The sequence below is a fragment of the Maniola jurtina genome, chromosome 11 (assembly GCF_905333055.1).
Source record: "Maniola jurtina chromosome 11, ilManJurt1.1, whole genome shotgun sequence".
Lineage (NCBI taxonomy): Eukaryota > Metazoa > Arthropoda > Insecta > Lepidoptera > Nymphalidae > Maniola > Maniola jurtina.
This window is the reverse complement of record NC_060039.1, coordinates 4,608,574-4,886,143: the sequence shown is the minus strand read 5'-3', so window position 1 is coordinate 4,886,143 and position 277,570 is coordinate 4,608,574. Positions and strand designations below refer to the sequence as shown.

General features: G+C 35.8%; 1 protein-coding gene and 1 long non-coding RNA gene across 2 annotated transcripts; one reads left to right on the top strand and one right to left on the bottom strand.

The window, feature by feature from the left end:
- Window positions 1–67,759: 67,759 nt before the first annotated feature.
- On the bottom strand, window positions 67,760–228,439 carry LOC123869373 (cadherin-86C). The gene is made up of 15 exons (XM_045912255.1): window positions 228,236–228,439; window positions 184,710–184,802; window positions 97,306–97,496; window positions 96,649–96,893; window positions 87,006–87,089; window positions 85,857–85,982; window positions 85,124–85,388; window positions 73,981–74,173; window positions 73,061–73,304; window positions 72,368–72,953; window positions 71,924–72,278; window positions 71,684–71,831; window positions 71,339–71,469; window positions 70,780–71,103; window positions 67,760–70,621 (listed from the first exon to the last, which is right to left on the bottom strand). Exons 3-15 carry the CDS (start codon window positions 97,493–97,495, stop codon window positions 68,167–68,169), a joined length of 5,346 nt encoding a protein of 1,781 aa, XP_045768211.1. The 5' UTR covers window position 97,496; window positions 184,710–184,802; window positions 228,236–228,439; the 3' UTR covers window positions 67,760–68,166.
- Window positions 90,199–99,599, top strand: LOC123869374. The gene is made up of 3 exons (XR_006796878.1): window positions 90,199–90,210; window positions 96,779–96,783; window positions 99,434–99,599. It is a non-coding gene; the product is annotated as an uncharacterized LOC123869374 (long non-coding RNA).
- Window positions 228,440–277,570: the final 49,131 nt, after the last annotated feature.

Here is a 277,570-nt window from a genome sequence, read left to right as displayed (position 1 = left end):
AACTGAATAATGGATAGAAATGCTGAATGTAGTTCGAGGCACCGATTTTTCAATTACCTCACAATGCGCAGGGTTACAATGTTTGCGATCTCAGTCAATAAAAGGAAAAATGGATTTTATTCGTATTTTTGGGAGTAAAACTCTATTTGAACAAGTGCCAATTTTTTCCATTATCTGATGATTTTCAATAAATTTTTAATCCTCCCTGAATCTTTTATAGAGAAGTCATGACATAAGTAGATATACGTTCCAAGTTAGCCAGATTTAATCAACTAACCTCAGACAACCAGCTGAGTTTTAGTTGTTCACAGGATGGTGTAGTATATTGTTACACTTTGTAACTTTTCTTGATTTTGAAAAAAGCAATTGCAGAGTTTTTTCCCAGCTCTTCTCAGTAGAATATTCATTCCCCACCGGTCCTAGAGTCACGGAAGAAGAGACACTAGTTATCTTAGTATTAAATAATTTTTTTTTGGTTTCATTTCATATTCATTCATTCATTTGAAGCGTTTGCCACCATGTCATGGAATAAAAAAATACTTTTCAAAAGTGCTTGTCAATGTTATTTTAATAACGACCTTACATGTACTTAGTAAAATTTTCAAAAAAAATAATGTAAAAAGATCTAATAAGCAATAATATTATGTTAACCATTTTCACTGCAAACGTGGGACCACTTAATTCCCACGCTAACCGAAGACTTTCTAGAAAACAACCCAAAACTTACTAAAAATAAGCCTTAAGTAAACGAGAGTCTACCTACTTATTCTTCTTAGCCTCGTGATGGGTTCGTGACCCTATCCCAGTTGTCAGGCAGTGCGATCAGAGGCTTTTGAAGAGACCCAAAGAATGATAGTGCCGATAATCTAAGAAAGAAAACTCCATGACGTATGAATGTACAGCCTAATATTTATGTTCTTTCAAAATTTCACATGTCTCCATCGATCTCTGACCCTGACTACTTACTTCTAAACTAGATAGGTATATAACAGCTATCTAAAGTTGTTATAAAGAGGTAGGCAAAGTTTGTAAGTTTGAATGTGGGAGCTAATATCCGAAATGACTCATCCGATTTTAAAAATTCGTTCACTGGTAGATTGCTACATTACGTCTTATTTCCGGGCCTATAGGCATTAAATAATATCTACGCAGACGAAATTGTGGGTAAAAGCTGGTAGTTTAGTAAAAAAAGGAACGTAGGTTCCTACGCAGTCTTATTTCCCAGAGTTACCTAAATATTATATAAAAGGCAAAGGTAACTGACTGACTGACTGATAATCAATCATCAATTATCATCGCACAGGTTTAATTACATACTGGACGGATCGGGCTGAAAATTGGCATGCAGATAGGTATTTATGATGAAGGAATTCGTTAGGAACGTATTTTTTAAAATTCAAACCATGAGGGGGTAGAATAGGGGTTTGAAATTTGTATCGTTCACGCGGATCAAGTCGCGGGCATAAGTTAGCAAAGAAATAAACTTACGCAGCCTAATTTTCCACACTTGCCGATCTACGAATAAAAAAAGTCCAGTAATAGGTACTGATCTTTAGAGGGGAGGCGATGGGCTGTCACCGCGAAGTGACCGAATAAATGAGAGGTCGTTTTTTGTCCTCAAACTAGCGCAGGCCTCCGATAATGTCCGATCGCAACGCTACGTAATGTCCGCGTGGATTATTGCGATATAAATTGTGCGTATTCGCCTTAGGATTGGCTAGGGTTGACATCTGACTTTACTTTTTGTAATTTTTCAATATACTTACAGAGGAATACTAATCATAATGTGGAATTGCTACCAACAATCATCAAAGCTACCATTACAAGAAGAGTGACTTATATGTAGTAACGTCACAGAATCCTATGCCTACTTAGTTTTTTTTTTGCGTACTTCTTATTTGGTAAATTCACTCGCCCAGTGTCAGCTTTTTAGTTTTATGAAGTATGTACATTGTACAATATGTATGGAGATATCTATAGTGTTATATAAAAAACATACATATACACAGTCGTATATAAAACACCACCGACATCCTGTTCTCTTATAATATTTGTTATTTTTATTATAAGAAAATACATAGGAACCAGTTTGATTAATGTGCCCATATACACATTAAAATATTAGCTCTGTTGCAGAGAAAATTGGCAACCCTGAAGTTAGCTGAATTTCCCGCTTTGTCCAGTCACTCCCCAATGGCACATTTAACGATATTAGGGCTTTATTTTTTATAGTTTGGGACAAAGAACTGCCATGCGAGAGTAGCTTATCGTTTCCACGTCTTCAGGTAAATACTCCTTAGAGTAAAAACTACAGACAAAATATGGGGAGTTAATTATTTAAAATTTATCAGTTGATTATTTAGTTCATGGTTAAACACGGGTTAAAGTTTAGTTTGTAGAATCTAAGCGAGAAATAATAAATATGGAAGAAATGATTTCTGCAATTAACAAATTTCAATTTTTGTGAAAGGGGCCATAATCCACCACGCTTGCTCATCTGCAAATTAGCAACTTTCACACACCTTTGAGAATATATGCAAAACTCTGGTATGTTTTCCTTTAACATGATATTAATTGCTTAGAATGCACATAGCTCCGAAAAGTTAAAGATGTGTGCCCGAAATCTATCCCCAAAACCTCCAAAATATATATATAGTTTCACTTGAACGAATCAAAATATATTTGAACAAAAATCTTTCTATTTCTAAATAGAAGACACTAGGCTCCTCACAAGAACTAAACATCAAAACGCCAAAACAAAAAATAAACACCTCATTAATTTCTTTAAAAAAAATACATTTATCAAAACTCACACAATGCCAGGCAGTGTCCGGGACAGTTTTAAATGCTTAAATTAATTTCCCGTGATTTTCTTTAAGAAGTTGTAACTCTCCAAGTGGGGATAATGCGATGATATATAAAAAAAGGTCCCCGTGAGCCGGGGCTCCTAATAAATTATACCCTCGATAACAATGGGATTTTTTCAGGGCCCCTTTGTTGCAACTTTTGATATCACCTGAACGTATTTGAAAGTACGTATAAAACAGAGTGTAAATTATTTTTAAGGTTAACTTTGTGTATTTGGCGATAATTATGATTAACTTTTTTACTAACACTTAAACCTAGTTTCTTCCAGTCCATCTGTTCGTTTGTCCGTCCGTCTATGCGTTTGTCCGTCCTTCTGTCTGTTTGTCTCAGCCATTCTAAAAATAAACTATAAGCGGTTAAAGCTGAAAGTTACAGTTATCGAACCTGTTGCCGCCACACAGACGCATACTAAAATTATGTAAATATAAAGATTTTTCAGGGTGCTTCCTAAGGATGAAAAGTGAGACCCGAAAAAAAAATTTGGTTTGCTTCTTTCAATGAAAGGTTAGTCTTTCTAACCTGAGGTCCCAAATTCTATTTAATTTGAAATTAACTCGGCATCAAACATAATATTTTCATTCTTTATTTACGTAAATAGACATTCAATTTTTTTAACTCCCAGATTCACTTTTGACCACTGGTATATACAAGTGTAAATTAAAAATTTATAATACCCCCGACAAGTGAAGGTTACAGTAACTAGAAAAGAGCTGATAACACTAAAATGGCTGAACCGATTTTCTTGGATTGTAACTAAGAACACTCTCGATCAAGCCACCTTTCAAACAAATAAAACTAAATTAAAATCGGTTCATTAGTTTAAGATCTACGATGCCACAGATAAATACACAGATACACACGTCAAACTTATAACACCCCTCTTTTTGGGTCGGGAGCTAAAAATGAAAATGAAAAATGAAAATGAAAGGGACGTAGAAATTTTAAGGACGTTACATTATACAAAATTTAAATTAAAACTTGATAAAATAGAATCCAAAAAGGGACACAATTCAAGGGTGTCCCTGTTCATCCGTTCCCGATTAAGCTTGTCCCTAATATTTTTATCTCCTCACATAAATACTACGTAATGAGTACCCCGGAATTCTCGGGCCGCCCAAATTTATTCAAGTCGACGCGAGTGTGCATATTTGATACAAATAATATTTATTTTAATTTAGTAGATCGCCACTGACCAAGCTGAAGAGCACCAGTATGGTATGTATTAAAATTTATGCACTTACTAGGTGGCCTACCGCAGCTTTGTTTATGTGGAATTACTGAAAAATGAAAATCCTTCCTAAGGTGGTGAAAACTAACGTGAAAAATCAAAATTTCTAGATATACCTAACTACTACTGGGAGTTATAACTAGTTATAAGTGTATAATTTATCTATAGACGAGAGACGCCCCGCACATCCGCAGGTACTATATTTAGGTAAGTATATTTAGAATTGTTCTCATGTAAGTGAACTCTTGTTCTTTTTAACCGACTTCCAAAAAAGGAGGAGGTTCTCAATTCGTCGGGATCTTTTTTTTTTTTTTTTTTATGTGTGTTCCCCGATTACTCAAAGACCCCTGGACCGATTTGGAAATTTTTTTTTGTTTGAAAGGGTATACTGTGCAGGTGGTCCCATATAAATTTGGTGAAGATCTGATGAATATCTTCGGAGATGGAGAACAGAACTCCTCAATGGATAAGAGCAAATTGCTCGCGATCACTGTAATAGCTTAGTAAACAGTAGGGTTTTAACTGGGCATAGCATATTATAGTACAGTGGGGCCACTAAAAATTGTGAAATAAAAAATTTTCAAAAGAAAAATAAAACCGACTTCAAAAACCAAAAACACTAAAAAGTAGAAAATAATTTTTGTTTAGCTACACATGTAATGTACCTAGGTATGAAGTCGGGCGAGCTTCACTCTTAGATTTCTAATTTTGTTTTAATATGCTCGCTCGACTTCATACCTAGGTACATTACATGTGTAGCTAAACAAAAATTATTTTCTACTTTTTAGTGTTTTTGGTTTTTGAAGTCGGTTTTATTTTTCTTTTGAAAATTTTTTGAGAAAATAAACCTAAGTAGAACAGTAGGTAATATTTGAGATAGACGCATCTAATGGCAAGCAGACCCAAGGAGTATTCACTCTCTGTATAATATATTATGAAAATTAGCTCCTTAAATCCTTCCCCGCAGCAAGTTAGATCTATTTCGTATTATTTTCAAGGATGTTTTTTCCATTTTTGAAAACAGCGTCTATAATTCTTGTCCAACTCAAATAAGACTTTTCGTGCTTATCAGGAGGTAGGTATGTAATAGTAAGTAATAACCTTTTGTTTAGTAAAATTAAACAAAAAGCAAATAGTTGGCCACACTATACTCACTCGTATTTGGTTTTCCGTTCAATTGACTCCTACTCGTAACACGCAATGGGAACTTTCTCGGAAGGAAACCATTTCCTGGGAGAACTCCGCAGAAATACCTAACTATACAATTAATTACCTTGATTGCTGTTATTTTTTAATATAGCTAGGAAGGAATGCTTTTTTTTTTGGAAAAATCCTTTTTTGAAATTTGCTCCTTCCTTCTACTTCTCAACCCATCGCCGTTGGCCAACTATTGGCATGGGTCTTCTTCCAGAATGAAAAGACTTCAAGCCATAGCCCACCATGCAGGCTAAATGCGTATTGGTAGACTTCACACAACTTTGAAAACATTATGGGAAGTCTCAGGCATGCAGGTTTCCTCACGATGGACGTTTTCCTGTACTGTTAAAGCAAGTGACAGTTAAGACAAGTATTATTATAAACATCACACGCTTTAGCAGTGAAAGAACTTGCTCAAAACGCAAATAACTGAAAAGTCAGAGGTGCGTGCCCGGGATCAAACGCCGAAGCTCTCGAATACATAGAGATAGCTCGAATACGTCTGGGCTGTCACTGCTTACAAGCTATTACCTACTTACGAAGTAGTAGTTTAATAGCTGAAAGTAACAGTTTAACAGTACGTAATTTTAAATGTCAGTAACCAAAAATACTTTTGATCCTTAAAACTTTCGTCATTATTCAAAGGGAGAACAAAAAGTATAATCATAGGTATAAACCCACAAAAAGTATTTCGCGGGTGAGACCTCTAATGGACCCATGATAGCGGCTGAGGAGTCCTGATTTATGACCTGGCTACTCACCGTGAATAATATCTACGAGAATTTATGTGGTCCGGGTATTCGTGGTACCTTACCTAAAACATTTCTGTGGAGGAAAACGCTTATTTTGGAAAAGTTTTTATTTTTCGAGGTATCTAACAAAATGAAACGACGATGTTTGTTTTACATCTTAGGACGCTTCGATTCCCTTCGACTCTGTGTCAATGTGAATCGACCGTAAGGGCGTTTTATATGCAAAAGTGTGCCTTGTCTATTTATTTGTTTCCTTTCAGGCTGGTAGCAGCCGTGGTAATAGATAGGTTAATGGTGGCGTTTAACTGATTTTGATGTTTGGTATACTTTGATCCCGTAAAATTAAAAGATTTTCAAAAAAACTTAAATCCACGAGAATGATCTCTAGGGCACTATCGATAGATTCTAGTAGACAATACCAAATATGTAATATGAAAGTTAACGTTTTTCAAGTTAATAGCTTCACTGAATTGTCACACCATTCCATATTTTAGTCCGCGATATTTCATACGCTATTCCCACGCAATAAAAATAGATTTTATTTCGGTTACAATTTTTGCGGCCCACTCTTAATTTTTATATGAAACGTCAACAGATGGAGTCGACAGCGAATTTTGTTTTTCAAAACACTATGCGAGCGTCATCCGTTAAAAAATTCCAACGGAAACCAAGAGCGTTGTGTGTCGTTATGTGTAACGATATCGTCCAGTCTCAATTGTCCTTTCAACTTAAACACTGGAGCGAATTGTTTACGCCCGTGCCAATCAACATGAGCGCTAACAAAACCAATCAACTTCGTCTCGCCTCTATTTGCTTAAAAGGCCACTTTTTCCTTTTAGTTTTTCATTGTCGCTGCGACCCTTTCGTCTATCACCCGTTCCGGATATATTTGATTAAAAAATAACGTCGTCAGAAAGCGGCGGGCTGTGTATAGGTGGAGAAAAAGGAGTAAAACATTCCTTGCGTTTCAGTAGAGGCTTAGCTGTCAATTGTCACGTCCCGGCCGCAGCGCACGTCCGACTCAACGTTTGCGTTTTGCTTCACTATCGCGCCACGCCGAGACGTGCTGTGTGCTCCGAAAGATAAATTGGTTGAAAGGTTTCACCATGGACACCAAAATATTGCCAATATTTTTGATAGGGAATAAATCTCATCATCATCGACCGATAAACATCCACTGGACATAGGTAGGTGTCTTCTAGGGACTTCTACACTCCACGGTCTTGCGCCACCTGAGTCCAACAGCTTCCTGCGTCTTCTGCCCACCTTGTGCAGGGTCTTCCAAAGATGTTTTCAATGCTAACACCTCGGGACCTCAATATCTATAGATTTTTCGGACTATGAGCCCTGCGCATTGCCACTGGTACTGAATAGGGAGCTGACAATGAGCTGAGAAAATGACGAAACCTGTTCGTTCAAAATCGTAGGAAAAAGTCTCAGTAATTTAACAAAAATTTCACGTGAATAACATACACTGAAAATACTGGTTACTGAAACTATTTAAGTTTAGAAATTACCGCAAACCCGCAAAAAAACTGTAAAATAAGAACGGGGAATATTCTATGCTTTGTATGACAAAATCACGAAACAGTTTGAAAACCGTGACTGTAGACTTGCATAGACTCAATTTTCGTACCGTTCTCTTCTTGTTTGCCCAACTTCTGCTTTATTAACGGTCCATTTTAGTGCCGGGGCGGTGCCGTTGCGTAACAAAAGCCTCAGATAGTGGTTCCAAGAACAATGGGAAAACGATTAATACGTCCGCGATCCGACCTGCTATTTTTTTAATTGGTTTCAATCTGCCGTGCAGACGAACTCTACTACTTTATGCAAGCACGGTAAAAGTAGATTCGTAAAACCTGCAAGGCGTCGCAAGTTTTATAAAATAACTACTTAGTTTTTAAGATACACAGCTACCAGTTTTGTAACTGTATAAATTGTATTTTTTGGCTAATTTCATAGTATTAAATGTCTTACGAAGTCTTGCTATGGGGTAAAGCGGCAAATAATGGGAAAACTTTTGTTTTACAAAAAGGAACATTTTAAAAGAGTAACCGCCGGTTCTTCTCGTTAGGAATGGCATTCTGAACCATTGGTAAATTATTTTGACGATTAAAAAGCACTTGTAAAAGTTTATTTGAAAGTCTATTATATTGATCAAAATGTTACATTTTCGACGCTTCCAAAATGCAAGCTTTTTCAGGCCGCTCGGCTCGTAAAAATTGTTACTGCCATAAAGAAACCATGATCACTCTTTTATAATGAATTAATGGCTTTTGTTTTGCGAAGAGCGATTTAATAATTAAAAGTCCCATTACAAGTGGCATCAGATCGATCTCAACGGGGGCATTAGTGGTTTACTGGTGATTCCCGTGTAATAAACGATTCCATGACACTATGAAGAACTTAAATATTTTAACGACGACGGCGGGATAAGGAAATCCAAGGACGTAAATGTAGAAATTTAGAGCAAAATTGAGGGTAGTTTACATTTTGGAGAATACAAGGGTAAAGTACATTGTATCCCATTTTAGAAGGTAACCCTTGTATCTACCTAAATTAGCAATATGCTCAACACCATATAGTAAACTTTATAAACAGGTATCCGCGCTTAGACATTAGAATAGGTAAGTACGCTGATGTAAACCTACATTTTCGGATATTTAAAATGTCTTAAAAATATAATGTGTGTGGACGTTTTCACAAAGTAATACTAATTTCATTTACACGAAAGCTTTTTTAACGGACGTTAAAAAAGCGTCCAAATAGAACAAACGTATTCCCAAGTATCCGTTTACACTTAAAAAGCGTTGATGTGTGCACATAATTATACTTGGGAATACATTAATTTTTCTATTTGGACATTTTTTTAATGGATTTAAAAAAGCTCGCAAGTAAATGAGGCCCAATTGTGCATTGATTTTAGCAAAACCTACTTAATTATTATAAAGATAATATAATATCTAAAAGTCTCCTAGCAAAGCTTATTCTCTTTTTTATAACTTTCAAAGTTTAAGTCCGTGAAGTTTAATATACAATAAAATTATTAAAATATTATTTTTCCTAGAAAATAATATTTTTGAAGCTTCTAAAAATGGTACCCACTAGTTCTTTCCTCAGAAATAGCTATTTCAGGCAGGCTCAGGCAAACGAATCCGCGCAGACGTTTTAGGCGACTTTCAAAATTCTTAAAGCCAAAACGTTTATTCGCGTTATTACAACAGTAATTGTCAAGCGTTGCGCTCGCCGACTTTTAATTGATCCTCGAGGGCGACTCGCAGATAAAACTGGTATCAACTTTCCCTATTACACTTTAAGAAAACCTCCCGCGCCGTTTGTTTTGGCCGATAACGCAATTTTCATTGCTTTGCGAGTGTAATATGACGCGTAATCGGTGGTAAGAATTCTTAGCAACCAAATTATCTGAGATTTTTAAACTTATTTACTATCTTAATTACCTACTTTAATAGGTACTTTTGTCTGCCTAAATTTTAGGATAAATTACTACTTAGGTCCCTATTAATATTTATAAGTTCTTTAAGTTAAAACGTAACACAGACTCAATCGACGAGTTCGAAAAAAGGTAGACTTTGGAAGCTAATGCTGAATAGAGATGATGACTACTAGTCAAATCAACAACTTTTTATCATTTAGATATGAATAGACCCTCTATTTAATAATTTCTAAGATATATGTAATTTATTTTTGACCTAGGCCTTTTGTCTCTATGTGATTTAATGTGTGAAACAAAAGTGATTTAAGTGAACATTACAAATTTAATCATAGAAATCTTAATGATTTATTTTGATCTTAAATTATTTGCAAACGACAATTTTTTTGTTTGCTGAGTTATAATAAAATTAAACATTATTCGCTATCGATAATAATAATATTAGGCAAGTTTTAGTTTAATCTATACTAATAAATAAAATTGGAGTGTCTGTCTGTAATTTCGAAATAACTACCTCATATTAAGCTCATATGGTTATTTGAACGATACCATAACTGAATCACACGTTTTTAAAATTTTTGTCTGTCTGTCTGTCTGTCTGTTTGAAAAGGCTAATCTTTGGAACGGCTGAACCGATTTTGACGGGACTTTCACAGGCAAGTAGAGGATTGACCAGGGCGTAAAATAGGCTACTTTTTTAACCGACTTTCAAAAAGGGAGTTGTGTTTTTCTACCTATGTACACCGAAATCTCCGAGATTTCTGAACCGATTTGCGTCATTTCTTTTTTAATCGATAGAGGAACTTTGCGACATTGTTTCATAAAAAATTTGGAGTCCAACTCCTCAAACCTGATGCTGCGGGGGATCTGACCAATCCACGCGGGCGAAGCTGCGGGCATCAGCTAGTCGATAATAATAATATTAGGCAAGTTTTAGTTTAATTCTATAATGAAATCTCTGCGCTTGCGCTTGAGGGGAGCGCAGGAAAGTTTTAAAGAACGCGGATGCCGCGCTTTACGATAACGATCGTAATAAAATATGGAACTTTGTTGTTACACGTTTACACTAAACGTTTTATTATAAATTCGGCGCCGGTTATTGTTTCGAGATAAAAAGGGGTTTCATCCAATCTTGGTTAAATGTTTTAAGGTTGGAATTGTTCTGCATATCGTTCAGCCAAAGGGCAAACATTCTATAATACACTTAAATGCCTTATAAAATTAGTTGTATCTCAGCCTTTCTAAGCAATTTAAAATAAGTTTAGTAGTTTTAGAGCAAAATGGTCATATGTACAGTCAAATAAACAATGCCATTGTAAAGTCAAACAAGTAGGTATGTTTATGCCATGTTCCATCAAGAAAATTTTTGATTTACTAGCGACCGCCTGTGGCTTCGCTTCCATGGGAATTTTGATAAATTCAGCCTTACTTCTTGCCTACATTATAAAGGGAACTTCTGTGCTAGATTTTAGCTTTCTGGCTAGACGTTGGTGAGTCAGTCAGTGAGTTAGGACTTTTCGTTATCTATTCAGATTTTGACAAGTATTTTTTAAATCAGTCAATGACAAATTAACCCTTGATAGGGTCAACGGTTAATTTCTCATAGAGGGTTAGGGTGGCTCATCGTTCACCATGATTCATGACCAGGATGGTCAGCGACGATTAGCGGATTGTGTTAATTGGCTATTCTTGAAAATATTCTAAGGTAGTGTAGCAGTCTGATAAGAGATCTTATCTAAGATAGGGTGGAAACACCCTATGACACTTTCGATGGAAACACCTCGGGAAACTACAAACAAAATAGAGTAAACCTATTTTTCCTCTTCGACAAACAACAAATAAATTAGCCGTTTAATTGTTAGGTAAGAAATCGGAGTTGCGCAATTAGAAGGAGTTCCCTGTGAATTTATGTGTTTACGTTGGAACGGTTTGTAGTTGCCGATTTATTCGCAATAAAAATCTTGAACCTCTCCGGTATTAAGATGTGAATGAACATCTTAATATAGTTAATATACCTACGTCTTTGACTTATATTATTCACAAAATGTTTTATCCATGTCAAAATGTGTTTGACTTATTCATAAAATGTTTGTTAATTTTTACATTCTGTTGTTTTTAATTAGGTATGATGTATTATTGTTATTCATTAAATGTTTCATAAAATATTTTGTTTTTCCCACCAAAATTTGGAAATCCCACCCCTTCAACGAATGAAGTCTTCTTTACTTTTAAAAAATTGTAATCACTATTGTAACACTCACTCGTCCAGATTCAGTGTCTTTAGAAAGAAGCTTTGCCTAGTAGGAAAAGATACTTTCAAAACATGATATTATGAAACTGTAAACTAAGGCAGAAGCCACATTGTCTAACGTCGTTCAAAGAAAATTTCTAATTCACCACGTAGAGAGACAAGACAAGTTACCTGTGTAAACGGCGCGCTTATTGCCGGAACGACGTCCCTCCTCCTCGGGGAGCGATTAAACATGTAAAAGTAAGAGGATAACAAAGTAGCTCCCGAGAAAAAGCAGCCATTTAGCACGTGCGAAGGAATTGGTTAACGTTTGCAGGAACTTAACGATTTTAGTATTGATGCCGTAAGCGAGTTTGAGTCTGTTCTCTGCGTTTAAGTTACTTTGTGAATCCCACATTTCGTTTTATATACTATTGTACTACGGTCGTCGGTCTAATTTTTTCTTAAATGCAACCTGTATTGTACAGTCAAAGGCCGTAAGTCGTTTAGCACCTAAATAATCATATTCGCGTGCCACGGTTATGCATATGCGTTAGGTGTGTATGGCGTGTTTATAGAAAAAGGTCATAAGTGTGACAGGTTTTTTTTTTCTTTAAATCTTGCTTTACTCTGATTAGCCAATGTCAAGTTTGTGATATTTTCAAGTTATTGAATTTATACAAGTATGGACTCCGTCTGCGCCGGCGCCGACCGACATACGCGCGGCGCCCCTTTAGAGCGCTTCCCAGTCAGTTCCACCACCAAAAAACACCAACTAACACAAAAACCAGCCACTCTTAACAAAAAAAAAAAAACACTCCAAACAAGCACAGCACGCGCGCCAGCAAACGCCATCACAGACGAAGTCCGACAGGTTTTTGATGCAGGATTTAGGTTTGGAATAGTTTCGCGGAATTGCTACACGAATTCAGAGGCCGACCGTACATCCACGGTGTAGTATGAATAAGTTCCAGGGTTTAATCCGGATCAAAGGCTATAGGTATATGTGTCTGTTTTTTAAATGTCTTCTAAAAGAACTTTAAACATAACTACGAATCCTCAATATATTTTATGATAAGATAGCAAAAAACATAGAAAAAATTGACAGAAATTAATTTAGGAAATCAAGGACTAGATAACAGAATATAACTTTACTTTATGATAACTTTGAACATCTCCGATTTAATTTCAAATCCTTTACCACAATATCTGGTAATTGTTGGTAGTAAAATCATTAATTCGGATCCGAATAACGCATTAAAAGTAACAGCTTGTGCGTGGAGCCGAGCCGCACCGAGAGGGTTTCATTTTCTTAGGAAAGATAATATAATTGTATCGTTTTATTTTATGTGAAATAAGATTTGTTTGCAAAGACTAATAAAGTCAAAATTATTTAATAAACCGTCATTTATTCTTTTCCGCATGCAAAAAATTAAGTTACGTACCTTCTTAGACTTTTTTGTTATTTATGTTATCAAAATAACTACACTAAGTATTTGTGTATTGGTTTAGAAGTTAGTTATGTAGGTATTATTTTTAATTAATTTTTTGTTGTAGGATAACATGCAACTCTTATTTGCATGCGTTGTTTACCTATAATTACTGTAAATTGTACATTTGAAAAGAGCAACCGCCGAGTTTCTTGCTGGTTCTTCTCGGTAGGAACGGCATTCCGAACCAGTGGTAGATTATTTTGACGATTCAAAAGCACTTGTAAAAGTTTAATTGAATAAAAATAATTTGAATTTGAATTTATAATAATTAAATAATTAACTTATCATTTTATCTAAGTATTTTGTAGATTTGACATCAAAACTGATCTATGCATTCTGATAAATCAAAGTCAACGATATGTGCTGGTACCATAGGGGCATTTAGTATAAATTATTAGATTAACGAGAGAATATGCGAAACACAGATTTCTTAACTATGCAGTTAAATAATATAAATTAATATAATTTTACTCTCAGCAATTTACAGCAAGAGACAAATTCAAATTCAAATTCAAATTCAAAATGTTTTTATTCAATTAGACTTTTACAAGTTCTTTCGAATCGTCAAAAGCATCTACCACTGGTTCAAAGAAAAGTTTAAACAGTTTTCACAACTAAAATTTCTTAATCAAACCAAGTATCTTTTCGGATAACAAATTGATAAGTACAAAGATACAACGTATAAAGTAATTCCTAAGTGCAGACCATTTTAATACAGTATACAAGTAATTGTGACCCTCAAAACGGCAGGTAATTCCGATGGCGTGCCTCCTCCAGCCGTATTCTTATAAATTAATTACTTGTAATCTACTCATGAAACGAGACTTACAGAAATGAAGTTACAACACTGCGTAATACCACCGCTTGCGTTGCCATTAAACGATGAAAATAAGGATACGCTACTTGTTCCATAAAGTTTAGATTGTAGTAGCAACCTGAACCACAAATCCTTTAATGCCTTAGTGTAAGTTGTCATATAATTTTAAGGTCTAAATATATCCATGCAAAAATTACGTCGATCCGTTGCTCCGTTGCGGCGTGATTGAAGGACTAACAAACACACTTTAGAATAAGTTTTGACTGATGGGATACAAGATAACTGTGGAGGTGGGCAAGGCACTGATAGTCAGAAAGAGAGACCAAGCATTTTACCCCTGTTTAGTATTACCCCCGCATTGTAATGCTAGGCCGTTTTTGGCAGATGACACGCGGGATTTTCAAAAAGGAGAGACATGAAGAATGGTTAACTAAACCATGGTAAATTGCATGGTGAAATTAGGCATAAGACCACTGCACGTTAGGCGGTTAAAGTAAGGTTACCATAAAGCCCAGTTCTTTAGTAAGGTGGGTTGCATAAATCAGTATTCGTAATTCCAAGGTTAAGTTTAAGGGTTTAATTTGGTTCAATAACCTGGTCTTGCAACCCATAGAGGCTATTATTTATAAAATTTGAGTTTAACGGTAACCATATGCAACTGGCCCTTAGAGGCTTAGACACAAATTAAATGTTCAGTAAGTAAAATAGGTGAACACCTACGCGAGGAATCATCAAACTTTTTTTTTTGATATCACTGGAAGATCGTACGATCCGGTCACCTCGTCCAATTTTTCACAGTTCTGTGGTAGTGACCGTACACCGTAGGCTTAAGGGCTCCGTAACGACTTAATGTCGCGTCGAGAGAACAACTCTGAATTAGAAATGAGCCGCTGCCTAAAGTGTCCTCCCTGTTAATAAGACACATACGTCGCGATTTTCCAAACCTTATCAGGGCTCTCTCCGTCACTTGCTTCATACAATCGTAGTTCCAATTTCATTTGAATACTAAGCAATCAAAGTCCATGAAATTTTGCAGACATATTCTAGAAACTAATATCTTTGTCTGTGGTGTTTTAGATTTTTCTAAAAATATGTAATTATAAAATTACAGGGGCTCAAAGATTTGTATGTAAATTTTTAAGACCGCGTAACTTTGAAACCGAATATTTTAACAGAAATCTGGAAAACCACAGACATAGATATTATTAGTTTATAGAATATGTCTGCAAAATTTCATGGAGTTTGGTTGCTTAATATTCAAATGAAATTGGAACTACGTTTGTATGAGCGAGTGACGGAGAGACCCCTCTTAAGAGTTTTCAGGAAATAAAGATACCTACCGCAGGGAAATGAAGTTCGTCAAGTGTTTTCTTATGCACGAATTTCTCCAGTAGTCTATAGTTTTACAACTACAGTAAACAATGGTAAAAGTCTAGTTCGATTTTGGGTTAGGATTTCTAACTTTTCGGAGCTCTGTGCGTTATTTGACAATTAAATATGTAGGTTTCATTTGCTTTGACTGTAAAGGAATGCACATGCAGGATGGACTATGACCTAAATCTTTCTCATTCTGAGAGGAGATCCGTGTATAGTTTTTTTTTGAGGCAACGTTTTGAGATGATTATGATGAGTAAATAGTTAAATTAGTACGATCTTGTATGTGTAGTTTATTTGACGTTTCATACCTGGCTCTATCACAATCTTCACCGGACTTGACCCTATTTTTTAGTATGTTTTTAGTATAAATATCTTATTCTTCATGTAAAAAATTTGATAGACGATAAAGAACAAAATTCTGCATAAAAATCCAATTCGCACGCATTAAAAAAGCTTATGATACCTCAGTTAATTCCCCACTGTCTGAACAGCACAAAAGACCAAGTCGGGCGAAAATTAAAATGTATTTATTCGAACGGCATAAAAAGCCAATATGAGTGGCAATAAAACGAGGATGCAGTGAGAAATAATAAAAGATAACCTCCGCAGTGAATGGAGGCTCGTCAAGTGTTTGCGTGCTGGATAAGACGCGATCATGGGGCCCTTCCCTGACACGACTGGGTGAGAAATTAAAATCTTTTCATAATGTTTCAGATTACTAGACAGATTTCAATGTTACTTGTACCTATTGATGATATTTTGCAACTTTTCTATCTTTGTTTTCAGTCTATAGGACGATTTTGCTATTTACCCGACTGCGGCGAACCCAAAATAAGGGTTATGTGTTTGTCCTGTATGTATGTAAATATGTATGTTTGTTTCTATACATATAACTACTCAACGGCCCATCAGATTTTGATAAATGATATGTCATTAGATTCATCTTGATAGAACTATTGTCACTGAATACCTACATAAAATTCTTAAAAAATCAAAATGGTGGATTTTATGCGCTATAATGTGCCGGCTGAAAAAGATGCAGTGCAAACCGCAGCCGTGGTTTTTTTTGAAAACTTTTTTTTTTAATTACTTTTACTTTACGTAAATTACTTGTTTAATTTTCACTACACTTTTTCACTACACTACACTTTTAAAATATTGTATTACTCCAGGTTATCATAGGTTGTTTATCTAATATCTATATTCTATATGGTTATCATAGGTTTTTCTAATGCAATGTGAAACAAGTTTTATTTTGCTAACCTAATTTTGCTGTCTAGGATAAGTTAAGTAATAAACTAATAATGTATATCTAGATGTCTGCTGTTTTCTTTCTTTACACGGAAAATTCGCGTAAGTACCCACCGTCTGTTAGCTCTTACGCAAACATTATCGAGGGATTGAAAAGTTATTTCATCGGCTGAGGAAAAACAACGATAAATCCAACTTAAGAACTACCCGAGTGCGATTCCAAGATCGTGAAGATTTTAACGAGAATTATTGCTGAAATTGCAATTAATTTAATATTGGAGCTCATCGTCTTGTATCTAAGTAGGTATATGTTTTACATGTCTCTAAGATTAAAATCGCCTCATTAAGTGTTTACTTCTTAATAATTTTATTTGTGCAAAATTGTTTTTCTATTGTTAATTGTAGAGCAAGTGCATAAATGTCAAGTAAAAAACAAAGTAAAATGTATCGAACAATCAGGATACGAGAAGATTTTGAACTGATTTTTAAAATTTAATGTTGTATTAATAAATAGTAGCCTTTCTTTGAAAGATTGGGATTACATTACATGCTGATATTATAATAGCAAAAGTCCGTTTGCTACGTTTTCTCCGTCTATCCGTATAACAGATTTTGAAAAAAAATGTATACAGGGATAGTTTTTATCACGGGGATAACTTAAGGTACTTTTATCCTACTAAAATCAGAGAGTTTCCACGAGTTTAAAAAAAAATTATTTCCTCGTGAATGAAATCGTGGATATCATCATATAATAATTACTTAATAATGATTTATGTATCAAACTTAGGGTAATACATCTTACTGGTGACAACTCAACTCATGAAAGTTTACCTGCATTTCAGTGTAAAAATAAATAATAATGTATTCCATTTATGATATCTGTCATGTATTTGTACGGAATGCCTTTGTTTTCCTCCACGCCAAGAAGTTTCCGTATCAATATCTTCGTGTTTGCATAACTGCTTGGCAGAGTGAAGTAAACACGATATGTACCTGAGACATTCGTGTTCCCCGACTGCTATGATAAACAAAAATATTAGACAACTTTGCTTTTAGAGGTAACTACACAAAAGTTTGTTTGTATCTACTACATATCTATCTATGTATGTATATACCTACTTTATTGCGCCACAAAAAACAAATGATGGTTTATAAAAAAGAAAACTTATAGTGTATTAAAGTTGTGTAAGTATCTATTTTAAAGTTATAGATCATAAATGTCCATTGTATTTGAATAACAGTATCAAACTATCGCCCGGCAAAATTATAAATCCTCTTTATTCCCTACTCCATGAAAATTTTGAAAAATCCAACCTCATTCCTTGTTAACGTTATAAAGAGCTCAACGGTTGAGGAGCGGACTGAATTCCGAAAGGTCGGCGGTTCAGATCCCACCCGTTCTCACTGAAACATATTAATTCTGTTGATTACATTGAAAAGTTTACCAGTTCACAAAGAGTTCACACGAATGTCTTCGTAAAATAGGCAATAAAAACAATGACAGTAAAATTACTTAGCACGTGCCGTCATGAATATAATAAAAAACAATATTTCATCCTAATACGTAATCGATACCGTTAGATGTCCGAAGATGGACGATAATATCCGCGAAGAAAAGGAGGACCGCGATATAAAACGCACTTGTGCGCATAATATACGTTTTATTAATAAAAAAGCTAAGGGAGAATCACCCATAAATAGCCATAATGGCCACTACTGAGCCGTCGATTTTTTCCGATACATAGTGGAGCATTTGTTTGACAAATCCCTCGGGAATTTGCGACACTATCGCGTATTACTAAAAGCTAGAGGGATACGGGGTCATTCCGGAGGTGATGAAAACCGTATCGCACTGTCTAAGGGTACCTTTAAATCATTCGTAGGTATTTTCTTTGGAGCGTATTTTTTTTTGGGGGTATAGAATTAGTTTTATTTATGGGCGCCGAATTTGCGGGAAAACTTATGTTGCCGCTGTGGATATTTTATGGCATTTATTTTAAAGATTATGTCAAATTGTATTGAAAATGAAACGTTACGTGTCTTGTCTCTAAAGATAGGTAAGTAGGTACATAGAAGCAAACAAAGAAGAGAATCGTAGAACACAATTGAATGATCAGCTTTGTGCGTAAGCCGATTTTGAAATGGGAGCGTTAAAAGAAAATTTATCGCATTGAAAAGTCGCAATTAATAAGACATTTGAAGTTGCGTGAAAATGTAATTTAGATTGTTTTGCCTTAGACGAGGGTAGAACCGCTTCCTGCCTCCGAAATCGAGGCGTCTTCACAAAGGCAGCTTATTTATATATGGGCCGCTTTATATTAGCGTCTTTAAGAAACCAGGGGAGCATAATAAAAAAAGAATCAGCATCAATGTCTTAAGGCGTCTTCCGGCACGATAGCGGAGACCGCCCCGCCGCAAAATGGCGATCCGCACTCGAATAAATTATACCACCCCCGAATCGAACCGAACGATTGTTCGATTCTTTTGAGACGACTCCCGCTTTAGAGTAGGAGCCTTTATTAGTGTAAGCCAGACGATTATACTAAGCCGTCATTACATATTCAAATTGAAGTCATTTCGCTTTGTAGAAATTGACGCGAAATAAAACGAAGCCTTTTAAAACGCCTCCGTTCCAAATGGTGGCAATAACGTTTTTCAAACCATTAATGTTACCGAGGTATTTTAAAATTAATACAATCAAAAAGATTAACAAGTGTAAATTAAAAATTTATAACACTCCCAACAAGTGAAGTAACTCGAAAAGAGCTGATAACTTTCAAACGGCTGAACCGATTTTCTTGAATTATAGCTAAGAACACTCTCGATCAAGCCACCTTTCAAACAAAAAAAAAAACTAAATTAAACTCGGTTCATTAGTTTTGGAACTACGATGCCACAGACAGATACACAGATACACACGTCAAACTTATAACACCCCTCTTTTTGGGTCGGGGGTTAAAAAGAGATAAATTCTGATGATGTATTGCATGTTTAATCTAGTAGTAGATACTTGTAATTGGTCGACCTTTGAGAATAATATCAGACTTTGGAAGTATAACTTTTCTGTAAAAATTTCTACGATGAGTGATCATTGATGTAGAGGTTTGGATGTTGCCTTCAGGTCACATGAAAAGAACAGATTTGGCTGAAATTTTGAACGGAGATAGATACAATGGAGACGGCCCGTTTTGTCCCAGAAAATCAAATAGTTCATTTGGGATTTAAAAAAAGTTATCCACACGGACTGTGAGCGGCCACTAGTTCATAAATAAACGTTTGATGATTTTTTCGTAGTTCCCGCGGAAAATTTGAAGATTCCAGCCTTATTCCTTGTCTACATCAAAAAGGGGACGTCGGTAAAAAAGGCTTAGGCTGAGCGTTGATGAGTCAGTAAAGAAGAAGTCAGGACTTTTTAAAAAAATATATTTAGAAGATTTAACTAAACATTCCAACATTATTTAGATAAGAACTTACTAATAAATCGTACCAAAACTCCACACCTACAAATAACAATCGTATATGAAGCTCAAACCGTAACAAATAACAGGATTTATTTTATTAATAACCAAGAATTACGGTCTCCCTACGCACGGGTAAAGCGTGTAGGCGTTAGATATTCCCAACTTAGCAAATTAAATGACGCTCATTCCCTTCCAGCCCAGTAACTTTGCCGGTGTCCGAAAAACATAATTTTTGCGCGAGTGACCAAAGATTAACATTTAGATACCGCAGTCTCTTTGTCCATAACGGATGCTGTTCTTTTCCACCCTCCTGTTGTGCAAGACTTATTTTCAGACCGATTTAAACGATAACGGTAGATGGATTTTCATTTCTGTTACAATATTGTTTTGAAATGAAAACAATATCGTATTTAAAAGCAGCAAAGAAATATTTTAAATAGTATAAAAAAATACTCTTACTTGTTTTACTTTATCGACATCACCATCTGTCTCCCTGCTAAAGATGTCTAAACTAATATCTTAATGAAAAAATTAACTCCTGAAAATCGTTGTTATGAAATATATTTATGTTGAAAATCTAATGTTAAATAATCTGTTACTCTAATCTGTTAATCTGTGATATATGTAAATATATCATGTGTCTAAGTCTGCCAATGTATGCCAATCCAGCAATTGGCAAACGTGGTAGACTTCGGCCAAAACCTGTGCTTAGGAGTAGGGATGGATTGATGAGGATGATGATGTATCTATGTATTGTGTTTTAACTTCATGGTGTTTTTAATTTGATTAGTCAAATACTTTTTTTTAAAGAATTTTTAACATGTCCTCGTTAAAATTTACGTTACATTATGAAATAATTGCTACTAAAATAATTACGAGCAGGAATTACGGCAGAATTTTCAAAATTATAACCCCAAAATCAACATAATAAAATTAATGGGCTTCTCCGCCAAAAGAAAGCAACTCGAGCAAATTGATGTTTTGAATAATAAAAGGTACCCGAAATTATTATGAGTAACACAAACATAAGTCAATAGCCTGCCGGGGTGGTCAATATTGGATTAGCTGGCAAAAGGAGCCAAAAAGCAACGTATACAAAAACCTTTTACAGCGGTTAGACATACAGAAAAATGTTCATAGAAAGCTTATTTTGTATGGAGAGCGCTTTTGGGTTTGACTTCTGGATTCTATTTCACACTAATGTTATAAAGGGGAAAGTTTGTGCGTATGTGTGTATGTGTGTGTGTGTATGTTTGTTACTCCTTCACGCAAAAACTACCGAAAGGATTGGGCTGAAATTTAGAATGGAGATAGATTATACCCTGGATTAGCACATAGGCTTTTTTGTCCCGGAAAATTAAAGAGTTCCCACGGGATTTTTAAAAACCTACATCCACGCGAATGAAGTCGCAAACATCAGCTATTATTTAATAAATATCTCAACTTTTACGTCCAATTCTCTTGAATATTACTGAAAGTATCCTATTCATAAAATATAATGATTCAGATAATCTTGCTGATAATAATAATTGGTTAAATTGATTGCCATTGTTCTTTTAGCACAACAATGTTAAAAGAAACAATGAACAAGTTTATGTTTTGAAAGTTGTGCCAAATCACCACTTGTGTGAAATTCCCTCTAAGCGGCCTATGTCCTAGAGTGGACATCTATCGGTTGATTATGATATTGATGACTTTTTCGAATCACTATCCATATTATAAATGCGGAAGTGTGTTAATTTGTTAGTTTGTTGGTTTGTCCTTCAATTAAGTACATCGCAATAGAGTAACTTTAGATACTTTTAAATATTTTAATGGATTGGTAGCTAAAGACTTTGAGAGCAACAGGCTACTTTTTATGCCGGAAAAACAAAGAATTCAAATAAACACTTTTATGAAAAGAATCCATATTCACTTAGCATCTTAACAGCAATAGTGCAAAAGGGTTGGGGCACAGCCATTGTTTATCCAAAGTATGGAATAATATAATCAGAAGTGAAGAAATGGAATCCGGCGAAAAACCAACAGAGCCGGGCGAAAATTTGCTTAGGCCAGCGGAATAAGTGGCTGATGCCCAGACTGGGATAGCCTCCCATTGTCTCTAGCGGTCCGTCTGAATAAATGTTGTTTTAGAAACGTCTGATAAATTCATTATGGAAGCAATTTCCCTAAGACAACAATAGTTGAAGTATAGATCCATAGAGTTAGGATCAGCTTAGCTTATTTCTGTATATAAAACTATGCAGTGGTAGATGCTTTTGATGATTCAAAAGTACTTGAAAAAGTTTAATTGAATAAAAAACAGTTTAATTTATTTATTTATTTACTATGCACGAGTTATATATTACAAGTGTAAATTAAAAATTTATATCACCCCCGACAAGTGAAGGTTACAGTAATAACTAGAAAAGAGCTGATAACTTTCAAACGGCTGAACCGATTTTCTTGGATTAAAGCTAAGAACACTCTCGATCAAGCCACCTTTCAAACAAAAAAAAAACTAAATTAAAATCGGTTCATTAGTTAAGGGACTACGATGCCACAGATATATAATATACACAGATACACACGTCAAACTTATAACACCCCTCTTTTTGGGTCGGGGGTTAAAAAGTAAGTAATGGAATAAAATATTCTGGAATTTCAGTAAGTATACCTATTTTGATTCTCATTGGCCAATCAAAGTCAATGAGAATACGTAAACGTAAATACACTAAATCTCTGATGACAGCTTCCGATGATCAGCTTTGCAATCTTATCTGATCAAATGCATAAAAAGGAAATTTTCAATTATCCAGCCGAAAATTCAATAATGAGAACAATACATCATCAGAGACAAGAAAACTTCTGCTCAAGATGGCACCGCGAAAAAATCAACAAACTGTAATAATAATTTTCCCTTACAATTCATAAAGTCGGCAATTTACCTTTTCTCGTTTCTCTAAGCAGCTGTCGCCGTACTTATTAAGACGCACCTGTCAATCTTGGAGCCGAAATTTTATTTTCAAATCCCTCCTCATCTCAATAGCTTCAAGTATTGGGCCGTTTCTAAAAAGTCTTATTTTAGCATATTTATTTAGGACCAGCCGCCGGGAAACAAGAGGTTGGTCGGCGCTTTTAACAATTGGAAAAGTTGATTGGTTCTGCCTGTAGGTGTGGATACATTTGCTATTATATTGATTCACAATAGGACGCATCAAGTGCATTTAATTTTCTTATACCTGTTTAATTCAATTTTATGAATAACTTTTGGTTACATATTTGGTAATTACGAGTATTTATACATCCATGGTAGTTACATAATATTTAGTAGGTAACCTATCTACACTAATAATATTATAAAGAGAAAGTTTGTAAGTTTGGATGTAAGTATACTTAACCATGAAAGTATAGTATCATTCGATTTGATTTTTTTTACTAATAGATAGGTACATTATCAATATATTACTAATAATTAAAAAAGAAGCTGTGGTTGCCAGAAAATGTGACTTTATCATGAATTTTCCGGGCACTGAACGAAATGTATTTCATTAGAAGCCTCTATCTAAAGCTGTAATAATATAATGAAGGGAGTGATCATTTATTACTTGAAACCGTAAACAGAAGAGTGCAGAAACTATTCTTATATTCAAGCACCCACATCTTTCCCAAAAACAAGAGCCGAATAAGTAATTCGAAGACCAATCCTAAGTAAACAAATTCAGAATTGCGAAGGGTGTCCACACTTCGATTTTCGATTTCACCCACTACATTAATTCGGGTGTTCATTATAGATGCCATCAAGGCGGCCGTTAACGAAGTGCTGCACAATTAAAGTCGCCGCTGACGACACCCCTGGCTTGAGGAGTGGTCCTTGAGCCTCTTTAAACGGGAGGACTTACCTTGAGACGATTGAAAAATTGAGCCGTGATCAGCGGCGCGGAATTCATCATTGTCATCAGATTCTTTTGTTGCCTTAAGATTGTGTGGCGATGCAGTTGTCAGACTATGAATATGCACTGGCTTAGTTTGAAAAGGGGTGAGACGACTTGTTGGGAATAACATCAAGATTCAAGATACTTTCCAGGATTTTGCTATCTGTGAAAGGAAAATCTTAAGAAAAATTCTTCTGTGCTTTGAAACTTTTGGGTATCACAAGAAAGAAAGTGTTTTTGTTTCTTGTTTTGTCGTTCAATCGCGATTTTTTCGCTTAGATTTAGTTGAAAGACCTGGAGAGTGATTCAGCTTTTTTATTATTAGGGAAATCAAAAGGTCCCAGAATGTGGATAAAGTCACGGGCATCAGTATCATAATTTATGTTTTTCAGTTCTGTAATATTATGATTGTCTTAAACTTATAATTCAAATAAAAATTTAATTAACTAGGAATCTAAAATGCAGCGAAACTTGCTCATATAAAAAATGAACTTAAGAAATTTTCTCAATTAAATAGTACTCGATCGTTTTGATCTTCCCATAATCTGCGCTTCATTAATGTGTCAAAATCTTGTTATTGTCGCCCGCATAAGAACATTAGGGGCTGGGAGATAAAACAGGCTCCCATTAGCGAAGACTCAAAAAATGCGATGCTATCGCACACAAGGTGGCAATCTAATTTTTTTTTTTAGTCACAGTCAATCACCGGAGAAATGAGCCTAGCAGCGATTCTCAAAGGGACTAATGTTGATTGGCTTACGATTTCTGTTTAAACGTGCAACATACCAATTTAAGTTTTATCTAAGAGCGGATTAAGCTTATTTTCCTCTTCCGTTTTTTTTGTTCTGTCGATACTTTGTGGTTCTGATTGAGGTTTGACACTGCTTGATAAGAATCGCTGAGACAAAGATTGATGTGTTTCAGCTTTGGCTATTACCTACACTTTCTTTTTTCTGGTGGAAACTCCCAACTTAACTCAAACCCAAAAGTTGAGGAAGGAAAATAATGGAACAATTCAGTTCAACAATTTGATTTTTCACACGATCTTTATAACAAATGAAATTCTTAGTCGCAACCTTTGCGATTCGTTTTAAAAAATAAAGTGTTTTGTGAGGCGTTCAAATGCGGGGGTTTGCGAACGCTAAGGTGTCTCAATCAGCATAAAACAAAAGAAATCAATAGCTCCCCTCGGCACGGCTGACAAAGAGCAAAGATTTCTTTTCACAATTATACACCCCCGGGTGTTTAGCACCGATAACCGATTTCAGCTTAACTAGGATTCTCTTTTTTATATCTACTATTTGGCTCAACCACCTTACTGATTACGAATTCACAGTTGCTTAGTACATATTTTTCACGATTACACTTGGCAACGTAATGACATAAGCACTTTGTGGTAATTACATCAATTTTTAGACAATGGTACCTAAAATGTAAGTGTAAAAATCTGTGAGATACTTGTGTTTTCCATTCACTTGAATTATTAACTTAGTACCTACTTTCACATACAATACTGTAGTAGGTACTAAAACTACGAGTATCTATTCATCATTATCATTTCAAGTTATCGCTGGCACACTACTGAGAATGGATCTTTTTTTAGAAAAATTTAGGCCACTATCCTGGCTAAGTGCGAATTGGCAAACTTCACACACAGGCATGCAGGTTTCCTCACAATATTTAATTGCTTAAACTACTACTATCAACTAACTAGCATACCTAACTAATATGTCATCTCATTTTCATCTACAGCCATTTAAAATGCATACCGCACTATACAAATGTTAGATTTCAATTCATACTTTATAAGAAGGGTTTGCATTTAGCAGCCCTGAATTGAAAATCCATTTCGTTTCTTTTTTAGTCCATTCTGTTCCTAATCCGGCAATTTCGCGCGGTTTACATCTGGATCAACGTCTAATGCAGGTGCCAGTGGACTGTTCGTGATGACGAATAAGCAACGATTTGTTTAGAGTACAATCGGGATATTAAGAAGAGTTGCATTGCATGCTGAGCGAAAGATTCTATTGCTATTTTTAAAAAGCATGAATATAATTTAATGATAATATTGATATAATTATGAATGCAAAAGTATGTCTATCTGTCTATCAGTAAATTTTTCACGACCTATTTAGTTTTTTGATTTTAAGGAAAGCTACAGAGATTAGTTTGCATCCACGAAACTGATATAGGCTACTTTTTGGGCTACTTTTTGTTCTGGGAAATTAAAGAGTTTCTATAAGGTTTTTCAAAGCGCATCCATGTAACCGATTTTCACGATATTTGGTTTTGAGATAGCTTATCCCGGAGACGAACTTAGTAGCTATTTAAAAACAAAAGGGGAAGAAACTGAAGAAATAACAAACTTAATTTTGAGTAGGATTTTGCCTTTTCTTGCCTTGATGTTTTTTTAGCTGTTTAATAAACCCCAATAGCTTGCCATACGTTACAAAGCTAGTTACTCGTAGTTAGTTAATTTCAATTTTTTATTGTATAGCTATTATTAGCTTAGCTTTAACTGAATCGTTACTCTAAACGCAAACGGCAAAACCGTTGATTGAAATGAATATTCGGTTAGCGTAGGACCTTATTAAAACATTGTCTTTGTTCTGTTTCCTTGGCAGGGATTTGCGTGGTCGTCTAGGAGGCGGGTTTAATCCGCGGACACTGTTTCAATATTTAATAATCCGCCGGTAACGAGCTCGGTGCGCCGTTGTTACAAAAGTTTAAATGGGCAGGCGATTATAGCATAAGTACATACGCTTGTACCTATGTAAATAACCTATGTGTAGCATAATATTATATGACGGCTATTCCATTAAATGCAGAGAAGGCAAGGAGTGGAGAGACCGCTAGAACAGACCTGTTTTGGAATGGAGATCGCGCACCGGTAAGTGTAGGAAACAATCAAATGCAATATTTGAGTCTCTGTAACTGTCACAGGCCTACGGCAAGCCTAGTGCACCAAGGCAGATTTTTGACGGCTATATGCTAAGATGTAACGCCATGGAAGTAATAATAGGTACTACTGAGTACTTGACATCATTTCTCGGATCATTGGAACACAAAAGTTTTTTCTACTGATTTTACATACAAATTGTAAAGTTTGAACCCCATAAGAATAGGGCATCATGGGTCAAGTAAATTTGACAAGAGATTATTATAACCGTTGAGTTGAGCCGCTGTTTGTCTTTCGTCTAATGGACCGAGGTCCTGCATATACGACCTTAATTAATAAAGGATAATGGATACGATCAGTAGACCCCCTGTTTTTCGCAGTTACTAAGTAGAGTATATGATGTTTTATAATCTAATCATCTAGATCGGTAGGTAGGTTTATTGCATTAAATGCGTCTTATAACTTACAATGTAATAGAATAGAATAGAATAGATTTTTGTTCAAATAAACTTTTAATCCTTCTATACATAATATTATATACTATGTCTTTCAAAATAAATTATTTATTAGATAAGTTTTATCAACATAATTTTATCATCGTCTTATCACCGCTACGTACTTCTAATCTTCATTCGTGTTCATTTTGATTAGTCTTTTTTTTTTGTATTTTTGGTATCTTTTACTTTGAAAAATATTTTGCCATTGCAATCTCTTTTAGATTCATAAAGCATGACATATCTACCTAGTTATTTACCGAGGGGGATCTGAACCCTAACTTAATTCTTGCAAAGCCTATCCGTATCTCAATGGCCGATGTCCAGATGCAAACGACTTTGAAATATGAAGGATATTTGTAACACTTACGAAGGATCGGAGCATTTGAAGTTCTCAATTAGAGGCATAAGGGAATTCGTTTATACGTTCACGGATGAACATTTATTTAATAAGGCTTCTTTTATTATTTTTTGTTCATTTGTTACTTAAATGATGCTTGTGAGTTCGTCTGCGTGGATTAAGATTTTTTTCAATCCTGTAGAAATCTTTGATTTTCCAAGATAAAAATATTCCATGTCATCCCTAGGATGCAAGCTATCCTTGTATCTACAACTTACATCACACACAATCTGTAAAATGAATGGCCCGTGAAAAACTAGAAGACAAACAGATATACAGACAGACAGACACACTTTCGCATTCATACCATTCATAATATCAGCGATATCATTATGAATTGGTATGGATTGACCTCTTTGGCTACCAGTTTGCACTTGACTAGTATCGACTGACGTGTCATGAAATTATGATGGAACGAATGAGATTTTATTATTGTGCACCACAAAAAAGACAAATAATAATAATTATTGTAACATTATACCTCAGAATAATTGAAGACGCTCCAAAATTAATGCTTTATACGGTAAAAAATACAATAATTGTTTGGATGATTCAATTTAGGAAAGAAGATGGTTAGTTTAGTTTTCATAATCATAAACTAGTTACATAGCTGATAATGCTTAGCTTACGGTTTGTCTTATGAGACAAACCGTATGGTTTGTCTCATAAGACGCAAATAAAGGATTAAGGGTGGAGTTCACCGACTTTTAAAACGGCTGATTTTTAGAAAACCGGCTGATTAAGTGATTTTTACTGTTCACCAGCACCTAACCGAGGTTTGCAGCCCTAAAACGGCCGTTTTACCTAACCGAGCTCGGAAGGGTCGTTTAACCGGGGTTTCCACATTTTTACATCTGTTGTGCCTTTGTGTACAGATCAATTTAGATTATTTCGATTTGTCTTTGCGTCATTCATTTCAGTAGCGTGCAACAAGTGATTAATGTAATGGTTGGAAATAATTACTTATCTTACTTTCCACTATATTTTGATATTTTAAAACCAACTCTGAACTGATGCGCTTGTCGTCACTTGAAAAATCACTTGTACACATTTTTGGCCCTCCATTTTAATATTGAAATTATTTTAAACACTAGAATCTCTTAAAATCATCTTTAAATGCACGCACAAATAATTACGGCAACACGACAGCAAAAAATCAACAGTCCCACACGTGCAGGACACATGATCACGACTGTGACGTCGGGGCCCCGAAGTTGTAAATTTGGGACGGTTACTACCTGGCAAAATTTAGAACAATAGTGTAGTTCATCTTACCCATAGCGTCTTTGTACTTTTCCAGTTGAAAGTATTTTATTTTATGCTCCTAAATATAGGCGTCACAGTTTGTTGTGTTGAATAGTAATGACAATGTGTCTACGCTAACGCATTGCGTTTTAGCGTTCGTTCGTAGCAGCAGCGTAGCTGAGAACAGATGGTGTTCCGCCGATTTAGTAACCATGCTACACTTTTTCGTGATGAACAGTAAATATTAAAACGGTTGTTTAAACGACGGTTTCGAAATAACCAGCTGATTTAGCAACCGTTGTTTATGTAGCTTTCGGCGAACTCCAGTCTAAGTACCTAATCAAGATTAAAGGTACTTAAGGGAAGAAATAATCAAAATTAAAGGCACTTACTAAAAGTTTATTTCCCATAGTGACCTACGACCTATCCAACACATGTTATGAATACAAAATTAAAATAATGATCACAAACCAAACCAGATGTTCTTTACGTCATACAAGCCATCAACGGCCGAAAACAAGAACCACAAAATAAACGAATACTAAAAATAAACGAACACCAACCAGTTTTCACTTTCGATTACACAAAACGTCATCAGGAGAGCAGAAACCGCAAGAGTCAATAAAATAGAATTGCTGCGTATGCGAAACGAGGGTGTCGCCACTGTCGCCGTCCGCGGTCGCGCGTCCGACGTGACGCAGCTTGACGACGGTCACTTTATTGCTGACCTCTGTCTGCCTCTGCGCTCCTAATCAGCTATAGATACGTGTAGAATAGAATAACCATTGATTTTTTATTTTTACTCCATGGATTAAGCTAGGAGTAACATTTTGTATATCAACATGAACTTCTGAAGTAACTATTCGGATATTTCACTCATAAATAATTCAGATTTCCAGTTTATTCATAATTTCTTATTAATATCGTAGGAATAGGAGTGGGTCCATTTATATTTTTGAAAGCGTTGAAGTTATTACAGTGGTCTGAAGATCGATTGCCAATAAAGTAGTTAATTGTCGACTTGTTAAAAAAGGCAAACTGAACAAGGGTGCGGAATTGTCACATCCTCTCAGCACTCCCTTTGTGACAGCCCATAAAACGCAAATTCGGCAATAAAAGAACACCCCGGCAAAACATCCTTCCTGGACACTGACTCAATACAATGCCCGCCATTCACAGAGGATTATTGTATTTTTCCAGTACTCGAAGTATTTAAGAAAGAAGATAATGAATGGTAAGGTCGGCTGAAGAACATTGGACCTTATAAGCTGATGATTTCGGCTTATCTGAATATAAATGCGTCGGAGGCTCGAAAATGCGGCAAGATTCGTTTAACAATGAAAGCTCTAATTAGCTGTCAAGGCTGCAGACTCTCGCGCGTCCGTTGTCTGTCCCAGAAGTAGGAATTATTCAAAAGATGTCTCCAGTGATTTCTTTCGGTTTGCGGGAGGCTGTATGCAGTGCGCATCTAAAACAAAGTCTCATTCTATTTTTTTATTCACGCTTTGTTTCACTAATAAGTGACTCTATTTGAATTTGTGAAAAATGCAGGAGAATTTTCTGCGTTGAATTTTGCGAAACAAAAAAAATTCAATCATAGATATTAATTATGACGTGATATTTTTAACCCCCGACCCAAAAAGAGGCGTGTTATAAGTTTGACGTGTGTATCTGTGTATCCATGTATCTGTCTGTGGCATCGTAGCTCCTAAACCAATGAACCGATTTTAATTTAGTTTTTAGTTTGAAAGGTGGCTTGATCGAGAGCGTTCTTAGCTATAATCCAAGAAAATCGGGGGTGTTACAAATTTTTAATTTACACTTGTTAGTTTATTGCATTGGTTAGAAATGCTTCCAGAATTTATTGAATGCTGTGGAATATAATTTTTATATGAATGTTTAAAAATGTAACGCCTGATTCTATCCAATAAAATGGATCTCATATGTTAACACAGATAGGTCTAGAACTCTAAACCGTTAACTTGTTAATAACAAATTATCCACGCGTTCAGTTTTCGTGTTGAAGTCAAAAATAAATCATGCGAAGCAGGAACTACGCATTCAAAAACAATTACGAGGGCGTGATGTTGGGAGGCTGCCTAATTGATATGAGATTTGCAAGTGTTTCTAATTGCGTCGAAATTTGCAAATTCAAGGCGATCAGTCATAATGCCATCAGGTTAATTAAACCATTTGTCTGGAATCCGATGCTTTACAACTCAATGTACACAATAATTTTAACTTGGATGAGTCCGCTTGCTGATTAGTCTGGTTCAAATTAATTTGAAAAATCGCATTTTTTGAGGCCATTACCTTATTACTTAGCATGAAACACGAATTCATGAGCAAAAGTGTTTCCTGTATTATTTCTGTAAGATGTTTTTAGTTTAATCTACGTTTTCAATGAGTCTATTTTCTTTAAACAATTTCATGTCAACATCCATTCTTTTTGACGGGGTTTCCCTTAAAATACACATTTTGGTATTCTGCAGTTCTCTCATATTTATGTGGCGTACAATAAAAGTACCATATTAAAGTAGTATTCAAGCTTATTGTTATTTATAAATAGAATTAAAATATTACAATAAAACTTAAAGCTAGCCTTGTCTAATTACTGTTCAAATCATGCCCGGGTAGAATGGTGCCAATAATACTGGCTGCATTTCCGCGCTGGACATCTATAATATACTTTTTATTTACAATTTCATAAATAAATTCTCCGATACCGACCCGAAACTCATTTATTGTAAGCTGTAACAACACTCCTTTCTCATGAGTCGTTTTTCAAAGGTCCATTTTCATTAACACCATTGGCTCACATATTTGTCATAACCCGTCCCCTGTTCTGTCCCCGGCTTCTTTTTCGTGCATTTTTAATTTGCGTCGTTTCGGTTTTGTTCCTTCATACGTTCCTTCTCTGCTGGAATTTTAACGGGCTATTGCTTCAAAAATACACGACACAATTTTAAAAAACCTTGCTGTATCTAAAATACCTAGGTAATGAATTTTTAGTTTCAAAACGAAATAGCATACAATAAAATATGAAGTTAGCTTATTGATATGATCTTATAATTATTTACTAACTCTATTATACTAGCACTATCGATAAAATCTTTATGAATACTTGTACTCACCTGATATTTCATTCATAATCAAATATTCGCTCGACGGAAAGCGTTTCTTGTCTAGACATTCTTGTACCTATCAGAATATCTAATATAACTATAGATTTTATGGTTTTATGTGTTTTAACTTATGTGCAAATACTTTTAAACGTACTATTTATTGTTATGTATCTAACAATTTGCTGTATTCATTATCATCATCATATCATCATCAACAACCCGTCACCAGCTCACTACTGATACGGAGCTCATAATGAGAAGGATTTGGTCAAAGTCCAGCACGGTAACCAAGTGCGGATTGGTAGATTTCACACACCTCTGAGAACATTATAAAGAACTCTTAGACATGCAGGTTTCCTCACGATATTTTCCTTTACCGCTATTGAAATAAAACGCACATATAACTTCGAAAGGTGTTTGCCCGGGGTCAAACCCCTGATCCTTCGAACAGGAGGCCGACGTGACGTCGTAACCACTATGCTATCACCGCTCTAACAATTATATTATTAGAGCAAGCTAAAAACACGTCACACAATTTGATTTTTTTTAATGGAGTACCTATAAAATTTGTCTGAAAGACTAATCTAATTTTACATAATGAGGATGGCGGATGAGTACGAGTATTGATGGTAAACAGCATCAGCTGATTGAATTTGTTATCCGTTAGCGAAATATCCCGGCTTCATGGAAATTAGTTCCAACCAAGCATAAATATCTATTAGGAGGCATCCTAAGATTAATATTTTTCAATGGGCCCATTTGTTACATGTTGAGGGATTGTCTGGAATGAGTAGACGTGTTCGCAAACAAGGGTTGAGTTAACAGTGTAGAGTGGTGTTTATTTGGGTTCTGTATCTACTACTTTGTTTCATAAATTTTAATTTTATACAGAAGACCGTTGGTTAACTTTTACTTCAACTCCAGACTCAAGTACTCAGTACTGTGGTACTTTTCAGAACATCTCAGATATATTATTAGGTAAATATACAAATCTACGTATTGGTTAACAAATAATAATAATTATTATTTTCAGCTAAGGCCTGGTTGCATGACAGGCACTTAAAGCTACGTTAAGGTTATGGTTAAATCTTGACCGTCAGTAAAAGTAAAATGGGTTGCAGTGTTTTTCATACAAACATAATTTAGTTCTCATTTGAATATTAACCAATTAAACTCAATAAAATGTTGTAGACACGTGTGAAAAAACATATCTGTGTCTGAAATCTGACAAACACATATACAGATATTTGTTTCTTTCCTTTTTAAATATCCAACCTGATTTCTATTAAAACATGAAATACCTTTTATTTCGAAAAGTCGAATATGCTCCTCTTATAGCCTTTTCATAATGTGTTTCGTTTTTCACTCTCCATTCCCCTTCCCTTAAGTAGATCGAAGGTAGGTGCGAAATGATATAGCTTACGAGGTCCAATGTCAGACAATAGGTAAAATTCATACGTCCTACGCGGTATGAATGCAAACCACCTAATTATGGAGGCAAGATGGCGTCCGCCTTCAGTGGCGTATACTTTGGAGTTTACGTTACGCTTCAGTATTTTTAAAGTTTAACAGGAGGAATGAAATGTATTGTAATGGGGCAACAAAACACTTTTGTAAGTATTCAAAAAGTCATATCTGTATGATATTGCGTGTTTGTGTTATATTTTAAACTTTCTTCAATCAGCCTTATTTCTCAATAACTTCATCTGAAAAATTCATCAAACACCACCATTCTTCGTTGGTGCTAACAGTATTTATTCGTCATGATTATTTATTAGATTATTTAGTTACTGTATTGATAATAAAGACATTTAAAGCTGTGGCCGAATTAGTTTGTGGCTATAATTACATACTACTTACATAGGATCGAGACTATACTTTACCAACATAAAAACGTTTCCAACAAAAGTTCAAACCAAAAAATACTATGCAATGTAATTATTTCTTTAATAAATATATCTAGATAAAGATGAATAGTAAAATTACCAAAAAACACTTTCAATACTAAAGTATTTTTAAATGTACATTTAGATTAAAGAAAAACAAGGTAAAACGATCAAATCTTCCCTATTACGAAAAGGAAAGATCAATAAATCGAAAAGTCACATCTTTATCTCGAAGTAAATACTCGTTTTAAACTTACTCTTTGCTTTGAAACTTAATGGCTTTTCATTATATCGTTAGATAGGCTTAAGACACCGTAGCGGTGAGTTATGGTTATTTGAATTGTGCGAAACAAAATAAATTTAGTGAACGTGCTCTATGCCGTTCTGCTCTTTGCATTTTTGAGTGCTTATTTCGGGTGGGATAAAAGTTTGCGTTATTTATGGCCCGACTGTAAGATTTAATGTGAAGTCAAACAGCGATAATGCTCGGTCTGAATATTATTGTCTGATGCTTCCACATTTTGAATATAGATCAACGAAATAAATGTTGGAGGTAACTCGATTTGGTTGATTTATTTGGTTTTTGTGTCGTTAGTTGTTTATTGGTTTTCAGCTTGTTCACTGTCAGCTGAAGTTAAGGTTCGTAATTAGGATATTACACCGTTTTTGGTCAAATATGCTGTCAATTTAATTGCTTTCACTATTTGATACAGATCAACAAAATAAAACTCACTGCGGTTGATTAATTTGGTTTTTGTATGTACCGTTACTAGTTTTTTAGTTTTTTAGCTGATTCAGTTGTTTTCGTTGTTTCAGTTAAAGTTAAAATTCGGTTATCAAGACAGACACCAACTTCATTTAGATATGCGGTGTTATTTTTTTTACAGTTGAGGCTGGATAACTTGGACTGTTTGGAAATGTCGGTTAGGATAGTCTTAATTTTGCTCTGAAATTGATGTAAGAAGACTGAAATTCCAGAAATGCCCATAGTATTTTCAGTCCTAATACTACGTAATTTAAATCATGCAAAGTAAACATCACTAAATTAGATAATAAATGCCCCCATATCCGTGGTGGTAGTTGTAACATTGCTTTATTGTCCATAAGTAGCCGAATATCCTTGCATGTTACCGTTACTATTTCCTCTTCTATCCCCCATCCCGGGATCCCGTTACGCGAGCCATTTAGCCTAATGCGCGGTTTGGCGGGATTGACAGCCCTACGAACTGTATTACAATTGTAATTTGGTAATCGCAATCGTTTAAAAAATAACTCTTTACCTAAAAATCGCGCGTAAAATTCTTAAATCTCAGAATATCTGCTAACTTCATTTAAATTTCAATTATACACAAGACATTAAGCATAATACATAAATCCTAGAAGACAATACAAATTTATTTTAAAGGAGCAAATTTTCAAGTCGATCCCAAGTGGTGAATCACAATTGCCCCAGCAGATCCGTTTACGAAACCTTAATGATAGTTTCAATCCGCGGATGTGATTTAATGAAACAACTTCGACACCAATTGTGTTTCCAACTATTAATGAAATTGGCTGTGTTCCCCATGGTTCAAATGTTTGTTTTATGTGTCACCAATTTACCTTTCCATTTAGGAATATCATCGAATCGGGTAATAATTTTAACAAATATTTGTGACCAGTCCTGTTGACTTTTTTCAGGGCCGTATCTACTGGTTGAATATCCCGTGCTGTAAGTATGATCGCAACTTACTACGTTGCAGAAACAAATTTTACGTTCACCACTTTGTTACCACAGCACCACTAATTTATCTTGGGACATATATCCGTTTTTCTGGACGTACTGCAGATCTGAACAATGAGTTGAATGTTAATTAGGTAAATTAGGTTAATGCTAGACCCCAGAAAAGATGGATGGATGGATGGAAGCCTCGAACAGGACCTACGGAAAATGGGAGATTTTATATTATGGAAGAAAGAAAGAACTAAGTTACATATACAACAAAATAAAATAAACTGTAGAGGAGGTCAATACCCATAAAATTATTACAAAAAAACACACACAAAGCAAAAGAAAAAAGAAAAAAAGAAAGAATGTACCAATGGAGATAAGTAATTGGTTAAAATGGTTCATAAAATATATTATGAAAATGATGACAAAGTAAATAATATAATATGTAAAAGCTCTGAAATTCGCAAATTAATTGAGTGTATATTTCTGTACAAAGTTAATCCGACCGGCGTAACCTAGATTTATAAGGGATATAGTAGCAGTATGCGTACACTGCTTTTGTCCTTAACATAAGCGTATATTAATATACCTGATCGATTTTATTTATGAAACTGCAAATATGTATAGTATTGAAAGCAGTAGAATAGGTAAATAAGTAATTGTCAGTTTACACAATTGTGTTATCAATTAGTAACACGTTGGCAATCAGATTCATAAAATGCAGAGTATCTAAATTCTGCATTTCTTCTGGACTATGTACCTACTATAAATTTATTATTCTTAAAAATTTCATAATGCTTCCACAGTTAGGTAAAAACTTTGGCTGCTCAAAAGCAATACCGTCTTGGTTTAATAATGCCCTAAAGATCAAAACAATTCTATTAAAATCTGAGCTTTCACCTGTGAAACCAAGCATGTTCAGTTTTTGGGATACTTAATGCTCATTTTTCGCATAGGTATACATCATACTTATACGGTCACTTTGTAGTACAAGAATATGATGATCTGTAGATGCGAGAAAACTACTACATAAAGTCTACTAACAGTAGTGTCTCTTCCTTACTTATGTTATTATTTAAGTATATTCGCATTTTAATACCATAAGAATAACATAGTTCTATTTTATTCTTAGATAGGAAACCATATATTCAACAAACACAGTGAAAAAAAAAATTAAAAGCAAAATAATAAGTGTGCCTGCGGTGTAGCAACACTATGTTAGTGAATATACACTTTACACGGAGGTGTACGCATACCATAAGGGTTGTATCCGTGAAAAGAGAGGATTAGTTGGCAGTAAAATTTGTTGAAGAGGTGGGATACGGGTGCCTTGCGGCGGACGTGTGGCAATTCTAGTGTGACCCCTACGAAAGCATCGAAATTATTAACAAAACTACGGACGCCCGTAGTTTTGTTACATTTTTTGGCAAAAACTACACTGAGCAGACGTTAGATTGATATAACATAGATAGAACGGACAACATGGTTAAAAATTCGTAGAGAAAGTTCAATTGAACTACTTTACCTTAAAGTTAATAAGTCGTACATGATATGAATGGTATCAAAATCATAATATGAAAAGGCGGTAGGTATATACTATTCAATTCAAGGTCATTTCTGCTCTTCATGCTTAGGAAGCTTTGCTTTACCAGAATTGACTTGCAACGCAATCTAGTATCGTTAGTCAGTATTTATATGCTCTACTTACATATTTTTTTTTTCAATGTCCATAAGTTAACTAAGCGGAATTTACATTACTAATTTAGTGGCATGACATTAATTTCACTATCACGTGTACCTCTAATTTCATAATGCATGCATACGAAATAAGACGTTTACATTTACACATGAAATTAATGTCGTGAAACAAATTTCGTGCCACTATAATTTTGTAATGTAAATTCTGGGGTCTCTTCCGCTACCAAGCAGTGTCTTCTTATATTGGTCGCAGCACGTAAGGCCGGCAACTATCTCCCGCTCCCAGACGAGCACTATAATCCCGATAAAGCCCGCACATTTACATTCAATTCTAATTCCCGGACCACTCGCTGATTGCCTACTTGTCGGTTTGATTAAATGTATTTGTCTACTACATGTGATTTATATTTTAAGTTACTTTAGTCTTTATCTGTCTGTCTTTGTCTCTGTCTGTCTTTTTCGTCAAAACGACAAAACTTTGATTAAGAATATAATAAGCGAGCAAAATATGGTTGTTCTGCATAAATTTAGTTCGTAGATAGGGATTCTACCCACTAAAGTGAGCTTTGTCAAACAAAGTAAATTAACTTTAGCAGCAGGTAGCAAAGATCAACATGTAACACTTCGCGGACACTCAATTTAAAAAGTTCTGCTTTCTTTGTTTTGTCCTGAACAAACTCTATTAAGTGCCCTTTAACTTTGAAATGCTTAATTTTGTTTGTCTTCAGTCTTTACGTGAAAGCAACAATTTAGAGGTCTAAATTGGGAATAGTCTTTCTGTAATGGAATGTTTTTCTAATTTATGCCATTTGTTGCTAATTCTGCATGCTTGTATCAACTTCTTTGAACCCTATTAAATAGGTTCAACCAATCGGATTTTCTGCCTACTACTAGGGTACCTATCCAATTTTCAATAAATTAATTGCAACTAATTATGTCATACTATTCATCATCATCATTGGTCTAGCTCTATTTTGGTCTAGAATCTAGATCTCTTTGTGAGCCAAGACCCGTTTCAATAGTATTTTCCATCTTTCCAATTAAATTATCAACTTTTGTTTTTAAAAATAAACTATTATTACAAAAATTGCTATAATACTATAGGAAGTACATATAAAATAAATTACTATACTTAATAACATTTTCACGTTTATCACAAACAGCGTCATTTGTATCGATGGCAAGCAAACTACTAGCAATTCGCAAAACTTCGGAAATAACGCGTAGGTAGATGCCGATATCAACTTTTTTTACTATCACCCTGTATTGCACCTATGATATGTGCGACACGGGGGCGGCAATAATTTGTTACCACTTTATTTACAAAGTTGGGTTATGGCAACACTAAATTATTACGGATGAAAAACAATTTCGCCCCCTACACGATTTGCTTTTTATCTGTGTCTGAACATCACTAACTCAATATCCATAGGTATTATTATGAATTCGAGTGTATTTGTTCGTTGGTTTGTCCCTCAATCACGCCGCAACGGGACAACAGATCAGCGTGATTTACATGGAGGCATACTTTTTATCCTGGAAAATCAAAGAATCCCTACAGGTTTAAAAAAGACACAAATCCACGCGGACGAAGCCGCGGGCATCAGATCGTAGTAAATAATTAAATATATAACGGTTGCTAAACGTTCATTGATTGTCTCATATTATAAATGCTTTTTTTTTAATTCCTTAGTCAAAGATTGTTTTTTAGCTATAGAAAAATTGATCCTAATGTCTTCTTGTTTTATTTTTCTTCTTTAAAAAAATTAAATAAAATTTATTTGTTAAGGTAGACGAAAGCAAAAACGCAACTTTCAATTATATTATATAATAACAATTTTTTTATATAATAATAAAATAAATTCTCGAGAATCGTAAATCTTAAAGTAAAAGTTTAACCTGAAATCTAAACAGTTAAAGAAAACTTCCCAATAAAATTAATTGATTACATTGAAAAAGCGAAAAGCAGAGTGCCGACTTATTTTGTTTCAGTGGCAATTAATGTTTGAAAGTGAAAAATCTCCGAACAGCTGAATCCGCGCTTATTTTGTTTCTTTAAATTGCCAAATTTTTCTCTGTTGAAACTTTTCGATTCACCCCTTTCTTTGGTAATCAAACAAACCCGAAATCTTAGCACAGACCAACTTGGAACAGAGGTAAGATAAATCTTAAAATAAAGCTGAATCAGTTTAATAATAAGAAAAACTTTTTCTAGGTTATAAATAATTGAGTTCTAAATTCGCTAAATTTGGGATGGTGATACTTTATGTCGTTAAATTGAGATGAACATAAATAAATGAGATCTATATATTATTTTTTGAAAAAAAAAAAAACAAAATGGCTGGGCAGTCGTGTTTTTTTAATTATAATAAGACTTGTTTAAATTGTAATGTGTCATTGTGTTTAAAAAGCTAAGTACTCTGTTCATTTAATCCCAAAAACACAATAATAATGGGTGCCGTGGCAAATACAATTAGGTTAATTAATGAATTAAGACCCGCCGAGTTTCTTTATCTCGTTATTAATTTGTCTAAGGCGTACCCAGACGTCTTACAAATGAGAGATTGCAAATGTTTGCTAACCATCGTACAACTTTACAATGCAATTTAATCATAAACATTCCAAATACCCAACCTTAGACATGTATAACAAACCGTTCTATGTACTTTATTTTGTATGCTTTGATAAATACAGAAAAACATATTGGCAATCAATGGGATAGGATAACAGTGTTTTTTTTGGATGTTAAGTTGACCCTAAAATTAAAATTTCATAATTTGTAAATTAAAAGCATTACAGAACAATATAGTTTAGTTTTTACACCTATCTATTCAACAGATATACTTACTTAATAATAAGATCGCGTCACCGACATGCTTCTCCAAAATCACCAAACGTGTCTAAAGAAGTATTCACTTTTAAAAAACTGTTTAAAATGTACTAATCGACTATAATTCTAGTTTCTATGCGTTTATCTATTGATGTCCGAGGGAAACTAGTGAAAGTAACATTAGTTGAATGATATACCTACTACTTAAAATGACAAAAATACTTTAACAGATTTTGTTGATTCTTAATTGTATGTTGTATATAAAATTAAGAGAAAGAAGGCGCAGTTGCTGAAAACGTTAAGAACAAAAGACGTTTAACAAATGGTTATAAAGAAAATAGCATTAATCAGGGCAAGGGAGCTATATGATTTGAATATAAAGCGCGAGGTGTGAGGGCATGTGAGATGGTCATTAGTCATAAGGAGGAAGCGACGTGATCAGAGTTCTTATGGGACTGGGCCCTTATGTGGAAATGGAACGCTTAACCCTTGATCTTTCTTTCAGGGGTCTTATGACCAGGAGTTTCTTGAATCGCAATAGAGAAAGCAAAATATAGAGATTAGTATGACATGTAATTATCGTGCTATGACAAAACATATGAAGCAACTTATTATATAGCAACTGTTAAGAAAAATAATAATTGTAAGTAATAAAAACGGAATAGGTATAATAAAAAATTAATACTCACCTGAACGATGTATATTTTTGGAAGATATTTAATTGTTCTATATTTTGCAGTAAAATGGAAATCCATATCCCTACGTCCATAGATAAATACGAAAATGTGGCTGTCTGTGTTTCCGCTAGCTTTTAATGACCCGTTTAACCGTTTTTGACAAAATTTCTTACAGAGTTAACTTGCAGCCCTGGGAAGGACATAGGCTATTTTCCTGAAAAATCATAGAGTTCACATGCGATTCTTAAAAATCTAAATCAACATGGACAAAGTCGCGGGCATCGTCTAATATAAGATATATATTAAAATTGTTAGAAAAAGTTGGCAAAAAAGATATTTCAAAGCAATTATTTTATAGGGAAAAATAACAATTTATTTATTCAGTAGTCAGAGAGGCCTCAAATCAAAAACAAATTGTCGAGTACGTCACTACGTATCCCTCACATGTAGATACTGATGTAAAGTCCAAATTTAATAAAAAAAGTTTACTTCGTACCCTTCCAATAACCGGATTATGGCGGTAAAGTGGCACTGCAATTGAAACATCGGACCGGACAGAATATAAATACGTTTTCCGAGCCACTGGATCAGTGGACAACGGGCAGTATAAGATGAATATAAAATTTGATGGCGTCAATGTAACGCAAATCCTTTGAGATGTCTTTAAGATGATTTGCAGATCGTAAAATGTGATGAAGCTGAACGTTATTTTAACCTTTGAAATAATTTGATCCAAATGTATTAGATAAGCAGCCTAGTCGTTAATACGTCAGCCTTCCAGTCGTGGGATCCGAGGTTCGATCCCTGGCGTGCACCTTAAAATTTTTGAGGTTATGTGCGTTTTGAAAAATTAAACATCACTTGCCACAACGGTCAAGTTAAACATCGTGAGGAAAGCTGCATGCCTGAGAGTTGCTCATAGAATAGAATAGAATATATTTTTATTCAAGTAAACTTTTACAATTGCTTTGAATCGTCAAAATAATTTACCACTGGTTCTGAATGCCGTTACTACCGAGAAGAACCAGCTAGAAACTAAGATGTGTGAAGTCTGCCAATCCGCACTTGACCAGCGTGGTTGACAATGGCCATATTCTTCTCATTCTGAGAGCAGACCCGTACTAAAGAGTAAGCCGGCGATGGATGATGATGAAGTCTTAAAATACAAATATCTAATAGAATTTTTAATTGTTTATTAAGTGATGTCGCTAAAGATATCAATAATTATTATTTATTTACGAATAAAAAAGTGGAATCTCAGTATGAAACCGAAGGAGGATTGTTTAAAAGGGGGAGAATAGATAACGTTATAGGACTGTACCCTATAAATTCACCACGATTTGGCACGTACTCGTACGTTTTAACATTCAGAAGGAGTGGAATCAGAGCCGCGGTGGTAAAAATCAAATTGAGTGGCCGATAAACACCCGGCCGACGACGGGTGGCAAAAATTTTGATTACACCGAAAAGTGTTACTTATTCTCAAATAAAAAATTCCTGAGGAAAAATTTCGCTGATGTCGATATTGTTATGGCGGGTTTATGTCGAAAATTGGGGGTACGGTTATTGCATGTCATTAGGAATTATGGGCTTCCGAGGTAGGAGAAATTTGTCGGCGATGAGGTGGGAGGTTTTTTTTCGATAATGTAATTATTGGAAATTTATTCTGCGCCTAAGTGGCAGGGTTTGTAGGCGTCGCGCGTTCACACGCCATATCTCATTCCTCGGGACATTAGTATCGGACACAATTTTGTTCTCTTTCATAATTCACTTGCCGAGGGTTGCTGAAGGAATTTCGTCTTATTTTCATGCTGAATGTTTGACGAAAAACATTGAAACAAAGGAAACATTGTATAGAGAATTGGATATCGAAAATAGAGGACAGGGTGTGGTGGCGTTGTGGGTGGCCTTCATTAGGGAAAGCCTAAGTTGGACAGAAGAAGAAAGAAAGCCTAAACAGTAGACGTACGCAGGTCGATATGATGATGATAAGACATATTTTTGTAGATCCACATAAGTTGGGGTATATAGTAATATGGAACTGTCATTGTCCTAATATTCGCATCCACTAATAAATATACCCATATTATAAATGCAAGTTTGTTTGTTGGTTTTTCTTTCAGTCACGCTGCAACATTGCAACAGATCGACGTGATAGGTATTTTGCATGAATATAGTTAAACACCTGGAGAGTGATAAAAGCTACTTTTATGCGGGTATTTTATAGTTCTGGTAGGACACATTAGCCATAAGGAAAATTAAAAATATTGACAATTACTAACAATTTGAATGTACTCATTTTCCTTTTTTTCAATAATTTCTTGAAATTAGTACAATTTCCTCAAGTGTAAATAAAGCAAACGATAATCGCATAAAAACTCAATGAAAAGAGAAACATAAACCCATTCTAAACAAAGTAAGCACAAAAATTATTCAGCGTACGTGCTCCCATGTCTCATAAACCAGCAGCAGGACTTATTTCATATAGTTACGGGCCCATAAAGCATAAAAGGCATTCAAATGTGATGTTATTTTGCCGCCAACACGGGGTAATTTATTTTCGTGCGATTCATAATTTTCTTTTATTCACTTTATGTTGATTTTCCTTGGAGAGTAAGTATGAAGTCGTAACGATAATATTATTTCAACAGCCCCATGCATCACTTGCTCAGCACTTGGCCCGAGTTGTTTTATTTCGCCCTTTATATTACGTTAGGCGTCTTTGTATTAACATCCAGAGTTAATTAGATGTGGTCAGTAATAATATTTGCTAAGAGATGGAACCAGTCTACATACGAAGTGCTCAGCTGAATTTTCTGGTATAATTTGTTGAATCCGAATTATTATCAAATCTTCAGGTTGGGGTGTTTTGTCATAAAATGCATCATAGCGAGAGAGATCAGTTGCAGGACTGACGGATTTACGGATTTAAGCACTCGGATCACTCATTAAAAACGGTGACCGTTTTACAAAATCAAAACGATCATTTAAATGCATGCCATAGAATAGTAGTCCATTCATATTACAAGTGTAAATTAAAACTTTATAACACCCCTGACAAGTGAAGGTAACAGTTACTAGAGAAGAGCTGATAACTTTCAAACGACTGAACCGATTTTCTTGGATTGTATAGCTAAGAACACTCTCAATCAAGCCACCTTTCAAACAAAAAAAAAACTAAATTAAAATCGGTTCATTAGTTTAGGAGCTACGATGCCACAGATATACACGTCAAACTCATAACACCCCTCTTTTTAGGTCGAGGGTTACAAATACCTACTTACACCAGAATATGGGTCGCTATTGATGGATTTGAAAAGTGCTCATAGAGTAAATAAGTATCTAATAAGCTGCATAAAAATGTGGGTAAGTAATAAAGAATGTAGCCGATTATACATCGACCCTTCGATCTTTATTTGTGCACGTATATGCTAGAATGGGCACAATTCTTTGCAAAGTTCAAGTCGTTCAATATAAAACGCCACCCATGCGGTACGAGGAGCGCTAAGCCGAATATTATGAGTCGATGGCCGACGCAGGTGGTGTTAAACATCCAACTTGCAAATGTAACGCTTTTTATACAATACATGTATTTTGATCTCTATTCTTATATTATTAGGGTTCAATATTTAATCTTAGCCTTACGCGTGTAGAGTCATGTCAGTCACGTCTTGAAGCAAAGTTCTGTGGTGATGCTTCTGATTTGATCGATAGGTAGGTATGTGTTTTGTCCTAAAAATGAAAATACCTACCTATACGTATTCCGCCTACTGAACGTTTATTGTAGGATAAGAGTTGTTTTCCAGGAAAACCCCGATATAAGTATATCGGGGGTTTCCTCGAAAACAACTCTCATCATACATAACATTTCGGGGATTTGAATATCGTCTATATTTTGAAAATAAAACAGGTTACCTACCTATAGGTATTAAATTATGTACTGGTTTTTTCCAATTTCCCGACACAAAAGTGGACGAATTTTGGTCCTTAATGGTCACCATATCTAACGGAATTCTAGTTCAAGTTACCTAATGATTTCTGCATCAATGTATGTGGTCCAACCTAGGCGCGCTAAGTGCAGAAGAAGTTCGAAAGGCAGAGGTTAAGATTATGGCTATCGTTTTGTTATTTAAATTTCAGCTGTGTAATAGTAAATTCAAAATTGTCAGAAGCTAATCTTTATAAGATAATGCTGGTTTGAAAACAAAGCGGTGTACACAAAGATGCTTTATCTATATCAAAGGAGTAAATGTTTGTCGATCTGATTACCCGTTTGCGTCTCCGTTGGGTGGTCAGTTGACCGTCATAATTCGGCCGTTGTTGGGACCGACAGAATGTGCTCAGTGACGCATAAAACATTCCTACCTGGGTACCACTAAAGCGCTTTCGAAGCGCTGTGTAACTAAACGAATATTTTTCTTTGCTATTAAAACAAGCGATGCCATAACGCTTGAAGGTGTGAAAACAGGATTAGGGTAAGAGTCGACGTGGAAAGCGCAAAGGGAAAAATCGCGAGCCATTTCACTTCTCACCTGGCGGCCGCTTGTTTAGGCTCCAACCAAATAAACAAAGTGTCAATTTTACGGTACCGGCTTTGGGACCTAGTCCTTTATTTTTAGTTTTTCATCAATTGGAATGCGACTTTGCATTTTTTTGAGAATTTTCCGTATAAAATTCTAGAAATAAATTTTGTATTGTGGTACCTATCTATTTATGCACAGTAAAATGATTCTATATTAAAAAAATAATGATTGCCTAAACGATAAAAAATATTGGTCTATTTAGATCTACTTATTTACTTGCAAGATAAATTTTTTTAAGTGTCTATTTCATCGTTTCTTAAGAAATTACACTTGGAAAGGGTTCTGTATTGGAGAAATTTTTTGAATATACAGTTTTCAACATCCGTAATAATATACTCTGGTATAAAATTAAACGCCCAAAGCTGCAATAATTTCTCACATCCGTTTTGCGGAAACAACAAAACGAGATCATCCATTTCCTATGACCGTTTCTGATAGTTTTCGTATAAATGACCACCTCGGGCGGCAATAAAACCTCCCTATATCTGACGACTTTTCCGATACACTGGCTAGTGCGGACGCAGCTAACAATTATCTAAATAGCCATCTACATTCTTACCCCTTACATTTTATTATTACCGGTCGATTTATCCGATGGTCCGGCGCTGTCCGCAAATCTCAGCACATCCTACATCTCCATGTTCTCCTTGTACATTTAGATTATAATCTTGGAATGTGAGTGACCAAATAAAGAGGGGGGTTTCCCCAATGTTCAATAATATCGGCGATTTGTTTATGGTCAAACCGACTGCAATATTTTGATTAAAACTTGAAATTTTCACTAAAACTTGCACATCACTTCACATGTCATGCAAGTATGGATTGGAGCCAAAATTTAACTACGCCAGATGTCGAAATTTCATGCAACATGCACGCGGCTGTAGTTGTAGTGGTTACCTACTAGACGTGCTGAAACTATTTTTTTTAATCAATAAAACTTAAATCTGTTTGAATTTAGACAAAATGTTCCAAAAAATTATGAGAGATAAATTAAAACAAAAGCTTCTAATATTGATTGCTAATTGAATTCAAATACAGAAACCAATAAATCTGGCTCTTCAATACCCAAATCTGAGACACAATGGGTGATTTTAAATAAAGTCACCCTCCGATCGACAAACCTCTGGACTGCGGTCTGTACTTAATGTGCCGGACCTTCAGAACTCAGATCCTTACTACCATGATACCAAAATGTTATAGACACGGCAACATAAAAAGTACCGAATCACTTCTTCAATACGCTACGCATTTTCTAACTTTGACAAAACTCCTAAAATCTACGCAATATTTTTAAGAAATAAATAGCTGCCTATCTTCATTATCAAATTAGTAAAGTTAAAGGAAGTATTAGGGCTATTTTTCTTGCAGCAGCGTCCACAAAGTAGAATGAAGGCACATGTGAATCCGAGGCGCAGCGTCCTTTTTATGTCAACTCAATCTCAGCTTTTATTAATCTTGACTTACGGTCAAAAAGACAAAATTCCGCGTCGGTCTTGCATTTGCTGAGGCATAGTTTTTCTCACATTGTCTACCATACATCATTCTACTGTTCCCTAGTATGGGCAATGAATGTAAAACATTGTCTTTTAAATAAACTTGCTCGCTGATCTCTGAGTCTGAAGATGGACAAATGCCAGTATCATAATATTTTGCAAAACTCTACAAAGCATAAACTTCACGTAGGTCTTAGATTGCTGACGCGTAGTCCTTACTTACACTGTCTCGGCTCAACACAAGGGAGACAAAAGAAACACATCATTTAACTGTCCCCTAGCGTGGACAATGGTCGCATGACATTTGTCTTTCAGATAAACTTGCTTATTGACCTATGTGCCTCAATATGAATAATGAGTAAATGCCAGTATCAAAACTTGCACAGCTCTACAAAGTCAAAATTCTACGCCGGTCTTCGATTGCTGACGCGTAGTCCTTCCTTACATTGTCTCGCTCCGACCAAGGGAGACAAAAGAAACACATCATTCAACTGTCCCCTAGCGTGGACAATGATCGCATGACATTTGTCTTTCGGATTAACTTGCTTATCGAACAACGGGCAGTTTTAAGGTATTAGCGAAAAAAGACGCAAAGGTCAGAAGAAATAAAAAAGGAAAGTGACCTCTGTAGGTGGTCGGATAAAACGGTATCATGTGAGGCACAAGACGACCATTAGACGATGTACGTGTAGAAGATGTTTTAAAAAACATCTTCTTCTTCTTCTTCTTCTTTTTTTTAATGTGTGACTGAAAGAGCACGGCAGACCCTCTCCCTAAATACTGAACATTAATATGTTTGGTAATTTAATGGAACTGCCTAAAGAATGCAGGACATACATCAAAGTGCAAAACCTAAAAATTGTTTTTCGAAGAACCAAGTTTTATTAATAACAGATGTCACCATCAGCTTTGAAAACTATAATAGAGACAATTAAACCGTTAATTTATTCTGACGACAGGGCCCAAGAGGGTAAATTAATGTCCCTCTTAGCACTTTAATAGTGCGGAGTGTTCCCCAGCCGACGGTCAAGCTGTGGACAGCCCGGAGGCGTTACAGGGACATTAATAGCGTTCCCACTCCTCCCCTTGGTTGTAACCGCAAATTAGTCTTAAGAAAACCTTCTACTCACGTACAACCTTTCCTGTTTTGAACTGAGGTTGCTTTTGCCCTTACAATCTTGATCCAGAAGCCAGCCATTAAAAAAGAACTCCAAGAATCTTGTAGGATATACTTATAATGGGTAAAAATCCTACATAACCCATTGCCGTTCCGGGAAGTCGGGTATCTTAAAAAGATTTCCCCCGTTAACAAAAAAAGAAAAGATATTTGTAGGATATACGCGTACACGCCTGAAAATATACCTTAAAATCTTCATTCCTGATAGTTATTAAGTACAAAGGCACAACACATACGATTGACCAGGCCATCTCCCAGATCTTACGAAAAATGATCATCATTTTAAATCGAATACTCTTGTAGGGACTTCCATACGCAAAGGTCTTGCGCCGCCACCGGCCAACCAATTCCAAAAATTATAGATAAAAGAAATCTTTTATCTATTAATTGCTAAGTTATTTCTTACGATTTCTCATTGTATGTGTTAAATATTATAATTTGTTTCTTATTAAAGAAACATGAAACGAACGTCCGCAGAAGTGAAAAGAAAAATATAAGCCAGATAAATTGTTACAGTAGGTATCTGTTTGTATTAAATGAGTATTGAGTATACTATTTTCTTATCAAAGAAACGTGAAAGTAGCTAATGAACATACCCGCCAATTTCGCCAACAGAGCATTTAGGAAAATCTTACCAACGCGACAGTACCAAAATATTAATATTGGGCACGGCGTTCAAGGGGGTGAATACTGAATACCAAATTAACATCCGCCTACCTTTAGCAAACATCGCCAAGACACCGGCTCGTAATACAATGTTTGTTCCATGTAAGGGCCTTTCGATGAATCTTAATCTTCCTGAGTCAGGGTTACCCTCTAACCCGCATGTGTATAACTTAATCGGCACCCCCCTCCTCGCTACCCTAACTCACCTCTAATTGTTTGCTCTCGATATTGTCGACGTCCGTTGTTATATTAAATGTATTCATTATGTGTGCCTAAAATGCTTCTCTTAGCTAATATGTTGACTTACGAGTATAGCCGTGTGCGTTCGAGGAAATTCTAACATTGAATGTATTAGCTCAAGTTTGCCTTTATGTTATTGTTACCGTCTACAGAACCTATAGGTACCTTCGTGAACAATGTTACATCTCACTTCTTTCTCTATGAAGATCCTCATTGTTGAACATCGTGACCTCTTTTCACTAAGTCATTTAGTCAAGTTAATCATATCATAGTCAGGGTTATAGGTCCGAATCACATCATAATCAGGATTATAGGTCCTCATTTTATAGAATTGAGCGGATACAAGCAGCAAACCTACGTAATATGGGTACCTTCTAGTCAAGAGTAAAAAGCATCTTCTATGCAAGCGCGCTCCACCTTAGACTGCATGATCACTTACTAGCAGGTTTGATTACAGCCAAGCGCTAGTCTATAAATTAAAAAAAATGGCTTATGTCCAGTCGGGCGATTCAGAACACTCGATACAGAACTTTTCAATGAAAACTAAGTACATCTTATCGAACGATAACTTACCGAATCGAGTTTTCTGAGTCGCCCGGCTGGACACCTATCATGTATGACGTCTCTTGTAGAGATATCCATTATTATCATCATCATCATCGCCGCCGGTTCACTACTGAGCACGGGTCTTTTCTCAGAATGTAAAGGGTTTGTACATAGTCTACCTCGCAGGCCAAGTGCAGATTGGCAGTCTTTACACACGTTCTTTGAAAACATTAAGGAGAACTCTCAGGAATGCAGTTTTTCTCACGATTTTTTCTTTCACCGCTAAAGATCTACTTATATCCCTACAATTCACTAACTTAGTGGTGAAGACGTCACCAAAGACAAATCAAGCTAATTACTTTATACGGTAAAGCACATAATATTTTCAAGATCAGCAAAAACTAAATTATCTCAAAGTAAAACTTCGACACAATTAAACAAGACGTTATATAAATTTTCTTTAACACACTTTAGCAGCAAATGAGTTGCCAGGAATGTGGAAAATTAAACGTAGCTCTGCCACCTTTTTATTGCCCCAAGAAATGGAAGGTACATGAGACCCTCCCACGTGTTCAATCGTCGAGACGAATCGCAATCATAAAGTTACACGCTCCTTATAAACTCACTGTAACTGCTTTAACGTGTGTAATAATTAAACATGTTTTAAGTAGATTGTCTCCTGTCTGTTCTAGTTGTTTTATTAACGCCCGACCCAAAAAGAGGGGTGTTATAAGTTTGACGTGTGTCTCTGTGTATCTGTCTGTGGCATCGTAGCTCCTAAACTAATGAACCGATTTTAATTTAGTTTTTTTTATTTGAAAGGTGGCTTGATCGAGAGTATTCTTAGCTTTAATCCAAGCTCTTTTCTATTATCTGTAACCTTCATTTGTCGGGGGGGTTATAATTTTTTTTAAATTTTCACCTATTTTCACTTGTGCGAAGAGAATATTTTTTTTTACTGGTTTTAGGCTATCCTTGCCAACGATCCCCCGTCGATTTCCTACGTATGATATTATTGTTCTTTTAAAGTAAAGTTCTTTTAAAGTATTTTTAAATTTTTTGACATAAAAATAGAGAAATTTCTGCGGGAACGAATTATTATTTATTTTAATCTGTACCTACTAATGTAGCTGTACTGATAACAGAAACTGAACTGAACGGAAAATGAAAACAGAACAAAAGATTTTCTTTTTTATGATGTTCACCGCGGTATCCTAGCAGAATGGAATTCGATATTTTCGGAGTGTGTTGTTAGACAGTTGTAGTCTTTTAATGTAGAGAAAATTAAAAAACAATCGCCGTTTCCTACGCCTCGTGGACCGAAAATAAACATGGAAAACGTTCTGTGTGTTTTCCTTTAATTAGCATATCGTTGTTGTCTTGTACGCTCCGTTCGTTACATCATTTCCATATGGAAAAATGATACGAATCTCGCCCTAGTAGTCTCACCACAACGGAAGCAAGAACTCCAGTAATCTACAAAAATGTACACGGGAATTTGGATCACAACTGCAACGATATAAGTTCCACATTGGTGTGAACAAATTCGGGTATTGGATGACGATGTTTTGGAAGGTGCTCAATATGCTGGGATGTCGCAAGAAACCCTCTCATATACGCGAAAATTATACGGTTGCGGAACGCATTAATTTGCCATATTAATTTGGCCGTAAAACTCTGTTCGCGACAAGCCAACAGGGAATTATGGAAGTTTCGCGTCCCAAGCGGCCGCTTGTTCACACAATCGTCGTTCAACACTGCTTTATGAGACTTGCTACTGAAGGGAATTCCACTGCAGCATACATTATTGCCAATAAAAGCGCTGTTAAACAATATTGAAGAATTTCGGGAAAATTAATCGTTACATGCTTGTTACGGAACAAGGTAGGTTTATTCCTACGTACATTCGCTGTTACTGTAGGTTTTTGAAGTTCAGATTTCACTATGTAGTAGAGACTCTTAAAATACCTTGTAAATCCATGAATGATTTCTCCGTTCTGTTTATGTGGTTTAGTAGAAGTATTAACTCTGTTGGACTCAAAACAGTTTACTTTTGTCTTTAAAAATCGAAATCATTCCTGTTTTTGTGTCCGTCTGTCTGTATAAATTCACCAACTCTTCTTTACGCGCGTTAGGCGATTTTGTCTAGTTGCTAAAGTTAAAAGTGCTCAGAGTCCCGATAGATGTAAAAACTAATGTTAATAGTTTTCATTTGCACAGAATGAATTTTAATTTTTGGTAACTATCTCCAATTAATTAGAAATTCATTCAATTCATAGTCTAAAGTTTTACCTTCTGTCGGCAGGTCCCACTGAATGGTAATTTTTTAAATATGAAAATGGTTATTTCATGAAATATTATGTCTATTACAGTGTGCAGGAAAAGTACAGGAAACTGCAAATAACCCACAGTACATATTTCTTCGCGTGCAGTGAAGTGATTCATCGGAGCCGACAGTTGGACTGAGAACTCATTTTTAACGCCATTGTTAAAGTGTCCGATACCCAGGAACCTTCGGATTAGAGTAATCGAAGTGTAATTTATGATCTCCAAAACTCTTCTAATGGAACCACTTTACCTCATTTCAGTGACCACGGGGGAAATATTAAGGCGAAGAATTCATGATTTTCAAAAATCTAACTAAAATTGATTTAGGCATATTAAAAAATTTATTTATATAAAATTGGGACTCTACATCTATTTATTTATTTGTGTGTGTATGAGATTAAAAAAAAATGGACAATGACTGGACAGTTAATATAGTGACTTTGATAAAATGGCGCGCAAATATTTGGTCAGATTTTAATTTTCCTGATTTATGTAATGGTCTAACTTTGTGGTTCACTAAAAGCTGAAACATAGCCGACCGGAATGCTACAAGGATAAAAAAGAGAGACAGTAACAAACTATTTATTGAAACAACATACCAATTTTCACGGTATCCATCGATATTGGCAAGTGAGGTAACCTGCCAATCATTCATCAAACGTCTATTTTGGAGACACCCCACGTGCTAAATGTTTACACAATATTACTAGCAAACTAGCTGTTAGTAAAATAATGAACGAGTTTGAAATACATTATTAAGGTAATTAGGCACATAGGTTACCTATCGTGAGTAACATCCATAGCAGAAAGCCTTTTTAATCCCCGACCCAAAAAGAGGAGTGTTATGAGTTTGACGTGTGTATCTGTCTGTGTCATCGTAGCTCCTAAACTAATGAACCGATATTAATTTAGTTTATTTTTGCTTGAAAGTTGGCTTGATCGAGAGTGTCCTTAGCTATAATCCAAGAAAATCGGTTCAGCCGTTTGAAAGTTATCAGCTCTTTTCTAGTTACTGTAACCTTCACTTGTTGGGGGTATTATAAATTTTTAATTTACACTTGTTATAATTTGGCTTGATCCTTAACATCTGGTTGGAAGTCAAATGTTGTAAATTACCTAACAGTTGTTCTGTTATTGATAACACAATATAATAATAATATATTGCTATCAATAACAACAACAATACACCGTGTTTATTTAGACAACATATGCAAATACCTGAAGAACAAACACGGAACAGCAACATAATAATTCATCTCACGTCTATCTCGGAGGTATCTAAACCTCGTGATAAGCGTTTTCTCATGACTTGCATATTCGGGAGGGAGCGCGGCCAGGCGTGAGCGGCGTGAGGCCGTGACTCTAGGAATCGACATGTTTATCGCTTTAATATAAAATAAAGGGAACGGGGTTAAAGTATATCGATAGATGAAAAATGTCGACATGCGATCAAACGGGAAATTGTATTTTTTGATGTCTTCGCAGCTGTGATCTTTGTTGTTAAGAATGCACTCCCTAGTACTTCCAAACCTAGCGTAAGCGCATTATAATTCAAATCAACATTTACCTACATATTTTACGAGTGGGATATATCTAATGAAGAGTGAGATGCGTGATGTGTGAGCAATGTGAATCAACGTTTGGTATTAAGTACGTTATTTTTTTTTGCAAATTAATTAATATTTTAATATTTAATATAATTTAACTAATATTTTCTGTATATATTACGTTTGTGTGCAACTACCACTATGTACCTACGTAAAGCAACACTAACATTATATGTATGTATGTGTGTATGTAACACTATGTACGTAAGCATAATTTTTCCAAATAAAATAAAGACATTTGAAATTACTATTAGATATTATATAATAATTATTATGGATTAGAAACTTCAAAATTCAAAAATAATTATAATGAATACAAGATGTTACAAATAGATTTTTACTTTTTACAATTATTTTTTCCGACATTTTACGTCTCAAACTTCGTTAGCCTAGCGAGATTAATAATATGGAAAGCGGTTAGTATGGAAGCACCTCAATCGTGCGGTCCAGGTGCATGGTTGAACCAACCGAGCTGTTCGACAAAGCCTTTTGAGCTATTGACATGTTAGCTTAAAACTAAAGCAAAACCACGGCAGGTTAGCTAGTTTTTAATATTTTAGGTACCATAACGAAGATACACGATTCACACATGAGGAATTCAAGCCACGAATAGAATATTGGGAGGGCGTTGAATTTTATTTGTTTATAATTTTAATAACCCCTCGCGCGCCGTATATTCGGAGGGGGTGTGCATACATTTTTCACGTGGGTACAATAAGGAATACTGTCGCTTTAAAATTTGGCGGGCGTCGAGGGCGATATTTATAGATTATCCCGGATTTCCCTCTTGAAATATTTCGCGCGTCCATAAACATATTTTCTGCGAAGACATCGTGTTATTGCCAGTGGTCGGATCATAGTTGCATTAGTGGCACCCATTAATCATGAAGAACGGTGGTAGCCTGGTGGTTAAAACATCGGCCTCCTATTCAGGGGCTCAGGATTCGATTCCGGGAACGTACCTCTAACCTCTAACATTTCGTAGATAAGTAAGTTTTAAGCAATAAAATATCACTTGCTTTAACAGTAAAGGAAAACACTGCGAGGAAAGCTGCATGCCTCAGAATTTTCCCTAAGTGAAGTCTGCCAATCTGCACTGGACCAGTGTAGTTGACTACGGCCTTAAACGCTTCTCAGTCTGCGAAGAGACTGGGAAGAGAGTGGGCTGGCAATGGATTGAGAGCTGGTGAGAAGAGAGTGGAAGACAGAGATGAGCAAAAATCACACAAGCATCTTAAGAGGTAAGAAAGGAAGGACGCCTGTAGGTAAAGATCCGCCACCTTCCTCATGGATGGATGATAGAAATAAGTAAAAAATCATCTAATAGAAAATTCTTTGTTTGGTACATTTTAGCAAACTACATCCTATTTTAAATGTAAGAAAAAAACTAAAGTTATTTGATTTTCTTAAAATTCTGAACAAGTGAATATCAAGTATCAACAGTAAAGAATTGACGCGATGCTAAAGCTAACGTGCGAGATTTGAATTCCAAATTCAGCACCCCGGGCACAATCAGTTTGACACAATTTTTCTCGTGGCTTTTGCAACGGTTTATCGATGAAAAAGTTGCGAGAAAGCGTTGTCGCAATGATTACGCTAGGGCTGCAGTTCACGGTAATTTCGATTCACCCTGGATTCACCTTTCTGTTATTCTTCGTATTGTTTATCTTCTTTTATTTTCTTATTGACAGCTGCGGGCGCAATGTTTGTCTATGCTTATGAGGGTTAATAAAATCTTTTATGAATTCCGTCTGTCTCTACGTCGACGCTTCTTCGAATCAGAGCAACGTGAAGTAACCACTTTTTTTTAAATCTTTTATTTAAAGGTTTTTACATGTCTGTATGTCAGCCTAAGTAACCACTTAATTTGATATAAAAGGAAACCAATGGCATATTGAGCCGAGACGTTGAAATTGACAGTTGATCGCGTCTTTAAGTTTAAAGATAGTTAAAAGTTGGTCTCTGTGAGGGTCAAAATCCGTAGGAAACCTAATGTGATCGACATAGTCCAACAGATTAGCTTGATGTGGCAGTAAGTAGGTCATGTCTATGGTAGAGCCGATAGTCACTGGGGTAGACGTGTTTTGCAGAAGGGAACGCGTACCAGCAAGCGCAGTGTGGAATGACCTCAAAAAGATTATTCGGACAATGAAAAACCAATGATTGAATTATAAGTATAATTATTTAAGTTTTTTAAGTATTTTTACTCTACAAGTAAAATGGTTATTCATAATTATGCTTTTGAAATAACCTAATCTGTTACGAGAATACTCCACAACATAATTCGCAATTACGATGATCAAAAAGCTCAGTCATGATGCAAAAACGAGACAACCAAATTACTATAGTTAGACATAAATATGTCTAGACTCTAGACATAGATATAATAACAATATAGTAGGTATTCTTAAGGCGAGAAAGGCACGGAGGACTAAGATAATACAAGCTAGCTCACGTTGTTTTTGTACGGGCGCTATTACATTTATAACCGTTTACTTTGCTTTAGTCCCTTGTGAATATTTGGAGTATTCTCGAGGAGTCTCCACATTAGGCATATTCGAGCGCTCGGTCACCCCTGTTGTCTTAGTAAGCACTAAGCTAAGGTCAAGTAAATACCGATAATGGATTCCGACCGTCAGTAAATTATCATTTTAACGGATATTGAATATATTACGACAATATTGCCATCTGAGGATGCAAAATAGGGTTATGTTCATGTAATCGTTGGCGCTCTAAATTATTGCGTTTACCTATCAGAGTGTAATTTAATTTGGTCTTCGGTGATACTATATTTCCGGTGAATAAACAATCTGTTTTTTATGCTAAATATATGCTCATTTGCGATTGTAAGTACCTACCTATATAAAACTAGAGTGAAGGTATAGTGAGCTATACTTACCTTCCTATCCTTTCCAAATAAACTTTCCAACTTGTAATCTAAGTTTACTAACATTGATTTCAGAGCAATCTACGTTGTAAGTATTGTAAATAACCACCAGTGAGATCGCAGTTAAGAATGGAATTAAAAAAAGCTTCGACAAGACGTCTTACATGAGTTTGAATAAGTCCTTTTTATAACATCTTGATTTTATAATAACATAATAATGTTTGTAATCAACAGTTTTAATACCGAGCCCACTGTCACTATCAGGCATAGGCAAAATCTGCAGAACGCTGATTAAAGTAAAGTTGCATAAGCACTCAACAACACACTTATTTCATTCTTTTATATACAGTTAAAGAAAGGGTTTTTTTTTTCAATTAATTGTTCTTACAAAATTATTTCCTAGAGCACTTTACCGAAGGCAATTAGTTTCGAAATCAAAATGAAGGTGCAACCCAACGGCGTCCAGCCAATAATGGCAAAGGAGATGAACCAGACCGGCCGAGTCCTGAATATTAATCGACTGAGGAAATGGATTAAAAATTCCTTGTCCCGACAACCGCGGCCCCATCACGATCTCTTGTTTCCAAACAAGTTTTTTTTAAACATTTCGATCTAATTTACATTATTTATTTTTTTCTTTTCTCCCTTGTGAATAATTTAATGAATCTTAAGAAATATCGTTTCATTTGTATGTTTTAAGGGTGTTTTGTTTGTAGGTACCTACCACCCGAAGCTCTGCATATTTAGACTGCAGATTACATTATTTTATTAGTATGCTTTTACATTCTTAGATGTTCGAAGTATAAACTTTCGCTGTCCCCTTAAAGTAAGTTACATTATCTATTTTTACATCTTTATTTTTGATATTAACATCAGTCTGAAAAAACTTATTCGTAAATTTTTTCCAGCAATTTATTCTTTAACAAGATTGTCACTAAGTGCTCGCATTTTTCCCGGAATCTCCTTAAAAGGTATTAGTCTCGGCGTAACAAAATTTAGCGGATATTAAAAAGTTTAACTCGTCGTGGAGTTAATATTGACGGGCGTAGCAGATGGGAAGGAAGGGGTTTCTTCAAAAGAATTCAAAACGGTGACAAAAAGGCGTAAAGAATCACGGGGGAAGGGGTGAAAGTAACTTATGCGGCGAAGAAAGAGCTCCAAGAATTAACAAAAATAAAAGGTGACGGCCGCAACGCTGTTTTCGGGGTGGTGGAGGGCGACCCTTAATTAAAGGCTTTCTTGGACTTGGCGATGCAATTTGCCTAAAAGACAAGAATTATTTTTATTGAAGTCATCACTAATTTCGCAAGAAAGGGGCCCGAAAAGGTCCCGCTATTGTTGTGGACAAATGGCGCCTTAATTGCGCGGTTTTTAGGTCGATCCCTGATAATTGCTCGCTATGCGATTACCGATGGTTATAAATGGAAATAAGTATTGTTATCATAGTATTCCTACTAGGACACTGGCTAAACTAAAATTTCTGGAAATCCTTTCTAACTGTCTACATTATAAAGAAAACTTAGAAGTTACAATAGGTATGTACTGTACCTACATGTATTTCTAGACCCCAGTCTATCAGTTTTTATCACTCAGTCACGGTTTTGTAAATATCAATGACCTCAATGATCTGAAAGATTACGTAAGACTCGATACCGTTTGAAAAACAAAAATAACGTTAGGTTTATGTTAGTTACTTAGAATTCAGTAAGGAAGTTTTTCTTAACACTAATTATCCTTTAAAAATATAAAATAAAACATGACAAAATAATACATACCTAACTTCGTTTGTTTAATCCAAGCTTTCGGTTCGCTTTATGAAAAAAATCCTAATTAAGTTTGGAAATGCTTAAACAAAATTTAAGTAGTATTAATTATCTTCCCTTTATTAATATAAGTCGCGAACTTTAAGTCGAAAAAATCAGAGTGGAGACAGTTGTTCGAATCCGAGATCCGGGCGAGGGGTCCGAAATTAAAATCATAAGAAAATAATTAAAGTCCGTACGGAATTTATTGGACAGCGGCGACGTGATTAATTGGTTTTTGCGATAAACTTGCAGAAAAGCAATAAGTGTCGATTTTAAGCGTACCTACGAGATTGTTAGCAATTAATATAAAAATCTCATAATTAATGATTTTAGGGAGAATTACGGCCGAACACACTCTCAATTTATGAATGTCAAAATATTCTCACACAATAAATGTAAAAAGCATTGCATAATTTGTAGCGTTTGACGTCGGTTTACTCGACGCTAAATTTTTATATGATAAGATGGGTTACTCACGCTGAAGTGGCCATAGGGCGGGATACATAGTTCGACATTGGGGTTACAAGGTGCTAGGACCGGAAAGCGCAGCGTTGGCAGACCTCACTAAGTGAGAGAAGACATCAAAAGAGTCCCAAGGAGCTACTCAATCTAGGTGGAACAAGGCCGTGGTATGACGTGGAAGGCCCTATAAAAGATTTGTATCCAGTGTAGAACGTCTATCGGTTGACGGCGATGATAATAAATATCTAATACGTACCGCGCATAGAAAGTAAACATCCTAATTAAAATCTTTAATTTAAAATTAATAAATGAACACCCAAAATATGGCAGCCCATAACGAATGACGTCAATTTAATAATTCATTTAAAGCAATCAGTTTCAATTGGCGCGCTCGCGGCAGGGTTGAACTTGACCATTAATAAACGGCAATGATACTTCAGAGTTCAGAGTTAACCCTCTCGTTGCTTCGGCATAATGAGGGATATCGCCACTCGCGCGATCTTCCAACATCGCCACAATGAGGGTGGAATTATCTTACACTAGTTGATCTGCGCCTGCTTTGCTCAAGTAGAATTTCGGAAAATCCTTTCTTGGAAAACCGGTCAAGTGTGAGTCAAACTTGCACACAAAGAGTTCCATATCCAGTACGAGAAATAACATTTTTTTTTGAAAATTTTGATTATTGGTTGTAAGATGGACCTGCAGAGACTATGTCGGTGCCACGTATCTGCCTGCTGAAAATTTTTATAGGTAAGTAGTTTTTGTAGCTCGTATCTTAATTGAATTCATTTATTTAAAATATTATGTTATTAGTAATTTTGTTAGAAAGATTCATGATGTAGGTAGGTAGGTACATTTTACCTTTTGCCATACAACGGCCATTAAGGCCGTTACACACTTAAAATCGCATAAAATATCGCCTGCCCCTACCTTTTTAATGGTCTCAGCTCACCCTCGGGGAAAACAAAGAGAAAAAAAAACTTTACAGAAAAAGTAGTGTATTCTTTGATATTTATTATTATATTAAAAGCAGATCTAGGGTCGGGAAGGAATTTCGCCGTCGGCGAGCGGGCGATTACTGCGACCACCGAATTTATGGTCAAACTTCGCGCGAAGGCGACGGCGCGAGTTTTTATTATGATCAGCCCAGTGGACCGTGAAAGCAAGTCGCCGCGGGGAGACGTAATTTCCATACCTCATGTCTGTTTCTCTCTCCCTAGTACTTTCTTAATAAAAGTTCCGCGAGAGTTGGCAATAATAAAAATAATCTTCTATCTGTCTGCGAAATGGAGCAGTCCCATGAGCTAGCCGACTAAGCCCAGTTGTGCAAGAGAGGCCTTAAAGTAAATTCTAATGTCCTCCAGACCGAATTTGCAAATTACGGACACACTTGTGCACTATAAAGACACTGTGTTTTCTTTTACTCTCATAGTCCAACGGGACAGCAATCCAACACGACTAGAGACAGATTAATCAGGCGCAGGACCGACGGTTTTAGGTGCTCCCTGAGGCATGAGGCTGAAACACTCCAACTAACTCCGTTGAGTATTGAGAATTTTTCGACAGAAAATGCAATAGGCAATACCTATTCTTGGCCCGCCCTGGGAATCGAATCTAGGACCTCGTCTTCGGCTGTCGATTATATTGTTAACCTAATAGACAGGATAGAGTCAAAGCTCCCTAGTTTACTTCAATGTTGCCTCTATTGGTCAGACTCTAGAGCTAGGCCTCAGAATACATAACAATAGGCCATACACGATCAAATTTTTCAGTTTGCATGACCTCATGCAAACTTGACGGTAAACTTGATCGTGTATGGCTGATGAAGTATGCGTTGCAATGCTACTCGGGTACCACCTATTCTATTAGAGGGTTCTATGTTAGAAACCTTCCCGAAAGCTATTACGTGATGTATTCTGAGCCGCAAGTCCAAACAACAACTTTTAATAATATTATATTAGTAATTAATGTCGAAAATCCTACCTGCATTATTGCCTTCACCTTAATTCTAAATAAACATTGGAAAAAACAGAGTTGATTTTTAGCAAAATTTTAGTAAGTAATAACAAAAGCGAATCGTTTAACCTACCTAAGCAATTAGGGAAGACAAACAATACAGGAAGAAAAAATCCGTCGGCAGAGAAAAAAGTGAAAATAAACAGAGGAATTGTAAACTCCCCAGTCATTGGGCGAAAACTTTAAGTAAGACGTGAAAAATGGGAATATGAAAAGAAATAATTTTCCGCGCGAGTTGTCTGTGCAAATGAGCTGAATGAAGGAGCAGCTCAGGCGAATGATTGAGCGCTCGCTATGAAACAATGTTCAACTTTATAATATCGCCAATGTTGATTGCTAATCGTAAACAATTTGCTTAGCTGGTAGGAGACAGGAGAGAAATTGATGAGCAACAAATACTTACAATTATTGTCACTTTAATGATATGATTTTGTTCGATTTTGAAAAAATTCGAACCAGTTTATGTTTATCACCAAAACTGTGCCAAAACTACGTAACTTTGTAAATTCGTTTTTTGTACATAAATAAATAAATATAAATAGGTAGATAGTCTTTGCCATGTAAGCGTATGCACTGATTAGTTATAGGTATATCAATTAGTAAGTTTAAGTTAGTTTAATTTTTTGTTGTTCTAAGCTTAAAATGAAAAAAATTAGGTAAGTTAGTAGTAATAAGTTAAAAACAACTAGTGACACTAATGTGAGAGATCCTAAAAATCACAAAAAGTTGCTTAAAGTACCTACTACCTAAGTACTTAGGACTTGCCTATTTAATTTTAAGCTTTCCGAAATTGCATACGCCTCTGGGGCGTAGGTAATCTAGATATACCTTAGCGCCATACCGAAAAATAAGATTATATCTTTCTAAAATCATAAAAAAAAAACAGTGAGAGCCATCTATTGTGAAGTTTAGGGAAAACTGAAAAATATTTTTAAATTATTATACGTTATGCTAGGTAAAAAAAAACTGCTCAGGTAAAAAAGAACGAAGAAATTTAAAACTTAATATTGATATAATATAATGAGGTTAAGATACGTTTTTTTATTTAAAATAATAGGAAAATGCCAAACATTGAACAGGCGCCATCTGGCAGGGAATAGTTGTTGTACGGTAGAAACATAATATGTAGAAACATTGTGTGTCGTCACATGTGTGGACCTTGTTGTCTTTTATGCAGCCCTAGTAACTACTGAACCATAAGCTGACAATGGCGGTGTTACGTCCTGCAAGGCTATTCTGTATCTTTGAAAGTTTTCGTTAGACATTGAGTCCAGTTAGAAATCCATGAAATTTAGGTCACGTGTTTTTCTATTCCGTATCGAATGCGTGGCTAACTAATTACGAGTATCTAACACTTGGCAGTTGGCCAACATTAACATAGTAGCGTATTTTATCGACTTTATATGGCCAAATTAAATATCTCTGCCTGACAGGTAGCGTAGTAGAAATGTAAGACTTTTTAAATTGTACGACTTCGACTAGTTTTTAATTATTATCTATGGACATTTGACATTGACATTACATCAGTTTTAATGTAAAAGAATATTTTAATGTAAAAGAAGTACCTACATATCCTATAATGATTGTGATTATTACTAGGTATTATTACAGGAATATTTGTAATGAAAACAAAGTTCCTTTTATTGTTAAGTTAGAGTTTATTTAGCTTATTTAATTACTATTTTAATGTAAAAGAAGTACCTACCTACATATCTTATCAAGTTTGTTTATGTTGTTCTATAGATTTCCAACTTCTAAAAATATGGTGTTTACTCAGAAAAATACTTTGAAAAAATTTATAAAAGTTAAATGATTTGTGAATCTGTATGGTTTTTAAAATAGCTGGTTTCAACTTAGCCAATCTCCTTTCGGTATATTATGTACCATATAATGAATTTAAATAGTAGACATCATTTACAGTTAAGAATTATTAATTTCTACTGTCTTCTATGGCAGAATTTGTTTCATCTTCCATTTTTCTACTCTGCTTCTTCAACAGATCTCCTTGTTTCTGATTTGATCACGTAGAGACACTGAGAATTAAAGCATTACCACTTCAGCTTCACCACTTGTTGAACTTTGTTGGTTACTCTGCTCTTCATCCCTGAAATAATCGACGTCTCTATACCTGAAAAAAGCTTCTAGCTATGTTAATATATAATGACAACTTTATAGTTACATAGTGTGCCATAATATAATGGATATTTTCAGCGTTTCAACTATCGTGAATGATTTCCAAATTATAAATATATCAAGTCGACTCCTTGAAACTTTATGTACTTAGTGAGTACTTCCCGAGCATTGAGTGCATCGGTTACCTCACGTAGACATCGGCTAAAACATGGTTGGGACATCGTATTGAAGATAGATGTCCCCATTGGGCGCTGATATGTACCCGTGGCATAAAAATGCAGAGCTGCTAGGATCTGCAATAAATATAAAATCCAATTTTTGTGTTAAATTAATCTCAATATTTTCTTCCTCAATATAAATATCAGAATTTTATTTTTATTTGTTATTTTATTTTGTACCAGAAAGTTGTAACAATTAAGAGACAAAGAAACTAAAAGTGGACAGGGAAGCACTCTATAAGAGATCTCTACCAGTGACCCTTGGCAGTGCGAGAGGTTGTAAAGGGAGTAGAATAGGTACAAAGATAGAAAATAGGTACTTTAGTACCTACATGAGACTTATCTTTAGTTCAATGCGAACAGCTGTCCTTCGTCGAGCGGCTTGGAGGTGAGGCCCGAGTTCCTCTAACACCTGCTGGTAGCCAGCCTTGCTCAAACGAAAGTTCGCAATGAACTCCGTTTCTGGCAGCTCCATTGGGTTATACATATCGCGCAGCCTGCGCCTGTGGACCCGTAGCGCCTTTTGTTGGCGCTGCTCTTCAGCATGCCCCATCAATACGGCACGAGCCATATTTTTTTTTAATTATTATCTACAACATTAACATAACCACAAAATATAGTACCTACTTGCTTACAAAATAACAATAATTTAACTCCGACCAACCAACCTTACTTTATATTACTTACCTTTTTACAACTAATAGGTAAGTACCTAGGTACTAGGTATCAATTTTTTATTATAATATATTTTTCTGAAAAACCGAGCGGAATTCAGCCGATTTGTAATTAATAAAAATCCTTCGAAATTAAAACATCCCTACATTCGTTGAGATTGCTAAAAAATTATTACCTCTATAAAACGGACGGATTATAGTGGCGAGTCGCAAAACACTGGTCCCGACTAGTTGTTAAAACGATCGTAGCCACCTAATAAAGTTTCTAACTACAAACTGTCATTTTTGCTTAGTGAATAGAGTTTTAAAAACTATCGATACGAAAACATACGTGAAAAAGCATTTCCGGTTTCTATTCCATCCCATTAATGGCTATGATCGAGAGTCATTGTCTATGACGTCATCTTGGTTAAAAACTGACGTTAGCGAATAGAAAATTTGAGTTTGACATTTAATTATTAGAAATTTTCACGAAATTAGTGTGCCACTGAGATACAGCATAACCCTGCAGTCCAGTCTGCCAATGACGGCACACATATTTAGAGTTTAATGGTTGCCGATACACAAGTTTCAGTTTCTGAATGTAGCCGTTTCTGACATTATTGTATAGCGTCGAATTCTCCACTCGCATGAGAGCCGCCATAAATAGAGATTTTAAGCAGTATTCGGCTGAACGCCATCAGTTTGAATATTACTTATTACTAATTAATTACGTTCAGTAAGTAATTCAGAAGTTATAAGGTTCCGACAGACGGACGAACGGACAAATGCAATTTCATTCAAGTAGACTCAGAGATCTCGCTTCGCTCGGATCACTACAGACACTTGATTTGAATGTGAAATTGATTTTAATTGTTCAATATGGTCCTAGTTACTGATTTTGAATCGGATTTTATTTTGGAAAAAAACCTATTTTGCGAAATGCCAGTGTAAAAAAACAACCTTATGCAGTAGGTATATTTATAACAATTATTTTTCCGTTCAATATCACAATATAGAGAACTCGCATTCACTAAAGACGAAAGTCTTTAACGAGTGTGTCCTACGTCATCACGTATGGCGCTGACAAATTGTGGACAAGACCAACTGTCAGTGTCCACGTACACTGACAGCTGGTCTTGTCCACAAGTTCAAAGTCGCTCAGCGTGCTATGGAGCGGGCTATGTTGGGGATCTTTCTGAGAGACAAAATTCGTAATGAAGAAATCCGTAGGATAACCAGAGTGACCGACATAGCTCAACGAATTAGCAAGCTGAAGTGGCAGTGGCCAGGCCACGTCTGTCGCAGAACTGATGGTCGCTGGGGCAGACGTGTTCTGGAGTGGATACCGCGTATCAGCAAGCGCAGTGTGGGACGACCTCCGACCCGCTGGACTGGCGACCTTAAGAGGATAGCGGGAAGTGGGTGGATGAGGAAGGCGGAGGGTCGTGTGTGGTAGCGCGCTCTCCGGAAGGCCTATGTCCAGCCGTAGACGCAAACAGGCTGATTGATTGATTGATATTATAATTTATAAGTATAATTTATTTATAAAGAAGATACCTTCCATTGCATTGATGTCGGAAAGTCGCGACCACAGTCGTGGTTAGACCACCAACTTGTCCTGTGGAAAATACCAACATTTGACATCGTTGCGTCTTCTAGCCTAATCTGCAGTCCTAGTAACTTTGGAAGCATAGTGGCGACCAGGCCGATTCAGAACCTTTCGATAACGTAAAACTTGTCGATCGATTCGGCAAGTTATCGTTCGATAAGATGTATTTTCAATTCAGAATAACCGTATCGACAGCATGGACGTACTTATAATATTGACAGTGTCGAAACCGAAACTGAATCGAAGCGAACGCGACGTAAATATCGTTCGATTACGACTATCAAACGCTTATTCTCAACAACTTAGGGGGCATGAGACGGGCCCGCGAAATTCAAATTTACTGCCATTGTCGCAATTGAAAATGCCATAATAAGCCTACGTTGTCGTATTAGTTTAAAAAATGCGAAAAACCAAATTAAATTTGAATTTCGCGGGCAGGCCCGTCGCTTCCACCCTAACCGAATAATATTTGTCGAACGTCCGATAGTTTTGGATGAAATACCTAAATTATTTTATAGACAAATTAATTTATTTTATTATTTATTACTAACTTATAGAACACCATACTACAGCACAGCACCATAATATAGAATATACATTCAGCGCCATAAAAACCACAGTCGGTTTTACGGGGAACTGCGTTATCTTATTAGCTATGTACAATAAAATAAAACTATATAAACCAAATAACTTATAATATCGCTGCTTTTACATTACCGCGTGTGACAGCTGCCTTGTAGTTAATTGTATACCTATATTACAACTTAATTACGTAACGCTTAAAAAATTGGTAGACCGTAGGTCTGTAACACGAAGTTATATAACTTTGTGGTAGGTAATCAATGAACGCCATCTATTATAGAATAGCTGAAACAGTGTGATTAAGCATCTTTTGGCGTATTCTGCTGCCCTAACAGCTAGTGAACCATTAGCCGACAAATGGCGGCTATGAGTAGCAGCTCCAAGTCGACCGCCACGCGCACGCACTTTTGTTGCTTGCGAATCTCATAAGTGATACGTCCAAAGTTTGATCACCCGAACATAGCTATTCAGAATCCGAATCTAAACTGGTAAAATAAAAAATAAAATATCTGAACATTGTTCCACCTGCCCTATCGTTGTGTTTCTACAATGCACTAAACAGCCATCATTACCATCATCATTATTATCAACCATCGCCGGTCCCCATTACTGAGCCGGATCTCCTCTTAGAATGAAATTTTGGCCTCCTATTTGGAGGGGTCCGGCGTTCGATCCCCGGCACAAACCTTTAACTTTTTCGGAGTTGTACGATATGTACGAGTTAAGTAATCAAATATCACCTGCTTTAACGGTGAAAACAAACACATCGTGAAAAATCTTCATGCCTGAGAGGTTATGAAGAGGTATTTTATTATACACACTACGCTTATTTTTATTACTTTTATACATGGCATATTATTGTATTTGTATATATTGTAATCCTTGAAAATAGCAACCGCCGATTTTCTTGCTAGTTCTTCTCGGTTGAAAAGGCATTCCGAACCAGTTGTAGATGTATTTGACGATTCAAAAGTAAAAGTTTAATTTTTTTTTTTTAAAGAATGTTAGCCATGTTAAATGACTAATATTCCCCTTTCCTCTCCAACTAAGCGTCAGGCTTGTGCTAAGAGTAGGTACTACAATAGTGCAACGGGCGGGGCTTGAACCGTCGACCTTTTGGTTTTCAGTCCACTCCTTTACCGGTTGAGCTATTGAGGCTCTTAATAAAAAAACCGGCCAAGTGCGAGTCAGACTCTCGCATCGAGAGTTCCGTACTCAGGTATTTTTTCCGACATTTTGCACGATAAATCAAAAATTAAAAATAAATAAATTAAAAAACTTAAAAATAAATAAAAATCGGTTTTAGAATGTACAAGTAAAGCCCTTTCATATGATACCCAACTTACTTACTATCTTACTTTGAAAATTAAAACAAATTTTAATTTTTTTTCTGTGATGTAAATACGAATTCACGCTTTTCAGATTTATTCCTTCACTTGTGCTATAAGACCTACCCACCTGCCAAATTTTATGATTCTAGGTCCACGGGAAGTTATACCCTACAGGTTTTCTTGACAGACACGACGGACGGACGGACGGACAGATAACAAAGTGATCCTATAAGGGTTCCGTTTTTCCTTTTGAGGTACGAACGAAATGAACCCTAAAAAATCATTTTTTTATATGTACGAATATAATAGATCATTGATTAATCCTGGATCCTATCTGACCGTGGAGTCAGTCAGGTTTAAGTTTCGAACTAGGTACGTATATTTTGATTTTAATTAACTATGTGTGAGAATTAGATTAGAAAAAAAAACAAAACATTAAAAGTATAATATAACTTTATATTTTATAACAAATATAGAATTGCATACTGAAACAGTACGGCTATTGTGAATACATGAATAGTTATTTACAATAGATTTTATTAAAGCTAGGTACATTTAAATACATAATACGAACTTTTTTATTTACAATATAACGTTTCTTACATTATTTTAATTATAAAATACTTAGAACAGTCATTAAATAAAGGCAGTTGATTTTTATCATTCCTAGTTTTAGGTAAAAAAAAAATATTTACAATCTTATGAAGTCGTATTAATAAATAGGACGGAACAAATAATTTACAATTCAGTTATACAAATGATATTTTTAAGGCACTCGTTGTATGAATGAATACTGATATTTTTATTGTTACAAATATAAGTTTTAGTACGAAGTGGAACTGCTATCTGGCCTAAGTTGTTTGGTTTGAACATCATCATAAGCTATCGTAAAAACGCTCTTTTTCTCTGTTATTGGCAAACGTTTTATATTACCGGCCTGCTGCACTAGCGTACTCATAGCAATTCCAGAATCATTATCATCTATTTTCGATCGAACAGTTCTCTGATCCGTACCAGTATCTCCACCGATATTTATTTTAGACACATGAACTTCGGACGTTGTTCTATTATCATCATCGTAGTTAGTTGAAATGGAAATACTATGGGTTAAGGCGCTTTCGGAAACATCTTTTTGTTTTTCTTTTTTGTTTTTCACATCGTCTTGGTTAACATAAATAGGTTGATGTTCTAATGATTGTCTTTGTGGTAAAGCTGGAACATTAGACGTTGCGCCTAAGTATTTTGGTATATGGGTAGGTTGAATGTAACATAAAGGATTTTGGTTTTCATATTGGTGCTCGTATCTATGTTCCGAGTGTTGCAACAAAGGATGAACATCAGGCAGTGGTCCTTCAGGAACAGGTGTTACTCTTCCTTCTTTTAACAAGCGTGGGTGTATAAATTCACTTTCTTTTTCTTTGAAGTTTTTTTTTACCTCACTTCCTTGGCTTTGACTTTCTTTGCTAATTATTTTTCCATAACGACCACTTTTTTCTTTTGATTCTTGATCATTCTTTATTTTTGAGGGTCTCTTAGGTTTGTCTGGTGTTACTTTATCGGACGTGGTAGTTTTCACATTTACATTTGATTTTTTGCCATACCACTGCATGTATCGAGGTAAACTTTTTTGTACTGGTTTGCTTGTATCAGACGTTTTCACAGAATTAGATTCTGTTTTTTTTGAACTTTGTTTACTAACTGATGCTTCTTCTAATGTAGATATAATGGGGTTTTCTGGTTCATCTAAGTCTGTTATTTGTACCTTGCCGTCTGATTTTCCAAAAATATGTTCTCGTTCTTCTGTCGAAGATCCTTGACGCGAAAATATCAGATTTCGTCGATCTTTACTTGCCGAACTGCTTGTACTTTTACCACTTTCTTGTAGATAGATTTCTTTTGAAAGCTCTTCGTTTGGGGCAGGTAATTGTTTCTCCGTTCTCTGTTTTATTTTTTCATCAAGTGAATCTGAAATTTCCATTAGTACTTCTCTTCGTGATTTTGGTTTTCTATCTCCATCAGAGGCTTTAATTTGTGTTGAGCTTACAATTTCATTTTTAGAAGTCGTAACTGTGCTTTTAGTCACATCACCGTAATGCTTTACTCGTTCTTCTCTCTCATTTGTTTTACTAATTTTAACACATTTTTCGCTTTCTAAGGAAGGTGAAACGTCACTTTCTTCAATTATAGGAGTTTTGATTTTTCGCTTAAGTTCATAAATCCGAATACTGCGTCTAGGGTCCTTATACTTTATTTTTTTCTTAGGTTTCTTCTTTTTTATCCAATTTACTTTTTTAGAATTATCTGAAGCAATCTGAGATTCATCTTCACTGTATGAATCATTGTCACTTCTAGATTTTCTAATAACTTCTTTGAGTAGAAGAGGCTCTGTTTGCGTGCCAATATGACATTCTGTTTGTGTGGCCATGACTGAATGTCCGGGTAAACTTTGAGTCTCTAACTTACTTTCACCTTGTGATGCAGTTTCTTGGTTTTGTAACATTCTCTCCCGCTCTATTAATATTTGATGAAGAAGTTCATTCTGTTTTCTTAGCGACGATTCAAGAAGTTCTTGATGAACAGAAGATTTATTTTGCATTTCAAGTAGAGCTGATTGTAAATAGTCAGATTTTAAAGGTACAGTACCAGGTACGTCAGGTGGCAAATTAGAGTACTCATTTATTTGATTTTGATGATCAACCCCAATGTGTGACACTTGACCTATAATTTTGCCATCTTTGTCAGTTGAAATATTATCTAAATCTGTAACTACGTTATTCATTCTTTTTCTTATATTATTAGCTTCTTCTCCTTGTTCGCGAATAAATCGTTCCATTAAAAGTTCCTTTCCATTGTCTACAACTACATATTGAGTGTGAGGAACTAAAGTCACTGGTCGTTGATGTTGAACGGGAAGGTTCACATAGCGTTCATCTTCATTTTTACCGCGCGTTACAAGCCTCAAAATTTCAGTATTGCCTTCTTTAATAAAATATTGATCTCTACCTAGGGAAGTCGGAGCGTTGTATTCACGTTTTATCCTATGTTCCTCTTTATCTTGTAAATTTCTGTCAGCATCAGATTTGAGGAAGCCCCCAACATCAGAACCTCGCTCTATTTCATGTCTTCGCATTGAATCATCATCTTGTTCTTTGTGTTCATGATGCAGTGTTGCAATTCTATCGTAGCCATTTTCTAAATCTTCAATATATTCCTTGTGTTTATTTGCAAAAGCTTCCTGAAGTTGCATTTCTTTTGTATAAATTATATTTGGGCCATCTCTGAAAAAAAAAGAAAATTTTATAAAGTTTGTATTTTTAGTGTTCACAAAAACTATTTACTGCCTGAAAATCAGCAGAAAATTTCTTCTTTAGAGGTAAGCTATGATTCTGCAGACTTTTCAAAAAAAAGACTATTGATTTATTAAATTTAATATTACCTGTGTCGGAAAGATTGCCTAGTGTCATCTTTGTAATCGTTATCTGCGGCAGTCTGTACAAATTCATGTCGGATTCCGCCAGGCGTTGAAGCTGGTTTACTTGGCTCTTTTGATTTATAATTTCTTTTATTGAATTTCCACTGTGTTGGTTTCGTCCTCAAATCCGTTTGTTCAGCGCTCCAGGCCTCCCGTTTTCTCCACTCAGGTGCTTGTATAGATTTATTTTCGATATTTTGCGTCGACTTGTTTTCTCTCCCAACTCCCTTGTCGCGAACCACTAAATGCACGTCGTCCTCTGTGGAGTTGACACGTATCACTCTTTTCCTAGAATTTATTAATGGATATCTATGTACCTATCGGATCTAGATTCTACATTAATTAATTTCCAAAATAGGTGTATAAGTGCTTTTTTCATATTGTACAAGTGAGAAATATAAAAAATGAAGTGGATGTTGTAACAGCCGATCATTTTGAAGTTTGTATGAAACAGCAAATTATGAGCAAGTTGTATATAAGCGCTAATTTTGAATATATCTTTACAGAATAAAATAATAATTACCTTGGTGGCATGTATAAAGGACAACCTTCGCAGATACAGCAACATATGAGGAGAAGTAATACTAGGGCTATTAAAATGGCAAGCAAAATCAATAGCCAGAATAACAATCGGCTTTCCGCTTTATACACACCCTAAAACAAAAATATAAAATATATTATCATTTTGAATATTATATATTTTTTTTTTTAAATACTTCGGCGGGGAGCGGCAACACACGCACAACAGACGGAAACGTTTAAGTGCGGAAACCAGCCCAGAGAGAAGAAGAAGAGAAGAAGAGAAGAAGAAGAGATCATTTTGAATGAATACTTATTTCGTCAACAAAGGAATTAAGTATTATATTACCGAATTGCTATCGTCAGCTGTTGATGTTTGATCTTTATGTACATTAGTTGTTGAGTAAATCGTTACATTTTTTGCTAATTGTTCTTGAAGTTTTGCCACATTTATGGCCGTGTTTCCAGCCATTCGTACTACTGCAGTAACCACACTTCTGAAAATGATATTACCTATAGTTAGCAATTTATTCGTATCTTAAAATATTATTTTATAGTGTAAGTAATATTATTATTATCAAGCACGCACTTTTCTTGACTAGAGTCTTGGCCACCGGCATTTTCTGTTCCTTTATCGTCATTCATTTTGTATGGTTTAATATCTACAATAGTCACTTTCCCTCCAGAAAGAGTGCTCAAAACCTCTTCTAGTTTTTTTCTGTCAGGGTTTGAACCGGGTACAATAAATGACATTGTCCTCGTCTTACTCTCAGGAGGATAAATTTTTACTGTCGTTGTTGAAAATTGTTTTGGAACCCCGAGGTCATAAGCTCTTATGGTTAGCATATAAACTTCACTTTCTTGTTCACTATCATATTGTCGTTTTTGTCTATGCACATTTTGCTTTTTTGTCCTCTTCAGTGCTTCTAAAAGGTAAAGTTCACCTGAAAAGGAAGAAAATGTTCAAATTTAGAATTGTGTTAGTGAACTATTTGAATTAGTAAAAAAAATAGCGTAGTAAACAGTAACTTACCCGTTTCTTCATTAATCGCAAATTTCCCTTCAGTGTTCCCTTCTATTATTTCATATCTGACTACATTATTTGGTGGCTCTGCATCTTTATCAACTGCTTTAACATACGCCGCCGAAGTAAAATTATTCAAATTTGGCGATAATACAAACTCATACAACGTCCTTTCGAATTCTGGTGGGTTATCGTTTACATCTAATAACTTAATAATTAATGGCACTGTTACTCTTAAACCTACACCATCGTTATCTCTAGCCTCTACTAAAAAATGCAAGTCTGGCATGGCTTCGCGATCAAAGCCATGATTATTTGTTGCTACAGTTATTAGCCCCGATATAGGATCCAAGTTCATTGATGTATTTAAGTATCCTAATATGGCAGTGTATTGGATTTTTCCAAAATCTCCCGTGTCTACATCATCTGCAGCAACTTGTACGACCCTCGTACCAGCTGTCACATTCTCTGGTAGTTCTACATCATAAGAGAGAGCCAGAAATACGGGAGCATTATCATTAATGTCATTTAAGTAGACGGTCACATTTGCCGTCACAGACAAGTTTGTTGCTGGACCGAGTTCTTGGACCAAAATCTGAAACAGAATAATCAAAATATAAACATTTTCACGGCCCGCTAGTTCATTAGTGATATATTTCGAAGAAGTCAAACTATTGGTGACTTTTGTTGTAAAATACCTACCTGAAATATCACTGATTTGCGAGCTTCGAAATCCAGCATCGTATTGTCCCGCACTTTGATGATGAATTGGGCATGCCTTTCTGCTACTGTTGGAGAGATTTCAAACGTTCCATTGTTCCCGACCAACGAGAGAGAGAACACGCCATTTTTCCCTGCATCGTTGTCATTCACTTGAGGAATGTATGGATCGTTGAACACTAACGCCGTACCTTGAGGCGCATTCTCATCCAAATAAGTGATGTAGCTGAAAAATTAATTTTGTGAATTTTAATTGGTGATCAATATACGATGTTAGGTTTCTAAGTAGGGTGTACTAATATTAATTTAACAGTTTTTTTTCTACTTTCTGTACAATTTTTGGTAAAGGTGACATTAAATCCGCTTAGTCGTTCAGGAACTATGTTTTATTAAAATTGATTAATTTTGATCGATGATGGTGTGGATTTTCCATACTAACTGTCACAGTAATAATAGATTTTAAGATATAGTCAGAGTTGCTGTGCGCGCCACGATTCAAACATAAATAGGGTTTCAGTGCCCAACTCTCTTTGCAGCAGAAGGACATCCAATGGGCGTTGCGCAAGAAAAGCACCGGTGCACTTCTTAAAAGTTCCCGGAACCTCTTCATATGCGCTCAGGATGGCCAAAGTTTTAGTGGGTAAAAACCACACATAACCCAATCTCTCCCCAAAGAGATGCCTTGCCGCTGCCGCAGCCTTGTCAAGAGGTACAATAATATTCTGAGGTACATTTGCAGTCACATGGAACACGAGCATTGGCTTTGATATCTACATTAAAACTATAGAATATCGTAAACCTACATTTCTTTCAACCACACCCATAGGATCTACCTATGGGTGGACTGGGTATGCTCTTGATTTTTGTGCGTGTAAAAATGGACTATATTTTTGTTTACTTACGACTCATTCTCAAAGTACGGAGGCGAATTATCCCGCTCAGGCAGTATGAAAGCAAGCTGCACAGTCGAGGACATAGCTTCAGGCTCCTCTCTTGACAGGCGGACTTCCTCCGCCACCACAGTGAGCAGGATTGGCGCCCCCGCGTGAGATATTGCTGCGATCTCCTCTATCGGCCTTTGGAGAGTCACTTCGCCTGGAATCGACATAATATGGAAATCAGTAACTCCTCAGTCCTACAGATGCTGGTAAGGGAGGATCCAATTTCAGCATTAGATTTATGTATCATACCACTGAGTTCTCATAAGTATCTAATATTCTATACAGTATCATACCTACTGTTGCATGCACGGTGCACCGACCCACTAAGTATACCTAATGATTACGTCCATGAATTGAAATTAAATTATAAAAGGATCGGTTCAGTAGGTATCTGTAGGTGGTTCAGAAGCTAAGCACCAAAATCTACTGAAATGAAAGCTAAAGAAAGCGGAAATATTGTTTAGTAAAAATAGTGACCTTAGACCACTTTTTTTACAAATCATTGCTTTGATAAAAATTGCGCTCGTAGTCTTACATAACATATGTATATAAGTTTGTTATAATAACTGGGTCAGAATCCAGAGGTTACCTAATAAGATTTTTTAATACACATTGCGACATCTACTGAAAGACAGTCCAACTAGGTATTACTTTCAGGCAATAGACTCGACGCCCGGGATGGGCGAATCATTGTGCGGTCAACGGACGAGATCCCGTCTCTAGATGCTCATTCTCTTTACCTTTGCAGAATTTCAGTCTACCTAGTTCTTGAGAACGTCACTAGATGGCACTATACAATTTTAGAAAGACAAAAATTTAAATTAGGAATAAAATTAGTCTCTAGGTCTAGTTAAGTGCAGGTCGTAATAATTATTAAATTAAACATAAAATAATTACTAATTGTCGTATCCTACGAATAAGGACACTTACAAAAAGCGTAATTTTCAATAGGAGCATTTTTGTGTTCTATTGTAATACTAATTTCTAGGCAATAAAATCAATTTTTACAAACTTTTACGAGTTTTAATGATGTGAAATTGAGAGTAGATTTCAAATCAGCAAAAAAAGTTGCAACTTAAAATTAAAAATAGATAAGAAATAGTTTTATCTAACTGTAACCAGTACTTATAACATTTTGGGTGGAACTGTACTATTTCTGTCGTTTTGAGAATCTATCTATCTTTATGAGGACCTGACCAAGAGAAGAAAGGAAAACATATCCCTAGTGAACATACCCCTAGTGAAGTTAGTTTTTAACCCCCGACCCAAAAAGAGGGGTGTTATAAGTAAGTTTGACGTGTGTATCTGTGTATGTCTGTGGCATCGTATCGTGTTATAAGTTTTTAATTTGCACTTGTAAAAGTTCTTTATCATTATCATGTCATTTTAAATTCATAATGCAATGAGGAGGCAGGAATAACCAAATAGTAATACGTAATAACCGTGTAATTTTAATATTACTAATAGTCACAAGCCTATTTGATAATTTACGATAAATACCGCTAAAACACAAACACGTTATGTATGGAGTATGGACAATGGACATTATTATAATATTTACACCGTGGAAGAAAACAACCACCTACGCGTAGTGTGATCACAAAGGGAAATTATAATGACTCATTACCACACTGTTCTGAGTTCTCTTTTTGTGCGGTTACCATAATATTATTTTGAACTCAAAATATATCAGGACAAACTATACCTACCTACCTAAAAATTCTAACCAGAACTAGGCCCAGAGTTTCTTTGACATTGAAAACAACATTTTAGGTCGATTTTGAGTTTTGACATTATATAATATCATTCAAGTTTGACTGAGTTTACTTGAGCGACGAAAATAATACTCGGCTAATTCATCTAACTTAGTCTAGGAATAAATCTAGCAGAATTACGTACAAATCTAGGTTTATTGACTCTAATTCCACGACATTTTGCAGAATTTCACTAGATTTGTCCCTAGCCTTATGTAGGTTAGGTAGGTAAGTAGGTACCTATGCACACTCGCGTCACCTGATTTTAAAAACAAAGTCCATCAATATAGGGACGTTTATAAAATGGGGCAAAACGTAAGAATACGAGTCGTATGGCCACCCTTTTTTAAATGGCGATATAACTTACGTTAGATGTCATGAGAAACAAGCTCCCTTGCGTATATCTATCGGAAACAATAAATTCTGCTACCTACCTACTACCGCAGTGTCAATCTATTCTTAAATCATATTATGGAAAATTCTACGTCCCACTAGGTATCTGTTGATAGTAGGAGTAAGAAAGCGATTTGGCAAAAATAACAATTTATTATAGTGTTTGTGAAATGTGACCTTTAACATAGAACAACCGAGGGAACTCCAAAGTCCAAATCCGACTACCTATTTGCGATGGAACGAAAATAATAAATTCTGCTACCACAGCGTAAATCTACTTATTATATTAGGATAAACTTCCGAAAAGCGCATCCTTACCTCCGAACCTGAGGTATATTTGACAATTTTCGTTACGATATTCGTGATTAGGAGGTCAAAATACGTTATAATACCTTTCAGATTGTATGTGCTTTTCGGAAGTACACCCACTTATTACGATCTTCTTCTTAGACTAAGTCCCACCTAAGGGGTCTGCTTTCCTACATTTTGCCGCCTACTTTGCCCGATCTTGAGCATCTGATTTATTGGGTCTTGTCAAAATAAATATTATCTTAAATCATAATATGGGAAATTCTAGTTCCTACAGCCCACAATCTATTGATAGTAGGAGTAAAAAAGCGATTTGCCAATAATTTAAGATATAAATTTGACAACAGGTAGGCTATGAAACTGCTGGATATCTGATAAGATGATTTCACGTCACTCTTAGCCTAATATTTGACAGATGTCGATTCAGGATCAAGCCGCGAGCTTCCTTACTCTATTCACTCTGCTAGTGCTTCCTACTTATCACCTGTCTGTCACATTCATTGTTTAATGTAACAACATACAAAAAATTCTTCACCGAGTCTCAGTTGGCACTGAATAAAACATAATGATGCCCATGTTTTTGTTTATGGTAGGGTCGCCATACAAGGCAGAACGAAACCGGGACGAATCGGGATTTGTCTATTCTACGAAATTCTAAATAAGGTAATAGAATAGGTGTCTCTTTCTAGGACAGCGTGCCGCCAATTTTCAGCGCTTGCACAAATCTTTTATATGTGTTTAAGTTACATTTTCTATCTCCCTCATTTTCTCGTCAAGCTTGGAATAAACTTACCAAAAAGTGACAGCATTATAAAATTTAACTATACTTAAACGAATTTTGTGCAAGTGGGCCTTACTCATACAGAAATAATTTAAACGCATAGCTTAAATAATTTATAATTCTGAATGCGTTAACGGTTAATGCATTCATTAAAATAAATAATATCATACAAGTAACCCTAGATGATGTGGCTTCGTTCGCATGGATCCCAATTTTGTAAAATCCCGAGGGAATTCTCTAATTTTTCAGGACAAAAAATAGCCTATGTCCGTCCGTAGAATGCAAGCTATCAGCTCTATACTTACCAAATTTCGACAATGGTCAAATTGGTTAAACGAATAGATAGCCAGACAGACACACTTTTCAAATTATTAGTAGTATGCCTACGGTTACAAAAAGTATGTTATTTTTTAAATGTCCCAGTTTTCGGCTAGCAAAATGTCATCCTATAACTCTAAATAAGAAGAGGCGGAGGGTGGAGGCGTGACATGGTAGGTATGTTGGTATTTTATTACTGTCGACTTGTAAAGGGCAAAGGGGTATGTGTGTACCACTACTATCATTTTATTTTTTGTTCTGTACTTATTGAGATTATTAAGATCAAGAGATTATTAAAAGTATTATCAAAGATCAAGTAATCAGTAAGTAAAATCAAGTAAAGCAAATATTTTTTTATATTATGTGTTAGGAATTTCAACTACAAAGCCACAGAATCTACGAACTAAACGACATTATGTCTGTCTAATAATACCACATTCAAAATTATCCTTCGCTGATCTACAAGAAATACTTATAATAAACAAAAAAAAAAAAATTCAAGCTTTACAAAAAGCGCATTTGAATAGATTTGGTTTAAAATAATGTATAAGTATTTTAACTTGGTTTTTAACTTATAGTGTGATATAGTTTTGCCAAAGAAACTGAATTCAATATTTAAGTAATCCCTTCAGCTATGAAAATAAATCCGTTCCCGGCAAGTTATTTTTCGCTCGAAAAGTTAGCAATGGATCGCATGTCAAAAACAAACTCTTGGAAAACTTATTGTGGGAAACTGTACATTATACCAGACTATATTGTTAGCTTTTCTGACAAGAAAATAAATAGGTGTTTTATTAAACACCTATCACTACCCATTTTATAAATGCGAAAGTGTTTTGTTTGTTTATTTGTTTGTGGAGGAATGAATCAAGGTAATTTTTTGCATGGGTATATGGTTAAAGGCCTGGAGAGTGACTTTTATCCCGGACAATCAGAGGGTTTTCCCGGGATTTTTAAAAACCTAAATCCACGCGGACGAAGTTTTTTATAAACAACATAAAGAAAAATTACTAACTCTATTATTATTAGTATATTTTTTACTCTCACGCCCGAGTGCAAAATCATATAAAACCAAAAAGATAATGTACCTAAAGGATGTTTTCCGTCACCGTTTAAACCAAGTGATATATTTTAATTGCTTAAAACGCATAAGTATAACTGAAAAGTTAGAGGTCCGTGCCCGGGATCCAACCCAGGACCCTCCGAGCGACGCGCGACGTCTTAACCATTGGGCTATTACCACTCCCAATTAATTTTCCTAAGCTTTACTAGATAATAATGTATAATAATTCACTATACCTAACTTTAGAACATGTTTTTTGAGTTACCTAAAAATAACCTAATAAATATAGTAAGCTTCCTTCCAAACTTTAGTTACCGACCTAGTATTGATAAACGAGTCTGAATAAACATGTCTCTGTGTTAACAATACTCAATAGCCTATGCCATTATCATTAAATAGTTAGGTTGAAGAAGGCGCAGTCATTTGATAAAGACCATAAACAGTCGGCTATTGTCATCGGGATTTCTGGGTGCCATTCAAACTTACGACTCGCGCACCTCTCTATTATGAAAACAGAGGTACGACTTCAATTGTTTACAGTAGGAAACACGGGCAGAGTATAAAAAATACAATACATACTTTAGTTTTATTTGTTTGTATTGTATGATGGAAAATATTGATTTAATATCTAAGTTTACGAGAAAATATTAATTTTGATTGTAGCACGCATTCGTGAAAACCTGAATGAAACAATTACTTAATCTTCAATCATTTTTATCTGAGAGTTTGCATACTCACAGATTCTGGGTAAATCTGTTTCTAGAACGATGTTTATCCGAATATGTTTTTGAAAACTCGCTAAAAGTAGTTTTATTTCTAACGGTGACGATTCTCATAATCTAACGAATTGCAAAATGGGTTACGACATTGTTATAGTCCGTTTTTCTTTACTTTCCTTAAAAGACAAACAAATCACAGAAACCCCGGAGAAACGCGAGACCTTCTGGAGTTAGGTTTTTAACTCGTATCACGAGTTCATTGTCAGTTTGCGGTAACAAGATCTTATGACCGTGTATAAAGGACCTCTAATGCATTCCAGCGAGAAGTTAGTTGCTTACCTATTAATTAAACCATCCTAGGGAAACTAAAGTACCTATAATAGTCACTGATTCCCGTGGAGATCCATGATGTTTGAATATCAATAACTCACAGGTAGGTACGGCCCAATGTGGATCAAATAATTTAGCATATTCAGTCAGTCCATACTCCACAGCTGTCGGGCCCATTACATTTGAGAACCATGAATGCAGTTATTGTACACTGACCACTATTCTATTCCTAAACCAGTGGTATTTATTTGCACCCGTTATACATCGCAACATCGCAACCAATGTAAATAAGGCATATTATGAAATAAGGCGGCTTGCACAAACAATGGGTACAGAGCGACAGCGGGTATGGCCTAATGAGGTATTATTCGGTAACTCTGCAAAATGTTAGCATTTGTAGAAAAGCTCTTCAATTTCAAGCGGCCGGGCGACCACACCTTTGTACAACGCCTAATGATCTGACTAAATGTCTAAATATTATGTTGCAAATACCAACGGGGCATCCTTTACGATATACGATCCTTATATGATATTCAAAACCATTTTTACTTTTTAGACAGTCAATAGTTCAAACTTGATAATCTGCTGTCAAACATATTCACAAAAAAACATTGACCTAGGTGTACCACTTGACCGAGACGGCTCGTAGGGTGTGGACTGCGAAAGGGTGATACTTAGCGACTTCCACAGCGATATCATTTTCATCTATGGCGACGTTGAATTCCTTGATTTTTAAGCGACTTCCAAAAAGGAGGTGGTTCTCAATTAGGCCTGTTTTTTAGGTCAACTTTCACATTTGCGCAACCTGCATCCTGCCCAAAGTTCCTTAGTTTAGCACAGCAAATAAATAAAATTGATTGAAAAGGTAGATACATCTACAGACCTATTATCAGACCTTTAATTTAAAATCTTATAATTTCGTTCCTATCTATATTTTTCGAAAAGCACGGAAATAAAATCCTATGATTACTTATTTGATTAATTAAATGTTTAGTTTAGGCTACTAGGCTTTTAATAAATTCACTCAGCTCGTCAGTTGGTAGCAGGAAATAAGCACAGCTTAGTGGTTAATTGTCAAAGTTGGGTGCTACAGTTGGATTTAATTTCGCTAAAATGACTGTTAGTTTAATCTTTGTTTTGAGTAAAGTGGAGCACGCGATGCGGCGTGAACTGAGGTCAAGTGGTGGGACCAAGGATTGATAAAATGTAGGATATCCTACGGAAGTCGAAGGACAACGTGATGAATTACATCGAAAGAAGTAAGGTATTTTAAAATACATTGACCTAGTATCGGGAATGAGAACGGAAACAGCTGCTTATTTATGGTGAAAAATATGTAGCATAAGTTGGTATTATACCTTAATGCTCGACATAATGTCATGGTAATCGACAAAAACTTGATATGACGTACCTACATAATTCAATGATAAATAACATTTGCCATTTTGGTCTTAATTTAGTTTTAGTGGTCTATAAGTTAGATTAGATAATGTGTTTGGAAAAAATGCATCTCGATACTTTAATTAAAATTAGAGCAGTGTGCAGGAACTATACCTACTAAGCTAAAATTACTGGATTAATAGATTTAAAAAAATCTTTTTCTACAAGACGGAGTATGTTTAGAAGTAGATGTATCTAGGCATTTTTCGTACGGGAATCTTAGTCCCACGGGGAAATAAAATATTCCGCGCGGACAAAGTTACGGGTTATAGTATACAGCTAGCCTGCACAGCGAATAAAAATCGCGTGAATATTTTTTTCACAATTCTGTAACACCTGCAATCATATTATAGAGATGAACGCACTGCGATTTAACATTCGCGCGGGAAAATATCTGTGATTTGATATAAACACGCGGTGCGGTTTTCATTTCGCGCGAATATTTCGTGCAGTATGGACTGTGGTATGGAGCTGTATGGCGATCACCGCATTCGCAGTGCGTGTAGGTGAAAATAAATCGCACGAATAAAAATCGCTGTGTGGGCTAAGCCTAATGGTTTGCTATTTACTTATTTGAAAAAAAAAAAAAAACCTATTGAGTTAAGCAAAGAATACCTATAGGTAGGGTAGTAATGTTTATTAGCAATGGTTAAACGTAAACTAATACCTACTTTCAATGCAAATCGAAGTCAGTGGATTGAAATGAGGTAATCCATTACTTTCAAAATGGACGTTAAGGATTCAATTTATTCAAATGGATCCTCACAACTTGTGGGTTTCGACATGCTAATCTGAAACCATTGAATGTCTCTTTGTGTCTTCTTTACTAACCTTAACGGTTATGGACATTATAAACTTGAAGCTTAGTTGAAGTATCCGGGATACATATTTAGACTGAGGATGAGCATGAGGCGCGCCCTGTGGTGCAAGTAAAGCGCGCTGCGTGTCCTAGACGGATTTAAATACAAGTATAACAGAGTGTAGCCAGAACGCTAGAACAAAACTTAGCGTTATTGTTGTACTACCTAAACACAATCCAATGGTAAAAACACTTTCAAAGCACTTTCTTATAGTGACGAGTAACTTTGAAGTAATCCATTCACACTCGCATCCACATACATACAAACACACACACACACACACACACACACGCACACTCACTCACACACGCAAACACACACACACACACACACGCGCATACACACACACACACACACACACACACACATGCACGCACACTAACACACGCATATTAATTTAACAAAATATTCATTGATTTTTAAGTTTGTTATATTCTTCTTCTTGTCTTTAGTACCTAATTTTGTGAATCTGGAGGTTAAATAAATTGCCTCATTTTGTAGATTTAGCGATCTAGTATTTTTCAAACCTGCATTGTACAGCGTGCAAAACTCAGGTCAATACCCAACCTACGACGCGGCATTGACTTCGAGTGGTCCATTTATGGAACGTTCGTTGACTTCTAACGTCAGTCAGATGTTTTATTTGCAATATATTGTGAATTTAAAAATACAGGATTTGTTTTTTGTGGTCATCAGTAGTTATCAGTATTATCAATAGTCTTTATAAAACTGAGTTTGATTTGTTATCATTTATTTAAAAGTCTCTGCTCTCTCCACTCTACTCCGTGGGTATGCGTTGGCCCTAAATATTACCTCACGTAAGAAGGACATCGAGCTGTACGAGCACCCTATTTACATTTAAATGTGATGCACATTACCATAAAAGTCATAAACATAAGCGCTACCGGCGACACGCGAGGATTTCGCACGAACCTATCAACACTTTTTATAGCGATTTGCGAACCCTTCTGCGGCTATTAATAAGGCCAACGCAGACGATTGACTATTGACCGTGGACGAAAATAGTCCGATACAACATGCAGCATGCGACATGCACCACCCACTACTTAAAAAATTACTCAAGTGCGAATCGGACTTGCACACGAAGGGTTCCGTACCATACAAGAAATAATACTTTTTTTCGATCACGGCTTTCAGATTTTTCCTTTACTTGCGATACAAGATATTGCTACCTGTCAAATTTCATGATTCTATGTCAAGGTTTAATTTCCTTGACGGGTCTTGATAGACAGAAAACGCAGTGATCCTATAAGGATTCCTTTTTTTATAGGTGCACCACCAACACAAAACCACCACTACTCTTTTCTAGAACACACTCAATACTTTGAAAGTGTACTTTGTGGAGTGCACTTTAAAATTGTGCACTTTTGACTCTGCATTTATTTATTTTAAAAACAAACATACATTTAAGTAAAAATTACAATGATGAAATGACCATTCCGGTGCATCATAAACCGTCAGGTTTATCTGTGCATCTCCTGAAGATGCTCCGGTGTCAGAAGGAAACGTACCTTCGTAGAGAGTATTCTAAAATATAATATGGTGGTGGTATGTATTGCTTGCTTTTCTAAAAAGAGTTGTTGGATAAAAATCCATCTCAAACAAAAAACGGTCGTCGATATTAAGCTTTACACTAAAATCAATAGAGTATAAGTATTCAAACCAGTCTAATAACCATTAAAAAGAGTTAAAGCACATGTTATTATGGTGTCACTTCTAAAGAAATATCTGCTGTTTGTAACTCTTTTGAATAAGGACGTATAAATAAATATCAGGAAGAAAAGCTCGAGCATAAAGAGCGTAGTTTTCCGTCTTTTTCTGCGTTGATCTTCCGGAATAAAAACAGAAATGATACCTATATTTATCAAACCCAAAGAAAAGGATTACAGAAAAAAATGAGTTATTCCTGAACCTGTGGATTTGAAAGCTCGAAAACCATAACACATGATTTAATATCTGATATAAAAGCTGAATTTCAAATAGTTTCGCAGGACGAATGGTCTGTACATACATATTACATTATACAAACGATGCATTTACGCAAAACTTTAAGGTCGAATGGATATTATCAAAAGGTTACGCGTGTATAGGAATTGTATTCCAAAATATGGGTTCTAGTTATAACACATATCGTGTTGGAGAAATATTTCATGTTTAAATGATCAGGTTATTATGTCCGCTCCATTATGTATGAGCTGGAATAAACGACACCAAAACGTATGATATAGTGTTATACAGGGTGTAACTAGAACGTTAGCAAAAACGAAGACATGTGATAGTACTGATGATTCCTGATAAGATACCATTAAAAGAACTACGAGAAAAATTTAATAATACTGTATTTTTTTTAATTTCACAATATATTGGAAATAAAACATCTGACTCACGTTATAGGTCAACAAACGTTCTGTAAATAGATCACTCGAAGTCAATATCGCGTCGTAGGTGGGGCTGACCCGAGTTCTGCACGCTATACCAAAGAGTATGTAATCACTCTATACAATGCGGGTTTGAAAGATACTAAATCACTAAAACTACAAAATGAGGCAAATAATTTTTTTGGTATTGGATTGTGTTAAGGTAATATGATAATACTGGTAGAGATCGCTAATTAGCGATAAGGCCGCCTTTTGTATCTTCCCTCTGTCTGTGTTTTTTATTCTTTAACTAGCCGATGCCCGCGACTTCGCCCGCGTGGATAGCTAATGGAGTGAGCTGTGGCCTGTATCTAGATACGATCCAACGTGCATAGTTTTTGCATACAACCATAATGCTTCATTTCTTCTTAGGAATATTTATTTGCAATATACTAGAGCAAGTTCTGTCTGTTACCTTTTAATAGCTTAGCCGCTAAATCAATCTTAAAGATAGGCTCATAGATTAGGTACTTGCATCTAAGAGACAGACAGACATAGTTTTATTCTTGAAATCATCTCCCACAGAAATTCTAGTAAATCTAAATATCGCGCGGATGCAATCGAGGGCATTAGCTATAGTAAATCGATTATGAACTTTACGACACCTACGACCTAGTCAATGGTATTCCTACAGCTGGATGGTGGTCCTAAATTTAGGTCCATGGAGAGTTTTATTATTTTGTGGTTATGAAAACATACCTGAAGTTTCATTGATGTTGAAGAACGGCGTAAAGGGATTCCCCTCAGAGACCAGCCCGTATCTGATCTGTCGCGGCGCCCCCTTGTCTCCATCTTCCGCCCTGACTTTCACGACCATGTCACCAGGAGCCACTTGTCTCGGCAAATGAGTGATAGGGGGTGCTGATGTGAACACCGGAGGCATGTCCTGGACGTCTTGGACGACCACCACCACTTCTAGACCCGCGATATTTCGAGTGTCCTTGCCCAGTTCTACGTAGGGATCCTGGAAAATTGATTCGTTAGCCGTTAGTTTTATGAACAATAGACTTTTTATGTTACTTAGTGAAATCAAAACATTAGTTTTCTTGAACTTGGCAATCCTCACGCGCGTATATTTATTTCGGTATGAGATGACAGCTCGCGACAGAGTAGCAATAAGGAGTTGCTAAATCTATCAAAACCCCAAAATAATCATGGTACTATAATTGTGTGTAAGTAAATATAGCGTATAAGTAGAACGGTAAACACATTGATTAGACTAAGACAATTGCAAATATTTTTGTCTTCAACAGCACCTCAATCAATGTTCCTATCCGTTACGCAATGAAAAAGAAGGCTGCCAAGAAAACTAAAAATATTTTTAAATGGTTACTGCATAGCAACAAAGAGCATTAGAGAATTGTAAACATAAAACTGTGTAGCTTTCCCATCCATTGTGAGTTAATCCGTTAGAAAATACTATAAAACCTACCACAGCGAGTAGTGTCAGGTGGTACATAGACTGAGCTTCGAAATCCAATGGGCCGACCAGGAATATCGTGCCTTCGGTGTTCTCAGTGGATACACGACGCTGCCTTATTGCGAAGAGCGGCGAACCCTGAATGAAAACAATGACTGTAGACGTGACAAGGGGTTTTAATCAACCTTTATGAACAGAAAGTACTTTTGCACAGGTTGTTTGAAATGAAACCGTAGGCTTTGAGCCGGGTGTATAAAGAGCTTTGATTAAAGATAGGTAGGTACGTGTATAATGTTTGGTAACATATTGCTAGCTGTACAGTGTTACTTAAATTATAAGTTAGGAGAACTTTTTACACACACGATGCTTGAAGCTGATTTTTTAATCACCAAATAATGTAACTTAACGAGAAATATTCTTTTGTCAGTTTGTGTATGTATAGAAAAGTTATACCTATCTAAAGTTACCTACCAATGTTGTAATTTTTGAAGTTAGGGCAGAAGTAACGAGTGAATAATTATAATTGAAAATAAAGAAACAGTATAGTAAAGGGAAAACAATAAATCTTTTCTCAAAGAAATCCGTTTAGAATGTCTATCAAGCAAAATGTCAAAACATTTAAATTTCACTCAAAGTGAAACAGTAAATGGATTATAATGGTGAAATTCCGTCAACGCGATTACCAGTGAGACATAAATGTTCCACTAGATAGGGCGTTTCATAGCAACAACGTGTTCCAACGAAAATCGGTATCCGCACTCGCGTACGGAAAGTCGCAGTCCGTTTGTAAAAATTAAACATGGGCGATTACTTTAAATTGTTATTATTCACATAGTTAGCTTAGTAGTACCTATATTCTGTCTTAATTTATGTGTGTTCATAGAAACGGACTGCACCTAAAGCGGATTATGACTGACAGGAGTGCGGAAACTGAAGTTCGTTGGAGCTGGAGCATGTTGTTACTATGAAGTGTCAAGCGCCACATCTAGTGAAATGATTATATCGTTGGTGATTCCACGGTGAAAATGAGACCTATTAGCGGTGGCAGCGAAACTTCATTATGCGGTTACGTGGAAATGCGTGTTGAACACGACAGGAGCATCATTAAATCCAATCATCACCTCGTATCTCTAGTTTGAAAGTCAAATGAAGCAATCATACCCAGAGTTCGAGTTCCAGAGGCTTGGGTGATAGCTGATTTTTTCTCGCGATCACAATCTCGAGATCCGTTCCGCGCTTTGCATCCTGGAACAATTGTCAATTCATAGAAGTTCATCTTATGAATTACTTAAAAGAAACATGGCGTCTTTATGGTCATTGATTCCTTGGCCATAAGGACGCCATAAAAATGCATTGTTGACTTGTGTAAACAATTAAAGTCTCAGATAGTAAAATCAACCCGTATAATGCAATGTGAATCGGTTGGAGCGCAAACAGCAACTGAAGCTTGTCGTTCCACGCCACGTCCTCGCCCTAGCCCCATCTTTTTCGTCTCGATGGAGGGGGCTCTGACGTCACGACCACAGCATAACCACCAACACCAAGCAACACCGAACGTGAGAACGAGTTGTTGCCAACACGGCCATGCTGCATGGTGCCCGCCCCGGGCACCCCACGAGTCGGGATAAAATTACTGCAAAATAAACAACCGTTAACACCTGATTCACATTACCTACTTGTAAGGATCCTTCCTAACTTCCTAAGGAATATTGCCCATTCATTGTCACTTATCACTTAACAATCATACGACAGCTCGCAACTTAACAAGATACCTCCACTATGTACTCGTAAGATCCAGGAATATTGTCCATTCGTTATCACTCATCACAACAACAGCTTTCAATTTAAAGAACAAAACAACCGCATCTAAAGGGACTTTGCCACACTTAGGGGACCAGATTTGTCGTAGTTGAAAACCAACTGCACTTAAAGAGCGTTTCGCTCACTTAAATGCAGCAAGTTGGTCAAGACCACTTGCACTTAAAGAATATTTCGCTCACTTAAGCGTACCAAGTTGGTGAAGACCACTTGAAGACCACTTGCACTTAAAGAACATTTCGCTCACTTAAGTGTACCAAGTTCACCTTCAAGTTCCAAACATCATAGAAGACCACTTGAAGACCACTTGCACTTAAAGAGCATTTCGCTCACTTAAGCGTACCAAGTTCACCTTCAAGTTCCAAGCATTATAAAAGACCACTTGAAGACCACTTGCACTTAAAGAGCATTTCACTCACTTAAGCGTACCAAGTTCGCCATCAAGGTCAAGCATCGTAGAAGATCGCTTGAAGACCACTTGCACTTAAAGAGCATTTCACTCACTTAAGCGTACCAAGTTCGCCATCAAGGTCAAGCATCGTAGAAGATCGCTTGAAGACCACTTGCACTTAAAGAGCATTTCACTCACTTAAGCGTACCAAGTTCGCCTTCAAGTTTAAGCATCGTATTCCAATGTGATATTTTATATTCATGGTACAATATTCCCAATTATCTTTCGAATATTTTATCAAAGTTCAAGCTTCGTATCCCAGTGTGATATCTTATATCCATGGTGCAATATTCCAACTAATTAATCTTCCAAAATTTTATCACGGCTCGCTATATCAATTATGTTGCTATACATACTTAATTTTAAATAGATTACTCAACATAATACACAGGGTAGCCTTGCCAACACGGTTTTTAATACTCCATGAATATTCTTTAAAGAAGCAATGCATTAGCACTCACGATTAAAATCAGATCATACCTCTTTACTAAATCTCAAAATTCTTTACTAAATTCTGAACACATACTCAATGCCATAGCATCGTGCACCCACACAGTGCTCCGACACTATTCATCCACGTATGCAATCACCACACTATCTTTATCTACCGCGCATCCACGCAAGGGATCACCGGTGCCTAGTTCACCATAATACAAGTGATTTGATCTCATAAGAATCATATTTGATCTCATCCATTTTATTTTAACTATCAATGCTTTATTATTATAAACGGATCATTTGATTGTAAAGCTGGTGCTATCAAAGTTAACTTTAAATAATTATTATCATACTAAAACTATCACTTTTTAAACTAATCAATATCTTAACTGCAGTTATATTAATGATTTCACTAGTTCACTGCATTATTAATTACAAGGGTTGGTCACCAAATATAATCTTATAACCCACAAACTATTTTAATTCATGAATTACTCTAGTATCAAACAATAATAATAATTGGTATTTCATATTCCATATATGCAAATATTAAATTACGCTATCTCAAATAATTATTAGGCTAAATAAAAATGATAAACAGAGAGTCATGGATTATGAGCGACACCGATGCATGCCACTGCCAAAACCAAGACTTTCTTTTTAACTCATTCATCTGTCCATTCGCGCAGGGAATTCATCTACTGCCACTGTATGCTATTTAATATTTCTATTCGCACAATATACTCTTACTGTCACTCTTTATTATTTTCGGCCCGTCCTGATTATAGCACAGAATTGCAGCTGAGAGCATAAAAATGTTACATTTGTCTACCCTCTTATTGTAATCTTTTTAATGAAAATTTCTCAAGTTAATAATACCCACTTAGCTATCCGGACAAGAATATTTCTTTGTTCAACGCAAATGTGAAGCTTTTACCCAAATTTGTAATATTAGGTATTAACTACCAACATAAATCATAGTTATTTTTTAAATATTATTCTAATTTGCATTATTAACGATATACTATAACTTTACAAACTAAATAAAGCTTCATTATCATATTATACACACCACAATCCGTAATTATTATTTGTTTTTGAAGCAGGTACCCAACAAATGCAACAAAACTTTTGAATTGAACAGACTAACTACAGGCACTAGTTCTAACTCTGAAGAGAAATATTACTTTCATCGTTACTAGTCTGTCTGTGTCTATTTTATTAAAATATAATGTACAATCCTTTTACCTTCGTTCTAGTTCAATCTAATTGACTTGTACATGTATACAAAACGGTTCTCTGTTTGGATGTACAAAAATAGCTAAAATGCTTTCAGAGGTCAATGTGTATACGAGTCTACTACTATTACATTACTTTTCTCGGGGATAAACCAAATCGGATCACTCTGTTACATTCCGTCCAAGCAAGTTATTACTCCCTAGTACCCAATAGGTACATACCTATAACCTAAAAATAAATTCGCTTAACGCAATTGAATCAAAAGGAATGTTAACACATTTTTTTTTTTATTACCTTTTTGTAATTTTGCTAAAAACCCTTGTATCAACAAAAAAATTCAGCTTTATCTTTAAATAGAAACCTTACGTAAAATTATTCATCTTGTATGCCAAAAGTACGCCCTAATATTATAACGCTCTAGTCAAACATCATATTGTAATGCATGGTAAATTATTTTGACGATTCAAAAGCATTTGTAAAAGTTTACTTGGATTATTATATTATATTCTATTCTTTTATATTATATCATATTCTATTCTAGTCTAGTCTATTCTATTCTATTCTATTGTATATTGAATATTATATCGAAAAGGGGATGCTTATGTCGATGATCACGCAGAATATAAAAAATAAAACTAAAACTTCATATGTAAATAATCTTTACTGTAATAATTTAAAGTTATTATCTATCTAATTAATTATTTACTTAGGTAGCACTAAGGTAAACCTGTACAGTACTTATTTAAAACTGCAACAAAGGCTCTTTTTAAAATATTTACTGATTTAAATAACCTGTATAGCAATAATAATAGATGAAACAAAAGAAACAATATTTAAACAAAACTAAAAAAAATGGCTAATCCAAAAATGTTACTACAGTGTGCATGAACTATTGAATGAATATACCTCAATTATACGATAATACGATATAAAAAGATTGTAATAACTTTGTTAACCACTTTTTATTTGTAAGTACTTTTTTTTTTAAAGTCTGATTAATTATAATAGGACATAATTTGAAAACTCCCATAGTCTTTATTTATATGTGACCTTTTTATTTTATTTTTTTATTTAATGACCATATAATTAATTCATAATTTTTGCTATTCATATTTCATATTTCATAAGAATTGTAATATTACCTTTGATTATTTACATATGTTTTACTTTGCAACGCCCCAACGGGGTTTCATGTTGTAATATTATGATATTTTTTATTTATGATGTAAGACATGAATGCAAATAAAGAAAGAATAAAGAATTACCTCTATAAAGATACGAAAATTCTAAATATAAGTCACTCGTACGCGCTTCAAACTTGTATTCCTATCAGGAAAATAATAACAGGATATATACACTCCCAATTATGCTTTAAAAGAAGAACAATTACGAAAACTTCCCTAAAAACTAGTATTGTAAACGTATGGATGTTATTACTTACCCACACAATTATTCAATGTAGATAATATGAACTTTTTCCGAAACATCCCAGTTACCACTACTAGTTCCCTTAACTCGTCGCCAACAGAAGCCTATAATCTTCTTAGGGGCAATGTTTCTGAGTGCAGTGTACTATTTAAGTTTGAACAAATTACCCCACATGATATTATTAAGGTATTCAAATCTTTACAGTACAAAAAAACAGGAGACTTATGGGGGATATCAGTAAAAGTAATCAGCAATATTATTGATATTGTTGCTCCATATCTTGCTCTAATTTTTAATAAGTCCGTAGAGTCAGGATCCTTTCCAGATCTTATGAAATACAGTAAATTGATTCCTCTTTTCAAATCGGGCAGTAAAAGTGACCCAAATAATTACAGGCCAATTTCGATTTTGCCGACTTTTAGCAAGATATTTGAAAAAATTATGCTCAACCAACTGCTCTTGCACTTTAACTTGAATAAATTACTTCACTCGGAGCAGTATGGTTTTACTAAAGGACGATCAACAATCGATGCGGGCGCAATGCTTTTAAAGCATATATTCGATGCGTGGGAGAACTCACAGAATGCCGTTGGAATTTTCTGTGATTTGTCTAAAGCATTCGACTGCGTTGAGCACGAGACTCTCTTAGCTAAATTGAGCTATTATGGAGTCAAAGACACTGCGCTTAGTCTTATTGCGTCTTATCTCAGTGATCGTATACAAACAGTATGTGTAAATGATGTGAAGTCATCCGGATCAGCCTCATTAATGGGTGTTCCTCAAGGCTCTATCCTAGGTCCCTTCATGTTCTTGGTATATATAAACGATCTACCATATTTTGTCCAAAATACTTGCGATATTGTACTATTTGCTGATGATACGTCTTTGATTTTTAAATTAGATAGAAATGAGAATAATTATGACGATGTAAATAGAGCCATATCGCAGGTCACTCACTGGTTTACTGTTAACAATTTGCTTTTAAATGCAAAGAAAACCAAGTGTGTCGAATTCGCACTGCCCAATACCAAGACGACAAATAACATAAAATTAATGATAAATAATGATATGTTGAAAGTAGAGGAGACCACCGTGTTCCTGGGGATAACTTTAGATGCAAAGCTTCAATGGAACGCCCATATATCAACACTTGCTGGCAAACTCAGCTCTGCTGCTTACGCTGTTAGAAAGATTCGACAGATAACTGACGTGGAAACTGCAAAAATTGTATATTTTGCCTATTTTCACAGTATTATGTCTTACGGAATCTTGCTATGGGGTAAAGCGGCAGATATTGGAAAAATTTTCGTTTTACAAAAAAGGGCAATACGCGCAATTTATAATTTAAAACCGCGCGATTCCCTACGAGAGAAATTTAAGGAAATAGGTATTCTTACAGTAGCTTCTCAATACATTTACAATAATATAATTTTTGTACGACAAAACATCCTCAGCTACAAAAAAATCGGTGATTTCCATGACAGGCCAACTAGAAATCGTAATAAGCTCGCAACTCCTACGCTCCGCCTCAGAAAAGTGGGAAAGTCATTTGTGGGAATGAGTGTAATATTTTATAATAGAATTCCACAGTCAATATTAGACTTGCCTTTACCAAAGTTTAAAAAATCCATTAAAAGTATGCTCCTGGCAAAAGCATATTACACAATCGAAGATTATGTAAATGATAAAAAAGCATGGATTTGACTCGCTCCAGCAATGCGCGGGTCTGCAATTGCTTGTATAGTATAGAATATTATTGTAAATTGCACAATTGAAAAGAGCAACCGCCGAGTTTCTTGCTGGTTCTTCTCGGTAGGAACGGCATTCCGAACCAGTGGTAAATTATTTGACGATTCAAAAGCACTTGTAAAAGTTTATTTGAATAAAAATCTATTCTATTCTATTCTATTCTAGTACTAAAATGGATACTTGATATCATGTGCGTAAGTACCTACCATTGTAAATGTATATAGCTGTAATTCCTGATATTTAAAAGGACTGTTATGCTCTTTATTGATAAATAAATGTTTTTAAACTGAAATCCCTTTACTGACGATTTTGATATGCGCGGACAACTACTTCCGGTATCTCTAAACGCCTCGTGACATGTATCAAAAATATACACTTTTTAACCCCATATATTATGTAACATTTACTTACAATTAATATAATAACTTATTATTATAATATTAATACTGACATTTAATTAAGAGACATGTTACCATAGAAATTAATTCACTTTTTGGTCTCATCAGGATTATTTGTACGGATTATTCCTGATGAGTATTAAATATTTGCATGCTTATGAAGTAGAATATGAAGGTCGCTGCTTAGTTATAATTTTGAACTCAACAACTGATATTCAGCAAATAAATAAATTTCATTTCATTTCAGTATACGAGTTCGGGATTGGTTATCATGATTTATATCTGAGCTAACATTTCACTTGTGAAGTTTGACTAACCTAAGACATTCTTTGATTACTTTTACCACTACCACTATAACATTTTAACTTGTTCGTCACGTATACTACCCACATGTTTAATATTTTTATTATAAAAACTTCTATGTAAATAACAAGCTCAATAGTCACACGTTTTTAAATTATTATCTTCTAAGGACGTATATTACTGATTCTACTATAATAATTGACCCACTATAATTTAAATAATATTTTGTTCGAAAAAAAAGTTGAGACAAACGTGAATTTAACATTTAGTTCCAAAATAAAATTCGAACAAACTAAAAATTAACCATTTTAAAACATATTCCTTTGAATTTGGAACTAAAAGACAATTTCGTTTACCGATCACTATTCCCACGAGGACCACTTATAGACTGTACGCAATATTAAATCGTGCCAGACTTTTAGCTGATACCTTCAACTTAGTTTAGTAACGAATTATCTCACCTGACTATACAAAAGTTTGAGAATACGATTTAGTAATTTAAACCATATTCACTTAATCTTTAATAATTATTTAAAGTACTCACAGTTTCGGTATCTTTACGAGATACCTTATTACGTTTCCATCGCGGCCGACGGTGTCCTGGCACTTGAAGACCTCTAGGTGGAAAAGTACGTTTGCGTTTCGACCGATTTTTCCTCAAAGCGTAAGTTACTACACACTTCTGATGTAAACAATTAAAGTCTCAGATAGTAAAATCAACCCGTATAATGCAATGTGAATCGGTTGGAGCGCAAACAGCAACTGAAGCTTGTCGTTCCACGCCACGTCCTCGCCCTAGCCCCATCTTTTTCGTCTCGATGGAGGGGGCTCTGACGTCACGACCACAGCATAACCACCAACACCAAGCAACACCGAACGTGAGAACGAGTTGTTGCCAACACTTGTCATAGCATATTGGTAGCTGCAGTGTGCCTTTCCTACAATTTTTTGTTAATCATATGACAAAAAAGCTTGAAAGTTTTGAAACGCTTAGTAGTTTGGTTCTTTGTTCTAGTGGTGAGAAAGTATTGTATCTAACACTAAGTCAGAATTATTCTACCTATAAAGCCTAGGCATTTAGGTCATTTTAGTGTAAGGTTATTTTTAAAAAGTTGATTTGGGTTGTCAAAAATAATATAAAATTATTAATTTAGCTGATGAAGGTAGTTTGGTAAAATCGATATTTGGCTCATTCGATGTCATACAATCTGTTACTAGGAGGCCAACAAGATTGAACTTGCATAAATACGGGTGTTTTGAAGGTTTTAGTTCAGTCTCCTTCCGAGATTCGGAGCGATATCGCATATTTTCGGTATTTGGATTGTGAACTGAATAATTAGATGTTGTGATAGCAATCACGCTCTAATTAAATTATTTATTTTGGCATTAGTTTGTTTAGATTAAAACTCTCGGATAACCTTACACATTAAACTTGTGTTTTTTTTGTGTTGGTTTTGGAGAGGACATTCCAATTATTCGATAAAAATATTTAAATAATACCTGCTTTTCTGAGTGACGCCAATAATTCAGAAGCGGGACGTGTCTCACGTTGTCTTAATTTCGCTTTGGTATCTTTTTGTAAACAACCCACATTTGATTAAAAATTTTTTATTGAGTTTGATTTGGTGATTAAAATTTTTAGATTTTTTTAAATAATTTAGTCTTTTGTGAATTGGAAAGTAATTTGCAATGAGTGGTTCAGATTTTGTATACATCGAATGAGAAGTTAGTCGTTTGGATTTATTGTTGACTTGATATTAAAACTGAGAGTTCGGCAGTTCAGGGGTAGGTTTTAATGATTTGACGGAGGGCAGGATAGCCCATGATTTGGATTTGACTTAGGGCAAGGAAGCCCGCGACTGACATGACAAGATTATTTAGAAACACGAGGGCGTGTTAAATTCAGGACGGCCGAACTGTAAGGTTATTTTTAAAAAGTTGATTTGAGTTGTCAAAAATAATATAAAATTATTAATTTAGCTGATGAAGGTAGTTTGGTAAAATCGATATTTGGCTCATTCGATGTCATACAATCTGTTACTAGGAGGCCAACAAGATTGAACTTGCATAAATACGGGTGTTTTGAAGGTTTTAGTTCAGTCTCCTTCCGAGATTCGGAGCGATATCGCATATTTTCGGTATTTGGATTGTGAACTGAATAATTAGATGTTGTGATAGCAATCACGCTCTAATTAAATTATTTATTTTGGAATTAGTTTGTTTAGATTAAAACTCTCGGATAACCTTACACATTAAACTTGTGTTTTTTTGTGTTGGTTTTGGAGAGGACATTCCAATTATTCGATAAAAATATTTAAATAATACCTGCTTTTCTGAGTGACGCCAATATTAGAATCTTTTAAAGATTTAGATGCCGATGGCGTAAAACTAACAAATTAGAATGATAACGATAATAATACTCATTGGCAATATTATCTATCCTCAATATTCAAAAAAAAAATAGTATCATATTGCCAAACGTAGGTAATTTGATAGCGCTATGTAGGCGTAGCAGTTAATTCTGAAATTCGTTTTCGAAGCGAGCCTGTCATCATCATCAATCACACCGCAGCAGGCGGACGAGGCTGCTTCATTTAATGACGTAAATATTGGGAAGATATCGGCCCTTTTTTCGTGCTAGAAAATCTACAGCTATCTATAGTACGCGACAGGTCGAGATGGCAGTACGAGTCATAAAGGATCCTTCTTTTGATTGTATAATTACTATTTTATATAAACTAACTGCTGCAAGTATTTCCTTTTCTAATAATAATGTCTAAGAAGCATGACATACTTGATAGACAATTTGCAATGTAACTAATCTTAATACACCTCAGCAGCAGTAGGCGTAGAAACAAGCGCGGTACTTATACCTAGAACAGATCACTTGCTTGGCGGTGGAAGATATTTTATATCCGGTAATTAATAAGTCGTTTTCATGAAAAAACTAATATAATAATTATAGCTTAATATAATTTACCTCAGGAACTAAAATGATGCCGGGCTGATGAGGGAATATCGTATCTCTTGGCGTAGTGGCGTTGGTGGCGGTGATGGAGCAGGCAATTCTCGCACTTCGCCCTCTGGTGTTACGGGCTGACAGCCGGAAGTCCACGTATCGGCCAGGCTCCAACCGCCGGAGTAGGATCACGTTGGCCTGGCAGACGGAGTTGTAGCGTGTGCAAGGAAGCGTCTCGATGCCGACGTCTAGGCGACCCATTTGCCCTGATCATGTAAAAAAATAAGCTAACATAAAGACACGTATGCATGTATAACAAAATGCTACAACTATCGTCCGAGAATAACTTGAACATGCTAAGGATCTGTTCTCATTAGACCAGAATTGACAAAATTAAGAAGATTACGACTCAAGATGGACATTTACGGTGAAAATAAAAGATCAGACACAATTTTCGATATTTTTTTAGGATGTCAAGTGGGATCTGGTATTTAAATTTCAATTCAATAAGCTAAAATTGCAACGGGTAGTCAAAGTCGGGGTCGGAGGCGCGAACGCGGTAGACGACGGAGCCGACGGCCGCGTCCGCCGGCACCAGCACGAGCCGCATGAGCGTGCTGCGGTCGAACACTACCCTATATCCTATAGAGTTGTTAGCATTGTTAGAGATTGACTTACCAATGAGTTCAAAGTGCAACGGGTAGTCAAAGTCGGGGTCGGAGGCGCGGACGCGGTAGACGACGGAGCCGACGGCCGCGTCCGCCGGCACCAGCACGAGCCGCATGAGCGTGCTGGGGTCGAACACCGGGTCGCCGCCGTGGGCCGCCGAGCACATCGCGAGCAACACCAGCGCCGCCGCGAACGTCATCCTGGTGAAGAAAATTGGAATTAGGAATTAATTAGCTTTGTTTGTAGTTGTTCTGTGATCTTAGTACTTTAATAATTCACTTAATAGATTATATCTGTGTCATAAACTCATTGTAAGACCTCACTCATTAATTACCATAACCTAATAATAAGGGTTTTCTTGGATATAAATACGGTGCAAATTCTTCTGCAATATGGTATTGCAAGGCATAGTGAAATTTGCTATGCTACTTCTTTATTGTAACGTTTCCTGGGGTTGCTGAATTCTCAAGACCTATACTCGACCTTAAGAGATGGCTTATGTCTAGATAGAGTCTTAGCTCACAAGTCACAGGGGAGAAATTATAATGACTGGCACGAGTCGGCAGAACAAACTTTTTATTTTGCTCTACGTAGTACTATTAGTTCAATGTTTAGTTCAGTAGTGGATTAATCATTCAGGTACGTAGGTGACTGTAAAGCCGGCTTGTTCCCACACACCAAGGGTACCATCTTAGTGTATGTATTGACGCTATGACCTATAGGTATAGGTACAGTCAGCAACAAAGCTAGGTTCGCACCCGCGACTATAAAAGACGTCTGCAAACCTAGCTTCGTTACCGACTGTACCTACTGCCATTGTTTACAGTGTTTTAAAAATATTATTGGCGATTTTTTGATAACCTACGCCCTCCGTTTAATTTAATTTGAATCAGACAAGAAATTTGGAATGCTCAAATTTATATCTAAACGAACCGATATTTTGTTACAAGATAACCTTTACCTTTAGCTTTGGCTTACATTAAATTGAAGTAAATATTACTTAAGTCGTATCGGTAGACAGGAATGTATTTACGTCTCCGTATTTACTTAAATAACCATGTTTACGGCGCTGTAAAAACTGGATCATGATGCCATCTGATTATGCGTGTGTTTACTTTTAGAATCTAATACTTTTGAGTATCTCGGGTAATAGAAAAACAGATTTGTGTTAAATTATGTAAATACTGTAAAGTGTGACTAAGCTGATAACGACAATAGGATTTCAATTTTTTTGATCTTTCTTTGTTATAGCGGTGGCGCCATAGTAAGTGAAATATCAAAAAAGCTCCGTATTATATTTTAAACTTATAAAGTACTTAGTTATACATTACAAAACCAAAATGATGCCAGCTATAAGATCTTGCAAATTTGATGCATCTGTACCTGTGTATTATGGGAAAAACAACCTGTTTGTTACGTATGTATTGTGTTCGCGCATCTTTTGCCTTAAGACTTTGTACAGTTGTTGTCAGCACTTGCGTTAAGATTTCTGACATAGTACCACCAACGTAAAACTGAATGCGCGCGAATCGCAACGCATAGCGGTGTTAACTATAATTGTAAAATGATAACCTGAATGGCCGATAATTCTTTGTGCAAAATCAAGGTAGGTACCCAATCTTCGAGTACAATATTATCAGTATTTAGGTTTCGGCTTTAATCTTTGTATAGTTATCGGGGCATAGACTTTATCAGATCGCAGGTAGATCTCCTTACCGTTAGGTATTGTTAAGTCCACTTTACAAGTAAAACTAGCAACGATAAATTACGTCCAAACCAAGCGACCGAGAAGAAAGGAAGGACTGTTGAATATACTGTATATTTTTAAATAATCTTCCCAAAAAAAATCACGTTGTTAATATTAGAAACTCTACAAAATATATGGTTTGAAATTTTATGTATTCAACAGAGTTTATTTTGTCAGATTACTAGGTTTTGCCCGCGATTTCGTTCGCGTGATAATAGCCTAATAGCATAGCCTATTAAACAAACACTTTTTCGTTACAGGTGTCACCGACAGCCCTCTGTGCAGGACCTGCATGGAGGTCGACCGACCCGACGCACGTGCTCCTGGAGTACACGGGCGTGGCAGAACAACGAGAGCGCCATTTGGGAACCCCAACCTCACATCATGAAGCCTCGGCAACCTGGGTGGTCGACTCGGCTTCTGGAGCGAGCTTGGATGGCTGGAGTGAAGACTTCGACGGGGAGGGGCAATGCACGCAAAACAGACGGAACGTTTAAGTACGGAAACCAACCCAGAGCGAAGAATGAAAGAATAGGAAACCTAATAGCATTCGGAGATAATGTAATTATAAGTGAAATAATTTTTAGGATCGGATCATTCGTTCCGGAGATTAATCCCCAAATCCAAACTTACAAACTTTACCTCATTAGGTATAATATTAGTATAGATTATTATTATAGACGGAGTAAACACTAATTTTGCGTAAAACCCTTAAACTGTTAACAATAAAAGACTAATAAAATAAATAAGAAGTTGAAAATCATTGATAAATATTTTTTCCTAAGCAATATTATTTTTGTGAAATAAATACTGTTTACAAAAACCGTTAACGGCATTACTTATGTTAATTTAATACGACGTTTTTCAAAGCTTCCATAAATTGTATTAATTTAAGACAGCCAGTTTCAGAAAAGGAGCTTTTCCTTATTGAATTTTCAATAATTATTATTGTAGTAATCTTAAATGCCATAGAGTTTCCACAAACGTTGGATATTATATAAATCCATATTTATGCTAATATCATAAATATGAATGTGTCTGTCTGTCCATCCGTTTAACCGATTTTGACGAAATTGATCCGGAAAGTTAAAAAGTTCCTAAGAGATTTTTGAAGGCCTTTGATCGTGCGATCCAGGATGTAAGAAGCTATATCTTTGTACGATATATTGATACGTTGAGAATAAAAACCAATATTAAGAGCACACGTCAAGCTTATGCAGAGTAGCATCCAAGAACTTCATAATTTTTAGGGTACCGCACCCGAAGAGTGCCAACGGGACCCTATTAACAAGCCTCCGCTGTCCGTCTGTCTGTCTGTCAGCGGGCTGTATTTCGTGATAAAAGGTAAAAAGTTGAAATATCCACAGAATATGTATATCGATTGCTATAACTATAAATATATAATATAATAAACTAATAATAAAATTTCAAAATTACCGCCATGAAAATTAAAAAAAAAGTTTTATTTCTTCTACGGAACTCTTCGAGTTTGACTCGTACTTGACCAATTTTTTAGAGTAGGTAGTTCAATGTCATGATTAATAAAATAAATTCCTCAAGGTGTTAACGATCACATAAGTATAATCTTGTCGAGTGATGGCATCCGTGACTGACGACTTATCTACAATCTGATATAGGTAATAGAATATTAAAATTTAGTAAAATTATTTTTTAGTAGGTACCTAGTGTTTTTCTTTCTTAGAACTTAAAGTTGGACTTGAAAGTTAATAAATTATAAAAACTCAATGCCTTAACTAAAAATGTGTAACACTAAAAACTGCAGCATTTTTAGATAAAAGTTTGTATGAACGTCCATCATTATTCAAGTTATATATCTATAAAAATTCGCATTAAGGCTTTCATGCAAAAGTTCTGAAGTACCTAAGTGTTCCAGGATTTTTGAAAATTCCACCCCCTCACCGATTTTCAAAAAATCCACTCGATCGAACGGTTTAGTTAGTCCATTATAAAAAATCTTTAGGGTTAAACTAACTGTACCTGTGTGTACCTGTGTACCTATTTACTCATTACAGTACGAGGTAGAAAACAGACAATTGGATTAGAGCCTTAATATAAGAACAAGGAAAGCTCGAGCCATAATCAATTGTAAATTACTCATATCTCTGAATACCACAAATCCCAGTTGCGAAAGGGAAAATTGTGTTATGAAATCTGTTCTGTACCTTTTGTACAAGTTTGCAAATCTCGACTGCGTTGATAGATTTCTAGTTAAACAACACGGGGACGACAGAGGAAAATGGATCTAGGTCCATTGTTTTAAAGTCAACCAATTTTATTTCGCAAAAGTTTCGCTTGGCGCGCTGATCTAATTAAACAAGTGTAAATTAAAAATTTATAACACCCCCGACAAGTGAAGGTTACAGTAATTAGGAAAAGAGCTGATAACTTTCAAACGGCTGAACAGTTTTTCTTGGATTATAGCTAACAAAACTCTCGATTAAGCCACCTTTCAAACAAAAAAACTAAATTAAAATCGGTTTATTAGTTTAGGAGCTACGATGCCACAGACAGATACACAGATACATACCTCAAACTTATAACACCCCCTTTTTGGGTCGGGGGTTAAAAACAAAAAATGTAGTTATTTAATGTAAGACAATAACTAGTGTCTCATATGCTTCATACTTTATGACTCTAACCACCAAATGTACTGAATGCATTCGAATCTTAATTAAAAACAAATCAGTTCGATTAATATCGTTACGTTGTCGTGTTTCGATAATTAATCGAAGTATATTTGTCGTGAAATGCAAACTTGTACTAAACCTGCAGCCGTACCAGGAAGCTACCACTTTATAGTTCTGTTACTACAGGCTTTCGTTCAATTTCGCGTTCATATCCGCTCCTGTATTCCATGATGGAGGTTTTATGTGCTCGAAATCATGTGCTTACTGCATGCTACTTACATTATTTTAATAAACGTTTCTGATGCAGTTTCATTTTTTTTAGCACTACGTAGGTAAAAACCGACCAAGTTCGAGTCGGACGCGTTCCATCTTTAGCTGAATCAATAGTAAAATAATGGATCTTTAGTAGAACTCTGTCCAGGTGTTAAGTGAAAAAAACTTAAAACTGCAGCTCTACGTTCCACGGACAATATCAGAATGCCATCATCATCATCAACAACTTCATAATAGTGGAGATCAAGTAGGTTATACATGCAGGTCTGCACTTGGTCAGTGACCTGGTGGACTATGGCCTAAATTCTTCTCATTTTGAGAAGATACTTGTGCTCAGTAGTGCGGCCCACTACTGAGGACTGCTAGGTATTATAGACAGGTAGTGTACTAGGACTAAACTGAAAAATTAGATCACCTACACAACAATTTTCACTTTAAAATGTGTAGGAAACACTCTCCAATTCCTACGTACATTCAGATAAAAGCTCAAAATAATAAATCTTTCAAGATAATAAAACGGAACCAACGCTTGTCAGCAACAAAACCCCGCTCGGGTTGGAACTGACATCCATTCGCGTGAATAAAGCGCGCAACATCAGATATGAAATTAAAATTGAATCTCCTACTGCAAATTTTCCAGGTTAAAAGGTTTGGCTAACCCTGTCGAGACATTCTGACACCTTGTAACGTGCAATAGCTCACCGGAACGAGTCTCGCTGAAGTTGACGTTGATTTCGCAAAGTAAGACACGAAGTGATCGATTGAGATATCTCAATATTGCACCTTATGTTTATACTCCCGGCGTTATTAATAAGTTTCAATTTTGTTCCAAACTATTGAAACTGACATCCATTCGCTTGATTAAAGCGTGCGTGATATATTAAAACTGAATCTCCTACTGTTAAAAGGTTGGCTAACCCTGTCATGACACTCTGACACCTCGGGTATCGGTTTAACACAACGTGCAATAGCTCACCCGATCGAGTCTGAGTCGAAGTTGACGTTGATTTCGCAAAGTAAGGCACGAAGTGAGCGATTGAGATTGCATCCGCTTATACTCCCGGCGTTCGCGTTAATAATAAGTTTGAATTTTGTTCGAAACTGAACTTCAATGTGTAATATTCCAATACTTACATCATGGAAGTTGCATTGTCATAGTCAATGGTTAAGTGAGGATGAAGCTATTTGTAGATATAGAGTACGTACCTACTAGCTTGCTTTTAACATTATAACTTTTACAATGTTATAGTTCTTCATCGCCTCAACCGGCTCACTACTGAGAACAGGTCTCCACTGAGAATGAGAAGGGTTTAGTGTAAAGTTACAGTTAAAGCAAGTGGCGTTTTAAAATCCCATAGGAACTCATTGATTTTCCAGAGTGAAAAGTGTTCTATGTCCATCTCCAAGAGATATCACACTAATCATACTTCACACTAATATTATAAAGGAGAAAGTTTTTGTGAGTGTGTGTGTGTGTGTGTGTGTGTGTGTGTGTGTGTGTGTGTGTGTGTGTATGTATGTATGTTTGTTACTCCTTCACGCAAAAACTACTGGACGGATTGGGCTGTTTAGAATGGAGACAGATAATATCCTAGATTAGCACATAGGCTACTTTTTATCCCGGAAAATCAAAGAGTTCCCACGGGAATTTTAAAAAACCGAAATCCACGCGGGCGAAGCCGCGGGCATCTTCTAGTACTAATATAAAGTGAGCTTAAAAGTAATGTCGCAAAATAAAAACCCCATCTAGCATTCCTAGGCATGTGAAAACAGCGCATAGATTACAGCTATCTGCGATAACAAACGTGATCTGTGCCGAAGGCGTCGAGCTTAATAATAGACAGATGTTAAGCCCAGCTTATCTCCGTGTTGTGTAAGTAACAAGTTCACTGGCACCAGTAACTAGAATGCCAGTGGAAAGTACCCCTCTAGCATACTTACCTTTGATATCGTGCAGCCGGTTGCTCTATTGCGTAAGCTATCAGCTGTGATATTTTAATGAACTAAATACTTTTCATATTGTGGAGCTATTTTAATAGAGTAAGAAAACAACTGAAGTGCCTACTGGACAAGAAAATTATTATTGTAATTTTTAGTTTCGAGCCAAGTGTTAGAGATTAGAATTATGTTGATAGTTTTGACTAAAACTGACTGCCAGGTTATAATAACGTACCTACCTAGTCTTGAAACTTGAGATTTTGCACATAGTCTCTCTAAAAACATAAGGAAGCGTTTTGAAATCCCAAAAATTTCTTTATATATTTTTGGGGTTCACTGTTTGTAGTTTTGGGGGTGACTTCATAGTCACAGGAAAAAGTTAGTTTTAACGAAATAAAATCCTCAGTAGAACTTCGTCAGGGGTGGAACGGAACTTTGTGAGGTTTTTAGTTGGCAGCAGTCCGACATTAACCAATGTGCTCTTCGTGGCTGGTGGTATATCCATGTTGGATTTTCCTCCCGAAAAACAAAAAAGTCTGACCTTTTACAACCAATTTCAAAAATAGTATTTATCAACCGGGATCATATTATAATAAGCAATCGTAAGGTTGGATGGCGTTATAGTTGCTTCTTGCTTAGTTGGTCATTTATCTAAAGATATTTATTGTTCAGTATCTCGGTATCTGACAAGGGTTCTGAATGACGAATATAGGTAGCCTGTAGGGTAATTTATTGCGATTCAGCCGGTCACAACAGCTCGTTTATATGGCGCCAAACTAGTAAAATATTGTGTTGCGTAAGCGCCATCTAAGATGTTCTATACAGTCGCGTGCGCATGATCGTATATCTTTTGATATCGACGTCTATGATAGTCTAGAGTCTAGACAAATGATCTGGACGCCATTGTGCAATAATAAAACCGGAATAATTTTGCATCATCTTATTGTTAACTAGATGATGCCCGCAGCTTTTGCCCGTGTAGATTTAAATATCTTAAAATTCCGGATTTTCCGGAACAAAAAGTGGTATATATTCGTCTCCGGGATGGAAGCTATCTGTGTACCAAATTTCGTCAAATTCAGTTAAATGGATGGGCCGTGAAAAGTTGGCCGAAAACTATCGCATTTTTAATATTAAGTATGATTAGCCTTCCTACATAATAGAGATGTGGAAATGTGTGTTCTGAATGGATTTGTAGACAAAGTTAGGTACTGTTACGGTCGACCTTCGAGCTAATGAATGTCATTTTTCTGTACTTTTAAAAATCTGCAAAAAGTACTTTTTGAGCTATCTATTTTGCTGAAAAAGTTTGCTGCTAGGTACTAGTTAGCAGCAAATTAGTTTTATAGTTTGGTCCTATGACCAATCTATATATATAAAGTATGTAATGAAAACTTTGGTACTACGTAGTATTATTTTTCAGTAACATGAGTTTTTGAAAACAAAGCACGTTATACTTAAAAAAACTACTTTTTGCAGTGAACCGCTTTTTACAAAATAAAAAACCGAGAACATTGCGAACATGTTTTTGCCATTCAATTTTTTTTTAATTCCTACATCATCAATCCTACATCTGATACTTAATCTTTCTTTTTTTGCTACGCTCAAATAATATGATCGTGTGATTTGAAACAACAGTGCCTATTAAACTCGTTTAGGCCTGACAGGAAAGCAATTAAAGCCATTCGATCATTCGGAAAACCGAAGGAACGTAATTAAGGAATTATTACACGGTCGTCCTAAGCCAAATCCTACTCAATCATAATTGATCGACCCACCCAGCGCTGCAACGTTGCCGTAAAATAACGCGCAAAGTTGTCATTTTTCCGCAAGCGCTTCAATTGCTCGATGATCAGTGATATAATTTCTAGGCCATTATTACTCTTCGATCGTGACCGTTTGCAGATTAGAACCAGCATTTATTGTGATTGTGGAATGGAGATCGTGGGTTTTTTGCAAGTCTTAATGGGTCTGTCTGATGAATACAAAGAGGAGTGTATTCCATTTAATTCCATCAGCCTGTATGCGCCCACAGTTGGACATGGGCATTTTCCAGAGCGCGGCACCAAACACGGTCCTCCGCCTAATTCATCCACCAGCTCAACTTCCTTCCTTCCTCAGCCACCTTCTTAAGGTCATCGGTCCAGCGGGCTGGAGGTCGTCCCACACTGCGCTTACCAGAAAGCAGTCTCCACTCCAGAACACGTCCGCTCATGCTTCTATACAATATTAAATTAATTTTCTATCTAGAATAGCTTCGATTTCAACTCGCTCGTGAATTTTCTTACCTTTACCGGAATTCTTTACAAAAAAGAGTATGAATAGCCACAAAATTATATAATCGATCAGCATCCATCACAAGCATAATCGATCGTAGATACAACAATTGCAAATCACATCAATCGTCAATCAACTCTCACAAAAGGGGAAACATGAATAACTAGGTGTTGCGATCATGGTGGAGTACCATCTATCATACCATTTCTGTTATTGTGGGGTGACCGCAGTTCATTTGCACAGCGGGAGGCAAGGCGGCACGACGTCGTATTGACCCCACTTTAACATAGTATGCCCTTTTTTGTTATGACGCCCTAGTAGGTACCAGTAATGAAGTCTAGGTACACAAGTGTAAATTTAAAATTTATAACACCCCCGATAAGTGAAGGTTACAGTAACTCGAAAAGAGCTGATAACTTTCAAACGGCTGAACCGATTTTCTTGGATTATAGCTAAGAACACTCCCGATCAAGCCACCTTTCAAACAAAAAAACTAAATTAAAATCGGTCAATTAGTTTAGGAGCTACGATGCCACAGCATATTCACAGATACACAGATACACACGTCAAACTCATAACACCCCTCTTTTTGGGTCGGGGGTTGAATATCACTTGATTTAACGGTGAAGGAAACTTGGGTGGCTGAAAGTTCTCCATATTGTTCTCAAAGATGTGTGAAGTCTCCAAATCCGCACTTGGTCAGCGTAGTAGACTGTGACCTCATCCTTCTCATTCTGAGAGGAGACCAATGTTCAGTTTAGTGCGTCGGCGATGGGTTGATCATGATGACGATGAATGGTAGTAGGTAGGTATTTTAACTAATAAAAGAGGTTCTCGAAAAATATAGCGTGACGAAGCCATTACTGATTGGTCAGACGTAGGTCAGTCTGTCGGAAGCTCTTAAAATGCTGTTCCTAATACACTTTTAATAATTCATTCAATTCACATTTTTTACAGCTTTCTATATGGTGTATGGCGGTTAAAGGTATCACGCAACAGATTAACTTAATCCCATATTGGGTAGGGATAAAATCCCGGTTTGGTGTAATGAAGTTTCCCTTCATTATGCTTTTCGGAATTGAAGCCAATTATAATTTTATTAAATATTCAAGAGATTTATTAGGTACTAGTAATTAAGAAATCAAAATTGCTTTACATATTTATTATTATAAAGAGTAAACCGCAGTTTATGGTTATAAAAATGTCTACATAAATAATTACAAAATCAGCTGTAGAAATTTAAAGGTCATATGAATTAACTAGTTTATGCCCGTGACTTTGTCCGCGTGGACCACATAGATTTCACGCCCCTATCTTACCCTCTTAGGGTTGGAATTTTCAAAATTCCTTTCTTCTCTATCTATTCTCTATCTGGATGCCAAACAGCCCGATCCGTCCAGTAGTTAAATTCTCTCTTTCTGTCATCGATAATTTTACGAAAGAAGACAAACCCCATCAAAGACCGCTGAACAACTTTTATTAGTAGCTAAGGGAGTAAATGTCTGCTATACCGAAAAGTTTTTAAGGCTATTAGGTTATTCGCGTTAGCCTCCATGCCGTGTTGTGTAAGTAGGTACCTACTGGTCAATACTATCGATTTTCCGTCAAATACGCCTTATGTAGGTTATCTACATATACATTACAAATTAAACTGTATTAACTTTATATTCGGCGACAACGGCTATCATTTATTTTACCTCTGATTTTATAGTTTCAGTTATTGAACAAAGTCTGATGAGGAAGATAGACGATCACGTATGATGGCAGGCTTTTAAAAGTACCTATGTTCAGCTTTGGACGTATACACACAGATGATGCTGTATGCTGATGATGATGATGCCAACACTGAGCAAGATATTTGAGAAAGTCATGCTCAACCAACTGCTTCAGCATTTCAATTTTAATAAGCTACTCCATTCTGAACAGTATGGCTTCACTAAAGGTCGATCAACAACCGACGCGGCCGCAATGCTGTTAAAGCATATATTCAGTGCGTGGGAGGGGTCACAGAATGCCATTGGTATTTTCTGTGATTTATCCAAGGCATTTGATTGCGTTGAGCACGAGACTCTTTTAGTTAAATTGAGCCACTATGGAATCAAAGACACTGCGCTTGGTCTCATTGCGTCCTATCTTAGTGATCGTATTCAAACAGTATGTGTGAATGATGTGAAGTCATCCGGATCAGCCTCACTAATGGGTGTTCCTCAAGGCTCTATTCTAGGTCCTTTCATGTTCTTAGTATACATAAACGATTTACCATATGTAGTCCAAAATATTTGCGATATCGTACTATTTGCTGACGATACGTCTTTGATTTTTAAAGTCGATAGAAATAAGGACAATTTTGACGATATAAATGGTGCCATATCTCAGGTAACTCACTGGTTTACTGTAAATAATCTACTTTTAAATGCAAAAAAAACTAAGTGTATTGAATTCGCACTGCCCAATACCAAGAACACAAGTAACATTAATTTAATGATAAATAATGATATTTTGAAAATAGAAGAGACTACTACATTTTTGGGGATAACCTTAGATGCGAAGCTTCAATGGGGCACCCATATATCAACTCTTGCTGGCAAACTAAGCTCTGCTGCTTACGCGGTTAGAAAGATTCGACAATTAACTGACGTGGAGACCGCAAAGATAGTATATTTTGCTTATTTTCATAGTATTATGTCTTATGGAATCTTAATATGGGGTAGAGCGGCAGATATTGGGAGAGTTTTTGTATTACAAAAAAGGGCAATACGCGCAATTTATAACTTAAAACCACGCGATTCACTTCGAGAAAAATTTAAGGAAATAGGTATCCTTACCGTAGCCTCTCAATATATTTACAACAACATAATTTTTGTAAGACAAAATATTCTTAGTTACAAGAAGGTTGGCGATCTACACAACAGGCTGACTAGACACCGTAACAGGCTTGCGACTCCTACGCTCCGTCTCAGGAAGGTCCAAAAGTCATTTGTGGGAATGGGTATAATCTTCTATAACAAAATTCCTCAGTCAATTTTGGACTTGCCTTTCAAAAAATCTATTAAAAATATGCTCTTGAGAAAAGCATATTATACTATCGAAGATTATGTAAATGATAAAAAAGCGTGGATTTGAACTTCGATTCGCTCCAGCAATGCGCAGGACTTCAATTGCTTTTATACATGGCATAATATTGTATATCAAATCTTTGAAAAGAGCAACCGCCGAGTTTCTTGCTGGTTCTTCTCGGTAGGAAAGGCATTCCGAACCAGTGGTAGATGCTTTTGACGATTCGAAAGAACTTGTAAAAGTCTAATTGAATAAAAACATTTTGAATTTTGAATTTTGAATTTTGAATTTTGATGGGTGGATGAATTGGTGGAACATTATGCTTACAAAATATTGGGCGAAATACTAAGTTCTTAGCAGAAAAACAACCTTTGTCAATCCAACAATTCTGAACGCTACAAAATGTTCATGGTAAAAATTAAGACAAATGTACAATATTGTCTACTATAATAGCTGGGTTCAAATTCTTCACACATCTTCTCGACTTTGTGTGGGCATTGTGGGCTTTGCTGAAGAAAGCGCATATCCCATGGTCATGAAAAAATACCTCGAAAGGCTTCCGTGTGCAGTGAGGAACTTAATACCCAACTGTTTGCCTGTACCAAGTAGCTAGTTAAATTGTTCAAGGCTACGAACTAAAAATGCCTGATTAAATGCCTAAAAACGCCTACGTTATAACTGAAATACCTACTATAAATTCTTTCCAACATCCTGTTAATTAAAATAAGTAACTCGTATATTAGAAGAAAATTTCAAGGGGTCACGGAACAAACTCAATCTCTCTACAAAAAGGAATTTATCCCGTTCAGTTTCCAGCCACCACTCAATCTATATAGGTACATTGCATTCACTAGGGGCAATCCAATTACTTAAAGTACAAACCACATTTCTGTTTATAGTTTTATTGGTTTATTGTAATTGTTATTAATGCCCGCTTCCCAGTAATTTCTCTATCCTACCGTTCGATAATTAGGTAGATAAGGTTTCTAGAGTAGCGGTGGTAATCTCGAATCTCGGAGTGACTTATTAAGGTTTATTAACATGGTGTTTGACTCCCTGACCCTTATAAGGTGGTATCGTGCGGTGAGCCCGTACAAAAAGTTAACTTTATAGCAAGGATCACGCGAGCTGACCCTTACAGTGTTACGTTGAACGGCGATCGTATATGGCGAGGTTGACCCCAATACTCTTATGGCACTGTAATTTTGTTTGGTGATAACGAAAATTTATGTGTCTGAATTTTCGTTTTGTCTGACGTAGGATAAAATGAGTTATTTTATCAACGAACAGATTGACGTCTTTAGTCCATAAACTGCATTGGAACTGTAGCCCAAAACAGGAGGTTATAATATTATCTATGTATTTCATAATTCTATTATAGTATAGGTATAACTACGAGTACATACAAAGCCGCGATAGCCTAGTGGTCAAGAAGTCCTCCACCTACTTGGTAGTTTGGGGTTCGGGGGTTCGATCCCAGGTACCTATCTACCTCTAACTTTTTAGGGTTATGTGCGTTCTAAGCAATTAAATATAGCTTGCTTTAAGGGTAAATATCGTGAGGAAACCTGCATGCCTATGAGTTCTCCATAATGTTCTCAAAGGTGTGTGAAGTCTGCCAATCAGCAAAAGACTATGTCTAGAAGTGGATACAGGCTGATGGATTGGATTGGATACTATAAACGAAGAAATTGTCTATACAACTAGATAATTTTTTTTATTTATTTTTTTATTCACTATAGGCAAGCGCTTGACCACAATCACACCTGATGCAAAGTGATGATGTGGTCTAAGATAGATCTGGAAATTACGAATTATTAAAATTTTTAAGCTCAGAAAAATAAAATCGATTTTTGAGCTGAAGTTGACTTGTAAGAATCATTAGTTAGGATAAATTTCACGGAGAACTATTAAAAACCCGACAAAAGCTTCATGCATAACTATAACAAAATTATGTAAATAACTACCATTTTTCTTTGTTACCCTAAAGTGTTACAGTTACTAACTTACATAACTCCATTAACTTGAAAGGTTAATCAAGATTTTTAAACCAGACGGATTTAATATAAGTATTAGGCACGGTAGTTTATAGCTGTAGTGTTGAACTAAATGAGAATTATGCAAATCAGGAGCGGGTTTCGGTAATCAACTCTGATGGATCGTGATTCGTATTGTATTGCTTTTCCTGGGAGCAGATTATGTGGATGATATATTCAAATGGCTCTGTGACATTGTGAAGGTTATGCATTCTTTGTAGACAGTAAAAAATATTTTTCACTTCGTGTGAGTTATTTCAAGCTTTTAAGGTGGATGTGACGGGTCTGCCCGCGAAATTCAAATTTTATTTGGTTTTTCGCAATTTGTAAACTAATACGACAAAGTAGCTAATACGACAGTAAATTAAAACAATAACAGTATCATCGCCAACTATTTACATAAAAATCTTTACTTGAAAGGGTCCAGTTTAAGAAATTAGCTCTAGTATCGACTGTAACTCACAAATTAGTCGATACTAGAGTTAATTTTTTAAACTGGACCTTGTCAAGTACAGATTTTTATATAAACACGTGGAAATGATTGTCGCAACTAGAATGCCATAAGCCTACGTTGTCGTTGGCGGTCGGACAAGTGCCTAAATTGAGTTCACTAAATGAATCATGAACTTTTGGATCTTACTAAAATTTGTTATCATAGAACTATTGAAGGAATGATCTTTTTGTATTGCTACCGAACATGAATACCTCTACAGAAACTATCAGCCGGGTTAAATCATTACTTGACACAGTAACCAAGAATGTTACAGTGTCCCATTGTACCAACCACTCGTCAGATTTGTCACGACGTGGTCGATATGATCTCTTAATTGTCTTCGGCTCTTACTTTCTATACATTTATGTTGGCAACTGGATCGGTTTTATAAATGATAGTCGGCCGGCTATATCGGCCTACATCATTAATAATGACTAGCTTTTGTTCGCGACTTCATTGGCGATTATCGCAATCGCCACAAAGTGAGTAATAGTTACGGATTGATTAATCAGTATTTGTCCGTTAAATAGGTTTCGAAGTGATCTGTAATCAAATCTATTATTGAATCTATTAAAACTGTGTTACGATTTTTTAATGGTATTTAAGCTATGGATCAATTGGTCTAGGGAGTAGTAGTGTGATAGTACCATACTAGACTGTCTTCGTCGTCATCATTATCATGGTTAACTGATAGATATCCACTGCTGGGCATAAGACACTCGTTCTCCTATAGATCTCTTCATGTCACTAGATTGTCTTACCATACGACAGTAGGGTTAGTCCGATTTTATACGTAGATGAAGGTCGGTAAACATTCGTCCTTATACCTACTTTGAATGTGATATCGACAGGACCCAAGCATAATCAGTGCGCTTTATCGCGGCTTTATTAACGTAATAAGCGGGAAAAAACGTTGATTCACATAATTATTATTGTGCTTGACTGCAATGGTTTTTTACCGCTTGAGCTGGAGTTGAAGAGTCAGTCAGTTTGTCAGAACTATTTATTTTTGTATGGGATGACCTGTATACTATACGTACTACTAGGTAGTTAGATTTATACGTATACCTACCTGTATATGAATAGTTACACTACCTATAGATACACTCATCAAAAACCACTGCGATAAATCACATAGTTCACGTGATCCATTATACAAAATAATTAACAATCTCAGTAGGGTGTACAAAAAATTCAATACACGAACAACTTCTGTTACTCTATTATTATAATATGGAGTATTGCACGCACTGGACCACTTTCCCCGGTCACGTATTAGTCTGGTACGATCTCAATACGATGTACGTTGCGTATGCTATCAGGAATGTTTCCTCTTGATTAACTCAATTTATTTTGCACGAACACACCGACCTACATTTCGTGCGGCTTGTGTAAAGTTTTGCTTCCAACTTGGTTATTTTCTACATCATAAGTACTTGTATTGTGTAGTGTAGTATAGTTGTAGTTGTACGGAGGCTTGTGAGGCATTTGATTCATCACCGCAACTGCGGTTTTGTGTGTAATTGTTTAACTATTAGTAACACTGAGCATTTATCACTTACAAGTGCTTTAGACTCAAGTTACATCTATATTAAAACACTACAAAAGTAATTTAATATTCTAGCTTTATATTTAACAACAATTTTGACACTCTATTACTTATTTTTTCTTATATAAATTAGTTTAAAATAATTTAATTAATATTAATCAAAATGTTTTCAACAAAGCACTCTATAGTCTACAGAGCATTGAATTGAGACCTTAATTTAGTAGACCATATTTTATCAGGTGTCAAAAAGCTCCTCCAATTACCTAACGATTACAAAGACCTACCTACCTAAGCTTGAAAATGGTAACAACAAAATCAAAAGTCAGTTCTAAATTATTGAATAGCAAAAAGCAAGACCGAAGAACTGGTACACCATTAAAAATTGCTGCTCTTATAACATATGATAGCTTTCTGGCTTTCTCAAACACTGATAAAAATAAAATTGTCGTAATTAAGTATTTGCCAACACACTCGTACGCAACGAAAGTTGAAGATTTACGGATTACGAAAGCCTTCATAATAATTGGTCCCAGAAGACAGATGGTCGTTGACAGCTCCAGTACAGTATTACACAATCACTTTGACCATCATCTCATTATGTAAGAGTTTCTTACAAGTTCGGAACTTGGTACGCATTGTTCACTGAATCAAAACAATGAGAACTCAGTCCATTTTGTATTTACATTTTTGCTTATCTATCGGGCAATCTAATTTACAGTTGCATGTGTCGTAACAGCAACCAACAACTAAGCATTGCCATAGAATAAATGTATAGCAGCAAAGCCAGCAAAGCTACTATCTTACATCCAAAAGCAGGTAAGCCATAAATGGAATATTTTGAGTTTGAGTGATACTAAACTTTTAAGAGCCACATACAATAATATATTATTGAATGAAATTATACAGCTATATTAGCTAATACTCACAACTTTATCGCACTAGATTTATCTTTTTAAAAACCCTGTGGGAACTCTTTGATTTTCCGGGATAAAAGTAGTCTGTCACTGTCATATTCATGCAAAAAACCATGTTGATCTGTCTCTCCATTGTGGGTGATTGAAGCACAAACCGATAAACAAACACTCCACGCATTTATAATATGGGTAGTGATTCTCGCATAAAAGTCGCATGTTGTCATATTTGTCATATAGAACAGACATATGAATCGCCGCTGTCAACGTGACGGTTCCGTATAAAATGACAGGTCGTGACTGAGTAGCAACTGAGAGTTGCTAAATTGTTGCAAAAGATAACAGAATCAGCTGGCCCACTGAATAAGAGTTAAAGGAATGTGACACTATTTTATAAAGCAGCAAATTCTCTTAGGTATCTGTTTTGTGCTTAAAATTGTACAATTTTGTTGTTTATTTTTTGAAGATTTCGAGTTACGTGTAACAGCATTTTTAATGCGTTAAATTTTTATTTTAAATAATATGCTCTAGCAAAAGAAAATAAATATTTTAAGAAAAAGCCTAGAGATTATATTTGTAGCTAAAACTAAATTAGATTTTGAAAAAAACTTTTTTGTAGGTATACCACAGATACTAAGCTACTATGTTTCTCGACCACATTTTGAGATTTTTACACTTATCTGCATTCTAGTTAGGTGTCAGCAGAATGGTGCTTATTATTCATGATTCCCGTACTGCTTCAATATCCAATACCGGTATGTTATTGATACAGAACGGCGGAATAACAGTGCACTAACATTGGCATCAATATGTACATAGCATTGAATGCATGTGACGCTATGTTTTTAATTTACATCGCTTATGGTGTTTTAACTTTTTAAGTAGGTGTCGTAGGAGTGTTTTCTATGTAATGCTGCAGAGCTTTCTTATAAACGGCTAAGTATATTATATGCCTATCGTAGAACTGCGGGATGATTCGCTAACTCTGTGGCCATCGCTGAATGAAATCTACCAAGCTAATTTGATATTTATTTTTCATCCATTGAAAGTTTGCTACGAAAAATTATTTTATATCGCTCAGAGAAGTAGCAACGTAGAAACAACCAGTGTCAAATGAGATTTGATGGCTTCATGGCATTTAGTTGGATCATGAGTTAGCGAACCACTCCGCTGATTGAATAATTTAAATATTGTTTGTCATTTTTTTCTTCTGAAAGTCATTCAATTCCGGATACAGGTGTCTTGTGTATGGCTTTCCCCGTAAAACCGTATTGTGCTGTTTGTACCCAGTAGTGTGAAGTGACACAATTACGAATATTCAATAGTGATGAAGATGACCAAGTAATGCCCGTATTGAAATGCTTTATTATAGGATCTTAGGATAGTGTTTATCCTTGATCACACAAGGCTGCAGATTGGGATGGATTACTTTTAAGGAAAAAGGGGGTTTTGAAGTAATTAAAGCAGTAATTTGAAGAATTCCAGTAATTTACTACTGGAATCTAGATGGTGTTCATTGAAATGTGTGGTTCTCCAAACCAGAATATAGCACAAAAGTACCAAAGCAAACATTCGAATTCAATCAACTTGCATCTTGTTTACATCTCGAACCGAAACAAGATCGCAATCAGAACCGAAAGCGTCCGAGAAGCGTTTGAGGGTAGCCCACACAATACCTCTTTGATATCTTCAATTACGCGATGCTAACTAGGGCCTTTGTACACTCTTGAAGAACTAATAAGACAACTCTGTCACGCTATTATCGTCTGTATGCCGACTGAATAAGGTTCGTGTCCCCATTGTAGGGTTCTAGATTTTTTTGTAACGAGTTCTAAGGTACCTATTTATAGGCTGACACCGTTACGGATGGATCACGTAGTAACTGAGTACGTAAGAACCGAAATTTTAACGTTTTTTACCGTGTGCGTGCTCAAGGCTGTTATCGTTCAAAAACGTAATAAAAATGAGATATATAACTTGTAAACAGCTACACTACTGTTAGTTTTGGATGATATAAATAATGGTAATAGCAGGTGTAAAGCTTATAGAAGCAAATTGCTGTATATTCAACTTATGTATGTATGCATATTCAACTTTTACGAATACCGTAACTTGGGTAGGTACCGTAACTTTATCATTTAAGTATAGTAGTTAGGATTTGGAGACTGCAATAGAAATAGCAAGTTTTTTTTTTTGCAAAGCGGCAGACTTCTCACACCTTTCAAAACATTATGAAATACTTTCAGGTCTCCATACATAAAAATAAACTACTTGCTATAAATATAAGCTTTACAGATATTAAAACACAGATTTTTATATCACTACCAGTTTCAATTATAATAATGTACATTTCTCGAGGTTATTAATTTCATATGACATTTAGGCCCGCCGTGGGAATGCTCTAGCTAATGGAATGGGGGACATTTCTCATTCGGAAGACATTAATGGTCCACAGTTCGATTTTACAACGCTCCGAAATATCGTTCGCATTAAAACCGTTCGAAATAATTATTATTGAAAAGTTATTGAATTGAACTGATTTCTATCAAAAATTTCGTTCTTTCAGGAGGAGGCACTATAAATGTCCTTTGGGACAAAAATATGTTTGTATTATGGATTATTGAACAACACTACTTTTAAAGGATGGGAGCGCTATGTCTACCTACAAAGTCTACTATTTTTTTAATATTACTCGTACATCACATCGGGAAATACTTGTCTAGATGCTAGAATGGCGGCTTTAGCTAGGTGATTAGGGTGGTACAAGACAGCAGTATGTGTAATTCACTACATGAAAAGAATAGAATAGAATAGAATAGAATAGAATAGAATAGAATAGAATAGAATAGAATAGAATAGAATAGAATAGAATAGAATAGAATAGAATAGAATAGAATAGAATAGAATAGAATAGAATAGAATAGAATAGAATAGAATAGAATAGAATAGAATAGAATAGAATAGAATAGAATAGAATAGAATAGAATAGAATAGAATAGAATAGAATAGAATAGAATAGAATAGAATAGAATAGAATAGAATAGAATAGAATAGAATAGAATAGAATAGAATAGAATAGAATAGAATAGAATAGAATAGAATAGAATAGAATAGAATAGAATAGAATAGAATAGAATAGAATAGAATAGAATAGAATAGAATAGAATAGAATAGAATAGAATAGAATAGAATAGAATAGAATAGAATAGAATAGAATAGAATAGAATAGAATAGAATAGAATAGAATAGAATAGAATAGAATAGAATAGAATAGAATAGAACAGAATAGAATAGAATAGATTTTGAATCGTCAAATAATTTACCACTGGTTCGGAATGCCGTGACGCATGAGACTTATGTCCAATATTGGACGAAGAATGTCTATCGGTTGATGACGACGATAGTAAGATAAGTTACAGCCCTAACGAGAAGCGCGCTTGCTTAGAAGAGGCCTATTGATTTAAAAGTACGCACATTAATTACAGTTATCTGGAAAAACGGACGGGCTTTCCAAATGAACCGGTAAAATAAATTGGGCTGCAAGGTTTTACAATAATTATATTTCTAGGTGTATAGCTTAGTGGATTGAAAAAAAACCCCGACACGTGCGAGTTGAATACGCATCGAAAGGTTCCGTACGATGAATATTTAAGTTAGTACGCACAATGCTGAGACGTTTACCATGTTTTTAAGACCATAGATTTTTTTATAGGTTTTCCTGTAAGTTAAACCTCAGTTGTATGACAGGAGGAATGGTCAATTTTCTTTATTGCACCACAAAACACAAAATGACATGTTACAACAAAACTATGTGTTATGTATATAACTTTCTTTATTTTTTGTTTTCTAACTAGTCCCCAAAAGTACTAAAAAAGTTCAACTTAATCTGTCCGGTAGATTTAGAGCAAACTTTCTGTGACAGAGAGACACACAACTGATCATATAAGAAGGGTTCGGTCTTTTGTATCGGACATACGGAACCCTAAAAATACCAATAATAATTTGGTTGATAGAATGTTAATAATATTTTAAAATTACTTGGTGTTCGTAATTTATCCGGGATCTTTATGTTAGGTTCGTTTATGGAATGTCTAAGAGAGACAAACGCGTTTGAATCATGGGCGACCCACGCTTCATAATAAAGGGATATTGTCCATGTTTCCGGGCCTTACTAAAGGTGCGTGCACATTATAAAATATTTTCCCACTTGCGATTTGGTCTAAATAACGAATTTGACGACCGAAATAATTGTAACGTTGCCAAAAAGATTGTAGGTAGATCTGGCAAATGGCATTGATAGACAAGCAACTTTGCGCCGATGTTCCGAACTTTGAAGTTTAGAATTGACCAGAGCTCCATGATGCTACCTAGCCAACCTGCCAATGTGCACTAGGCTTTAACTATCTCTATTAACTGCGGTATCCGAACGATGATCTATCACTTGTACTGATTTGAATGAACCTTTCATTTGTCCTTTGCTAGAAACTTAACGAGTTATTACATTCCCACTTACTTTTTGATAAATTATTAATGATTTTCATAATGTTTTTAGAGTTCCGTACCTCAAAAAAAAAAAAAACAGAACCCTTATAGGATCACTTTGTGTCTGTCTGTCTGTCTGTCCGTCCGTCGTGTCTGTCAAGAAAACCTATAGGGTAGGTACGTCCCGTTGATCTAGAATCATGAAATTTGGCAGATAAAAAGGTCTTAATAGCACAAGTAAAGTGCAGAAAGAAAAAAATTAAAATGTGTTTCAATTTTCAATGTAAGATAACTACACCAAGTGGGGTATCATAAGAAAGGGCTTTACTTGTACATTCTAAACAGATTTTAATTTATTTTTATGCATAATAGTTTTTGATTTATCGTGCAAAATATCGGAATAAATATCCGAGTACGGCACCCTCGGTGCGCGAGTCTGACTCGCACTTGGCCGGTTTTTATAACTTACATATAACTATTGCTATACGTGTAAGAGAGCTTTACTAGCTTTTGATCTTAAACCTCGAAGAATTCTTCTAACACTACTCTATTGTTATCGTTGTTAACTATTGATATCATAAGAAAGCTCAGGGCCTCTTTCAAAGCTCTTTCCATCGCTTGCTGAGCTATGCTTGGAGATCCTAAGGAGCTGTAATGACAACATCGCAAGATACCTATGTCCAGCAGAGGACAGCTATGATAACTCTAAAGTATTATAACAAAACATCTGCACGAGTAACATATTATTTATACATAGAGGGTACATATAAAACTAACAGAACTTCGTCGTCACGTACTTTAGGGTCTAAAGTAAAACTTGGCCTACGAATGAGACGAGACATAATGCCAAGTATGCTATAGTGGCCTTAGAGCTTTAGTGGTATATACTGTTACTAGTACTTACATACAGTTTACATAAGAATAGTAACCGTAACGCGCTCCCCAGCGCTGTTCATACAAACGTAGTTTGATTTTCATTTGAATACTAACCAATTAATGCAGGTTTGTGGTAAGTAGAAACGTTTTAAAAATAGCTAAACTGTTGCTGTGTCAATGCATGTTCGAAGATTTGTATAATCTTTGAACCCGTGTTACTTTGAAACTACACATTTTTACAAAAATCTGACGAACTATAAACACAAATATTAGTTTCTAGAACGTGTCTACTGAATTTCATTGAGTTTGATTGGATTATTTTCATATATAAGAACGCTTTGTATGGAATCCGCTTGTTACCTCCCCTAAATACCTACAAAGTTTTAAGCTGCGGAAATTGCGATCATCTGCTATTCGAAGCTCTTAAATACACAAGTTAAAAATTCATTCAAATTCATTGAACGGTATCTAATTTTATTTCTATGAGATTAATAATGTAAAGAAGAATTATCTGCCTGATAATGCCAATTTCGTAACAAAAATTGCTCGGTGAAGCACGCTTTTACATAATAATAAAAGGTAAAGAAGCGAGGATAAAAAATTAATTCTGTCACAATCTACACTTTTTCACGTGTTCTCATTTTGAATGGAGATTACATTACAATTGAAACGTAGTATTTTTTGAGCACTTTTGTTACAGAATAGTGTAAATTGAATCTTTTGAAGTATCGAGCCCGTTAAGTGATTTATCTTTATTAACGGCTCATAAAAAGTGATCATCTTTTTTTTTGGAGAGTCAACATTCCAGACAGGTGATAGATCCATTTTACCTACAGATAATAAAAACTACCTACTAAAGTCACGTACAGTAAGACCCACTCACATCTTGACGGTTCTGCGTTTCTTTATAATTTGGCCAACCAAGTAAGTACTTGGAAATTATTGCGGCTTGCGGCTAATTTTGTTTTTTAACCCCCGACCCAAAAAGAGGGCTGTTATAAGTTTGACGTGAGTATGTGTGTATCTGTCTGTGGCATCGTAGCTCCTAAACTAATGAACCGATTTTAATTTAGTTTTTTTTTGTTTGAAAGCTTGATCGAGAGTGTTCTTAGCTATAATCCAAGAAACGCTTTCAGCCGTTTGAAAGTTATCAGCTCTTTTCTAGTTAATGTAACCTTCACTTGTCGGGGGTGTTATAAATTTTTAATTTACACTTGTTATGTATTAGGTACCTACACAATGCCAAAACAAACTAAGTCAACAGATTTATAGGTATCTAAAACCTTTTCAGTCCCTATAATACTAGAAATTAACAAAGGACGTATCAAGGGATCTAAGACGTCATAGCATTGGTAGCGGATGCTTGCTGTCGCAGGTATTATCACATAACGAGTATCTCCGTATCAAGTGATTTTTTGTTGACGTTTTTGTTGATCAGTCGATAGGGAGTGAAGATTATACCGTCGTAAAGGAGATTAGATTTGAGACTCATTGATTATCATACGCTAAGAACGTCTTATCTCGGTTGACTTGCAGTCCGTATAAATGTATTTACGACGGAAAAGTTTTCTTGACTTCGTCCAGTAAGCTTACCGCTATTTCTTTCTAAAGGACTTATCAATACAAAGGTATTAACAAAGGTACCTTGCCTACTAAGCACTCACGGAGCAATTCAATTTTGGTTTTGCACATTTTGAAAATTAGATTATTTTACTTATTTAAGTTTACAGTTATTGAATTAAAAAATTGTAATAGGTAACTCTTAGATTTAATAAACTAAAAAAACCGCATTGAATTGAGAACCTTCAGAAGTCGATTAGAAAAACTTTTAAACCGAAGAGAATTGAAAAATATTATACGTAGAATGGATTTATGTGCGTTTTATAAGCAGTCACTATAACGGTGGAGGAAAACCTAACCTAATGTTCTTAAAAGTGCCAATCCGCACTGGGTCAGCGTGGCGAGCTATGACCTTAATCCTTGTCATTTTAGTTGGAGACCCTTGCTCAGTAGTGGGCCGGCGATGGATTGATCATGATGATGATGATGGATAAAATGAAATCTTAAAATCTATACTCCGCATGTTATGTTATGTAAAAATCGACTACTTGTTCCGTAATATTAGAAAATTCCCGGAGAAACATTGAACGCTGAACGATGTTATTAGGAAGAAATCCGCAATAGATAGACAGGAGAGATGAGACGTGTAGGTCCTCGCCGTCGGGTTCAGTGCCTTTACTATTAAGCCCTCAGGAAGAGTTTCGTGTCAAAAAACCCGTAATGAAGCCGCTAATGCTGCGCCACACACGATAAAATGAGAAATCCGTGATCTCCTGTAATGAGCGATATTGTTCGCATGCAATTCTTTGGAGCGATACAGGTATATCACAGCTTTATAGCCGGAGAGCTGGTGATTAATTTTGTGGAGGTGCTTGATATAAACTGAAAGCTGGTATTGGTACTGATTCTGAGCGCAACTAAATTTTAGAGTAGCTATTCGTATCTTTTTCCCCTAATGTACTTATAACAAAAAGGCCGAAAAACCTAATTTAATTTAGATGTGTCAAACCTCATGACTTTAGGTGCCGGTCGTGAGCCTATGTTTAAATCTGTAGAGTGCACTAAAATGTAGAGTCTCTAAACATCCATTTTCCGTCCTATTTTAGTAATATTGAAAAGAAAAAGATACTGACGATTCATTTAGAGGAAAACATCAGAATCAACCCCAATCTACGTTATCTGTGTGTGAAAATGTAGGCCTGTCGAATGGTCTAAGGTGGGATCACAATTCATGAATTTTAGGTTGACTTGCTAGGTTTAGATTGTACATTTACCTACTTATTATTTCATTATCACTAACCATATTATGAATACGAAAGTGTGTTTGTTTGTCCTTCAATCAAGTCGCAACGAAGCAACGGATTGGCATCAGTTAGTCGAGTATAAATAAATTAGTGCTTCAAGTTTGTCTTTTATGAAGTATATAATTACCTATGTTAGACGATAATCAAAAATAACTCAAAACGATGTGTATTAGAGTTGTGATGCAGTCGATAGATATAGTAAGTTCATTAAGCGTTGTGTATTGATTTTATTTACTCATCTTTGGATTTTATCAAAGTTTCTCTCATCTGTTATCAAGCACCTCTTCAAAATTCCAACCAGCTCTTTGACTTAAAGGTGGATTTAATGAGGGCGAACGTACTCGTTCGCAGTTACGTCGAACCCATGTATTATTAAGCCTAAGAAGGACTGGTTGAACCTAGGTCACTGACAGCGGTAGCACGCGAGATTGTTATATACCTACCGCCATTTGACTGATACCTGATGCCTTGATTATATCTGCCGTTACACCAGATATATTATGGGCTCACTTCCAATATCTTTATTATTATTCGAATATCTTGTACGGTATATGAAAATTGAATACATTCTTATACCATTCATACTCACGAGTATGAAATAATTTCTAGCTTCAAACAACAGCCGAAACCGTTTCAGAAGGACATAGGAAAAATCTTAGGCAGGCTTTAGATAAGTAAGTAGAAAACATTTCATTTTGATTATAAAATATTAGGAGCAATCAGCCTGTATCTCTCCATATGCAATACTAATTTATAAAATAATGTTTGCCTTTATGTCTGTCTCCCTGTTACCTTTTCAAAACTATCGCTTCATTTTGAAAAAAAAAAATTACAGAGATAGCTTGCATCCCGGAGACGTATAACTAACTATGAGTTACTTTTTATGCTGGAAAATCAATGAGTTATCACGGAATTTTTACAAAACCTACTATATTTAAATCCATGCCGACTAGAACGCGTTCTAGTTCCAAAATAATGAATAAATAGCGATTTAATATTCCGATAGAACTCGATTGTAAGGGTTTAATAAAATTATACCAAAGCCATTTCAGGCCTTAAAGTTAGCCCGCGTCTATTGACTGCATCATGACGGTGCAGATGACGTTCTTCCAAGACAAGATGAGATCGCAGTCTATTGCTTATTTTGTCATCGAATTAAAAAAAATCCACCTACCCATTCCACCCATTCTAAAAATATAATTAAATCAAATATTAAAAAACACCATTTCTTTTAAAGATTTATTGATAACCTTTGAACAACAATTTCCTAAAAAGCCTCGGTATAATATCCTGTCTAAATGTTTCGTTTGGCTTAAACTCTCCGAGTTTTATGATTATCTGTGAAATGGAATGTCATTATTCTGTTCATCTTTGAAGCCTCGTTTAAGATAGCCATCTGACCTCCGACCTGCTAATAATCATGGCAAGGCCCGTCATTTTTGTCGGCGGGAGATTATTGTTGTTTTTTTGCTGCATATTCTTTGTACTCATGACCAAGAACCTCGATAGCGAAACGTTTCGAAGGCCAAAAAGTTTCTGATCAATATCTCCACAAACAATAAGACAGTGGAAGGGCTCTTCCTGTCGAAAATAAACTAAAACTCAAGGTTTGAATCATTATACTCAGAAAGGAAATAAAAAGAATGATTTTTATAACATTCGAACGTCTTCTTTTACAACATAGTCTAAATTGCGAATATTTTTTGTTATTTCGTCCGTGGGAACTCTTTGATTTTCCAGGATAAAAAGTAACTCATGTTACTCTCCAGATCTTTAACTGTACCCATGCAAAAAATAGTGTCGTCGAACAAGCTAACAAACAAACACACTTTAGCATTTATAATATGAAGTAGGTAGTATACCTACATTACAGTTCTCCTATCCTCTTACATGATGGAATACATAGATACAAACGGAAGTTGATCGAACTATTTTTTATAACCTTACCTATAGTAAAGAGTTCGGCCCGAACCCCTGTTTCTAATCCATCATTGTTTTGTTTTGGTTACGAAGGAACAGGCAAAGGTAATAAATACTTATCATAGGGCTTGTCATCGTAAGGTACAATCAAAGCAATAGACGAGTTGGCCCGCGGCCCTTCCCACTTGGATTTAAACATATACAAGTATTCTACGAAGTTGTCTTGGGACTGACCAGCGATGTTAATGTCCACTAGATGCGGCGCTCCATAGACACAATGTGTTCCAATGAACATCGATGTCCGCACTCATGTCAATCGTAATCAGATTTAGGCGCAGTCCATTTGTAAAAATTAAACTAATTACAACATGGGGTTATTCAAAGGGCAGACCAACAAATTCCTGAAAGCCCGGCAACAAATCGGCGGTACCTCTGGTGCTGTAAATGTTCAAGGGCGGCGGTAATAACTTAACATCAGGTGACCCGCCTGCTCATTTGCTCGCTATTTTTAACCCCCGACCCAAAAAGAGGGGTGTTATAAGTTTGACGTGTGTATCTGTGTATCTGTGTGTCTGTGTATCTGTGTATCTGTGTATCTGTCTGTGGCATCGTAGCGCCTAAACGAATGAACCGATTTTAATTTAGTTTTTTTTTTGTTTGAAAGGTGGCTTGATCGAGAGTGTTCTTAGCTATAATCTAAAAAAATTGGTTCAGCCGTTTAAGAGTTATCAGCTCTTTTCTAGTTTTCTTGTAGAAAAGAAGGTTAAATAACCGTTAGGTTCATAATATTATGTCAATAGACAAATGTCAAGCTGTCAAGATGGACGTTGCCTAAATACATAATTATTTATTTGAAAATGATGTTTTGGAAAACTCAGATACTTTGGATTGTCGGGGGTGTTATAAATTTTTAATTTACACTTGTACTATTATAAAACCCTTAATTAATTATTATTGACATTATCATTTATTTGAGTAGGTATAGGTAATTCTAGTCTATTCTGAATTCGTTAGAACATGTTGTTACTATGAAGCGCCCCATCTAGTGGAACATTGATATCACTGGTTTTAAACATACTTACACAAATTTTCTACGAAGTTATCTTGGAACTGACAGATGTTCCTATGATTTTAAATAATTGCGGGTTCCTGTTTCATATGAACTATAATCTTTAGATATTTTGCTTCAGGAAATATTTGGTGCAAGAAGCCGCATTTCAGTAGTTTCTGTTTAAATGACTTATATTACAAAATATTTATTTTTATGTTATGTTTAAATGCTGTTTTGTTTATCTGTATTTTAAATTCCAGGATAGGTTGGACGACAATCATGCCTAAGTAAAGCAATGATGAGGACTAAGACAGAGTACAATTCTTTTTTTTTTTGTATATCTTAATTTTTTATATAATTATAGTCACTACAACAATCTATAATTTTGTAACTTTACACATCCAAAAAATATAATGGATAAAATTTAAAGTAACAGAAATGAATAATGAATTGATCCATAGCTCAATGCTTTAATGTTGGAACATACTTGACGGTGTATATAAAAACGTGTTAGATTCTACATTAACAGAGGACTCTTCGTCACTCGGTCCATACGAACGTAGCTTGACTCTCATTGATTGAATATTGATCAATAAAACACAAGTTCTAGAAACTATTATCTGTGTCAGTGGTTTGCCAAACTTTCGTTAAAATATTTAGTTTCAAACGTACATGAGCAAAGATTTACATACAAATTTCTTGACGCATGTAGCTCAAAAACCACATATTTTAAAGAAAATCTGGCAAACAGATATTAGTTTCTAGAACCTGTCTTTATAATCTCATTGAGTTTGATTGGTCAGGTAATATTCAAATGACAGTCAAACATTTGTATGGAGAGAATGACGGAGAAACCCCTCTTAAGAAAGCGACAAAATCGAAGCGTAGTTATTCATTAGAATAAGGCTTGCCTCGTGGTTCATGCATATTGCTTCACGATGATTTTTAAAATTATAATTTATGGCTTATTTGAGTGTCGAAAGAGGTATGGGTTCGAGAGGATTGCGTGGGTGAAACCAGCTCAGGGTACGCTTCCTAAGATGCGTCGTCTTATTGTTGTTGTTGCGTTACAAATTACGATCTGAGCATTGCAATCAATGTTGCTCATTAATCCGCTTTGTGTCTCGCTTTCTATTCTACGTATCTAGAGACTGATTAATGAATTCAAAACACTTCCGACTAGTTTTCGCTTTTCTTTTTTGATTGTTACAAACGTTTCGGTAGGTCTTTATTGATAACAGGTTTGAAGTTGACTGCGACATTAAGTTTTGTAAAGAGTAATGATGCACTCTCCGATACAGCTAGAACGCATTGACACATCTTTTACTTATAATAAAGCTGTAACTGCAAGATTCCTTGAACTTTTTAAGCACTGGATTATCGAAATATAGACCAAAACAGTCTGTAGGCTAAAAACTACTAAACGGATTTAAACAAAAATAAGTATTTTTATATACCTAGCACATATTATTTGTCTATGGAATAGGGTCGCCGTGTAAAGCCGGGGTGGGTCAATTAGTCGATAATAAAGACGATGGTATAGTAGTAATACTCAAATTATTCTCTACATTCACGTTTGTCCTAAATAAAAACTGGTTGTCCAACCAATCACTTTTAATATAATAACTAAGTAGACTTTGATTAAAAACTGCGATCGCAAGGCCGGATAAATAAGACAATTTTAGAAAATTACAAGGTACGAGTAGGTTTATATGGAAAAACATCTCTGCCACTTACACATCGAAGGTCTTAAATTTGACCGCTACCTTCCAAGAAACAGTATCAGGCTTTACAATCGGGGGCCTAAGAAACGTGCGTAAGAGCACCTAACTCACTGAGCCCTGAGCAATCAGGCTTTTAGTTCAGGATAGCATCGGGACTATCTACGGATTGGTTTATTTGTTAACAAATACATAGATTCGAACCCGCGTATAGCTGGACAAGGCATGCCCTTCACTTGACATGGCGATAGCAGTGTTTTGATATAAACAAGCTAACGGAAATATTAATAAATTCCTAGGTGATCCAGTTTGTCGTCGATTTATCATAAGATTAATTGGTACTGAAGTATGTTGGGTATTTCCAGTGGAGACAAGTACACGGACACAGGCTTTTTTGTATAAGTATTTATATCATAGAATATAATATTACCTACTCTGTGTCATAGCACACAGGCATAATATTAACGTAGGTATAGGCATTGAATTCAGATTAAATTAGGCGCATAGAACGGGTTACTCCAAACAAAAGTCGTGTCTATGAAGTACTCGTCATTAGTCTATGGTAATTAATAAAAGGTCTGTTCGAAAACAAGTCAATTAAATTAATTTGTAATTTTAATCAATTTACTATTGGAAGCTCGTGTCAAATCGATTGAGCTTTTATATAGCTACACTGATCTAGAGGACCTGCGAATGCCAACCTATTTATAAAGCAACTTAATTTTCGTCATTCATAGGAGTATATTATTAAGGCACTAGTGAGTGTCATGTTTGTGAGCGTATACTCGGAAGTATATGTTAGTGATGACACTACCTTGACAAATGCTGTCAAAGGTAGTGTCAACACGAAGTGTCAACTCGAATGTCGAATGGCGCTTCGAATCGACACAAAAATATCTGTCATTTTGTGTGGTACACCTCTTCCAGTGTACTTGTATTATGTCCAGCGGTATTACTATTGTATTTGACCTTTGACGTCATGTAGTATTTATATCAATCAAATTTATTGACCAGCATTGTTAGTGGACTGGTTGGACGTTTTTATAACTCTACCAGTGGGTCAGTCACGATGTTCTTGCAATTTAAGATCATTTCCAAGCAAAATGTCATTTATCTATTTTTTACAACCGTGCATTACCAATAGTTAACGAGATAATAAAGAGCAAAGCTATTCTTGTTACTAAATCGTAGCAATCATTCGCAACCGAAGCGAAATTCGATGAATGTTATAACTTATAAGATCATGTATCGTAATTGGATACCTGGCTATTCGTAGAAGACAAAGAACACCTGCTAACGAGATGATAACGGTATTAAAATAACAATACAAAAAAGCGGTCAAGTGCGAGTCGGACTCGGACACGAAGGGTTCCGTAATATCATGTAGGACAACTAGTGTCTGTTTAAATGCTACTTACGTCTGTGACTCTACCACCGCAAAATGCATCGTACAAGATATAACATTAGACATGATTTTTTTTTATTTGCATGGCGGCCATTTCGAAATTCAATGTTTTGGTTTTTTACCCGACTGCGGCAAAGCCAAAAGGAAGGGTTATGATTTTATATTATTTGTTATCATGGCGGCGATACAAACACACACACTCTGTAAAAATTTCAACTGCCTACCTATAGTACCTACCTCTATAAAGCCCGCTGTACGACAGACGGATTGAACGGCGGAGGCCCCCGTTGAAACACTTCGGGTACGAAACCCTAAAAAGGCTAACTGTTTAGCTCATTGTGATTACATTGGTTTCGGCAAGTGGTCGCAACTCTAAGTCACGGCGTTCCGTGGCCGGTACAAGATCAGATAAGCGGATAAAAATATCGAGTAAAATATCGATTGGATGGCGAGATTCGAGTCGTGATCGATAGAGAATCGAAGTGTCACGAGCGGGGTTGTCGACCTGAGGTCAGGGTCGGGAATCTTGCTCGCTCGCATGCGCAAACATAATTTCGCCGATGGATATGTCGTTACGTGGAATATTGCATGTAAGCACTTCATTGTTATGCGCTGTGTTGGTTTTATGCATCAAAATTGTCACCTTGCAAGTTGCAACGTTCCCTGCGTCTTGGAATACTTAATTTGGTGGTGCACAGTAGACCACACAAGCCACACCTATGACATTCTTCGAATTTTGCATTTTAAGTTTTTGTTTTATTCAGCGACGAATTACCCTTTGGCTGCAATCTCACTTGGAGATAAGTGATTAAGCAGAGTACGATGGTAGCGGGCTAACCTAGAAAGGGTACGGAATTTCTGACGTACATACCTAGTGACGTCCCCAAATCTACCTCAAATCAGGCGCTTAGTGGCACGTCTGCCGATAGGGTGGTAACTAGCCACAAATAAAAGATCAGAAACAATTTAGAAATTACAAATTCCCTAATTCTCTCTGCTGGGAATCAAACCCGGGACCTCCCACTTATAAGGCTAAAGCCCTCATCACTTCCCTACCTACCTGTTTTAGTTTTTAGGAGTACCCAAACCTCGACTCTTTTTATTAAGGTATCTATTAAATAATCCAAGCTAGGTAATTTATAAGTATTGAACAGTAAAAGCAAACAACGAGTGAAGCACCAATTTTCTAAATGACAATGAGCATGACTCGTCCGCTTGTCACCAGTCAAGTTGAAGCCGCTTTGCGGGATATCAGTGCCTCCAAATATGGGCCCTCACCGCTTTTATTATATTCAACACCCCAGTCACATCTTGTAAAGAAAAATGATGCACTCCAGATAAGCAATTCGTTTCACGTCGAATCGGCTCATGGAACTCAAGTTAAACGCCAATTTCCAAGTGAATGGTATCAAATCACCATAAACCTATCTCAGCCTCGATATGGACTTGAGAATAACGGACTACGACTCCCTTCGGGATGACGTACGGAGAATTTACGCTCCGACCTTTGTCTGTTTTGGTATTCAGATTAAAATGGTGTTGTTCTATTAAGATACAGATCTGTTTAATGTATGGAAAGTATATACTGTTTTCAGACAATAGTTTGTTAGGTTGGGCCAGTGGTGAGGTTAACGGGAAGTTACTTAAATCAAATTCAACTATTGATACGAAATACATATGTAATTTTCTTCAAAGGATGTGAATATTCTGAAGGTTTAGGGGTTGGACGCACACAACGCGTGATGAAAATGTGTCTAACGTAGTTTCACAAGTAGTTTTACGAATTACTGTAAGTCTACAGTTTTTCACAGTAGAGCACCCATAGGCGCCGCGCTCGTATAGTCGCCCTCGCCATCGCGATTTGCACATGGTTAAAAATTTTTTTTAAACAAGTGTTTTAAACATGTTTTTTATTTAGCAAAACAGTTTAAACATGTATTAAGTACATTCAACATGTTTGAAACAAAAAATGTTTTGTTTTTTATCCATCCTACGCTATGTAGGATAAGGTTCCCTATATTAATTTGTCAAATTAAATGAACAGTTGAAAATTGTTGTGTGCAGTGTGTCAGAAAATGGGTTTATCAATCTTCAGCCTTTCTTCAGCCTGTTTGCGCCCACTGATGGAGATAGGCTTTCCCAAGAGCGCGTCACCGCACACATTCAACCGCATTCCTCAACCACCCACTCTCCGTCACCTTGTTAAGGTCGTCAGTCAAGCGGACTGGAGGTCATCCCACACTGCGCTAATTACGCAGTTTGCACTCAAGAAAACGTCTAAGTACCTACATCTACCCCAACCGCCATGAATTCTGTGTTAGCCAAAGCATGCACAGTAAATAGGCTAAAGGGCAGTATACCTAATTCAGTAACAGTTATGGCATGGCCAAACAGAGTAGAATAACGTATAAGGTATTAAATAAATTGTGTATAGAATCATGGTTCATGACAGGCCAGCGTAATTGAGTAGAATAACCGTCGAGATCCGTGAGGTTAATCGCACCAAATTTAAGGTAGAGTTACACTAACGCCGCTGGGTAGTAACGGGTAACAAATTGCAGGTGTACGTCGTGCATGATGTGCTTCCATGAGCTATCATATTGTGCACGTAATGTGGCTAGAATCTTTCATTTTACTGTTGACCTCCATTTGAAAATAAAAAATTACCCTTCTTCTTCACAGATAACTTTGTTCTAAAAGTTGTTTCGAGAATATTTCAAACAATTATTATAGTTGAAACCTTTCTAATTTTACTACCGTGCTCTTTTTTTCTTAGGAAGAAATCCATCAAAGATACGCCCACGGGGGAGCACAGTGGTCATGTCGGACTCCCACTGCCTGAAAACCTCACGGAGTTCCTTACCCCAACCTAATAAGTACCTATCAAGAAAAGCATGACAATATGCGATCAATGCATACAAATGAGTTGATATCAACTTTAACAGAACTTTATGTATTTTATATCACATTGTACCTGGGACCTCCTGCACCACAGCGCTTACCACTGCGTCAGGCAGGTGTAGATGGAACGTCGACGAAAAAAGGATGGAAACGACGAAAAAAGTGCTAAAAAGGTGAAGATCTCCCACAGTTCTACTTTTTTTTTAAAGATCAAAAAGCGTGAATGGGTAGGAAGCTTTATATCTACCATCCTTAATAAATATTCAGTAGAAACCAATACGTGGCCGGACTGCATCACGATGCCCCTGACCGGCAGTTCCTGCTGATAGCATTATGGCGTAATGCAACACATCGCTTGATGAATGGCGTAATTTTCTCAAGGAATATCCTATTATCCCCCGCTATTCAAGTTTTATCAACATTAATTCGCGTAAATGCAGCGAAGAATTTTCATTTAGCAATAAATTATTATATTTATAGTAACACGTCGCAAAAGGTATTTCACTTATAGAATCTGTAATTGATATAATTTTGTTTACGTTAGATTAAGAAATGTCTGAGTTAGTTATTGAAATGATTTATGAACTGTCGTGAATATCTGCAATGAAATAATTGAATTCTACGCATGCCACAATATTTAACAAATGTAAATTAAAAATTTATAACACCCCCGACAAGTGAAGGCTACAGTAACTAGAAAAGAGCTGATAACTTTCAAACGGCTGAACCGATTTTCTTGGATTATAGCTAAGAACACTCTCGATCAAGCCACCTTTCAAACAAAAAAACTAAATTAAAATCGGTTCATTAGTTTAGGAGCTACGATGCCACAGACAGATACACAGAGACACAGATACACACGTCAAACTTATAACACCCCTATTTTTGGGTCGGGGATTAAAAACTATCTTGTTGGCATATTTTCTAATACTGAATGTTTCCACAACTAAGTAAAAGCTACTGAAATAGTATGACAACCCATATTTTAACATCTTCAATTTTCATTTTGAAAGCTGAAACACCAGTTTTTATTGCACAACTTATAGGTAAAAGTTACACAAAAGCGGACAACTTGGGAAAATTATCTCCCAATCAACTTTAGGAACGTATGAGAGGCGTGAAATATCGCATCATAACTGAAAATAATGTTACAATAAATAAATAAAAAATGAAATATCTTAAGTAGCATTTCAGAATTCTATCTAAAAAATAAATTAAAACGAAATCTAATTTATATCGTCCTACGCTCAGACACGTGAACGATGTGAATACTGAATAATACTTGTGAGTCTGCTGCCCACATATTAAAAAATGTCTATCGGGTGAGTGTTAAAAAAGTGATTATGGAAATTTTAATGAGACCATAAATAACTTTCGATAGGTTGATTATTTGAATGCAGGACAAATTGATGCACCCTTCTGGACCTCGGCTAACAATTCCGAGAGCAGCTAAGGGTCAAATATTTTTTACCACCACCAAATAAACCGCTTTGAATAGAGGCTTGATTTTATGATTTATAGGGCCTTTTATCCGATACCCGGCTTCTCCGCATTTTGTTTTGATTGAGATTCCTTTCAGAGTTCGGAAGATTGATTGTTCTATGTGGTGTGGGAGTTTTCGTTGATTGCTTTCAAGTGTAAATATTTTTTCATGGGTTAAACTCGACAGTTACGTTAGGTTCTCTTTTATTTTTCAACACCTTTGAAATATTTTTAGGGGTATTATAAAGTTTAAATGCTCAGTTGAGAAATCTGTTATGACAGTTTAAAAGGAAAGGTAGGACAACATTTTGTCTCAGAATTATAGTGAATCAATGAATATGAAATACCAAGGATTGATGCTCAGCGTTTGGAAAGGAACTCTATTTATTTTTTGTCTACCTATTGAATGGGTTGTGGTACTTATTTAATGGTAAGCAACTTTAAGCTTTATTGTAGGTTACTCTGATTGGATTGCTCCGTAGCTGCGTTTTCGTGGAAACTTCGAAAAATCCAGCTTTTTCCTGGAATCTCTAAGTTCAAAAGTTTGCGATGAGCATTTATGAGTCAGTCAAAAGTCAGGACTTTGCTTTGTATGTATTTAGATAAATTTTGTTTGCAAAATTCCAAGGATTTTTATATGTATCACTACTAGATATTCAAATCACCGCGCACTTTAATATTTATCACAGTAGCTTAATCTTATTTCGATGCCGTCGTTGCGATATAGATTCTCAGCATCGATCGCCAGTAATTCTTGTTTCATCGCAAAGCCTTCGAGGTACAATTGTAGTCAAACCACGCTTTCCTGATTATTGCTCGGAGCTCTTTTCTGAATTCTTGCATTCCTTTGTCATAGATTTATGAACAAACAGACGATCCTTGTAAACATGAAAGCGCACAGTTATGTGATATGTCACTTATAACCTTATAACGGTCGGAGTATTGTAGCATGTTTCCTTGACAAAAACAGATTTTGCCTTGTCTACGTTCGGATTGTATGCACGAGTTTTGTTACTAACGTCACTAGTCTTGAGAAATTGATTCGCGACTCTTTTATGGTTGAGATCCTGGTAAGGCAGTTGTCTGACTGCCGACGATTAGCGAGAAACGAGTTGAGCTAAAAGCTAGAAAGGAGTTAGCGAGCCACCAGGAGCAAGAGTAGTTAGAATTGTTTTGATGCTGGGCTACGAGCGAATGTGCGCGAGTGGCAGGCGAGTAATCGCAGTTATACATTAAATGATCTCTACGTAACCTGTGCGAGTTTTATGACGGCCAAGAGAGCGTCGCTGAACGAGTTTTTCTTTAATTGGCTGTTCTCGCTGCGACAAACTAGTGGAGCAAGAATTCTCTCCAGCAGTGTGCACAGTCAGCAATCAATTAGGTTCTATTGATTTATTTATTTCTTTTACTGACACTGAATCACACATCGCTTTTACGTTTCTTGAGCGAAAAAATTGTCGACACCTACTCGCTTCCTCGTCAGCGGTGGGACAAATGCCTAAGTGGCATGTCGTGTTTATAAGCTTTACGCTTCGATGTTTCGGAATAATAGGTTCTATTCAAGAGCTGTAAGAGTGTTATGGTATTAAAGGGCGCAGCAGGCAGCAGTACTGGAGGGACGAGGCATTAGTTAGTCACGCGCGAGCGATGGTATTTCTCATTAGGCGGCTCGTAAACAAGGACACTTCGACGCTTACTAATGTCCTCACGTTACAGTTTTACGACTATCAACAATTTTAAGTTGTCGAATGGGCTGAATGTTCGGTGTAATGGAAATGTAATAAATTTGGTGAAACGCATGTGAACGCTCTAGAATATCTCTCTTGAAGATCCCCATGGCGTAGTAGTGAAGGCTATGGTCTTATGTGGGAGGTCTCAGGTTCGATTCCTGGTAGGGGCAAATTAGGAATTTAAAATTTCTAAATTGTCTCTGATCTGGTCTGGCGAGTGGCTGCTGCCATGGCTTGTTACTGTCCTACCGGCAAAGCCGTGGCACCAGTCAATTAAACGTTTCGGTACAATGCCGTGTAGAAACCTATAAAAGGTATCTACCAATGGATTTAATTAAACTGGCCATACCCCTTCCTAGTTAGCCCGCTTCCATCTTAGACTGCATCATCACTTACCACCAGATGACAAAAATATAAACCAAAAACTTTATTTTTCTAAGAGTTTGTGGAAATTTGTGGAACTCTGTCGTTCAGTCGTCGTCGAAGAGCAAACAATTAGGTCGGTTTGCTTACGTTATAAATAAAAAGGTCCTGATTGACTAGACAGACTTGGGCCTAGAAAGCTGAAGTTTTACACAGTCAGAGGTTCCCTTTGTAATGTAGACATTCATAAGGCCGAATCCTTAATAATTCTCACGGGATATGGAATAAAGAGGTTTTATGTGTTCGTAGAGCGATCACTAGTATAGACAAAGATAGTTTAACATTAAACAATGCACTTAAATCTGTCTCCTTCATCTAAAAGCTGCGTGTTCACGAGTTAAACACGACAGACGGACGACGACAATCTATCTATCTATGCACAATCAGTTACTCGAAGCAACATTTCATTCAAAATGATTATAAAATCAGTAAAGCTAGTAATTAATTCCACAGAGACATGACCGCTGTATCCGAGCATATATTTGCCGGGCGATTGAAACGTCCCGCTGTTTTGTGAGTAAGCTATTTCCGCAATTTCAAAGTGGAGATCGTGTACCGACAATGGTTTGTATCAGCGATATAAATGTCCCACTGGATGGGGAACCTTATAGTGTTAGCGACATCGCCTTTGCCTAGAGTTGAATTAAAAAAAAAAAAGAAAAGAAAAGTGGTCATTATTGATTCGCAGCAGGAAAGATTGGAATTTATTAATGTTTTCAAGAAATTTAGAATTAAAGTTAAAGTTTATCATGCATTGTATAGCTATGGAATAAAGTCAGTTCTTATGAGATGAGGTTATTTTTATTATTATTAATAGTAACAACATTTTCCAAGTTCCAACGAACATCCGCGATGTCTACATTCCTGTCAATCGTAATTCACTTTAGGCGTAGTCCATTTGTAAAAATTAAATATGCGCAATGACTCTAAATTTAGGTACCTTTATTACCTATAGGATAGGAGGGACGTGTGGCCTAGTTGTGACGACGCATATCAATAGATTGTAATTCTTAAGCAACGTTGACTCAAGTCAGTAACTGGATGGGTGACCGACTTCAGAGGTCCGAATTTGGTCTTTTCGTTTCTTTCGTGTCTCGGAAAACACGTTAAGCCATCGGTCTCGGTTGTTATCGCTAACATCTGATAATAACTGTTAACCTAAGAGTCAAAATCTCGTTCTCTTAGCCGAGTTGTATGCGGAAGGATCTGGCAACCCACCTCATTATTATCCCAAGACAACACCCATCATTATAGGATTCATGAAAAGGGGTCATGACCCTCAGTAATGAGGAATGCAACTATAGAGAGAGAGAGAGAGAGAGTACCTACAGTCTATTCTAGATCTATGAATTTTAGAAAAAGACTGCGTCTGCGTTGCATTACGAACTGCGTCTAAAGCGGATTACGATTGTCAAGACAAGTGGGGTGATACGCTAACTCAGTGTCTAACACTGAATGATAGCCACCGAGCTCATTTGACATTGATTAGTTCTACATTGCTGCTTCACTGAGTGATATAAAAATATTTTTTCGTAGAAAACCTTTTATGGATTAAAAGTAAATTTCAAATGAGATCTTTGGATATCGTTCAGTGTTGAACACCGATGTTCTACTATTAAGTTGTAACTGTGAAGTGCCCCATCTAGGGGAACATTTCATATCGCTGGCTTGTATCGTGTGGCGTCTAATCACGGTGGGTACAGTTAGCCCGCGCCTGAGGCTTCTCTGTGCCTCTAATATGCGTGCGAACAATCCGATAGTCATGGTTTAAGAGTCTTACCCTCTGTCTGATATATCACAGTCGTACAACTCAAGGAAAACGCCGTCAAAATGCGTGTTAAAATGCGTTTATTCATAGTTCACTCCATACAAACGTAGTTTGGTTCTCATTTGAATGCTAACCAATCAAACTGCTTGAAAGGCCGGTAATACATCGGGTGGTACCCCTGGTACTGCAAACGTTCATGGGTGGTGACTGGTGGTAATCACTTAACATCAGGTGACCCACCCACTCATTTACTACTTATTTTTATATTAAAAAAAACTCGATCTAGAATTTGCCAGAACCAAGTGAGAACCAAACTACGTTGTTAGCCTTTGCTTACAATTGTTTTTTAGTTTCTTGTTTTGTGTGCAATAAAGTCTTCTATCTATCTACATTGGTATGGAGAGCGACAAGGAATATGCTAGGGAAATTCTCTTAGGACGATGATGTCGATAAATTGCGTGCTCTTCTACAATCTTAATGGACCTAATGGGGATAGCCATTGAAATACTAATCTACCTTCATACAGCCTTTATATGCTATCAGATAATGTTAGTATCCGTCGCTAACTTGTAAGTAATACCTACGAATGTACGTAGTCCTTTGTGAGAGCGTTTGATACGTCATTGCTATAATATCAGGATTTAATTCGCTTATAAAACTACATTGTTATTATAAAGGCAATTCTAATCATGAGTTTATGATCATAGTATGGTTATTAACCACAGGAAATGCCTGCACAAGTACGAGTAAATTATTTAGGTACATATAAAGTTACATTAAATATAGTCAATGAAAAACATAGTTTACTTAGATTGAAAAATTCATAATGAAGCTCTGACTAAAGTCACAGAATTCATATTTCTAGTGGAAACATAATTTGTGAACGACATCTGTATTTTCTGCGGTCAGTAAATCTAAACATATACAAGTGTAAATTAAAAATTTATAACACCCCCGACAAGTGAAGGTTACAGTAACTAGAAAAGAGCTGAGAACTTTCAAACGGCTACAACGATTTTCTTGGATTATAGCTAAGAAAACTCTCAAACATGCCACCTTTCAAACAAAAAAAACTAAATTAAATATGGTTCATGAGTTTAGGAGCTACGATGCCACAGACAGATACACAGATACACACGTCAAACTTATAACACCCCTCTTTTTGAGTCGTGGGTAAAAAAGGAAAAGCTGACTGACTGATCCATCAACGCACAGGGAGGTAAAATAGGTGTTTCAAACGTGTGTAGTTCACGCAGACGAAGTCGAGGGCATACGCTAGTTAACAATATTTTTATGAAGTTAAGAATATTGAATTGCTTTCTATTGACTTAGCCCTACCAACTATAGCTTAGTCAGTTCCAACATTCGTCTTTTAATCATTGTTATTAGATCTCCGGCTCAATTGTTTCAGCTAACCTTCAGAGTTTGAAGTCGAATATTATCCAGTGGTAATAATGTCGAATTACTGGACAGTTAATTAGGGCCTGCCAGCACAACCTAGTTTCGCTTTGTAGTTATACCAGAGTTTCGTAATCCGTCGTGTGCCCAACAGTATGATTTATAATTCACAAGACATAACCCTTTGTGTTTCTGACAAATTATGTGGCTACCAGTAACTTTTATCCTCCCATTTATAAGAATAAGTGCAACAGATTTTGATAAGGTCCACGTTTACGGCCGTCCGATTTAATGGGGTATTCATTGTTGTATTGAATATGATTTAATGCCTGTATCGCTCTACAAGCGGTTGGCAACGTTGACTGCCATGGTAACAAGACCCACTACAAGACGGCACGCCTACATAGATTTACATTTTTCCATAGTACAATGTTGTAAAGTTACGAGCCTTTCAAAATTGTGTGTTAGAATAATAGACACTACGAAAGCAAACTAGAAAGAAAAATAAAAATACTTACTTTATTTAATTGGTACCTATCTAATACGCTATTCACAAAGTTGCATCCCTGAAGGTTACCAAATGGACCTAAGCCTCCGCTGTTCATCCATCTGTCAGCAAGCTATATCTCGTGAACCGGATGAATGCTCAAATTCCAATTCCGTATTATATCTGCAACGATCCTTTAACGGTGTGCGTTTTCCGTCAAGTCATCTTACTCAAGGTAGGTCATCCGCCGTCATCAAACTTGTGTAGAGACGATGATGTCGATAAATTGCGTGACAATCTTAATGGACCTAATGGTATAGCCACTGAAGTTCTACCGGTTTTATTGCTTTTGATTGGACCAGTTCCAGAGCATTAAAAAGCGAGTATCCATTTCATATTTACCGAGTCTATTCGATTATTCACAAGGAGCAGCCATAAATTTTTCACTCGGTACATTCACATCCCTTGTAACAATACATTCGCTTAGGACAAACAACGTTTTATTAAGACTGGTGCACAAAGGCTCTGGGAGAGGGCCCGCACTAGAAATAAACACTTATAAATCTCCACTGGGTATTATTTAATCACCGTTGCCCTCACAGAGCGCACGTTTGCAGTTGAAGTCTGAATTATTTTAATCCTCAATGCTGTTAGACTGAGAGACGATGGTTATATTTCCTCAAAGGTGACGATCAAGTTCTTGTATTGCCGCAACGAGCTGTACTATGGTTATATATTTAGAAAATTGCGGATTTGAAAATCCCTGTGTGGCACTGATACATTTAATGTTTTTGTAAAGCAAAAATACATGAAAATCTGGCTTTATTAGACTTTATTTATAAAAAAGATACCAAAACCAGTGGCTCACTAATCTAAAGCCACTCCCTGGAGGCTGTAGGTACTTTAAATTACACATTTTACTTTAAACCACGCGCGTTTACTTCGCAACGCAACTTTTTTGCAGCGATGTAAGTAAAAGTCGAGGTAGATCCTACTAAAGTGATAATTTAAATAAATTATACGGTCCTTTATTTTGTAATTAAAACACGTAGCAAAGCTATTAATAGTCTAATTTAGTTGGTAAACTAATATAAAGCGGAAAAAACAGAGTTTAGCAAGCTTAAAATTATCAATTTTTAACTTTCCACAGCATTCAATATCTTTTGTCAACAAAACTGAATTTATTTTATTCTTTCAACATTTTGACCGAAAATACCTTTGTGCATTCAATTCAATGTGAATTTTACGGTCGTCTCTTGCACTAAGAGATATCTTTTATAGCGAGAGGCTTTAGGTCTCTGTAAATCAGCTTAGCGGACGGATGGTACGGCTGCTATCTTCCCCGCCTTTGTATTGTACTTTGTCACTATACTTATTCCCATATGGTTTTGAAAATGAACTGTTGGCATTTCTACTGTTATCTCGTGAGTTGTAACCTTCGGACATATCTTTGTTAGATTTCTGGGTGCATACTCTCGTGTTTACGACTAGTTCTGTTGCTTTGCGAGTGTAGGCATATAGTCACATTTCCATCTCTTTGCTTCATGTATAGCTACATTTAAAGCCATTAGTAACCACTTTACAGCTTTGGGCTTTAGCTTACTCCTCAAAAATCTTTTTGCAAAAAAAAATTGTTACTTTCAATAATTACCATGAGGAAAGTAACTAGTGAAGTATTTTAAAAGATGTTTTGTGATATAGTATACATACTCGTAATTTGTGTCAAAAGAGATCCTATTGACTGACTGATTTTCGTGATCTAGTCTAGGAACTTAATATTTTCAATGTAAATTTTTTATGGCATAGATTTATAACTAATAATTATAACTAAGTATGGCGTAAGCATCCAATAAATACTTAATAACAATTTTTCTATCTATATTCTAGGCAAACCATGGTAAGTTGAAACAAGTGTAAATTAAAAATTTATAACACCACCGACAAGTGAAGGTTACAGTAACTAGAAAAGAACTGATAAGTTTCAAACGGCTGAACCGATTTTCTTGGACTAAGAACACTCGATCAAGCCACCTTTCAAACGAAAAAAACTAAATTAAAATTGGTTCGTTAGTTTAGGAGCTACGATGCCACAGACAGATACACAGATACACACGTCAAACTTATAACACCACTCTTTGTGTGGCGAGGGTTAAAAGGCAAGTTAGGACTAAAAGGCTATTATAAAAACCTGTCATCCCTGATTGCAGTTTACGTTATAAAATTATGCAATTATAAGATTAAATAGCCGAGATGATATAAACGTGACTGAGAATAGCCGTAGCTAGGCTAGCTACCTTAGCTTCTTAGACGCACCGAGCCTGTTAATGGTATTAAAGGATTTCTAGCTAAGAGGTTTCAATTTGGCTTATAAGGGAAAAAAAGATTAAGGCCGATCCATATTAAGTTGCGTCAAGCTACAAGTTTATTAGATAGATTTTTGTCGTCTATGTAAGGTGTGTTGAAAATTTACCGCTATTTTAGATGAATAAGGGCTTGCTGGTGTAATTAAATGTTAGAAGTCGGAAAATTTCTTTGATCATTTAATTTGATATCAAAGATACCTATAGGTATATTACCCACGACTGAGAAAGTAGGTTGTTTTAGTAGTTTCACTCATCTAGCTCTCAATTTTTAACCCCCGATCCAAAAAGAGGGGTGTTATAAATTTGACGTGTGTATCTGTGTATCTGTCTGTGGCATCGTAGCTCCTAAACTAATGAACCGATTTTCATTTAGTTTGTTTTTGTTTGAAAGGTGGCTTGATCGAGAGAGTTCTTAGCTATAATCCAAGAAAATCGGTTCAGCCGTTTGAAAGTTATCAGCTCTTTTCTAGTTACCTTCACTTGTCGGGAGTGTTATAAATTTTTAATTTACACTTGTTCGTTCAGACTTCAGACAAACGTTTATCTATGGTTTTAATGAAAATTAGGAATGTAAAACGTAGTTTATACAGAACAGGCTAGTGGAGCAGACAGACATAACATTTTTTATAGAATTTCGATGTGTCAATGCCCGTATTACTTTCCCGTCTTTAACGTCACACTGGCTCTATGAAGACGCCTCGTCGCAAAGTCTATTATTGATTTCGCTTCTCATATCATGTTAATATCTGATTACATTACAGACTAAGTGTTTTCAAAAGTCATTAATATTATAAATGCGAAAGTGTGTTTGCTGCGCGCCGCAGTTAGTGCAACTAGTCAACGTGATTTTTTGAATGGATAATATTATTGTAGTTAAAGATCTGCAGAGTGACAAAGGCTACTTTAACCCTGGAAAATCAAAATGTTCCCCAAAGAGTACTAAATTTTTATAAAATCTATATCCACGCGGGCGAAGACGCGGGCAACATCTAGAAGACAGTAAAAATCAAGTATAGAAGCAGGCATTATTTCGCTAAAGTCCATGATATACAAAAAACCAAAAGCTAAATTTGCTATAATCTCTTAAACCACTCGACGTACGTTTCGCCCCGACACCGGAGCATCCTTAGTAGATGTAGACATTACAATGCCTAATTGGTCTAATTGCTAACGACTTTGCAATTAAATATTAGCAATTAAGCTAAGCAGTTATACAAACTGATTTCCCACATGTGGTGAATTAAACTAAGCCATTTAAAACAACAAACTACAACATCCAAACCGCAAACAGACATACTTAGAGTGTGTAGCGACCGCGTGACCGTACTACGGTCAAATGGGCTAAGGAGCTGAAGTGCCAGTCGCTGGCAGGAAACAGCTCATGAGATTATCCCTCCCTTTTACAATGGAAAGAAAACGATGGAAAAGGATGTCCCTTCAATAATAATAGAGCAGCAGAAAACATACCCACGTTTTTGTGAACTAAGGGGTGGCCAAAGCTTATCCAAATCACCTAAAAAGTAGGTATTTTTTTCAGTGGAAGTAGTAATGATTTATTAAATGCAAAAGTGTGTTTGTTTGTTGATTTGGACTTCAATCACTCCGCACTCAGGTTATGTGTTGGCAAGTTCAAAAAATTAAAGAGTTTGTTAAGTTTAAATAAGTACGTGATACAGAAACTATGTTATCTAATATTGTAATATCACATCACGAAAGTTTTGCTATACTACTCTGATAGACGCCAACCACACGCCAACACACCTAACATAATTATGTTATTTAACTCCAATAGCAGGTTTATATCATTGTTTAATATAAATATTTGCGTCTGGTTTATTTTTTTATCAAGTGCTTCAATATAGTACTTCAAAGTATCAGAAAATCACTACCTACTAATATTGATTGTTAGTAGGTATGTCCTATCATGCCGCAACGGAGCAACGACGGATTGACACTGAAGTTTTTTGGCATGGATAGGGTCAAAGACCTGGAGAGAGGCATACGCTTTTTTTTATCTCGGAAAATTAAATAGTTCCCACAAGATTTTTAAAACTAAATTCTTTCGGACGAAGTTGCGGCATCATCTAGTCAAAAATACTTTAGAATGATGTTGCAAATCATTTTAATTTAATAAATACACGTTATGTCAACACGGCGTGAAATATGATCGTCTATATATTTTGTTTGAGTGGCGCCCGACAACCATTTAACGCCATATCAAATTATATTGCCAGCTATTTGAATTTATTATAATAATTTAAAAGCTCTCTTTTATCGAAAATTAACTCATGCTCGTCCGCGTGGACTACACAAATTTCAAAACACTATTTTACCACGTTAGTGGTTGAATTTTCAAAAATCTTTTCTTAGCGGATATTTACGTCATAATAGCCATCTGCATGTCTTTTAGCCCGATCCATCCAGTTCTTTGCTCTGTGAGTAGATAGATCGGTCAGTCAACCAGCTTTTTAACCCCCGACCCAAAAAGAGGGGCGTTATAAAGACGGGTGTATTTGTGTATCTGCCTGTGGTATCATAGCTCCTAAACGAATGAACCGATTTTAATTTAGTTTTTTTTTTGTTTGAAAGGTGGCTTTCGACCGAGAGTCGATCGAGAGTCTTAGCTTTACCTAATTGAAGAAAATCGGTTCAGCCGTTTGAAAGTTATCAGCTCCTTCTACATAGTTTTCTTATAGAGGTTTCTGTGTCAGGGGTTTTTAAATTTTGAGTTATGCTTTTATTATCTAATCTAGAATATGTTTTGTGTTTCTATTTTGTGCTAATGGGTGCGTTTCATGAGAATATTATTTATGTTAATTATTCTCTATTTCATAATTCGTTGGCGCCACTTTTGCAAACAAAGATGTCCTTTTCATTGTTACACTACGTAATAAATAAATAAAAAATCGATTTATTTTAAATAATATTGCATATTTATAAGAAACTTGGCGAAGCCCGCAATTTAGTGCGCGTAGATTTTGCTGTTATTTAAAATCCCGTGAGAACTACATTCTGAGATTGCAAGTATCTTTAGGATACTTTTAATCCCGGAAAATCGAAGGATTCCCACGGATTGTAAAAAATCGAAATCCACGCGAACGAAATCGCGGTCATAGTATTAGTATTTTATAGTAAGTACATATTATATGGATTATTATAATATTAGAAAAATTGCCCACGAGGTCATTTAGTAAACCTAACTTGATAATAATTAGATAATACTTTCACACTTACCTATCTAGTTACATAATGGCGATTAGGGTCAAGTCGCTTCTACAATAAGGAGCTTAACTTCTATTCGGCCAGAGTTTGTCAACGTATGGAAACGCCTTAATACCTACTTAACATCTATCAAAGGTTTCATCACAAATCAAAGTTAATCGGAAAAAATGTTAGCAAAATATTTTTGTATATGATTATATTTTTAGAATCCGCGCTATTTCGATTTATTACACTAGCGGCCCGCTCTGACTTCTCTCGGATTATATCTAAATATATAAAAGGAAAAGTTGATTGACTGAACGGATCGGACTGAAATCTGTCGTGATGTGAGAATTCGCTAAGAAAGGATTTTTAAAAATTCAACCCCTAAGAGGGTAAAATAGGGGTTTGAAAGTGTAGTCCACGCAGACAAAGTCGCGTACATACTACATAAGTAGGTACATAAGCTAGTATGTATCTGTATGTATTGTCTATCTGTTACACTATAATGTGCCTTTTAAATGGTCAAAGAATTTTTCAAATTGGTTTAGTAGTTTCGAAATTTACATTGACATCGTACACTAACTCAAGAAATTCGCAATATTTCTATACAATATTAGTATAGGCAATGACATGTGCATATATTATATATATGTTAGCTTTTTCAAAAAAACTATTTAAAATTTAAAATAATAAAACAGATATTTGACTCATTCGACGTCACACGATCGCTTCCGAGCAGCCATCTTGAATCGATTTGTATAAATACGGCTGCTTGACGGTTTTTAAGCCAGTCTCGCTCCGACTCGAGACTCAACGACTATTAAATACTTTTGTGTTTAGGTCGCCAATTTGATTGAGTGGTTGCAATAGCAATTGCGCCCCGGTCAAATTAATATTGCAGTTAGGTTATTTAAAGATTAAAACTCTTGATAAGCCTCTACGCGTTGTGGCTTATGTCCTCGCGCAAGCTTAATATGAAGGAACATTTAATAACTTATAAAAATAGTTAAATTATAACGCCCCTTTTGTTCTAAGCTTCCAGTTCAGAAAGTGGGATAGAATTAACGCAAAAATCCACTTAAAGCATACAAAATATAGTTCACAAATGAATATAGTTCGAAGTTAAGGGACAACCCTGGTCCTAGAATAAAATGTGTTGGGACAACCCTGGTCCACTCATCCCTTTAAGGGACAACCCTGGTCCTAGAATAAAATGTGTTGGGACAACCCTGGTCCACTCATTCAACACCCTTTAAGGGACAACCCTGGTCCTAGAATAAAATGTGTCGGGACAACCCTGGTCCCGTAGTATTACGAACAACCGTGCCCCTATTAGTATTCTGGACAATCTGGCCTAATATTTATTTTCGTCGCTCGAGGTCGAACGACCCAATTTGGATGGCCGACTGTTAGCTTTTTCAAAAAAACTATTTAAAATTTAAAATAATAAAACAGATATTTGACTCATTCGACGTCACACGATCGCTTCCGAGCAGCCATCTTGAATCGATTTGTATAAATACGGCTGCTTGACGGTTTTTAAGCCAGTCTCGCTCCGACTCGAGACTCAACGACTATTAAATACTTTTGTGTTTAGGTCGCCAATTTGATTGAGTGGTTGCAATAGCAATTGCGCCCCGGTCAAATTAATATTGCAGTTAGGTTATTTAAAGATTAAAACTCTTGATAAGCCTCTACGCGTTGTGGCTTATGTCCTCGCGCAAGCTTAATATGAAGGAACATTTAATAACTTATAAAAATAGTTAAATTATAACGCCCCTTTTGTTCTAAGCTTCCATATATATATGTGGGATAAATTAGTAGCGTAAATAGTTTTTTTTTGTGTTGGTGTCATTGTCATTAGAATAATGAAGTTTCGAGCTGTCAAACTCAAAAAGAGTTAGTTGTCAAGTGTCAGATTTCTAAGATGTAAGAATTGTATTTTTGTCGTAATAACAAATAAAGAATTACTGGTGAAAAAGTGAGTTTTCGTCCTCAAATCCGTGTTTATTCCCACAACTTTTGGGGGCTCGTCCGGGATAGACAAAAATTTGAGGCGAAACGAAGACTAAAGATTCCTAAAATAAGAAGTCATCGGAAGTCATTCGATGGGAAGAAGTACCGGTGCGTCGCCATTTTACGCCTTTGGGGACTGCTTTACCGACCGGATGTTGCAACGACTCGACTGAACGTAGGTACAGATCGGATTGCTCTGACATTGAGTCTGTACTGCTTACCGATTGTTTATGGTAAAAAATGTTGCCAGCTTAAGAAAAATTCTACGAAAATGGTAGCTTTTGAATTTGGATATGAAGATTTATTTTGAAGACTAAAGACTATGAGTCCAAAGAAGCCATCATTTTGCACGACGACTAGAAGACGTAATATGAAGAATTTAAAGACTAATACTAGTTTGACAACCACGATGTCACCAAACAAAGACGAAAAGGAGCCTGAAGATGAAGAACAAGAGTTAGACGTACAGATTTCATTTAAAGACCTGGAGAAGTCGATGAACATTTTTACCGGAGATGACACTTATCCTATTGAGACTTTTATTGACGAATTCGAAGACACTGCTAATATTATGAAATGGACCAAAGTCGAGAAACTGATATACGCAAAGCGACTTTTAGATGGAACTGCTAAGCTATTTTTACGTTCGTTAGGAAAAGTAAAAGACTATGCGAGTCTAAAGAAGGCACTTAAGGAAGAATTTGGCCCTAAGATTAATAGTGCAATCATACACAAGAAACTTGCATCACGTAAGATGAAGAACGATGAAACTTACCAACAGTATTTCCTGTCTATGAAAGAATTGGCACTTCATGGCAAGGTTGAAGACGCTGCACTGATTGAGTATGTCATTGATGGCATCCGTGATTTAGAGACCAATAAAGTCATTTTATATGGCGCTACAGACATAAAGGATTTTCGCAAGAAGTTAGAAATCTACAGTGATTTCAAAAAGAAGTTGCCGAACAAATCGATACAGTCTGGCCAAACATCTGGACATCATTCAACCCGTAAGACGACTCATGTAAAAAGATGTTACAACTGTGGTGACCTGGACCATCAATCACCCGCCTGCCCAAAAGGAATAAAGTGTTTTAAATGCAATGAATTTGGTCACAAATCAACTGAATGTACAAACAAACCTAAGAAGACGCTGAACATTCAGAATAAAAATGAAGAAGAAAAAGTACCCTACAAAAAGATAAAGATTAATGGAAAAGACTTTGTAACTCTAATAGACACCGGAAGTGATATTAACCTCATAACAAAATCAGAATTTGAAAAGATAGAAGGAATTACAGATTATAAAACAGAATCAACGTGTATTACAGGAATAGCGGAAAAAGAAGTTCATACTGAAGGAATGTTTACAGCCAATGTACAAATTGATAATTACTATACAGACATCAAATTTCATATTGTAAAAGATAACGAGATACCTGTAACTATACTAATTGGAAATCCTATCCTAAAAGATTTTGAAGTCAGTTTTACTCCTGAAGGTATCTATCTAGAAAAGATTATGTATCTCACACTTCTAATGGAAGAAAAGGACAATGAACAAGCATATGATATAGAAGATTCTAAATACGCAGAAAAGATTTGTAAGATGTGTAAAGATTACAAGCCTGATGAAAAGAAGAAAGAAAGTAATGTTGAATTGAAAATAATACTTACCGATGAAGAACCCGTTTTCCAGAATCCCAGACGTCTGTCACCCTTAGAGATGAATGCTGTGAATACACAAGTAAAAGAATGGCTAGACAAAAAAATAATCAAACCTAGCAAATCTGATTTCGCCTGTCCTGTAGTTCTGGCTAATAAGAAAGATGGATCACGTAGAACGTGTATAGACTATCGACGATTAAATAAGAAAGTAATTAAAGAAAGATTTCCCCTACCTATAATAGAAGACCAGATAGACAAGTTGAAGGAGGCAAAGATGTTCACGTCCCTTGATCTAAAGAATGGCTTTTTACACGTGAAAGTACACAAAGACAGTCAGAAGTACACCTCATTTGTAACACCCCAAGGTCAATACGAATTTCAAAGAATGCCTTTCGGATTGTGTACAGCGCCATCTGTATTTCAAAGATTTATTAACGATATCTTCAGCGATCTAATTACTGATGGGACTTTGCTGGTGTATCTCGATGATTTAATCATACCCTCGATAACAGAAGAAGAAGGAATAAGTAAACTAGAGAAAGTACTTAAAAGAAGCGAAGAATTCGGCCTAGAGTTTAATTGGAAAAAATGTCATTTTTTAAAGAAGGAAATTCAGTATCTCGGTTACATTATTTGTGACAATGAAGTACGACCGTCTCAAGAAAAGATTAAGGCTGTAGCAAATTTCAAGAAGCCAAACAACGTAAAAACTGTTCAGTCATTCCTTGGACTGACAGGGTATTTCAGAAAGTTTATAAGAAACTATTCCCTGATTGCGAAACCGATGACGGATTTACTAAAGAAAGATGCTACATTCGATTTTGATGATAGATGTGAGAAAGCTTTTATAGAATTGAAACAAATATTGTGTAGTTCACCAGTTCTCCGAATATTCCATCCAGATTTAGAAACAGAATTACACACCGACGCAAGCGCTGATGGATATGGAGCTGTTCTTCTACAGAGAAGCCCTAAAGACAATCAGTTTCACCCCGTGCACTATATGAGTAAAAAAACGACTCCAGCTGAAAGAAAATACCATAGCTATTACTTAGAAATTTTAGCTATTGTTGCTGCTATAAAGAAGTTCCGAGTCTACCTGCTGAGGATACATTTTAAGATAATAACAGATTGCTCTGCTCTGACTATGACACTACAAAAGAAGGACTTACCTCCGAGAGTTGCTCGTTGGGCCCTGCTTCTAGAAGAATACGACTACAAAATTGAACACAGACCAGGAACACGAATGAGACATGCCGATGCGTTGAGTAGACACCCTATCTGTATGATGATTACTGAAATAACAGCTCGTATAAAGAAAGCACAGAATGAAGATGACTATCTGAGACTGATTAAGAAAATTCTAGAAACAGAAAATTACCAAGATTATACTATACAGAACGAAATACTATACAAAAAGAAAGATGGAAGTAAGTTAATTGTTGTACCTAAGAATATGCAGAATGAGATAATCAGGAAAAATCACGAAAGAGGACATTTTGGAATCTTAAAGACTGAAGAACTAATTAATAGAGAATATTTCATTGAAAATTTAACTGAGAAAATAAGAAAGGTCATTAGTAATTGTATTGAATGCATTCTCGTATCACATAAAAGAGGTAAAAAAGAAGGTTTCCTACACCCGATAGACAAAGGTAATGTCCCATTATCGACATATCACGTGGACCATCTAGGACCAATGACTTCGACTAACAAAAATTACAAATACATCCTTACTGTCGTGGATGCTTATACGAAATTTACATGGATTTACCCTGTTAAGACTTTAACGACTGAAGAAACATTAGAGAAACTAAGACTACAACAACAAACTTTTGGGTCACCTGAAAGAATAATTACTGATAGAAATGCTGCTTTTACTGCAAACGACTTCCAGGAATATTGTAAAGCTGAAAATATAACACACTATACAATTACCACCGGACAACCAAGGGGAAATGGCCAAGTTGAGCGAATCCACCAGATTATCATCGCTATGTTGAGCAAACTAAGTGCCGATGACCCGACCAAGTGGTACCGACGTGTTTCGAAAGTTCAACGATGTTTAAACGGAACGTACCAACGAAGCATAAAGATGACACCGTTCGAACTTCTTTTTGGTACAAAAATTCGGGACAAAGACGATGAACTTCAGAAATTAATAGAAGAAGAAGATATACAGAATTTTAACGAAAAAAGAGAAGAGCTTAGAAGAAAAGCAAAAGAATCAATACAGAAAGTACAAGAAGAGAACATAAGAAATTATAATAAGAACCGAAGAGTAGCAATTACCTATAATATTGGAGATTTAGTAGCCATAAGAAAAACACAGTTCTCACAAGGGAGTAAATTGTATCCTAAATACTTGGGACCCTATGAAGTTGTAAAATGCAATCCAAACGATCGTTATGCCGTGAAGAAGATTGGTAACAGCGAAGGCCCTATTAATACAACAACCTCAGCTGATCTCATGAAGCCGTGGATTTCGCCGGAAGACGATTCATCTGGGGCAGATGAATGATCAGGACAGCCGTGTGGGATAAATTAGTAGCGTAAATAGTTTTTTTTTGTGTTGGTATTACTAAGTGTCATTGTCATTAGAATAATGAAGTTTCGAGCTGTCAAACTCAAAAAGAGTTAGTTGTCAAGTGTCAGATTTCTAAGATGTAAGAATTGTATTTTTGTCGTAATAACAAATAAAGAATTACTGGTGAAAAAGTGAGTTTTCGTCCTCAAATCCGTGTTTATTCCCACATATATATATATATACATGTAAAAAAAGAAATAGTTATGTTAATACGTATATAAAGTGAAGACTCAAAACTATGAAAATTAGGTCATATTCGTAGGTCGCTATTTCTTCTACTTTCTTCTGAATTAATTGCATCTTCTATCTCACTCATTACCGAGTATAATATTATGCTATGTAATATGAATGTATCATGTCTATTATACTGTAATTTCACTGACTACCTATAGATTAAAAACATAAGAGAAACAAAATGCAAACTGTGGATCAACTCCCTTCTGCGGCATTCCTATTAGATTACCTACAATACAACATGGGGTTATTAAAGGGGCGGACTAACAAATTCCTCTGATACTGTAAATGTTCATGGACGACGGTAATCACTTAACATCAGGTGAACCGCCTGCTCGTTTGCTCGCTATTTTTATTTTAAAAAAACCATACCTTGACGACTTATTTTAAATGAAGAATCAGAAGATTTATATTTCATTTTCTGGAAGTTACCTGAAACAAAAATTGATTGTTAATTACGAATTAAAAATTACATTGAATATAATATATTTTCTTATGAACCATTTATTGGAGTTTTCTCTGGACTATTTGTTATCTATTACCACATTCATTGGCTATAATCATGAAAACTAGATGGACAGACTACATCAAACGAGACGCAGGGAGCCGCTGCGCTGGATTCAGTAGATCGATTCCAAAAAACCTCCATCATTATTACAATCGTAATTTTTGTGATTGGTTGAATTCATGCCATTCTTGTTGCAACAATGCATTGTAGCCAATAGTGAGCGACCGTCAACCAATTCTACTGCAATCGAGCAGCATTAAAATGTGAGACTGTGGCGTGTGGAAGTCCCTACAAGAGGTCTATGTTCAGCAATGAACGTCTAACAGTTGACAATGATGATGATAAATCATGAAAACACTACTATAACTATATTTTTCCGAATAAGTACCGTGCGACCGATTTACGTAAGCTGTTCATTTAAGTACAGACTAATTCAACCTATTGTTAGCAACTATGAAAGTTTACGTTATGCAATGCATCTGTACCCAAACTGAACCTATTAATTATGCTTTATGGGTTCTTCAATGTTCGGGTCCGCTTTGTTACGCGCCTTGGGAAATCCTAAACGGGGTCAGATACTAATGAGACGTATACAAATAGCGATGCTCGTCACAATTCTTGAGCTTAAAGTTACTTGCAAGTTCGTTAGCGTTATGAAGAATTACTTAAGCATTACAATCAATGATGATAACGTATCACTCAAGGATTGTTTCACTCTCTACAACTTTGCTTTTTCTAAATAATAACGCTATTGTATGTTTTGTCTTTATTGCTGACAGTTTTACATTTTTTTCCTTATCTATCTAAAATTTTACATATCATTCATTATTTGGTCAGTCTAATTAGCGAGTCCTCCCAAAACTGGCCTTTTCAGCAACGTCCATTTTAGTCCATCCCGCGCTATCCTTTTCCATGTTCTCTTACATTTCTTATATCTTCCCAACTCCTATATTATTTCCCTCTTTTCCTATGCCCAGCTCAAGTTTACTTATCACTTATTTTCTGTGTCCTGTGAAGCAGGTAAGTGACCGTAATGTTCGATTAAAACAGAAGAAAAATCTTACAGTCGCTAATCGGTATAGTATCGTAAACAAAGTAGTGATATTGAGAGGATGAAGTGACTAATGCGGGTCCCCTTTAGCTTTACTTTAGCATACAAATACCAAGTTCACAGTTCACCTAGCTTTCGTTACCCACACATTAAATTACGCAGGCAGAAGTGACACAATTCTGGCTGTGTTTTACATATTATTACCATAGGTTACGCAAGAACGTGGGAGTCGGAAAGTTGGTTTTGACCATTTTACAATGCAAAGAATCTCCGTGTTTGTTCGGGAGATCCGTCGGAATGTAGTTCGTGATTCGTATTCGAAGAAGGTCGATCTAAGAACGTTTTTATAGTGGGCCCAAAAACAAAGCTATTCTAAATTGGATCACATAAAAACGTCAATCTATCCATTCTTACACATACCTATACATTTATCATGATAATATTATTACAGAATCCTTGATCTATCAATACACAATAGGTATAATATTATGTCATTCGCGGAACTGGCGAAGACCAAAATTTTTTCTGTGGCATAGTTTGTGCTAATATTATAACAAGTGTAAATTAAAAATTTATTACACCCAGACAAGTGAAGATTACAGTAACTAGAAAAGAGCTGATAACTATCAAATGGCTGAACCGATTTTTTTGGATTATAGCTAAGAACACTCTCGATCAAGCCATCTTTCAAACAAAAAAAAAACTACATCAAAATCGGTTCATTAGTTTAGGAGCTACAATGCCACAGACAGATACACACAGATACACACGTCAAACTTATAACACCTCTCTTTTTGGTTCAGGGGTTAAAAATAAGTATTAAGTAGTAGAAATACGCTTATGGTAAAAAAAGAATGATCATATTATTTGTATATTTAAATAACTAGAGTTAAGAAGGTGTGTAATTAACACTAGTTTACTTATATACTTAACTATTGTTACTTGGTACCCAATAAGTCCATGTGATTAATCAGTAGTTAGGTAATCATACAGGCTTGGGGCTTTATCAAGTTAAAATACGTGACACCGGTACGTAAATCCGTTAAAATTACATATCTTGATAGTGTTAACGTAAGTTTGCCATACTTCCGTAACGTAAGGTCACGTAAGTTCACTTAAAAAATTACACTAGGGTCAGATTTAATACGAAGTTCTTCTCGAAGTTAAGGCATTTATGATATCACAGGTTATGTTATAAACGAAAGTGTGCTTATTTCTTGGTTTGTTGTCTAATCCAATAAACATGAAAAATCGAATAATGTAATCAAACGCCATGTAGAATCACACAGAAAGAATCAGTATTTCCACAAATTATCATACATTATTTCGACTCCGTGTATCCCTTCCAGGTATGGATGTTCTATCTTAGACCACATCATGATTTACCATCCGGCTTGACCGTGGTCGCCGCAAACCAGTTACCTATGAATAAAAAAAGTTTTAACGAGACTACTCTAGTCTCTACGCTGCGCTTGCAATTGTTTAGTTCTTATACTTTACATAACCATTCCTGATGGTTTAAGTTACATTAATATCCACACTAATAATCTATGTGCTAATCCTCCCATAATGCAAAAATATTGTACTCTTACGTCAGCTTTAGATGTTTCAATTGGTGAAACGAACTTGGTGGGTACAGAAAATATTATTGCATCCTGGAAACGGGCAGAAGCTACATTTATCCTAGTGTGAGGTCCCAGGGCAATTATGCTACTATAAGGGATTAACTTTTTATCAGCGATGACTGACATGGGATAATACTAAAACACTATAAAGGTCTGCAAGTACAATACGTATGTCGATTTATCTGTCTTATTTCACGGCTAAATCACTGAGCATATCTTAATGAAGTTTATCATAGAAACAGTTAAATAAAAGATGAGAATAATACTAAAGGTACAGTTCCGTGGGTCGCGTCCGAAGCGACAGTTACGCGCGACGGACGCACCACGGCTGATGCGACACTGCTTAACACTAAAAATGTATGGCACCGTCGCCTCCGAGCTACTTACCCACATCAAACAGGCATGTATGCTATACTATACTTTTCTTTAGTGTTTAGTATTGTTACTTTAAACTAAGTACACGCGACTGAAAGTCGCGCATAATACCATGTTTTCAATTTACTCGAAACATGTCGAAAACGATTAGGTAACTAACATCATAACATAATACATGACGTCTAAAGATTTATGCTCGAGCAGCAAGCTGCATTGTGTGTATCTATTTGCATTTACTCGCAATTTAGTTTGCATTATTTTCATAACAAATTTACATTTGTGACTCATTCAGTACTAGAGTTGTAATACGTAATTAAATCTACATAAATTAGAAATACATTAAATTACATTTACGTACAGACAACTGGGTACCTATTAGTTATTAGCAACGGGTCAATGAACTCTGGTTGAATAGTCATATTTAGTCTAGTAGTTCTATCTCCGACTCTTCTAAGTCCGAAGGCTATGTTGGTTGTGCAAGCAGAATTCAGATGGACGTTTCAGCCTTGCTTTAGTATCCCTAAACTATACCTAGTTATTTTCAGGCCTCTGTCCTAACTGCAAATGTCCAAGATAAAAAACCTGATAAGAGTCTACCAGAGTCGTTAAACTAAGAGATGTTAAATCATTGTCTGCTAGATGGTGATGGTGATGGTGCTCTTCTAATATTTCAATAGGTCCAGAATTTTGCTAGATTTTCGCTTGGTCTTTTGCCAACGAACATAGCAGGTTTATTACGAACTTGAATAGTTATACAAGGGTTAAGATATGACGTCTATTCACTATAAACTTGGAAATATAGGTGGAGATGAAATAGGTATAGTAAAATATACATAAAGTAGTCCTTAGAATAGGTTTCCATACTTATTTATGCAATGAACTATTATTAGCTAACCCTAAGTAATGTCATACACATATAAATTATATATCATTTAGGTATATTTTCTTGTTTACATTCTCTTCAACAATGCCAAAGAGTACAAAAAACCACACACCATATAAAACGAAAATAAGACGATAATGCATAATGGGATTTGTAGAAGCGCCCCATTCAAATGCGAATTAATTAACATAAAAGACGCGGCGATATTTCGCTAAGTTGGCGAATGCCTATACTATATTATTATGTACACTGATGGAAAGATGTCTGACTAAACTAAAATTGTAAAATTACTACAAAAAGTTGCTCTAAATAATAGTAATAATAAATTAATTATATCCTGTTGCGACTTTGACTGAAACAACGCATGGGTAGATATACTAAATTCTGCAACTAATTATAATGATACTAGAGGATGCCCGCGACTTCGTCCGCGTGGATTTAGGTTTTTAAAGATCCCGTAGGAACTGTTTGATTTTCTGGGATAAAAAGTTGCCTGTGTCAATTACAGAGACGCAAGCTACCTCGGCATCAAATTTCATACAAATCGGTTACTATCCCGGAAATTCAAAGAGTTCGCGGACAGATATACACATATACCTACATACATACGGGTCGAATACAGAACCTCCAATTTAAGTCTGTTAAAAAACCAAAGCAAAACTTTAACATGTGTATTCTGAGAACGACAGATTTTTCTAGACCAAATTTCCGTGATATAATACATTGCTGATAATAATCTAGCCGTGTGGATCGCGACCGCCGATTAGTTGAGAGTTGATAAGTGGACATGGACCAGCGCAGCGTGCCGGAAGGTCCCTTACGAAACTGTGCTCGACATAACACCGCGATTAAACGACCACTCATGTATGGGAAAAATTTATGGTATCTTGTACAAGTATAAATCCAGAGCTGATGATCGGTACACTCACACAACAAATGCTTATAGTATTAAACTGATTCCCAGTTTACTATGCTTGTTTTAGTTACTGTTCACGTCAATTATTTTTGAAACTATAGCATATAGTGTGCATAAGGCACTAAAGCCTTATGCAAATTAGACAATAAATAAATCTTCTAAAGTTTAAACTAACTAAATTTTCACTCGCAGTTATTAACCCCCGACCCAAAAAGAGGGGTGTTATAAGTTTGACGTGTGTATCTGTGTATCTGTCTGTGGCATCGTAACTCCTAAACGAATGAACCGATTTTAATTTAGTTTTTTTTTTGTTTGAAAGGTGGCTTGATCGAGTGTTCTTAGCTATAATCGAAGAAAATCGGTCCAGCCGTTTGAAAGTTATCAGCTCTTTTCTAGTTTTCTTACAGAGGTATTTGCGTCTGGGGTTTTTAAATTTTGAGCCATTTACTAGCTTTTGTTCGACACTTCATGTGAAGGTTTAGATTTAATAAAAATTGCAAAAACAAAGGATTCCTTATTTGTTTCCGTGGGATGAAAAGTAGCCTTTATTTTCCTTTTCTTTAACCATATTCATTTTAAGATTCACACCTCTGAAAGACGAAGACGCTAAAAAAGAAACTATTGTAAACAAAAAAGAATCAAGGCCTAATTAATATTTTTTGAAATAAATTTTAAAGAAAAGTAACATTGTAGGTATTTTATTAGCTTGTTAAAATGGACTAGCTATTATAAAACTACCATAACAGTTTATTTCTCGAAAAATGAAGTATTTGACCTAAAGCAGTATGGCGGAAGGTCTAAGACTATTACGAAGTCATGTTGAACATAATACGGTGATTTAACAACTGCTCGTGTATGGGAAAAGTTTATGACATCTAGTATAGGTTTTAGTAATAGACTAAGAGCTGGGTGTATTCTAGAGAATGCTATTAATTTCTCAGAAATTCTATCAATTTACTGAAAACTTATGGTCACAACTATTATGTACCTATATGTATTATTAAAGCAAAAGTTTAAGTGATAAACGCAAACCATTTATACCAAGATAATAAGATTTTTTTTGCGTACCTACTACTTGTAGCTTTAGTACCAAGTAAAGTCATTAATATCTACTCGTGTAAATTGTTATCGTAAATTCCGTCTACTATAAATACTGTCTACTACTAAATACTGTCTACCTAATAACCATATTTTTGTGGTTTGCAGTTTGTAATTTAATAGGTCATTAAATACTTATAACTTTCTTTAGCAGCGAAGGAAACCATGCGTTGTGAGGAAACGTCCGTGCCTGAGATTATCCACAATTCACAATGCTCTCAATATCTTTCTCATTCTGAGAGGAGACACGTGCTCAGTAGTGAGACGGTGATGGGTTGATCATAATGAAGATAATTGTTCAGCTGACTACAATATATCGGTCGCCGGCTCTTACACAAGTACTGTTATCATTCGGTGAGCGTAAAAGGCGGTCCTCAGTCGCTCTATATCAGCCTTCTATCTGCGCCCGCGCATTGTTAGCTTCGTGGACAGAATAACAAGTCTATCGCGACTATTAGTAATATGAAACCTCAATAACCTTATTTATTGCAAGTCAGAAGTTAAGTTATGCTCTTGTAAAATTAATACTGATATATTGCTGACAAAATAACGGTGTATATCAAGTTGGATATTAATATTTGACGTTTCAGCTTTAAAAGCTGTAGGCCTAGTATCTAAGTTTGATAGCTACAATGTGATAATAGCAATAACATCAGCTGTCCATACAACAAATCTCTTTAGTGGTTTTTGTGACTTCTCTAGCGCTTTTTCTGGTTGGGAGAGTACCAATAGCCTAGTACTTAGTGAGGGCCCGGAATAATCTACCTGTGGGTACAACTGGTTATGCATGGAACAATTTTTAAATAAACGTTTTTTTTTCTTTTTTGTTGAAATCCGTTTAAAAATATACCAAGTTTGTTTCGACCTTGAGTTGACGTTATTATACCCATATATCCGACAATACCCATTTAAACTATAACCTAAAATTACGTTTTGCCATTCTAAAAAAGACGAGTATCGGTTTAGTAGAGTAGCATTTATATTTCTAAAAATATACATCACAAGACACAGCTATCCCGAGAAAGGAAACGTAACCTGTACAACACAAAAAGGAAGGTAAATATTTAACCGTTTAATAATGAGACATGTGACACGGATGGGCTGTGTTTACCATACATTCGCTACCGTAAAATCACATGTTAAGCTCCGAGTTCGCGTGAGAATAACTATCAGCTCGTTAGGTTGGTACGGGTTGCGTGATTCGATGTGCAAACGCGAATTTAAATATGCTACCATGAGTTATGACGGTTGCCCCGATTAGTATCATTGTGCTCTTAATGCTGGTGCACAGACTATTTCTCAAAATGATTCGGTTTTTATTTATTTATAGCGCTTTGTTGCATTCAGACCTCGTGGCAAGTGATGAAGTAGCTAAGATGGATTGCGCTTGCCTAGAAGATGCCTATTCTAGGTAGTCTGCTAGTCGTTTGCCTGCTTTTATACAATAGATGTCTATTCACTCTTGACTTGAAGGTACCCATATTATAATTGAAACTTAGGCCGGCAGTTTGAAGCAGTCAGGTTGATTGTTTCAAGCTGCAACTGCACAGTGAACTACTGACATGCATATATGAAACCACTCGGGCAGTTGCATTTGCGACTGCTCCGGGCGGTCAGTAGCAGTTATCATTGGCAACTTCAAACTGTTGATCAATGACTGCGCGAGCGGTCCGTGTATTTTGATCACTGGCTAACTGCTCCTCGAACTGACCGTGTGAGGACGTCCTTACAACTCCCTGGTGCAGTCAGTATTGTGGGTTTATAAACAATAGGTCTGATATCCAGCAGGTAAAAATCGGGAATTTATAATTTCTAAATTGGCTCAGGCCTGATCTGGTGGTTTTCTCTTGTGAAACTTTAATACCACTGAAGTAGGTCATAGAATAAATACGAATTTATAGTATTCTTGCTAAAAATGTAAATTGGAGTCTGATCGTAAAAGGGTGTCAGCCATTTGAAGCATTGCTATTATCATATCCAAGTTTGGTAGATATTTCCTAAAAGAAGGTACAGCGGAATTGTTGAATTGACGCGGACGAAGCTGTAGGAAAATTCTAGATTAGTATAAACGGCAACATAAATTAAAACTAAAAATCCTTGCTACGCAAGAACTTTGAATTTTATTAGTATTAGGTACTAGTTAACTGCAACCGAAGCCTTGAACCAGACTAGAGCCAATTTAGAAATTATTTTCTAATATAACCTTACCTAGAATCAAGCCTGGGAACTCCTATCTAGGTGTATGACCAAAGCGGTCTGCGTCAGGGAGGTTTTCAAATCGTCTTTGGGTCGTTAATATAGGCAACTATATAACCTTAGGCACTAGTCCCACCGTCGACGAGGAAACAAAGAGCTATCAAGTATTTTCTTCCTCAAGAAACATACCTCCAAGCGATGTATGATTCCGTGTATCGACATGGAGATAAATATATATCTGATATAAATATGTTAAAAGCTTTAATTGTTGATAGAAGTCTCTCTCCACAAGTTCGTTGCAGCTTGAAGAGCTGTCAAAAAAAACTGGCTCTGCGACTCTCTCATGGCGATCAAAACACACGCGCAGTTTGCGCATAATTAAACGCATGTCTAACTCTCTCGGTTGACTACTAGAGCAACCAGCGCGTGGCGCGAGTAATCGCCCGACACACTCGTATACTCGCTCATAGTCTAAAACCTATCCCAACTACACACTCGCTTGTCATTGCTTCAAAACTCATTTCTAGTTTTTAGCTCAGTTCGTTGCTTGGTGATCATCGGCGGTGGGACAAGTGCCTTAAGTTGGACGATCATGACGTGAAATACCCTTGAGCATTTTATGTGATGGGGATAACATACGGATTAACATAACTTCGGACGGGTACTTTAACGTCCATATTCGCCAGCTTTGCGTTCCCGTCTTAAAACTTGCCACTCTGACCTCTCTCAAAGCAGGATTGTAATGTATTCTTAGTGGACTGTCACGAACTTCTCAACTGTGAGAGCTTATTGTCTTCCTGGAAAACTGACATGCAAATTCATACCCTTACCGGTATCTAGCATGTCATTTAGGGCTTTAGTATACTTGGTTACTTTAGTACTAGCGACCGACGATTTTTCGAATGCGTCGCTGCTGTTGAATCGATTGCGCTATCATGTTTTTGCGAATGTATTGATGCTGAATCAGTTTTTGGCAATTTTTCAAATCGAATCCGCGATTTGTGATATTTCATGCAAATATCAAGTGACGATCACCTTGTTGTAGTTGTAAGCGGCATGATTTTTGGTATAAGAATGGGTTTAATTCCCAGCAGTGGCAATTTGGGAATTTATAATTTCTTCTCTGGTCTGGTCTAGTGGGAGGTTTTGGCCGTGAGTAATTACTAATTTTACCATGCTGTGAGCAAAGCCGTTTCGATAAGCAATTTAGAAACCGATTAGAGTTTAAGTAAACTGCCATTGCCAACTACCCCATCGAAGTTAGCCTGCTTTCGTCTTCTTTATTGCTAAATAGTATGTATTACAAAGAATAAAAATACACTGAAAACAAAGGGCGACCTCATTACTATAGTGATCGCTTCCAAGAAACCCATCTTAGACTCTCTCGAGTTGTCTTAGTCTACCTCAGTCAAGGGTTAACTTTTCATCGAATAAAAAGCAATTTTGGTGCAATCTGCAAACAAAGTTTCCCTTGCTTTGGTGGAGTGGCGCTCGCCAAGCACATTGGGCAAACTTGTATCAAACCTACGGATACGGGCGCCCTGTTCTCAATTTATTCCATCCATTTTATATGTCTTCAGCAATTACTGTCACATACGTGACCCAAGGTTTCGATAGAATAAGGTGACCTACTAGTTGAATGTTAAATTAATTAAAATCGCTTTACATTTTCACTAATCCAGAAGACATTTTCTGTGAACTCATTTGAATTAAACAAGTAGCTTCTACTCGTACTTTCTAAATCAGAGCAGCGATTATTTTAGCTACCTACCTATTTCTCTGTTGAAAAATCTTCCATACTAATATCATAAATGCAAAAGTGTGTCCGTCTGTTCTTCTGCTAGCTTTTCCTGGTCAATGTGTTCAAACAATTTTGACGAAAGGTACAGAGAGAACTTGCATTGTTTTGTGTCGGAAGATCAAAGAGTTCCCTTGGGATTTAAACATCTAAAATTACAAGGATGAAGCCGCGGGCATCATAATATATTTGGGACAGGGATAGCTTGGATCCTAGAGACGGATGGATATAGACTACTTTTTATCACAGAAAATAAAAAAATTCCCACAGGACTTAAAGGTTGACTGAGCGGAGATGGACATGAAGGCTTTAGGGGTTCTGAGCTGGAAAAAAGCTGCTTCCTACGGAGAAGTTTGCTAGACCAAACCAAGGCCCATCTAGGGCTGTAGCGATTTCATGACGATGATGATGATGAAATACTTAATATAGTTATAATAATAGTTTAAAGCCTTTGTAATTGAGTTTCATATGAAGGCTCCTAGAATAAGTAGGCGCTAAGTCTTATTCAATTTACGATGCTACTAAGTTCTATAATTTATGTTAGTATCTATTATAACATCGATTCCTAGTAACCGTAGTAATGGACTAAGAGCCATCGCGTGCCAGACTTTCGTTATTTTATAAAAACTGAAAGTTTCTCTGCGTATTCAGGGAGGAACGATCAGCAGCTATGAAATTTGGATCATGGTGGCTTTCGGAGATAGCAGGTAATAAAGGTGTAAAAAAATCTTACGTCAAAGTTTAGGGTCTAATTTTTTATATTTGCTTGGTATTAGAAATCATGTCATGCATTGCCAGATACTTAGTGTCGTGGCAACCCCTTGCTAGACGCCTTTAAAGTTTAAAAGTTTAAGGGTGTCTGGCAGGGACTTGCTACGCTAGTGAGTGTCTGGCAATGCATGGCGTGATTTCTAATACTATTGCGAAGAAAAAAATATATTACTACGTGTAAAAAAACTTACTTAATTAGTAAGTTTTTTTACATCTTTATTACCTGTTTTCTCCTAAACCAACCATGATCCAAACTTCATAGTCGCTGATCGTTCTTCCCTGTGTTAAGGACAATACGCAGAGAAACTTTCACCTTTTACAAAATAACGAAGGTCTGGCACGCGCTGGCTCTTAGTCCAAAACCGTATTAGAACTAATTCGTACAAGCCAGTCTAACAAGTTTGCGGTTGTAGCAATTTACAGTAAATTCGATTAAACGCACCTATGTTACGCGGTTCGATCCCTGTGTTGATATCTCGTTTTCGATATTCATAATCTAATGAATTCTAATGCAATGCTTCTGTGGGTTTGTTATTTAATTAGTACCGAGTCTGTACTAATCAGGTGAAAGTATGAGCATCCGGTTAGTGAAAAAGATCCTTATATTTGAAAAATTGATATGGGTTCGCCCACAGGTTTTATACGCACAAAATGAAGGTTTGCGCAGGTGAAGGTACATTTTTTCAACTCATATCTCTTAACCTTTAAAGTTAACCGAGACCCTTTCTACCATAAATAATAGCTTCATAGCAATGATACCAGGTTAAAGTGTTTTCACTGGTACTAAGTCTTTTGCAGATTTTATACGTGATGTCACGATATAAGTAAAACGGAGCATGAAATTGTTGATTATGTTTATTATAATAAGATATTGAGACCTTTGTAAATGTAACTCAATTTAAGTTGCATTAAGATACTTTCATAAAATACTTTATTAAAGTATCTAAGTACTGAATACAAAACGTATTTTCCTAACATTATTATAAAGGAAATAAAAACATCTATTTTATGAACCAGGGAGGAAGAAACAGAAATCTTTCGCAGAATAGTTACGAAATGTAGCACAATGTCATTATAAAAATAAATATTACTTTATTGTTGTGGTCAAATCTAATAGAAAATTATGTTATCAGTACCAATACAGAGTTGGGAAGCTACAACTCAATTGTGATAATATTATCCAATCGGTTTGAGCTGCAACATTCGAATTCAAAAGTGCTTCTCGATACTATAGCACGTGACAGGTCGAGATAGCAATCAGGGTGGGGACACCCCGCACAGCCCCCGCACTAACCCGGTGCGGGATAGCGCGGGTGACGTGCGGATGTGCGAGGCGTTCCCCGCCTCATACCCCGATGGCCATCTCGACCTGTCGCTAACTATAGATAGCAGCACACTATATCTATGACAACACTCGCTAACACGAAATATTTTAATATCCAAGTTACGCCACATTGACAAAGTCAATAACTGTGTTGGCACAACAAAAACCACTAATCAAATCAAGAAGAAAACCAGTTGAGTAGCATTTTTTTGCAATAATACTGACTGCATATCCGTGTTGAACAGCTATATTAATGCTTTGCACAAAAAGAGGCATCTTTTCTTTAACCAGATGAAGCAATTAACCGCGGTGTTATGTCTCGTAAGGATTTTTAACACTAAGACTCCATAACTCCATGATGAGTCTCCACAGCAAGCTTAATCCAGTAACTCTCGATGAGTAAGGCATACTTGCGCCGCTTACTGCTTTCATCAATTTCCAATCTTGATGCTGTCACGGGATCACACGTTGCATCTCACATATATAAGTAATTTAGAATTCTGCGCTGATGTCCAACTTTCCATGGGTATTATAGCTGATACATATCAGATAACTCAAGCTACTTTGGTCTGCTAATCGTACGTACATAAGATTAGGTATATTATTTTACAATTGGATTTATTATAAACGATTCCGATTGCGAAACCGCAATCGCCCCAGCGTTCCAGTTATTTGACAAATGAAAGGACGGGTCACAGAGCTCTCGTGAGGAAAATTGAACTACAATTGGTTTTGTAACGACCCGATATTCTTACGCAATTTTATATTGCTTATTGATTCAGCGGATCTCGATATCGTTATACCAATCAGTATCATTACTCATGGGAACTGGTGATACTGCGATGGAGATAACACTACGTTGTTGATATAATATCTTATTGAGGTATCTGTTAGTTGATCCGATGTTGTTTGTTTTTCTGAACAGGGCCAATCTAATGATAGACTAAGTTGAGTTCACTTTCTTAGATCACTTCTTTCTCATACCTACAGGAAAAAAGATTCAATCTTTTTCTATTCCCTATTACCCAGAGAAGTTTTAACTGTCTAGATTGATAGATCTATAGAAATTATTTTGTATTGATAACTTAATCTAATCCTTTCATTTATAAGTCGGCGAAATCATAAAAGATAAAGATATAACTTAAAAAGTTCAGAAATTATTAGAATAAGATTCCGATTATCTTTGCACTTTAGACAGCTTAATATTAATAGATTGACTACGGCTACGCCAATGATATCAGTATCACACATTCACAAATCGTTAACAATGGTTCACAACCGATTAGTTATCAATGGTTTTCTATAATTGCCTAAGCAAAATCTTTAAAGTTAACCGTTAATAGATACCGTAACAATAGCTTGACGTTTATAAATTATGGAGAATTATTTTTACCTACCGGTATAATTTTCGTTCATAAGAAATACTGTGTCTGTCTATTACTAGTCCGGTTGGGCAGGCAATAGCTGTATTTACAATATACGATATTTATTTTTATTATTCATCCACGGCCCAAGAGACGCTACGAAGTTTTAAGGAGGTGCTTTTTAAAAACTGAAAGTATGTAAAGTGGTTCTTCTGCAATCACAATCATAACTAGTTCACTCTGTCATAACCCATAACTAGGTATTGCCTATAAATTACGGTTGTTGAAGTTTAATATAATATAATAACATACCTAATGAATTAATTTTAAGAACCTATCTATTTTCAAATCTTTTTATTTACTTGTATAACCAATAAATTTTTCCATGATAATAAATGCTATAGGTATGACCTTGTCTATGTCTGTTGCTTAGGTAAACTAACTTCTGCAAGCAACTTAAGTACTTAAATCAAAATATACAAGTAGTAAGTAGAGGTATTTACTTTTAATGTCCATTTTAACATGTATTGTAATAACGCCACTAGTCGTGTCGTAGTCGTTTGGTTATGAAGAACTAAATCAGATGATTTGAGAAATCCAACCTATCTAACTTACATAATTGAAGGTGATTGGGAGTATGATTTGTTGATATAAGGTTACTGACAGTTCACGTAACTGGTATTCATTTTCGAGACGTCGTTGTTATGATACTAGTTCGATGTTAAATATGAAAGTTGGACAATCAAACTCTTATATTTTTATCGTGGACCTTACTACTAATAGCTTTTGCCAAGCACTTCATTCTACAAGATAAAGTTGAAAACTAAAACCCGACTGCGATCGTCTTAATAAACGCTGAAATATTATTAAGTAAAATTGTTGGTATATATTAATGTTGTAGTACATTTATATTTATGAACTCAGAATTTTTCCTCTTTCATTTGATACCCCAGTCGAAACAATAGCAAAAAAATTTGGAGATCCCCACTTTTATTCATGTAACATCCGTTGAGTCAATTTTTTTCGTATAAAATGTGTTCTTTCATTATAAATTGAAGCAGGTACTGCAAACTTGCACCTTGCAATAAAACCTGCAATGTCAGCTCTGGCAAGTCAAGCTTCTGAAAGTTTTGTATATTTTGCTAAATTTTCATTTATTTTTTATTTTTTATCGGCACATAGGTACCTATTCTATATGGCAACTATCAACAAACAAAAGCAGCGGAAGTACATAATTAAAATTGACTAATCAAATGGCACAGGAAACAAAATATCAAGCAAAATTATCGCATAAAATAAATTTGACATGCAAATTATAACAGGAATAATACTTTATAATTAAATAAAGCATATAGTATAAAATGTCGATGACTATGATTGCTTAGGTATATTGAACAGGGCAAGGTCTTTTAGTCATTATTAATTTAATTTAAGTGCGGTCAATCCGCAATTGGACATGAAAAGTTAGAGGTATGTGCCCAGAATCGAACCCGTGACCCACAAATATTTTTGCTGACATTTTTTAGGTTATTTTGACCTAAATTTGTACAGGAAGCAAACAGCATTTCCAAAACGGGAAAATATAGGTATGGCATGTACTGCGACCAATAGACCTTTATCAAAGTGAATAACGTTCAGGAAAAGGACAAACATGCATAAAAGGCTTTCTCAGTGAGGGTTTCTTATTTGCCTTTTGCGGAACTAAAACGCAAGCTATACAAGAAATAAGTACTTACAAATGTACAATAGTTAAATTTTTCATTTTATTTAAGTACTGTTAAAATGTATGTAAATAGAACTAAATTTAAATGACACAAGTTAAATTAACTTGTATACTGTTACAAAGCTGTTCCAAAAAATAAGCCGGGTAATAAACATAGCTGGGTAGGTATGTCTATGTTTAAAATAAAATAAGAGTAATTAGACATCTTCTAATGTATCCGATTTTAACCTACACAATTGCTTTTGACCAAATGTGATTGTGGTCAAGATTATGCGTAAATACTGAATAAAAAAACATGAGTAAGAATTTAGTTGCTTGAAATAGGCGTTTGGCACTTAAGCTCAAATTTCAGACAAGCCTGGACAGACTGCAGTGTCTAGCTATTCCGAATTTGTGGTCATAGCCAAGACCACCAAATAATATACATTATAGTGCGACATTCAAATTCATAAATCAATACCTTTTGTTATTCGCCGAAAACAAACTCTGTGTCAACAAAAAGTTCTCTATTAGGTAAGTGCTCTACTTTTGTAAAGTTTCTACTATTACTCAATTAAATGTCCAAAATATTTAACAGAGTAGATATTTTAGAATTATTAGTCATTGTAGATGTGAAATATAATAAAATAGATTTAGAAAGTGCTTTCCGTACAAATAATAGAAATTACGCAAAGGGTATTGTAGTTCACAGACAGCTCCAATATTGCTATATTCCATTAGAACAAGACAACTGAATTCGCTATAATTTATCGCCCGCCCTGCGATTACATTACTTTTCAATTATTCCAACTATTATCATTCATGCTTTACTTCCTGGCTTTATTTCGTAGTTTTTGGTCAGTGGCAATAACTCTTTAAATAGCTATTTTATTTATACTACACTAACTCTCGTTTATAGTGTATCTTTACTTCTTTGATAAGGAAGACTCACTGACTGTCTATAATGATGTTGATCTAAACATAGATTGACTGATTAACTAACACACGAACGTGTGTGCTAAGTCTAGAAAATAAGTCTCCACTACAAAAGGAAAATAGGCATCCAACTTCAATACCTAAATATATATACATAATAAATTAAAATAATTTAATTTACTACCGAATATATTATCATACAAGAGTTAATGCATAAAATTCTATAAAAATATTATATTTTGAAGCCGGTACCAAATGATTAGCTTATTAGCTGCGCGAATCGTCTGTCTACACTTCATATTTTTTGAGACTCCACAATGGCACCTCATTGGCACTGACTTCAAAACATATTATTATTATTATAGTATTGAAGACCCGTACCTATGTTATGATGGAGCATAGGTGCTAATTTGGCTTTACCATGACTATACCCTATCTAGGCCTACCTACTATGCATACATGGCGTTTCGTAAAAAAATCAGACCTGAATATTCCTATACACATTTTAAGTAGAATGCCTTAGCCTAAATTAATGAAAAAGTATCGGTTCGGTTAGTACATGAATGTTAGATTAATTTAGATTTTTGATAACGCCTCTACAAAGTTTAATGTAAGAATTTGAATCTTTTAAAAGATAAGCACTGGTAACCAAAATAATTAGCTACCAGATCCGATAGTCTTTGACCTAATTACATTATTATGGTAATAATTAATTGGAAATCGATATGGATTGATGTTTAATTAAGATAGGCAATAATTAATGGCACTCGAATTGCCATCATTGTGTCACTGAGAGATTTAAAAAATAGTAGGCCGGTACAAGATCATGTTCTGTGGAAACCCTTTCAGAAGACCTTCCAGCTGTGGACGTCAACGTGTGTGGCTGAGACCGGAAAACTCAGTGACATAAATAACAATATGCAAAACACTATTTAGATCAAGTTCACTTCCAAGTTTATTGACATTCACCGGATGCAGCTAAAACCAAAATCCACTCTTATTTAAATTCCTTAGCGCCTCAGCCGTAACTAAATTATAGTTTTCGACATTCGTTAATGGTTTTCAGATAGCTACATTAATTGATTGCGCAGTATTGAATTGATTGCATATTATTTAAATTTTAAGTAAGTATATAAGATGTACATAATATTATGATTTCTTTACAAGAATAGGCTCACTATAGACTAAAATGTGAATTGGTTATACATAAAACTTTCTCCTGGAAATGTTTTACATTTTAGGGAACAGCCCCTAAGTTACAGCGATTATTATTTACAATGATGATGATGACATATTTTTAATGCTGATTTTGACTTTGTTTAGCACTGTTTAAAGAAGGCAATGTGACGGGAATGTGTAGTATCAGTGGTATATTACTCTAATAATCATTACATTTATTGTAAGTGCTAATGAGAGCTATCTGGTTTATCAAGCAAACCTACTTACTCAACAATACCTTTCAGAGAGTGATGGCAAATTAAACAATATATACCTACTTTCATATCAAGTTAAAAATTAATACTTGGAAGTCTTGGAACTATCTACAATCTAGATTACTCAAAACATTCCTACCTACTCTACAATGAAACAGTGGTAGTGAGTTAAAGTGGTGAAGCAGTTTCAAAATAATTATATACCACGATATCTCGTTGCACAAGTGTTATATTATAATACGTCAAAATATTATTACAGCGTTGATAAGATAAAAAAGTAAAGGTATCAAGGCTACCAAGTAAGTGTAAAACTATGCGTAATTGTACAGGTTCATGAGAACTAACAAGACACCTCTATGCTATCTTTTGTATTGAATTGCTATGATTAGGTATGGAAGTATGGAGTTGGAATTTACCTTGTACAACCTTGCAAAGAATGCATAATCTTTGTGGTATCCGGTTGGAATGTTAATAATGAAACGATACGATATTTTTTCGTTACCACATAATACTAATGCACTCAGGTTTCCTTTTTCGATCTAGCGCGTTCGTGGTATTTGAAAAAGGTCTATACGAACCCATGTCGGTTATACCACCGATTTTCATATGAAGCTATTTTCCTCTGACCTCCACAATTCCTTAATGATAATTTCTGAAACTATCTATGGTTAACTAGAGGATGCCCGTGACTTCGTCCGCGCGGATTTAGGTTTTTAAAGATCTCGTGGGAACTCTTTGATTTTCCGGGATAAAAAGTAGCCTATGTCCGTCCCCGGGATATATAAGCTAACCCTGTACCAAATTTCGTCAGAATCGGTTAAACTATTGGGCCGTGAAAAGGTAGCAGACAGACAGACAGACAGACAGAAAGACAGACACACTTTTGCATTTATAATATTAATAAGTATATGAATGAAGGATCCATGAAGTAATTTGTTGTCTACGGATAGCTATTATTTTTCATTCACCATCATCATCATCATTGACCAATCGCCGTCTCACTACAGAGCACGGTTCTCATATCAGAATGAGAAAGAAGGGTTTGGGCCATATAAAATCACTAAGCTGGTCAAGTGCGGGTTGGAAGACTTCACATGCCTTTGAGAGCATAATCGAGAACTCTTAGGCATGCAGGTTTTCTTACGAATACCTTTGTATTGTATGTAATGTTAAAGCAAGTGATTTTAATAGCTTATATAACGCATATAATTCTGAAACGTTAGATGCGCGTGGCCAGAATCGAACCCCAGACTCCCCGAATAGGAGCCCGATGTCTATAGCACTTGGCACTAGACTCACCACTTTTTTATCATTAGGTAATTGTTAATGGTGTTAGGTAATTACAGTATAGTATAGAATCACTATTTTTACCCATCACTCCATCATCCACGTGAGAACCCTTTGTTTTTACGCCATTTTCTTGAAATCGGATGAGTAGTTGCGGCTCAAAGAATTACCTAACGAATACTCAATAGTCATATAATCATTTATTTTGCCAGAAGTACACACTTAGGTCTTCAGAATTTATCACCCACATAATATACTGCCAAGCATGGCGTGCAAAATTATTTTTTACTTAATCTAAGAGGCAATTGAACATAGATGGACAAATTGTATTAATATGTACCTACCTTAAGATAAACCTATAGACAGTCTAATTTTTCTCTCGTTAATGACACGTTAGACTAAGCAAGTCCCAATTTATTACCTCCAAAGTTCAGTAACCCATTAGGTAAGTTAATGACTTAAGTCAACGTTTTTGATAATTTACTAGCAGCATTTGCCGTTGCCATAGTACAATTACTTATTATTCTTTTAAAGAACAGCTATAAAGCGTTTCTTTCAACGTGTTTAGTGCTTTCGGTTTTTTTGCTTAGTTCTTTTAGTTAGGACACGGCTTGCTTAGGTCTGAACCCGGTTTATCTTGTCCCGGTATCGCATTTATATCAAGTCGTTTGAACACGTCCGTCAACTACGTGGTTCGAAGATCTATATAAGTATAGGCGGGTGCTTTTCTTCACCGTTAGTGATTTAATGTCTTGATTAGCGTCGCAAGCGAGGCACCCTGACAAAAAAATAACAACTGCGAAGGGAATTTCTGCATCATTATAGGTCGCGCAATTTTTTTAGATCGTTCTAAATACGATGTCATTAAAAAAACCAGTAAGTGGAGTTTGGTTCGCACATGAAGAGTTTCGTACCATCGTACAAGATATAACAAACACTACCTATGTGATTTTTAAATTTGCCCCTTAGTTTTTTACTATTTGTTGTTACAGAGGCAATAGAAAACCATACTCTTTGAAAATACAGACAGATGGATGCACAGTGGAGGCCTAACAATAGGGTCCCGTTGCATTGTACACACTTAAAACCCTAAATTCTAATAATTTTAGTACGAAATGATAGTCAAAAGTGCTCCATCCTCCTAGCGCAAACGTATTTTGCAAAAAAATTTTTGCTCAAAATTTTTTACGGCCTTAAAAAAACAAACGCAACGCTCGCATCGTTATCAAAATTTCTCATTTTGTATCTGCGTCCCAGAATTCTTAGTTCAGATCTCAGATTTAGTTTTATCGTTTCATTTTTCTAAGCCCTTGAGCTCGAATCGCGTTTTAAAAGTATGTTTCGTCTTACAACATATTTTTCACTAGACTGTAGGTAGGTAGGTATAGGAAGGCTTTGAGCAAGCCCCCTAAAAACGGCAATAAAAAGATATCCCATTTATGTTAATTCGTTCCGTGGATTAATTTCGCTACTCTGTGCCCAAACAACCGATTTCCTAAGAACGATGTTATTATAATATTAAGGTATTGTCTGCAGACAAAACACAATGGCAACGTTTCATAAAATTTTACACGCTAAAAATACCGGACTTCATTTATTTATGCCCTATTTGTTCTGCAGGCTTAATACAAGTTTACTCGGTAACGTTGATAGATTTCGTGTGTGAAAACACTAATACGTCAGAGATATTTAAAGTTTCTAGTAAAATAGATCAAAACCTTTGATTTTTAATCAAAAAGTTTTAGATCTATTTTACTCTGCATACATTTTAAAAGGGAATAATATAGGGGACTAGAGTAGTGTTGCAGTGACAAAGGGCAATAAAAAGCTTCATTTGATTTTTTTTTTAATATTTTTTTCGTTGGGGTTATTTCTGAGCTAAGTGCTGTATGGTATCAGCGTAACGTTACGGTGTTCCTATATTCAAAATCTATCAATATCGAAAAGGCGCACTCGCACTAAGCCTTCTAGTTTGCGAACTATCGAAATATACAGCGTGTTGCGAAAACAGCAAATTGGACAGCATCGTGACAGCAGCGCGGGCGAGTTCTTGCGAAACTAAAGTTTTTATTACGAGCATATTAAGCTCTCGGATTCTCGAAACAGCCTGTGTGGTCTAAAGATGATGTATGCTGATCGCTCGAAACGAGTGCTCGACGAATTTGTTAGCTCTCCGTTCTCAGATTGCATTCTCGATGCAACTAATAACGATTTGTTTTATTCATTTTATTCGTACAACACCCATTTATATTAAACCATAACTGTTTTATGGGTTGCCAGTTTATATTTACGTCGGTTGGTTGGTATACATGATAATGGAATTGAATTGATTTACAATAATCTCGTTCATTGTGGGATTTGAAATAATTGCTTCTATTACTTACTAGGAAATTGCCCTAGTAAATAAACACACAGTAGGAAATTGATACAAGGAAATTTAGTTTGTATTTAGTACATATTTAGATTAACGTTAGACTTTGGTATAGTGCGAAATGACACTGTATTTGTATGTATATTAAAGTATAACAGCTATAGCTATATTATGAGGATTAGGTAAGCTTTCGATAAGCTACGCGCATACCTCTACAATAGTAGGTAGTAGGTACAATAGGGACAATGTCGCTCCACTGTATGGAGCTCTATTGTGTCCCAAGATTCACTCGTGTATAATTATCCCGAACAACAGAACGGGATGCGATTATTGACCGGCCATTATCGAGCATGATTTCACCCGACGACTTGAATAAGCTGTTGGCTAACCGTGCGGCAATTATGTCGGATCAACGGTTCAACGGACAGTCAATGCACGCGGTTACACTCTCATTACGTTGACACATCAAACGGAAATAGGATATCCCAGTCAGTAATCCAGTCACTCAAACCAATGCTAGGTAATTGTATGCGAAGTGCGGACTGAGGTAATGCATCTTATTAATATGTACGCGGCATAAACTTGCCCTCATCATTTGCCAACAGCATCATTTTCAACGCTGACTCAGCGACGGCATGATTTTTGATTCGATACCAAGGAGGGCCGGATTGATTCTCAAAGGTGTGTGAAGTCTGCCGATCCGCAATTGGCCATCATGGACTATGTACCTGAATCCTTCTCATTCTGAGAGAAGACCCGTGCTCAGTAGTAGACAGTCAATAGATTAATAATTATTATTAGCACTACCTGGTTATCCAAAAAGCTCAAGTCAAGTTAAAGAAAAATATTAAATAACTTCAATACTTTGAAAATAACGTCTTTTTATGTTCTAGTTCTTATCCTGACTCGAAGGTATAAAATATGAGCAATGTTGAAATACCTACACTTATTAGATCAACCCAAATAATGTTTAAAAATTCCAGGTTGAGATCTTAGGTATAACAAAATATAATTTTACTTTATAAGACGAGCGCAAGAACGAATACATCGTATTAGAGAATAACACAATTCATAGTATCTAAGTTTGTAAATCGTGATAAATAAATCAGTTTTGTATCTCTATTGATGTACGCGCTATGTTAACCTTTACAATGGTAGAGTTAGGGTCAAGGCACACTACGATATAGCGTCTCGAGCACTGCAGTCGTGACAATGTTTCACTGTTTTGGACACATTTTAAGCAACAATAATACGGTTTGACCAAACTTCCTTATTCTGGATTTAGACTGGAATATTTACTATTATCATTAACTAGCCGATGCCCGCGACTTCGCCCGCGTGGATTTAGGTTTTTCGAAATCCCGTGGGAACTCTTTGATTTTCCGGGATAAAAAGTAGCCTATGTGCTAATCCAGGATATCATCTATCTCTATTCCAAATTTCAGCCAAATCCGTCCAGTAGTTTTTGCGTGAAGCAGTAACAAACATACATACACACACACACACACACACACACACACACACACACACACACACACACACACACACACACACACACACACACACACACACACACACATACATACAAACTTTCGCTTTTATTATATTAGTGATGATACACAGCTCATTCGCACATTCAGTTTGGGCTACTTATATTTTTCTAAAACTACTTGATCGATTTTATTGCAATTTTCACTACTCTTTTTGTTTGTTGTTGTGTTGGAAGTTTGTTTGTTTGTCAGCATATTGGTTTGTTGGTTTGTTTTCCAATCACGTCGCAACGAAGCAATGGATCAACGTCATTTTTTGCATGGATATAGTTAGACTTGGAGAGTGCCATAGGCTATAATTTATCCCGCACTATTAAGATTTCCCGCGGGATTCTTAAGAATCTAAATTCGGGCATACTCGATCATCATATTTAACCAATTTTCAGGATAACATTACCCGGATTTCCTCAAAATACCATTTGTATTTATTATATTCATAGTTCATGCTTATGGGGAAAAAATTCGCTACGTGAACTCTCAAACACTGTTATAGGCGTACCTACTTAGTGTGGTTGCAGTCTTCGTGCTGTATTTTTACAGTTAGGTACCTATGTTATACGAACGGTGGTCATTTTTATAATAATCCCTGCCGTTAGAATGATAGAGGTTGACTTATAAGAAGGAAATAGTGGTTTGTATTAGATGGAAACTTTATGACATATCCTATTACTAATATCATAAACGCGAAAGTTTGTAATGTATGGATGTTTGTTACTCTTTCACGCAAACACTACTGGACAGATTTGGCTGAAATTAGGAATAGATTATACCCTGGATTAACATATAGATATTTTTTATGAAGAAGGAAAAGAAGAACTAAAACATATTTTTTTTAATGACGCACTATTTGTAAAAAATACGCGAAATTGATTTACCCCGTATTTTATTTTAGCAATCACAGGCTTCTGTATTATCACAGCCTTGAAATATATTCGTTAAACTGTGGTGTTATACCCTAAAATACGGGGTAACCCGTAAAATACGGAACATCTGGCAATCTACTGACAACTGAAACATTAATTGAACTTCTCTTCTTGAACAAATAGTAACATCTCCAATATTACATTTTATGAAATGTTTTATCATTTCGCATGCCGTCTAGATGACTCGCGTACGCCGTCTCGCATAAGCTTAATCGCATAATCGTGATAAAATCTGTCTGGCATTTCTTCGTGATTCCGTTATAAGCGGACATTTTTAAAAGGAACAAAAAATCACGTTAGTACTTACTCTGACTGAATGCGTATTCAACCGGCTCAATAGTTTGCTGTATCTATCATTATTTCATTAACTGTAATCATACTAGATGATATTCATGGCATCGTCCGCATAAGTTTTGGTTTTTTTTAAAACCTTTGGGAACTCTTTGATTTTTCTAGATAAAGAGGTAAAGCCTAAGTATATACCTAAGTCTCCGGAATGCAAGCTCTCTCTGAACTAAATAGATTATGCCCGCGAATCGTCGACTTTGTTTTAGGTTTTTAAAAATCTCGTGGGAACTCTGATTTTGCGGAATAAAAATAGCGTACTTGCGTCCTATACCGAATTGCACACTATCTTTTTTAGATTTCGTCAAAGCCGGTTAAATGGATGGGCAGTGAAAGAGCTAGCAGACAAACTAGACAGACATACTGTCTCATTAAAACTATTAGTATTGAATTTTTAAGTGAAATAATATTGCTTGTCTGTGCGGAGTTACTGTTTCCTCAGGTAGAAACCTGTGAATGTACTTAATTTCAAAATCACAGACCGAGAGTTCAGTTAAAAAATGTAAAGGTAGAATTATTATTTAGGTATTTACTAGCCGTGTGTCCGGTGGGATTTCCCATCGGCATCGACTTTTTTCAGTAGGTGAACTACGTCTACACCTGCGTCATATTATAAGGAAATCTTTGCATTTTATACTACATCTACCAGTTTAAGCTGTGCTTTGTCTGTCAGAGTGATGTAATCTCTTGAATATATAACATTTTAAGGAATGAATATATTTTTAATTTACTATCTGGACTCATTTTTTACCCGACCACGGCAAAAGGAAGGGATTTGATTTTAAGGTTATTATTTATGTAATTAAGGTATATTTGTATTTATATATTATGTGCCACCATAGTGCCTAAATTACTGAACCGATTTTAATGAGAGATGTGTCAATGGATTGGTCATTATGATCTGGATGACGTAGGCCACATTTTATACAAACGAAATCAATGTTACAGATGATAGGTAGGTACCTCTAAAAAGTGGAGGTCTCTGAATTTTATTTTTATTTTTTAACTTTATCTTGTTAAAGCAGTGTCTTAATAAAAAGTGAGTCCTTGTCATTTTCCCCCCTTCATCCTGGTTCTAGGGCAAAACTTGTTTATTTTCAAGAGAATTCTAGTATTTTTCTAAATTGTCTTTCTAAACGTGTTTTCTAATGTCACGGTAATATTATCTATACAGTATTCTAACTCGGCCGTTTCTTTGGAATAAATACCTACAGCTGCGCGGTACGTAAACATGCGATAGGGCTGCCTGCCGCCAGCATTTTAATTTTTGCCTACTTTGTGTTTCCATCTAGTTTTGTGATTGTAAATATACTTTTTTATATAAACAAATAAAATACTTTGTGAATTGCATAGGAAATGTCCAATAAAAATGCGTGTTGTTTTTTGATTGGTAGATTTAATTAAAAAATCATGTTTATGATTGAATAACAAATCGGTCTTATACATTTGAGACCGAAAAATATTTGCGCCTCGACTGAGATGTAGGAAATTAAACGAACGTTACGAATTATTAAATTTTAAAGTTTAAAAAATCTGCATTTTCTAGTATAAAGCTTTAATTAAAAATTGTTTTGGGAAACATGGACAAGATGGAGAAAAAGGAATATCTTTTACTTGGTTATAGATAGATACCTGCAGCTACTTTACAATTTATATATTTGGTTTTAATTGAAGTTCGGAATATTTTCTCCATTTTTTCTATATACTCCACAAAATCATCGCTGGGTACAATCAAAAAAGTTTGCGAATTAATCTTATTGCAGTCCCGGTAACTTAAATACCGACATTCGGAGCTGAAATTGTGACTTCTTTAATCGGGTTTCACATACAACGAAAAAATCGCGCGGTTATTGTTAAAAAAACAAAACACCGCCCGTTCGTCACTGCGGCACAGTCGCGACTGTCTGCGTGTCGAGCGCCTGCCGACATCGAGGTGCGTAGGTATAGCTCGCGTTTCGTCCGTTTCTATGAAGTTGGAATACTGATACATAATATTACCGTGCTAATGTCATTAATATAGCATTATGCAGTTCAGTTACCCTTGCAACAGGCCTAGCAATGCAAATATGATGCCATTTAACATTTATTATTCAGAACGCATTAAAGTTCTATCCGCCTCAAAGAGCGTCCGTTGCGGATTCAATATGCTTTGTCAATGACAGTCACATGTTGCTGACCGATGCGTTTGAACAAGTTTCAAGCGGTTCGCAATGTAACTATTTGCGAGGATGTGAGGCTGGGATAAACAAAACGCGTGACGGCAACACACAAGCACACAAAAGCTGACTTAAAGTTATCTCCTCTTTTCAAGAACAATAAAGATGGAGAACTACACTGCTAGTGTTACATAAAGACCACTGTTGCAATTCGATATAATATGTCGTGCTTCGTCGCGTATCTACCAAATATACAGACCACGCGTACAGGTACTGCGTATCGCTGCCGTGGCGGTTTGTATCTATCCAGACCTTTAGACACAGTCACCATAATTCTTTAAGAAAGATATTATATTTTACGATGGGCATTAGTATCGATAAATGATGGTATTTAGTTGATCTCTTCATAAATTCTAAATAGTTCTATAAATCAAAATGTGTATTTGTAGTGTATACCCACACACATGCGGGGCGTTTTTGAATTGAATCTAGCAGTTTGAACACATAGACTAGCAAGGCTCAAAAGCGTATCTTAAGGGAATGACTTATTTTTTAATTTTCTAGATTAAAGTTAAAATGGTAAAAAAACGTGGAAACCAAGCACATTGAAAAAAAAAAAACATTTTTAGACCTGTCGATTACTTAGATTAAAGATGCAGCTGAACTAGCGCAAATTATGTCTACTATTCTCTTTGCTTTCATTTTTCGGACTGTTGTTATTAAAAGTTCAGGAATTTGTGCACTTTTACCCCCTTAAAAGAACACAAAAACACTTCTTCGGTGCTTTAAGTACTCCAATTTTACCTACCTAGATTAAAATAAATTGCAATACCTAAAGATAAAACAAGCGATCAAAGAAAGAATTCGGCCAGCGCATAATATGTAGCTATATTCTGTATGTACAACTAGGAAAATAAGTGCCCATCGACTGAGCTAAAATTCCGAGAACTAAATAATAGGCAACGTAATTTAGACATCCGTAGTATCTTCGTTAGGAATCTGTTTCAGATGAGATAATCAATCCTGACACCGTTAAAGGCTTAGCAAGTTAATGCGAACATTTTGAGAGTTTCATTAAACGAATGAAGTTAAAAATAAAGATCGTTAAAGTTGCTATAAAGGAAAGAAGCTGTAATAGCCTAGTGGTTAGAAAGTCCGGCTCCTAATTTGTCGGGGGTTTGATCCCGGGCACGCACCTGTAACTTTTCAGCTATGTGCGTCTTAAGCATTTAAAGTATGTATATCATTTGCTTTAGCGGTGAAGGAAAACCAGAAGGCCGGCGTGGCAGACTATGGCCTAAACCCTTCTCACTCTGAGAAGAAACCCGTGCTCAGTAGTGAGCCGGCAATGGTTGATCATGAAAGGTAAAGTAAAGGTACGGTAAAAGCCTAGTGGTTAAGAGGTCGCCTCCTATTCGGAGGGTCAAAGGTTCGATGCCCGGTCCGCACCTCAAATTTTTTTGAACTATGTAGGTACGTTATCACTTGCTTTAACCAGCCAGCGTGGCAGACAATGGCTTAAACCCTTCTCAATCAGAGTGGAGACTCGTACTCAGTAGTGGGCCGGCTGGGTTGAACTTGATGATGATGATGACCAATTTTTTTTTTTAATTTATTTATTCACACAAATTTTACCTATTTTTAACATTTTATATCTCGCCAAATTGGTAGATGTTATGCTTAGAATAAAAAAATAGTAAGAAAACCTTCGACTCGATATTGTGATCATAATAAATAGTTTTTGAAACACCAATTTAACACATCATAAAATACACTTTCTGCTTCCTATATCAAATCTATCAAATCTTATGTAATTATTCTTGCGTAAAGTTATTTTACAGTAGTAGACACACCATTGCAACTAGCAATTATTCCATTTTATAACAAAGTGCCGATAAATTTATTATAATAATTATTATGGATATTGACGTAACTTTATGTAACGTGCCGACCGTCCGTGGGGAACAAAACGTCGATCAAAGGTAACAATAGCAGCTTTCACTACTGAAACAGAGTGTGGGTGTTACAAAGTACCGTCTGTTTTGTTTTCCCATTGTAAAAACTTTAGAACACTATAAAAAATTAAATTAAAAATTTGAAAAACCCCCGACACAAAAACCTCTAAAAAGTTAAAAAAAAAAAAAACAAATATGTATTGACCGTTTAAGTTTAATCTCATGGGTGAAGCTTTTATCCAAGCGCTGATCGGGGAACTGTTAAAGGTAACAGAAACAGCTTTGAAAGTTATCGGTGAAAGAATAGTTCCTGTATTATCCCGGAAAATCAAAGAGTTTCCACAGGATTTTTATAAAGCTAAATCCACGCGGACGAAGTCGCTGGCATCAGCTAGTTTAATATTAACTAAGCTTTAAAAATATTTCGAATACACTGATAGGATACGTAAACAGCATCGAAATCTTACTAAATATACTATTAGTACCTACACAGATAAAACAAGTAGGTACTTACTCAAAAGTTTCTTGAAAGTTTTTGTTACTACAAAAAACTGATACACGCTTACGCGTGCTTACGGCGAATTAGTGATAAAAAAAATAAGGGTCATTATAATCCATGGCCTTTACCGTAACCTTGGGTCTAATTATAAAGCTATAAGCGACTGAATGTTGGTGTAAGAAAAAAGTGTCTGTCTGACTTATAAAGCGACATAGAATATTCTAAACACGTTTGCTGCGCTCACGTATTACGTGTATGTATGACGCGAAGTGTTTGTTTAAGCTTGGTCGAGCTTGAGATGCTTTTAGTAACTTATAATGTTGCGGCTACATTTAGATTAACGTCAATGCCCAGCAACGCCATAATTATCGCGATAAACAACCCGTTAACTGAGTGGCCAGTTGGCCACACTTGTACGGTTAACGTCTAATGCCAAATAAATTGGGGTTGAAATCGTCTAACGCCAAACAGTTGTGAATGCCGTTGTACGTTGATCGTAGCTACATCAACGTTTAACGGGAAACGCCGTTGAACATCGCGTTGTTGGTCGTCAATGTGGCCGGCACATAAGAAGTATAAGTAAGTTATTTAGAATTGATTTCGAATCATCGAAATTGAAGAATAAGTATTTAGAAAAGCTGTAGCTTGTTAGCTAGGTTAGCTTCATTGTGAAATACGAGTAACTAGTAGCCCGCCCCGACTTCCCTCGGGTTGACTTAACATAGTAAAGCTTACATATCTATCTTCTATATAGATATCTTACATATCATGCTTATATCTACTTGGAATAATGTACCTGTCAAATGGTAAAAGAATTTTTCAAATAGGCTAGACGTGGTTCCGGAGGTTATCCTTCATATGTACACACATACTTACAAAAGCACTATTTCATTATAATATCAAAACAGATATAAATTATTTACATTTTGGGCTAAAAAACCATAAAAGCCGCTTCGCTTCAATTAGTTGGTACAAAAAAGCATACAAATCAATCAATTTAACATAAAACTCTCATCTCTTGGAAATCAAAATATAATCATAGGAATATTGATTGCAAAGATTTTATTGATACCGTCGGACCCTTAAAATTAATCAAATAAATCAACTATAATTTTGAAGGTATAAATTATTTTTTGCATCATCGCTCTTTATTCCAATCTTCGCGATTCAAGATTTATTAATTGGTTTAAGACCGTTAATTACGGGTCATTTTTGTTTTTTAAACTTGGAAGTTGGATCGTATCTTATGGCCTTTTTTTTAACACTTATTTTTTTACATTCTACCCGCATTTTTATGGGAATATATTTATTATTATATTCTGGACGTATATTCTCGGCACTCGAGGGTTTATTTATGGGGTAGTTCATTAGCATGGTATTAGTATTTTTGAGATGCCTGACTAATAAGAGCTTTTGTATGGATTGAAATTTATTACAGGAATTGCAAATGGCAGCTGGAGGAGACGATTTATCGGTAGTAAAGGTTGAAATACGAGTCAGACATTTTATAATGAGTGGTCCGGTAAAGATATACCATTACAATATTAATGGTTTGAAGAGAAAAAATGTAAAGTGCCTGTACGAGTTCCGTAATCACTGGTCTAGAGTCAAGACCTAACGTAATTAATCTTACTAATATAATAAAAAGGATTTTTTTTTGTTTGTAATCGATCAACTTTGAAACTACTGAACCGATTTTAATAATTATTTTACCATTAGAAAGGTACTTTATCCGGAAGTAACATAGGTTTTAAATTACATAACATGCACCGCGGAGGAAGTTGCGGGCAAAAGCTAGTAATACATCTAGGGTTAATCTTTATATCTATTAGGTAGGTATCCTTCGCTGGCTCACTAATGAGCACGGTTCTCTACTTAGAAGGACAAAAGGCGTAGGCCACAGTCCACGACGCTGGCCAAGTGCTGATCGGCAGACTTTGACAACATTGTAGATAAGAATTAATAGACATGCATGTTGTACTCTGTTGTTGCTTTAGGTCTGAATTTAAATATTATTTATTTATTTATTTACTCACGATGTTTTCCTTCACCGATTAAGCAAGTGATATTTAATTATGAAAATATAGTAGCAGTTATATTGAAAGTGCTAATTTAGGTACCTATTCTGCTACTAAGAGTAGACTATTATACAACTGCAATAATAAACCTATTTATAATTTAATTTATTAGCGTTATGCATGGTTTAGAAACCGCTATAATGTCATACTTAATTACATTTTTACCTTATTTCCTTATGCTCAAGTAAATTGCTCTTGCCAGATAAGAAAGGACTGGGGCTAATGTTTCAACTTTCTTCTTTAAAGTCACTCCATTATATTCCATTATGCTCGTTTTAAGCTCCATTGTCGCTCATAAAGGATTTACAGCGTTTTAAAAGTACATTTTCTTTGACGACTGAGATTAGCCGTCCGTGTGTAATTATTGCTTTAAGCTCTATGTATGAATAGCTCATATAACTTTATTACATCTCATAAAATTTATAATATATAAATAAACATGAAGCAGTGATAATAACTTTAATATAAAATGTGACACCACCAGTACCTTATGGTAATGGGAAACGTATTCAGATCTACCGTTTCCTAATCATCTCGTTCTTATAATGATTCTTATACATAGTATACTGCTACACATTTAAAACAAATTAAAACATTAACATATTCTCGTATTTAACCATGACGTAAAAGACCGATTTCGATTTAAGTTAAAGCAGTATTTAAGTTTGTTGATAACATAATAACATACCTATAAAGAAAATGAGTTTACACCACAACTGATTCTGCGGCCTTTAAGTGCCTTGATAGCTTTGCAAGTACCTATATAATAAAAGGAAAACATATACGTTATGTATACAGGAAGGCTTTTTTTGGAAATCAAATATCGCTTGCTTTGCATACCTAGTTCTCCATAATGTTCTCAAAAGTATGTAAAGATCACCAATCAGCACCTCGCCTGTGGAGTCTGCGAAATATTATGTTGGACTATGGGTTGCCCCTCTCATTAGAATGCTGCGTTCAGTAGTGGGCTGGCAATGGTTTAATGACTATGATAAAATAACTGCTTCAACATACTTTTAGGAATGGTTACAATAACATGTTCATGGAGTAAACTATAAAGATGTGAAGGTAAGTTTGTATAAACCCTCTTGGAATGTGCTGATATCGTAAAATCTCTTTGATCACGCCTCGCTAAATATGTTCATTCTCTTCCTACATGTACCTAGTTCCAACGACGCTAGAACATTAACGGCATGCAAATGTCACCATCGCACGTGTTAAAGGTATGTTCTAATTCTAATACACAGTTAAGACAGAGAGTGGTTGAATTCTGAAAAGCGATTTACTGTAGGCTTTTCTAAGTGCCACAATGCACTTTGGCAGTCTCGTCTCTTGAGGTAGGCGCGGGTTGCGGGAGAGTGGCAGTTGACGTAAAAATCAAGGACTCAACGATTGTCATTTGTCACCCTCTCGCAACCTGCACCCTGCCTCACAAGCCATCTCAGTCAAGCGGGTTATTATACCCTATAATAATAATTTGAAAACAAAAAAAAATATAGGTTGATTTATGCCTGCCTCGGGGGCATTTGCTTGAGGCTGTCTACACCAGCTTAATTTTTGGCACGTAGCCGTTCAAATACATTTTTCTAAGACCTGCCAACAAGTAAGCGCTTGGCTGTTATGTTACCTGTATGCAATATATCAACAGGTAAGCTTAAAGTTATTAAGATCTGCTTGTTCTCTTCCAGCCTATTGGCTACTAACATTAATTAATACTTATGTAATTCCATATCTCTATCTTAAAGCTTATCAAGCTGTCGACTGTCGTGTTAAGCAATTGATATTGAAACCGTACCTTTACAGAATTTTGTGTCAACAAAGTAATTTGTTTGTTATTTATCGCCTACTCCGTCGAGATGTATTTCGTCGGGACACTTAAATCGCGAAATTATACGCGGGGCGGCGTGGGTGTGGGTGTGATATGACAATGTGCAAACGCTTATGGTTACTACGTGTACTGAGATATTTCGAAAGCGAGAAATTAAATTTGAATACACATTAACAGTACCTATTACTAATACAAAACACAATGCTTTTACTGGGTTATACACGTTGAATATGTAACTAACGTGTATATATCGTCTGGATAACCTGAATTCACCATAATTATTTATGGCAAATTATTATAAAAGAAGGTACTTACGCGCACATTGTGCAACTATTACGTACAATCTTACGTGTATAATGTTTCCTCACAGTGTGTATTACAAATTAATTGTAAGCCAGAATTGTCTCTTATTATGATCGCCGGGCATTTAATCGCGCGCATGCATTTCGAGCCTTAGTTCTCATTAGGGTTGAAACGCACGAGCGGATGCACGGGTAGTAAGGTCTTAATCCTGCAACACGTGCATGACTACAAACGCTGTAAGAAAAATTCCAAATATGCTAGCAGCATCGGGCTCTCATCATGGTTAAGCTCCCTGAACTATGTAGGATTTTCGGGGTCTCAAAATTGAAAAACATACCATTTGGGTCCCAAGATAAAACTTAACTGAGGTTTCTTGTATTCGTCATTTTATAATTCTAGTACCGTAAGACCTATTACACATATGAATGTGCCATATTTACTACCTTGAACGGGAAGCTGGAAGAAATCTCTGTTTAGAGATAAGCATTTTCAACGTAACTTAATTTATTATCACTTTGTAACTACAACATTGGTACATGAAAAAAAAAAATAACACTACAGTACCTACTACTACACTAACTACACTTTATGCTTAAACAAGAGAACAATGCTAAATATTTAGCTCCCACCTGTTGGCTGCAGCGTGTCTGGCCCGATAAATCTGTATATCCGATGCTTATACCTCATCCTTTGGAAAGCACTGCCTTTATGTTATCCTCTACCTGTAAAAGAAAACGTGTATCAATATCCACATTCATATCTCACGAGAGAAGTTCAATTAAGTTCAATTAGCAGGCAAAATTTCCCGTTTTTGTTAGTCTTCAATTAGCACATAGCTCGAGAATTGGAACAGCGTTCCTCATTAGGAGAGCAGAATGTGGCAAGAGGTAGATCTGAGATAACGCATTACGCATGCGCGAGCCATTGTCTCTGGCTCCGATACCTAGATAATGCGGCGAAAGCTCACAACCAGTAATGTGCAAAGCTTTCAGTTGTTGCGTCGCCATATGAATCACATATTACCCATAAATGTAGCAGATGCCCTAGACTTTTGAATCGCTATTAAATCGATTTTAATATAATATTATAGTAGTAAAACTAGCTGCTCTCATAGCTTAGTGGTTAAGACGTCCGCCTCCTAATCGGAGGTCGGGGGTTCGATCCCGGGCACACATTTCTAACTTTTAGGAGTTATGTGCGTTTTTAGTTATTAAATATAACTTGCTTCAACAGTGAAGGAAAATACTGTGAGAAAACCTGCATGCTCATTCCGATCTCCATAATGTTTTCAAAAGGTGTGTGAAGTCTATCAATCCGCACTTGACAAGCGTGGTAAACTATGGTCAAAAACCCTTCTCACTCTGAGAGAAAACCCTTGCTCTGTAGTGCGCCGGCGATGGGTTGATCATGATGATGTTGATGATATATTACTAGATGATGCCCACGGCTTGGTCCTCGTCGATTTAGGAAAAAATTGATTTTCTGGGATAAAAGTTCATCTCCGAAATGCAGATAAGTAGTCTATAGGCTATCTCTGTACCTACCAAGTACCTACATGATGCCTGCAATTTTATCCACGTGAATCTAGCCTAAACATGATTTACTGCTCGGCCTGAAACTACTCGTCCATCGCTTCTTTGGACTTGAATAATGTGGTATGAAAATATGTCTCGGCCTGCCTCAGATTTGAGATATCTAAGTTGAGGCAGCATCTTCAATTGAGTTGCCTCAATTTGCAGCAGCCTGGAGTGTAAAGACATGAACTGATACAAAATTAACTCAGTACATACTTAATTTTGAATAACCAGAATTAACGAATCAATCTTAATGCATTGCCATTTGTTTTCTACCTACTTTGCATTAAGTATAAATCATGAACAAGAGTAAATTACACTTATTATAAAGTAAGGCACATTTACAATTTTGAAAGTAACAAGTATAACAACGTTCGGTATCTTAATTCAGATCAAAGCAACAGTTGTCTCGGATCATTTTGAACCACTTTGAATGAAAATTCCAGTCAGCCAGTAGTAATGTAATATCAACACAATCTTTTGTAGCATGTCGTGACTTTGCTTATACCTACTATGTAATTGTGAGTGTTAATGTTAGGTACAGCGCACGTGCCGAAGGAGTGCGTACTCGTATCCATTCGCCCGCCAACGCTTGCATATCTTATGCCTAACTTAGGAATAAGATAATGTTAATAAGCTAGTGCAGCTATACAAATGCTGTACATTTTGTTTGTTATTCCTGTAAAATCCAAGGCATCCATTAGCTGGAGCGAGGTGGGCCGGAGGAAATTTTGTGGGATGAGATTTTATCTAAAACAATTATTAGTATACACTTGCGAGGCCCTCATATTTTATTATGACATGGTGTCGCCGCCAGATCGTCTGTGTATATTAAACCCTGAAGAGTGCAGATATTTAAAGTAGGTATCTATAGGTAGAAAAATCAACTGGTCTAAAAGTTTGTTAGTTTATTTGTTTGTACCCGTCAATTATTGTCATACCATGAAAACGTTATGAAAACGCTGAACTATACCTAGTAAAATTGAAAGTAGAAATTATAACGGTCCATATTTTATCAAAATCGGTCTATTTGAACCCAAGATAACTTTATTTTATGCAAACAATTTGTTTTACAGGAGACAAAGATTTAACTAACGAATACAAGATCGCTCATCAAAGTCTTGAATCTCCCAAGAAAGAATAATAATTTAAAAGCGTTAATGTGCACAATCCTTTACAGATTTAGATTAAAACAACAAACTTAACTGGGATTAAGATGTTGATCTGCTTTAATTTAATAAACATACCAGCCGGGGTAGTTTATCGATGTTATCGTTCATCAGTCTTGTTGTGCTCAGTCTGTGATTCCTGATAGCAAAGCAGATAGGATCTGCATAGTACTTTATCGTTGTTTAATGATTTTAAGAGACAGTTATATTTTGGTTAGTTTTAATGGTTTCTGTCTTATTATTTTGGATTTAATGTTAGATAAAATGTGGGTTTCCATTGAGTTTGCAGTTTTCTTCTCACGAGTACCTATAAGTCTGAGTCAATAAGATTTCAAGTAAAACTTTAATCCGATCGGTTCTACTAGATAATGGATAAGTTCTCGAAAACTGCATATACAATCTACCTTTCATATTCGCCACTGAGTATTTAACCAGTGGCTATATTACGCTCTAGGTTATCTATACCTAGATCCTTAGCAATATTTACTTTTTATGATACAGTTTATGAGTAGGTATCATTAGTAATTTTCGCATTCAAACCACCGTGAGTGATTTCCATCATAAGTATATATTGTTCCAGTTATAGATACTCACGTTGGAATAACATATATTTGTCATCAGCATCTTTGTATCAATTAATAGTGTAATAGCTATAATGTTTTCATTGATATTGCTATGTTTATATTCTTAATTTTTATTTATTTTGCGCTAAATAATGTAGATAAAACAATGCGTTACTAAAACATTGCTGGGAACTAGCGGTTGTTTCAAAGTTCGAAATGCCGATAGGGAGACCTAATATTTGTACAAAATACGCATTCTTCATACCTTCGCCTAAGGGCTACGGACGGATGTTTTGTTTACTTTAAAATGCCCAAATGAAGGCAAACATAACGGTTCAAAAATGAACAAAGCATTATCTATGTGTAAGAACTAAATAGCGAGAGAAACGTGCGCAAGATTTTTTTCAGATTTATTTACTGACTGCAACACAAGAAACTTACAAGGAAAGGTGAGTTAGTATGGCTTTCTATTCGGGAAGTTGAGTGTTCGACCCCGGGACCTCTAACTTTCGGTGGTACATGCTTTTAAGCAATTTATTAATATCACTCGCTTTAACGGTATAGGAAAACAAACCAAACCTCCATGCTCAAGAGTTCCCCATAATCTACTCAAAGTTGTGTGAAGTATGTATGCCAATTCGCACTTCGCACAATGCCACGCCCAGCGTGGTGGGTGGATGGCCTAAACTATGGCCAAAACCACTTTCATTTTGAGAGGAGTCCCTTGCTCAGGAGTGGACCGGTGATGAGTTGATGATCATGATCCTTCAGTTTCAGTGGTTACACTTTCAGATAGGTTATACTGAACCATTATAATCCTTATGTGAACAAATACTTCTTACTTCCATATCCTGGTTTCAGTTTTGTAACTTAGTCTTGATTCTTAAGTAAGAACTAAGTAACTAGGTAAAGAGCGAGCGAAACGTGAGCAAGATTTAATGGAGATTTTTTGTGTTGTGTGTGAGATTAAAAAGTATGAAAAGCGGTGTCAGTGGTTCAGATAATAAATGCGGAGTGGGCGGTGCCCTGTTTACATTGTAATTCGTGGACACGATTTTACGACAAACTACATTATACTGAAATTTGTATATTGTGTTACTCCTTTTTTGGAATTTATGTTGACACTTTATTGCAGTTTTGCTATAACTTTTTGCTATTGGGTGTTATAAAATAACTATAAGGTATGTAACTGACAGGGCTTCGATTACAGGGATATTACTTCTACTATGAAAAGCCATAAAAACTAAAAGTACCTAGCTAATAGATTCTCAGGCGTTTGAGGAAGTTTAAGATTAGTTTAAGGAAAATTCTTAAAATAATATTACGTAATCTCTGATTTTATTACTTCTCTTTCTATATAAAATGTTATGAAAAGATTTTCAAGAATTTTGAATTTAGAGTAGTTATGAACGGCCTCAGATAATAAAAATATTATGCGTTTAAACGTTGTTTAAAGTGAGGAAACCTACATGCTTGAGAGTCAATAACGTTTTCAAATGCACCTAAGAAAGTATGTGAAGTCTGCCAAACCGTTTAACGAGTTACAGAGTAAGAGTAGAGTAAGAGTTTAAAGAGTTTAACCCTATGGCCAAAGCCTTTCTCATTTTCAAAGGACACCTGTGTCCTGTAGCCGGCGATAGATTGACCATAATGTCAAAATGCTTTGACATTATGGTCAAATTTGACCAGAACTGAGGCTCTTCTGAGGTCTTATATTTCAATTATTACCTATCTTGGTCACGCTGGCTATCAAAATCTAGTTTTGCGTACATTCGAGTTAAAAACTTTTTTCAAAAGATGGCGCACATTTTTTCTGTTTCGGGTCGTTCCTTCATAACTCAAAATTGTGGTCCTGGCAAGAGGCCTCAAGATGCAAAGGATCAGCTGTTTTCTTCTGTCTGTCTGATAGTGTAGAACTGGCAATAGACAGAAATAGCACAAATAGTGCACATTATATTTACTACTATATACTACTTGGCAAATTGTTTAATTGCTATCATGCCATAATATTTCACTACACCAATCAATCGTCTTTTGACCGGTTTTTCTTAACAATAGCGCAATCCTATTGTTGATCGATCGCGATTTACGCGTCACTTTCGCAACCCCCAATCCGTAGACAACCAGTTTTGTAGATGAAGATATAGACAGCGTGGTTTTCGCAACCGTTCTATTATTGCAACAACGGTAACCTGGGCTTACGTTACGCCTTCAGAAGCATGTAGTTATAAGAATCTTATTTGAATTAGTAATAATCAAAAAGCATCAATTATGTTAATTATGATAATCTTGTTGTTTTAAACATTGCCACATTTTATAACTTGGAACTTAGTAATTAGCAACAGCGCTCTATTTGGTATGTACTCTTTTCTAAGTACTAGATTTTATTCTTACAAATTAAACCTTGGCTGCAATCTCACCTAGTGGTAAGTGTTGATTTAGTCTAAGACGGAAGCGGGCTAACTTGGAAGGGTTATAGAAGTTTTATTAAACCCATACCCCTGATCGCTTTCTGCGAGGCATCGGACACTAAATTGCTTGGCGGCATGGCTTTTCCACTAGGGCAATAACTAGCTACGGCCCAAGCCTCCCCCAAGACCAGACCAGAGCCAACTTGGAAATTATAAATTCCAAAATTGCCCCAGTCGGAAATCGAACACGGGACTTCCTTCTTATAATACCACCCTCTTACCACTGCGCGAAATAAATAATCATAAAGTTTGAAGTAGGCGCACGCTGAACTTTTAATATAGGTACTAGTATCGTGTCCTTAGACTAGTTATATCCTTACAATCTTATGAATTAGATAAAATCATTATGACCGGTCGCCATTACCATTGTCTATAGCTAAATTACTGTCGACAAGAAAACAGTAAAGATCAGGTTACCTTTCCACAAAATTATTAATCGATTTACAAGTTACAACTTATTCGATTGCCACGATCCTGTTTTATTTACAATCGGAATGGAAATAAATTCGAATTTTACCAATAAAGCCTGGCCGCCCGATTGTAACTAATTTTCCGGTTATTTAAACGATATGCCGCAATATAGATAACGAAGTAAAGTTTTGTGTTCTGTCGAATGATAAAGACCAGTTTGTCTTTTGTTTAATTTAGCACGTACGGGTTACAGAAATAAGTCGACATTTTCTTAAATTAGGAACATTTTTAGGGTTCCGTACCTACCTCAAAAGGAAAAACGGGTGTGTCTGTCTGTCTGTCAGTCACCTTTTTCTTTTATATTGTATTCAATGATACAATATCAAAGTTATAAACGAGAAATTCAAATGTTTTCCTCTATAGGTACTTACAATAATCCAAAAGATGGGTAGGTAGGTGTTTCATCAAAATATTCAATGTATTGGACTTAATTTAATTTAAGCCCTTTTTCTTTTATGAATAGACGTGGTCGCACCTAGCTGAAGTCCGCTTTCCTGCAAATAACTCTACCTAGCCCACTTAGCGCAGTCTTGAGCAAAGCTCTTTTAATGGGAAAAATAAATAATTACGGTTTATTTGTATTCTCATTGTCCTTACAAAAAGTCATTTATCAATCAAAGTGGACATCAATTTATTGCGAATTTCAAGTCACTAATGTATGAAATAAAAGCATTTAACAGAATATAATTGTAGTTAAACTTCAGAAATAATGCTTCCATAAATAACCACGCGTATTGTGTATCTAGCTTTAGCCTTATTGAAATTCCTAAAGTGAATAAATAATTTATGGTATACGTAAGAAAACAAGAATTCAATGAACTCCGCCAATAGCGGACGCTACTCGGCCTTGATGATCAGTAATTTAAGCGAATATAAAACATGTTCTATTCTTCAAACGAGAAATAACAATAAAGCGAAGGCGCAATATCCATGCTTTAACTGACTGACAGTTTTATTAAAGCCAAATCCAATAGCACTTGTTAAAGGTTATTTGAATAATTTTTTTTCTATTTGATTATATTTATAATATTCCGAGCTTTAGACCACAGAAACAGAAAATTCGGTCAAGTTTTACACGTAGGTAGGTAGCTTAATGATTCAAAATTGTTTTACTTAAAAAAATTGCAAGCTATATTATATCATCATCATCATTATTGTCAATCAATATGCATCCACTACTGGACCATGGTCTCCTGTAGTGCCTTTCGCACGCCATGCTCTTGTGCAGCCGTAACTCGACTCGTTTTATATGTTGTCTGTTAGTTAATGTAATGTAGATGAAATATGACAATTAAACGAAGGATATTTTTATCATCATTTGATGCTGCTACATCAAATGATAAGATCAAATAAAGATGTAAGTGATGATGCAGTCTAAGATGAAAGCCGGCTAACCTGAAAGGGGTATGGCAGTTTCAACATCATACCGGAACGCTAAATCGCTTTGCAGCTCGGCTTTGCCGGTGGGATCGTAACTAGCCACGGCCGAAGCCTCCCACCAGACCAAATTAGAGTTTTAGAAATTATAAAATTCCAAATCCCTGCCGGAAATCGAACCCGGGACTTCCTTCTAATATGACCACAGCGCTTACCACTGCGACAAGGAGGTCGTACATAGGACTTGCAAGGATTGTGTCCAGTGATTACCAGCAACTCACTAAAATATTCAGTAGAGATAAAATCGTATTTCAAACTGCTATAAACCAGGAATCAATCTGCTCGTCGAACATACAACTAAAGGAAACAAGCAAAAAGGTATGTGGGTAAAAAAGAAAAAATAATATCTATTAATAAAAAAAAATCGGCCAAGTGCGAGTCAGACTCGCGCACTAAGGGTTCCGTACTCGGGTATTTTTTCCGACATTTTGGACGATAAACTAATATGCATTAAAATAAATAAAAATGAGGCTCTACCAAAGAGTTCTGCCTCAACAAAGTTAAGTAATAGGTAAATACTAAAGCACCTTTCTTGAAATTTTAACGCTGTGATTTTTAATCTAAAACAATAGTGAAAGTTACTTTGATGTGAACTTCCTTACTTACGTAACTATCAACTACCGACTACTATACATAATATTGTAGAGCGTTCTATTTATTCCACTACCGCTCGAGAATCTACTACACGTCACGATTCTGCACGCATTGTAAAAGCAAATTACCCTTTAAATATATAGAGATAAGGATCAGTATTGCGTGTATACTATGTAGGCGTATATTGCTTGGTATTTACGCATGCACTATAAAAGATCGAGTGCAGCCAGCCGAAGGCAAGCAGCTTTCCTCAATAAGAAGCGTTAGTACGCATTTGTTAGCGTTTTATGACCTTTAGTTTGTTCTTGTTGTAAGTTTGCAATGGTATACATACCATTGCAAACTCGGTAGCAGTAGGTATCACACATTATTATTTTTGCTAGATAATGTCCTCGACTTTGTCCGCGTGAATTTGGGTTTTAAAAAATCTGGTGGGATCTCTTTGATTTTCTAGGATAAAATGTAGCTATGTCACTCTCCAGGTCTTCAACTACCTATATCCATACAAAAAAGTTATGATTTTCTCCCCGTGTTTTACTTTGATTTAATTCCGTGGGTCCTTTACAGTCGAATAAGTTAGATGGGGGTTTTCTCGGTACAATTTTTTTCTTTTTTGCTTATTTCTATATAATTTTCCGGAAACTCTTAGCATGATAGATTGCAACAAATTATATAATAGTAACTCGGTATAATATTATGTCTAGAAGCATCAGTGCATAAACTAATGCGCGTGGGACATTCCCGTATTCTATTATTTGTCCCACTGTGAAATCGCCGCTAATATAATGTTGCTGGTATTGCAGTGTGTAATAGGTCTTATTAGGTTGCGGTGGCGATGGCGTGTGAACTGGCTTTACAAGTGAGTCTATAATCACTTTCATTAGACCTCGGGTAATCTCACTTTTGCTAGCTAGCAAAATTATTGCCTCGAAACTTTTTCTTAGAAACAAGCTTTCTGCCGTAAAATTGGTTACTTTGCAAGCAAGATATCTCGATTTATTGCCTAGTTCATCATCAATATCATCACCAGACTGTTTGCGTCCATTGCTGGACATAGGCCTTCCCTAAAACGTCACAAAACCCGACCCTCCCACCCACTTCCTGACAAATTTTTAAGGTCGTCGGTTCAGTAGGCTGGACGTCGTGCTAGTACGTGGTCTCCACTCCAGAACACAAATGCCTGGTTTGTCATCATTACAACTCATCGCCAGCTCACTACTGAGCACCACTTTCCTCTCAAAATGAGAAGTCCACAGTCCACGCTGGCCAATTGCGGACCGGCAGACTTTAAGCATTATGAAGAACTCTCAGAAATGCAGGTTTCCTCACGATAATTTTCCTTCACCGTCAAAGAAAGTAAAATTTGATTGCTTAAAATGCACATAACCCAAACAAGTTATTCCCGGGAACGAACCTTGGACCAGATTAGGAGGCTGAAGTCTTAAATACTAGTCTATCGCCGTTTATCTTGCTCTGTGGGAATTCTTCTCACGTTGCAATTAACATTCCGGTATGACGAGTACCTACTATACCTTTCTACTTTTAGCGTTATGACCAAGTTAGAGCGCGTTTTAATAACGTTCGTGAAAAACAGTAGGTACATATTACCCAAAAATTTTCAAATTACCTATCAATAGAATGACATTTACCTACATTGTAAAATGTTGGTAAAAGCTCCTTCATGTATTTTGTAAAGATACACCTACTTAGAGCGCTATTACGAAATAGCCAAGTGCAAACGGGAAACGATTTGAATAGAATCCATTTAATTAACTGATTAATTAAAACTGATCTACTTAATTCGATAACGTGGTCTTTACATGTCGGAAGAGCTATAAACATGTATAAGATATATCTTCAGTGCTAAGTTACCATCTATCCGATCTTATCAATTTGGAAATAAATCCAACAGATGCGAAATTCCCCTCCGAATTCAGACCGATTTTCGGATAGTTTAATTTTAGTTTTACGGGCTTCCTTGCCGCAGCTATTTTACAAAGACAGCATTTTGCATACGAAAATACTGTCCAGAATATAATACTTGTCTTATATGGTAACTTTAATTCCTATGAAAATCCCGTGGGAACACTTTAATATTCCTGATAAAAATAGTCTACGTCCGTTTCCGGTAAATAAAATTAAATATACTTCAGTGTGGATATAGGTTTTTTTTTGTAAAAATCTGGTGGAATTTTTTTTTTTTTTTTTATACACAGGAAATGCCTAACGCATACCCTTCCGTCAGGGGAAACGGAGGGGTTATGTGGGGCTTGCACCCACTAAAACCTGTGTTTGTTCCTCAACGGACTGGCGGTTGCGCGGGTATCACTAATGTAGTATTCACCGCACTCCCGCCAGGACTTGACCCACCGCCAAGCGGACGGGTCCCATCGCTAGGCTGGCTGCTACCAGCTCCGTCTCGGAAGCGCACCCAGAACACGGCGCGCTACCTCCTAACCTGGTTATGTATCGGCTGACGAACGCCCCTTACGCCCGTCAACCGCAGGTCGGCAACTCATGGAGGCCGGAGGTCATCGTTTGCCCTCCGGCGCCCGCTGCGTCTCCTGCGAGAGGGATCCACCATCGAAATTTCCCTCTCACGTTCCGCCGCCTCTTTTGCAGACATCACCTCCTCGCAAAAGGAGGCAGCGGAATCATACGCGGTACATACAACGTGGAGAGATAGGAATAAGTAGTAAGGTGTTAATCCGAGAACCCATTATTGCCAATGATTTTTCTAAGACCGCTTTCGAAAGCCTAGCTCTACCACCAAACAAGTCTGTGCAACCTTTGGTTCCTGTTTCACTGTGTTTGGTCATTACTTACATTTATGTACACGGTCATTGCTCTACAAATGTTTGCTTCCCGCCAAATGCAGGCAACGACTAAGATACATAACATACGGTGCGTTGTTTGGTTACATAACAGATTATGACACTATTACTTTATAAGAAAAATTTTGCGTTAACATTTCTAAGCAATTTTTGAAATAATTTTTTAGATGGTTTTATATCTGTAATATTCCCTGATCCCTGCGTCGATATGGTTTTTTAATCCTGTGGGTATGCTTTGATTTTCCGGGATATAAAGTAGCCTCTGTCACACATTTACACTTTTATAATATTAGTCTGGATTATCATACTATGCCGAAGGATCTAGGAACTGACTACATTATTATCCCAATTAATGGAAAGGGTGAAGTTTCACACAATTGCAAGACTAGCCTCCGATAGAAGCCGATGGAAGCAATTAATCCGCACGAGGTCGCAAAAACATCAGGACCACGACCTTCAGAAATGAAGGAACGGCTGAAGAGAGAGAATGGGAAGGAATTAAGACCCACAGTAAAGAGACATACAACGCTTCGAGGGAGATCAGTGTAGAAGTGCAATTTACTAAACTAACTTTGATAACAATGATATTAGATATCTATACCTAATTTAAATTGGTACCAAGCACCATATAAAATATGACAACTATGAGATTAGCATAATATTGCAGCAACACGCGTAGCAGTTGTAAGGTGCAGCGAACAAAATCTTATATTGAGGTCGAATCAGAGATGGTTGCATTCATTTCCCTTTTACGAAGTTATTTCCAGAATGACACAACGACGATAAACCGCGGAGGCGTAATCGTTCACAGTAGAAAGTTTAACTTGTATGAAATTCATTGTGACAAAAAGTCGACCATTTAAGGCGAACAACGCAATACTTGGCTATAGTTGGATCGCAGTCCTTTAATGTCGATGTCCACTTATGATACTATGTGTGGACCCGCTGCGCTTCAGGGTTTCTCATAGAGCGTCTATCAGGTAATCAATGCCGTAAAATTGCAGACTATACGTTCCCAGAGAACCTGGGGTGCCTCGATGAATTTTTAGATACACGTTCATCAGTAATTGTACAGCTATTACGAATCTTCCGGGTTCTGCGATGCCTGTTTCATTCTGTTTCATTGGTTTTTTTTTTACTTTAGACATATTATGTGTTTCACTAAAATAATATTAAAGAGTTCATATTCTATAAGACATAAAAATATAATATTCAATGTATGGCTGTGAAGACGGTCATAGGATGAAAGCAGCTGTGAAAATCGTCTAGAAACTTGGTAAGTTTGAGCTGTGGCGCTCTAAAAAAATATAAAACAGCAAAATTTTGGGACGCACATAATATACATTAATCAGACCACTATTAATGGTAATTTTGGGTACAACTTATTCTTTTTGATTTCAAACACTAATAATTTAACTAGTGAATTATTGCAATAGAATTTGTTCAGTGAAAACAACAAAAAAACCGTCGACATTTCAAATGGCCAGCGGCTGTTGCACTAGTTTAAAATCGGAGCTGTAGAAAGTGGGCTGTGCAGGACCTGACCTTTCGAAGCGACCTTTAACCATTAATAGTGGTCTGATATGACCCCGGTAGTGTATGTGAAAATCGCTACCATTTCTCTATGATATAATTTCAAGCGCAAATTATAGAGGCGTGAGCGAGTACAGTGGGCGGTACTCGCATCCCAACTGTTTAGCATCTCGTTAATAAGATACTTGAATGCTTCTTTCATGCTCATGCGAATAGGTGTATTGTGTTGTAATGGTATTGGTTTTGTTTATGTTTTTATGGTCTTCCGTTACGAGTGTCCTACTTTTAGACTAAATAAATGCCTTTAATTTAGATACAGCGTTCATTTACATGGGTTAGGTTTGTACTTCAAACTTACTATTGCTCTTAAGGTATGTCGCATACGTCGCATAAATACGTCGCATTTTGTGTTAATTTTCAGAATGTTATCATCATCATTATGATCAACCCATCGCCGAGCATGGGCTTCGTTTTGTAGTGAGAAAGTTTTGGACATCGTCTAACACACTGGCCAAGTACTGTTCGACAGACTTTACATACTTTTGAGAACTTTATGGAGAACTCTCAGGCATGCAGGTTTCCTCATGATTTATTTCCCTTCACCGTTAAATCAAGTGCTACATAATTTCTAGGACTGTCATTTACTTCAACTTCTCAAAAAGTTCGATAACAGAATTGAAACGAAATTTTTCGTAATGGCGAAACATTTTACTCTAGGAAGCCAGCATAATTGTGATATAGATTGTCAATTGTAAATAATTGTGCCAGTATTTATTACGAATGTTTTTGCAAGCGAACAAGTTAAAAATCATTGAAAATTGGTTCGTGGTATTTGGTCGGCGTGAGGTACAGAAATAACAGATGCTTATTGGAATACCCTGTCTATGTGCTCACTCCTAAGAAATATTAGTACGAGTAGGCGTGAGCATCGGTCACGTATTGGCCTGAGTTACAGCCTAGGAATGAAATAAATCTAGCTTCACATTACACTGCCGCCATATTGTGCCTTATACATCGACCGCCCACGCAAACATACGCACATGGAGCAGCTTGAAAGGTTCAGCACAATTTAGTAATATACAGTTGGTCTATGATTGTGTTGACGAAGAATATTGGCTGGGGGTTTCAGACAAGCAGACGTCATGATAAATTACATTATAGTAAGCTTCCATTGTGGAGGTCGGGGATTCAATCCCGGGCACGCTTAACTTTCTTCTTCTTCTTATTTTGTATAATGGCTTTTAATAGTGCCACACCAGCACAATACACTTCGCCAATGTCGCCTAGAAATGCTTAACTTTTTGGAGTTACATATATGCGTTCTAAGCAATTGAATATAATTTCCTTTAATGGTGAAGGAAAACATCGTAAGAAAACCTGCATGCCTGAGAGTTCTCCATAATGTTCTCAAAGGTGTGTGAAGTCTATCAATTAGCATTAGGTCAGCATGGCAGACTGTGGGCTAAATCTTTTTCATACCGAGAGGAGACTCAATTTAGTAGGTTGGCGATGGGCTGATCATGATGAAACTTTAAGGAAAAAAACTAGGCAGTTGTGTGGGATGCAATAAAAACTAAAAATATAATTGCTCAACATTACAAAAAATGACTGTAGATAATCTAGAGCCGTTTGGTTGACGGAGGACGACTTTGCAGTCTCAACTGTCATTGTTAGAGTTGTTATAAAGTTTGTTTGAGCGTGAGTACATGGCAGATTTCGAATGGGTGTTCACTTGAAATGTTTAATTACCAATATGGCATACTTACCTACTCAGTGGTCAAAGTAACTCCACTGTATGATTGCTAAACTGTGCTAGTACTTCTCGAAGGCTGTACGTTTGTCAACTACACAATGAGACTAGAGTAATGAACTCACTTTAATGCTGCTTAATGTGATTCTATCTTTGGAGTTTAATTGTTTTTTCGTGTTTGTTTACTGGGTGTGTAGTTAGGCAATTAAATTAAGATAAGGCTCTTACAATTTAGATATATTTTATAATTGTTCCAGATGAATACATTAATGTTATCTTTTATTTAATGCAAATACGTGTAAGAAGACGAGTTTACTTTAAAATCCGTATGCCATAATCCACTGATTTAGCTTGCATTATAAATTCAAATTACAAAAAATACATTATATTTAAGTAAAAATTAATTATTTTGACATTTCATAATAATAAAAAAAAACTACTGTACCAATTTGGCACTTAATTTTACGAAAGATCAACCGTGACTCTCCATTTTTATATGCAGTTCATGAAAAAGTCTGTTACTAATTTTGTTGCAAGGATTTTCGGGCTCTAATTTAGTTTGATTGACAGCACCGCCAGCGGTAAAAATATAAATCTTATCTTTTGTGGTATAAAAAAAAGTAAAATTGGACGATGTTATTCGGAATTATAAATCTCTCATGGAGTTTTCTTCACGCCTGCATTGAAATTCGATATGGTATAAAATGTTTGTGGTCACATTGTCGAATGAAACGAATTCGTATGGGGGATAAAATTATTCCGTAGTTCTAAGATTTTTGGATTTCAAAAGGATCCTGTACTTATTAACATCTAGTCCCACAAAGTCTACATACCTATAAAAGTCCTGCCAAAATCGAAATGGTTGTTTGAGTTTTGATAATGTGTATTATTATAATTAAAAACCACGTAAGTATAAGCATAAGAAAAAGTTGGTTAGGATTATCAAATTCACACAAAAATACTTTTTTATTTTATTAATTTGATATGATGCCCGCGACTTATGTGACGTAGATTTAAAGTTTTTTAAACTCTTGTGGAAATTGATTTTTCGGGATAAAACTACTTTATCTATGTCTGTTTCTGGGATATGCCTATAAACTATCTCTGTACCAAATTTCGTAAGAATCGGTTAAACGGATGGGCTTCGAAAAGGTAACATCCATTAGAAGATACACATACAGACAGATATAATTTCGCATTTTTTGTATTAAAAAATATATAACTTTAGGTAGTAATAGATTATGAATTTGTGCGGTAAATTGGAGCGCACAAATAATAATTATGAAGATGATTGCATTCCAAAATTGTTATTAAAGTTGATAGGCGAAAATTAATTAAACCGTCGACTGATGGGTATGTAATAACTTTGACCGTTCATAATAATATGCATCACTTTGTGGAGTAATAAATTTTAATAGCAATATACACACAACATACTATTATTCCTGCTGCAAATGATTACTCAGGCTTATTCATTATCATTTTGTTGATTCAACATTTTTTTTTAATATAATCATATGGTTTTAATAGCTGATGCCCGCGACTTCATTCGCGTGGATGTAGGTTTTTAAAAATCCCGTGGGAACTCTTTGATTTTTCGGGATCTACCTCCATTCTAAATTTCAGCCTAATCCGTCCAGTAGTTTTTGCGTGATGGAGTAACAAACATACACACAGACATACATACACATGCACACAAACTTTCGCCTTTATAATATTAGTGTGATGTGATAGGTTAGGTACAAATAAAAATATAATTATGTATGAGTTAATATATTAATATGATATCATTGTTTGGTCAGCAGAAGTTATCTACCGGGTTAAACGACGTTAACAGACAAATTGTTCAAAGGCGCTTTTTATCTTTATCGAATGTAGTAAAAGAAAATTGAGTGATTTGTATTCATATAATATATTCATTGGCTGTTCATTTCAATATGTATGTTAAGCTACTTTTATAAAAATAATTAAAAAAACCGGTCAAGTGCGAGTCGAAAGTGAATTTTTTTTTTCCAGCTAGACCATCGCAATAAACCGTGAAAGAAAACCCCAAATAGGCTTTTAGGCTTATAAATCATTTTATAAATTGTTGTTTTAAATATTTCTTATTTAAATACAGTATAATGGTACATAATATTATACCGATATTTGGTATCCCCCCCCCCCTCGTCACAAAAATGGGCATATTTTTTTTTCATGTATCATGCCCCCCTGAAAAATAATTTAATTCAATATTTGGTTTTGGTTCAACGTTTTACACCAAATACCAGAATTTTAGGTTTGTAACTCATTTCGTCTACGAGCTAGAGACCTGTGACACGCGGACTGATGGACGGACGGACAGATGGACAGACATACACCAGAACGACATTATCAGAGCTCAGTTTTTACCCTTTGGATACGGAACCCTAAAACGAACAAGAATGACCTTAACCGAGACCATCAACATCCGGTAAATTTTAAGACCGCGATAAAAGAACATAAAACAACACAGGAATTTCGAACTTGAACCAATGAATGGAATAATTGAAAAAAGTGAACCGAACCGGTTTATCGCATTATTTAAAAGCGGCTACAGGTTGTGTAAAAACTTAACGATCAACTATACTTAGCGGTTGTACCTATAAATATAAGTAGAGCCTAAAAGACGTACCTTTAATTAACGGTAAGAAATTAATATTAACATAATTGACTAGATGACGCCTGCAACTTCATCCTAGTGGATTATGGATTTTAAAAATTCCTTGGTTTTTAACCCCCGACCCAAAAAGAGGTTATAAGTTTGACGTGTGTATCTGTGTATCTGTCTGTGGCATCGTAGCTCCTAAATCAATGAACCGATTTTAATTTAATTTTTTTTTGTTTGAAAGGTGGCTTGATCGAGAGTGTTCTTAGCTATAATCCAAGAAAATCGGTTCAGCCGTTTGAATGTTATCAGCTCTTTTCTAGTTACTGTAACCTTCACTTGTCGGGGTGTTATAAATTTTTAATTTACACTGGTTCAGGATAAAAAGTAGCCTACATTATGTCTTCCGACGGGATGCAGGCTGTTGCTGTACCAAATTTCATCAAAACCGGTAAAATGGATGGGCCGTAAAAAGCTAGCAGATAGACATTCAGACAGACAGATGCACTGAGCAATATCCGCAATTAAAATTAAAAACAAGCTTTTATTTAAGTCATTGACCTGCTATAACGAAAGTTTTCGAGACAAATCCATCGAGCCCAAACACAACGAAGTTTTGCCATCCCCTGGTTTCATAATGAGACCACTTCCATGATACCATATTATTGTTTTGTCATCGAAGTTAATATGTGTTCCACAGATCAGTTGGTTGAGGGAGAATAAGATAGAAGAGGGGTAAGGTTTGACCACATAGGTACTAACACGGTATGTTAAATAAAATCTGCAGAATGAGAAGGCTTTGGCCTTTGACCATAGTCTACGAGTACCATTACTATCACGATAATGATTCTTGTAGAAAGGTATATAAAGATATTTTCCACATAAAGATATTTTTCACATAATGTGCAATGTCCATATAAAATACCTATTTGGCCATAAAAACGTGTGACAGGCCGACCGCCGGGAGGTGAAGTTTACGATCTGGACGTTTTGACCACACGCCTTCGACTATCGGTTATCTTTATAGGGTGTCTGGTAAGTGATATCTGACAGTGCATCTGATAGCTTTAGAGTCGACCATCTAAGAGCTTTACTGCTGTGGTTCGCAGAATTGCGAAAATTCGCGCTTATCTATTTGAATTACACAATTGAATTATTTCATTGTCTTAACGGATCTTATAATTTTTAGGGTTCCGTACCTCAAAAGGAAAAATGGAACCCTAATAGGATAACCTTGTTGTCTGTCTGTCCGTCCGTCCGTCCGACGACGGTCCGTCGTGTCTGTCGAGAAAACCTATAATGTACTTCCCGTTGACCGAGAACCATGAAGTTTGGCAGGTACGTAGCTCTTATAGCACAAGTAAAGGAATAAATCCGAAAACTGTGAATTTTTAGTTATATCATTAAAAAAAAATTAAAATGTGTTTAAATTTCCAAAGTAAGATAACTATACCAAGTGGAATATCATATGAAAGGGCTTTACCTGTATACATTCTAAAACACATTTTTATTTATTTTACGCATAATAGTTTTTGATTTATCGTGCAAAATGTCGAAAAAATACCCGAATACGGAACCCTCGGTGCGCGAGTCTGACTCGCACTTAGCCGGTTTTTATCAATTTAGAAGCCTTTTGCATGCTTGGTTACTGTAATTCTGTGTAATATAAGTGTAAAATCTGTGTAGTAAGCTAGTGTAGGTTATAAAAGCTAAACACGCATAATTATTATGCTCTTACGGTCGAATACTGAATCATTAGCAGCGAATCGCGGGGATTTTTTTACGTAGCATATAATATCTCCACTTCCATCCTCGTCAAGCTCAAAGAAATCCAAAAAAAAAAAACGCGAGAATGCTTGAGTACTCTGGCACAGTACTTTTCAACGCTGACTCACCCTTTTTCAAGGACAAAACTATAATATGTAGTTTATGTAAAATCATATTACCGATGTAAAATACGTTTCAGTATTCGTTCATTAATTATTTATTATTATTATTTTAACGGATATAACAAGGTTTAATCTTAAACCTTCATTTACCATAACGCGGAAATTTAATCAAACACGCAGATTACAGATGAAAAAGAATTCACACGAGTATAATTATGTAAGTAACCTTTTTATATAGGCTCCAATTAGCTCAAATTATAATGAAAGTAGTGTTGTGCTTTTAAAACCTTTCGGATCAGATACTGTAAGAAGCTTATTTAAACCCAAAAGGAACCCCGACTTAACCGCTGTGACCTAAGTCCTAGGACCACTAAGTATCCGATTGACATTCCCGTTACAAATATCTAGATGTGAAATCCCTAACAACGTGGCGAGCAATTGTTAAACTATGCAAATAACCCGGCTCCGCCCGGCCCTTTCTGATTAAAAGTTCCACGTTTGCATCCAGATAACCGTTGCATGTTAATTAAACTAAAGCTGTTTAGTGTTTACCCCAACAATAGTTATCAAGACATTGGTACAAATAGTACTGGTTTGGCTCACAAGTAAAGCTCTACTAATTACATTAATTGATTAAGAACGATCGTAGAATGCAGTTTGTACAATTAAAATGGAGCTTTAAAATTTATTGCTGGGTGCTCAGAAAAAATACAAATTAAATTTAAAGTTTACTGAAAATGTTATTTTATCTATACTATATAAACCTACCCCGAAACTCAGTATACAGGGTGGTCAAAAAGTCGTCGATGTAATTTAGTAAACTAAATATTGTCGGGAACACAAATCTTTACTTTTTTGTAACGTAACCACAAATTCACGGTTTTTCACTGTTAGATATTTACTACCTGCCAAATTCTAGATGAACGATGTTACTTAACAGGGCTCTCTCCGTCACTTGCTCCATACAATCGTAGTTCCAATTTCATTTGAATATTAAGCAACCAAAGTCCATGAAATTTTGCAGACATATTGTAGAACCTAATATCTGTGCCTGTGGTGTTTTAGACCCCTCTTAATAGGTTAGGATTCCCTTTTCTTGACAGACACGACAGACAGACAGTGAAATTATCCTATAAGGCGTTCCTTTTCCTTTTTAGGTACGGAACTCTAAAAAAATTCGTTAAACTGAGAGACTGGCATAATTAATGATGATTTTAATGACTAAGCAATTTATTTTAAAACGATTTCATCTAGCACTAATTAAATGTTAACCCTTATCAACGTATCCCATATACCTGGCGTTCCTGGTACTCATAACCTACAACTTGGCTTTTTATTGGACTTTTAAAAGAGATCGCACACAGCCGCAAACCGCATCCACACAAAATGCATTTTTATGCTCGATGATGTAACAAAGTCGGTAGAGTTTTTCTCTCTCGCAAACGTATTGTCCAATGCATTTGACAAGTACAGACCAACGTGTAAGCAGCGTTTGCAAATTGCACCAATTTCCCTTGATATGTTTATATATAAAAACTCAGAAAAGTTAGGTAGACCGCCAGCGCTGGCTGCACGTGGCCAATATTCGCCAAGTGGGGTGTACAGTATTCACGTTTACCGAGTTCATTGGCCGAGCGCATTGGGTCAATGTATATGAGGCTGTTTATATGCGATTGTGTGTTCATGTATTTGTCTGTTACCATTTTCCTGAAAAATTCTTGGTTGAATATGTAAAATGGCAAAAGCGTCTGACGAATTCGGCTGCATCAGGCGGATCGATGAAATGCTAGAACGCAAGCAGAACTCGACGCCCACTTGTCTTCTACTCATGCATTTTCAAGGCCAGCCCAATTCTGCTCACGTAAATCGCATTTTGCAAAAAAAAATATGACTCGCGCCTTTTACCTAAGGGTTTTGCAATTCATCTCTTGGTATGCGATCACCTTTATTGTGTGTTCACTGCAGACAGACGAATTGCATTCAACTCACCGAGTGGATGAAAATAAAAGAGTTTATGACAAGCAAGGTCAGGGTTGTCAAAACTTTGAAAATAAAAAAGGTGACTTTGCAAAAAACTCAGTAGACAGTAGACACAAAAAATGCCTCAATGAAAGTGTATGTTTTTTGCATGTTCTAAAACGATTTCAATAATAAACCCGTTTAGAATTCCAATGTGTAAGTTGGTCATTTTTTCGACAATTTTAATTTATTTTTTTCTATAGGTATTATGTTTTGACTGAGTTATTTTATTTTATAGGTATTATGTTTATATAAGTAGGTATATTGTTTGCGATATTAACAATCATTTTTATGAGTTCTAAGAAATACATTATAAACGAGACGAATATATTGACAGCCCTAGATATTAATATGACCTTGCATTGTTTAAGAATTTCTTGTGAAATTGGTCTTCAGGTGTACGGCTTCAGAAGATAAATAATATTGATCGTTAAATATTGAGTCGAGAGCTTACTTTAGTGAACCATATAAAACAGATATAGAGGGATACCTTTACTGGTGAAAGAAAACGTTATCATAGTCCAACGAATGAGTATCGAGTGTTCCAATTTAATAGTCTTGCTCCTTTTAAAAGACACATCATTCACCTTTGAGACTTCCTTGAAGTTGGTCTTGGCATCGATCATTAGTTTAAACAGTATTAGCGTCCAATCATTTCAATTATAATTGAGTAGTCGCAGACGTAACTTCATGCAACCGCACCCAACATAACTGTGATAAAGGTCACCCAGTAGCAAAAAGTTTGACAGGCTGACTGACTGAAAGATGGTATGTGTAATCGCGTCAGAAAGAACATGGAACGGACGGTCTAAAAACATCCATCAATTCATATAAATAAATAAATAAATATAATTAACGCTTCGGAATAAATAGTATGAGTTTCTCCAATTAAAACGCAATGCTCACGCCATTTGTGACTGCTTTTGATTTACGATTATTGTGGCTCAATTTATCTTCTCGTTGCAAAACTTAAGATAAGGAATTCTTTTGACGAAACAAAATAAGGCTGTTTTTAAGATATCTAATAGTGATCAATGTTTAGTAAACGAAAAGGTATAGCCTTGAATGTAAAGTAAGTGAGATATTAAAGTTGGAGATGACGTGGATAAATGCACAATGCCTCCAATTCCGTTATTTTAAAAGCTCGCATATTTTGTCATTCAATAAACTCAGACTAACGTAACTTCAATATTGCATCCTAATAAAAATCCTTACTAGATATTCGAGCTTGTAATGCGGAAAGATCCAACACACATAAGAGTTAGTTTTTAGATATTTTAAACTTAAAAGTTGAATATCAAAAACTAACTATGTGTGGGTCGGAAATTTGCCGCATGACAGAGTCCTATCATCCCTAAATGTGAAAGTGTGTCTGTCTGTTACCTTTCCACGGCATAACCGTTGAACCGTTCTTGTTAGGTACTGAGATAACTTGCATCTCGTAGACGGACATAGGTTACTTCTTTCTTGGGAAATCAAGAGTTCTCACAGGGCTTTAAAAATCTAAATCCACGTAGAAAAGTCGCTAGCATCAGCTAGTAATAAAAAATATAATAATATGCCCTAGAACACTAGCTCAATGAAACGGATCAAAACAACTGCATAATTACAGTGTCATGAACACTAATTACTATTTCATGTAAACTACTTATTCTGTTCCAAGGAATGAGTTAGGTAGACACTTATATGGATATTATTATACATGTACATTGGAAAAGATGTTCCATACAAAATTGGATTAATTGTCATTTTGTGTCAAAGGTCTTTTTTTGGTACTATACACTAGATGCTTCTAATATTTGGTTCAGAGTACGCTCACGACATGATGCTCCCTGCCCTATCAGCACCAAAATAGTGAAATTCAAGATCATAGGTCGTCAATTGCAAGTCCAGCATACTTGTTATTAGTACAGGTCAGTGGGTGTAGACATGTAGACAATGTCAGAGTTCAAGGCTATTCAAAATCAAACAAAAATATGATGTCACTCCACATGAAATAGGTGTATAAACAGAACAGTTGTATTTGACCCAGTTTAATAGATTTTAGCTTTTTTCAACACGAACAAGCAATCACTAAAACAATATATTACCAGCATGGGCTACCGGTGTTTTGCGTGAACAACGACGGTCTAATTAGTAATAGCTAGCTATAGTTAATTATAGTGACCTAAAAAGGTTTTACTAGTAGGTACAATATGCGAACGCTATACTTAAGCCGGCCGCAAACTCCCCGGTCGCGGTGATTGGAAATCCGATTATCCGATTTAAGCCTGATTCAGTATAACCGCTGGAGTAACATTTGAGCCCAGAGTAGTAAGGGCAAGACATGAGTCGTATGAATTACTTTATGTTATATCATCTTCTCAATCAATTCTTATCTTATCAATTCTTTCAATTATGGCACGTACAGGTACGATCCCTTAGGTTGAAAAGTTATTGAATTTTTGTGTATATGATATTCCTATGGTTAAAGCTAAAAAACTGGGCAAGTTTCTTCTGAATACTTCTATAATCCTTTATCAAAAGATTTTATCAGGCGAATTAACTATCACTATGAGCTGATTTTTCAATCGCCAACGACACATTAAATTATGCCACGACATTTCACGTTCATATTACAATATGTTGCATATAAATCGTGCTCATTGATAAGTAAGACAAAATCGCATTTCTTTACCGTCACATAAAGTCAGGTTGGCGCTGAAATATTTCCTATACAGAAACTATCGAAATCTATAAAATCCTAGGTATTAAAATCTCGAGCTGTATTTTAAGTTTGATATTGCGAAAAATATGATCAACAAGATAAAATTGAAAACTAAAATCCGACTGTGATCGTTGAAATATTATAGTAAAAATTGTTTTTCTGATTTTAATGTTGTAGTACATTTATATTTATGAACTCAGAATTTTTTCCTCTTTCATTTGATACTCAACTCGATACAATAGCAAAAAAAAATTTTGGAGACCCCCTTTTTTTCAGGTTAGGTCCATTTTTTTCGTATAAAATGTAGCCTATGTCAGCTGGACCTTTACGACGAATCGATTGACACCTCATTCATCGAAAATCGGTCCAGTATTTTAGGCGCTACGGTGGAACACACAGAATCTGGATACAAACATACACACATACATACATACATAGACTGCGAAAATCATAACTCTAACTTTTGGCTTTGCCGCAGTCGGGTAACAAAAAGCTTCTGTAAATCGGCACCTAGTAAGCATGTGACCCAAGGCATATTCAACCCGGTTTGACACAACCGGTCCGGTCTTTAGTGCCGAGCCTTTAACCTCTATTGCGTGATTTTATAGTACCACTACACTATTCGGGTCATAAAGTCAAGATTTAATTATAAACTAGTTGTACTTAACCGGATTTAGCCACTAAATTTAACTTGAAACTAAATTAGGTGAGGCCTTATTTCACTGAAATATTATCCCTTGACTTGATTTGTTATATAACTAATGCCCTTAATTAATTTTTTAAACAAAGCTTAAGTAGCTATTAGCTGAACGTACAAAAATCGGAATAAATAGGTGTAGAAGAGGACATTAATATTTATAGTAAAATTAATTAACGCTAAACAGAAGAGTTCAAATCGCTTAATCAGCCAAAATTAATAAACAATCTATCTATTTCTGTTTATGAGTTTCGTTGATATTAGTCAAATAAGCCAAAATTAATAATCAATGCTATCTATAAAATTTTTTAGCATCTTTGTTATATTTTGTTAAAAACTAAAAGGAATTTTTTGACTAATAACAACGTTTAATAACTTATCAATTAGGTATCAGATAGATTTATTTATTAATTTCGTTCGTTATTCGAGTCATAGCTTAAAACCTACCGCATTATTAATTTAAGAAGTTATTATTAACTAGCCGATGCCCGCGACTTCGCCCGCGTGGATTTAAGTTTTTTGAAATCCCGTGGGAACTCTTTGATTTTCAGGGATAAAAAGTAGCCTATGTGCTAATCCAGGATATTATCTATCTCCATTCCAAATTTCAGCCAAATCTGTCAAGTAGTTTTTGCGTGAAGGAGTAACAAACATACACACACACACACACACACACACACACACACACACACACATACAAACTTTCGCCTTTATAATATTAAGTGTGATTCTTACCCCCATATAATTAATGGAAAGAGGTACGACCCTCAGCAATGAGGAATACGGGAGAACAGAGAAATGCTGTGTTTATCTCAGAACAATCCCAAGTAATTCATTTGAAAGGAGATCCACGCCCATTCTATTCATTAAAATTTCATCGCCCTATTTTTACTGAAAAATGTTTCTGACGTTTTAATTAATTTGTCTTCATTTAAAGCTTTGATATTATGTGTACTTTACAATATCTTCGTTTACGTTTTTAATTAAAAATATCATTGTTTTTCATTATTTGAATTGTGATACCTATTTACCCGAAATATGTAGCTTTGACAATGTTATATAACAGTAGTGCTATTTTATACATATTTATATAAAATAGCACTACTGTTATATAACATTATTAAAGCTACATATATGCTATTTTATATGTATTTTATATGTTCCGTGGGAATATTGTAACATTTAACGAAACAGACGGATGTCAGATAAGTGTATTGTGTTATTAGAGAGTATCACGATGTATGTAGGTAGTGGAAGTTCAATTCTCCCATTTGAGATACGGAATTAAGGTTTAAATATCTTTGTCCTGAACTTAATTATAGCAAATGGATTAAACCAATTATAAATGTCAATCTATACCAAGATAAGGAGGTCTTGGCTCAAGCAACAGGGAGCTAATTCGTACTTAATAGATAGCAAATAAGGCTAACGGTCAGCGGCATTTAGAAGCGTGTCTTCTTGCTCTTTGGCACAACAATTAGCTATGTCCATCAGTTAAGAGCCTTCGATGATAGTAGTCATGGTAACGAAGGACCACACACGAACAATACCGCCGGACTACCAGGAAATATGCAAATCAGACCCTTATACTTTGTTGGAACCTTGTCATTTTAACTATTTGACCGATCCTTTATTAACTACCTATTTGAATTTATTACGTCAATGAGGATGGTGTGTGGACTTCTTACGGCCAAAATTAAAATCAATCTATCTGTAATCTGTCGATAAGTTACTTAGCAATGTTGTTACTCGTCAAAAGTATTTTTGACAAATAACAGCATTGCTAAGTAACTTATCAACAAGTTAAAGATAAATTGAGCATTAATTTTGGCCGTTAATGGTTAGGTGTACATCTTGTATATGTACTTTAAAATTTGAAAATAGAATTAAAGTTACCTATTGCAAGTATGTCTGGAGTTAGTGCCTGTTCCCTATAAAATAAATAAAAAATTTAAAGACATCGCTGATTAAACGCCTATGAACACGTATAAAAGCTTCAAGAATCTTTTACTAAAGCTCACACTTTGATAAACATCTTATAAAGAAAATATACTTTGTAGTTTTACGACGTACAAACTGTATTCAAGCTTTTAAACCAATTTTATATAATCGTCCTATTGCGTTATTGCAATATTTTTAGGGTTCCGTACCTCAAAAGGAAAAACGGAACTATTATAGGATCACTTTGTTGTCTGTCTGTCCGTCCGTCCGTCCGTCCGTCGTGTCTGTCAAGAAACCTATAGGGTACTTACCGTTGTCATAGAATCATAAAATTTGGCAGGTAGGTATTATAGCACAAATACAGGAATAAATCTGAAAACATCTGTGGTTACATCATTAAAAAAAAATTGAAATATGTTTCAATTTTCAAAGTAAGATAACTATACCAAGTGGGGTATCATATGAAAGGGCTTTACCTGTACATTCTAAAACAGATTTATTTTTTATTTTTATGTATACTTAATAGTTTTTGATTTATCGTGCAAAATATTGGAAAAAATACCCGAGTACGGAACCCTCAGTGCGCGAGTCTGACTCGCACTTGGTCGGTTTTTTTTCTTAGTAATACAAGTGTAGGGGTTCAAAATGTTATAGATTTGAGCGCGCGATTGCGTCTCCAGGTAGGTTGACCCGCCATTGGTACTTCAAGCGTATATCAAGTGATTGCGGTTTTACCGGTTTGATAGCTTTCGTGTATTTTAATTTTTTACATCATATTATGTCATTCACCAGCCATTGTAATCAATAAGATTTTAATGAATAATACATACCAAAGCCTGTAGTTTGCTGGATTGAAACCGACGCGCTTTGTATCGATGCAAAAAGGCAGCCGGCTTTCAAACTGTATGCCAACCTAAAGTTGCTATACTGAATTAAATAAGTGTAGGTAATAAGCCGTACTTTCATATTAATTTATTACAAATGCGTAAGTGTGTCCGTCTGTCTGTTACCTTTTTTCACAGCGCTTTTATCCATATAACAGACATATACATTATATCTCCTGGAGTTTCCATCCCGGAAACGAACATGGGGTTAATTTTTATCCCGGAAAATCAAAGAGTTTAAACAGAGAAGATTTCCACGCGAGCATCGTCTAGTAATATTATAAATCTGTTGCCATTTCACGGCCTAACCGGCGAATTTGACGAAACCCACAAAACTCTTGTATACTGTAGACGCATATTATAGACTTTTATCCCAAATAATAGTTTGTATTGTTGGAATGGGAATGTACTTTCCCATTTTTGGATCCAATGAATTTTAGAAAAGATTTTGGATTTGCAGGCATTAGTAAGTTTTCAATAATTCCTAAATACATACTTACATACTGTAATGCTGTTGGATCGTCTAAAATCTACCTGGATTTTAAATACCGATGAAGTCAAAGATAGGTCGCGCTATCCTAAAAGAGAGGTATGGCAGTTGTATAGACCCTTACCCCTAATGGGCTTCACGCCTACGTAGCTACGTAGGGTCCTGCTTGAATAGTGAATCAAATGGATAACTCAAAAATTTCACCGGAATTCCAAACTCTGATCTCATTCTAACTTTGAGATTATTTTGCACTTTGTCTATACCAGAAAGGTCAGCATAAGAGTCAATCTAAAATTATTATTTGAAAATAATACGAATTCAAAGTCAAATCTAATTGCGTAACTTTGCACACTTTTGGTCCAGCGGTGGTCAACCAGGGGTGGTCTTTTTGACGACTATAACTAATAGGAAAAAAAAAAAAATTCATAGTTACTATGCAATTCCATATTGTGGTAGATTAAATCTCAAATCTAATTAGTTTTTACAATGAACTACTTAGCTTTTGCCTGCAAGTTCATCCACGTGGAAATTAACAGTTTTGTCCTCTCCTTTTCCTGGGAAGACATACCATATAAATACTTACCTGTGAAAATCCCGCTAAATAGTGTTCGTAGTAGATTAGACCATAATATAATCAAAAATTTGATGTGTTCGTAATGATTACTCTAATTTATTTTTGCCGATTTTATTTTATTTCACCCTTCAACCAACCGGACTCTACTGAGCATGGATTTTCTCTCAGATAAGGGTTAGGGCTTCAGTCCGCCACAATGACTAAATTCAACTTCATACACCTTTCAGAAAATTAAAAAAAAACACTCGGATATACCTACAGGTGCGTTTCTTCACCGTTTTCTCGCAACGTTCTTCTTATAGGAACTTCGATCTTTACAGCAAATGATAATAATTTCTTAACTCTAACTCTATCTCTTAAAAGTTTGAGATGTGTGCCCGAGTTGGACCTCGCACTGCCTCAATATTATGAGGTTCAATTCACTACTAGGCTATTTCCGTTTCATTTAATAGACCTTAATAAAGTCCTAAGCCTTAAGTAATTGAGTTCCTATTCGTTAACATCTTGTTATTATGTAATTCAAAAATGTATTTTGAATTTCCAACGCTATCGTACTTGCAACTCGTACAACTAGTTTCAGAGATATTTCCGTATGCAGATCTCAAAAAGATGAGTTATCTTAACAAGTAGTCTGCACATAAACCAGATACGGACATTTTCCTAAAATTGTTTTTGGTTACCGTTGTAGATATTTGCATAAAGATGCCTGTTGCAGATACAGCAGTTAAGGAGAAATAACGTCTGCGCGGCATATTTGGATGGTGTTCAAAGGCTGTGAAATGGAGTTAAATTTATAGTTGGTTTCTGTGTTTTGCTTACAATCCTGTTGAAAATATCAAAGCAGGAAACTAACGAAACAAAATAAAGGAATGTTTAATATAGGTACCTAGTTAATGTAGCTAATTCTGTTGTACGCAATTTAAATCTAGATTTTATTGACAGATCTAAATCCTATCACTGAAATGGACAGTTCCTAAAATTGGTTTTGGTTACTGCTGGAGATATTTACATAAATATGCCTGGTGCAGATACAGCAGTTAAGGAGAAATAATGTCTGAAGTGAGGGTTTCCTAATACAGCATATGTAACTAGGCAAGTTTATTCAGCAACAAAGGTTAAAGTGTAAGTTTATCTCGGTCCAATTAACCATCAAAGTTGAAACTGTAAGACACCGTGGACAAATCCTCTATGCAGCGCACCCACGATGCAATATCGAGAACAAAATTATTATCAGGGCCTGTGCGCGATAAATCCCATGTCGCAGTTGACCGTTACTGCCATCGCGACATGCTATCTGATCCTGTGCAGTGACATATTGTTGGGATGTAGGTATATTGGGTATTTTGTCGGAATCGAGAGTCACGAATTAAGATCGTTCCATATTGTTTTCCGTTGCATTGTGAAATAAATGTTTCGTCTTGTTAGATAGCGTCCTATTTAAATTTCATCGCAAGATTTAATCACGATTGGCGATTACGGTGCTTTATTATTGTTGACTTATTGATGATCCATTTTCATAAAATCTGATCTGCCTACGTAAACTATGAACGACTGGGCGAATAGAGATGAAAACTATAATAAACATATTCATGTCATCACATTATTTTTTTCCCCCGTAAATATTATTAAATATACTGTCGTATAATAATGGAATTTATGGGATTTCGTTCCGTGCAGTGCCAAAATTGGCATTCTGGCTCACAGAAGCCAGCTTTGTTGCCAGTCTTTGTTGCCGTAATTGAAATCGGTTCAGAAGATTAGGAAAACTAAGTAAATTCCTCGTTTCGTACCTGATACTACATAACTATATCTACCAGGAGTACAGAATATATTCAATTTCTTTTAAATGATCAATTACAGCTATAAAACACTTGGCGTCTTTCACTACTGTGACATTCGATTCGATCGATTTAACCTTAGTTTAAGAATAACATGAAACTGTAACTATTTTACGTGATTTGTTAAAGAGATACCTAACTATAATTGTTAAGTGCTGCTGATAAACAGTTTTAGATTATGTATATTTTATTATGCTGCTAACCTTTAGCTTTTTCATTTAAATTAATACCTAGGAACGTAAAATGCACTTAATATCAGATTTCTTTTTAATGTTCTTCGTGCCTTGTGGTTTCACCGTTTTCTGCTTTCGCCTTTTACTATCCATAATTATTATTATAGGTAGATATTGACCTAAGCGTAACTAAAATATGTGATTACTTATCTTTCCATAGGAAAACAATCTAAAACATAGGTACCAAGGTAGGCAAAAAAAAGTAACTACTCAATTCAACTTGCATCTTATATTATACCATTTTATTATTATCTTTTATATTTTTAAAATCAAGGCTAAAGTCATTTTTTTACTTCGAAGACTAACAATTTCACAGTAAATGTGATAATGATCATTACGTACAATTCCTACCTACATTAATATTCTTCACTATTCTTCATCTCAAAGCACAGGCAGTGTTTTGTAATACAGTAAACATGTCGAGTTTACTCAATACGAGTAAAACTGATTACTTTTTATGAAACTTATGATGCTGTCCGCATTTGCGGAGTTGTTTTACACCGGCGGCAATATTTCTAGTTTTCCATTTATGGCTGCGTATATGAATGAGTTATCCTATCCACCAGCGAAGTTGGTTTCGTAATCCCTATCTCATTAGAAATAAAGACCTGTTTAGATAGAGGATGTTATGGGTAACTAAGTTTTCATATATGGCCGCTTATGCAGTCGGCCTACTAGAAGATGCTTTTCCTGAATGATTCAAACCAAATGAAGAAATAGTTAAAAGTTTTATTAGTTATCGATCTAAGAAACTACGCCGAACAAATTCTTAAGATATTTATTGGTTAGATTAATTTTGCATGCGCATTTTGAAATCGACGTCCGACGTCCGTGATTCTGGGAAGGCTTATCGCAATTAAATGTTATTTGGACTAAATATGGTATTCTGTTTAACGAGAACCTATACGTATGTTAACTATGTACTTACTAAGGAATGCAACATTCAAAGTAAGGTCCATACAGCTACCTAATATATGAACTAGAAAACTATGTGTTTCTTTTGTGTAAGTTTAGATATTTTGGTATGTGTTTAAAAGCACACAGTTACATGTTTTATTATATCTGACAAAACTATTTCATCATCATCAACTTATCGTCGGCCCACTACTGAGTACAGGTCTCCTCTTAGAATAAGAGGCTAACTATATCAACAACGCTGGCCAAGTGCGGATTGGCAGACTTCACACACCTTTGAGAAAATTAAGAAGAATTTTTAAGCATTCAGGTTTCCTCATGATGCTTTCTGACATTTACATAACTTCAAACATTTAAAAGTTTAGTTACAGGCATGCAGGTGACAAAAGTGTACCTGTACTTTTTAATATCATAAAGGTATTAAACATCCTGAGGTGCACCAAAAGCATTTAAACCTGAAGCTATTTCTAACAGTGAACATAAAGTTATTAAACATTTCCATTCCCTGTACTAAATGAATTAGGTTTGCTTTACATTATAATTCAAAGGTACTGAAATATACTTTCAACGGTATATCCTAGTTACATTTATCTTACAACACGCAGCGTCTCATGTACCCGTTACGAAACAAATTTATACCGTGCCTCTAGTATAGAATAGAATACACTGAACGACTAGTATAAATCAGTTGGTACTGCACACAATAAAGATCTCACCATCTCCCGCAAATAAGGAATTTTCACATGACCCATCGTTAACTATACAGCGTTAGCAAATAAGTATTTACTTAATTGAAAATTAAAATAACTAACTAATCTCATAGTAATTATTATCATGATATGAATCTTTTTATATCGATGGCATTTAATATTCAAAAATAAATATGTACTTGTAAATTTCCGTATAGCAAGAGTAGTTATTCAACATTAGGTAAATACAAGTAGATATTTTGTATGTCCCGGCCAATTTTTATTTACCAACAACGCATTCAACGGCGTTCCCCGTTAAATGTAAATGTAGCCACGATCAACGTACAACGGCACTCACAATGCCGTTTGTCGTTAGACGATCTTAATCCCAATTCAATTGGCGTTAGACGTGAAACGTTCAAGTGTGGCCACTCAGATTAACACGTTGACTATCGCAATAATTAGGGCGCTGTTAGGCATTGACGTTAACCTTAATGTAGCCGCAACATTACATAGTACGTAAGTGAAGCCTTAAAACTACGGCCTTGTGGTACATTTTTAGCGCTATCTCTTCTGTTCGTTCGCGTTTTGTATCTTCTGTTTTACTCATCAATGAGCAGGAATTATATTATGCGCCATTGACGCCATGTAACATGACTAATTTTCCATAAACGTTCTAATTCTATATTGAATTATTTTGGGATCAAAGCGCTGTCTTGGAAAATATTATGTCGAGTTTAATCGGAAAACAGTATTTTCTTTAAGATATTACTAGATTCTTTGTCCACGTGGATTTAGGTTGTAGAAACATCCACGATATGCCAAATCCACCTACCTACTCCAAAATTTGAACAGATACTTTAAACCCTTAACTGAAACCATGGGTGTATAAAAGTACAAGTAGCCTGAATGCATCCATGTCGCTACGTTTATCTTATACGCTATTTTGAGATGCATTGCGTATCTTACGAGCAAAGTACGTGTACTTCATTCCAGTAGTAGATAATTAAATGTCAATTCGAGCTCGCTGGGGCGCTGCAACTGATAATTTGAGGCGATTGTATCTTTATAACAGACGTTATAGCTATACGCTCAAATGGGATAATTTTATTGGCTTGTCCATTTGTTCGCTTCATTACTCTGTGAATCTATTCATTACGACATAGTTTCATAGTTTTGCTAAGGTTAACATTAAAGAATACGTATCGTATATCTATTTTGATCAGAGTGATAGTCTAATGGTGAAGACGTTGGCATTCTACTCGAGGAGTTGAGGATTCAATCTCGGGAACCCAATTAACTTTTACGGGTTATGAGCGTTTTAAGCTATTTACCTACTTGTTTTAGTGGTGAAAAAAAATCGTGAGGAAATTGTATGCGGGAAAGATTTTCTTCATGTTCTCAAATGTGTGAAGTCACACATTTAAATACAGGGAATATTTTTTATCACAATTTAGAGGACTTTACCTTTTTGCATGATTAACCGTTTACTTAGTTTACATAATTTAATTGAATCTGCGGTAAACGAATTCATTTGATCTGAATCTTGCACTCCGCATTCATTAACTTTCTGTGACACATAGGTTGTGATAAGGTTCCCTTGCTGAAAATTTGTATGACTCGAAAGTTTTCCGAAATAAAAGCGGTTTACAATATGTAGCTTAGGCACACCATTTCACTGAATCTGTAAAGCCAACACTTTACATTATTCATGACCGATGACGCAAAAGTACCTACATACTTAGTGACCTAGGGCGTTTTCACAAAAGGCCTTTGTGCCTGCTAGGGCTGTTAATTCCAAAATGTTATACTATTAAGCTAAGCGGTAAGTAAAATGGGTGGACTGCTTTACCTTATTTGCTGTAGTGACATTCAAATCGTTCTAGTACGAGTGAATTAGGATTTATAATGTTAGAATTATCAGTGTTTTTGAGATTTCAGATTCAGTTTTGACGTCAAACCTAAAATTAAGGTCTCCTGTAAGTTTTGTACATACTACATGTATTATGTATATTATAAAGTGACAAAGTGTGTCTAAAACAAATAATCACAATACATTTTTTCATTAGACTATTAAGTAGACCGTATACTATATTGATTTTGACAAGTTTTTTGAAAACGAGTGCTACAACTAGCTTTTTGCTGTAAACGATAGAAATGGACCCCTTACGACACATTTGAGATTATCGGAGACCTTTTCAGTGAATCTAATGTAAAGCCGATTTAAAATAATCGTGTCCTAAAATTAAATTTAAGCAAGAGTTCGAACCAAATCTTACAAGGTAGACACTGGCAACGCTGTGCAAAAGAGGTCGGCAATATATCAAACCAGCTTTAAAATGAGTTCTATATCGTTATCACTAGATTTTGTCCCTGGTCAAATGGTTTTTAGGTCCGTACAAAGTTAGCCCTTTCTAATAGCATGTCCGAAGGTCATATTATGGCCTAGTTGCCAAAGGCTGCCTAGTGAAATAGCTATAAAATAGGAAAAATAAGGCAATTTGTGAATTTCCAGTCCTTATCGTCTAACATCAACCCTACACCAGAGTAGGCTTGGGCAAAAATATTGATATATCGATAATTTGTTTTTTGGTGATATAATATAATTTTATATTATATCACCAAATATATTTAATATCGATATAAAATACCAAGTATCAAAAACTATATTTGTTTCCAATAGCAACACCCCTGTCACTGCTGACAGAAACTATAATAATATTATCATCACATCCTACACAGACACTCAGAGCGGGAAAAAAGTACGGATCTTATGATCCACGTGTCGCTTGTGTTTGATTTGGTTTATGGACTAGGCGAATTAATACACTATTCGTTTAGAACTGTAAAAAATCTTACCGGTACAGTAATATACCGATATTTTTTGTTCGACATATTATTATCGAAGTCGATATTGATATATCACACTAATTATATATGTAAGTATAAGTTTATGTGTGTGTGTGTGTATGTTTGTTACTCCTTCACGCAAAAACTACTGGACGGATTTGACTGAAATTTGGAATGGAGATAGATAATATCCAGGATTAGCACGTAGGTTACTTTTTATCCCGGAAAATCAAAGAGTTCCCACGGGATTTCAAAAAACCTAAATCCACGCGGACGAAATCGCGGGCATCATCTAGTTTAAAATATATCGATACTGTTCACATCCCTACACCAAAGTTTATTGCCCACGTAACACGTTGACATTGACAAAATCTTTGCAACAAATCAGTGAAATCTACGTAGGGTTCGGTGTTGTAATACCTACCGTTCGATGGAGACAATGGTTGCAAAAGTTTGTAAATTTATTCGCGTTCACGATTTATATTAAATGGAATGAATTATGCAAAAATTTGAGGGAAACTTTGCTACGTGATACAATATACCTCGTATATTATTATTTATTTAATTTAAAAAATATCCAATTAATTATATTACATAAATTGTATGCCCGTGATTTCGTCGGCGTAAGTTTCGGTTTTTTAATACCCTCGTGGGGGCTTTTTGATTTAATGGGACAAAAAGTATTGGGACTACTTTTCATCAGAATCGGTTCTACAGATGGACTGTGAAAAGCTAGGAGATAGACGGACAGATGGGCGGGCGGACAAATAGAATTATACTTTCACATTAAATATTAGTATAGATGTATTGTATTAAATATCACAGTTTCGCAATCCTTTGTGTTTTGTGAATCTAAAATATACAGTTTTAAAGTAGGTAACGTGAAAATTTATACAAATCAGCTACCACCCGAAACACGCAACAATTTTCACTTTAATTAAAAAGGTGTAGTTAGTGCTAGAAACTTCTGAAATAAAGTCTAGACTTTTATCGTAATCTCTACAATCTGATCGAATTAACGGCGCGAATTACTATTTTATTCTTTAAAGAATACTAGCTGATGCCTGCGACTTATTCCGCGCGGGTTTAGGTTTTTAAACATACCATGGGAAACCCTACGATTTTCCGGGATAAAAAGTAACCCATGTCACTCTCTAGGTTTTTTTTCTCTCTCGTCTGGCTTTACAAAGATTAGCCAATGTCAAATTTGTAGTCATTTATAACAAGTTAGGAAAACTATACAAGAATGGACCCCGTCTGTGCCGGCGCTCACCGACACACGCACGGCGCCCCCTTAGAGCGCTTTCCAGTCAGTTTTAACAAAAAACAACACTCCAAAAAGGCAGAGCACGCCCGCCAGCTAACACCAACACAGACGAAGTCCAGGTTTTTAATTATATCCATGCAAAAAATCACGACAATCCACTGCTCGTTGTTGCGTGATTGAACAAACGAACAAATCAATAAACCAGTAAACCAATAAACGAACGCACTTTCGCATTTATAATATGGGTGATTCCTACAAGTTCTCAAAACTAACTGTAACCAGAAAAACATAATGGATTCAATGTAATGCACTATGATCTCATGTGGTGATTTCTCAAGCGATGGGACAGGGGTAAAAAGTACCAACAGGATGGGCGCTTGAAGCAAGCAAGTAAGGTTAACTCGTGACGTACCTACTCGCGTGCTATGAAGTATGAACCACTCCGAGGTGAAGGTTACGAAATGACTCTGATGCTATCGTGTAGTACGGGTTAAAATTGATATTGTTACACTATTAAGCATCAATTATGTACTTACTTGAGGCTATTAATCTTTGGTGTTCATTATCGGTGATGGGATGAATGTAGAGTGATTGAACAAAAGAAAATGATGAGCAATACATGATATGAGTCTGAGAAAGCCACCTCGTTGGTCCGACGACATTACCAAGATTGGGGGGAATTCTTGGAGGCCTATGTTCAACAATGGATAAATGTCATGATCAACCCATTTCCGCCCCACTACTGAGTACGGGTCTCCTCTCAGAATGAGAAGGGTTTAGGCCATAGTCTGCCACGCTGGCCCAATGCGAATTGGCGACTTCACACACCTTTGAGAACATGGAGAACTCTCAAGCATGCAGGTTTCCTCACGATGTTTGGATAAATAAGGGCTAGCAAAAAAGAAGAAGAGAAGAAGTATCTAGACAAAGTTTCAATTGATTTCTAATAAATTATATGAGAAGTAAGTCTGAGAAATAGTATGAGAGATTCTTATTGGTAGCCAATTTGAAATAAATTACCTACAGCTGCTGCTTTAGATTTAGGTAGTATGCGTGGGTTTAGCTATTTAATACTCCTGTGGAAACTATGATTTTCCGGGATAAAAAGTATACCCTATGTTACTCTCTATGTATTGAACTAAGTATAACAATGCAAAAAATCATATCAATCATATCAATGATGGCACACCAAGCGTTATATTAAGGTATACTATTTTTAACCCCCGACCCAAAAAGCGGGGTGTTATGAGTTTGACGTGTGTATCTGTGTATCTGTCTGTGGCATCGTAGCTCCTAAATTAATGAACCGATTTTAATTTAGTTTTTTTTTGTTTGAAAGGTGGCTTGATCGAGAGTGTTCTTAGCTCTAATCCAAGAAAATCGGTTCAGCCGTTTGAAAGTTATCAGCTCTTTTCTAGTTACTATAACCTTCACTTGTCGGGGGTGTTATAAATTTTTAATTTACACTTTTTTATTAAAAAGTTCCGCTTGGTTCTACCTTATAACACGTGTTATCGACCATGTATACTCAAGGGCAGAGCAAGTCAATGACTGGCTGCTGATTCGCTGAAACAATTTCTAATGTTTGATTTTGTTCCATAAGCGTGGGTTTCAATCGATTTCATGTAATTACAGTAATAATTTTATCGCTGTATAATAAGTGACAAAGCTGTATCACGCATGTGACATGACATTCATTTTATTGATTGGATCTTGTATTGTATAGTTCACTCTGGTTATATGGTTGCTTCACAAAATACATGGTCATTGTTAAACCATATAGGTATATTTCAATTCGATATTTCAATTCAATTATCTACTTTGTTTACCGTCTCTGAAATCAGATATGATATATTTGTATTATACCTTTTCACACTTCACACTAATATTATAAAGGCGAAAGTTTGTGTGTATGTGTATTGTGTGTATATGTGTGTGTGTGTATGTGTATGTTTGTTACTCCTTCACGCAATAACTATTGGACGGATTGGGCTGAAATTTAGAATGGAGATAGATTATACCCTGCATTATTACCACATAGGCTACTTTTATCCCGGAAAATCAAAGAGTTCCAACGGGATTTTTAAAAACCTACATCCACGCGAACGAAGTCGCGGGCATCAGCTAGTATAAAATAAAATACTTACATGGTTTTTGCATACATTGAGTATCGTGTACCTACTTTGGTATTAGTTTTTATACTACTTCCTATATAAAAACTTAATTGGATTTTATTAAATTAAGTCACAAATCCTATGCTTATTAAGAAATAGGAAACCATAGCCAAGGTGAACATTTTCAATTTGATTGTGAGTTATTACCTAATTAAATCAATACTAATATTATTAATGCAAATTTTTCCACTGGACGGGAGCTTGCATTCTGGAGAGAGACAGTTGGACAAACGCTAATTTGTATCCCGGAAATCATCTGTTATGTAACTATAAGCTAAGTATAAACTGTAAGCTATTTTCAGTTTATATTTATTTATATTTTTATAGATATAGACCGCTAAAAACACTAAAGATTGTTTCAGAAACCAATATTAATTTGTAATTCTAAATCGAACAAAAAGTAACAACAGAAATGTTAAGCAAGAAAATGTTAAGAAAAGTTTGCAAGAGTTTCTTGTTACTTTGCAGTGAGAATACATCAATGAAAGAATCGTAATATCTGGAAAATTTACGTTTTTTGTTAATTTTCTCTTCAATACTTTCGCTCTCACTGTCGGTGGCCGTTGGCCCTAAGCAAGATTAATGGTGCAACTAATCATTCCTCGTGCTTTTTTTTTGTGTTTGTAAGTACTTAAATGATAAACTGTGTAAGCCTACTCGTAACATGTAAAGGTAATTTAAAAAAAATACACATGTATAATAATCGTATATTATGTGTACTAAAACTATCTTATCACCATGACTTCATCCGCGTAGTTTCTTAATTCATTTTTTAAAGATCCCTTGGAATTATTAAAATCTTTCCTTAATGCAGCCCCAGATGTTCTTCAAATTTCACATTTCTAGGTCCACCAGTTTAGGCGGTGCATTGGCTGTCAGTCAGTCAGTGAAGGATTAGTTATTATAGTCTATCTTATGTCAAGCTTATTGTATAGTCAGCAACAAGTTCATTGCCGCTTGTACTGGCGAGTGCAAACGCTAGCTTTTTTGCTGACTGTAAAATAAGAGCTATTGGCCTACTCATATTGTACAAGTATTGTATTGGCTAGTAACAGAGTTGGCTTCAAAACTGAAAATTTCCTGTGTGTCCCAAAAATATTATATTTTTTTCTTGAAGTAGGTGCAATTAACAATATTACACTTAGGTAGGTACTCAGTTTCTAGTCATTTTATTTCGACTTTTTGATTTTAATTAAGTTGTCATTTCTTGGTATTATTTTGTACTTGTAAATGTATGAAGCGAACCCTTTTTCTTGCCATGTCATGTCGTGTATAAATCTTGCCGATGTCTCAAGTATGCAGGCTTGACTCGTTCTTGTTTTTTTAGTCGTACGTATAATCATCACTTGCGATCTATAGCAAAGGGTCGACCGAGAAATCGATAATAAGTGATTTGAGCGATAAATCGTCGAGGCGTGTGTAAAAAGACGAACATGCGTACATAATAAATTAGGTGACTGAGATAAGAAAGTGAATTTAATGTTTGTTTGATTTAAATTCAACTTGCTAATTAAAACATGACCTTGTTAAGATTGTTGTAATTGAATACTATGAATAAGATCCTATAAAGTTTTTATGAGACAAACAAGTTGTGCCTTTTACGCCTTTACAAAGTGTCATGTTAATTATTCGGCGAAAGAGGCATTTAGAGAGTAAAAGATTTTCCGCCGAGATTTTTGCTGTTTCTTCTCGGTAGAAAGGGCATTCCGAACCAGTGGAAGATTCTTTTGACGATTCAAAAGCACTGTAAAAGTTTGTTTGAATAAAAATCTTTTTTTCTATTTCCCTACAGGTTTTCTTGACAAACACTACAGACAGACTGACAGACGGATAGACAGACATACAGACAACGAAGTGATCCTATAAGTGTTCCTTTTTTCTTTTTGAGGTACGGAACCTTAAAAAGAACTCTGAACGCTAATCTAGAGATCTGCGGTGTAGGTAGATATCGCTGACAGTGTGAACGAGGTCTTATGCGTTATACCAAGTTAACAAGCAATTCGGCAATAAATTCCAGTTATATCTCTTAAAAAATTAGACCGATTTAAGTAACAGATAATATTCAATTGTTATAGCTATTGAGTCACGGTTTATCAGTACAAAATACCAGAAAATGGCCGGCGGCCGCTTGAATTTCTTTAATGAGTCACTATACTAACGATTTTGTGTCAAGCTGTAGTAATGAATAATGTAGAACACGTACAAACCGACCTACATCTAGGTCCGATTGGACCTAGCTCGTTATTTTTGATCACAGCTCTCAAATGGCTGGTTTCAACGAGTTTTTCTTTATACGCACTTTTTCCTGAAAGCCTTTTGACCTTTCTTTAGAATTTTATTAGGAACTAGGTACTTAAAGACGTAATGTTGTTGGTACACGTAAATGTGAAATCAAATAGCATTTCAGTCGATTTACGTAAGAAAACTTTATAACCTCTTAGCTACTTAGGTAGTCTAAATATCTTTAAAAGGAAAAGGTAACTGACTGACCGACTGACTGACTAATATATCCACACAGCTCAAACTATAGGACGGATCGGGCTGTAATTTTGCATGCAGAAAATTAAACATTACCTATGAGATAGACATTTGCTTAGTATGGATTATTGAAAATTCAACCCCTAAGGCGGTAAAATAAGGTTTTGAATTTTTGTAGTCCACGTGGACATAACTTAGTTTTTTTATATAAAATAATTTTGTTGCATTTCTTAAAATAGAGTACTTATACTTACAATATTTTTCAATGAACTTTTAAAGATATTTTCCAGTAAATCAAATTATTTTTCAATCTAAACAGTTAAATTGTAATTAGGATCATAAATTCTATAACTCGAAAGGCCAAACCAAAACAAAAGTGCAATTAAATCAATTAACAATTTATTTTCCAATAGGATCCCCGAGGCCGGAATATAATATACCCTACTTCGACAAAAACGGAATAAATCTGCCGTAATTACTTTACCACAACAAAAACCAGAGCGAGGGTTGACCACTCGGCCATTATTTATTACTTTTTACCTGACTATAACGGCTTCAGTAGGCGCCTATAATGGCTAATTTTTTGATTTCTTATATTGATACAAAAGTAATTACCTTTCCTTCTTGATTGAGCATGTTCTCTGCATTGAAGTTTTTTTATTCTGACCCAAGTTAGCCCTTGACTGCGATCTCACCAGATGGTAAGTGATGATGCAGTCTAAGTAAGCCAGTAAGCCAGGGTCAAAAATCTTCTTTTTCTTTCTCTACATTGTACTTGTTACTTATTGCTGAGGCTCGAGACACCGTTAATATAATGGTAGGAGTTTTTTCTTCAAAATAATGATTCTTGGGAAAATAAATTATATTAAACAAAGTTACAATCGACCTTTGTCTATGTAGGTACCAACTCGTATTTACTTATAATTCTTTTGTTAAATTCAGTTTCTTAGGAACATCTTAATCAGTAGTAGAGTCTCGACAAATCATAAGAGCCGCAAATATATTAATTGAATTTGACAAAAAGCTATTGATACGAGTATGTATGCATAACTAGGTACTGTATTCATATAAGGATGGTTTTAAAGTAAATAATTCCAACTCCTTTGAAAATAACTCTATTCAAACTTCAAAACAAACGTAACAATTCCTTGTCCTAATGTATGATTGTAGTAGAAATTACAAACCTGTCAATCATCATAATTTACAATAGAACATTACACAGCGTAACAAATTGCTGCTTACCTATAACATGGTGGAAAACATGGGCAGAAAAATGCGGGAATTACAGTAATAATACAGAAATATAATCTCGCCAATCTCAAATAAATATTCCCGGCAGTTATTTTAAATTGCCTAGCGAAATACGAAGAAACAGCCGGAGGGAACCAGAAAGGAATGGCTCCTAAGTTAGGAAGACTCCTATTGTAATTGGCTATTGAAGGAGCCAGTACGTTTTCTCTAATAGTGCTATACTCCAGGCCCATATTATCCTTAATAGCCTGATGCAGCTCACGATTTTCACATACCTTCTAATTTTGTACTATTTATATTTTTCTCAAAGCGTGTGTGAAAGAAAATTACACGAATTCTTATTACAGCTGAAATTCAACCATTCAACCGATTGTTATGATATTGAAGTCATGACTTTTGTAGAAATCTGGCAAATCACAGACATATATATTAATTTCTAGAAAGGTTATTAGTTAACATAGAAATGAGACCCAAACTACGTTTGTGTGATAGCCTCGGGAAGCGCGCTAGTGCAACCTATGTAGATACAAACTAAGCACAATAATATGATTGCTTATTTTAATAGGTTACATTGGTAACCTATTCTTGCTCTTCCTCGCTTAATAGAGTACATAATAGACAACCGCCTAAATAAATTTTTACTCTAAGTATATTATAAACGTAAACCAGAAACTAGACTTTTTTGGATTTTTGTAGTGTGTAGAGTAGGTAAACATCACTACCCATATTATTATAAATGCGAAAGTGTGTTTGTTTGTTGGTTAATTGGTTTGTTAGTTTGTCCTTCAATCACGCCGCAACGGAGCAACGGATCGGCGTGATTTTTTGGATGGAGAGTGACATAAGCTACTTTTTATCCCGGAAAATCAAAGAAAATCTCATGGGATTTTAAAAATCTAAATCCACACGTGCGAAATCGCGGGCATCAGCTATTCAGCTAGTCAATAATATTTTTTTATGTTTTCTCTGTGATCTGATGAAATGTGCACTTAGCAATTCATATTTCATATACGAATTAAATTTTATTAATGAATAAAATGCATGCGACGTTTAATTCAGCCTCAAACAGTTCAAAACTGTTAGTTTTGTAAAAAAAGTATAAATTTTTTTGTTCCAGTTATACCGGACAAAGCATTATATTGTACGGTCCGGTATTAATACAGCGCAAGCGCATGTTCTGCATACGAAAGAGTTCAACGAATCGCGCATGCGTGATCGCCTCTCCGAGTGCGCCTCTCGTCGTGTCTATGTTTGAGCTTCGTTACACGCATAACTTGAATGTTATTCTACTATGACTAGTTGAATAATTTGCTCATGTATAAACTACGTATTGTAAAGTGATACAACTGGTTTTAAAACTATAATAAGAAAAAAAAAAATGTAAAACAGACGTTATCTTACAAAGTTTCGTAGATAGGTAAGATATGAACTTCAGAATTGTTATTGAAATTAAAAATTATAACTAATCCAGATTATTCGCAAGAGAGTTTTGGTATATATAAATTCAATCGTACCTATTCAATAGTTAGTGAAGATCATAAGGTGTAGTTTATAACCTATTGAGGCCGTAAATAAGCCCTAGGAAATGCTGTTTTGTTTTTGTTAAGAGCGAGGGTAAAGCAATAAGATGTTGATTTACTATAGTATATTATAGAGCTAAAGTTTTAAGGTCTTGTACCTAAAGGGTCTATGAGGATTCTAAAAATGTTCAAATCCCTGAGTTATTTATTTTAAAAATAGCTTTTTTACATATTATGCGAGTATTTCACCAATCTTGAATTTCCTGCAGGATAACTGGTCTCGCGTAATTAATATTTTTCTAGATGGAAGAAAATATATTATCTTACCAGTTTTTATGTTAATGGTGCAAAATAATAATAGACGTAGGTACATACCTACTTACTCTACTATTACTTCATTGAAAATAATAAATTCAAGAATCAACTAAGTAGGTACTTACTCTAATAAAGTTGGCTTTAAGTTATATCTACTAGCATTAATTTAATTAATAGTTAGGTGCCTAGTTCAGATGCAAAACAACAATCACTAAATTATTATGATATTATGTAGCTTTAACACAAAGCCTCTAAAAGGTATCTACTAAGCTCTACAATACAAGCTTAATTATTGTAATATAATAAAGCTGAACGAAACTAGAACTAGCTTAAAACAAAATCTGAAAGGCAACTCCGTATTTTACGTACAGGCAATCGAGAGTAAATCAAAATCGAACTTACTGTTATCACGGGTGTTACGAAAGCTTTTATCAGTTACGTAAGTTGCAAATCCCCGCCAAAACACCCCACTGTCACCCCAAAAACACCCTTTGTGCACTCAGTTCACAGTCCACAGTCGACACACGTGAAACAAAGTTCGATGTTTGTATGTTTTTGTTTGATATGCGCGCGCCGGCTTCGGAGGTTATACGGGCGTCCGTCACGCGTTCGCGCCCGTACCAAACTAGTAGAACTAAGCTAAGGCGACCGACGGCCAACAAGTTGAGGACAAGCCATCGACTCGGACGGCGGACCTCACCTCACCTGGCCGGTACACATGGACATAAGTTCACGAGGCGAAATATTAACTGCCCCTTTTCACAAAAGTTCAGTACTATACGTTTGACTTTTACAGCTTTCCTAACAGCCTAAAGAAATATTTTTAATCTATTCTAAACTAATAGGCTCTATTTCTTACTGTAAGTATATTTTGATATCCCGCCGCCATTCATTAGTTTTCAGACTCGCTTCAAAAATTATTCTTTGAAAGAAGTGGTTGAAAACTATAAAACTTTTCAATGATGTGCGTCATAAGCTAAATATCACTTGATTTTGACGGTGAAGGAACACATTGTGAGGAAACCTGCATGTCTGAGAGTTCTTCATTATTTTCTCAAAGCTGTGTGAAGTCTGCCAATCTACACTTTAGGCCGATTCACACCAATTGCGTATGCAGCACGCACGTACACGTGACACGTGCGTAGTGTCGCGCGTGAATCCGTAGACGTAACTGCACGCATTACGTCTACGTGAACGTTCACGCCACGCAAGCGGTATGCCATGTTTCGTACAGTTCCATACATTACAACGCAATGGTACGCTCTACGTCTACGCTTACGCCACGCTTACGCAGCCTGTGTGAACGAGCTGTTGGTCAGCGTGGTGGACTATGGCCAAATCCTTCAGGTATCCTGGATGGCAACGCATATTTAGTAGTATGCCGGTAATGAGTTGATAATGATGATGAATGCTTTTTCTAAACTTTATACTTACTATAGGTACAATTTATAGTTATAAGTAGTAAGTTTTGATTCGTAGCTTATCACAAAACGTGCATTGTCAAGGGTCAGCCATAAAGTTCACGCAGCGAGTTACAAGCAACTATTTATTGTTGAATATGATCAGCGATATAGTATATAAACATCAAGGCAGGAAATGTATGATCGTAAATTTTATTTTACCCGGTAAGATTAGCCGTGTTATTTTGATTTGGAAAATACAACTCGTTCTGGTTTCGTATGACGTGTCCCATACTGTGTTATGCATTTTATTATACTGCATTTTTATTAAAGAGCAACTGCTGCGTTTCTTGCCGGCTCTTCTCAGTGGAATCTGCATTTAAAACCGGTGGTAGAGTGACCGACTGATGATTTATTATGATTTTTGTAATATTTATGAAGTTGCATTTATGCACCTACACAAATAAGTTTAGTAGTTATAAGCGAATAGGTAAAACTTTTAAAACTTATAAATAGAGATTAGTTAATTGACTTAGTAATATTTCAAAAATATTTTTTTAAATATCCTGTGAAAGCTTTTATTTTATTTGGTTTGGAACCGCCCACAGTTTTCACACTTTTTCATTTATTTATTCAAGCTTAATCAATAGCGTAAATTGACACTTGAATATAATATGCCTTGAATTCTATAGGTATACGTCGTTTAGCTTTAAGCTTTAAGGTATCATCTACAGAGTGTTTGGTAATTAGTATATAATGACGACACGTATCCATGCAACTTTGATCTGATAAATACAATGCTAAAGTAAAATGACGAAATAAAAATATAAAAAGTTCCATACAATTTTTTTTGTCCAAGTTTTCATGGCCCTAACGTGACCTAACTCACTGAGATTGTTGGCCTTGGCCTATCTAAGGATGGCCAACGATCTCAGTGAGTTAGGGTACGTTAGGGTCATGAAAACTTGAAAAATTTAAAAAACATATTTTTTTTTTTAATTTTGTATGGAAATTTTTATTTCGTCATTATACTTCAGCATTGTATTTATCAGATCAAAGTAGCATTGGCACGTGTCACCTTTATATACTAATTACCAAACACCCTGTATAATGCCAACTTATACAAACAAATCGTCTTAAACAAAGTATGTACTCAGTGAATCAGCTAAGCAAATACCTAGTTTTTTCTTTTAAATAAATAAATATTTTTTCTTCAATCGCCGTCCATCGCGTGCGTAGTTTGGGGTGAACACCACCACCTTGTATAATTATCAAGAAAACGAAGTTTGCTACTTTTCGGCGACTATTGTGTTTTTTCATTGACACGACACGATAACGATATGATAAAAATGTAAGAACGACAAAATTAAATAAGAGATTTTCGTTTTACTTAATCATCATGATCCTATAGCCAGCTCAGTACTGGGCTCGAGTCTCCTCTCATCTCAGAATAAGACGGGTTTGGCCTATTAAAGCGGATTGCTTCACACACTTTTTAGGACATCATGGGGAATCTCAAGCATTCAAATTTCCTCAGGATGTTTTTTTGAAAAACACATAAATCCGAAAAGTTAGAGATGCGCATTCGATGACAGGAATATCTTCTGAAAACTGAAGTCTTAATTGGTACTCAAATACTCAATTTTAACGCTAGGCGTTGGCATTTTCTCTTTTAGGTTTAGTTATTCTAATCAAAAGTTTTCAGACACTTCTCGTAAAAGCTCTACATGCAATAAGTTTGATAGATAGTACCTACCTAGTAACTAAATATTAATAACATTTCTAATCCAGTTACATTTTATCTCCATCTGTCAAAGACGCAGCATAATAAATATGGCCCATGATATGCCCATGATTTAACAGTGCTCTCAATCTTAATTAATAATCTTAGACACGTCATACATTACGTCGAGTTACGCGGCAATTTAGTTCCTGCACCAAGGATATTTAAACGTTATATTAATGGCAGATGGGACACAGAAACAAAACTATAGGAAAGTAGGAGTCAATGTTGACAATAGTTTTGTAGTTTAGTGCTGGCTGTGACTCTAGGATTTGCTTCTTCCTTAAAATGAAATACTTTACAACAGCTAAATATTATAGTGTATTAGTTAATGTGCCATTGACCAAAGCTAAGTGCGCAACTTACAAGTTCTGTTATTTAACATTTGTATTTCAAAAACCATTAAAAGTAAGATCAGATGGCTTGTCGACGAACAAAATGGCAGTCTTGCCTTGAACTTGCTAAGTTGAATAAAGAAGCCAGCAATATATTAATTTTCCACTGTTCAGCAAATGCCCATCAACGACTACAATCGTATCAGAAAACCCACCAGCTTTTTTATTATTATTGATTTTGTGTCTCTATGTCAAATTTTCTTATTGATATGACATCATAATATTGGTATAAAAATATTGACTATAACCGCTCTGCCTTTGTTGTTAATATCCTTGTCACGTAATAAATATTATATCACGACTCTCGGATGCGGTATCGTTTCGTTATCGTCACGTGCAAAGTGGAGCGAAAGCGTGACTTATGCAGACCCTCGTCAGAAGCAACTAATATAAGGAATAGAGTAATAAAAGAGGGGCGTACGGAAAACCCTAATGCAATCAGATTTCAGAGGAAGGAATTTGTTTAGTCATTATTTTTATGGTAGGTAAGTTAAAGAAAGTACGGTTTCTAATAATTTATTTTATAACTTTCACAAATTATGATCTAAAGTTCCCAGCCAATATCAACACTTCATTGAGTCTTTCTACATTAATTATCAAGTAATAACTTTTTGAATAATATAAGGAATTCTTAAACGTATGATCACCATCACATCATAAATCTACAATGAAAATGATAAAACTAATGTGATATGAATCAAAAAACATCTTGACATCGTAATATTCTCGTTCAAAACAAAGCGATTTCTTATCAAAGCTGAATAAAAACAAGCATTATTATGTCATACTAACGTTGGAATTTTCGATGGAAAAAGAAGAGCGAAATTCTCCTTTTATGATACAAGTTATGCAAATGATGCTGGAGCTTGAATTAAGTAATAATTTGCATATAAAATAATATACTGAGATGCAAAACTGGCTTTCAATATAAACAGTAATTATTTTTCTTATTGAGTTTCACTATCTACTTGATTTGTACTTTCTTTACTGGTTTAGTTATTCATGGAATATCTTCCTTTCCGATGATTTAATTATGCTTCTTTTTCTTAGCTCGAAGAACGGATAGGCATTGGGGCCCCAAGATGCTTGAATTGCGGTCTTGCACACCAAAGGTCCAAAAGCGCAGCGTTAGATGATTTTCTCATTGAAGTGGCAATGGGCAGGTGTATGTCGCAGAACCAACGGCCGATGGGGTAGACATGTTCTGGAGTGGAGATCGGGAGGACCTCTAGCTGGACCGATGACCTGAAGAAGGTGGCGGGGAGTGGGTGGATGAGGAAGGCCGAGGACCGTGTTTAATGCCATGCTCTTGGAAAGCCCTATGTCCAACGGTGGACGCCTACAGGCTGACGGAATGGAACGGTCTCAAGCAAGCAGCTAGGAGTTACTGGCCACAATCAACACAAGACCGTGGTCTATGGAGATCCTTGCAATAAGCCTTTGTCTAGCTGTGGACTTCTAGCCGTTGTGACAACCACGTTTCTGGTCTTCTTAACCCCAAAAAGAGGGGTGTTATAAGTTTGATGTGTATTTGTGTATCTGTCTGTGGCATCGTAGCTCCTAAACTAATGAACCGATTTTAATTTAGTTTTTTTTTTTGTTTGAAAGGTGGCTTCATCGAGAGTGTTCTTAGCTATAATCCAAGAAAATCGGTTCAGCTGTTTGAAAGTTATCTGCTCTTTTCTACTTAATGTAACCTTCATACACTTGTACTTAATCGGGGGTGTTATTTAATTTACACTTATTGATTCAGTGTATTCGTTACAAAATAAATCAATACCCTTAGTAATCCATGCTGACAAATTATTATGAATGCGAAAGTCTGTCTGTCTGTTCCATTACTTTTTCACAGCCCATCTGCTCAAGACGAAAGGTTTAAAGTTAGCTTGCATTCAGGAAGCAGACATAGGCTACTTTTTATCCCAAAAAATTCAACTTTTAGGCGGGCTAATTCGCAGGCATCATTTCGCGAATATTTTTACAATATTCATAGACCAAATCAGGTGTTCTAAGTCCTCCATTAATTTTAACTTGTTTTAACTGGTATTATTACTACGACTAAATATGGATAAATTAGGTAGGTATATGGGCATATTTTTTCGTGAACATAAAACAAACAAATCTTTTCAAAAGTTGTCGAATTTTTTACTCAGAGGTCATATTCTAACAAAAGCTATTTGCATGAAATCGCCGTTTAAAATAAGGTTTTTGCGACAGAGATGTAGATAAAAAAATATCAAAGAATCCGCCGAGAGTCTTCTCTGGCCGACGCCCGACAATGGTTAATCAAAAGGCCATATCTTATACCGGAGACCTTGGCGAGGTCCCGACGTATTTCGATTTCATTTGCGTGCTTCGTGAACGTTGTTTTTTTTCGTGCTTTCGAGCAACTTGAAACGAGTAAAGAAAGCTTTCTGATGGAAATATTTAAATGGGGTTTGAAAAGGGTTGAAGTATTGTAAATTAGCCTTAGTGAAATATTTACGTGTACCCTGAGATTGATTGACTAATTGTTTTTTTGTAGTTTTCATAAGCGTTTGTTGCAATTTTCCATTATTGTTGTCTTACAATAAAATTTTCAATTTTACAATGTACCTCGCATACAATGCTTTGATTCGCTTTTACGATATTATGCTTCTGAAAGTTTTATTTAGCAGAAGTTTTAAATTAACTGTTAGCAGTCACACTTTGACCCTATTCACGCTGGAATAAATAATATTAAGTATAAAAAGCACGGATCTATTCTCAGAATAAGAAGGGATAGAAGGATCTTTATAAAACCAACACACGTTTTGTTTTGCCATGCTGTAGTCGCGCTTTATATCTTACCAGACCTTTACACGCTGCGCCCGCGCACGTTCCCAAGGTCACGCCTGGCCCTTTGTAACCCTCGCAGAAAACATTGAAGGGAAGCCGGCAGGATCAGTTTTAATAAATGGGATTCTTTTTTAACAATACCGATCGAAATATCTCTAGGCGATACGGGGAACAATTAATATCCCAATGGCATTCATCGTGTCTGTAATTTATCGCTAGTTATCCCTGGGATGTAAGCTCTCGCTGTACCTTTTGTTAAAATTGTTTAAATGGATGATTTGTAAAAAACTAGCGGACAGACACACAGACAAACAGATAGATAGACACACTTTTGTATTTATAATATTAAGGATGGATACAAAGATGTATTACAAATTGCGTCCGGTACTGTCATGGTACTGCAGTCTCGCTGTGTATTTGACCAGGCCTTTACTAGCTGCGTCCGCGCACGCTCGCCCAAAGCACGGTAATATTATGTATCAGTATTCCAACTTCATACAAACGGACGAAACGCGAGCTATACCTACGCACCTCGATGTCGGCAGGCGCTCGACACGCAGACAGTCGCGACTGTGCCGCAGTGACGAACGGGCGGTGTTTTATTTTTCTAACAATAACCGCGCGATTTTTTCGTTGTATGTGAAACCCGACCAAAGTAGCCACAATTTCAGCTCCGAATGTCGATATTTAAGTTACCGGGACTGCAGTAAGATTAATTCGCAAACTTTTTTGATTGTACCCAGCGATGATTTTGTGGAATATGTAGAAAAAATGGAGAAAATATTCCGAACTTCAATTAAAACCAAATATATAAATTGTAAAGTAGCTGCAGGTATCCTCCTTCCTTCCTACGTCTCAGTCGAGGCGCAAATATTTTTCGGTCTCAAATGTATAAGGCCGATTTGTTATTCAATCATAAACATGGTTTTTTAATTAAATCTACCAATCAAAAAACAACACGCATTTTTATTGGACATTTCCTAAGCAATTCACAAAACTAGATGGAAACACAAAGTAGGCAAAAATTAAAATGCTGGCGGCAGGCAGCCCTATCGCATGTTTACGTACCGCGCAGCTGTAGGTATTTATTTCAAAGATACGGCCGAGTTAGAATACTGTACAGATAATATTACCGTGCCCAAAGGTCACGCCCGGCCCTTTGTAATCCCCGCAGAAAATATGAGGGGAAGTCGGCAGGTTCAATTCAAATAGATGGGATTCTTTTGTACGATATTGAAATATCTCTAGGCGATACGGGGAACAATTAATTTCCCAATGATGAATGATAGGCGTTCATCTTGTTTGTAATTTATCGCTTGTTAGTTATCGCCTTTGTTTCGCTCGGGATGCCATGGTGTTTCGGAAGGGTTATGATCGAAAAGCAACACGACTTCTTCTATTTAAGGGGTAAGGCTTTAGACAATTTGCCTGATCCTTAAGGCAATATTGATGGTATTGACTGAAATTATATTAACACTAACTTATGCCCGCGACTTCGTCCGCGTGGACTAAACAATTACTATTTATATTGTAATTGTATTGTACCTGGATGTTCTTGAATACCAGAATCGCGATACGGTATTACCTACCTATTTCAGTGCATCAAATTGTAGATACAACCTATAAAGTTCTTTCTTAGAGCGTATCATCAGCGTCATAGGTGGTCATAGCGACGGATTAGGTACGTACTAAAGGTGCCCACGCACTCGAACTGAACTGCAACTGAACTGCCGCGCGACGCGGCTGATGAGAATATCGTGCAGCGCGCTGCTGCGACGCGCAGTTCAGCTGCAGTTCAGTTGCAGTTCAGTTCAAGTGCGTGGGCACCTTTACCATAGACCTACAATACTGTACGTACTTTATTTTGCTGAGCGTACTCTAGGACTCTTTATATCGGACAAGAGCTATTCCTAAACTGGTTATGGCCCTGGCCTTTATATTATTATAATGGTCCCTTACTCCCTTGGGTTGTTTACAGATAAGTCGATATCATCGTTCATTGTTCGGGATCCGTTACTGTGGTTCTCTTATTTTATAGGGATTTTAGTTCTTGTTATAAAAAGTTGTTACGGACAGCGGCGCTGCGGTTACAGGGAGATTAATTGAATTCTTAAGTGTGAAGAGTTGAAATGATGGACAGACCGTAGGACCTTAAGTCATAACCTGTAGCGCTCCATTCCATAAAGCAGAAAATCTTACTTGGAAGTTTAAAAAGTTCTTCTTCTAGTATCATCATCTATAGGAAACATGCAGTCTTTGGACTTATTTATAATCTCTATGTTCTAAATACGTTCAACACCACTGCCCTAAATAGTGAAACTCAGTGTTTACCTACTTCAAGTACCAAACACTTTTTCCGTAGGAAGAGAAAGCCTCATAGACATCCGAATTGTATAGTGGCAGACTGGCAGACTCCTACGTACCTACTCCTACTCGTTTTTCCAAGCAGTAAAACATTAAAATATATCGAGCGACAGAAAAACAGTTTTACTATATTAATATTTCAGCGTTTACTAAGACGATCGCAGCAGACCTTTCATGACATTATAAAGACCACGTTTTTGGATTGCCAGCCACTTGTATTTTATGTCCAACATTATACCTATGAGACTTTCCAACCTAAAATTACATCCCAGTTCATCCATAAGCGTTCTTCTTTTTTACTCAAAAACCATACACTTGGACCAAACATAATAACCGGTTTATAAGAGATCCATCATCTCTCCCATCTAACACACTCATGACACATCACACCGATTTATAGCATACATTATATTATCATAGGATATTTTAGAACCATAAACCTTTCCATTATTTATTCATTTAACATACATTTACTATATATAAGAATTTACATTAAGGCCTTTTATAGCACTTCCAAACCACGCCTTATAAAATTCCTTCAATTGTGCAAAAAAAACTGAGGTAAGTATGTAGCAACGTCAACAAAATCATAGTTTCATGATTTCCAGTTATCTCTTGTATTCATAAATATTAATTGTTAATCGATAAACAATAATAATTTAACATATCAGAACAAAAATAACTTCGTCTAGACATACTATGTAAACTTCATTGGAATTGAATAGTTTTACTTAACATCCTTAATGCATAGATTGATGTAGAAAAATAAGAGCCCAACCACTAATATAAATGCAATAATTATGCAATAAAATGTAAATATAGTCCGCTACTAGTAAAAACGCCTGTTAATTGACATACACTGCTTAGCGGTAATTGCAAAAAATGCACAGGAATATTAATAATGGAAGAATGGTGGGTATGAATGATGCATATCGCATTCCTTCAGGTTTTTATATGTTACTGAGGAAAAACAAGTAGTAAAGTGGACCTGTTCAAACGGTGAGATTGAACGTAGGTAGCTACCTACCTACTACGTTTTCCATAGCATTTCATTTTAACACCCGTTATAAATGCGAAAGAATGTATGTTTGTCTTTCTATCCTTTTCACGGTTCAGGCGTTGAGCCGATTTTGACCTGGCAAAGTGATAGAGCTTATATCCTAAGGTCCTCAGGCTTTTAAAAGATGACGTGATAATATTTTTGCGTCATCTATTATGAAATCTGATTGGTCGACTGAACACATCTCCTCTCCTCTCCGCTTAGGTGGAGACCGGGCCTAAAGACGTACGATAATTTTTACTCCCAAAAATAAAAGGATCCTCATGATTTAAAAAATATCCAAATGCACACGGACGAAGTCGCAGGCATCAGCTAGTAATAATAATATTAATGTTCAGCTTTTTATAACGGAATTTTAACTAACAGTCACCCGTGGCTTGATCACCCATACAAAAGATTCTAGCACGCCGGTACCAGAAGTTGGAGTATTCACAGCTCGTTAAAGAAATACTACCAACCGGTACTTACAACTATAAAGTCATTAAACAGATTTAATTAAATTCTTTATATCCACTATAAATCCTACTTTCTATCTGAAGAAGTTAGTTCGAAGCTCGTTATGATGTGTGTCTACTACTATTCTTTATCAATCAATTCTGGAAATCATGAGTGATGGATGAATGCAGCAGAGAATACTGTCATGCAACATCAGTCATTGTGGACGTGGAATATTCTATTTGAAGACAGTATTAGATGGTAGGTTATTCATCAGTCACAGTAGACTGTGGCAAAACTGAGGGCAAACCTATCTTCTAATATGCTATATCAGCGGAGAGAAGCTGGTATAACGCTCTCTCTGTTACGTTATCCCATACAAATGATAGAGACAAAAATGTCAGTGAGCGTTAACCATTTTGAGACACCAACCAATCATTTGACGTGATTTCAAAAACATTCGAAATTCAATTAGAAAACATACTTTCGTTTGTGATTGGTTAACGCTCACTGGAATTTTCGTCTCTATCATTTGTATGGGATTACGTAATAGAGAGAGCGCTATTCTAACTTTTTTTCGCAGATAGGATATAGACCAGACAGAGAATTTTTTGGCGGGAGCATCAAGTTTGGCGTTGACAAAATGTGCAATCAGTATAAAGTTCCGACCACTATGTGTTCACTAAACTTCTTTTTTTTATAATTTTTCGGCGGGAGCATCGTGTTCAGCATTGATAAAATGGGTGATCAGAGTAGGTACACGACCATTTGTCTGATAATTTTGTGCTCGCTCGGTTCGTATCTTTACAATAAACTCATTACGTGGGCTTGACGAATTGTTTTAAGCTCTACATTATGATGCTCTTGTACCAAGTTGGTTTAGGTAAATCTGCATTTCGAAAATAAATCCTTTAACTTATTGATGCGTAGGCTTAAGTATAGAGCCAAATGGGAATAATTAGAAACAGTTATCTAAGAACTTTGATGGGGTATTAGCTTAAAATTATTTATTGGTCGGCAAATGCAAATACAACAGGAAATATTCCTAAAACAAAGACAGGTGATAGCACTTAGGCCTCATTCGCACGAGAGCTTTTTTAACGTCCGTTAAAAAAGCGTTCAAATAGAACAAATGCATTCCCAAGTATCTGTTCACGTCAACGCTTTTTTAACGCGCACTTTGTATTGTCAGCGCAACGCCGGGTTTTAACGCAACGCTTTTTTAATGCTCGTCTGAATTGGGGCTTAGTGTGATAGGACTTTTCTTTTTAAATACTTACATTCATAAATGAACAACATATTATTGTAAAACATAATATAGCGTCTAAATTTTCTTGAAAAAATTAGGAGAGAAGCATTAGTTCAGAACAGTTTTTTCACATTTTCCATTAAAAACTAATAGGTAACGTAACAATAAAGTTTTTTTAAAGATAAGGTGCCCATATGAACTTACGAATGAATATCTTCCGAGGTAAATAAAATACCGGGAAGAATTTAGTTAAATAATAAAATGGACCCTTTAGGGAACCAGTTCAAAGATCGGAAAGGCTTGCTGGTCAATCTTTATCACTTTTTTCTTAGTTTTTTTTGTCTGTGATCCGACATTTGAATATTTATTGGCTCTAAAAGCGCATGTCTTTGTACAAGAATTCCCTTGACTTGATGGGAATCGATTCTTTTTTTATAAGGTCCGTCGACTCAAATGTTATTCGAATTTTACCTTACAAGAACTTAAGTGAACACATTTGTATCCTTCGAAGAGAAATTTTTAACTCTTGTTTCCCTATTTTTTTAACATACCTTTAGGCTAAATACCCGGCGGTGCTTTTGACTGAGATATGGGCCGATCGTCCTCGATACTGAAATTTTCGATATTAAAGCTTAAAACATACAACTGAACATGCCCAACGATCACATGAAGTAAATTTTATTACAAGGTTTTATAGGGAAGTGATTTTTTTAAAATTATTTTTTTACCAGATGATTGCCACCACTTCGCCCATGTGGACTTGAATTTTTCAAAAACCATGTGGAAATTCTTTGATTTTCTGGGATAAAAAGCCTATGTCCATCTCCGGTACGCAAGTTATCTCAGTCCCAAACGTCAGAGTAGGTTAAATGGATGGGCCGTACAAAGGTAACAGACAGACAGACTGTATTTATAACGTTTATTTGAAAAACATAAAGTTCCATAATAAATTGATTTCCTTGTTCTTAATGCGCCTCGAGCGTCGTCTACATTGCGTTTTGCAGTAGAAAGGCTTCATACAGTTCCTTGTATAACAAATCGAACACTCATACGCGCGCGGTCAGTGTGACGTCCTGCTGTACGGTTTGCGCACCCCACATTATCGTCTCAGTTTGTGTGCAAATAAATCAAACCACCTGACTCCGACTCTTGATATCTCAAGTTTTTATCAAATAAGTATGTATTATAGTTTCCGTAATCACTTTGACGGAAATTATTTTTGAAGTTAAAATATACAAAAGTATCCTCTTTTAAAAAGCACTTAAAATATTTTAAACTAGGTACTTAACATGAACACTTATCTTTAGCCTTATCTGAACACTAAAAACTTTGTCCATCGCTACTACTTTTGACATACTTTACCGCTTTAAAAGTACTTAGTTTTAGTATTGTTTTATGGGGCTCCACTGGTACCGACTATGTTATTAGTTTTGTCGAAAGTAAAGCTATAAATTAAGACCCATTTATATCGAAAACCTATCGTATATTAGATGTAATATCTTCTTAATAACACATTAGACGAACATAAAAGATAGGGTTGATAAAAATGTATGTATTTTTTACTCCGACTAACTTGACCAAAGTGGATTTACGAGTAGGTTTGTACAAATCCCGAGAGAATTATTTGAGTTTCAGGATAAAAAGTACCCTATGTCCATCTCAGATATAATATATGCAAATTATCTCTGTAGGATGATAGGTATCAAGTATCGGAGGATGGGCTGTGAAAAGGTAGCAAACAGATACACTTGTACATCCATACTAATATTATAAATGCGAAAGTATGTCTGTCTGTCTGTCTGTCTACTACCTTTTCACGGCCCAAATGTGTAACCAATTCTGACGAAATTTGGTACAGGGTTAGCTTATATCCCGGGGGAGACATAGGCTGCTTTTTATCCCGGAAAATCAAGGAGTTCCCGCGGGATCTATAAAACTCTAAATCCACGCGGACGAAGTCGCGGGCATCCTCTAGTTAATTATAATATTACCTTTTACCGCGTAATTTATTCATTCGTTTTGGCAGCTTTAAATTATTCCAAAAAACACGCAGCTTAGGAATTAATTTATTCAAAACAAAACAATTTACGAAGTGCTATTATGTGAACAAATCTAACTTGCAAGCACGGATCGTTCCGAAGATGCTAAAGTTTTGAACAAACTTTAAGTCATTATTTCACGAAACGTATCATTTAGCTAACAACTTTCACCGTGACCTGAGTGCAATATCTTACAATATTCCAAATAAAGGTTATTCCATCGATAACCACACCAATCCAAATTGATTTGACGTGGCTACTAGGCCTAGTTATGGCAACAGATATAAATCGATTGCGATTATTAAGCAACGTTGACCTAAGTCTATAACTGGATCGGAGCTCGAATTTGGTATTTTTGTTCCTCCCGAGCATCGGAGTGCATTGTCATGAGTGTTAAAACCTAAAGTTCAAAATCTCGTTATGTTAGTCGAGTTGTGCCTGTTCGGAAGAATCTGGGAACCCACCGCGTTATATTTTATCCAAATTAACTATTACCATTATGTAATTTGATCAACCCATCGCCAGTCCAGTACGAGCATGGGGAAGTGGGTAATGAACACGAGTCTCCCCTCAGAATGAGAAGGGTTTAGGCCATAGTCTACCACGCTGGCTGAATGTGGATTAGCAGATCTCACACACCTTTGAGAATATTATGGAGCACTCTCAGCAGGCAAGCAGGTTTTGATGTTTTCCTTTATCGTTTAAGTTAAGCAAATGATATTTAATCGCTTAAATGCACGTAACTCCTAAAAGTTAAAGATGCTGAGGTGCTGAGGATCGAACCTCCGACCTCCAAATAGAAGGCAGACGTCTTAGCCATTAGGCTATCACGGCTTCGGAAAGGGACCACAACCGTCAGCAATAGAAAATATGACACAGAGAGAGAATTTTTCATTAAACTACAATGAAAATAGTCCAAACTGAATTAATTCATTGACATAACTAAATAGTACAAACATAAACATGCCCATGCAGTCAGCTCTTGGTGTAAAGATAAAACCTTTGTAACCATTTAGAGTAAAACGGCCCATTACCGATCTTCTTTTTATAACCGGTCAGTGTGGGTAAATCACCACTTTGGGGTAATATTTATAGTGGTGTATATTACGCCTCTTCAAATTTATGGGGCGCATTACGGTGTCATTACTGGTATGTTAGCGGGGGAAACATTTCCATGATTTTATACGTGACTATTAGTTATCTATTTTGTCTGTGGTACGAGTAAATTGGATAGATGTAGCTGCATTTTTGTTCTTTTTATGGTTCGATCTCACCTGATCTCATATTTGTTTTTATGATTTGACAAGATCAAGATAGCGTTTGACTGTGATCTCACAGTGACAGTATCGAGTATCGAGGTAGACTGATGAAGCATCCTAACGTGGCTGGAAGTGAAACCGCAGTTCTAATAAACTCAAACGTAAGTAAGTATAGACTGTTACGGCTGTACTCATGTATTTAGTCGACCTAAGACCGACTAGTTTCGAGCCCATTCGGGCTCCTTTTTACGGTTCAGTGCTTTGAAAGGAACCTTATAGGATCACTTTGTTGTCTGTGTGTCTGTCTGTCTGTCAAGAAAACCTATATTTTAAAATTAACCATAAAAACCATAAAATTTGGCAAGTAGGTAGCTCTTATAGCACAAGTACAGGAATAAATCTGAAAACCGCGAATTTGTGGTTACATCGTTAAAAAAAAAAATTAATAAAAGCCTAATAATTTTTGATTTATCGTGCAAAATGTCGGAAAAAACACCGGAGTACGGAACCCTCGGTGCGCGAGTCTGACTCGCACTTGGCCGGTTTTTCATAGGGACTCAGCTCGGTGCTCGTAGCGGTTGAAATTATAAATTCCCAAATTGGATCTGTTGGATTTCGCTGGCACTCCCTCACTCACTCACTGCAGTTTCTTGCTGGTTACTCTCGATAGGAATCGGCAATAACAGTGGTAGATTCTTTTGACGGTTCAGAAGCAACTGTAAAAGTTATTTGAACAAAAAATATCCATAGATACAAAACCACAGCGGCGTCCACCACTGTGCTACGGAGGTCGTTACACTGACCTTAGTAAACAATTTTTATCAAACAAACTTCAAACTGTAATTGCGTCCACAAATTAAATAAAGCGGCCCTCCCCGGTAAATCACAATAAGTCGTGACAATGCGACCAAACAAATCTAAATGAACGTCGACAATCTTTTAATTAACAGTCCGTACTAATGTTACAGGTCCCGTGTTATCTCTAGGGATAGTTGGTAGAGGTGAGGTTTACAAAATGTTTGAAGTCACGCAACTAGGGAACACGGAGCTCGGGTAATGGTCCGTTTGGTTCCGCAATTGTGAATCGCCAATAGCTATCGATTGCTGGAATTTGTCTTAGATCTTACCTTTCAATACTCCGAAGTGATTTCGACTTTGGCTGGATTCTGTGAGACCAGATGTTTTGATCTTACATAGCTTATAAGGTACAGCCCAGTGTGCCATTTACGTAGGTATACTTCAAGCTCAAAATCAAAACAAAATGAGCTCGTACACTTTTTGTTTGTAAGAAGACAATATAATGGTGGTGGGTTCCAAACGCGTCTTTCAATTTTATGTTACCTAATACGATTTCTATTGACAAAATATAATTTCCCCACGTATTCCTATTCGGATGAGTATTAGGATTAGGGTTTTGTTCTGAAACAACGTTATGGTTCAGATAAATTATCACCACACTGGCTTATTCATGCATTGAAAAGGTAATTTCTTAAATAAGATAATTTGGCCAATTAAAGCTTGAGATTAATTAAGATTGTAACAATTCAACTAAGGTAACTTTAGTTGTTAGCTATTTTAAGCACAAAACTTAAGTAAACTAACTTAACCTATATGAAATTAAAAGACAATAATATGAAAGTATTTAAATGTTTATAGCTAACCATAACTAATTAACTCAGGTATATTTTGACACAATATGTAGAGTAGAGCGATATATACACTGAATTTTATTTTAATATAAAAATGAGTGTCTGGCTTTCAACGATGTGCCCAAAAACCCAGTTATATACCTATTTGAAATTATAACAGACAGTAAAATTTTTATTTATTTGTATGGATGCATACATAAAAGTATTAACAACATAATATACCTACCTATATATTAGAACAAGTGCATTATTTATCTGAAATGTATTATTAAGTTTTGTATCTGTATTATACAATCTATTTAATTTTTGAGTTATGCCCAAGCCTCCCACAAGTGGGCGAGATTTATGTCATAATAGTGTTAGTCACGGGAGCTCAAAACAGCACGGCCATAACTAAATACGAACTGCCATTAAATTAAATTAATCTATCTCCATGTCACATTATGTTTAAATAATACTTAACTAATACTTGAAGAATTGACATATGCAAAGCCATTTATTTAGATTAAATGTCGTGAAAAATTACTCATCGGCACTTAAACAAAGAACCATTATCTTAAATTACCTGAGCACGGGGCTCCTCTCAGAATGAAAAGTTTTGACCCAAGTCAATCAAGCTGGATAAGTACGGACTTCACACGTCTTCAAAAATATCATCATCATAACTTCACCGTTAAAGCAAGTAATATTTAATTGCTTAAAAAACCGGCCAAGTGCGAGTCAGACTCGCGCACCGAGGGACTATCTGTCTGTCTGTCTGTCCGTCTGTTCGTCTGTCGTGTCTGTCAATAAAACCTATATGGTACTTCTCGTTGACATAGGATCATGAAATTTGTTCAGGTAGGTAGGTCTTATAGCACAAGCAAAGGAAAAAATCCAAAAACCGTGAATTTGTGGTTACATCACAAAAAAAAATGTGTTTCAATTTTCAATGTAAGATAACTATACCAAGTGGGGTATCATATGAAAAGGCTTTATCTGTACATTCTAAAACAGATTTTTGTTTATTTTTATGCATAATAGTTTTTAATTTATCGTGCAAAATATCGGAAAAAATACCCGAGTACGGAACCCTTCGGTGCGCGAGTCTGACTCGCACATGACCGGAGAGCTTATCCCTGCACCTATAGGTAACTAAGAGTATATAGATCAGGATGAGTTGTAATACTTCTATCCCTGTCTTGATATCTTTGTTTTAAATCAAACAAATCTTCAACTTACCGCAATAATAAAGCTTATAATAACGCCAATAATATCATATTCCAAATTATCTATCGTAAACGACATGTTTATTATGCTTTAGTAATCTTAATATTTGTCAGAATGGTAAGTAAAGACAGCTATAGTGCCGTAGCAAGAACTTATAACGAACACACTGAATTTCCTGAGCTGCTGCAACTTGATACTATAATTATATCATGAAGTTGCCTACTCAATTATGTACTCCGTATAATACCCCGTCGAGTATCAATTAACAAACTCTTGAAGCGGGACATATTACACGATATGAGGAAACGTTTATCAAGCTTATGGCTGCCTTTCCATCAGGGAGAAGACATTCCTGGCGCAGTGATGAGCGCTGTGGTTTTATGTGGGAGGTCCTAGGTTCAATTCTTAACAGGGGCAATTTGGGATTTATAATAATTATTATTAAATGGTCTCTGGTCTAGTTTGGTGTGAAGCTGTGGCTAGTTACCACCCTAACGATAAAGCCGTGCCGCCATGCGATTTGGCGTTCCCTTACGATGCCGTGTAGAAGTCAAAGGGGGTTTAATGAAACTACATACCCATTTCAAGTTAGCCCACTTCCATCTTAGACTGCATCATCACTTACAACCAGTTGAAATTGCACTCATGGGCTAACTTGTTATGGAATAAAAAATAATCATACCTTGGTCATCTTAATTCTCGTGGAAAAGGGTACAAAATCAACTATCAAAATGAACCGATTCTATTCGTGGGTTTCACACCCTCGTTACTTACTACGCATCTTTGCAAGTCCTAGCTTGATACTGCGTACATAAAGCTACTCCCATGCTACTGCTAAGTCGTAGATACATAATAAATTCCATTGTTTTGTTGCAGAGGTCAGCATTTGCCTCTGTACAGTGTACACCTCTGTACAGTCGTGGACTGTCTGTCCGGATTGTGCAATTGTTTCATATTTTTGTTGTATGTGGCTACCTTTGCAATTTATAACGTCTTAAGCACAACTTACGTAAGAAGGTGAAGTTGAATCTATTACGTGGTATATAGGTTGGTTTTTGAATGGAAGGCGTTGATAGAGGATTGTTTGGTTAGTTTGAAAAGCGCTCGGATCCATCGAGCTAGTTCGCCGTGGGCGGTGCAGTACTGGACAAGCAATATGAATAGTGCGCTAGTGTGGCGCTGAGTCGAGGCGAAATGTCGATGTAAATAGCAGAAACAATGTTTCTTTAGATTATAATACTCACACCTTTTATTCGCTGTGGGAATCTGATCGGAGGAGCTTTCTCATTTAGTATCAGCGTGACTGCTATTACTTGCTCGGATGATATTGAATATTAGAAAACTTATCAAGCGTTTACCTTTTACAAAGTTTGTTTACATCGTGTTGTAGTTAAACTTTAATAGATAAGTTACTACTTAGAGGTGAATTCGGTTTTATACTTCTTCGTGGTTTATGTTACGTTATCTTATTAACTAGGGTTGCTTTTTAAATCGTTAGATAAACTTTACCTGGCGAATAAAGAAGTTTTGACAGACTTTCATACCTAAAGAAAAAGAGAAAAAAGATAAAAATTCCTCAGCTAAAAGTTATTTAGCAATTGAAAAATCAGGCCTTAGTGCACCTACGCATTCTATTATTTATCACTAGCTGATGCCTGTGACTTCGCCCGCGTGGTGTTAGGTTTTTCGAAATCCCGTAATAACTCTTTGATTTTCCGGGATAAAAGTAGCCTTTGTGTTAATCGAGGGTATTATCTATCTCCATTCCAAATTTCAGCCAAATCTGTCGAGTAGTTTTTGCGTGAAGGAGTAACAAACATACGCACATACATACACACAAACTTTCACCTTTATAATATTAGTGTGATAGTGTGATATCATTATTTGAAAAAAAAACTAACAAAATATTCCAAAATAAGTTTATTTTAAAGACTATTTTAAAACATTATTGTCAATGATGATTACTGTTGACAAGTTGTAGAAGAGTACAAGTTGGCTACAAACTCCAAAATTATATTTTTAAATACAATAATATCTATACCTACTAATATTATCACAAAGAGTAAAGTTAATGTAGAGAGTAATCTCCGAAACTAATGATCCAATTCTGATAATTATTCTTTCACTGATACAAGTAGCTAGGTACATTATCCTCGAGTGCTATACTATAAATTATATCATTTGGATGAAGTCGCTGGTTGAGCTAGTACTTAATAAAATAAACTTAGCAAAAAAGGGGTTCATTGTTTCTACGGAACCCTAAAAAGGAAGAAAGTCCTTTTTTGTGAATAACTAACTGGCTGAACTGACTAACTGGACCTTAAGAAGATAGCGGAAAATGGGTGGACGAAGAAGGCGAAGGATCATTTGTGGTGGCGCGCTCTTGCGAAGGCCTATGTCCAGCAGTGGACGCAAACAGGCTGATTGATTGATTGATTGAACTAGCTGGTTTGGTTCTGTAGCTACGCAGAGGGATTCTAAAAATAATGAGGTCTTATTTATTAGGTACGTTATTTATTACTAACAGTCCCAACACTAATATATTGTTGTTGCGATATTCAAACGCCGTCTGCTAATGGTTTTGTCTTGACACTGGCGCCATGTATGATACCTACTATTGGATACTAGTTATAAGCTCTCTTTGTTTAACCGGTTAGTAAACTAACCGAATTATAGTACTTACTTATTACTTAAATGTTTCAATTAAAACTAATTCTATACTCATACCGCCACGCTCTGGCCAAATGCGGATTAGCAGAATTCAAACACCTTTGAGAATATTATGGAGAACTCTCAGGCATGCAGGCTTCTTCATGATGTTTTCCTATTCGATGCACAGACCAGTAAGACTAAGGTACTTACCGGTCTGTATATTCGATATTATTATTCAAGAGGATAATAATGTTATAAGTATTCCAATCAATGATTTTACGAGCTGGGTGCTCTATTAGTCTATTGACTATTCGATTGTATTTCGCAATAACAGCGATTGTGCAGTCCTACTAAAATATTGAATTGCATAGTATGCTTTTGTTATTTTTAAAGAAGGTTAACTATCTAAGCCATCGCATTTGATGTGTCTTTTTATCGAAATAAGTAGGTTTATATTTTTATATCCCGCGTGTAATAAAATAAGACAAACGTTACATTATCGTCACCTCCACGTTACGGCCAATCGTAAAATAAAAAATTGTATAAAATTACAATAGGGGGCGTCGGGGGCGTCGTTACATTTACTACGCTTACACGTCGAAGCTGAATTAACATAATTTGTACGTAAAATAAACTCAGGTCAACTATGCTTTTTAGTTTTATAGACACATTACTTAAAATATATAACATCCAGATGTCATTTTTAAGAAGCTTCAGTTTTTTTATTAATGTAAAGACCAAAGACTTGATGGAGGCAATAATAGTAATTTTTTTACCTACTGCTGGGAAAATGTCTAGGCTTTTTGAACTATAAAGTGCACTTGGCCACATTTTGACTTTGCTCTGACTTAAGACAATGTTAAAAAGAGATAGATTTACATATTATTATCTTCATAAACCTGTCTTGTTTTGACTCCGATTTAAGTCTGAGCAAAGTCAAAGTTCGCTCTATGGATGCCACCCTTAGGCTCAAGGCATATTAGCGCAGAGTTAAGTATGCTTCAACTGCAATGCACCATTTTAAAATCTTTTACTTCAGTACGTACTTACCTAATGAGAGCAGGTAGAGCTACCATAGAGCTACGTATTTAAATTCGTTCATCAAAATAACATCTTGCTAAGCTATACGTTTTAACTTTTTTTTTGGAAAGACGTATCAAGTTGTTTTCTTCAACTCTTCACCAAATTGAGTTGATCACTAAGCAAGGTCGACACCTGCGAGCTGAACAGCTCATATAAGTTGTTCAGCTCGCAGGTGGATACCTACTTGAATAAAGTTGAACGGATTGCTCCACGCCGCACAACATAGCGGCAATTTCAACTTCATCCGAGTACCTACTTATATACACACCTGCATGCCTCGCAGGTGTGAATTCTCCTTTAGACGTCCTCCGTGTGACATAATCATCCCATCGCCTGCTCACTACTAAGCACAGATCTCCTCTCAGAATGAGATATCTTCAGCCATAGCACGCCATACTCTATCACGCTGGCCAAGTCCGGATTGGCAGACTTCATACACCATTGAAACCATTGTGGAGAACTGTTATGCGTTCAGGTTTCCTCACGATGTATCCCCTTACCTTTAGGACATGAAATGACTTGTTTTAATTGAGATTTGGTGGACTCTATGATGGTGTTAATGATAATAAAATTTCATTGGTTGTCGGGCCATGACTTTATGAAATTAAAATAATCGACGCACACAAACAATCGTAAATCTCTCTGTTAAGCCATTATTCATAATCCAATGGTATGAATTATCAAGATTTACGTTTTTCTAGACGTACAATCGAAACCTTGTAACAAAAAACATTTTTTTCTATGATTTATTCCGCTAATATTGCCTGAAGCTAAACTATACAAAAGGAATAACCGATAAAATCAATTATACCAGGAGAACTGGTGGGATTTCTTAGCGTGGTCACAGGACATGATAAAATACATCTGAGTTTTTTTATATTATCTACGGTTCCTTTGAGTTACTCGAGTATGGAAATTTAGACCTACTAAGTGCTTAGTAATAATTTTATAAACTTCATGACAAATTCGTTTCCGACGGACTGCCAGATTCAGGTGACTCCAGGTACCCACACTGTGCTAGGGAAATCACCGTTGCAGTCTATACTTACTAAAGTCCGTGAACTGGCTGTCTTATGCTAGAACGTTGTTACAGGATGATGCCCACGACTTCGTCCGCATGGACATAGGGTTTTTTTTTTAATCCCGGGGGTACTTTTGATTTTTCCACATAAAACATAGCAAGAGTCCATATCCACCCGCACACAAGCTATCTCTATACTAGAAACGTCAAAAGTTTAACAGATGGGCCATGAAAAGATAACAGACAGAAAGACACACTTTAACATTTATAATGACGTATACCCGTCTCCTGGAAGTAAGCTACAAATACCTCTGCATCTGTTATCTAGTCGTTTATTAAACGGATGGGTCGTGAAAAGATAATAGACGGACAGACACACTTTCGCATCTATAAAATTCCAATAAGCGTTTATTTATGAAGAAAACTTCCAGCTTTTATTAAGTAGCTCCTTAAACCTTCCGACCAGCTCTTGTACTATATTCTACTGATCAGTTCATAAATTTGTTCTAACGTGTTGCGTAATTATCCTTGGTGGTCAAAGGTCGGGGAGTCAATTGCTTTGTATATCTGCTAAATATAGATTAAAATTAATAAGAGATTCCTTTGAAGATTGTGGTTTCAATTATGAATAGACTAATTGCTGCTGAATAGACACTCTAACAGTACCTACGAGTGTTTATCAGTTGAATTTTAATATGTGATATATTGGTCCACCGTTTAAGCACTTTTTTCTATTAAATTATATTTTTAGGGTTCAGTACCTCAAAAGGAAAACGGAACCCTTATAGGATCACTTGGTTGTCTGTCTGTCTGTCCGTCTATCCGTCTCTCTGTCTGTCCGTCCGTCGTGTCCGTCAAGAAAACCTATCCTTATGATATAGGATATCAATTTTGAAGATATCTATGCAAAGCTAGGTATATTGAGGTTCTATATAGATAATGAACTTCATAATAAATTTTTAACAGAACGCTTGGCAATTCCTTATTCAATGATATTGATATAAATGTGCAATTGTCTTTCGAAGCAAATAAACTCAAGTACATATTATAGATATTTGTTAATATACTCTCTATCTCTTTACATAAGTTCAGTAAAGCGTAGGCACCTTAATGGAAACGACTGACACGAGAAATTTACTTTAGAACTAACCATTGTTTGATAAAGGTGTTATATCGACTTAAGTCACTTTAGTTTAATGTCATTTTACTTAGATAGTAAAGTGAAGTAAAATAAAGTAACATACACCACACCACACCAAGATATTTGTACAATAATAAACTCTTTCAGAAAATCTCAGAGCACAGAATATTTTAAAATAAAGCGGAAGGAGTACTAAAATGAGGGCAATAAAATATTGCAAGGGCAGGGCAATATGAATCCAAAGTGTTATTATTTTACTGTTATTGCTATACTGCATTATGTATTAAAAATGATCTTTTAAGACTTAAGTAAAGTAATAGTCACACCTGCGCGTCACGAACGTGGGACGCGGAACGCGACTGCGTATCTGTGTATTGTGCAGCTATAGTGTTACATGTAACACCATAGCTACATAATATACAGATACGCAAACATAAAATCACGTCAATAAAACACATACATTTGTTTTATTGATTAAAGAGTGAAACTATAGTGGTCGCGACGTAGACCGCCGCGCGGCTGGCGTCCCCACTTGGTAGTCGCTTTAGTCGCAGGTTTGGATATTGCTTAGAGAGCAGTGGTAAGAATAAACAGAATGCAGTAAAGAAGGTGAAGCATTACAGTATATCATTAGTTAAATAATTAGTATATTTGAAATTAAATAAGATCACATATTTGGCGATACTAATTAATGTATTCTAATATATAATAAATACTCAACACGAGATTTTATTCAAGAAATTAGGTATTCAATTGTTTATTAGTATTCAATTTCGTAATTGCTTTGTTCAGAGCTTTCGAAATTCAAAGCTCGTGCGCTTTGACTAAATTCAGAATCAACTCTATATAAAGGTCTATTCTAGATTCCAGAGATAATAAACATACTAGGCTTGTTTAGTTACCAAATTTTATTGTTAAACAAATTACACTAACTCTTTGACAATCAACAATCACAGGAACTATTGTGAATAAATAGAAATTACCTGCGGCACTGTCAGCTGATTGCAATTAAATGCAATTCCGATTCTGATAGATGTATCAACTTGTTTGACAATTGAATTTGATGTTGATAACTTGATAGCAATTGCGATCGGCTTTTCAACGCATATATTATTGGTTTATCTCATTTATTTGGAATTTGGTGATTATTATTCGGTTCTGTGACGTAGTAAATGACCTGATCACTGCCACTTCAGCTGACTAATTCGTTGAGCTATGTCGGTCACTTTGGTTCTCCTACGGATTTCCTCGTTACGTATTTTGTCCCTCAAAGAGACACCCATAGCCCGCTCCATAGCACGCTGAGCAATTTTGAACTTGTGGACAAAGGCCAACTGTCAGTGGATCGACGCTGGGGCAGACGTATTCTGTAGTGGAGACCGCGTATCAGCAAGCGCAATGTGGGATGACCTCCAACGCGCTGGACCGACGACCTTAAGAGGGCAGTGGGAAGTGGGTGGAAGAGAAAGGCGGAGGACCATGTCGTGGTGGCATGAGAAATTTAGCCAATACTTATTCTTTTTTTTTTAAAAAAAGCTTACTTAGTTTAGAAATTCCGTACAACAGAATTAAACACATTTTACATTACAAAAGGAAAAACTGAAGATTGACATAATCAACGACGGTATAGTATGCGACGCCCCGCACACCCGCACAGCCTCTGCGCTAACCCGATGCGAGATAGCGCGGGTGACGTGCGGATGTGCGGGACGCCTCCCCATCTCATACCCCGATTGCCATCTCGACCTGTCACATACTACACTCGTATCTACAGCACAAGTCACTGTGCCTAGAAAATTGAGATTTTTAGGTGTAAATCTACATCTACATTTATAATGAATATTATTTCACCAGGAACAGTTCCTGAATCCCTATGGTTCACGAATGCTGTACCCTGCCTCATTAGAAATCATGAAATGCCTCATGAAATTTTAATCTTCCCATAACGTAGACCCTTATTTAGAAAAATCCACGCAGACAAAGTGGTGGATCCCGTACATAGGAACCCACGATCCACGTGTAACAGTATGCTCTGCACTACAAGATATCTAAAAGAGATAATACAAGTTGTGGCGCCAGTTTCTTAGAGCTCACCTCCAGGTCAAGGCCAGTGTAATGTGTCGCGAGTGCAAAGCTCAATTCAGATGAATAAGCAAACAAGTGATATTGGGGTCTGAGAACCCTCGGAGCATGCCTCGAGCGTTCGCTGTTTTTTCATATCTCAATGTTTCAGCACTACGACAGGGACCTTCCGTTTTTCATTTGAGTTTTTCTTTTTAAATAGCTTTTCAAAGGCAAAAACTTATTTCGGCAAGTAAACTTAGCATACCTACCATACCACCTTACTTTGCAATTTTCGTCATTTTTGATATTTTCTAACTAACTTTTCTAACAGTAACTAGGTAACTGCGTCATCTTGCATCCGTATTTACATTTCTATTGAATTATTGTCCGTGTCTCGTGATTCTTAGATACAGGAATCCTATTATAACTCCTGCATCAGAGTAAACTACTACTAATTAGGTACATAATAACAGTGAAGCATTAGAGCCAGGTATATGCAGGTGTTTTATGGGACAGTGAATAAATATCCGATACGATTTCATAATATAACTAATAATGTTTCTATTAGTTTAATTGACGTTGTTTTCTTGTTTCACAAGTGTAAATTAAAAATTTATAACACCCCCGACCAGTGAAGGTTACAGTAACTAGAAAAGAGCTGATAACTTTCAAACGGCTTAACCGATTTTCTTGGATTATAGCTAAGAACACTCTCGATCAAGCCACCTTTCAAACAAAAAAAAAACTAAATTAAAATCGGTTCATTAGTTTATTAGCTACGATACCACAGACAGATACACAGAGACACAGATAGGTACACACGTCAAACTTATAACACCCCTCTTTTTTGGTCGGGGGTTAAAAATTCAAATTTTAAAATATTCAGTTCTTGTAGCGATAGACTTTCTTAGACTCCAAAACCGCTGTTCGTACGTATCCGTCTAAATTGATATTCGCAGCCGTACGAACATTGCCCCTGACCTCTTTCTAGGCTATGAAAAGATAGCCTTGAAACTTTCTTACACTAACATCTCCCCAGACATTTTGATTTGAACAAACCTAATTGGGTATACTAGAAGTTTTGTTGCAAAAAATAAGTATTTTACTTTAATGACTTATTCTTTACTAGCGACAGCTTGCGGCTTCGTTTCCCGTGGGAATTTCAATAAATTCGGACTTATTCCTTGTTTACATTATGAAAAGAACCTATGCCCAAAATTTCAGCTTTCTAAGTCCAAGGGCTTAAGATGGGCTTTGATGAGTCAGGCAGTGAGCCAGGATTTTTCTTTTTAAATATTTCCCTAGATTCATTTAAACCGATGAAACCAAAAGGATAATTGAAGTGCGATATAATTATATTATTTTGATGAAATGGGTAATTAAAATCAATCATATTTAAATTAATCACATCGAATAGTGGCTGATTGTTTTTAACCACATATGAATAAGGTGCACCAATATTATTGAAACATTAATATTTATGTAAAGCCGCAAATAATACGTGGGAAAATCGTTCAACCGAATGAAAATTGTAGTAGTCTGTAATTTTACATGAGTTCAAAAAAATTGCTAGTGAACATGCAAATGATAATAGATCAAGTGTCTATCTATTCAAATGGCGTTTCCCACGACGGGAAGGGACATGGAGATCGAAGGGTAGGAAACTGTTTGTAGGATTCCTTCACCGCATCGCCTCTTCAGGCGCCAAAGTTCCGGCATCATGTCCTATTGTGCATGCAAAACAGTCCATTTTCGATCTTATAAAGAAAACTTTAAAGTCCTTTTTCGAAAAGTCCTTGTCAACATTCTGGTGGCAATGCTACCGCGTCCCTTGCAATATATGGCGATATCATGGCACCTATACGAATAATACTAACAGCCTAACATGCCCACAGAAGTATATATGGCTTATTAACATATACTTTAGGATTTGAATCAGGGACTTCTTTAACTATATTTCACTGTTAAAACCTCCCGTTGCGCTGCTAACAGGTTCTAGGAAAGCCTCTTCGCTAACGAGTCAAAGGCCAATTCCGTGAATTCGAATGAAATATTTGACACAAAAATGGTGTTAGTCCTGATAAAATCGCCGACAACCTCATTGCGCCACTGTTCAAAGAAAAAGTAGTAATAACTTTGAAACATCTAAAAGTAATTAAAATGTTTGTGTCCCTGTGTAACATGAAAATAATCATTCAAAGAAAATAATGAGTGTTCCAGGAACGTTTTGATCTGGTTCGTTCTTCACCTTTCTACTATCACACCTATCGCAAACTATTGTCAAGGTCTGCATCCATACGTAACTCGTCGAAATTCCAAGCATACGTTTCTAGGTACGAAGCGATTTGCTTCCTCGTTTCTAATCCAAACCGTTAGGATATGAAACACCCTTCTGGCATCAGTTTATCGTTCCACTCTTAATATAGATTAGTACGTTCAAATCAAGAATGAATAGGCATTTTCTAGACAAACGTGCTTCAATATAAAAATCATCATGATCATTTATATAAGGGAAATAAACACTTACCTACCGACTCTATGTATGTATAGATGTAAGATACATCTACACATTACATCTTACTACATTACATCGTATGAACGCGTCACTGAATAAAATTATGTTCATACTATTTGACTACAACCACAATAAGTATATTTAGTCAAAATATAGGTACAAACCATAGATATCAATGAAACAAACACACAGATCCTACGGCTGCATAATTACAATTTAATTCAATTGAAGTGGACACTAACGATGTTTATGCTATAACCATAACGATGTAATATGATAATGGATGCTGTGAACACAATTAGCTACCGTGTATACTGGATTGTGTATGCCGACCTAGGCCGACCTATGCAAAAATTTTCATAAAAGTATTGATAGGGTGAAAACTAAGACCAAAATTAATTTTCATGACCTAATTAATTTAAAAGTGACTTATATTAGTTAGATGAGTTTATTGATATAATATGAGCTTATTATTAATTGTTAACATTTTATTATGCCCTGATTTGCACACTAATTTATTTGTTGAATATGTCAATGGTCAGATATCAGAACAATTATTATTATCAATTGCAACATATTCTATTTCATTGTTTTAACGGTAGTTTACTTGGGACGGTGGTGAAAATTAATTAAAATAATTGGAATGCTCTAAAAGATTATGCATGTGAGTTAAAAGCGACTTCAAAAACTATAGAAAAAGATAAAATAGGAATTAAAAACATTTTTTTAAATTGTTAAAACATATTGATTCGACTGGTCTAACTTTGTTTGAAAACATAAAGTTAATGAAATAAAAAGTAAGTACTATTAGGCCTCAACTTTCAACCCAAAGTTGCACTCACGGTGGAGCGATTTTCGAGCGGGGCACAACGATTTCCTTATTACATCGCCCGGATGAGTTCCCAGAGGTCGTTTCCACTAGGGAAAGTCCATTTACACTACCCTACACACATACCTAATTCTCATTTCGTCAAGAATGTCGGCCTTACGATAGTAATTATTAATTTGTATGAGCTTTTCGGAATTTTCATGATATTATACTCGCCAAAATTTTACATCTCTATCTTGCGAAAAAAGTATTTAGTCTGCAGGTGGATCATGGCCAAACTCTACTAATATCCTATAAAACCCTAATAATAGTGAGCGGGCGATAGATAATATAATGGGTTGGTGATAATGAAGTTTTAAGACCAAACTTTTGTTTTTCTTCTATCGAGAAAAGTTTGTCCAGTCATGTTTCCTCGAATCATATTCTAGAGCTATGTATTTTATATTTTAATCATCTAATTTTTTTCCAATCCATGCGTGACGAAATTATATCGATTTTAATATCGACGAAAATGGAGAACGGCCCGTTAATGTTTTATTTATAATTTTCGCAATTTTCGCAAAAACTGAAACTATTTGGGATCCATCGCACATTATAAAGGGGCTTTATGGGAGCCATCTTGGTTGCGTTCACGCAATTGTAGGGCTAGTTACATGTTACACTAACTGCCTCAATAACCTCTACACAGTTCCGTTCCTTACCTGTACCTTTGTTTTATTTTGTCTGTCAGTGGTTGTTGTGAAATCTTCTGCAGTATTTTGTTCTCAACTCGATTGGTATTGTAACTAGTTTTTGTTGGCGATCTGAATTGATTTTATTTCTATTTAAGATTACTTAATCAAATTCACACTTCCAGATTAAATTTTAGCACTAGATGGTATGTAACATGATTATGGTAGTTACGAATAATAGTGCAAGTCTGAAAACTTGTCTTTGTTTTGATTAAGTTTCAGTAATGCCACACTGTTTGTAGCCTAGGTCCAAATCCGCACGGCCAGCGTGGTAGACTATGGCCTATGGCCAAACCCTTGTCGTTCTGAGAGGAGGAGACCCATGCTCAGTAGTGAGGCAGCGCGCGATGGATTGATCATGACGTTGATGATATGGGAGCATCATACTTACGAAATACTTACGATCGTCATTCCTGCACCTCCCGCACAAGAAGCGGCCGTGTCGTAAAAAAAGGGGTACGCTTCGCTTGAAGGGGGGTTCTATGGGAGCATCATACTTCAGAATACTTACGATCGTCGTTCCTGCAGTTCAGCATCTTTCAATATGAGCTTCTCAATTATTGCTAGAATTTTTTCGTTTGCCCACTTATGCCATACTTATTGGTATTGCGATTTAGTAAGCAGTCAGTTGACAGTTTCTTACTCATTACTTATTTCTTACTTCTTTCATTACTCATTACTTTATTATACTCAGCACAGTGTAAGAAGGGTCTACAGTTAACTTATTATCTCTAGCTTCCATAGCCCCTAAACTCCGGGATTAGTATTGATCAACTTACTATGGGACAAAATTATTCTGTATTTATTTATTTATTTACTATAGTACCACCCACAGAGTTACACATTTAGATTAAATACATGTTGTTCCTTAAATTCTAGGGCTCTTATGCAACTCCACTTACGGGCAGTCACAGCATGCATTAACATAAACATAAGTCGTACAGTAAAATATAAAAAATAATATAATAGCTAACCTAAGGACTATGAAAAAATACCTAAGTTATAAAATCTAAAAGAATATAATAAGGTGGAAATTAAGTTAAAGTTAAGTTAAGTCAAACTAAGCTAAATTATCTAAATCATCTGAAATACAATACAATATACTTACGGCTAGGGACTGACACTAATTATCGTTATCCTATTGACGAATCCAATGATTTGAACAACTTGGCTTTAAATTTAGCCAGGTTATTGCAAAACAGATCCTGTATCGATAATAGTAGCTAATTTCCATCGACTGTCGCTAAGACGCGGATTTTAACAATAGTTCAAGGGCCCAATCATAATATTGCAACGACTCGCCAAGAAGGCATGTAATCTCGAGCCTTGTCTACGACGCTAAACTTTCATACTTTCCAAGTATAGTTAGACTTTGTCAGTCTTAGGACAAAATTTTGTCCAAGAATGCACAAACAATTTCACTTCCCAAAGTAATATCAAAATATTAACTTGATCGCAAAAGTCGGGTCATAAATTAAATTTAACAATCCACCCCTTTTCTCATTATGTCCTTTACTCTACAGAGATATAAATAAAAATTGATAGCAGAATCTAGATAACGTAATACATCCATACTAATATAATTATAATTGCGAAAGTGTGTCTGCTTGTCTGTCTGTCTGTCTGTCTCTCTGTCTGTCTGCTACGTCTTCACGGCCCAACCGCTGAACCGATTTTAATGAAATTCGGACTTGGGATACATCCCGGAGCATACACAGGCTACTTTTTAAAAAGTTCCTACGGGATTAAAAAAATCGAAATCCACGCGGGCGAAGCCGCGGGCATCCCATAGTAATATTATGTACTTTGCGTTATAATTGCATTTATGCATTTTATTCCTTACTTTATATGTACGAGTATAGCCCGTCAGTATAAGTTGTATAAGTAAGTTCATATTGTAAGTTATGTTGGCGTACCTACTTGGTAAGTATCTGATGGTCAATGCCAATATAGTTACTTTGAGTTTTTATTAGATATACGATATCAATGTTCTAAGCTTGATATGGAAGGATATATATTATATGGCTTAGATTATGTGTGTATTGAACTCTGAAGAACTTACGCATGAGACAAAGAAGTTAGTCTATAGTCACACATTTATAAATTGGATTAGTATAGATTTCTGATCTCGAGATTCGTCAATCATCATAACGTAACTTTGTACTATTCGTTGTAACTTTGTTCCTAACCAATATAATTGCTGTCAAACTATACCATATAAGCGTGTAATTTACTACGTAAAAGTGTTCAAAGCTACCGAAGCAATTTACTAATAGGGCATTAAATTATCTTCTAAAGTTATTGATCTTAATACTGCGACAACTTCAAAGTAAAACAAAGTTCTTTAAAAGGTAAAACAACTCAGATGTCGTATTCAGTTTGTACTCTTTTTTTGCGAATTCACTGTCTGTGTGAAAATGAAAAACAATTTTTTTTATAGAAGTTTATTTAGACTTCCCTCCCGTCCTCCGTTGACTCCCTGGCGCAATTGTATGCGCTTTGGTCTTGTTAGTGGGAGGTTCTGGGTTCGATTCCCGGCAGGGGTTTGGAATTTCATAATTTCCTTCTAAATTTCTGGTCTAGTTCGGTGGGAGGCTTCGGCCGTGGCTAGTTTCCACCTTACCGGCATAGCCGTGGCTCCAAGCGATTTAGCGTTCCGGTACGATGCCGTGTAGAAAAAAAAGAAGTATTGGGTTTAATGAAAACCAACATACCCCTTCCTGGTTAGCCCGCTTCCATCTTAGACTGCTCCATCACTTACCACCAGGTGAGATTGCAGTCAAGGGGTAATAGGTATCTGAATTAAAAAAAAGTTTTCTGTGTTGTTATACTTTGAATGCACGAGTGCTGTAAAGATTTAATTCAAATGCAAGTTCCACCAATTACAACAATTACGATTAAGGCAATAATCATGCAATGCAACTTTCGTGTCAGTAGGTTCTATGATAAATAACAGAGTATCAACTAAACTTAATTCTCGACTACGTCATACTTAGTTCACAGTAAAGCGTTCCCGGCAGCAGTAGTTCACTGGTGCCTAAAATGTTCTATTACAAAGTTTCACCTTTGTTAAGAGTGTTGAACCGGCATGAGCTATTCTTAAGCCATTTTGCCCCCCTATATTTTATTAAACACTGCATTTATGTAAAACATGTATATACTACTTTGTAGAATATTTCCTGTTTTATTAAATTGACAGACAACATTTTGCAATTTATTCATAGTTTATCTTTTATTGTCTAAAATACCAAAAGACTATTACTGAATTTTGGATTTCGTGTCATCTTTGGCGTTCACTACATCAAAAGTTACTTGGTCGATTCTCACAAAGAGATATATTTACCAAAGAAAAGGTCCTGAACTAATAAGATGACATAACCAAATCTTTCGTTTGGCATTTTTTACATTATAAAAATTCAAACAAAAAAGTCATAATTTCATAAAACTACAGACACATAAAACTGTCATTTAGGTGGGTTATTTTTCTTCATTTATAAATAAAACTAAGTACTCATGAAAGAAGAACATATTTGCAATATAAACAGAAAAAAAAAATTAAATTTAATTAATATTTGTTTCCAAAAAATAATCTTGAAACACACTACAAAACCGTGCAACAAGCAATAGTAAATTGAACTAGGAAATTAGTATCGGCCGAGGCCTCTCCGAGAACGGACGTAACGCTTGTTTGCTTAGCAATTGTTATCGGATTATTTACGATTTACCTGAAATTGTAGTGCGACTATCACTTCTCAATACTAGGTATTTTTAATACTCGCTATTTTTTCTTAAAGATAGATTAAAACTTTTTGTATATTTTTAAATTGTGTTTATATGATGCTGTAAGGAATTGCATTCCTAAATCCTGGTGATCCCTCGGGATTTTTAAAGGATCATCCGTTTAGATGTTTTTTACGTGGTACAGAAATGCGTTGCATCCCCGGGACGGGCTATTACGGATAGGCTACTTTTGTCCTGGAAAATCAAAAGTTCCCACGGGATTTTTAGAAACCTAAATCCACGCGGGTGAAGCTGCGGGCATCAGCTAGTTAATAAATAAGTATTGCCTCGAGCAAATAGCTGCATTGGTATCTATTGTTCCCTGTCATTGAAAGGGAATAATTTAATTTTCAAAATTTGAAAAAAATTGTAAAACGCGATTTCGGTAGAGAATAGATCAATGCCTATCAGAGCAGTGGCATTGATCTATATTTTTAATAATTTCTAAAAAATAAATTTTTAACTGTTTAAATTTTACATGGGTTTCACATTTATTTCAAGAGCTTTTATAAATATGTAAAACTCAATACTCAAGGTTTCATTATACCGTTTGTGATAAGGAAAACCATGTTTTTAAATAAACGGAAAGTTGAATTTTGTATAATTAGTTATTGACTAGAATTATAATTTTTCAGAATCAAATATTCTTAAAGGCTTATAGTTTTACAGTTATTACCGGCTGACAATGCTATATCCCAATAGCCTTGCTATTTGTCCTAGCCGCTAAATAAAATTTTGATGATTCATCGTCCTTTTATGGCATTAGCGCGGTTTCTTGTATTCCATTATGATTTCTTTTTTTTCATTTGCATAATAGGATTAGTTTATTGTCTTTTACAGCATTAGTACGGTATTTTGTATTTAGATTTTGGTTGTATACATTGTACACTCTACCATAACACCTGAAACAATAGGATAATTACTATCATTTGCACGTGGTCATCCCTCGTGGATCTTTATGATGGTTTTATTTTTGAACTAGCTATTACCCGCGGCATCACTCGCGTGATTCAAGGTTTTAATAATAATTGAGGTTTGTTACAATATTTTATGCAATGCCTAAGTTATTTTATCATGTGTTTTAGCATGCTATCCTGCGGGAACTATTTGTTTTTTTTGAAAGGAAAAGTAGTCTATAATACTTTTTCCTCGACTATGTCTATGCAAAACAACCGGCCAAGTGCGAGTTACACTCGCGCACTAAGAGTTCCGTACTCGGCTATTTTTTCCAACATTTTGCACGATAAGTCAAAAACTATTATGCATAAAAATAAATAAAAACCTGTTTTAGAATGTACAGGTAAAGTCCTTTCATATGATACCCCACTTGGTATAGTTACCTTAGTTTGAAAATTGAAACATTTTTTTTTAATTCGCAGTTTTCAGATTTATTCCTGTACTTGTGCTGTAAGACCTACCTACCTGCCAAATTTCATGATTCTAGGTCAACGGGAAGTACCCTATAGGTTTCTTGACAGACACGACGGAAAGACAGACAGACAGACAGACAACAAAGTGATCCTATAAGGGTTCCGTTTTTGCTTGAACCCTAAAAAAATGACGTCAATTCATAGCTCTGTTGTGGCGTTATTGAATGACAAATGCGTGAAAAATAGTATGCTATCCCGCGAGAAGTGTTCATATAATATTTTTCGGGAGAAAAAGTTAGCCCAGGGATTGTGTGGGTGTGCGGGGCGTCCTCACCCTGATTGCCATCACAACCTGTCACGTGTTGTGTTGCGTATTTGTTTGTTTATTGGCTCATCGATTCACTTATTACTGCCAAACTGCACATTAAATTTTGATAAATGAGATCTCTCTTTGGCTTCGCTTTACCATTCCGTGTGTGAGAGGCTATATTGTCATATGTCATAAAATTTTCCGATATGTCATAAAAGAACTTATCATAATCAAAACGAATGTAAGAGATACAACCTACAAAACCCAAAAAGTATATTGAAATTGGTTTACCTACACATGACATGAAAAAGAAATGTATATCGAGAAAAAATAAACTTGAAATAGATGGATCGAGTTTGATATCAAACCATAGCAGTTACTATGAAAATTTCGAATACATGTATATAATAATTTATACATATTCAAATATAAATCAATCATCTGCGGTGAAGTCTTTAAAAGTAGTAGGTGGGTTTTTGTACTTTTAGTTTTGAACTTTATCTTATTTTGTTTTTGTATCCCTAGCTTACTCGTGTAGCAATGCACTTATTTTTGATGAATAAATACCTACTCAAGTGTAACATCTGCATTTTTGTACCTGTTAATCCCTTTTATTGTACTGTCCATTGTCTTGCGCTTACGGTAAGTACGATTTAGTACTAACAATAAAATTTGAAAAGATTGTAAAGGACCATAAATAGATAAAAAATGCTCAATGTCTTTATGAGTATTAGCATTGCATTATATTTTTGATAATATTGCAAATTAAATATTTAAGACTGTTTAAATTTTAGACGGATTTCACATTTATTTTAGCCTTTATAAATATATGTGTGAAAATTATTATAGTAGGTGTAACTATTTATACTGTGCATGATATGGGAACCATATTTTCGTAAATATGTATAAGGAAAGTTGAATTTTGTATAATTTCTTGACTCTCTTATACTTACACAAGTATATAAAAGATTAGTATTAAGTACTGACTACAATTATAAGTTTTATTCACTCGTACTTAATCTATAAAGACAATATACTGTTTTAAAAAACATCATTGTTTTGAAAAAACGACAAACTAACACCACATACTTAAAAATATTGAAAAATAATCTGTTTGAAAATCGTCTAGGATCAAAACGGTTTGTTATAAACTAAACTGTGCTGGGTACGTCCGTTCACGGAAACAAACAAAGAACCTCGGGTAAATACCTAAACTTGTGTTCCAGGCTCATGCTTCAACGCTCTTAATGGTGTCAAACTAGAGTGGTAATACATCCGAGAAAGTTTAACTACGACAAAAGACTGTGTCATACTAGCGTGCGCCTGCACGAGATAGTTCATTTAACTGTCTCAATATTTCTCCAAGTGACCTTATACTTTTTTAAATATATTTTAAAAATCAATTTAAAAGTTTAACGACCGCGAGACCTGGTGTATAAACCAAATTTACTAATAGGTACTTTGTTCGAAAAAACAGGTCGTTTCTTGTAGGATGGTACGAAACCTTCCTGTGCGAGACTGGCTCGCACTTGACCGATTTTATTTAAATTCCACCCCAAATATTTGTCTCTGTCTTAAATGCATCACACTAATATTATAAAGGTGAAAGTTTGTATGTGTGTGTGTGTGTGTGTGTGTGTGTGTATGTTTGTTACTCCTTCACGCAAAAACTACTGGACGGATTTGGCTGAAATTTAGAATGGAGATAGATAATATCCTGGATTAGCACATAGGCTACTATGACTAATTTGGTACCGAGGTAGCTTGCGTCCCTGTAATTGACATGGCAACTTTTAATCCCGGAAAATCAAAGAGTTCCCACGGGATTTGTAAAAAACCTAAATCCACGCGGGCGAAGTCGCGGGCATCGGCTAGTAATAGAATAAATCAGACGTAGATCCAAATAAAATGAGATTTTTACCGCGCGTTCAGAAATGCAATGTGAAAGGACTTTAAGAGTGACATGATTACGCGAATAGTACAGGAGTGAGAATTACCGCATTAGTTGGATAATTATGTATACGTATAAAGGTTAATTATTTAACATTGTAAACATCTCTATATTACCTTTTATAATTGCTTTGGCTAAAGGATATCATTTAGCCGACTTATAATAATAATAAAATTAGTTACTTATTTGTTCTTGTGTAGGTATACTATTCATAAAGTATCTTGTAGGGTTGGTGGTTTGCACCTATATACTAAACTTTCTTGAACCACTTGCGGTCAACCCCAAAAATACCTAGTTTGTGATTTATTACCAAAAAACATGGAAATTTAGATCAACTGAATGTTCCGAAAAATTTGTTTCATAGGCTAAAACTAAAAACTTTTAAGAATCATAAGTTTTTGAAAATCCCCATGTTTTTGACGATAACTCAACAACTACTGTTTATAGTTAACCGCTTTTTCAGAAAAAGGACGTCAAAAACATGAATGCAAATACCATGGCAAATACAGAAAGAATAAAGAATAAGTGGCAGCCTGGGACTCGTCTTATGTCAATTGTTCGAGGTCTATCCACTAAGAAGCGTCACCAACACTGCCTTTCCACCAAAGGGACATAGCTCACAGTTTCAGATCCAAAAACGCTGGAATGGCGACCGCGTGTCTGTAAATATTACAATACACAAAAAATAATTTAATATGAAACAAATCGGTCTACGTGTCATAAGAGCTCAAAGTTTTTTGTGCTTGAATAAGTAAAATAAGCACAAAAACACACTCAGCGTCCTTATGTGACATCTGTAACATAATAATACTTCGCATACCTAATTTTAAGCCGCGGGCCTCCAAACAAAACAAGGAAGCGCTGTAAGGTAAGACACGAGATGATTTAACAGGGCTCTCTCCGTCGCTTACTCCATACAATCGTAGTCCCAATTTCATTTGAATATCAACCAAAGTCCATGAAATTTTGCAGATATTCCAATGAGAGACGAACTACGTTTTTATTGAGCGAGTGACGGAGAGACCCCTCTCAAATATAGCTGCGTAACACATCTGATACAGACATGGTAGGATGAATAAGTTTGTGCTTGATATACCTCATTATGGCAGCAGGACAAGCACAATCAGTGCGACAAATCTCTCTCATAACGCTTTGTTTATGAAAATTCCGCAAGAAATCGATGTCGCACAGATTATGCTTGGGCTGATCGTGATGCAAATTGGGTCAAATTTTGAGAAGTAACAAGTTTTTCACTAATTACGTAATTTTTTTAATGAGAGTTAGAAAATCCCATCTATTGCAATATAAAATTTTCGCAGCTAAATACAAATAGGTACTGCATGTAAATTTTGCATTTTATTAATATTATATTTTTATTATTAAAATTACAGTTAAGGTTTATTTAATCAAATCAGATATGAACTCTTTAAATTTTTTTTAAGTTTTTGATTTGTATTTTTTTTAAAATTAAGTTAACTTTTAAGTCGTAATTTCTGTATAATATGTAAGTTGATAATATATTGAGTTTAATATGTGTTAGATTAACCAATAAAAGGGATTCTATATTTTTCATTTCATTTTAATTACCAATTTTTGTTTTTAGACTTTTTTCGAGTTTAATCATTTTTTTAGTGCACTTCAAAGTTGTCACCTAAATTGTAAAGCATGAATGATTCTATCAGTTTTTTGTGGAGTTTTTTGACATTGGCCGTATTGAATTCGGATGTCTCGGTTCAGGTTTGATTCCCTTGACAATAGTCGACTGTCATGGCCGTCCTGCAATTGGTGAAGCAAAACAATTGTGACTGTAGAATTCCTTCACATAACTGGGGCTCTCGCTTGAGCATCTAAATCGGCGTATCAAACATTGTCCGGAAACAAGAGCGTACCTTGTCTTATTTTTAGTGACAGGTAGATTTTGGCCAAAAAACATGACTAATTCGATACGAGATTAAATTCTAAGTAGGTAGGTTAGTAGCTACTTGTATTTAGGTCAGAACTTTAACACTAAAGTTAAATTCACTCAAGCTGGATTAAAGAGCCAGTCTTTTACCGGACTATACCCCGATAATCGTTGTAACAATTTATTTTAAAATTGGTAATAATTTATTCCTATCGCAATCAAGCTGTTACTATAGAATCATTTAAAATAACAAAACAAATATTGGAAGTACGTTATAATATTATTATATGGAGGTGCCAACTATTAGTTTTGAAACTTATCTCACTCCCATCACTATAATTATGTACTGTGAGTAAGTAATAATTGATTTGATCGATACTATCAAATCGGTATTTACTTTGGAGATTGCTTCAAGCGACTTACCCACTTAGATATTATCAACACCTATAAATACCCCAGCCTAATAATACTAGCCTTTTCCCGCGACTTTATCCGCGTGGATTTAGATTTGTTTTGGAAACTTCAAAATCCTTTCGGTGTAGACATCTACGTTATAACTTATAGATGTTCTACCTAGATAAATTCAATACCTCAAATTGCAACACCCAACAGTGAGGTGTGTCTCCTTTTACACAAAGATAATATCCTTACGACCGAATTTTAACCACGGCGGCCAATTTACAAAGTGTGGGCACAAACAGAGGTGCACTCTACACTCCCTTGCTGTTAATTATTATAGTCTGATGGAACGGTAGCCCAACACGACTGGAGAGAGATTAGGCGTAGGATCGATAGCTCAACATGCTCTTCAAGGCACGACAACACCGTCAACCTCTTAATTCCCAGTTACAGTACCCACTGAGAAATTGTCCAATAACCCAATAGGTTCCGACCTGGGAATCGAATCTAGAACTTCGCCATTCGCAGTCAAACAAGCTGACCCTAGACCAAGGCAGTTATAAATATAGTACGCGACAGGTCGACATAGCAATCGGGTATGCGAGCCCCGCATACCCAAACGTCTCCTGCACCGGGCTAGCACAGGCGCTGTGCGAAGCGTCCCCAAATGAGAAGATGATTGCCATGTCGACCTGTCGCGAACAATAGATATTCGTTACTATTGCTTTGTAGCGGGCCACGTGCCCAGTCCGTCAAGTACGTATCAATATTATGCAATAACCAGATCCGCGAGGCACGAGAGTGAAAGCTTGACTATCACGACCGCAACATTTGATCCTAATTGTCATGGGCTCACATTGTCTATATTAATAACAATTAATAACGTAACAGTATCAGACGTCTGTCCGCATATTTTAATAATCGAGGTCGCTCAAAAGTAATTATTCCCTTGAGCGCTGCTGAGCGAGCCCCATACAAACGAAGTTTGTTATTTTCTGAAATTGGGCAAACCGCAAAGCAGATATCGGCAGCTCGATTGCGGTAGAATGACAGCTACAATGTCACGGTCGCAATTACCTCTGATTGGTTGACGGTCGCTCACAATGCATTTTCGCAACAAGAATAGCATTTTAGCCAATAACATCAATTGCGATTGTTATAATGATTAATGCAGGTTTCACGGAATGTATAATAAGTAAATTTCATTGCGTTTGACGGTGTCTAGCAGTGGCCAAATGCTCGTTTTCATCATCATCATCAACCCATCGCCGGCCCACTACTGAGAACCATAGTTTCCTATTAGAATGATAAGGGCTTAGACCATTGTCCTCCACGCTAATGAGGTCAGATTCGAAGACTTCGCACATCTTGGATATCAGTATAGAAAACTTCGAGGCAAACAGCCTTCCTCGCGACGTTTTCCTTCCCCATTAAAGCAAGTGATATTTAAAATGGCTTAAAAAGTACAGAATTTTGAAAAGTTAGTAGGTACGTGCCAGAGATCAAACCTCCGACCCCAATATAATAAATTTTCATGCTATGAAATACTGTTGATAGAACTATTTTTATTGGGTATGCGAGGTAATGGGTTTGCAGTAAAATCGAGTTCAGCCACTACGTTAGGTACCTACTTGAACATCACACCTTAACAAGTTTGTAATAGATCTTATACAAGACTTTATTACCAAGAAAATGTTCCATATGGAACATCCTCAGGAATTCCAATTTATACGGCATTCCTTGAATTTAAAAAGAAACCGTTAATAAAGAGCGATTGCCAACACGCCTCATTTGTACTGCCTGAAGACTTACCATGGACTCTCGACTTAATATAGGTAACTTTCTGACGGCTGGACTTACGTTATTAATCGGATAATGCCCGACTAGTTTTGCACCAATCCGGGTTCCTTTTTCAAAGAGCCTCTGGTCGACACAATTTAAGCTGAAAATATTTACCTCGGTTTCCTATTTTTAGTTTGTACCGTGATATTTTACATTAAGTTTAACTCAATATACCTACCTATACATAGTCTTACTGTCATTCATAAATAATCATTACAATTTGATTAAAACCTGCGATTATGATCTAAGAAAAAAATACTGCAAAAATATATCTATCCTAAACAACATAAATAATTTAATAATTATTATCGGTACAAACTAAATAACTAAAACAGGGAAAATGGAGACGATAAAGAAATAGAGGATCAACTCTACTTGCAGAGAAAAGAAAAAAGTACGAAAGAACAGAAAATTAAGCAACAAGTGCAATTTCAAGTCGATCGATTTCGAAGCCCATAGTAGGCGCACTGAAATCGGTGTCATTCGAAACTATTTGGAGTTAGGGAATGACGACGGCATCGTTAAAAACGAAACGCGCCTGTTAATCAACACCGATGACTTTTATTGGAGCCTGCTGCCTGGCGCGATGTCAACTAGAGATTACTTCGAAGTCGACTTATTTTGGGCTACTTGCAATGTTATGACACTACTTATTCATAAATTGTTGTGCCAAAGTACTTGTGCTCACTCATTCGTATTCGTACATCCATACTAATATTATGAATGCGAAAATGTGTCTGTCTGTCTGCCTGTCTGTTAGATTTTCACGTCCCAATACCGATTTAACCGGTTAAACCAATTTCGATGTTTGGTACAGAGTTAGCTTACATCCCGGGGATGGATACTTTTTCATCCGAAAAATATAAGAGTTCCCACGGGATTCTTAAAAGCCCATCGGTTAAACTGATTTATATGAAATTTGGTACAGAGGTAGCTTACGTCCCGAAAATTGACATAGGCAACTTTTTATCCCGGAAAAGCAAAGAGTTCCCATGGGAATTTTAAAAAACCTAAATTCAGGCAGATGAAGTCGCGGGTATCACCTATTTAATTACATAAGTTTCAGTCTCTTGGAAGTGGTATCGTATTGAAACGCTAAATAACATGGTCGCCTTTAAGGTAAGTATTTGCTGGTTAGATGAATAGCCGTGGCCGATGCGTCATAGGCTACCGTACTAGACCTGGGACAGTAAATAATTGTAAATCAGTTGACCCAGCTGGCACTTGAACCCAGGTCCTTCAGTGACCACAGTCAGTGCCAGAGTGCACATTAAGTACTGCTCTTACAATATTCCTGAGCGGCACAACAAAAAGATTTAATTATGCATAATATACATAATATTTCTCTCTACCTGTAAGGGTCCTTAGAAGCAACTTACTAAAATGGATGCTGCATTAAAACCCTTAACCCAATAAAGTTAAGATCTATTTGAATTATGTTATGGTGGAGTCAAGGGACAATTAGAGATAATTCTATTCAAACGCTATTTACTCAGCCGCTAACTCGAAAAGCAAATAATAGTTAGGATAGTTAAACATTCTTTATCACTAATTATGACAAAACCAGTTAGTTTGATAACAATTCTTAAAAAACCATTTAGCTAGGTTCGCCAGTTTAAAACGGTTATTTTTCACAAGCACTGGCAGGCTCCACTTAAAAACTTAAATTTGTTTTATATGCACTTTTCGTAGATAAATATACTATTGGCACTTTTAAAGATTTTATAAGTAAAATCATAACCTCTCTAGCACCAAAATAATGGCATATCTCACGGCTCTTTACATCCATCTGAGAAATAAGCGCAGTCCATTTACAAGACCGATTGATGATCACGCTGTATACAAGACACAGGTGCAAGCACTAAACAGTGCTGCAGTGCTTACAACTAACACTAACGACTGCCATTATACATTTGCAAAGCGCTTAAATCGCTTGAAACGTAGAGATACTCGTACTACAGGGTGGTGTATTTATCATTGCCGTCGTTCCGATAATGTAGTTTTGACAGGCTTGCAAAGCTTCCACTATTGTATTCTGCCCACGTATTCTATAACTATCTTGGGGAATCTACAAGGTACGTATTGTATGTATCTATTATACATAAAAAAACTGTCAAGTGCGAGTCGTACTCGCACACCAAGGGTGCCGTACCATAGTACAAGAAATAACACTTTAATTTTTCTAATCTTCAGTTATAGGTACATACTCAACCGAACCCCAATATTTTCTTCGTAATTCCGTACTACCTTCGTTAACCTGTCCAATTTTCTTTTATCTAATCGTATCTATATTTTTACCTAACGTGGATATAAATCGATTACCGATGGTATAACAAATCCTTCGTAGCGCTAACAGAAAATACGCTACATCTATTTCCCACTTTATTCTAAGCTTTTCTAAAAATAATATTGTTTTGGCTTATTTATGTTTCCAATAGTATATTTAGTGTATGTTCGTCCGTCTGTCCGTCTATCGTGTCTGTCAAGAAATCCTATAGCTTACTTCCCGTTGCCCTAGAATCATGAAATTTGGCTGGTAGGTAAATCTTATAGCACACGTAAAGGAGAAATCTGAAAATTGTATGGTTATATCTAAAAAAAAATTTTTTTTTTTGAAAAAAAAAATATAGGTATACTTTTTTAAAATACATACCTACTCGCGTCGCGTTTTATCTCTCTAGACGATAGTCTTAACCACTAGGCGAAGCGTACATCGTTTGCTCACACTCCCCCATTTACTTTTAAATGATTAAAAACATAATTGCGTACGTAAAACAGTTCATTAACTACAACAATAGTTTACGAGCTTCGAGGGAATTAGTTCGACAGCGCTATTGTAAATTATTGCCCGTAAATAATATGAGATAAAAGATGCCAAGTGAATAATAATAAATTATAATTAACTCATTAACTAACTGATTTTAAGGTCGGCTGTTAAATTTTACTGCATATTTTGATTACTGTAGAGTGTATAATCTCTATTAAGATTAGAGTTTTGGTCGGTCTGTACTAACTAATATTATTAACATTAACTCCGATAGTTTATCACCATAACATTGCCTAATTTCAAAGCAGTTATTTCATGCCAGCAACTCCGCCCAAAATAAGTAGACCTGCCTATTTTCTCCATAATGTTCTTAGAGGTGTGTGAAGTCTGCCAATCCGCACTTTGACCACATGACAGATTATAGCCTTAACCCTTCGCATTCAAATAAGAAACCCGTGCTCAGTAGTGGGCCGACCATCGATTGGTCATGAACTCATGAATACATAGAGTGATATCGCTTTAATTGATAAAGACTTGTAGATGATTTGTCATGCAGAAAACGACGATCCTTCGAATAAAAACCAAGGCAAGCCTTCTCGCATCCATGGCGCCATTCAATCAAGGTGTTATGTCGCAAAAGATTTTTTGCATAAGCCTCCATGGGCATGTCATACAACGTCATAATATAAATTCAATTATAAATATCTCAAATTATTTAATCGAAATTCAAACTTAGTCCAAGTTAATAAAGCGCAAAATTGAATGTATTCTACTTAAAGATATACCATACTAAGGATAAAGAGCACACTGTAGACTTGTTGTTTTAAAACTTTTTATCCACTTGTGTTCTTTAGTATTATAGGTAGGTATACACTATATATATTATATATATATTATAGGTGTCAATACACTAAAGCGAAATGTGAATAAGTTTATGGAATACTTTAATTAAAATGAATTAAAATTTTAATAAGTAAGTATTTTTGATAATTGATGTAATTTGGAAAGAGATAAAAATACTTACATGAATGTCAATTGCATGATTCAGTCATTTTTTTTTAATCGATCATCCTCGACCTAGTCATTTTAATATCGACAAAGCAAAATTGATGAAAGTTTTACTATCCACAGCCAGCGGGCTGTTTCACTAACTCAGTGTCTAACACTGAATGATGGCCACCGAGCTCATTTGACATGATAATTCTACATTGCTGTTTTGCAAAGAGATATTAACAGATTTTTTATGGTAATTATTAAAACCACTCATTGTGCAAGCCGGACTCACACACAAAGGGTTTCGTATCATCGCTTAAGATAATAACACTATGTCCTTTCTTTTTAATTTGCATGGCAGTTATTTTAAAGTTTACCAAACTTAATTGATTATTTATTTGTTGTTTATAGTGACAATAGAAATACACATACCTACTGTGAAAATTTCAATTCTCTACATGTTAAGGGTTGATACGATACAAACAACAGACGGGCAGACAGCGGAGGCTTAGTAAATAGGATCTCTTTGGCACCTTTCGGGTGCGAAACCCTAAAAATCTAAATATATATAAAAGGAAAAGCTGACTGATTGATTTATCAACGCACAGCTCAAACTACTGGACGGATCGCGCTGAAATTTGACATGTAGGTATGCTATTATGACGTTAACATCCGCTAAGAAAGGATGTATGAAAATTCAACCCTATTAGTGGGCAAATAGGGATTTAAAGTTTGTGTAATCCACGCGGACGAAGTCGCGGGAATACACTAGTTAGTGGAATAAATTGGTACCTAAGTAGGAAACATTTTGTCGATAGTGTGAGTTCGCTCAAATAAATTGAATCTCCTAAACAAGATAGCAAGGCACGATCGCGAAGGAATCAAAAAGAACATAGCTCCAATCACGGTAGGTAGGTACACAGCATCGTTATCCTTGTAGGGACCCGGAGCCACTCGCGGCTATTAACGAACCCAACATAAATATTTAAAGGACGTCGTGTTTCTGTACCCACTGTGTATTCGATGAGAATCTATGTAAAAGAATACCACTATTACCTGTAGTAGTAGTGTATGGTAACTTTCTTCCGGTATTCGAAGCGACCTAGAAGGTCTCGTGTAGCTTTTTAGGGTTCGTACCCGAATGGTGCTAACGGGGCCCTATTACTAAGACTCCTCTATCCATCCGTCCCTCCGTCCGTCGTCTGTCTGTCAGCGGGCTGTATCTCGTGAACCGTAATAAGTAGAGTTAAATTTTCACAGAATGTGTATTTTGATTGCCGCTATAACAACAAGTACCTATGTACTTCATAAAAATTTCCAAATTTGTGGTTCGAATCTCGAAAAAAATTTAACTGTATTCGCGAAAAAATAATGAGATTACTAAATTACATATAGATGGCGCTGTCTGTCATTAACTCGCAGCGCTCTACATAAAAGTGTTAGGTATATCTTGTACGATGTTACGGAACCCTTAATGAATAACCCTAAGTGAATTAGACTCGCACTTGACCGGTTTTTTTAATAAAAATTACACTAGTGTCTCTAATGCACGTCCATGCACTTACATCCAATATTTCAACAACAGGTCAAAGCATCGAATTATTAAACGAGCACCACACAATTCCACCGTGGCGGTTACAATATGCGATAGATTGCTCTCGAACAATTTTGATGGGAGGCCGGCGAGGCCCATTATTTTCCCGTCAAAGTGATTAAATAAATAGTCCCGTAGTCCAGGTACGTACGAAGCTATTTCGTAATTACGGAGGTTTATTGCTTAGACAGGACGGGGGCATGTTTGGAGCGAATATTGTACTGAAGGCTGAAGGGCGAACATGATGACCTGTGTCAGGATTTTAAGTGCTGTGTAAGGAATACGAGTATTATGATTGCTGCCCTGCCTTTATAGGTCCAATCTGAACTTGAGGAGTATGACTGCGCATTGTATAAAAATTGATCTTATCCGGGCTTACACGTTAGATATTGGATTCAACTAGTCTATGACCTACGCAACCCGCCATGGCCATCTACATATACGTGGTACATAATATAAAAAAGCTGTGTCGTAAAGGCGTAAAGGCGAATGGATGGACAGGCGGAGGCGGACAGGACGAATGAGGTTTCGTAAGGTTTTACTACGGAACCTTAAAAAACACTACAAAAATCATCCAATAAAATAAAATCTTTTCACATAGTATTATTATATTAACTGCGAGGAAATTCCCAGCTTTGACTCTTTACCTACATTAGGTTCAGATAAATCTAGTTCTGTATGTACCTATAGTATTTTTAACCGCCGACCCAAAAAGAGGAGTGTTATAAGTTTGACGTGTGTATCTGTGTGTCTGTGTATCTGTCTGTGGCATTGTAGCTCCTAAACTAATGAACCGATTTTAATTTAGTTTTTTTGTTTGAAAGTGGCTTGATAGAGAGTGTTCTTAGCTATAATCCACGAAAATCGGTTCAGCCGTTTGAAAGTTATCAGCTCTTTTCTAGTTACTTACTGTAGCTTCTACTGTACTTTCTGTACTATCTACCTAGAACTAACTAGAACCTACAGTAACTAAACAGAAACTACGTTCTGTAGTTTCTAGTTAGTTGCTGTAACCTTTACTAACTGTCGGGGGTGTTATAAATTTTTAATTTCCACTTGTTGAAGTAAATAATTAACATTCAGCAACAAAAGTAAACAGTGATTATTCGCTAGAACGGCCCCAGGGTCGGCGGTCAATCGTCTAGCCGTGTTAGATTTGTATCCCTGGCGCCGAACTGGTCGCCATTTACCCGACTCGCACTAGCAATGGAATTATTTCCGCTAATTAATACAACTGGCATTAGCAATATGTCAGGCTATCGGTAGAGTGAACTTCTATCGGTTCACGGATAGGTGCTTAGCCCAGCTTACCTATGACGAAAATTATTTCTTGTCACGACTTTATCCACGTTGGTTACGTTGGTTTAGCTTTTTAAAAATCCCGTGGGAACTCTTTGATTTTTGTGATAAAAGGTACCAAAGGTTAAAATTGGTTAAACGGAAAGCTAGCAGACAGATAGACAAACAGACACACTTTCACATTTATATGTATAATATACACAGACATTTGGTGGACTGTGATAAAATATCAGTATGGATGTGGATTGTCAAAGTCTGGTTGAAATATTTTGCAAGTCTTTAAAAAAATTTCAACAACATGACCCTACTATAAATAAATTAGCCTTTTATTTTTCTCTCTTCATTTCACATTTGGTTTTTACATTATTATTATATACTAGTCATTATTAACAATATTATATTAAACAATTATAACTAATAACTTACAGTCATTCATATTTTTAGATAAACAAATAATTAATTACAAAAACTCTACTATTGGTTCTGAAAGCAAAATCTGCGAGTAAAACTTATTAGAAAATCTGTAGCTAAGTATCTTGATAGTAGTAAAATATATCCTTTTCTATAAGCAACATTGTACTTAATTAAATTAAAAAATGAAATAACTCGACAACTTTATCTACGATATTGAAATATATACATATTGAAATATCTAGCCACTGTCGCTAGGAATGATAAATAATGTGAGGATCCAACGATACCCTATACTTCCAACTCTGTGAGGCATTTAAAAGTTATGGTGGATTAAAGAAACTCCATACATACCTATACATGAACCATGAACCTGAAAACAGTACCTACACTTCTTGTTTTGCATTCGTGTAAAAATATACTTATCACTAGCTATACACTAAATACTTAAATAGATATACTTAACATTATACTTAACAAGATTTTTAATTTTATTTCATGGGCATCTGAATTTTGAATGCAAAACCTATATGCATTCATATTCCATTACCAGTGGGCGGCTGCATGCATCTATAATTAATTTTGATATGATAATAATGAAGTATGGTTATACTATGAATAATTACTTATTAATTAAGTAAACAAGTGTAAATTAAAAATTTGTAACACCCCCGACAAGTGAAGGTTACAGTAACTAGAAAAAGCTGATAACTTTCAAACGGCTGAACCGATTTTCTTGGATGATAGCTAAGAACACTCTCGATCAAGCCACCTTTCAAACAAAAAAAAACTAAATTAAAATCGGTTCATACGTTTACGCGCTACGATGCCACAGACAGATACACAGATAAACACGTCAAACTTATAACACCCCTCTTTTTGGGTCGGGGGTTAAAAAATACATCTGAAAGCATTTGAACTTTAAAGGAACTGATTCTATTAAATACTTTATCATTGTGGTATTATCTAGGTACATAATATTACAATCGCAAAATCATCTAAGGTTGAGATCAATATTATAAGGCGTTATCCGTCCGGCTTTTAATATGTATCTGGATAATGCTAAGTTATCTTAGTGAGTTTGTTTCAAGTTCAGCTTAATAATTCTTTGTTGACCTTGAAACAAACTTGAAACTTGAAAGTTAATAATGTTAGAAATATCAAACGCCTGGTGCAATACACGAGCAATAAACACTAAAATATATTCCACTTACAATTTCAGCGAGGCGCCCAATTTTGAATTAATGAAAACGGGCAGCAGTAGGTAATTAATTTGCGAAATTACATCATTGCCGCCTATTTGCACTAATTATCCGAATTATGTAGCTATTTTGATATTATTTGCATCAAAAAGTTTGAACTTATACTTATAAACAAGTAGGTACTTATATTATTTACCTACTATTTACTATACATAACATTC

Coding starts and splice junctions, on each gene's coding strand:
- LOC123869373 (XM_045912255.1), bottom strand. CDS start 97,495: ATGACGTTCGCGGCGGCGCTGGTGTTGCTCGCGATGTGCTCGGCGGCC. Junction 74,174..85,123: donor CAACATCAATGAAACTTCAG/GTATGTTTTCAT, acceptor TGTCGATTCCAG/GCGAAGTGACTCTCCAAAGG. Junction 73,305..73,980: donor CCGTACTTTGAGAATGAGTC/GTAAGTAAACAA, acceptor TTAATTTTTCAG/CTACATCACTTATTTGGATG.